The sequence below is a fragment of the Anabrus simplex genome, chromosome 3 (genome assembly GCF_040414725.1).
Source record: "Anabrus simplex isolate iqAnaSimp1 chromosome 3, ASM4041472v1, whole genome shotgun sequence".
Lineage (NCBI taxonomy): Eukaryota > Metazoa > Arthropoda > Insecta > Orthoptera > Tettigoniidae > Anabrus > Anabrus simplex.
In genome coordinates, this window is record NC_090267.1 from 14,950,118 (window position 1) to 15,228,161 (window position 278,044).

At 39.8% G+C, this 278,044-nt stretch overlaps 1 protein-coding gene across 3 annotated transcripts; it reads right to left on the reverse strand.

Moving 5' to 3' along the window:
* Nucleotides 1–108,892: 108,892 nt before the first annotated feature.
* LOC136866948 (zinc finger protein 792) lies at nt 108,893–242,895 on the reverse strand. Of its 3 annotated transcripts, XM_068226960.1 has the most exons (8): nt 242,803–242,895; nt 210,519–210,760; nt 209,178–209,270; nt 197,743–197,871; nt 181,129–181,251; nt 178,523–178,618; nt 136,448–136,530; nt 108,893–109,644 (listed from the first exon to the last, which is right to left on the reverse strand). In XM_068226960.1, the coding sequence occupies exons 4-8, from the start codon at nt 197,806–197,808 to the stop codon at nt 109,185–109,187; spliced, it is 828 nt and encodes a 275-aa protein (XP_068083061.1). In that variant the 5' UTR covers nt 197,809–197,871; nt 209,178–209,270; nt 210,519–210,760; nt 242,803–242,895; the 3' UTR covers nt 108,893–109,184. The 3 variants fall into 3 exon arrangements, 2 of the variants coding, with proteins under 2 accessions (XP_068083061.1, XP_067000141.2); XR_010859593.2 differs by lacking the exon at nt 209,178–209,270 and having other exon boundaries at nt 178,528–178,618; XM_067144040.2 differs by lacking the exon at nt 209,178–209,270.
* Between the last annotated feature and the right edge of the window lie 35,149 nt (nt 242,896–278,044).

Below are 278,044 nucleotides of genomic sequence, written 5' to 3' on the forward strand. Positions count from 1 at the left end.
TGCCAGTAGGAAACTTTCTGCTTCCGAAAGAAACTATTGTACAGCCGAGAAGGAAGCATTAGCAGTGGTGTGGGCTGTCGGGAAGTTTAGAGGTTACCTAGAGGGAAGGAAGTTCAGGCTATTTACGGATAACTCTTCACTTCAGTGGTTGAACCAAGTATCTGGATCGAAGTCCAAACTCATGCGATGGGCCTTGATCCTTGCCGACTTTGACTTCGAGATTTGTCACGTTCCTGGGGCGACCAATCAAGCGGCGGATAGCCTATCAAGAAATCCTGAGGACGGGCAGGTATCAGCGACGAATTTATTAGAGAGAGAGATCCCTCTGCCAGCTAAAAGGCCTCAAACCGATCATGTGCTTCTTGCTATCCATCGAAGGAATAATGAGATCGATTTGGAATTAATAAGGAAATGGCAAACGGAGGACATGTCCTGTAACCGAATGAAATCCTGGATCAGCAAACGCAGCACTAATCGTCAAGCTGTCCCAGTCCAGTTTAAGATGTGCTATAAGAACTTCCGACTCGAAGACGGCATACTCAAATACATTTCACATCTGTCTGGATCTTCCCCGGTCATCGTCATCCCGAAGTCGCAAACCACGAGGATTTTGAATAAATATCATGATGATCCAGAAGCAGGGCATCCTGGTCAAGAGGAAACATATTCTTCGATTCGGCGACGTTTTTTCTGGATACACATGCGTCAAGAAATTAAGAACTACGTTCAAGCATGTGTTATCTGTGCTCGCACTAAGGCGAACAATCAGAAGGCGAGTACCAGCATGAGAGGACGCCGACCCCATCAACCTTGGGAGGTACTCGCTATTGACCTTATGGGACCCTACCCTAGGACATCTCATGCTGACTGACCTATTCACCAGATGGGTGGAAGCATTCGCCATCCCCGAAGCTACATCGGGACGTATCATACACCTCTTAAGGACAGAAGTCTTCAGTCGTTATGGATATCCTCGGTGTATACTCACAGACAATGGTAGTCAATTCACTTCGAGGCAGTGGTTGCAAACTTTGTTAGAATGGGGAATCGAACACTGGACGACACCAATCTACCACCCACAAGCGAATCCAACCGAACGGAGAAATCAGGAGCTGAAGAAGATGTTCCGAATTCACCTGGTTGACAAAGAACATACCAAGTGGGACCAACAACTACATGAGTCCCTTTTGGCCATCAGACAGCGGATTAATCGCGTCACAGGGTTCTCGCCCGCAGAACTTTTTCTTGGACGTCCAATTAAGAGAACCGGCGACTGGGACTTCATACATAGACGAGAGGAGGAACCGGAGGGTCTTGATACATGGTATGTACATAACCAGCAGCGAATGCAACAGGCACATAGCCAAGCCGAACAGCGTTCCAGGAGAGAAGCCGAGAACAACGATACACCGGAAGAAACGGAGCTCAGACCGGGAACACTAGTTCTTCGTCGAAACCACCCCCTCAGCAACAAGCATCAAAAGTTCCACGCTGGGATGGCCCCAAAATGGCTCGGACCTTTTGAGGTGGAGAAAAAGTTGGGAAATGGTGTGTATCTTCTGAAAACTATGCCGCCGACGAAGGTGCATACGTCAGAATTAAAGGTATTACCCCAACCCCTAACAGAAGGCGGAGGGACCGGCGAGTGGGAACTCTCTAAAGGACCCCAGAAGGACACGAACTCCAGAGAGGATCAACATGTGTCGGTACCGACCTTGGAGGATGAGAGAACTGAAGACATGGAGATTGGGACCTCTAGGTATAATTTAAGACCTAGAAACAGAAAGGTCCGGAATCAGTATTGAAGGTTTTAGGGGGGGATAATTGTCGTAGGACAGGTATCCTAATTATGATAAAACCTTCAATACTCGTATTTTGAAGTTTTATGATGAGCCGAAATTATGTTATTATATTTATGTTTCGTGTCCATGGACGTATAACGTGCGGACGTACGGACACACAGACTTCCAATATGGCGTCAAGGAACAGCACCATTAGGTCTCTGATGTGAAACATATATATTTTTTCTTTGTAGATTGTTTTTGTGACGAGTGATTGTTTTCTTCTTGATCTGACAGGATAAGTTGGTAGCGATAATAAAGTTGCTTTTAGAATACGTAAAAGTGTTCTCGTGTGATATTTTTATTGCGTAAAATAGAAAATCGCATATAGAGAACGACAATATTGTGATCTTTCCTACCTTTACAAACGCCACTTAAAATTATTCGTCTACTAATGTCATTCCACGCCATCTCTCCACTGACAGCTCGGAACATACCACTTAGTCGAGCAGCTCTTCTTCTTTCTCTCAATTCCTCCCAACCCAAACTTTGCAATATTTTTGTAACGCTACTCTTTTGTTGGAAATCAGCTAGAACAAATCAAGCTGCTTTTCTTTGGATTATTTCCAGTTCTTGAATCAGGTAATCCTGGTGAGGGTCCCATGCACTGGAACCATACTCTAGTTGGGGTCTTACCAGAGACTTATATGCACTCTCCTTTACATCCTTACTACAACCCCTAAACACCCTTATAACCATGTGCAGAGATCTGTACCCTTTATTTACAATCCTATTTATGTGATTACCCCAATGAGGATCTTTCCTTATATTAACACCTAGATACTTACAATGATCCCCAAAAGGAACTTTCACCCCATCAACGCAGTAATTAAAACTGAGGGGACTTTTCCTATTTGTGAAACTCACAACCTGACTTTTAACCCCGTTTATCAACATACCATTACCTGCTGTCCATTTCACAACATTTTCAAGGTCACGCTGCAGTTGCTCACGATCTTGTAACTTATTTATTACTCTATGGAGAATAACATCATCCGCAAAAAGCCTTACCTCCGATTCCACTCCTTTACTCATATCATTTATATATATAAGAAAACATAAAGGTCCGATCATACTGCCTTGAGGAATTCCCCTCTTAATTATTACAGGGTCAGATAAATCTTCACCTACTCTAATTTTCTGAGATCTATTTTCTAGAAATATAGCAACCCATTCAGTCACTCTTTTGTCTAGTCCAATTGCACTCATTTTTGCCAGTAGTCTCCCATGATCCACCCTATCAAATGCTTTAGACAGATCAATTGCAATACAGTCCATTTGACCTCCAGAATCCAAGATATCTGCTATATCTTGCTGGAATCCTACAAGTTGAGCTTCAGTGGAATAACCTTTCCTAAAACCGAACTGCCTTCTATCGAACCAGTTATTAATTTCACTAACTTGTCTAATATAATCAGAATGAATGCCTTCCCAAAGCTTACATGCAACACATGTCAAACTTACTGGCCTGTAATTTTCAGTTTTATATCTGTCACCCTTTTCTTTATACACAGGGGCTACTATAGCAACCCGTCATTCATTTGGTATAGCACCGTCAAGCAAACAATAATGAATATAAGTACTTCAGACATGGTACAATATCCCAACCCATTGTCTTTAGTATATCCCCAGAAATCTTATCAATTCCAGCTGTTTTTCTAGTTTTCAACTTTTGTATCTTATTGTGAATGTCATTGTTATCATATGTAAATTTTAATACTTCATTGGCCTTAGTCTCCTCCTCCTCTGTCTGGACATTATCCTTGTAACCAACAATCTTTACATACTGCTGACTGAATACTTCTGCCTTTTGAAGATCCTCACATACACACTCTCCTTGTTCATTAATTTTTCCTGGAATGTCCTTCTTGGAACCTGTTTCTGCCTTAAAATACCTATATATACACTTCCATTTTTCACTAAAATTTTCATGACTGCCAATTATGCTTGCCATTATGTTATCCTTAGCTGCCTTCTTTGCTAGATTCAATGTTCTAGTAAGTTCCTTCAATTTCTCCTTGCTTCCACAGCCATTTCTAACTCTATTTCTTTCCAGTCAGTACCTCCTTCTTAGTCTCTTTATTTCTCTATTATAATAAGGTGGGTCCTTACCATTCCTTACCACCCTTAAAGGTACAACCCTCTTTTTGCATTCCTCAACAATTTCTTGAAACCCATCCCAAAGTTTGTTTACATTTTTTATTTATCGTTTTCCACTGATCATAGTTACTTTTTAGAAACTGCCTCATGCCTGCTTTATGAGCCATATGGTACTGCCTAACAGTCCTACTTTTAAGACCTTCCTTTCGACCACATTTATTTTTAACTATGACAAAAATTTCCTCAATTTATGTAATCTCCATATACAAGAAAAGCAGTCTCTACATTTTATTCAGAGCATAGCCACTTGCTATAGCATCTTAACAGTACCACACTTCACACAGCACAGCAACATCAGGCTCCTTCTTACCCTCAGAAACCTATTTACAGTATGGGGAGTTTCCCACCTGCTTAGAACAGTACCATCTGTCCCATAACCTGTGCCAAAGACTGGTTTGAAAACACAGATTTTTATGTGATATCTAAAAATCTAAAATCTAAAATCTAAAAACCTAAAAATCTGAAATCTAAAAATGCAGACAGAAAAAACTAGTAGCACTGATTGGGAAGTAAATAACTGTACCACTGATTTTTGTATTTATACAGCTTAAGTACCAGTAGTATGTATGTTTTCTTATATCTCAAATTTTCAATAACTTGAAGTAGCCTATTTTCTGCCTCCACAAGTACCTGCTTTGAGATATTGAAGTTTAACTGTATTCATTAATGTATAAAAAGCAAAAGAAAACCAAGATTGTAGTTTTACTACTACTACTACTACTACTACTACTACTACTACTACTACAACAAATAATAATAATAATAATAATAATAATAATAATAATAATAATAATAATAATAATAATAATAATAATAATAATAATAATAATAATAATATATTATAATATATTAATATATAATATATATTATATATATATATATTAATATTAATATAATATAATATAATATAATAATATTATATTATTATATTATATTATTATATTATATTATATAATATTAATATAATATTATATAATATAATAATATTATATTATTATATTATATTATTATATTATATTATATTATATTAATATAATATTAATATTAATATATATAATATATTATAATATATTATAATATATTATAATATATTATATATAATAATATATAATAATAATAATAATAATAATAATAATATTATATTATATTATATATTATTATTATTATTATTATTATTATTATTATTATTATTATCATTATTATTATCATTATTATTATTATTATTATTATTATTATTATTATTATTATTATTATTATTATTATTATTATTATTATTATTATTATTATTATTATCGTATTGTACCCAGCAGGGACACGTAGCAAGAACTAGAGATCAAGAGAACATGCATTTCATTGTCTGGAAGCAAGTACATGTAAACTAGAAGCATGGAACGCCAAGCTGAGCCAGGGAATCCTGAGTCGGAGAAAGGTAGGGTTATCCCAACCACTAGTGAGGAGGAGAGGGTAAAACTTGTCACAGTCGTAATCTCGAACCCACTTTTAAAACAGCTCGGCCAACTTTGTTTTTAATTTCATAGAAATGAATCATTTTAACAATATTGCATTGTACAGAGATCCAAAAGAGCTGTTCATCATCAGTGAATTTTATTAGGGTTTGCGACATCCTTTATGATGACAATTTCATACAAAAGAAGGAATAAGTGGTTATATAAGTGTGAAGGTTACAAAGTCCATATGGTTACAGCAGGAAAGTCCCGTAAGTTACTTGGAAATGAGGACAGATATTTAATTACTACTTTGGATTGTGCAAACAGAATTTGTCTGGGAGAGTCTTAACCATCTTATAATATCACTGGTCACCTGATTATCCTACTATTGCACCTCTAATACCCCCGTGAATAGGGTGTACGCAAATTTGGAGACGGGAATCTTCCTAGTTGACATTAAGAAGCGGGAAGCGTCACTTGGGAACAGTCTTCTAGAATATCTCGTGAGAGATGGACGTGCCTTGGCTATGGGCCATAATTCCTTCTGTGTTTGAACTATGAATGCAGATATTAGCAGAAATAAGTGAATACAAGTCATCTGGGTGTGGAACTCATAAAAGTGAGAGAAGTCAAATGCGCGGATGGGTTATTATGACTATCACTATGTCACAAAACTGAACTAGTAATATTATTATTATTATAATCCACCCCACCCGAATAGAGAGAGTCAGTTGGAACCAACATATTAACTTAATAGAATAAGTAGGGATATATGGGTAGATACCAAAAGGTGTTGCTGATAAACCTAATGTGTGCGTTCTGTTAATTACCCTGTACCATTATATTTGATCCCAGGTCATTGGATCAAAACGTGTGCCGTATAGTGCGAACTTAGAGGAGATGAGTGTGACGGGATTAACCGTGTCTGTTATGTGCCATGGATACAGAAGATTCCTTGTGACAAGGATTATGGAGCTTCATATTAACAGTATCAACCAGCCCCTGTCATAACTTTCATCAGCCTGGAAATGATGACCCAGTAAATCCTGGATGGACAGCCCAGGATAACCAAGGTGTCAACAAGAGCCATGTTGAGTGCATCCATTTTATTAAGCATGTCTTGTATACTTAGGCTTAATTGTGTACATAATAACTGATAGGATTTCATTAATTAAAAAGTGACTATGCTAATGAATGAGACAGTGATTTACACAAACAAGTTTGGGTGACTTAAACTTTGTAGGCCTACAGATGGATAGTTTTGTTTTGGGGGAATTTTCTTTGGACACGTTTTGCTTGTGCAGTTTGATTTTGGTGTAAAATGGAGAGTACCATTAGTTTACTCGGGTATAATTACGTAAGAGGGATTAGCACTCAAACAAGTAGTGTCATGCATGCCACTTATGTTTAATGCAGATTCGTCAGGCTGGATAGAAGAAATTCTGCAGCGAGTTCTTCAGAGATCCAAACCAATGCCCTCCAACACATTTCCTTTTGAGTTTTAGAATGACCATACATTTGTGATCGTTTGTATACATTAAATTTGGACTTCATTTTGTTATGTATAAATTGAAAAGAATTAGATTATTATATAGGAGTAGTATCATTTGGGCCAATGACCTAGATGTTAGGCGCATTTATAAAATAACAGCTATCAAACTGGTGTTTTTGCTATTGTATATTTTGTTCCTTTTGGGTTACCCAGTTGCCTTGTTATGTGAGAGCCGAAGAGAAAGAACCATGTAGTCAGCCGAGAAATGAGTCAGTTCATGATGACGGAAGGTAATGAAGCTGGGACTTTGGGTGGAGAATATGAAAGACATGCGGTGAGTTGAGATATTCAGGGCATTATTAAAGACATAAAGTGATTGATGAATTGTGTTGAAATGAATGAGCGAATTAAATTATGTGAATGATAGCCTAAAAGGTGTCATTGATTTAAAGAGGTGACGTGTTAAGGAAGGAGCAGAGAGACACCCTGAGGAGCTGGGAACACCCCCTGAAGGCTGCAGAAAGCCCCATGTGTATATATTTTTCTCTGTGAGGGATGAATGACTTTTTGTTGGCCCACATGGCGAGGAAGGAATGCCCCATGTATTCAGCAACATGGTGATGTTTTAGAATTGTTTCATTATGGAATTATCTTTCTCAGCTCCTGTAAAATACTGACAGATGTCACTAAACCCTTTTAGAAACTTACTGTTATTAGTATTCAATAAGCCCCATCTTCGATCGTCATAGGAAATGAATTCGGACCTCAATGGCATGCAAAAATGACAGGTTGTTTCCACTGCAACCAGATGTTTTCATTTTCTATGTGTATTGGTTGTGTTCTATTTTATATTTGTTGATTGTATTCTGGAATGGCATAGATTCTGACCCAACATAAATTTATGTCATGCATCCAGAGTTGCTGGTTTTTTGACCCGTGGCATTTTGATGATATGTTTGTTTATTTAGGACGATGTAAGTTATTTCGTAGTGTATCAGGTTATATCTAGGTTAGGATTCACTCAGGTTTGTATGTATTTTGTGTAATGGCACCCCAGTGTAAGTGTGAGTGATGTTATTTGTTTATTTTTCCGTTTATGCGAGATCATTATGGACAATTATATAGGGTGAACAAAAAATGATACATGTGGAGGTCGGCATGCGGTTCCTCATTGACTCTTGACAAGAGTTTATCTTGCAAAATCTAGTCCCACCAATAAGTTTAATAGAAATGTGAGTTAAGAAACGAGGCTCTGGCGACGCTGTAACGGCATGCAACGTGGCGAAGCACAGGTCGCATGAACTCGGCGCTCTGCCGGAGCTGTCTCATTAGCTCAGTGAGAAAAGGTAATGCCATAAATGCTGGTTGTGGGGATGTGCCGAAGTTCAATTTGCGTTCAAGCCAAATGTTTTCAGTTAATGTATCAAATTGTACTTAATGTACACCTCCACTATGCAAAACACTATGTTCTGCCTTACCGTTACACTTACTTTACTTAAACATTCGAACATAACATGAACTTCTTACAGACTTAAATGACCACTTTGTTTCATCCATGGCACAAATAAAGCCAATACGTAGAACATAATAGTGGATACAGTAACATCGTCTCTATCCAATGCGGTACAAGGAAACACAATACAATACAGTGGGTAGGCTACACTGGATTGCCCATTACGCTACGCACAATAATTCCATAGTGTACGTGTGACATCCAGTCCTATCTTCACAGAGCCGGAACGTACACTTACAAGTAACGTTCACTTCACAGCAGATGTTCAAAGCGACCACCTTGCATTTGCAAACACTTTGCCACTCGCTGAAGCATTCTTTGCCGGACCCTACGCAACACACCTGCATCCACCATTGCCAATGCAGCATGCACGCGAGCTATTAGGTCTTGTACATCCATGGGTGGAGTACTGTAAACGTGTTCCTTTAAGTGTCCCCGCAAAAAAATACCCAGTGGATTAAGGTCCGGTGAATGTGGAGGCCAGAATATTGGACCTCCACAACCAATCCATTTACCTGGAAACGCTTAATTTAACCAGTTACGCACAGCCATTCGAAAGTGTGGCGGTGCACCATCATGCCGAAAACATAGCTGACGCCGAACGCCAAGTGGAATGTTTTCTAAAGCGTCAGGCAAAATATTGCCCAGAAACATACGATAGCAGGGTACATTCAACTTGTCCGGCAACAGGTAAGGGCCTAAAAGCACTCCTCCCACGATTCCAACCCACAGGTTTATGCCAAAGTGTACCTGAAAGCCACGTTCAGGGTGACATGTGGGTTGTGGTCAAACCAATAATGGCTGTTATGGTGGTTGAAAATACCTTCCCGAGTGAAGCTACATTTGTCACTCCATATCACATTTTTTATAAAATGTTCGTTATCTTCAACTTGTTGCAAAAGCCATTCAGAGAACTGTACTTGTTGAATGCGGTCTTCTGGCCGCTAGTATTTCGTCGTGCAACACGTCAACAGCCAGTGTTTGAGATACCTGGAACTGCCTTGCAATATCACGGGTACTTCGCCAAGGATATTGGTGAACAGCTTCACGAATGTCGTCCTCTGTTTGCGGAGTATATCTAGTCCTTGGACGATCTTTGTCCACTACTTCTGGATGAAGATTACCAGTTCCCGCAGGTGCTGCTCAGAATGGTGCCTTTGAGGATAAGTGCTGCATACTCATGAGCAGCAGCAGAAGCTCGGTTATCGGATGCACCCAACACTAAGAGCATATCGACATATTCGCCGTTTGTGTACTCCATCAGGAATCCGTCCTACATGCACTTAACAGGACCAGTTATGGTTGTGCACTGCGTGGTCAGTCGACTCATGCATTCAGTTGAATGGATCGCACTGTCATGTGTTCGACTATTTTCATAATTATGACAACAGGATGCCATGCTTACAAACGCAGTTACACGGCGGGAACTAGGGACCTGACTTCACACACACAAAAGACAAACTTGACGTAGATTCGAGCCGTAGCACCATGGCGCATGTGGGTTTGATAACCCAGCCGCCTACTCAGTGAGCTGCGACGGTGGGTACGGTAGAGCGGCATGATGCACGTTTCTCTATTACATTCTGATGCGCTGCAGGATGAGACAATGGGTGATATGAATAAAAATGAGATGTAACTCGGAGACAAGTCTCGAAGGAGGATTGAGACGGAAGTCACTTGCGAGACAGAACTCGTCATGTATATGAATAAAGTTTGTTTCTCGCTAACGAGACTTGTCTCCTTCCGCTTGAGATGAGTCTCGCACACTGGCTCTGGTATCTGCAGCTGACGAGTGAATTACTAGAAAAAGTGGTTTTGTTGGGACAGATGAAAGTGTTAGATTTACAAGCGAAAAAGATTGAAAAGCGACAGTGTGTTCTCGAAAAAGCAGAAGAACTCATTTCAGTGCAAAAACAGATTTTGCAACTGCAAATGGAAAATCTTTTACAAGAAAGGGAGAAAAGAGCAGAAGAAACTAGTACAACCGAAGTGGAGCACCCACCGATATTTTTTTCATTTAGGATAGTTCTTGACAGACTTTTCTTCTTCTTCAGTTATGTTTAACTTGGGAGCCTATTCTGCAAACTATAGGCTACCTTTCGTATTAATCAATATTCAATAATCACTAGTTCTTATTTCAATTCTTTCTAGGCTTACATAAACGTAGTGGCTCGTACATTTGGTATACTTGAACCCCAGCTTGTGAACGACTGATTTAAGGATTCTTTTCTTGTAAGTTTCCTTCAAGATATTGTGTAAGAAGTTACATTATATTTATCATCACATTCAGGATCCACATAAAAATGCATAATTTTCTGCGGTCTTTGAAAGTCATTCAAACACTTTTTAAACACTCTTCGTACTTCATTCTTCACGAATATGAGGAGTATTGAACATACCTGTGCATAGCTGGGGGTGTTTCTGCATATAATGTACTTTTCTTCTACAATTTGTTTTACGTCGCAGCGACACAGATAGGTCATATGGCGACGATGGGATAGGCTTAGGAGTGGGACGGAAGCGGCCGTGGTCTTAATTAAGGTACAGTCCCAGCATTTGCCTGGTGTGAAAATGGGAAACCACGGTAAACGATATTCAGGGCTGTCGACAGTGGGGCTTGAACGCACTACCTCCCGGATGCAAGATCACAGCCTCGCGTCCCTAACCGCACGGCCAACTCACCCGGTATATAATATACTACCAATACCTATATACTGTTGCATAAACTGTCTAAATTGCAAACTTTCAAAACTTAGAAACAATACAAAATGCTATCCATATTGATAAACGAAGGGAGTTGTTTGATTTTGACCGGACAAATTGCAATGAAACTTAGTAACATGATGAGCTATGGCATCCGGAACTCAATGGTGATAACCGTTCTGCCGTGAAATAACATTTTCGTACCGGTATTTATTGACAGTAAATTTTTGCTCCAGTTTTAAATGGGACGTGGTGTGTAGATGGCAGCGATTTCAATGAAACATGGTAGGATGGTCAATTAAGACATCAGGACATCGCTGCATGATTGACGTTGTTGTATAGGTTACCCGCAGTGTGACAAAATGAATCACTCTCAACAAGAATCCGAAAGTTTAAGGCTATTTATAGCATGCAAGTTTATATACAAATGACGAGGATTTCCTATTACATATTTTAGCCTCAATTGTAAACGACAAAGAAGTATTACAAGCCTAATATTTTGAAATATTCATATACTGTGCATGTTAGTAAAATGGGTTTGACGAGCAAAACAGAACTATCAGTGCATTTCTACAGTGCATACGCGAGGTCAATACAGCTGCAAACCACCCAGCTGTTCTTTAGCAATTAATTATAACAATGTCGTTGATTTTATGACAAAGTGAATATCAGCAATAAATTTAAGACAGATAGATTGACAATTCATGGAAGTTTCATCGAAATCTGTCTGATCCAAACCAAATGCTTTCCTCTTAGTATTCGGCGCAAGTGAGATTTTGGTGCGATGGTTGAGAAAGAGTAGCATTCATAGAGGTAGCAAATCATTGGCCGAATGTCATTATGCGAATCTGTTAAATGTTGTGAAACCAGTTACAGCATATTTTTTTAGGGCGCGAGCCGCCGGTTGAAACTTTTAAATAAACTTAGAAACAGTGCAATCGGAAAAGGCATGCGCAGGGAATTTTACGGCACTTAAACATAAATGGGATAGCTTACACCAGGACCAAAGATACTCACACTTTCGTTCAATACCATTTGGCCAACATGTGATAGAGAGTGATAATTTTCATACATACATGCATACATTATCATCATAGACTGTTATGCCTTTCAGCGTTCAGCCTGCAAGCCTCTGAGAATTCACTAAACGTCGCCACAATCCTCGATTTGCAACTAGTGTTGTGGCCTCATTTGGTTCTATGCCTCTTATCCTTAAATCGTTAGAAACAGAGTCTAACCATCGTCGTCTTGGTCTCCCTCTACTTTTCTTACCCTCCATAACAGAGTCCATTATTCTCCTAGGTAACCTATCCTCCTCCATTCGCCTCACATGACCCCACCACCAAAGCCGGTTTATGCGTACAGCTTCATCCATCGAGTTCATTCCTAAATTAGCCTTTATCTCCTCATTCCGAGTACCATCCTGCCATTGTTCCCACCTGTTTGTACCAGCAATCATTCTTGCTACTTTCATGTCTGTTACTTCTAACTTATGAATAAGATATCCTGAGTCCACCCAGCTTTCGCTCCCGTAAAGCAAAGTTGGTCTGAAAACAGACCGATGTAAATATAGTTTCGTCTGGGAGCTGACTTCCTTCTTACAGAATACTGCTGATCGCAACTGCGAGCTCACTGCATTAGCTTTACTACACCTTGATTCAATCTCACTTACTATATTACCATCCTGGGAGAACATACAACCGAAATACTTGAAATTATCGACCTGTTCTAGCTTTGTATCACCAATCTGACATTCAATTCTGTTGAATTTCTTACCTACTGACATCAATTTAGTCTTCGAGAGGCTAATTTTCATACCATACTCATTGCACCTATTTTCAAGTTCCAAGATATTAGACTGCAGGCTTTCGGCACAGTCTGCCATTAAGACCAAGTCGTCAGCATAGGCCAAACTGCTTACTACATTTCCAAATAACTGAATCCCTCCCTGCCATTTTATACCTTTCAGCAGGTGATCCATGTAAACTACGAACAGCAAAGGTGAGAGATTGCAGCCTTGTCTAACCCCTGTAAGTACCCTGAACCAAGAACTCATTCTACCATCAATTCTCACTGAAGCCCAATTGTCAACATAAATGCCTTTGATTGATTTTGATAATCTACCTTTAATTCCACAGTCCCCCAGAATGGCGAACACCTTTTCCCTTCGTACCCTGTCATATGCTTTCTCTAGATCTACGAAACATAAACACAACTGCTTATTCCTCTCGTAGCATTTTTCAATTACCTGGCGCATACTGAATATCTGATCCTGACAGCCTCTCTGTGGTCCGAAACCACACTGGTTTTCATCCAACTTCCTCTCAACGACTGATCGCACCCTCCCTTCCAAGATGCCAGTGAATACTTTGCCTGGTATACTAATCAATGAGACACCTCGATAGTTGTTGCAATCCTTCCTGCTCCCTTGTTTATAGATAGGTGCAATTACTGCTTTTGTCCAATCTAAAGGTAACTTACCAACACTCCACGCTAATTTTATTACTCTATGAAGCCATTTCATCCCTGCCTTCCCACTATACTTCACCATTTCAGGTCTAATTTCATCTATTCCTGCTGCCTTATGACAATGGAGTTTATTTACTATCCTTTCCACTTCCTCAAGCATAATTTCACCAACATCCTTTTCCTCCTCCCCATGAGCTTGGCTGTTTGCAACACAACCATGATGATTTCCTTTTACATTGAGAAGATGTTCAAAATATTCCCTCCACCTCTCCAGTGATTCCCTGGGATCTATTATGAGTTCACCTGAATTACTCAAAACACTGCTCATTTCCTTTTTCCCTCCCTTCCTAAGATTCTTTATTACGGTCCAGAAAGGTTTCCCTGCTGCTTGACCTAGCCTTTCCAGGTTATTACCAAAATCTTCCCATGACTGCTTTTTGGATTCAACAACTATCTGTTTCGCTCTGTTTCTTTCATCTACGTACAAAGCCCTGTCTGCCTCAGCCCTTGTCTGGAGCCATTTCTGATAAGCCTTCTTTTTACGTTTACAAGCTGCTCTCACTTCATCATTCCACCAAGATGTTCGCCTTTTCCCATCTTTACACACAGTTGTTCCTAGGCATTCCCTTGCTGTTTCTACTACAGCATCCCTGTATGCCACCCATTCACTTTCTATATCCTGAACCTGCTTACTGTCTACTGTTCGAAACTTCTCACTAATCATATCCATGTACTTCTGTCTAATTTCCTCGTCCTGGAGATTTTCTACCCTTATTCGTTTGCAGACAGATTTCACTTTCTCTACCCTAGGCCTAGAGATACTTAGTTCACTACAGATCAGATATTGGTCTGTATCATCGAAAAATCCGCGAAAAACTCGTACATTCCTAACAGATTTTTCTGAATTCAAAGTCTGTTAAGATATAGTCTATTATGGATCTGGTACCCCTAGCCTCCCATGTGTAGCGGTGAATAGCCTTATGCTTGAAGAATGTATTCGTAACAGCTAAACCCATACTAGCACGGAAGTCCAGCAAACGCTTCCCATTCCCATTAGCTTCCGTATCTTCCCCACATTTACCAATCACCCTTTCGTATCCTTCAGTTCTATTCCCAACTCTCGCATTGAAATCGCCCATTAGCACTATTCTATCCTTGCTGTTGACCCTGACCACGATGTCACTCAATGCTTCATAAAACTTGTCCACTTCATCCTCATCTGCACCTTCACATGGTGAATACACGGAATGTAATGAATGTAATTAAAGTAATTAAAGTAATTTAATAACTGACAAATCTACCCACATCATTCGCTCATTTACGTGCCTAACAGAAACTATGTTGCGTGCAATGGTATTCCTGATAAAGAGCCCTACCCCAGACTCTGCCCTTCTCTTTCTAACACCCGTCAAGTACACTTTATAATCTCCTATCTCTTCCTCATTATCTCCCCTTACCCGAATATCACTTACTCCTAGCACATCCAGATGCATCCTCTTTGCTGACTCAGTCAGTTCTACCTTCTTTCTTCCATAAGCCCCATTAATATTGATAGCTCCCCATCGAATTCCATTTAGTTCGCCAAGTTGTTCCCAAGGAGTCCCTCGCCTGTCAAATGGGAGTGGGACTCCATTACTCCCATAGGTCCGAGGCTTGCTTAAAGTGTTCTGAGCTCGGTAAATTTTCACACTTGAAAAAATATCCTTCCAAATATCAGAATGTGAATAATAATAATAATAATAATAATAATAATAATAATAATAATAATAATAATAATAATAATAATAATAGGTAGTAATTTCGTGTGGCTATTTCTAGCCTGGTACAGCCCTTGTAAGTCAGACCCTCCGAAGAGGATGGGTGTCATCTGCCGTGTTATTGTAGTGGAGAATAGTGTTGTGTGTGAGTTGCAGGAATGTTGAGGATTTAAGGTTAAAATCTCTGACCCGACAGCGAATCGAACCCGGGGGCCCCCTGAACCGAAAAGTACCACGCTGACCATTCAGCTAAGGAGCAGGACAAAGTGAATAATGAAAACCTTGAATAATTGTAAGTCATATCTTAAACATAGTTATGTTTTGTTTCGGCCTTTCCCGTGATTGTGAATTAATTTTATTTATAAAATGTTAGTCGTGTTTTGTGAATAGAAAAAATGTCAACCTACAGAAAAAATCACAAATGTAGAATAGATTAAGAATAATTAAAGTAATTTAATAATTACTAAGAAAATTATTAGAATCGTATGTTGCACGGTTTTGCATATTTCTGGTTTGATTTTGAACATTTTAGACTTTATGATTCATGTAAATCCTATCGCAAATGGCTATCATCGTCATCATCTTTATCATTATTGTTATATGAATGTCTCGTGTATTCGCTCCAGAAAATGTGCTAACCATTCCACATTTTCTTTCCGGTAACGGTAGAGATCTTTATAATCATGTTCGAGAGAATTTCTTCGTGGTTTATAATTTTTTTCTCCGTTGTAACCATCATAAACTCCGCCATAACGTTTTCAGCCTGATTCAATCGGCTTGAGTCACCTTCTAGGCTGTCTCAAGAAATTCTGAGACCAGTCTCCATTCAGAGAGACTAAACTCCAGTTTATTCATATACATTTGGAGATGTGTCTCCGAGAGAATCCGCTAACGAGCTGTGTCTCAAGGAGCAAAGGTCACTGCTGAGACATCGCTTTTTTATTCATATACATTTGAGACATATCTTAATATTTATGAGACAAGAGATACGTCTCCGGTTTATTCATATCACCCAATGTTACTAGCTTCTCGTTTATGACTTGTTTTCCAACAGCATCAGATCTGATTTGGCTAGGGAAACTTTTGTTTTTTGCAATGAGATGAGGAACTGCATGCTGACCTCCAAGTGCAGCATTTTTGTTCACCCTATATAAGGGTTGTACTTAGTCTCGTCGTCAACATATTTAAACAATTCCCAATTTGCTTGTTGCAAATTTTGTTATTATTCATGTGTATTGAAAATTTTTTATTCTGCGTCATGTTCCATACTTACCAGGAGTAAAAATTTATTCACAAATTCACTAAATTTAATTAGTGTTCTCATTTGTTTTTAGTTAGATGACACCTGTATTCTCCTACCCTTTAAGCTGTTAAGTTATATATATATATATATATCTTTATTATGCCCAATTCATTAAAAGCCAGTTTACGACCCTGGAGATATATCGTCGGCGACCCATATGAGTAGGAGGTGCGTGCAGTATGGCCTCAGCTACTGTATGCAAGCAACCTAATTTGACATCATCTGGCCGCTTGCTCATCAATTCCGACATTCCATTTTACCCTGGGCGTACTAGATGGCAGAGTAAACTAAACCTCTCTTGGGCGTCTATGGCTGAGTTTTAATTAAGTTTGTCTAGTAAACACTCTCTGCTCCCTTAAAAAATCCACTACCTCTGCCAGGTTTCAACCTGCTATCTTGGGATCCGGAGGTCAAAATTCTACCACTGAACCACAGAGGGAGCTATGTGACTGTTGATTTTGTGATTATAGCCACAAGACCATCATTTTATGTAGAATCCTAACCACAAGAAGATGACTTTTCATTCAAAAGTCCTACATGCAACGGCCGGATTGCAGACTGTCGCCAGCTTAGTGAGAGGCCATTAATGGTACCACCTACAACCAACTACACTGTTCACCAGCATCATGGCTGATGTTTAGAACTAAGTCAAAGTTAGATAGATAGATAGATAGATAGATAGATAGATAGATAGATAGATAGATAGATAGATAGATAGATAGATAGATAGATAGATAGATAGATAGATAGATAATAGCCTTTATTATCCATGGTGAAGTTAGGGCTGCTGGCTGTCTTCACCACATACATAGTGTTAGTTATTAACACCATAAAACTGATTGGAAGTTAAAATACTAAGAACTACAAATAACACTAAGGTTTAAGTAAAACATAGGAACGTACACATGAAAGAAGGAACTGCCTACATAATACAGATTTGTAAAGTATTAATTTCATTACAATAACTCAAAGAAATGTAAAATAAAAATACTACTTATAAAAGTATTAAATAAATGTACCTAATTCTTGCAATACTAGGCCTTAATTACTTTAATTTATAATAACTGTGTTTACTTCTAATTGGTAAGTACTGATAGTTTTAATTTAATTAAATGATTGATATATAGACATTGCTAAATACAGTCAAAAAGGTGTTAAGAGAGAAAAAGCTTAATCAATCCAGTATAGGATGAAAGTTAAATAGTTCATCTAATTTACTACCACCTGAAAACTAAACTTAATGTGAGGTACAGTATTAACTGTACATCATTTTTATTCACAATCACTTGTTCCATTCATACAGGTACCTTCCTGGAAGCACATAATAAGGAACTGGAGGTAAGAGGTTTCAAATAGGCCTATACTTTTTGATGCAGCATCCTCGATGTCTTCAGGGAGAATATTCCACCATCCTGAGACGATGGCAGTGAATGATGTGTTGCTGTTCAGTGGGCAGGTATTTCTAGGAGGGACACTGAGCGAGCATTATGGAGATGTAAAGAACCAAGGTGAGAAAAACTGCTGCAGAGATAAGCAGGTATGTCTTCCGAAAGCACTTGGTATGCAAGACTATTTGCATGTAGTCTACGTCTGTCGTCTAGATGAAGCTGAGTACGGAGAAACTCTAGCATCATACTGTAAATCCATATCATATGTAAGGCAAGCATTTTGGGTGTGTTGTGGCTTCAAGCTTAATTCATTTGTTATATCTGTAAAAACTGCATCACAGCAAATACAGTAGAGACAATACACGACACTGAGCGAGATATCGAGGGACAGCTATTTGAGCTCACTCTAGCGGATAGACCTGAACAGCATTGATTTGTCTCATAAGAGCACGTGTATTTTTGTGTGAAGTTTTTGGTGTTATTTATGCGTTTTCAGTGAGTTGACATAATTAAATCGTAGCGTGTGTCATTCCTTGACATCTCCTATCAACATGAGGGGAAAGGTATGTGTTGTGTTTGGCTGCAGTAATTACGAAGTAGAGAAATATGCGCGGTCGTTCTTCAGGTTCCCTCGTGACAAGAACATGTAAGTAATATTGTGTTTGCATATATATTCTTCCAGTGACAGAGATTTTCATAGTACTTCATAATCTTCTGACCTGCTCGACCCATATTTTAACTGGCATAAAATGTAATACGCATATTTTATTCTATAGTGCAGCAGTTAACCTTCAATACCGATGTGGTGTTGTAGGTGTGATCTGTGGGTTTTGAAATGTCACAGAAGTGATTTGGATAAGGTGTACAAGAAAGAAGGGACGTTACGCTTATATAAGAATTATAAGATCTGTTCAGATTATTTACAGGCCAGAGACTTTAAAAATCCTCGACTATACAGCCAAGGGTATGTTACATTTTTACTCTAATTGTCCGTAAATATTCCTCAAAGCATCACTATCGACAACATTTTCATACTTTTCTTTCTTTAATCCCTCTTCTCAGATTAAAGCCGGAAATTTATAGATTTTCTTTCTGTTAGTAGGCTTCATGTTAGGAGGAAAATTGTCCAGCTTTTAAATGTTAATTCATTGCATTATGTGTGTAAGGAATGTGCCGATTTTTTTATTGACAAGTGTCTTAATGTGATGATACAATATTTTCTAAATGAGAAAAAAGACAAATCCAACCGTAAAAGTTCAGGCAGGAATGCTAAAGCTAAAAAGTAACGCATAAATGAAAGATCAAGCCATTTCACAGCAGCCCATTTCATATCTTGTTTATGTGTCTAATTTCAGTCTTTGAATAATAACCTTTTAAATAAATCTTCATTCATTTATCCAGAATTGCTTTAGCAACTTCGAAGTTAATATCTCAATACCACTTTCTTTCTAGACGTAATTTATTTATCCATTTCCGTATATACATTTCCATTGATATTTGAATTTAGCGCGATTTGTTCAGGTCAAGTCACTAGGAGCGCCACCGTCGAATTGTCTCCCATTTTAGCAAGGCGAAATCCGTAAATGTCGCGTATTGTCTCTACTGTATTTGATCAAAGTTATCAAAGATGGAAATAATGATGACTGAACAGCTGAATTTTTATTGATTGAGAGGATATATTTCTGACCCATTTTTAAGGGTGCAACCAATGCCTAGGTTATTTCATGGATATTTGATATGGAAATGCAAAATGTTTAACAGTTGAAACACATTATCATGTAACAAACAAATTAACCTTTCTCAGGCGAAAACCCACATAAGGATTACTTGCCTGTATCCTCATGGGCAGAAACCCACATATGGGCTTGCAAAATACTTCAAAATTTTACCATCTCTCTGAGATCAAATTGTAACACGAATGGTCAATAGATGATATAAGCTGCACTTCCAAAAAATGTAAAGCCGAATGGTGGCATTTTGATTCTATTATGCACATTACTTTGTGAGTTACCAGTTGAGTTCATTGAACGTGCGTGACTGCAGAATATTGAGGTTCATATTTACAAATTTTTCCAGCATTTTTGGCAAAATAGTTAAAAGAAAACTGATCATAAGTGATGATATAATTAATAAAAGTGGCAGCGAAGTGTCGGAACTGTAATTTGGCGACGGTGAAGGTGAATCTCTCAAAGATTTCTTTAGCTGCAGTAGTGAATACAAGAGTGGCATAAGTGATTGTGTGGTACATGGCCTACTGTTGTGCAACAACTTGGTGGACACCGCACCAGCTGCAATCTAAGAATTTGCCAGCTATTTAATCATATCTGTGTGTGCCATCCTTGATTCAACCATTGACAATTTCCAACAGAGGAACATTTCCATGATATTTTAAGGAGAAGCATTAATGGAACATTTTAGCATGATGATACACATCTTAGAATTTTAGAGCCTGATTTTAGTTTCGTCATATTTCACGTGTTGTGCACATAGTTCATCCCAGATATTTTTAACGGGATTTGTCTGTGTTTGTACATTTCTTTAAGTAATTAGATGTATTTTTACAGTTTTGCATTAAGGCTGATGATGGCCAGCCAAGGCCAAAACTAGCTCCTAGATTAAAAAATAAAGTAAACATTGTCTAATATAGTATTGAAAAGGTGGACCATTACAACATAAGTTTAGTTATTATTGTGATCACAATCCAATATGGATCAAAACCATGAAGTTTATATCCTATGATTTCTTTCATAAGCCCCATTAATACTGATAGCTGCTCATCGAATACTATTTTGTTCGCCAAGTTGTTTCCAAGGAGTCCCTCGCCTGAGCACAAGGACGGCCATGGCGCAGCATATGAAGATGCCCACTCCCATTCCGTAGCAACTGGTATCCCAACTCTCAGGACCACTTACTAGGTCACTCAGCTGTTCCCCGTGGTTCACAAACTAGGACATGACTATAGTAACCAACACCATGTATCATATATTTAGAGCAAATATTTTTTTTTCCAAAATTACCCTTCGCCCACAGCCATGAAATATCGCTGCCCACAAAGGGTAAGAAGATGAAGATTACACAATTTTGGAGTGTAATTTGTCTTTTACAATTTCAATCAATTTCAACTATGAGGTTAAGTTAGAAAGTAAGTTCACTAAAACGGATGTATCGTCTCACCGATAGATGACGCAAAGGTACACAAGTCAGTGAAAAAGCAAAATGGCGAGAAGTGACTGAACGAGCAGTAATGGGGGGGGGGGTCCACACAATGTCCCGTTTTTTCGGGGAGGCGGGGGGTAATAATAACAGAACCAGGCAATATTTACATGGAGCTAAGTGAGCTAGGCACGTTAAGCTGAATCTTCAACGATTGTGATGACATTTTCTACCATCAAGGAAATGAGATGGTCATTTCTTGCCTTGACAATAATTTGTTTAATAACTTCAGTGATTATGGCTAAAAATAATGAAGTACTGTTGAAATAAAGCAGCTTATATTTACAAACTCAGCTGAAAATATTAGGGGACTTACAGTGAAAATTATACTCATCCTATTCAACAATTTTGGAGGTGAAGTGAGCATAACATAAACTGAAGAAATAGCAATGTATACAACAATCTACTGCAAACAGTGGAAGGATCAGATTCAGACCCTTATGGCTTATGGACATGATATTAGGTTACTTAAGACTCCAAATTTAACTTGCTTACCCCTCAGTTTCTTTGGGTGTCTGCGGCAGATGACTTAAGGTACTTCCTATACTGTTCAGTTATATTTTGAATCCAAACCTGAGGAAATAGCAACTAATATAATTTGTACGTACGCAGGATAGTCCACAGCTTCAATACAAAAAGTGGTACCATTTGCACATGGTGGCTTGGCTCCTTCCACTCTGGGTTTGAAGCTGGTTTGGCGAGCAACTCTCGTTCTACCAGATGCTTCAGCTGAGGGAACTAAATCACCTGTTCAAAAAGAGAATAAGATAAAATCTGCACATCCAGCCATATCAGTCAACTCAGTTTTATGCTTTTCTGCATTTCATCTCTTTTAAATTATAAAAGAAAATAGTTAGAATGAGTGAGTTCAAAGTAATCATCATTGTACAGTATAGAGAAGTTTGGATTATTATTATTATTATCATCACCTTCCTTCAACGTATTGGGCCATGTGTCCCGTTACGGTCTTGCATTTCCCTCCATCTCTTCACCGGACGTCTTACAGATATTTTCTCGTGGGTTGTATCGAAGAATCTCTTCTGGCAATCTACCAGGTTCCATCATTTGTATATGACGTTTCCAGCTTTCCTGATAACTGTAGATGTATTCAGTTACCGTATCGGTTGTACTTTCAGTTCTTTTAGCACCTCTTCATTCCTTCTATGGTCCCATTTTGTATACCCTGATGTACGACACATGAATGTCATTTCTCGTGGTGTAATTCGAGACAAGTCTTGAGATCTTAATGTCCATGCCTCACATCCATAGCAAAGCGTTGGTTTAGCTGGGGTATTATAAAGGCGCAATCAAGTATGTTTCTGAACAAGTGATTGTTTCATGCTGTTGTTTATTATTCCTGTAGTTTTTGTGAATTTATTAATTTTGGTATGTCTAATTCTGATTGGTATGATAAGTTGTACCCGAGATAATTGAACACATTCACTCTTTCCAATGTTGTATTATCCAAACATATTTTACTAGGAATTGGTTCTCTTCCTTTGAAGGCTATTATTTTTTGCCTTTTCTGTTGAAATAATCATATTAAAAACTGAGGAAACATTTTAGATTGAGAACTGATCTTTGTAGGTAATCTTCTGTCGTAGCCAGCAATGCAACATCATCAGCATATAATATGGCAAACAGGTGTTCGAGGCGTCTATTTATTGATATTGACCCATGGTGTCCTTGTTTCCAAGTTTCCATTATTGCATTCATATATATTATATATTATATATTATAAAAAGTAGAGGGAAGAGTCTGCAGCCTTGTCTTACACCACCATTTATTGATTTCCACTTGGTCTGGTTCTTGTTCAATTTTACAGAAATGAGATTGGATTTGTAGATATAGATATTATTAATAATCTGTTGAGAGATAGTCTTGTTTTAGAATTTCAAGCAATTTGTTTCTGTCTACTGTGTCAAAGGCCTTTTTAAAGTCCACAAATGCAATGTTTGTTTCCAAATTGAATTCTCTATGTTTATCTATTAATGTCAGAAACCTTGTTGTTTATTCCCCAATTTATCTTCATAATTTTGCTGCAACTTATCTTTATTGATATTTGTATATACTTTATAACCTGAGTCAACAATGGAAATTCCTCTGTAATTTTCACAGTTTTTTATGTCACCTTTTTTATGAAGAGGGATAACTACTGCTTTCTGCCCACTTTCCGGTGGATTATCTCCATTCCAAATTTGATTTAAAAAGCTGAGGAATCTTTGTTTGAAAGGTTTACTTGAACATTTGTACAGTTCAGCATGTATTGCATCCTCTCCAGGGGCTTTACCATTCCTTAGATTCTTCAAAGTTTGGTCTAGATATTGTTTGTTAGATATTGGCAAAGTTAATACTTCATTTTTTGAATTTGTCCAGAGTATGATAAAAGTAAGAAATTTATTTCTCTCCCACCTATTCAAAACAACTCAATATGTTAAAGTTAGAGTTAAATCATCATTAAAATCAGAATTTGGACATGTTTTGCCCTTTCCTATGTGGCATCATCAGCCATATAATTACCTCAAGCCATATCAGGTATCTAATTAAAATTGATCTAAAATCTACTACAAAATTGAATACATTAAAAAACTTCCCTACCATGTTAGGTACCTGGTTTAAAATGTTCTTACATCTACTACAAAATTGAATATATTAAAAAACTTCACTTAAAAAGCCATTATTGTATGAGTAACTTGATTTAGGTGCAAGTGAAAAATTAACAATATTGATGGCCTTGAGCCATGGTCAATGTTGAATTTGAATGAAAGTTTTAAAATATTGTACAAAATGATGAAAGTGAGTACAGAACAATGTAAATGATTATATACAAAATGGAAAGGAAATGCATTCCAACACTGTGCCATTTTTTGTAATATTGGACCTTGGCATGTGTACTTGATATAGTCTTATTCAAAAGCAGCAAATAAGTTCTAATTTTTTAGTTTGTAACTAGCCCAGAAAGACGTTATATTTATGTCGTAGTTCTACTTGAGCACCTATGTTGAACAATTTATTAGAGAACAACTTAATGATGCTGTTGAAATGTCATTAGACCATCTTCATCCGTACAAATGATTATATAAAAACTAATACAGAAATGCATACCAACACTGCTATTTTTTATAATATTGGGCATTGTTCCTAAACTTCTTTAACAAGATTAATGATGGCCTATTTTAATTCAAGATTCTCAAATCAAATTGCTGTCGTACTTTAACATTTGATCTCTTCGTCAGGGAATTCGTCAAATGCAAAATCATCAATTACGTATTTACAAGTCAATAATTACAAATCTCAATCTCTTGAACCCAAGACTTCAACCAGATGGTTTTACGACTTTAATGACATTATTTCTGAATAAGGTTTTAATTAACTGATTCCATCCTTGGAATGTATTTCCTAAACATTTTGAAACCGAGCTCGATAGCTGCAGTCGCTTAAGTGCGGCCAGTATCCAGTATTCGGGAGATAGTAGGTTCGAACCCCATTGTCGGCAGCCCTGAAAATGGTTTTCCGTGGTTTCCCATTTTCACACCAGGCAAATGCTGGGGCTGTACCTTAATTGAGGCCACGGCCGCTTCCTTCCCACTCCTAGCCCTTCCCCGTCCCATCGTCGCCATAAGACCTATCTGTGTCGGTGCGACGTAAAGCAACTAACAAAAAAAAAATTGAAAAATTGTAACATTTAAAAACATCAAGATAGACTACTATTATAAAGCATATTGGCTATGTACTTTTGTCATAACCATTAATTAATTACAGCTAATGGCTGATATGTTGTTATGCATGATAATACCAAAATTGTGATTCAATTTTTCTCTTTGACTACTCCTATTTTTAAGTGTGTAAATGCTAAATCTCGAGATGATACAATGACTGAAGATGCCTTCTATGAAAGGCGATACATGTCTCATAGTTTTATAACGTAATAAGGATAAATCCTAATTATATAAGACCCAAATGTATTGAATAGGTACCATAGTTAAACAATAAATTAATTAGTAATCTTATAAGTATAGTTTTAGCCTTATCGAAATAATTGTTTCATCCCAGAAAGTGTAGTTATCTATTCCCAATCTTAGTCTTTTTGTATCATTATCATGACTCCCACTTCGCCTCTATCCTATTGTTTGACCCCACTATAGAATTGTAATTTACCATTTCTTTTGGGCCTTGTAGTTTACGTTGGGTTTCAGAGACTGAAGCAATCTAGATATCCTTTTTTGAGAGAATATCATTTAGTTGATCATCTTTGAGTGCTATTCCCCGTACATTCAATGGAGGAAACTTAAATATATTCCCTTTCTTCCACTTATTGTCCTTATCATCAACCTTTTCTTTGCCATGTTCATCATCTTTAATATCCGTCCAGTTTCTTTTCCTTTTGCAAGACTTGAAAGCAATCAAATGTCCTTCTGAGGGATTGGTAGCCAGAAGGAAGAAATACCATTTGTGGGGCGCCACCTCTCAGCTAATGGACTAACTGAAATTACAGCTTTTCCTCCATAACTGATGTAACGGTTATACCGCCGTGACTTGGTTGACAGAGCCTCGTCTGTGGAAACATGTTTGTTCATCCCAGGAAGGTGAAGCTGGCATTTGGGTAGGAGATGTTATGTGTATAAAGTTAATGTTGAATTACAATAGTACAATAACAAAAAAGTTAATATGCCAAGTTCTTCATGATAGATATAAAAAGGTATAAAATGTATAGAATTTCATAATTTTAAAATATTCACTGTATAAGGAAAATTTAGTCTTCAAAAATATGAATGACTTGTTTATGATAACCAGAGCAACTGTCATTAATAATTCACAGCCCCATAATTTTCATATTTTCCAAGAAACTATTATAAAATTCAGGACACCAGTAAGTGTATATTTCAAAGATGACAATAGCAACAATTTAGAAAAACTGAATTATAATACAGAGCTCTTCATATTATTATTACTATTATTATTACTATTATTATTATTATTATTATTATCATTTAGTGTGGATGTTGCTAGCCTGGTGCAAACCCTCTGACAAGGGTGGGTGGTATCCACTGTGCATGGTAAACTGCGAGTTATTGTGGTGGAGGATGGTGTTATGCGAAGTTGCAGGGACGTTGGCGACATTACAAACACTCAGTCCACCAAGCAAGTGGTTGCACGGCTTGGGTCACATAGCTATTAGCTTGCAGTCAGGAGATAGTGGGGTCGAACCCCACTGTCGGCAGCTCTGAAAATGGTTTCCCATGGTTTCCCATTTTCACACCGGGCAACTGCTGGGACTGTACCTTAATTAAGGCCACAGTCGCTTTCTTCCCACTCCTAGGTCCTTCCCAACCCATCTTCACCATAACAATTATCTGTGTTGGTGCGACGTAAAGCAAATTGTAAAAAACAGTCCCTGAGCCAAGGGAATTAACCATTTATAATTAAAATCTCCAACCCAGCTGGGAATCGAAACAGAGTCCCTGTAAATCAAGAGTGACTATGCTGACTATTCAGACAAGGAGCCAGAAATAATAATAATAATTGTGGCCAAACAACCTCCTCTCGCCCCTAAAATAAAACACAACAACGAAGTTTAAAAATTAACACCAACATAAGAAAGAAATTGATTTCTCGCCGTGCTAAAGAATATTAAACACATGGAAGCGTGACAAGATGCACGGGAAATGGCCCTAATACAGAAGAAATAACTGTAGAAAAGAGTGGGGATCTCTAATTTAATTTATGGTTGCCATAAAAAACTTAAGGAACACCAATCTTAGACATGCCAATAAACAGGTCATTAATTAAATAAACTGAACAACTTACAAGTTGCATTGGCTTCTGACATCATTTCGTACTTGATATATTCTGATATTTGGTATAGTTACCGGTACTTAGTTACGTAAATGGCAATGGTAAAGAAGTAGGGTTTCTGGAAATAACAACAACATTGCATTGAAAATTACTCACATGTGTTCAGGACTCCGTTTTGAATATTATTAGGTCCCGAAATGTTGCATTATTGGTGATTTTGTGGGTAATATTGGTAATAATTACACATAAGAAGTAGGAGGATATATTTATGATAGCCGTCTTTGTTTCCAGAGATATTATAGGTTTGTTGCAACAAGCAGTTTGCGTACGGTTTGGTATCGATTCATGAACTGATGTAAGCGCATGCGCGAGCTATGTACTCGTTGGGAACCGCGGCTAAACAGCAGTCTGTTGGAACGGTTTGTGAACGGTCAAGAAAAACTACAATGCGCATGCGTTCACAATTACGCGGGAGATTCCTGTTTGAGGATAAACAAACAGATGTTCTTGTTCATCTCTGCTAAACAACTTGTTAGGCCTACTCAATCAATCAATCAATCAATCAATCAATCAATCAATCAATCAATCAATCAATCAATCAATACTGATCTGCATTTAGGGCAGTCGCCCAGGTGGCAGATTCCCTATCTGTGCTTTCCTAGCCTTTTCCGAAATGATTGCAAAGAAATTGGAAATTTATTGAACATCTCTCTTGGTAAGTTATTCCAATCCCTAACTCCCCTTCCTATAAACGAATATTTGCCCCAGATTGTCCTCTTGAATTCCAACTTTATCTTCATATCGTGATCTTTCCTACTTTTATAGACGCCATTCAAACCTATTCGTCTACTAATGTCATTCCACGCCATCTCTCCGCTGACAGCTCGGAACATACCACTTAGTCGAGCAGCTCTTCTTCTTTCTCTCAATTCTTCCCAACCCAAACATTGCAACATTTTTGTAACGCTACTCTTTTGTCGGAAATCACCCAGAACAAATCGAGCTGCTTTTCTTTGGATTTTTTCCAGTTCTTGAATCAGGTAATCCTGGAAGGTAATGGGCAATAAAATGACTCAAGTAATAAAATTATGGACTAATGGACCTGTTTCTAAAATAATAATTACTTTATTCCAGAATTACGTGAATTGATAATTCTACCACGAGTACTGGCAGAGTAAAAACCGATGATGTAGACGGTTCTATTCAGGGCATAACCGTGTCACCTAAAAGAAAATACAGATCACATTTATTTCTTTTAAATTATTGCCAAGAGGTGAACTATTAAACACTCTGTTAGTCCGGTCCCGCGGCGTAGGAGACAACGTGTCCGCCTGTCATCCGGTGGCCCCGGGTTCGATTCCCGGCCGAGTCAGAGTTTTTAAACAGTAATGACGTCTTTTGTGGCGTCCTTAATCTTCCTTTCTTCACACATAACATTCCACACTACCGCCATTCCAATTACACGCAGGTTCATACAATATGTTGCCAGTAGAGGCAAAAGATCCATATGGGTCGATGCCCCGAACAAATAGCATTAAAAATACTCAAAAACACATCCAAAATATTTCGCTTGTTATCACAAACAGCTTGCATTCATTTAATAATAAGAGTAGTTTACTAAGAAGACATATGTTGATAAATAAAATATACCTGTATGGATAGTGTCCTTTTCTGTTTACGTAAGAGTCGGGATCAGTTGCAGGCTTATCAATTTCAATATGACAGCCACCTATGGCACCAATGACACCTGGAAATCCACTTTCTCTGAAATGTTGCTCAATATTTACTACCTCATCTTCTGTAGGCCAAGTGATCACTTGTGGAGGTAAGTTGCTAATGAAGACAGTCAATCGTTTGACAATTCTATGTAGAGCTCAAACAAATGTCAAACCGATCTGCAACATCCCGGAAACTTGTAGTCTGATGCCCAATAAACCACAGGAAAATTTGAACCTTTATTGGAAAAGCAATACTTAAGGATTATTAAAATTATTATTATTATTATTATTATTATTATTATTATTATTATTATTATTATTATTATTATTATTATTACCGAGATCGATAGCTGCAGTCGCTTAAGTGCGGCCAGTATCCAGTATTCGGGAGATAGTAGGTTCGAACCCCACTGTTGGCAGCCCTAAAAATGGTTTTCTGTTGTTTCCCATTTTCACACCTTAATTAACGCCACAGCCGCTTCCTTCCCACTCCTAGGCCTTTCCTATCCCATCATCGCCATAAGATCTATCTGTGTCGGTGCGACGTAAGGCAAATTGTAAAAATATATTATTATTATTATTATTATTATTATTATTATTATTATTGCAGCAGCTGCAGACAAACCTGACTCAGTGCAGAAAGTTTTCCATATTGGCCAGACTGTTGTTTGTAAATATTTTCCATTATCTCCCTACTGACGCAAAAATGCTCCTTGAACGTTTTATTGTCATAGCGAGGTACTCTTTCTTCTATGGGCGGAGAGCGAGAGAGAAAGAGAATTTTGGTTACTAAATTATGAGTTACTCGTACATGTTGTGAAAATAAATATAATTTAAACATAATTGCAAACAAGTAAAAAAATTATAATAACTTGCCTAAATAATCTTCATTTTTCGCTTTTGGGATATTGTAATATATCCCTAGATCATCTTCACTGGAGTCCGAGTTCATAAGATCATCATCAGAATTTATTTATTTATTTATTTATTTATTTATTTATTTATTTATTTATTTATTTATTTATTTATTTATTAGTTATAGAAAGTCCCAGTGAGCTAGTGGCTGAAGGAACCGCCTTCAAATTCATCATTCTGGTTTTTATCTCGTGCCTCTTACTATTAGTGTGTAGTCAAATATGACTTTTTAACTATTACTGTATAAAACCACGCCGTACTTCTATTTAATTGTACGTGTAACGTGCCGTCTGCTCGCGCCAGATGATACCGGTCAGCTGTTCACGCTTCACCAAGTGACAGCTATGGACCACAATGCTCACCTCACACTTATTTTGCTGTACTGCGCATGTCTCTGACGAACAGTACTTGTTATGGAGCACGAACTGCTTTGCCAGTTCGCAAACTGGTTCAGGAACGGTCCATAGTCTGTTGAAACAACCGACTCTGAGTCCGCGTTTGAGTATGAAGTTTGTTGGAACGCTCTTTCCGTACTGCGCATGCGTCTGCAAGTTTGCAAACTGTTCCCGTTCTTGTTGGAACAAACCTTATGATATAGACTGGTGAGGAAAGCATGGACGTTACAATGCAAAGCATGGATAAAGCATGGATGTTACAACTCCTCTAATTTAGTAGCTGTAATTTATCTTTGCAAATTCCGGCCAAGCTCTGTAATTACAACAGTGGCCCTCGCGGGGGCCACACTTCCTTCGAGAGGCTCTTAACTATCGCCGTGGAGCATACTCCCCACACGGCAAGAAAAAATATAATTTAGTAGCTGTAACCTATCTTTGCAAAATCCAGACCAAGCTTTGTCATGAGAACAGTGGCCCCCGCGGGGTCCACACTTCCTTCGAGAGACTCTTAACTATCGCCACCAAAGACTTTAATATTACTTATCTAGACTCGCAGAGCGCGCTGATGCTAAGCGGAATATTGAACACTTTCGCGCATCGCCATGTTGCGGGCGCTTCAACTTCGAATGCATGGCTAGCATGTGGTAATGTTTACAGACCCTTGCACGTTTTCTATTTGAATCATCCTTGTTAGTGAATCTCGTTTGGTATTATGTGTGACGGAGTGATAATATATTGTCAAATATTTTCAAGGAATGTGGGAGCTGATACATTACGTTAGTCAAATTGATCGGCAATATTAGGCCTAAAGTTAGGCATTACCTGTGGAATGGAAAGATATTCACGAGGGTGAATTCGTGTCCAGCCTTCATTTGTACAGACTGCTATCAGAAGGGATCTGCTATTTCTTTTCACATGTGAGAAGAAATTGAACTGTTAAAAGATAACTGTCATTTACCATAATCGAGAACTAAACAGGTTATAGGATGGTTGATTCAGAGAACGCATGGACATGAAAGTTAGAATATTTAGGCTTATTCTTTTGTTTGCCCTTTTCCAATTCATTGGGGATAATTGTTTAAAACTAAAAATCTGTTCTGAAAAAGACTACATATTTTTCATACAAACTGTGTAGCGGTATTACAAATTTGATAAACCTGGGCCTAGAATCCGTAAGATATGATTGGTACAACTTGATAAAACCTTCTAATATTCGGGTAAGGATTTGCTTCAAATTATCATTTATCTGAAAAATGATTTATTAGTAGGCCTATCCGTATGTCTTAATTTCTCCAATTTTTTCCACATGCTTTATAATAAAAGAATACAATTGTTAATACGCTATTCCAGAAAAATCTGACAATTTAAAGTCTAAACAAAGCTCATTACAATCTTGTCAATCCTACTCTGGATTAGAAAACGCTAATCAAATTAACTTTTCACTATGATATTAGTATTTTTGTTTGCAAGTGCTTTACTTTCAATTTCATTTTCTTTCTGGTATAAATCATGGTGCTCATATTAGAGAAAAATTAGAACGCACTTTCAATTTTTATGTGCTCAGATAATGTTAATTCAGAATGAGTTTGTAAAAGCAGTAATTTTTAAGAAAATAATATTATGAGGAGGGTTTTACACCTTAAATGATAACATTCTTACTTAAGCTTAACCGGGCTTGCATCCGGGATATAATGGGTTCGAACCCCACTGTCGGCAGCCCAGAAGATGGTTTTCCGTGGTTTCCCATTTTCAAACCAGACAAATGCTGGGGCAGTACTTTTAATTAAGACCATGGGCTCTTTCTTCCCATTCCTAGGCCCATCCTATCGTCGCCATAAAACTTATCTGTGCCGGTGCGACGTAAAGCAAATTGTAAAAAATAAATAAAACTTGAGCCTAAACCATGCAGTGAAACTCAAACTAACCCAAGACATTAATTTCATTTTAAGAAATACACAATAGAAGACTAGCACCAGTGTAACGAATGACAGGTAGCATTTACCTAAATCCACATCACACAAACATGATAATTTAACTTCTACTCACCCAATTACGTTATTTCATATCCAAACCAAACCAAACCCCATGGCACAACAGGCCCGAAAGGCCATGGCCTACCAAGCGACCGCTGCTCAGCTTGAAGGCCTGCAGATTACGAGGTGTCATGTGGTCAGCACGGGGAATCCTCTCGGCCGTTATGTCACCGTCAGATAGCTCCGCAATTGTAATCACGTATGCTGAGTGGACCTCGAACCAGCACTCAGATCCAGGTACAAATCTCTGACCAGGCCGGCGATTGAACCCGGAGCCTCCGGGTAAGAAGTAGACACGCTACCCCTACACCGCAGAGCCGGCATTACGTATTCAGAAAATGATAAAACATGTCTTGAACATGATTGAACATGTCTTCATATTTTCAATAAAGCTAAATAATTGTTGATCCTAGGTTTCTCAAGAGACAAATTGCCACGTGGTTCTCGTCCTTTGAGTCTGGCCTTGTTCAAACGCATCAGTTACAAACATGACCCTTATATTAAAGTGAGCGACATGATCATTTTCGAGATACCGCTAGTGTATTTTTGTAGTAGTGTATTCTCCAGTCTTCTTATTCAGTCTGCTAAAGGTTTATTTTTGTAGGTGCGCCACCTATAGGCTATCCAAAAGATTTGTGTAGATTGTTCAGTTTTTATACAGAAGTATATTTTAATATTACCAGTGTCTTGATATTATGTATATTTATTGCGTGTGTACACGGTAGCCGGTGTAGGCTGTCAATTTTATAAGGCGAATATTTTCATGTGTGCGAAATGTAAGTTAAAGCATGAATTCCATACGATCTCCGCGTCAAGCTGAGGAGCGCCCGCAATATGGCGGTACCCGCATGGACATGTCTTCCCCAGTCACACGCTTCTGCGCAGCCAGCGGTGTGGGGCCTTGATCGCCACGGAGCATACTGCCCACACGGCAAGAAAAAATACAATTTAGTAGCTGTAACCTATCTTTGCAAAATCCAGACCAAGCTCTGCCATGAGAATAACATCTTTGCATTGTAACTTCTATGCTTTCCTCACCTATCTGAACTTCCATGCTTTGCTGTAAAGTCAAAGTAACCAGTCTATACCATAACATCTCTGGAAATAAAGATGGCTATCATGAAAATATCCTCATACTTCTTATGTGCTATTATTACCAATATTACCCACAAAATCACTAATAATGTAACATTTTGGGACCTAATAATATTCAAAATTAAACAAACTCAGACACTCCTGCTATATTAATCCATCTACTAACAGTCAGCAACGCTTATTATATACACTGAAATCACATTCAATCACTTGCATTCCATTCACTGTGACAAAACATCATTAATTATTATTAGGCAGTTTTGTTATCTAGTAGGCCGTGATTTCCAACTGTAACCGTCACTATCTATTGTTTACCCTGTTCATATGAACAATGACTCACAACGGCATCATGGACCATGCAACATTATTATGTAACAATAATAAGCTGTATGGCTGGTCATTAAACATTAAACCAATGTACACAAGAATTGCGAATAACTGATCGAACACTTACCTATCTATTTGCAGTACAGTTTGTATGTTTCTATCTCAGATACGACGCATCACCATATACACTTCACATGAACAATTGTGAACAATGGCACTCAGCTTGTTGTCACCCAGTTCCAATACTTATAAATAATTGAACAGTTTTACAATCGCACACATCCCCTATAAATGTGTATAATTACAGTTAATGTTCTCCAAATTGCCTGATGCAAACGGAGTTGGTTATTGAGTTAAATAGAGGGTGAAATGGCATAAATGTTGGATCTAAAGGCACACAAAGAAGTTCACTATAACACATATAACACTATAACACATACCACATATTCACATATTTGCATTCTTATGCCAACCTCACTATGAGTTGGTTCACAAGTGATGTGTATCTTCTAAAAACTGTTATCTTTTCATATAATTTATAGGTACTATGTCAAATTCAATGACTAGCATGGTATATCCTACATATATCAATAAAATGCATGTTCAAAGCAAAACTGGCCCCCGTGAACATTATTTATAAATCGGACAATGTGATAGTTATTAAACTTAAATATGTGACAATTATTGGTGCCTACTTCCAACCAGAAGTCACCATAGAATAACTAAGTGAAGCTATAAACAAAATGAAGAATAACGAGGCAGTGATCTTAGCAGGAGATTTAAATTGTAGAATAGATAAGCCATCAGGGAAAAGCAATCTAGCTATCTCTTACTTGCAGGAAGATGGTTTTAATTTTATCAATTCTAACACAAATCCAACATACTTCTGTCACAATGGCAGCAGTACAATAGATCTATTATTTCATAATAGCCTAATTGAAGTTCACTCGTGGAAAATAGAGGACAGATGCTTAATAAGGAAACACCTTGCAGTAACAGCTGCATTTAAAACAATACTCGGATACAAGTCTATAAAACAGAAACATCCGGAAAATTTCTCGCGGAAAATTGTAATAGAGAAGCTACCAACTTTGGAAGAACAAAAGACACTTATGCAGAACATACGTCAGAAACCGTTAGATGAAGCAACTAAAGACATAGAAGAAAAACTCAAACAAGCTCTTATACCAATCAGCACCAGGCGAGCTCAAAAGTGGTTTGACCAAGAGTGCTACAAGCTGAGAGAGACGGTCCTTGAATGCGTACATAAAGCAAGAGAGAAAAGTAACCCGATTGACATGAATCTATACAGTGTAGAAAGAGAAAGTACAAACATCTTTTGAAAGAGAAAAAGGCATTCATTGATAGGGAAGCGGTGATAATTGCTGAAACAGCTCGCATAAACCCGTTCCATTCCCAAACTGCCAGAAGACCTCAATTTACCGAATGATATCCCAATGAAAACTTGGATAGATCATTTTTTACGCATCATGAACAGAGAAAACCGGCCGGTGGCTATGAAGATGAAAGAAAATACGAATAAACATATGGAGTTTCAATATTTCACGGAAGAGGAAGTAAAAGCAAACATAACACAACTGGCAAATCAAAAGGCAGCAGGTCCAAACGGCATTCTAAACGAACATGTAAAATTGTCTATGGAAGCGGTTTTAGGAATACGGGTGACATTATTAAACACCTGTATGGAAAGAGGAAACATTCCCTATGAATGGAGAGAATCCAATATTAAAATCCTTTACAAAGGTAGAGGAGATACGGGATCTCCAGATTGCTACAGAAGCATAGCGCTAGAGAATAACCTGTTAAAACTATTTACCAATTTGCTGAAAAGGACATTTGAGGAAGAAATCAATGACAAGATTCCTGATCAACAATTTGGTTTCCGGAAAGGAAGATCAACACTCCACGCTGTAGCAAATTTTTTGGATAACATAGATGAAACTCTACGACACCCTAAACAGAAATTCTATGCTGTCTTTGTTGACTAAACCAAGCTTTTGACTTGATAAATGAGGAAATTCCAAAACACAAACTAGAGATGTTGGTAGGAAAAAATAACAAATTGGTGACTATTATAAATAATATTTTGACCTCAAAGAGAATTATGATAGATGATGGGACAACAAGGTCAAAAAGCATTACCCATTAAGCCCAAAACTCTTTAATGTAACCACTTCAGATATTGTCACTAGAATAATACCTAGTAACTCCCCAGTAGTACTATACATGTATGCTGATGACATGGTCTTAGGATCCAGTAATAAAGAAGAACTACAGAGAGTAATAGACAACCTGGAGGAATGGGCAAAGGAAAATCGTTTTACTATTAACATTAACAAGACGGTACAGATGGTCTTTAGAAAGGTTGGCAGATTAGCCAAATCATATAACATACTTCTCAGAAATGAGAAATTGGAAATTGTAAATCATTTGAAATATTTAGGAATACATCTGCAAACAACCAGAACGCCATTTAGAATACATATAAAGGAAAGAGCAATAGCAGCTATTCGTAGTATTCAAGACATCACCAATCCAGAGTTACTGGACATTAAAACAGCGTTATTCTTATTTCACGCAAAGATAGCACCAATCGTAACATACGGCATACATTTAATTTGGACACACCTTACATCCAGAGACCTCGAAACATTAGATAGCGTAAAAGCAAGTTTCTTGAATAGGACACTAACCATTTCAAAGTTTACTCCTACAAGATTAGTTTATGAACTTACAAAGGAAACTTCGTTCATCGAGGGTCTTAAATTAAGATTGCATCTGCCAACAACCAAAGGTTCAGAAAAACACCTAAATGATAGCAAGGAGAAAAGGAGAAATATCTGGGAGGAATTTTATTGCACCGACGCAATGATAAATACGGAATGGACTCAAACCAACTACGCTCTTAGACACACAGTGACTCGGTTTGCTGTGCATGATAAATCTATTATTATAATATTTAAAATGGATTCCTGAACACATGTTAGTAATTTTCAATGCAATATTATTAATCTTTCCAGTCCCCTACTACCAGAGCCAGTAATCATGTTTCTGAATTATTAATCCTTTTAAAATTAAAATATGAATAAAGAACTGAATAAAATAAGAAATGCTTAATGAAGTTTCAAATTAGAAGACTCACCTTGAAACCTTATTTTCACTGAACTTATCTTCGTGAAACCAGAAGGTAAGAAGTATTAAAACAGTAATAAAAGTAAACAAAATGAATGATAAATTAATTACTGGTAGTAAATAATGGTTTCCCAAACGAAAAAAGAACAAATTAACAAACTTCACCAAAAAAAACCACCAATTTGGATCGAAGGTAATGAAAACATGTTCAATCCATCCCAGACCAGCATCAAAAGAACAAAAACTAACCCGCGAACAAAGCAACAAGGCTAGGGGAAAAAACAAGGGAAAACAAAGGAATTAAAGCTATGGAATTCTACGCCCAAAGGAAATAATTAAAATTCAAAGAAAATACACAGAGCACAAATCCCACAAGAACAATAAAAGGGATAGAAAACCAGCCCACAGAAAATACAGGAAGCTATGGTAGAGGCTTCCGGTTTCATTCACATAAGATTCATTGCGTAACCAAAAATCTTTACATACTGCTGACTGAATATTTCTGCCTTTTGAAGATCCTCGCATACACACTCCCCTTGTTCATTAATGAATCCCGGAATGTCCTTCTTGGAACCTGTTTCTGCCTTAAAGTACCTATACATACTCTTCCATTTTTCACTAAGATTTGTATGGCCGCCAATTATGCTTGCCATCATGTTATCCTTAGCTGCCTTCCTTGCTAGATTCAATTTCCTAGTAAGTTCCTTCAATTTCTCCTCACTTCCATAGCCATTTCTAACTCTATTTCTTTCCAACCTGCAGCTCCTTTTTTAGTGTCATTACTTCCCTGTTATAATATAGTGGATCTTTACCATTCCTACCACCTTAGGTACTCAAAGATTACCAACGAAGTTAAACACGTAGACAGATTAATATTAGCACTACTTTGTCCTACTATGCTATAATAGAAATGAAACCTGCCGTTTGCACAAAAATACACACGAATATAACAGGCAAGATACTATCTAATATACCGTATCTACACTACAATTCTCAACTGAAATGTGGTTATGTGATCTTTACAGATGGTGGATTACTATTATTTTCCCTACTCCTCAGGACGGAGAATAAAAGTGTCCTTAAATGATAAAAAATACGACGTTGTTTATAATAATTTCTCAAAAGTATTTCTGTCTAAACTACGCCAGGGACTTGAATTGAAATTTTTGGAATGTAGGAACTTCATTATTAGCTAACCGCTCATAAATACTGAAATGTCGAGGGTGTGAAATATAAATTACGGATACTTTTACTGCCTACTAAGAACTACAAATGATCGGAATACAAGAATCAGCTAATTTTTATTTATATTTTCTTGATAAACTACACCCTTTGTTCACGACTGTAGCCAACAATACCAATATTTGTATACGAAGAGCAACAATAATTAATAACAATTACGACTGTTAACTATTTCGCCGGTGAAATACTGTCTATTCTGATGAAATCCTTTCTTTAAACAAAATTTACAACAGTATCACGTTATTAAAAGAAGTTATTACCTTCGTGATAGGTGGGACCGTTGAACTGCTATTTGAAATACCCTGTCAAATGCCTGCACTATTAGATATAACCGCTGCCGAAGTTACGACTCTTTTTAATACCCCGTCTTTGTAAGTATTTAATCAACAAACCTATTGATATTTTAATAATACTATTAAAAAGAAAGAGATATTTCTTCCTTCACGCAGTCCTAAATTACAGGTTGTAATCTAGCGAACGCCTACGGAACTACTCAGTTAGGAAACTGTAAATAAATACCACTAATCGCAGATTACTACAAACAAACACTAAACACAATTATTTGTGGAGCTAAATGTATCACACACACACACACACACACAATTTGGTAAATTTCTACAATTATTAACTAGTATATTACTGAGATAACACAGAGCTCTTGGAACAGCCACTCGCTAGCGCATCCAACAATGGATATCCCGATATATTATATTATATTATATTATATTATATTATATTATATTATATTATATTATATTATATTATATTATATTATATTATATTATATTATATTATAAGCCGTACTTGGAAACTTTGCTGTGAAATGTAATTCCAGGAATATTTTTGGTTATCCGATTTGTGCAACGGTACGCGCGCATGACATTCTAATAACAACACCAACTTAATATTAGTATCTCTTTTAAATGTTAGTGTGATGTACAGTATTCACGTCTGAAAATTCCTGCAATTACAATTTGGTTTCACCGTATTCACTTAATTGAGCTGTGATGGATTTGATCTTGAACCTGTAAACAACCACGTTTTCTATGTAGAGCACTGTTATTCGGTTTCACTCTCAGAGCTTGTATCTTTACTCTCTGATTTGAATGTAATCCACCTATGTAATGTGTTTGGTAATTTAAGAGACAAAGCTAATTAATCATCACTATGACAATTGATACTTGATGAGGTAATAGTTACAGTGTTAATTCATCGTGTATCGCATATTTACGCGTGACCTACTTCCTTGTTTTTTGTGTAGTGGACTTTGAGTAATTTAATTTGCACTTCATTAGTTGTGGTTAGTGATTGGGAATGTTTTAACTTTGATTGTGGTATGTTCTGATTATGTGTTACTGTTGCTTCATGTTATTTGGAGTTACTTTAACTTTTCCTTCCTTTCATTTATTTCATTCTTCATTATGTTGTTTAGCTTTAATGTGGTTCTTGGTTTTTGGCTTGCCAGCCCGTACATGGGGAGAGGTATTTGTTCTCGGCAATAATCAATGCAAAATTTTAAGGTAAATTCTGACGTCATTAATCCTTCCAGGATTCATTAATGAACAAGGGGAGTGTGAATGCGAGGATCTTCAAAAGACAGAAATATTCAGTCAGCAGTATTTAAAGATTGTTGGTTACAAGTATACAGATAGAGGAGGCAACTAATACTAAAGAAGTATTCAAATTGATCTATGACAGCAATGACACAGTAAGAAACGAAAATTGAACACTAGAAAAGCATCTGGAATTGATAAGATTTCGGGGGATATACTAAAGGCAATGGGTTAGGATATAGTACCACATCTGAAGTACCGGTACTTGTTTGATTATTGTTTGCATGAAGGAACTTTACCAAATGAATGGAGATTTGCTATAGTAGCCTCTGTATATAAAAGAGAGGGTGACAGACATAAAGCTGAAAATTACAGGCCAGTCAGTTTGACATGCATTGTATGTAAGCTTTGGGAAAGCATTCTTTCTGGTTATATAAGAAATGTTTGCGAAATTAATAACTGGTTTGATAAAAGGCAGTTTGGGTTTAGGAAAGGTTATTCCACTGAAGCCCAACTTGTAGGATTCCATCAAGATATAACAGATATCCTGGATTCAGGTGGTCAATTGGACTGTATCGCGATTGACCTGTCTAAGGCATTTGATAGGGTAGATCATGTGAGACTACTGGCAAAAATGAGTGCAATTGGACTTGACAAAAGAGTGACTGAATGTGTGGCTCTGTTTCTAGAAAATAGAACTCAGAGCATTAGAGTAGGTGAAGCTTTATCTGTCCCTGTAATAATTAAGAGGGGAATTCCTCAAGGCAGTATTATTGGACCTTTAAGTTTTCTTATATATATCAATGATATGCGTAAAGAAGTGGAATTGGAGATAAGGCTTTTCGAAGATGACGTTATTCTGTACTGAGTAATAAATAAGTTACAAGTTTGTGAGCAACTGAAAAATGACCTCAATAATGTTGTGAGATGGACAGTAGGCAATAGTGTGATGAGAAACGGGGATAAAAGTCAGGTTGTGAGTTTCACAAATAGGAAAAGTCCTCTCAGTTTTTATTACTGCGTTGATGGGTTGAAAGTTCCCTTTGGGGATCATTGTAAGTAGGTACCTAGGTATTAATATAAGGAAAGATCTTCATTGGGGTAGTTCAGAGGTGCCAACCTTTGAAGTGGATTATCAGTATTCGCCCTCCGCCCCCGAGAAAATTCGAGTCAAGTCCAAAGCATGCTCCTTCCTTCTCGATAATGACACATCTTTTGCCCTTCCCTATAGCAATCTATTCGGAATTATATCATATTACACAATAACATTTGCACACAACCTGTTAGTTCTGTGATAGAACATTCCTTATGGCTTGTTTCTCACGCAGCAGCTTCTTTTCAGTGTAGTTTTCCTTGAAGAATCCTTCCCACTGTGAGGACACTTTCGTCTTCTGAACCATAAGCGATTCCAGTGCAGATGTCCTTAATGTAGGCCTCACTTCTTTCTCAATCTTAACACAGCAAATACATCATTACTGAAGGATTCATAGTGGAGAAGAGCAGTGCCTGAGCTCCTTCATTCACAATGAATTTTACAACACTTATCGGTAGCAAAAGGAAGTAACGATCGAATAAGTATTGTTGCCAACTCGCAACGGGACGATTTAGGAGAAAGGCTCGAAAGGATTGAATATGAAGGGTATGGGGAAATATGATGGTAACCCACATTGGCCATGAATGGAGATATTCAATTGGAAAGGTTTAAAAAATAGTATTATAGTATTATTTAATAGTATTATTAAAATATCAATAGGTTTGTTGATAAAATACTTACAAAGACGGGATATTAAGAAGAGTCCTAACTTCCACAGCGGTTATATCTATTAGTGCAGGCATTTGACAGGGTACCGTATTTCAAATAGCAGTTCAACGGTCCCACCTATCACGAAGGTAAAAACATTTCATACGCAGATAGGTCTCATGGAAACGATGGGATAGTAAAGGGCTAGGAATGGGAAGGAAACGACCGTGGCCTTAATTAAAGAACAGTCCCAGCATTTGTCTTGTGTGAAAATAGGAAACCACAGAAAACCATATTGAGGGCTGGCAACTGTGGGGCTCGAAGGGCTCGAACCCACTACCTCCCGAATGCTACGTCACCCAAACTCGCTCGGTAGTGGAATAACAGTTCAGCCCGTAAAGCGGATGAATAGTGTCAGGCACCGTAGTCGTAAGTTGAGGTCCGAATCGTTCGAATCCCAGCTTTTACCGTTTGTATGTGTTCAACATTGTTACTATTATGCTTAGCCGTTGTACGATCCCGAGGAGGTGTTGGCTAACTGACCCCTGATGGAATAAGAATATCTCACCGTAGTGCTAACGATATTTTTACAGCAGCCAGAACATACGGTAGATTTTCACATTGAATCGGAACCACTCCGCAAGCTCATCTGGTAAATCGAATAAGCGCCTTCTGCTTTGCTTACCGCTTGAAGTCTACGAGGAACAGAATACATGAGACGAGCAATACATCACTCTCCTAGCGATCTCTTCCCTCTAGATCCCATTCCCTCTAGATCATGGGATGTTGGAGTCGGGTCAGGCCACCCGATTGGGCTGAGGTCCGCTCCGAAGCCAGTATATAAAACTGACTTTTTCCTGCTCGGCGAGATATCTCTGGGCTTGGCTCGACTTCAGACAAGGCCCATAACTCTCACAATCACTTCACATGACTGCTCCACACACTGAACTACTCAACGCTCCAACAACTCATTTTGTTCGTGGCGAGCCTGCTTTCATATACCTAGTAATAAAGTTCTAGTATATTCAGATTGCAGCCAGAATAAGAACGTTCTAGTTTCGCCTTCCAGAAAATCCCTGGAGTCACCAGACGAGGAACACAATACAGGCAGAGGACGTCACATGTGTTCAGACCATCCGGATGCTCCCATCCTAAATCTCTCATTCCTTCTAAGAAATACCAGGCGCCATTAGCAATAATAATAATAATGATAACAATAACAATAATAGTATTGGCTTTACGTCACACGAACTAATTGTAAAATTTTCGGAGACCCAAGATGTCCGAATTTTCCCCGCTGGAGTTCTATTACGTGCCGAAAATCTACCGACACGGGGTTGACATATTTGCCTACCGGACTAGCTGGGTTAGTTCTCGCCAATTCGGTTCAGAAGACCAACACCTTCCAGTTGAGCCATTCAGCTCGGCATCCAGAATCTTAGACAAGCCTGTCAACTGCTTATTTAATCATTATTAATTCCTTGACAATATTACATTCTCAGCACGTATATAAAACACATACGTACTCAATGCTTCTTACGGCAAAATCTCAGGTATTGAAACAAGATTAGAAATGGAAATTACCTGAGGCAGCCCGGCGTTGTCTTTCTGCATACAGCTCAGCAACTGCATCGTTTTCTTGCCATGTCCTGACGAGGGTGAACTGCAACAAAAAGGAGTTAGGATGAGTGTTCATATCAGGATCAAAGAATGTAGTTTGAGTTAAGGATTCTTTAAAAGGTCACCGTAAGGAACTAGAGCGCTGATAACTACCGGCATAACTGATAGCATATCCTCACAAAATATATTACACGCACTAAGTTACGCCTCTTCAGTGACGCTTAAGCTATTTATGACAGCTTTTGGTGGAGCTGTGGAGGATCGAACCCGCCTTCGGGCTGAATACCCAACATACAAGTTGACATGAAGCAACAACAGGATTGCGCGACGTTCAGAAGCGATCCTCCCTTACCAGATCACAGCTGTGAACTACATTGTATATACATATGTTTCTTTTCCTATTGCCAGTGCTTTCATGTCGTACTAACACAATGCAGGATTTTAGCGACACAAGGATGGGAGGAGTAGCGGCTGTGGCCTTTATTAACTTACAACCCGAGCATTTGCATGATGTGAAAATGTAAAACATGTAAAACCACTTTCAGGGTTTCCGATGGTGAGATTCGAGCTCAGCATCTCCAGAGTACAAGTTCACAGTTACGGGAGTCTAACCCCGCTGCGAACTCACTCGGTATTATAGAAACTCTATTGCTCAGTATCACACACACTGCACTGTATTTGTACCGACGTTAGGTACTTTCCGTCATTAGACGTCTTCCTCTTCCCCTCGACCTTTCCCCAGTTACTTGGGGGTGGCACTGCATGCGGATTAAGCCTATTTTTACGGCCGGGTGACTTTGCTGTCTCCAATCCTATCCAACACCCAAGATGGAATAACTAACCAGACGCGGTTGAAATTCCCGAGGCCGTCCAAGAATCGAACACAGGGCCTTTTGAACTGAAGGCCACTATGCTAACTATTCATCCAAGAAGCAGGAGAACAAGAATGTACACGTAACAATCTGTGTCGTGTTAGAGTCATGCCAGTAATATCAGAACTAGCGTGATTTCCGTAGTTCATAGAGGGAAAGAAGCTTAAGGTCTGGACAAAGTATGAACCTAATGTTTAAATTTTCTCAACAATATCTATTGAAAATATCTTCCTTTCTTTTATTCTCACTTGGGTTACAATATATCAAATGTTTAACAAGTAGTATCACAAAAGGAGCTTAGAAGCTCGGAAATTAACAATAGGGGAGCTTATGAGCTCAGAAAAATTACAATATGGGAAGGAGACCTCTCGTCTCGAATAAATCAGTCAGAAAATACAGACCAATACTGTTATAAATTTACGAGTTTAAAGTTAGTGTACGTTTTACAAAACAGGGAGAAAATAGAATAAATATAGTTCGGAAAAGAAGACGTAGCTTCTACAACTAAATTATAGCCTATAGGTGCGGGTCTCGAACGCTGGACTCAGTTCATAATTATACGTTACAAACGCCCCTTACTGCCCATGAGATTACATTCACCGCTGACATTTGAAGCAGCAAAGTGCATTGTGCTTTAACAAAATTAATAATCCAATAACTTATCTTATAAGGGAGCCACTCTCGATGAAGGATCGAAACATCCAGAAAGATTGCAAAGGCCGAAGCCCATACTACACGGCCTTGAAATACAGGTAAAGGGAAGGTACACTAGAAAGAAAAAATATGAATAAAGGAGGCTGAAGCACTTAAGCACTCCAGTATTTAAGATCAAAGAAAATTATAACAGAGCATAAGGGCCCATGCCACAGTGAATAAGCCATACTACTTGGTAGCTAAGGAAATCAAAACTTAAGTTCGAAAGAAAGGTAGATGAATTTAGAAAACAGAAAGCTTAGTCAGCCACAGACAAAATTGAAGAAGGGAAACGAGGGTTAACACTCGTGCGTCCTTACATTTTACACGATCCTCATCAGGGGCGATTGCATTAAAGTCCTAAGACTGCCTAGGATAACGTGCATTTTAGGATAATGAAAATATAAAGTCCAGATGAACGCAGGTCGACTTAAGTGTTACATATTAAGGGAATCTTCTCTTTAGTCACATGTTGTTAACGCTGACATAGTAAAATGAAAATTCTGCCTTCAACTAGTGGATCCACCATCTCCCACCAGCCCCCGCCTCAGTCTCCCGAGGAGACCTCCTCGGTTATGTAGCACACTCAAAGAATCACTGGAGTTAGATATCTTAGCCAAAAAAACTATAGCTGTTATAGGGGGCTGGTAAATAATTCTGGAACAATGAATTCATGTATATTTTAACTGGCTGAATACAATTTAATATTGACGAATCTGATAGACGTATAAACGTTATAACAGTGATGATAACTTGAAAACAACAAATACATAACTGGAGGGTGATTAGGTCATTAAACCTACAAAAACAAACATTCTCGATAATTAGTTACAGTATCAAACACAAGGTAGCACTAGAAACTTGACGCTGGGGACATCTGGCCGCAGAAGTAAAACGTCTAGCTTATAGCAAACTTGATCTGTCTTTGGTAGATTACATATAGCCACACGGAGTAGCGACGATACAAACTTCAAATTTGCTTAACGATTTTCACAGAATATCACCACCTCCCCTACCCTTCCTGCCAACATTCTGATGGTGAAAAGTTTTCGAACAACGGGACTCGAACCGGCCAACCACGTTGTCAGACCACGCCTTGACGATCATGGTCCCCAGGCGGCATTTTTGAACAATTGTCTACCCGAATTAGATGGTTTTCAGAAAAACGTCTAATTCAAGCAGATTTACTTGGTTTAAAATCACCTCGGTGTATCCACGAATCCATTTATATCGCTTCTCGTTTTCGCGAGGAAACGGAAAGGTTGAGACAGCCCCTTCTTCATTCGAACGGTAATTAGACGTACAACCAGACACGCTATACATTCGTTGCATATTGCAAATAGGAGGCTACACTACACTAACACACAATACTAATTAAATGCCAAGTGTTGAAACACGTTATACAATTCTTAATACAGCGGGTTCACGTAACCTAGCAATGGTTGGTAACATCAGGCTGCTCGAACTACAGTAACACAGTAGAAAACACATTCTACTGCCGAAAATATAACGTCACCTGATAAAATATTAGTCAGCATAGTGCGCTCGCACTATACAGATGGCGCAGTGCTCAACCGCACGCGCACTGCCTCTACGTGAGCACAAGGCAGTGGCGATCAGTGAGACGTTGATGTTTCAAGAGGACAGTCAATATGGGTACATGTAAGGATGTGACAGAGTGGCAAAAAGGGTCAATCGTGTTTCGCCATACGGTGCGTGAAGTTGCTGGATTTGTTGGTGTTTCGCAGTGGACTGTTCAGCGTACCTACAAGCAGCGTGGCCACGGAATACGACGTCAGAATTGTGGTCAGAAAATATCCTGACTGAGAGGGACTGGAGACGCGTTTCACGGCTGGTGAATCAAAATCGCTTCCAAACTCGACAGGAACTGCAGCAGTGAGTGAACTACGGTCCATCCCAACCTGTCATTGCGACGGGCACATTTGGAGTCAGTGGGCATTGCTCATAGAGGCAGATAAAGATGCGCGTCTTCCACGGGCTCGAATGTGGTCTGACTAATCACGTGCTTGCCTGTATTCCAATGAGGCACGTCGTCTGTTCACCGAAGGCCAAATGAAGCATTTCATCCTGGATGTGTGCAAGGTCTGGTGGATCAGATGTTTCGGGGGTTGAGCATTGAGCCCGCTCACTGAAGTGAACCAGCAAGTTTATTTAAACACTCTGGATGATTACTTGCTGCCTTTCAGTCAACATCTGCATGATGAGTATGCTACTGACACCCCGATTTTTCATGATGCCAATAGAAAAGCGCATATGTGACTGGTTTTATAAACACTCCTCCACCCCATTACATCTCAGTTGGCCTGCAAAGTCACCTGACTTGAACCGCACTGATAATACGTGGGACATGTTGGAAAAGCGGGTAAAACACAGACATCAGCATCCTGGATGTGACGTGCCTTGGGGACTCACTTGCTAACCGAATCCAGGCGGTTAACAAGTTTAAAGGCGAAGTTTCACGGTACTAAACGATGCTTTTACCACATTTTGTACGGTGAGCTCACTCGCCGTAATACTATCACTAGAAAACACCAAAGAACACCTTTAATAACGTTAAAATAACTACAACGTGCTAACAAAAGTCCTGTGGAACTGTCACGTGGTTAAATAACTTAACGCGCTTGTTAACGCTACGGAGGGTGAATTTGATCCGCGGACCACGAGTGCGTGAAGTGAGAAGCTTACTCGTTGCAGGAATGAATATGTTAAGAGGTGTGAAGCACTCTGGAAATATTCAAATTCAATTTTGTCTGAAATGAACGGGACTTGCACTTCTTAATTTGAATCGGTGAAAGTTCTTTCCATGGCCTGTACCTATGTATATTGAATATGAATGGAACGGGTCGGAACACGTTAGCAAAATGTCCTTGTTAGAAGCGATAAGCTACTAACTCGTGTCCTGGTTCTGAGGTGACAGAGCTCTTTTCAGGTGAGCTGCATGCAGATACCAGCCCCCACTCCCATCTTAAATTTCTGGCAGTACCGCGAAACGAACACGGATCTGGAAGAGACGACACCGGAGAGGTGCTGGATTTAGGCATGAATCGTCCAGTGTAGGGATAGGCTGCCTCTTACCCGGACAGGTTATGGAGTTAGGGATGAACCGTCCAGTGTAGGGCAACTCGTCCGGTATTTATATTATCAGAGAGTTATAGTGACCTTTTAAGAAATCATCGTTTATTTTCATTTTGTGGTTTTCCAGAGCGCGCATCCGCATTGAAATCACCACGTTTAAATTGCCCCGCATGTACTAATGGATGGAGCGTGTCCATCAGCAAACGATGATTTTCGACAGCCTTTTTCCTTTCGATTAAATAAGAAAAGCTATGTTCTTTCTCGGGCACAAACGTCGAGATAATTACTGAACGATACAACACAGATGCTAGTGTTTGGCGGGTTCAACGTGTGTGTGTGTGTTGGTAGGTTAATGCATTGTGTCAAATTCGAACGCTGCGTACTGTTCGCTGGCGCCACCTCTCAGTGAAACAGGAAAACACTTACGCATATACCGGCTATTAAAGAAAGGTGATGGTGAACCCAGCATCTCCCACGAAGAAATCCAAATTGAAATTGAGCCCGAAATTTAACAGGTTATAAGAATAACACATGACGCAATTACAAGGGATGTATTATAGAAAGTTCTTCACACTTATGGAGGTCATTCTAAATTATCAGCCTGCAATGTTAGCTTTGTTTTAATCATGCTCGGAGAACGATAAATAGCTTTGTCAACTTACCCCGAGCTGGAGTATAATGCTTGTTGATGTTGTTAGCAGTAGTACCAAGATATATCCATACAAGTACAATTATAATTTTCCCGGCAGACATCAACGAGTATCGTTCCAGTGTATAGGACCCTCACCACGATTACCTGATTCAAGAACTGGAAAACCCAAAGAAAAGCAGCTCGATTTTTTCTGGGTGATTTCCGACAAAAGAGTAGCGTTACAAAAATGTTGCAAAGTTTGGGCTGGGAAGAATTGGGAGAAAGAAGACGAGCTGCTCGACTAAATAGTATGTTCTGAGCTGTCAGCGGAGAGATGGCGTGGAATTACATTAGTAGACGAATAAGTTTGAGTGGCGTCTTTAAAAGTAGAAAAGATCACAAACTGGGGCAAATATTCATTTATAGGAAGAGGACTTAGGGATTGGAATAACTTACCAAGGGAGACGTTCAATAAATTTCCAATTTCTTTGAAAACATTTAAGAAAAGGCTAGGAAACAACAGATAGGGAATCTGGGAATCTGCCACTTGGGAGACTGCCCTAAATGCAGATCAGTATTGATTGATTGATTGTTTTGTCTTTAACATCATATTGGATGACTTGAAATGTATAGTGAGCCAAGCGTCAAAAATGAGTTCTTCTCTGTAACACGTTTCGTACTGTGAGGATATTCGCTTCAAAATTTTATTAGATAAAGTAACCATAAGTATACATATTTGTCATGTTAGGTTTTATTCAGCACACCCAAAAAATCATGAAAATAACTATAAGTGTGGTGTTGTGCTACAGGACGGCGAAATATAATGGGCTATGTTATAAATAGAACATATTGGACGGAAGCGAGTAACAATAGAAATAGATTCTCTTCTCCTACGTACAAACAGAAATTAATAAATTATACTTTTAATTGATCAATAATAAACTGTTTATAAAACCAAACAAAGCAATTTACTTTCACAATTATTCTGCTGAATGTCCTATAATTCGAATAATATTACTGCCGAAGGTTTATTTCAACCATCATGTAGTCCATCATATCCCGCAATTCCCTCTTCTTCTCATTTGAAAGGCTGCTAATGCAATTCAAAGGTTTCAGAAATGAGGCAATATTGTTCGTTACAACCAAACAGATGAACAGCACAAAGCCCATTATATCTTGAAACGTAGATGTACTATGCCTTGGAAATGTTTTGGATCTACTTCCAAGTTGGCTTGGCCAATCATTATATATTTAAATAAAAGTTGTTTCATAACACACGTTAAGACAAAAACGAACATAGAAATGATGTTGGTTGGCCCATTATATATGAAAAACCTTATTTTATCCCGGATTGGGTTTAAAGAAGTTAAAAGTTGCGATAGTACTTATATCACACTCCCGCACTGTATTCAGAAGTAAGATATATTAATATTGTCAGTATTCGACTTTACATTATTATTATTATTATTATTATTATTATTATTATTATTATTATTATTATTATTATTGCATTTGTATACTTATTCATAATATTTTATGCTGGGTCTCCATATGTGATATGAGTAACTTGTTTTGTACAAACGGATGGGAGGACAGTGTTAATTATAACTCGGAAAGTTCTGTGAATCATGCGGACATCCCAGAGTCCGATAAGGTGGCCTTGTGTTCATGAGATCCGAAATAGGTTCAGGACGTGGTCTTGACAAGAGGATATATTAGTGATTGGATGGCCAAGATCAATCTCGATGTATCATGCGAGAGAAAGGGGTACCTGAGGTTTATATAGGCATGTGATCAAAAGGCGAGAAGCATACTGGACTGGACTTTCAACTCTGGTGGGGAAGACTTGACTTAAAACTTCGAGAAGAGGTGTAACTTTGGTGGAACGTGGTCTTATGTTGTTTGTGGAATGTGAAGTGTGGTACTAACCTACAACTGCGGAGTGCGAGGGCACTTGGTACTGTATCACTTGTGGCGGCTTGTTATTATTTGTTGGTGAAAGCGATGGGGTACTGTACCTCAGACTTCCCATAATTTAAGTTCAAGAACAGCCAGCGTGTGTTGCTCGAGCGAATGTATCTCTAAAACAAGAGTTAGGGTCAGTGAACAGAGCATTATAAGGGTCAGTATCTGTCTGATATAACAAGTGCCAATTATGATATGCTAGTTGTGTTGATACACAGAGGCAGTGTAGTGTATTTATCCACATATATATGCTTTGTAATGAACTTTCAACGGCCGAACTGCAAATAGTAGCTTGGTCCTCGCTTTTAGTTTCCCCACTGTTGTTGTTGTTATAAATATGGAGTCTTCCAGCGGTATTTTTTGAGTGTATTTCAAGTATATTTTGGTGTGTTGATGAGATGTTCATGCACGGATGTTATTCAGAATATAGTTACTTATTTTAGAAGCAGTGGAGTTATTTAATGAACCTAGGTGCAGTTCCTACCTATTTAGTCGTTTTCAGAAGGTTAGGTAAGGCCTGAAGCAGATGTACCAGTACGCATCTTTATGTACACACCCTGGAAGAGAGAATTATCATGCTCTATCGAAATTCGGGGATCGATTCTGGTGAACTCTGGCGCTCATACTATGGACATTTCGATTAGTTATATTTATTAATTTAATTTATTTTAATTAGGTTAGTAATTTATTCAGTATTTATTCATATATTTTGAATTAGATTACAATTTACACCCAAACGTGAGGCGATTTAGTATTTTGTTTTATTCATATTTGACTATTTTAATCATATTACAATGACGGTTATGAATTATTATTGTTATTTAATTACATTTGAAATGGCGCCGTGATGGGGCGCTTAAGTATATTATTTTATTCATGTTTGATTATTTTAATCATACCGCTATGTTTAATTATTATTATTGTTATTTACATTACATTACAAATGGTTACACAACGTGTGGCTGAATGACTGGTACATCTGTTAGGCTTATAAGCGTACGTGCACTTGCCATGTGTGGATGGAATTCTAAAAATTATATCAGTGAATTGTTTTTCATGTGCGTGCTATATATTTTGGAGTATGAAGCGAGTCGAGTATTATAAAATTGAGAAATGCGGAGGTTGTTGAGGTTGTTGGTACTATGAATGAGGATAAGAGAGGCAAAAAGAATTCTGCCATATCGAGTCTATCCAATTTAAGTGAGAGTAGCGAAATGGCTAACAGCAGCGAAGATCAATCGGCAAAGATAGGTGAAGAATCGAGTAACCCGTCTCAGAATCAGCATGTAGGGGATCACGGGTAGGCTTTAACTCCTCGTAAGTTTAAGTCGCTATTTAATCACTTGAGCAAAGAGTTGAAGAGTTTATAAAATATTGTTAACAGTAAATCGATAATCAGAGTGTTATAGTTAACAGTAAGAGTGATGAATTGTCCAGTAAGATGGATAGTAAGAATGTTGAATTGTCCACTAAGATTGATAGAGTAAAGAGTGGATTGAGTTATTTAAGTAATGAAATATGCAGCATTAATAGTGCATTAAATTCAATTAGTACGAAATTTTCCAGTAAGATTGATAGTCAGAGGAAGTTACATTCAGTGAGTGTTGAATTGTTTAGTAAAATTGATAGTTTAAGCAGTGCTGTGAATGGGAGAATAGATGAATATCCAGTAAGATCGATGGGAGTGGCAAAGTGTTAAGGAGGCATGTAAAGCATTTGATAAAGTAGTGAAATCGATTATCAGAATGATTTTCAGAACAGGGAGCGTGATGAATTTAAGGAAGATGTGTCGGATGATTTACTTTGTAATAGCTGTGTTGCGATCGATAATCTTGTGGAAGTTTCTGAAATTAAAAGTGAAGTTTTTCGTGTAGGTGATGAAGTTTGTTTTTGAGTAAGGAGTGTTTACGGAGTACACATCAGAATGTGGATGTTATTGTGGATTTAAGTGTACGTGAAAATATTAAGGTCAGGTCGATTATGTGTGAAAATGGTGACTTTAAGATTAATGAAACTTTCGGTAAGAGAGTCGAGATTAGCAATTTTGTTGGCATGAAGGTAGTGAAAGTGGGAGCCGGTATGGAAGGTGGTGAAGATGGCTTATTTGTTGGGGCATTAAGTAGTAATGATAGTGATTTCGAAGGGAATTATGGTAATGATTTCAGTAATGAGGTGAGCGTGAGTGACGGAATGTATGCTAAGAGTGTGTAAATGAGCTTGAGGTAATTGAAGCAGGTATGTTTGGTAAGCATGAATTAACTATGACCGTTGTTCATGACGGGTTGTTTGAAGCGGATTGCAGGTCATATTTTGTGCTTAACGGGATACATGCGAAGGATGGTAAATTGTATGGTGATTCAGGGTTAGAAGATTTTGTGAAAAAAGTTTTGTGTCAGCGGGTATGTGGGTGTGCTGGGAATGTTTGAGAAAAGTGAGAATGGAAGTGTGTGTGAGATGAAGGAATGTCTATTCAAGCGAATGTGTAAAGTTTTTTTAATGCTAACAGTTGTGTGAAATATTTGAATGACGTGTTGAATGATACCGATGCGAGGAGTGAGAAAAATAATGTGATCTGTTTGCCTGCATTAATTTTGTGTCTGTGGACAAGAAAACCTAGTGAGATTCTCGCGCATATCAGTAATAGCGATTGTTTGAAAGTGAAATTTGTTATCAATGTTCCGAATGAAAGCTTGTATGGTTCGGATGTGACTGGATGGGATGAATGTTTGTGTGTGAGATAGACTGGATTCTAGATATAGTCAGATTTTAATATGGTATGTAATCCTCGTCTTTCGATGCTGTTGTTTATGCGTAGTTCTTTCATTTGTATCAGGGTCCGTATACTGTTGACAGTAGAATAGGCATGTGTGCTTATCGGCTTCTAATTTATGACGACAAGGTCCTTGGGACATATAATATCCGTAGTCTTCTCAGATATAAGAGATGGGATCTGCAACTTAGATGTAAATATTATCAACTTAAGTGTTCAGTAGTAAGAAGGGCTTGTATTGAAGGATGTATGAAACAATCGGAGCTGTTCCTATATAGCCGTAATATTATTATTGTTTGGAAAAATCGTATATCGCGTGTGCGAACACAATGAATTAGACGCAATGTATATATTTTAACCACAATAATTTTAGTGTTCAGTTATGTAATACTAGGATCATTTATGAAGTTCTGCTTTCTGATGAATCAGAATATGTGATATCATCGATTCACCAAGGCGGTGTTATGTATCATTACATACATCACACCCTCAGACTGTATTCAGAAGCGAGAGACATTATTATAGTCAGTGTTCGTATTTGTATATGTATTCTTAATATGTTATGCTGGAAGGTCTCCATATGTGATATGAGTAACTTGTTTTGTACAAACGGACGGGAAGACAGTGCTAATTATAACTCGGAAAGTTCTGTGAGTCATGCGGACATCCCAGAGTACGATGATATGGCCTTGAGGTCATGAGATCCGAAATAGGTTCAGGACGTGGTCTTGATAAGAGGATATACTAGTGATTGGATGGCCAGGATCAATCTCGACGTATCATGCGAGAGAAAGGGGTAGCTGAGGTCTATATAGGCATGTGATCAAACGGCGAGAAGCATACTGGACTGGACTTTCAACTGTGGTGAGGAAGACTTGACTTAAAACTTCGAGAAGAGGTGTAACTTTGGTGGAACGTGGTCTTATGTTGTTTGTGGAATGTGAAGTGTGGTACTAACCTACAACTGCGGAGTGCGAGGGCACTTGGTACTGTATCACTTGTGGCGGCTTGTTATTATATGTTGGTGAAAGCGATGGGGTACTGTACCTCAGACTTCCCATAATTTAAGTTCAAGAACAGCCAGCGTGTGTTGCTCGAGCGAATGTATCTCTAAAACAAGAGTTAGAGTCAGTGAACAGAGCATTGTAAAGGTACAGTATCTGTCTGATATAACAAGTGCCAATTATGAGAATATGCTAGTTGTGTTGATACACAGAAGCAGTGTAGTGTATTTATCCACATATATATGCTTTGTAATGAACTTTCAACGGCCGAACTGCAAATGGTAGCTTTGACCTCGCTTTTGGTTTCTCCACTGTTGTTGTTGATGTTATAAATATGGAGTCTTCCAGCGGTATTTTGTGAGTGTATTTCATGTATATTTTGGTGTGTTGATGAGGTGTTCATGCACGGATGTTATTCAGAACATAGTTACTTATTTTAGAAGCAGTGGAGTTACTAATGAACCTAGGTGAAGTTCCTACCTATTTAGTCGTTTTCAGAAGGTTAGGTAAGGCCTGAAGCAGATGTACCAGTACGCAGCTTTATGTACACGCCCTGAAAGAGAGAATTATCATGCTCTATCAAAATTCGGGGGATCGATTCTGGTGAATTCTGGCGCCCATACTATGGACATTTCGATTAGTTATATTTATTAATTTAATTTATTTTAATTAGGTTAGTAATTTATTCGGTATTTGTTCATATATTTTGAATTAGATTACAATTTACGCCCAAACGTGAGGCGATTTAGTATTTTATTTTATTCATGTTTAATTATTTTAATCATATTGCTATGGCTAATTATTATTATTGTTATTTACATTACATTACAAAGTAGGTTCAGTGGCATTTTTGTCCGTCAGTTTGTTTGTATTGGCATGACGGGAAAAAGACTGAACAGAATTTCTTCTAACTCGGTATTTATATTCAGGAATAGCTGAGGTGTGGAATATTGTAGGACTGGGCGCGTATATACACAATTAATGCAGTACAGCTGATGTCTCTGTCTGGGGTGAAGTGGTGAACACTGGGGATAGTAATGCTAGCTTCAAACAGTGTTTATGTGCAATGCGTATTCCCAGAATTGCGATATCCATTCAGGGTGAACAGACACCAGCAGCAATATCAGTGACTGTCAGATCTTCAATCAATCAATCAATCAATCAATCAATCAATCAACCAATCGATCGATCGATTTTTTAACTCTACGTCATTACCGATTTATCCATGTTATGGCGCAGACGAGACGAACTTCGACTGCTCAACAATTAAGATATGATTTCTCGCGGGCAACCACAGCCCATGCATCTGCAGTCGACTGCATGATACTCAGTTAACCCTCGAGCGCTCGCGTGGCGCACTGAGTGCTCCATTAAGTACGTTAATGTTTTCTTCGAAGTTAAGTAAATTCAAAGCCTATATTCTATGTATTATCCTTCATCAAATAATTCTTTAAATATTTTACATAATATTAGTTTTTATTTTACCTCCCTAATTATATTGCAATAAAATATTATCATACAATTTCACTAAGTCTCTACTTAATTTACATTTAAATGTGGCATCATTGCTTATTCAGTATCACTGGCTGGTGCACTCTTGCAAATTTCACAGGTGTATGTGATGTTTACATGTTTCTTGACATGAAGTGGATCGTATGGTAGTGTCCACAAGTTACACATCTTCCTCGTTTCTTCAGAGAAGGCTCCACAACATTTGTTTCTTCAGGGCTCTTGAAACATCTGCAGGAAGAGTCGGTACCTCAGCTTTCAACTAGACGTGGATCCATCAGAGAAAATGACAACTGTTTTCCAAAATATTCTTCTCGGGTCTCTTGTGTTGTCTTCATTTGAAAAATAGATCACTAGTGCATTTATCCCTGCTATGTCCAAGAAGGCATAGAATATTGCCAGTGGCTTTCTTCTTGTGATGCGTGCGGTGGTATACGCGCCGCACATTTGATACACTGTGTCAACACCCCCTTTAGTTGAATCATAATCCAGGATCATTTCCGGTTTTTCCGTTTCCTCATCTATGACACCACTGTCATACATGGTAGATAACAGCAGCACGGCTTTGTTCTTCTTCGGTACAAATGACTCCAAAGTTACGTCCTTCTGGTATCGGAGCAAAGAAGATTTCACGGGTCGATCTTTATGAGGCAGAAATTCAACAAGAATTTTCCGTTTGTTTTTCCTCATCATTCCAGTACATGCAATTTTCTTCTTCAATAGCGACATTGCCAAGAGACTGCTAGTGTACCCATGCTGATGTTCCTTTTGTGAGAAAACAACAACCTCCGAAGGTGAGTTTGAAATCTCGCAAGGTCCTCGTTCCTGTTTGTCACAGTACACTTTTAAATTTCCAGTCTAGATGGTTTTGGAATCTGCAACCAAAAATAGCTTTACTCCGTATTTTTCCGGGTGAGTTTGCCGTGCGGTTAGGAGCGCGCAGCTGTGAGCTTGCATCCGGGAGATAGTGGGTTCAAACCCCACTGTCGGCAGCCCTGAAACTGGTTTTTCGTGGTTTCCCATTTTCACACCAGGCGAATGCTGGGGCTGTACCTTAATGAAGGCCACGACCTTTTCTTCCCACTCCTGACCCTTTCCTATCCCATCGTCGCCGTAAGACCTATCTGTGTCGGTGCGCCGTAAAGCAGCTTGCAAAAATATCGTATTTGTCTGGCTTGTTTGGAATAAACTGAATAAAGCTGCATCGTCCTCGAAAAGGTTGGAGCTTATCACCAATGGTTACAAACTCACTAAGATTTTTACTGTTCTTGCAGTTTGTCACAAATGCATAAAAGACCATCCATATTGCAGCCATTTTATCGTGAGCTCTCCTTCTGACCCTCGTGGACTTGTCATCAAATCGAAGACAAGTCAGTAAAAAGAGATATATTTTGTAACTCATTGTTGCCCTTGTGATAGCTACTCCCGTGACATCTTTAGCGCAGAGTTCCCTAACGTTCGTGTGATTAGCTTTCTTTGTGCTAATAAGGTATAGCACGCCTAACAAAACCTGCGTAGCTATGTACAAATTCGTGAAGTTCGCAATAATTGTCAAGCATATTTACGTCAATAATTTTGTGAAAAGCAGACAGTTCACTTGTTATACCCTTTGGTCCTGGAAATATTTTGACAATATTTTTTCTTTAGTCTTAGAGGATCCGCTAAAACATTGTTTCTTCCAGACATATACGGTACTTTATCTCTTCCTATGAAACAATCACTTTTGGCTAACACAGCTCCACCAGAACTTCCGTCACTTGTCCCCGAGTCATAATTCTGTTCACTTTCTGAATTATGCTCGCTGAAAATGATTTCCTCATTTCCAATTTCACAATTGTCTTCCTCATTTTCACAGTCATCTGCTTTATTGAAATCAGGATCATCATTCAGTAACCAGTTTAGCTGTGGACTTGGCAGATTTCTTCCAGCCCTAAATAAACGGAGCGATAATTGGAGACTCGCGTAGGAAGCAACAAAAAGTCCACTGAAACCTAATGCAAGACAATTCTAGTCAATGCAAAAGTAATTTGGAAATAAAAATATACTTAGATGATGACGCGTGTGGCGCACTAAGGGCGCCAGTTGTGACACGGTGGACTTAAAACGCAGTTTAATTCACTTCTGTTGGAGAAATATTTGTTTGACTTCTCACACAGATAGCTAAATATGTACTGTAGGAATACCTAAGAACACAGGTCAGGAGATCTTGGTGCCTCAATGGACATCCGTTTATTTGAACGTGGCGCACTCAGTGTTAAGGTTATTTCGACGTGTACCACTAGAGAATCGCCATCGTGTTGAGGGGAGAGCATCTTAATTGGTGGTTGGATGAATGACGTAATGTCAACACGTCTATCACTTAGGCCAGATACTCGACGGCAAACTGTATGGAGACGTAAAGGACGTCTTTCTAGTACCAGCATGTTCAAGGGTACATCCAATTGGAGGCGGTGTTTTGGGCTGGAATTGTGCACGTACACCTTTGATACCAACCGTCCAGCGGTATAACGATGAAATTCTTCGATGATTTGTACAACTCTTTGAATATGGTGCTGAATTAATTTTCGTGGTCGCTCCCATCGAGGTGCATCTGTGAGGAACTTCATTAGAAAACCATATGAAATAGCCAGCTAATTCACCGGATATGAGCTGTATTTATTATGCAAGAGACAGGTCCACAAGACGTTCCCAGTCCTCATTAGGGTTCCCCAGATGAAATGGGATCTTTTTCCTCGATGTACTGATCGGAAGGCTGCAACAGCATCTTAGAGACAGAGGAGGCCATACACGGAGGTAAGGCAAAGTGAAAACAGGACAACCTTTACTAAAAATCAAGAAAATTGTAACCTTTTCATTATTACTGTTTATTTGCATTAGATATTGCAAAAAACATTTCAGTTTGTAAAGTCTGCATGTGTCTCTATGATGCAATAAACTTTATCCGTGATATGTCTCTTATACTATTGATTTTCTGTAAGATTAGTGGACTACATGTGAAACGTCCCTTCATTACAAACAACGAACATAATTTCGCTTAACCTTTAGTTGGTGAAGAAAATTACTACTTTCTGCGTGTTTCATGCTCTGCATTGAGTGGCCGACAGATCGACAACGAACCTACCAGTTAACATGGCAATGTCTCTGGCTTCTTGTCAACAGGAAAGTGACATTGGCTAATGTCATTTTCTTCAAAATTCTTGTAAACTCGTGGTTGTTCCTTTCGTAGAAGGCGAGAGAGACGTCATGCTGCCATTCTGCGGGAGAATTGCGGAATCCCGCTGGAAGTTACGGTCGTCGTCGAATAGCTCTAAACGTGCTGTTAATACCGCGGAGTGTGGCCCATGCTTTCACACCGTAGGGTGTTTTCCTAGCATTTGCTATAAACTTTACTGTAGTTCTCTTCTACTTCTGTTTTCCGTCTTGCCTCTTTAATCTTATGTAATAACACTATATGTCATCCCTGCGCCTATATTTCTCCTGTGCTGCTGCCTTCTTATATCCTAACTCATATCATCACAATTTAGTGAGGGACATTTCATTATACAATACGTCCACTTGGTATTTACATACAGTAAGTCTAACTGTCCTCACTTATAATCCTATTTTCTGTTAGTTTCAACTTTCTTAACTGTAATACTTTCTTCATTAACTACACGGTATGTATGCGAGTGATAATACCGAAACATGGACACTCTTTCCTTCGAGGAAAAATTCCAGCTGTTCAAAGGTTCCCGGAACATAGCGAAAACTGGAGGCAATTTCTATCACGGTGCAGACCTTCGTTTCTGAATAATTGATGGCTAAACGGTAAGTCGCATCAGAAAACAGAAAGCACAATCACCTTGAAGAAGAAGAGATCTGTAACTTTGCTCCTATGACTTATTGTCCCTTATATGTTAAAAAGAGCTGCATTTCTCAATTTTAAGTTAATTTTGTAGTATTTACAGGAATATCTTATCGTTTGGCACACTTATAGGAAAGACAGAATCATAAAATTCGGTATGCACACTGACACGACCAGTGGTCATATGTTAGCCAAATTTTATGATTCCACCTGCTGCAAAAGTATCCGGAAAATAAAATATTGTGTGAAAGCTGTACCCAAATTTCATCCTATTTAATGTTTATAACTCAAACTAACTCCTAAATATAAGAGATACGAGAAATGGCATAGGACCAACCATGTAGAACTCTAAAGGCGGCGTGTGATGGCGAAATCCGTTTGTTGATATGACGTACTGTTTACAAGCAGTAAATCTCGAAATGAAGTTCTGCACTTATAAACGTGCCCATGGTCGTCTATATAAATTAAATTCTAGCGCGTCCGCTGTCTGTAATTTAATTTGTTTTGCCAATTTTTCATATATTCATTCGTTTTAGGTCGACTCAAGACCGTATCAGTGGTTTTTAGCTTTCGTGTCTGCTTGTCCGTCTGTCTGTCTGTCTGTTCAACAATCACCGTGAAACGGCTGGATAGATCTCGACTGAACTTCATATATTGAGCATATTCATCCAGGGGAAGGTTTATATATGCATATGATTCGAAAACCACTGAATAGAATGGAAGTTTATAGGGAAATCACAACAGTTTTCTTCTATTTTCTCTTACGTTACTGATTTTCTGTTAATTCCGTGGACAACAAGCGAAACGTCCCTAATACGTTTCGTCCCTTTGTTACATACTTAATTTCACTTGGTCACAGGGAACTCTCTCCTTTGAAGGAATATTCCAGGTTGTTCAATTGTATTACCTACTTTTAGGCCCCGGAAAATATCGAAATATGGATTCAGTTCCAATGAAGATGCAGACTTCCGTTTCGTGGTAACTGCTTTCTAAACGGTAAGTCATTTCACTGAACAGATTGCACAATCGCTGCTCAATTTGGAGGGATTTTCAACTTTGGTCCTATGCATTATTTTCGTATTTCGAATCTTTATACTTTAAATAGCGTAGCATTTCTCGGTTACAATTAAATCTCTCCAACTCGATTGCGACTGTCATTGGGAAAGGGGGCCTGAGATTATAATAAAAGCTACCCATCACTATTGCGTATGTCAGCTGTCAAATGAGGCGGAGATATTCTCGAATTTAAAATGTTACTGTATTGCTCAGATGGTGAGCAATGGGTCAGTGGTAGAGTGTCGACCTTCGGGACCCAAGATGGTGGGTTCAAAACCGGCAAAAGCAGTCGGGAAAATGTCCATTCGTCACTCCATGTCATGCGGTAGAGAGAAATGGCGTATGGCTTTTAGTGCCGGGAGATCCCAGGTCGGGTTCGGCTCGCCAGGTGCAGGTCTCTTTTGATTTGACTCCATAGGCGACCTGCGTGTCGTGATGAAGATGAAATGATGATGAAGACAACACAAACACCCAGCTCCCGTGCCAGGGAAATTAATCAATGATGGTTAAAATTCCCGACCCTGCCAGGAATCAAACCCGGGACCCCTGTGACCAAAGGCTAGCACGCTAACCATTTAGCCATGGAGCCAGCATGCAACAGATCTCATGGTTATACAGTTGGTGTTCACCGAACAGAATTCATTAAAAACTCAGGCATGGACGCCCAAGAGAGAGATTCAGTTTGCACGGCCATTTATTTATTTATTTATTTATTTATTTATTTATTTATTTATTTATTTATTTATTTATATATTTATTTATTTATTTATTTATTTATTTATTTATTTATTTATTTATTTATTTATTTATTTATTTATTTATTTATTTATTTATTTATTTATTTATTTCATGGGTGCATCTGTGGAGAAGTTAAGGCATGGATTAAAACGGAACGTCGCAGCTGACGAGCAGACAGCGTCAAGTTGAAATGTCTGGATATGGTAGCTCAGGCCACATGATTATTTTTATTATTATTATTACTATGTATCGTGCAATATTGGAAGTTTTGACTTACCGTGGAGACTACAGCCAGGACCAGAGTAAAGCGCATGGCAGCTGACGTCTGCGTTTGGAGGACGAAACGAGCTGCTGCTGACCAGCGCAGGCGCTATATACTTTGCTATTCCCCCACCAAGCGAAGGTTGTGATAGCGGGGGAGGGGGGATGAAAGATAACATTCCGTATTTTATGAGTATTTGAGCGATGCAACCTGTTAACTGGAGAGGACGAAATAATAAGCACGCGGAATAACGAATTTTCGTTAGAACTCTTTATGTTTGAACACGATAATGCATTACTGGTGAGTTACGATCTTTCTTACATGTGGGACTAGTGGTTTAGACTGTCACTGACCTTCGTAACCTAGACACTGAAGACGAAAAAAAGAATGATTCACAAAACGTTTGACCATCCGAACATAGAAAGCATTTTAATTGTGAGCTCAAATAATCGGGGATAAGTTTTGTTAGGGAAACATTCTTGCCAATTGTACGTTGAGCCAAGGGTAGTTCAAATACTTCACTTGCAAAGAATGTGGGGTATTTTCCATCGCTTAAACAAGGCTTAATCATAGATTTATTGAACGCAATGTGTACAGAAAGTATATAAAAATGTTTGACTGTCATTGCCATTTATCGTCTTTAGCATAAGGGGAGATTGGAACGTTCTTAATGTGCATTGAACAGGTGGTAGAATGAGCAGTACAGTCTTTCCTATTATAGGAACGATACGGTAGTGAAAGCCATGTATTGCTCCTCGCGTGCGGAGGTGTCTCAACTCGTAGTTAGCTGTTTTCCATTCCTCGACGATCATGGCTCGGGTGCGGAAAATCTCTGGATCTATTTCTGCAGTTTTCTATCGTCGTTCTTCTAGGGACATTTTACTGGCTGGGGTAGGAAGCAGGTGTAAGTGGTCATCAAGTCCTCCATAAGAAATATAGTTTCTGTCGGCTGGTATACAAGACGGGTTGGGGAAAGTTTGAGCTCTTTTAATATATCTGCCTTTGACTCTGTCTGAGGCTTTAAGATTTTTGTATTTCAGAAATGGCCATGTTATTTCTGCAGCCACAGGGCGACTTTGAGTCTAAACAGTGACATTGCGCTCGTCAGAGAGAGAGAGAGATTTTAGATTGCGGATGTCCATCGTAGCTTTCATTGCTGCTACAGTTCTGTCCTGAATATAGAGGGTTGTGACAGCACGCGGTTCGAATCCCATCCTCTGTATATGGGATTTTTGAAATTAAAATTTCGCCCTGTTCGGATTGCACGTAAAATTACATGACTCGTGTCTACGATCACGACATGAGCCATTATATAAAACAACAAGCTTTCTTTCAGGTTTGACGATTTAAGTATCAGCTCTGAAACATCTCAAGACCCAATAACTCCAGCACAAAGTTTGCCTCCTCCTGAACTGATGCAGTGTTCTCTCCTGGTGCTGACGTCACTCCTTATTGTAATAAGTAACTGGGGGCGATTATTTTCTAAGCTGTGAAAAGCGCGTGAAAATTAACCCCTGTCCATCGGAAAGACAATGGCGGTGACTGTCAAAATAAAAAGGAAGACATGAAAGAATACTCACCCGAAGAATTTGAGAAAAATGGAATCATAATAAGGGGGAGTTGGTTATCCTAATATCTGTGGTGACCGCCACTCCCATTACTGCACATACATTTATAAAATTCACCGTGATTATGGGAGTGTCAAGATGTCAGAGTTCTGAATCGCACACCAACACGTGCATCAAGGGAATCGGAAATGACGTTCTAACCTGATCCGCCATCTGTCGTACAACATGAGAGTTATTACTTCAAAATGGATAGAAAAGCGACTATTCGTTGGCGGGAGTGTGAATTTATTTCAGTGTTGAACCATATTACACACGTGATGGGTAATTGTAAAAAATCAGGGACTTTTAGGGAAATGTTAGTGAACTCTTGAATCGAGACGAGCCGGTGTTCTGTGATGTACGGCAGCCCTACCAATAACTAAGATATGCTACAGTTCCGCAAAGGGCCTCACGATGTTTTGAGCGGCTGCTGTCCTGATGATGGTTTTCCGTGGTCCCCCATTTACACACAGAGGAAAATGCTGGGGCTGGCCACGGCCAGTTCCTTCACACTCCTAGCCCTTTCCTGCCCCATCGTCGCCATAAGACTTGTCTGTGTCGGTGCGATGTGAAGCAATTTGTACATAAAACTAGCAGGGGATATTATTGACTGCGCATCGGTGACCGTTGTTTCACAAGCTGACAGAGAGGGGAGTTGTGAGAAAGTTGCTACAACCGAGATCCCAGGAGACTCACCAAACAGCTGATATAACGCAACATCTAATCATTTCACAAAAATCAGTATTAAGAAAGGAAGCCATAGACTGCCGCTCCGCCATGCGCATGTCCACTTAAACGTTCCCTGATGTGATAGTGAAAAAGTATTAAATGTTGAAAGAATGGGCTGAAGAACCAACCGGGAAGGGCTTGCTTTACGACATACCTCCAGTCTTATCTAAAACTGCCGAAGAGAGGAATAGGCCTGTTTTAATTAGTCGAGATATCGAAACCTGTCATGGCCATAAGGCTTTTAGGATGTCAAATATGTGATATTGTAATTTCCTAAGAATGGCATTACTAAAAATGAATGAGTCATAAAAGACTGCCTGATAGATCTTTCTACAATTCAAGATATAGAATACATAAATCTCCAATATAAAAACGGAAGACATCCCAATGGTAATCAATCTTCATTCTGAGAGGTGCCTGCTTAGGGAAATATCATGCATATTATCATTTACGACTTAGGACAATCGGAACACTCCACGTAATGTATGAATTCTTTCTCCAGCGGTGACACGTAATGTACATCACTTTTATAGGTCTTTTCAGTGAATAATAATTGTGACGTGTACGATGTAGTCGACACTGAAAGAGCCCCATGATAAATCCAGCACTTATGTTTTAAACACAGGTATATATTTGCCGGCAAAGGGATAGGAAAGGGCTAAAACTCCCGAATTAGACATCATGGCCTTAGCTCCAGCATTTACCTGATATGGAAACCACAGAAAGCCATCTTCACGGCTGCTGGCAACAGGTCTCGAACCTAGCATCTCCCAAATGCAAGATCATCGCTCGTACTGCGTAGCCACTTCGCTCTCAGTGACGATAACAGCTGGTGATTTTACATCCCTTTCTCCTATCGATGCACCATCCGCTGCCGCTTGACTCATGACAAGGCCTTGGTCTACCTCTTACCTGGAAGACACGGAATCCATTCCCGGTCAGGTCAGGGATTTTTACCTTTATCTGAAGACTGGTTCTAGGTCAACTCTGAGTACGTGAGGAGCTATTGACAGTGACATAGCGGGCCAAGAATCACGTCTGAGAGTATTGGCCGCGCAGGTCTTCAAACTTGGTAGGCCAGGCCAAATCAGGGCTGTCGTGCTGATAGATGAGTCACATGCCACAGCCCTTTTTAGCCTCACCCACAATGTACATTGCAGCCCTCCTGCCATTCTTAAATATCTGATCGTACGGGGAATAGAACTCGGGCCTCCGAGGATAGCAGGTTCGCCTATCTACCACCCAGAGGTCGAGGATATAACGAGATAGAAGAACGAAACATTCAGAGCGTACATTGTTGAAAAGTTATCAAGTTCATTTTCAATTCTTAGCACGTAAAGTCTTTCAGTCAGAATCCCAGTACGGTGGTGTAGTAGTTAGTGTGAATAGCTGCCAAACCCGGAGGCCTGGGTTCCATTCCGGGCTCTGTCACGAAATTTGAAATGTGTTACGAAGATTCGAACGAGGTTCACTCACACTCGGGAGGTCAATTGGCAAAGAAAGGGCGCGAACCGAGGAATCGCCAGTCTTACGTAAATTTTGCATACCCGTTAACTCAGTCAAGAATAAACCAATGGCCAAAATACTTCTTTCGGAAATTAACTCGTGCGACCTACAGAAAGCTGGTTTGAAATAGCGCGCTCGGCTATGCAGGACGCAACTCGCACTGACCAACAGCTGACTTGAGGCCATACGCTTATAGTCATTGTATGGGACAAGTGGTTGTCTCTATAATGGTCATCAACATAGGCAAACTTATTTTAGCTTTGGAAGGAAAATATGGAACATGTGATATCAAGCCCTTATCCTCGCTTCGTAAGGTGTGTTTGGTGTAGAAGTGCTTTGTGCTTTCAACATTCATAGAACGAGCATCATTTTCGCGACGTGCTACTTAAGAAAGATGAGTGGCACGGTCCCGGAGTCCTGCGTAGCCAAGCGCGCCGATTCAAACGTGCTAACTTTAAAGCTTTCTGTAGGTCCCAAAGGTTAATTTCAGAAAGAAATATATTTTCGCCATTGTGTTGTTCTCGGCTCATTTAACGTGTGTGCAAAATTTACGTAAGATCCGTGATTCTCCGATTCGTATCCTTTCCACTTCAGCCATCCTCGAACTGGTTTTTCGTGTTTTCTCATTTCTTCTCCAGGAAAATATCGAGATGGGTAGTTACCTAAATTAAGGCCAAGGCCACTTCCTTCCCTCTTCCTTGCCTGTCCCTTCCAATCTCCCCTTCCTCCACAAGGGCTCTGTTCAGCTTAGCAGGTGAGACCGCCTGGTCGAGGTACTGGTCCTCCTCCCCAGTTTTACCTCCAAACAACCGTCTCATGCTCTAGGACACTGTCCTTGAGCCGGAAGAGTGTGACGGTAGCAGTAGCAGTAGTTGCTTCAACAATCGAAATCGTAAAACAACATTACTATCGTTCCGTTTGCTCGCTATGAATATTCAGAGCATAACGTTCTAATACGATTTCTTTAATGACTTTTGAAACTGTTAAACGATCACAGTGAACGTATATGGTATTGCTACATATGGCCGTAACAACTTGGAGTAGGTTGAATTCATATCATCTAGTACAATTAATAATATTCATACTGTAACAATAAAACTGCAAGATGTAACCATCGTAAATATCTACAAACCTCCAGCCATCTTCTGGCCAACCCCAGCTCTTCCAGATGCAAGTCATCCTACTATCTATGCTGGCGACTTCAACAGCCATCATGAAACTTGGAAATATGCAAGAAACGATGATTGTGCCATAGCTTTAGTAGAATGGTCAGAAGACCAAAATGTACATCTTATATTTGATGCAAAAGACAAAGGCACGTTTAGATCTGCTGCTTGGAAGCGAGAGTCCAACCCAGACCTCTGTTTCGTCACATCTGACTCTGTTGGCAACACTCTACCCATGATGAGAGAAGTTTTGGGGGACTTCCCAAATAGTCAACACAGACCAATCTTCCTTGAGATGGGCATCTCTGTTCCCTTAATTAGATCTTTCCCACGCCCACGCTGGAACTTTAAAAGGGCAAACTGGACGAAATTCTCTGAAGAGCTGGACAAATGCATCAGATGGATTCCGGCAACCAGCGATAATTATCAGAGATTTGCAGGGCTTGTGAAATCTGTAGCCAAAAAGCACATCCCAAGAGGCTACAGGAAAGAATACGTTCCTGGATGGAATGAACAGAGCGATGCCCTATACAAAGATTTTCTTGAAACAGGTGCACATACGACTGGTGAGGAGCTATTGCGGAGTCTGGATGAAAATCGTAGACAGAAATGGACAGAAACAGTTAGTAACTTGGATTTCTCTCATTCCAGTAGAGAAGCCTGGAGCCTACTGAGAAAACTTGGAGGAAGCTCAACAGGAGGTAGAGAGAAGTCAACTGTCTCACCAAACAAAATAGTCTCCCATATTGTTTTTACTTCAAGGGTTACTACAGATAAATAAACATACAAAAACGGTGAAAAAGAACCTAAGGATACATAAATGTACCTCTCCAACCTCTTCCAAGTACTCTAAAGCCTTCACTATTGATGAGTTTGATACAGCATTAAAGGACATGGAAGTTGTAAGGCACCAGGTTTTGATGGAATACATCCTGAATTTATCGTAAATATGGGACGGAATGCGAGAAGGTGGTTGACGTGCTTCTCTACCCACATACTTCAGACAGGTGTTCTTCCTAAGAAGTTTATGATGACTAAAATCCTTGCCATATTGAAACCTGGCAAACCAAAAGATATACCACAAAGCTACAGACCAATCGCTCCCCTCAGATGTTGCTATAAACTCCTTGAAATACTACTAAACAACAGAATTAGCATTGTAATTAATCAACATATTCCTACTGATCAAGAATCGTGGCTGTTGTGACCAAGTCCTTGCACTCACAACATGCACTGAAGCAGGATTTCAGCAACAGTTGAAAATCTCTGCCGTTTTTCTGGATCTTTCTGCTGCTTATGACACGGTTTGGAGACAAGGGCTGCTGTATAAACTTCTTCAGGTATTACCATGCAAAACCACGGTACAATTAATTGGAAACATGCTGAATAATAGACTCTTTCAGATTGTTCTAGGGAATAGGACTAGCAAGCTGAGAAGATTGAACAATGGTCTCCCTCAAGGATCAGTCTTGGCTCCTCTCCTGTTCAATCTGTAGGTATATATCAGATTTGCCACCAACGAAATCTAGTAAATTTTGCTATTCTGATGATATAGCTTTAGCTAAAAGTCATAGTAACCTGAAAGAAACGGAGAACATTTTAACTGATGACCTTTCCATTCTTAGTGACTAATTTCGGAAATGGAGATTCCAACCAAACACCAGCAAAACTGAGGTGTCCTGCTTTCATCTAAATAACAAAATGGCAAACTGTACTCTCCAAGTGTCTTTTAACGGTAAGGTCCTCAGACACAATAATTACCCAAAGTACTTAGGTATAACATTAGATCGGACACTCTCCTTCAGGCAACATCTAGTAAATACAGCAGCAAAGATTAGGAGTCGTAACAACATTCTGCAGAAGTTGTATGGTACAACCTGGGGTGCTTCTGCAACTACCTTGAGATGTTCTGCCCTTGGTTTAGTTTTCTCTGCGGGAGAATATTGTGCTCCTGTGTGGATCAACAGCTACTATGTGAAACTTGTGGACACTCAACTCAACAACACAATGAGGATTATTTCAGGTGTAATAAGATCAACTCCTACCCACTGGCTTCCTGTCTTGAGCAATAGCATGCCTCCTTCATTCCGTAGAGCACAAGCACTGTTGAGAGAATACTCCAAGATAAATGAGAACCCGGACTTGCCCATCCACTCCAATATTCCTGACCTTCAGAGGAACCGGTTGAAATCTAGACATCCGCCAGTTAAGTTCGCTCAGAAGCTCACAGAAGACAATTTTAACCCCTATGCCCAATGGAAGGAAGATTGGATCTCAAAACCAGGTGAACATCTCTGGCCTTTCTTTCCACCTAATTCGAGGTCTGATCTCCCAAGAAGAACTTGGACTATCCTTAATAGGATTCGATGTGGTTATGGTGTCTGTGCTGCGTCCCTGTATAAATGAGGAAATATACAATCCCCGAGTGTGACTCTGGTGCTCCTTTTCAAACCATCGAACACATTGTAAAGGAGTGTAGCAGAAGAGCCTACCCTGGAGATTGGTTTGGTTTTCTATAGGCCAATACAGAGGCTCTAGAATGGATAACATCTTTGGGCATTAAAATATAACGTACTTGCGTTCTTGTTTCTGTATGTATGCCATACGATAAATAAATAATAATAGTGAACGTAATTCGTTCCACCACGGAGGTCGGCGTCTTTGGGTGTTCACAGAGAGGCCTAAGTTGCCCCTCAGTCGGTGTCTACGTTAACAGCCCACATTGTATCGCCTCTTTGGTCCATATTATGTTACACGTGCGGTTGTCAACAGCGCCATGCGGTTAGTCAGTTAATCACTGCCGCGGACTGCGCGATACGTGCTGCCATCTTTGAGATCTGAAAATATCTTTTGAAGAAGATTTTGGAATCGGGTCAGCGGTCCGTAATTCACAGCCTGCTCGATACGAAGCAGGCATCGGATGCATATCGAGCAGACAGTACCGTGATTACACAGTAAACTGTGATTGTATCCGCCAACCCACAGCATTGCCCCTTCAAGCTCTGTGGAATGCACCGAACGTTGTAGTTCTAAGCGGGGTTGTGATCGGCTGGCGTGGCGCGTAATTCAAGTAGAAACGGAAAGGGCATCGCAGATACGTTCTCAACGCACCGAAATCGTGTTCACATCTTACGGGATTACCCGGGTGATCGCGTGCTCGTGTGACGCCCCTGGTTGGGAGTGTATTTGGGCCTGAAATGCGACCAAACTTTTAGGACATATTCCCCACAAGTCCTTACATGGCCATGAGTCCTACAAATCTACATAGTGCACACACAAGAACAGAACATGAAATGTTCAAATTGCCCTCCGATAGTATCAGAGATTCAAAGCAACTTTAAACGGGACCGACTTTCTTTCCGGGGAAAATGAAAAGTTGGTTTCTATCAGATACATTTTGTACCTGACGGACACAATTTACCTAAGCGGTCTTTAATGATATCCGATAAACTAAAATAAAATGCATGTAATACTGTATATACAATATGCATTTCACGGCTAGAATATCCGTCTGCAAGTGGTAGGAATTAATGAAGTTCGAGTAAGAGGAGCTAATGAGGAAGAGATTAGTGATTATTAAGCATTATTAAGAGGTGTTAAAAAGGGAAGGACGGAGTGTCGGGAAAGATTGTTCATTAGGCATACTATCGCATGCAATATGGTTTCTGTTAGGCACGTAAATGAGAGAATGATCTGGGTAGATTTCGCAGTTGAAGAAATTAGGACGAGAATTGCCTGAGTGTATTCACCATGTGAGGGTGCAGATGAGGATGAAGTTGCCAAGTTTTATGAAGGATTTAGTGACATTGTAGTAAGGATCAACAGCAAGGATAGCATAGTGCTAATGCGTGACTTCAATGCGGGAGTTGGAAATGGAAGTGAAGGATATGAGAAAGTAATGGGTAAATATGGGAGACATGGAAGCCAATAGGACTGCAAAGCATTCACTGGACTGCTGTGCTGGTATGGGATTAGCAGTTACGAATACGTTCTTCAAGCACAAGGCTATTTACCGCTACTCACCGGAGAGAAGCAGTACCAGATCCATAATAGACTATATCATAACCGATATTGAGTTCAGGAAATCCGTAATGTGCGGATATTCCTAGGATTTTTCAGCGATACAGAGCACTGTCTGCCCAGCAGTGAGCTACCACTGGACCTAGGATAGAGACACCAAACCTAAAGGAAACAGCATGGAGTAAGGCCTTGGCCCATCAAGCCACTGCTGCTCAACTCAAAGGCATGCAGGTTACAAGGTGCAGTGTGTTCCCCACGGAGAATCCTCCCGGCAATAGTTCTTGGCTCTCTAGACAGGAGCCGCTGTCTCACCGTCAAACAGCACCTCAATTGTAACTACGTAGGCTGAGTGGACCTCGAACGAGTCTCCAGTTTCCTGACCTGGACGGGAATCCAGCCTGGGGCAGACAGGCACGTTACCATAACACCACGGGGCCGGCATCCTGGAGAATACATATCTACACATACAAATTTAAGTCACTTTGGAGCGATCTATAAAGGTTGTTGTTGTTTGAGTCATCAGTCCATAGACTGGTTTGATGCAGCTCTCCATGCCACCCTATCCTGTGCTAAACTTTTCATTTCTACATAACTATTGCATCCTACATCTGCTCTAATCTGTTTGTCATATTCATAACTTGGTCTACCCCAACCGTTCTTACCACCTACACTTCCTTCAAAAACCAACTGAACAAGTCCTGGGTGTCTTAAGATGTGTCCTATCATTCTATCTCTTCTTCTCGTCAAATTTATAAAGGTAAAAAGGTATCTGTAAAGGTATAAAAATGAAAATAGAAACTTAAAACTCGCTGCCAGAGTAACTGATTACCTCAGGATCCCCAGAAAAATCGAAAATCCCCTAACATCCCCGAGAGGGAAAGACTGGGGTTTTTGAAATTTGGGGCTCAGCGTAAGCATTTATGTCACCCAAATGGGATATATTTTTCCAAAGCGATGACTTATAGTTTCCATGGGCTTAACAGTTTCCTTAAATTCCCAATTTTTATGCTCCTCCTTCAAATCAAGGTAATGGACACGATCTGCCAGACTAGATAGAAAACTGAAATTTGGCAATAGCTTTTAGCATGCAACCGACGGAAAAATCCAAGATGTTCAAATGTTTACCTTTTACCCGGAAAAATATCGATGTATGGAAGCAATTTGAATGACAGCGCATACCTTCGTTTCGATGTAATTGGTAGCTAAACTCTAAGTCATGTCTCAAAGCAGATAGTACAATCGCTGCCCAATTTCAACTCATCTACAACTTTTTCTCTAAGACATTTTGTGCCTTAGGCCTGCACATGGGATGGAGCTGTATTTATCGATTGTATGTAAGATTTCTACGTTTTACACGTATATTTTATACTTTGACATAACTATACGAATGATAGAATCGTAAAATTCTGCACGTAGGTATATTGGCAAAACCAGTGGCCATATGCAAACCGAATTTCATGATTCTGGCTGCCACATAAAAATCCAAAAGTAAAGCAATGTGTGAAAACTATACACAAACTTAACGCTATTCAAAGTCTCTAACTCAATATAACGGATAGAGGAGATACAAGAAAACACAATAAGACCAGCCATGTAGATCACTAACGGAGGCGTCTTACACTGAAGTCGATTTGTAACGATCTAGAAAAGGGGGGCCTGCCAGTGTAATTAAAACTCCCCAATTCGATAGTGACTCTCAGTAGGAGACATGTCTGCAGTTGTAATCAAAACTTCCCACATCGACTGTGTCTGGATTAGGAAAGCGGGCCTTCACCAACTCAACTGTAACTGCTATTAGTATAGAGGCCCTACCACTTTAATTAATAATGCCCTTCTCGATTTAACTGGCTGAAGACAAGGGAGGATGCAATTTTGGTCAAAACTCCTCTAACCAATTGTGTTTGCCGATCGTCAAAAGTGCCCACCATCATAAACAAAATTCCCCAACTAGAATGTGACTGGCATTGGGCAAAGTGGTCTGCTATTATAATGGGAACTCATCAGTTCGAGTGTGACTGGCAGTAGGAAAATGCGCCTGCCATTATAAACACATTTTTCCAACCAGATTGTGACTGGCATTAGGAAAAGGGGCCTGTCATAATGATAAGAGCACAACTCAATTTTGTCTGGCAATAGGGAAGGTGCCTGCCTTTGTGATTAAAACTCCCCAAATCGATTGTGACTGGCAGTAGGCAAGGAGACCTGCCATTATCATCAAAACTCCGCAACTGGCACATTACATTTACGCAACGTATCGGGACCTCCCCATGCTCTTTCTCCGATAAAGCTAAGATACATGCAATTTAATAACAATTCACTGCGTGTACAGTAAGTTGCGCAGAAACCGTATATAACGTAGAATACCGTAGAGAACCACATGTATGTTTACCCGTTCTAAATACGTGAAATTACATACCAGTCCAGCGTTGTATTCCGGACCTGACATTCAATCGTCCTGACATCTCTTCAGTCTTGGAAGAACTAGAATGTGAAGGACACTTCAAAGAGCATACTATCAGAGAAGATAGGTTTCTTGTCTGCCAGTATATAAACATTGTGAGTTATTAGGAATCTCACATAGTCAAGTTACCACACGGTTACTACAGTTGTAACGCCGCCTACATTATGACAGGCCCCTTTTCCTAATGCCAGTCACAATCTGGTTGGAAAAATGTGTTTATAATGGCAGGTGCACTTTCCTACTGCCAGTCACACTCGAGAGATGGCGTGGAATGACATTAGTAGACGAATAAGTTTGAGTGGCGTTTATAAAAGTAGGAAGATCACAATATGAAGATAAAGTTGGAACTCAAGAGGACAAACTGGAGCAAATATTCATTTATAGGAAGGGGAGTTAGGGATTGGAATAAATTACCAAGGGAGACTTAATAAATTTCGAATTTCTTTGAAATCATTTGGGAAAAGGCTAGGAAAACAACAGATAGGGAATCTGCCACCTGGGCGACTGCCCTAAATGCAGATCAGTATTGATTGATTGATTGATTACAACGCCAGCCACAGCTTCGATCGGAATACAACAAGTTCATGGAAGAATATGAAGCCTTAGGGCATATAAATCTTGTCGATGAAGAAGAGGGCGATCGTGAAGGCACGTATTATCTTCGTCATCACCTGGTTATAAAGGAATCGAGTACATTCACAAGAACGCGAGTAATTATTGATATCAGCAAAATCCACTTGCGGTATCTCACTCAGTCATAGGTTGATGGTAGGCCCTACAGTGCAGCAGGATTTGTATTCAATTGTTTTGAGATTCAGAACACACCCCATCGCATTTACTGCCGATGTAGAGAAAATGTACTGGTTCAACCATGTGACATAATACTCAGGCGTAGGTCGCCGGATGAGGAAATGAAGATTTATGAGCATCAAATAGTCACTTACGGAACAGCATCTGCACACTTTCTAGCCACGAAATATCTTCAACTGCTCGCCAAGGACGAAGGTTGTAGATATCAACGTGCAGCAACGATCCTTCGAAGGGATGTATATGTCGATGACGAACGTTCTACAGTTGGGGCCGCATAAAAGCTTCAGATAGATTTGATCCAGTTTTTTTAAATTACATTTCTTTATTGCCCACCCTAGTTTACACCTTCGGTTTACAGGCAATAAATACAACAAAGGCAAACATACAAACATATAATATCTATTATATCTCTCCTAAAACTACCTAACTACCTCACTAAATCTACTACGATGCTCCTAACAAGGCGGATGTCCTGTCCACATGTTAGGGCACCCACTAGGCTACATAAACCAACAAAATCTATTCTATCTTTCAGCAAAACAAAGCAGAGAGAAAAAGACAAAAAGCTAAAAAACACACAAAAACACACTTAAACTAATTTGAAGATGCTGCTGAGGCGGAGATTTGATCCAGTTGCTAAACTGTGATGGATTTCCATTACCCGGTACTCAAATAGTGCGTGAATCATAGTGATTTAGTACAAGCAATTACTGCATAAGAAAGAGAAACACAGTTGAAATGAAAACCCAGAACCTGTTTCCAGTCATTCGACCAGGTCAAAAATAGAAAGAATGAAGCCCCATCTAGCGGCGACGATAGGTAGTGTACCGGCTGCCAAAGGCTGCTGCAATCCTCTGGGTCAATGATTAATGACTGAATGATGAAATTGGAGAGTGTTGCTGGCATGATAGATGGCAGGGAAAACCGGAGTACCCGGAGAAAAACCTGTCCCGCTCCGCTTTGCCTAGCACAAATTTCACATGGAGTGACTGGGATTTGAACCACGGAATACAGCGGTGAGAGTCAGCCAAGGAGGTTTAGTCAGAGAAACACAGTGACCATTGCTAACTGACAACGATGGCGGTGTTAAAACACTAGATCTTATTTGGCATCCAACTACAGGTAAGTTCCTTGTGACAACCAAGGGGAATGGCATATCTAAGCGCGCCGCACGTTCCGTTTTTGAATCAATTTTTGATCCACTGGGAATTATTAGCCCTTTTGTGATTGTTTACAAGATATTTTTGCAGCAAATGTGGCTTCATAAGTTGTCATAGGATGAACACCTTCCAGCAGACTGAACGAAGGAATGGCGAATCATATACAATCACTTATCTACAGAGAGCTCTCTAGTGATTGATAGATTGGTATTATGCTAGTGAGAAGGAACACGGCGCATATCTGTACATCAGATCAATAAACAAACAAGGAGAAATTATAGTCCGTCTGGATAGCATCACCTGCAACTACATGGAAGACATTTGTTGATCATACGGCTACAACAATTCAAGAGGCCACGTATAGTGCCTAATGGAAACATGTTCCTTCGTGTCAGAATTCAGCAGATCTCACATCGAGGTGAACAATTTCATTGGAATTAATGAGTTTACGACTTTGGTGGACACGTCCAGAGTGTTTGTTAAGAGATATGGATTTGTGGCCACCATTAGAAGTGAGCGAAGAACAGAGAAGGACCCAAGTAACCTTGGCAGTGCCGAACACTACAGGACAGTTTACGGAAAGGTATTCTATGTTGTCAGGCTTAATAAGAGTAATATAATTAATTCGCAACGCAAGGCATACGGCACTGGACAGATGCATCAAGATTGCACAACACGTGGTTTACGCCCATGAAACACACGAACTGAAGAGATGTAAACAACTGCCGAAGAAAAACAAACTGATGGATCTACATCAAGTCTTAGATGTTTTAGATTGAAGGCTACAGTTTCTCAGCAACTAATGGGAAATTTACCATCACCTACGGTGCAAACATGTTGACCATTTCTCAATGCAGATGTGGACTATTCAGGCCAAATTTTGATCAAGGATGCGAATACGCGGAGCTAAACAACACTGAAATGCTATATTGCAATATACATCCGCCTGTCAAGAAAGGCAATCCGTCTAGAAGTAGTTAACAATCTGCCTTCATAAACCTTCATAGCAGCCCTCAAAAGGTTTACAGCCGGGCTGAGTGGCTCGGACAGTTGAGCGCAGGCCTTCTGACCCAAACTTGCCAGGTTCGATCCTGCCTCAGTCCGGTGGTACTTTAAGGTGCTCAAATACGTCACCCTCGTGTGGGTAGATTTACTGGCACGTAAAAGAACTCCCGCGGGACTAAATTTAGGCACCTCGGCGTCTCCGAAAACCGTAATGTAGTTAGTAGTACGTAAAACAAATAACAATATTAAAGGTTTACAGCAAGAAGAGGGAAGAGTGCGCACATATACAGTGACAATGAAACTAATTTCATTAGAGCAAACAGGGAACTACATAATCTGAAAAGAATGTTCCTGTCAGAATCATTCAATGTAAGGCTTCATGAGCACGCAGCAGCAGAGCAGCTAATCTGGTATTTCATACCTCCAAGTTCACCTAACTTCGGCGGTCTGTGGGAAGCAGCGGTAAAGTCCATGTAATACCATTTTAAACGTGTAGTAGGAAATAATACGTTGACATTATGAATAGATGAAAACCATAACGGTATAAGTAGCATTTTGTTTATTCAGAGAAAAACGCATTTAAACATCTTAACACTCATATAAAGCATGCTATTTGTAGTTATACCACCCATCACTAGAGCACAGAATATTACCGCTATCACTTGTATCTCTTTGCTGGTGAAAGGATACATCCTCCCGGAGTTACATCCTGCAGTTAACTCATTTTTTTTAAATGTTACTTATACCGTTATGGTTTTCATCCATTCATTTGAGGAATTGAGTACACTAACTGATCAGATAGACGCTGTCAGATGATCCCATGGACTCAAGTTATCTCCTGGTCATGGTGCAAGTCTCACCAGTCCACCGAGTCTGCCCTTGAGTAAATTGTCCTGATTGCAGCGAGTGCAGGCTATGCAACAGCAGTTGTGGAGATGGCGGTCATCACATTTCCCCAATTCATTTCAGCAGAGAAGAAAGCTGGCAACTTACAATGATAATCTACTGCCTGGGGCAGTGGTGCTTTTTCGTGAGGACAATCTATATCCTTTAGAGTGGCGGATGGGAGGTATCGTCAAAATTCACCCGGGCAATGATGGGGTGGTGAGAGTGGTGACTTTGCAAACCAAGACAGGCACACTCAAGCGTCCTATTCATAAGTTGGTATTACTCAAAAGGAAGGCTAACACAATAGGACGGTATCTATAATATCGTAATTTACTTGTATTATTGTTGAATGTGGTGGATTCAAGGGAGGGGAGTATGCTTAGGATGTTTGTTTTACGTATGTTTGCGTTATGTTTAGGTTATGTTTGTTTACAACGGTTGTAATGAGGGTATTTGTGTGTTGGCAACAGTTAGTTGGCAGAACATGGCGACGGAATACAGTCCATTATCAACCATGGCAAAAGAACGGTTAACAAATAATGCAGTTTGTTAAGAATGAAGTCATGTTTTCCAGTGTTGGCTTAGTTAAATGTAACAAAGGCTTTTCAGTCTGTCAAACAGACAGTCTGTGTGTTTGACAGACTGAAAAGCCTTTGTTACATTTAAATAATGCAGTGTAAGCTAGGCCTAACGTACAAAAGGTGTAAATATACCATTTTTATCAACGTGTAGTTATTAATCCTGATATTAATTGGATTTTTATTCCTGCACAAATGGTTATACAATTTGAGAGTAAAATTTGTTTCAGCGGCAAATGACGCTCTCGCTAAAGCGGGCTTGGACCGTTTCTTGAAAAACTATTACCACAGTCAGCCGGTCATCGTTGTTAACGCTTGCGAATAGTTAGATTTCAAATAATTCTTCTCTTATGAATTAAATAATCATCCCAGCAAGGATATGCAACCACATAAGTAAAAGAACGCGACATTGTGCTCAATCAGGGACTTATTACATCCTCAAATTTAAAAAAATGTTTATTAATTCCACTACTGAAATAATTACTGAAGAACGTCATTTGACTATCGGTACTCCTTTAGGTGTCAAGTTATCGCAGTCTTCCTTCTACGTAAATGTGAGCGAATAAACAGAGCTGAGTAGGTAAGTTACTGGTAACACAATAACGGTCCATTGCAGACCAACACCAACATCCACTCCCACGTTGATAAGTGAACCCGTTGTGCGGGAAATAATCGCTGCGCATGAGTCTACCCTATAAAATATCTCTGAGCGACCACGTCGCTCTGGTTGAATCTCAAAATCACACAACACAAAATTCCACCTTAAATTCAACTTTTACGTCAACTCTTTGGCATTTATCAACTTTTAAATAGCTCTGGCCCCAACATCATTTATTACTTCATCGTTTGAACCCGGTGAGCATCTGGCGATTATCAAACATGAATATTTGTTATTTTCTTTCTTCGATTTTGGCCTTGTTTCAACCTCAGTAAGCAATTGACTTGCTGGTTAGTCCTTTTTCCTTCTTCTTCCATTTCGCTGCGGTTTCTCTTCCCCTCCTCTGACCATGTGTTCTTGGATATTTTACTTTCCTTTCCGTGGAACTCCTTAAATTTATCAATTTTAGCTCCAAACATATCTTTATTTGAAAATCTTTTGGACTGATGCCAACTTCTTTCATGTCTTTTCTACCAATTTAGTGGTTGCTTCCAATATTATGATGTAGTGAAAGGTTTTCTTTGTTAGACTACTCTTGTTCATTCGTCCCCATAAACTTCAGTCTCCTCTTACCTATGGTGTCTGTGATCTTCTCTGTCTTTCTCCATAGATCTTCATTGCTCTTCTTCTTCTATGTACCATACTTTCTTTCTTCCGGTTCAAAGATCTTTCTCAAGATTTTCTTCCTTTCTTCTCTAGCTCATCGAATTCCTCTTTCCTGCCCAGTATCAGAATTTCGGAACTGTAAAGTCCCTTTGACTTGATAAATGCGGTATAGTGTCTGATCTTAGCCCTGTAAGATATCATTCTTTTCTTGTATCTATTCTGTACTAATCAATAGAGTTACTCCATCTTTCTGGACTTTCCCTTGGTTCTTTCTTTATCAAACCCATTCAGCTGAATCCATTCACCAAAATTTTAAATTCATCTGATCCCTTGATTTTCCCATACTTTGTTTCCAGATGCTTTTCTTTGTTATGTTTGTATTCTGTGTACTCTGTCCTTTCATGCGAGATTGCGTCTTGCTTTCTTCGCGATTTCATGTGATTTCATTATTATTATTATTATTATTATTATTATTATTATTATTATTATTTCTGACGTGTTATTAATCCCTAAATAATTAACGACGTCGTGTTAGACATCACTGACCATCGTGACCAGACCAAATGGAACAGGGAACCTCCACATGATTACGTGTTAGTTCAGGTCATTAATTCATTATGCCATTACTTGGATGAATCAGTATAAAAATAGGGTGCACGTGGAAAATCATGCTTGCAAGAAGCGTACTCAGATTACAACACAAGAACTTAATGATAATTATTATTATTTATCTGACAACTTGCCTAGATTAAATCAACTTAACCACTAAAGACCCAAGGCCAAATTTAGACATTTAAAATCATTTTTGAGTTTAATGGGCTCTTAAATAACAATATAATTATGACAAATCTAAAAAATACTTTAGGTGGAGGGAACTTTTGGCCATGTGGCCTTTGTTATTTTTACTACTTGTTTTACGTCGCACCGACACAGATAGGTCTTATAGCGACGATGGGATAGGAAAGGGCTAAGAGTGGGAAGGAAGTGGCTGTGGCCTTAATTAAGTTACAGTCCCAGCATTCGCCTGCTGTGAAAATGGGAAACTACGGAAAATCATCTTCAGGGCTGCTAACAATGGGGTGCGAACTCGCTATCTTCCGGATGCAATCTCACAGATGTTCGCCCCTGACCACATGGCCAACTCGCCCACTCTTTGGAGGTTCTGTGGCCGGAGGCGGGGAGATTTTGACATTAAATTAATTTATTTTCTGTTCAGTTTGGTCTAATGGGAAAAACACGACACGTCTCTAAAACAGTGTTGTTGGAATATTTTGGAGAAAGATTCTAGGGTTATTTTTGGTTGTATCATGTATATGTCCGGGACTATATAAAGATTTGATATTTACACCGTGTAGCCACACATACCGTGCAGTAGGAGAACATCAATGCAGAACGTATCATGTATGATACGAAAGGTCACCACAAGTTACACTAATTGTCTGAGCCAGAACAAGATAAAAAACATGACGTGTCATATATGACACATCGGATCGCTAGAGGTTATAAAAGGCGTTCGACAGATACCATATGATCTCATTTGGCTGGCAATGGGACTGCACAATGCACCTGAAGCCTATGTGAACTGGATGGAACTTCTGTACAGAAAGTCCACAAGTTCAATACGGTGTAGCAGGAATGCCCGGTATCTTCCAAATCAATGTTAGTGTCCTTCAAGGATCAGCCTTGCCTCCAGTATTCTTCATATTCTCCATGAACTCCATCATAAATGGCATCCAGACGAGAAATCCGTGGATGCTATTATACGCTGACGATGTCAAGCTAGCTAATGAGACACCTGAGGGCCTCGAATATTAAGTACAAGAGTGGAAGCTGCGTCTCGAAGAATCTGGGACGAAATTAAATCTCAAGAAGACAGAGCACCTGGAATGCGGTAACCAAACCGATGGAACGGTCACTGTGTAAGGGGTATAACTTGATAAGTGGAATCAGTTCAAATACCAAGACTCATAAAGCACCTCAGATTGCAGTACCGTACTATTTCTGATATCAAGGGTCAGCGCCGCGTGGATGAAATGGCGACAAGTTACTGGAGTCCTGTGCAAAAATAAAATTCCATTGCAACTAAATAGTAAAGTCTACCGCACAGTGATCAGACAGGTGGCCCTTTAAGGACCTGAATGCTGGCCTACAACATCGAAGCATGAACAGGCACTTCATGCAATGGAAATGATGATGCTGCGGTGGTCTAGTGACTTGGTTTGACTCAACCAGACCATATCAGATGCGATGCTGTTCGGAAGAAGTTCAAGGTTGCCCCCATCACAGAGAAAATGCGTGAATCACGTCTGCAATGGTGTGGACATGTACTCCGTAGCAGTGAAACCTCAGTTGCAAAGATTGCCCTTCAACTGAACTCGGAGGACGAGCTCAAACGCGCTGGCTGGACAGGGTGAGAGATGACATGCCGCTCACCAAACTCAGCCCTCGGGACGCTATGGATCGTCTGAAGTGGAGGAAACCCTGCAAGAAGGCAGACCCCACATAAGTGGGAAGGTGTAAAGATGATGAGGGTCGCTAGTGGTTAACGTAATTTATTTACCAGAATAAGACAGTCTAGGCGACATCTTAAATTCTAAAACTTACATGATTCGGGTCAGTTTGCCCGCTCATAGCTACCCATCAGCCCTATGAATTACCCCATGATTGCCAAGACTGGACTCACTGTAATCCTCTGGGATACCATACACGAACACATTCTCTTCATATAATAACACAGATGACAATACAATAATTAAATCCCTAAACACTGATAATAACACTGCTTAATTTGCTAACAACACACTCGCCTCCATGCACTTTTGCTCCAACTTTCTGTCAAAGAAAGCGGACCCACTGAAGTCACCCCGTGGTTTATACTGTCTCTATTCTTCACACTCGGTTTCTAGGTTTAATAAGAATTTCCATCAGCTGAACGGAATTCCTTTAACTGTCTGGCTGGTTTGCGCATTCAGTCGGAACCTTCTCGGCAGACTTACTTTGTGCACCGTTTAAATGGAACAATACTTCATCGCCAGCTGTTTCCGTTCTCGACATTCGAAGTGTTTATTTTACTCGATGTCTAGAAATGTTCGGGCACGTAGCCTACGATTAACTGACTGACAAAATCAATGTACACAAGCAGTGCTTTATTAATGCACACTGCGGAAGGTTAGCTGATAATTGGTTGCACAAGCAAAAAGAAGTCGCTTTAAATAAACCAATTTCGCTTTGTCACATTCCGTTTGTGATAGAGGGCTGGCACAACCGTCCCGTCCAAAATGTTTGGAGCGAACACCCTGAGACTGACGCGTTCACTGCATTCGAACGAAACAGTTCGCGCAGTGGGGTTTCTTGTAGTATCAGTCCATATCTTCATCAATAGAACGGGGATTCACAGTCAGTATTCATGCTTGAGAAAACTGTAGGCCAAATTGTCCGCACAAATGGTTTTTATCACCATTTTTCATTTTTGCTCGTAGCGATACTAAATATCTAAAAAAAAGTCACTATTCCTACGTCGTCCTGCAGCCAGCAATCACCTATCGCGTTATGTCGTACTTAATAATTTCAGACAGCATCTTATAAATTATATTTTGTAAGTGGCGTAAAATTCATACAACTAAACCTACTTCTTGAAGACTGACGCTTATTAACTCTAACCTGTAGCTCAAAGTGTGCAGAGAATAGCCTAGGCTGTGTGCTAAATATGAGACACTCTAAATTCTTCCATTCATGGATACTGGAATTAGAAGCAGTCTATATCTTCTCCAAAGGGGATGAATCTTCCATTCTCTGTCATAAAAACTGCGTCTTAACTTTGCCGAAGTGGCCGTCTATTAGCGATTACGGAATCTAGCTGTCTATATGTTTCGTCCATCACTTAGAACAGCAAACAAATACGACGGAAAGAGCTGCCTTTTCCTTTGTGTAGGCCTCGTCTACTCAATTGATCTGCTAATAAAGATATTTAGAATCCAATATGTGAAATACAAAATCATTATTTAATTCAATTATGCATCAACTTGAGTGCATATGCAATGGTGTGTTTTCAGTTTTCAGCTAGAAGGCTCGTTTGGCTCCAAAAGCTCCACTATGAGCTGTAGCCTAGTGCCACTGAAGAGGCGTACTAGGGAAATGACGTGTGAGGTGGTTTTCCGTTGCTTCAGCAAATCCCACTGAAACGCACACCCTTGACCAACCTGTAAGTGACACTTTAACATCATTCATCACGGGTGCTGGCCACAAAAGGGACGGAATTACTAGCATTGGTCACACCTCGGTCACCTTCATATTGTCAAAGCAAAGATAAAGACTGAGACGAATCAACGAAAGTAACACACATGCCCATTCAACAAGAGGTAGTTGCGTGGTTTTCCATTTTCACACCAGACAAATGCTGGCGCTATAACGTAGTTAAGGCCACGGTTGCTTCCTTCCCAGTCCTAGCCCTTTCCTACCCCATCGTTGCCATAAGACCTATCTGTGTCGGATCGACGTAAAAAATTGTAAAAAATGCATTTGTCTGACGTCCATTGAAACTATTAACAATCTTACGATATACAGGGTGTCACTATTTCCCCCGCGAGAGATATTTAACTTGAAAGAAGATAATGAAATGAAGTTTTCGTTTTAAAGTTCTTAAATGCTACGATCTAATCCGGAATTGAACACATATCGAAAACAGAAAGTCAACAACGATTGACTGGACTGCTGTGGTCGACTGAACAAACCTACAATGTAATACATAGGTCTTTCAGTATGAAAGGAAAAATGAGTAGATGGACAAAAGGTATAGCTGTGTATTTTTTCACTAATTTCACACGAAACGTTCCGTGATGTACAGTATTCAAAAACGTTTTGCATATCCTGGTCTAGTGCATTTTTTATTGTTATGTGTATCTATATAATTCATATCTCGATTCCACCATTACTTTTTATTAGCAGACGCTCATATCCGACTAAAATATAACTGTAATACTCAATAATTATTGGAAAGTCCGGGTAATTGGGAGCCAGATTTCACCAGATGATCTCAAAATTTAAATAATAATACCGATAGTGGTAGATCAAATTAAAACCACGCCCCAGGCCGTGTTCATGAACTACAAATTTGTTATTCCGTTGTACCTTACGTATTGCTCTGTAAAAAGGATAGAATTGAGCAATAACATCCCACAAGGATTTCGCCACGAAGAAACAAACTTGAAAAATACGTAATCTATAAGTAAGCAATTCAAAAGAACGTGTCATAAAATAATAGTCAACGGAATCCGGTCAGAACGGTGTGCAAAACAATTTATACACTTCTTCTCACTACTTCCCTTGTAAATAATTTGATGTATTTCAATTCAGCATTTTAGTAGGCGCACATTTCTCATTACTTATTGAGAATCGAGAGGTCCTCTAGTTATGTATAACGCCAAATACGTTTATCATCTCTTTCCACTCCCGTGACTGGGACAGCTTTCGTTTTCTTCTCTGGTACCAGCACGCGCACGAGAGGCGACTTCCCTTTGCAATGAAATTGTTGTTAACCTCGACTTGAGCTCAATCAAATACATGCAGACGGACTACAAGTCTTGGAAGATTACTTGCATTCACTGAATGCCATTACACTCTATACTTCACACTGTTGGTAATCTCCACATCGTGGAAGTAGTTTATTCGTAAAAATGCTTTAAAGTAATATTAATTCACACGTTAAAAGCTTTCAGACATGATCACCATTTCACATTTTCCTATACTGTTCCACAAAGAAAAATATTCTGTGTAAGCAACGTCAACCTTACGTATACACTGTTGCAATATCCCAAGTCACTTCCTGGTTACATCGTCCTCATATACCGCTAGTTCGGTGATACCCCAGGTCCGCAGAGCTAGCTAGTGCAACCCAAGTGTTCACTGCACTTCTCCTTACAGAACACACACTTTCCACCTGACTCATTCAATAAACCAACTGCTCTCTATTCTTTCATCTAAAAATATAACAATTTACACAACATTACACACAATTATGCCGTTTGATTTGTGTCAAGTACAATATTTAAACGTATTCTAACACGTAGCTCCCCAGTATTTAATGAAATGGCAATATGGAACTTTGTAAAATATACATGCGGCAATGGTAATTGATAGCGGCTAAATATGTAATATGAACATTTGACAGTGCATCATACATTACCCAGGCCATATGCAAAGAAAAACAACATGAAGTATGAAAAATTTTTAGATCTGCGGCTGTGAAAGTCTTTTTTGAACATGAAGTATGCTATGCAAAAACAACAGAAACGCAATTAACGCATAATGTTCGGATTTTGAACACAATATTTTCGTTCATTATATGGAAGATCGGTACCGAGTATAGCATATTCGGGCCCAGAGCCATGCTTGAACATGACGAGAAATGCTTACCACCAAAGAATCCAACTTGTTTTGGGGCAGATTATCGCACTTTTGAATAGCGGCTTCAGTCACTTGCCAAACGTTATCAGGATGGTAAGGACGGTCCAGTTCTCATCATGCATGTTTTACACGCCATTTGCTGTATGCCAAGCACTTCACACTGGCTCGATGTGCACGAGCATTATTATCCACAGTAACTACAGGTCCTGCATACCAGACCAGTCATGTTACCCTGGATAGGAATCAATCAATCACTGCTGATCTGCATTTAGGGCAGTTGCCCAGGTTTACATAGCCTTTTCTTAAATGATTGCAAAGGCATTTGTTGAACGTCTCCCTTGGTAAGTTATTCCAATCCCTAACTCCCCTTACTATAAACGAATATTTGCCCCAATTTGTCCCCTTGAATTCCAAATTTATCTTCATATTGTGATCTTTCCTACTTTTAAAGACACCATCCAAACTTATTCGTCTACTGATGTCCTCCCACGCCATCCTTCTACTGACAGCTCGGAACATACCACTTAGTCGAGCAGCTCGTCTCCTTTCTCCCAAGTCTTCCCAGCCCAAACTTTGCAACATTTTTGTAACGCTACTCTTTTGTCGGAAATCGTCCAGAACAAATCGAGCTGCTTTTCTTTGGATTTTTTCCAGTTCCTGAATCAAGCAATCCTGATGAGGGTCCCATACACTGGAACCATACTCCTGTTGGGGTCTCACCGGAGATAAATATGCTCTCTCCTTTACATCCTTACTACAACCCCTAAATACTCTCATAACCATGTGCAGAGATCTGTACCCTTTATTTACAATCATATTTATGTGATTACCCCAATGAAGATCTTTCCTTATATTAATACCTAGGTATTTAGAATGATCCCCAAAGGGAACTTTCACCCCATCAACCCAGTAATTAAAACTGAGAGGACTTTTCCTATTTGTGAAACTCACAACCTGACTTTTATCCCCGTTTATCACCATACCATTGCCTACTGTTCATCTCACAACATTATCGAGGTCATCTTGCAGTTGCTCACAATCTCGTAACTTATTTATTACTCTGTACAGAATAACATCATCTGCGAAAAGCCTTATCTCTGATTTCACTTCTTTACACATATCATTGATATATATAAGAAAACATAAAGGTCCAATAACACTGCCTTGAGGAATTCCCCTCTTTATTTTTACAGGGACAGATAAAGCTTCACCTGCTCTAATTCTCTGAGTTCTATTTTCTAGAAACAGAGCCACCCATTCAGTCACTCTTTTGTCAAGTCCAATTGCACTCATTTTTGCCAGTAGTCTCCCATGATCTCCCCTATCAAATGCCTTAGACAGGTCAATCGCGATACAGTCCATTTGACCTTCTGAATCCAGGATATGTGCTATATCCTGCTGGAATCCTACAAGCTGGGCTTCAGTGGAATTAGATGCCATCCCTCCTTGCTGCAGATTGCGTTCGAGGATGAAGGGCTCCTTCGGCCTTTCACCAAATGATCTCCACACTTTAAAGCTCCTGCTGTATGGGTGTGGTGACTTCATCAGGAAATAGGGTATTTTTACAACGTTCCTGATACCACCTCGTAAGAGCTGCCCTATGACGTGGTTTGAGAGGAGCTTTCGGCACTGGCCTCTGTTGTAAACTCGATCTGACACATTCACTCCGGTAGTTTCATTGGCGGAAGTAGAGGGCATACGATGTGCTAATAGCAACAAATACGAATCGTCCCTGTGACTTGTTTTGTCCCGTCTGTTGTCTATCAGCAAGCATTCGTGTCTCCCCGAACTCAGGAGGCATCACTCCAACAATGTCACAGTAGCATGCTGTCTACACACCACCGACCTGGGTTTAGGGTCATTATGTGCTTGACATACGCTGTGCGAGAGAGGATACACTATTGGCTGAGAGAGTGCAAGAGGCAGGGTATGCTGAAACGAGCGGTCAGTGTCTCTAATCTTGTGTTCCTCTATGTTGCAAGTTATGAATCTCATTCCGTATTGACGGTTATCACTTTACAAAAGAAAATATTTATAAAATCCTCCTATCAATACAAGTCAAGTCATCTGTTAGATGAAGCAAAGTCTATACATGTTTCAGCCTAATCTCAAGGCCATCTTCAGTAGTAAAACAATGATTACGTATTATACAAACAAATTAAAAATCGTAATGATGTGAAGTGACAGTGATCATGATTAGTGAGTTAAAAACACATTGAGGTACAAAGTCCTCTCGTCGAATAGATCTTGCTGACTGTTAAATAAAAACACTCCGTGAGACCGACAAGGTCATCTCCATTCGAGACGACAACTTTTAGTTACAAATGTTATACACGTTTTATTTGTAGCATTGACGGTCTCACTACACTACTCAGTATAGTGTTTTTATTTAACAGTCAGCAAGATCTATTAGACGAGAGGACTTTGTACCTCAATGTGTTTTTAACTCACTAATCATGATCACTGTCACTTCACATCATTACAAGTTTTAATTTGTTTGTATATTATGTAATCACTGTTTTACTACTGAAGATGGCCTTGAGATTAGGCTGAAACATGTATAGACTTTGCTTCATCTAACAGATGACTTGACTTGTATTGATAGGAGGATTTTATAAATATTTTCTTTTGTAAAGTTCCTCTATCTTGTCACAAATTTCATCGATCTCATTCATATAGAGACATAATGTCTAGTCTCTGGGCTTCACTCATCCTATACCAGGCAAGGACGGCTGGCAACTCTGTCCTTAATGTGGAGCAAACGAGCTCTTAACAGTACTGTCCTCCAACGGCTTTCATGTCATGACTTGAGAAGTTTTACACCCACGCTCATTTTTGATGCCTTTTCTGATGCTACGTATTTCCAGATGAAAACCTTAACCCAGTGTGGACCGGAATTCAAACTTCGTCCGTCTGGGTGGACTGCCAGAAGAAAGTCATGGCCCCTTTCCACTACAAATCAGTATTTCTGTCACTAATAACAATGTTGTAAAGAGAGAGTTCCTTGTACCAGGTGAGTTTGACTCTCTCGAAATAAACCGAAGAGTTTTCATTTGAGGAAGAAAGTACGTACTTGTAAATTAAGGGAATTACCCCTAAGAATGGTAGAAGGAAATCCATTTTGGTTAGTAAAATGAATCAGGGGAGGTTTATAAGAAATATTTACGTACCTGCCAACTTTGAAAATAAAAAATCAGGAGATTTTGATATGAAAATCAGGAAAAACTGCATATGCTACATTTCTTGCGCAATGCAGCAGTACTATGGTATATATTATAACACTTATTGTGTCCAACACGACGAGGCTACACATCTCTCTTCCCTCACAGGCAGTGTGTGAGTGAGATGATCGGTCTCTGATAAGCCTGCCGGAAATATTATGTACTCAGGCTCCACACGTGTGAATAAGTCATGCACTTAGATGCCATTACTTAGCAAATGCCTAGATTAATATATTGCATCATGCGCCCGCGCGATTATACGAAGCGCAATGCTATTTTATCAAGTTACAAATTAAAATTCGCCAGAATTGTCTCCAAATGGCCAGTAAAATCTCCATAAAAGTCACTAGTCGCTATCTTTGAAGTTCTGTCACTAAATTACTAAAATAGACTCCAAATCTAGCGACTAGTCTCTAGAATCGACTTGACTGATGTGAAAACAAACATAGCACGCGAGAACGAGAGATTGACAATCGATTTACGCGCCGTGATATACAGGTTTCAATAAACATCGCACATTCGCGCGCATTTCTCGTATTAATTAACGTCGATATTTCATTTGAAATCGGCCAATGAGCGAAGGACTTCCGGCTACGGGCATATAAAGCTGAAATGGCGGGATCTGAAAACAAGTGTTTGAAGTTCAGCAAAAACGTAAGCTAAAATCGGGAGAAATAATAGAATAATCGGGAGGCGAGAGAAACTGTCGAAAATCGGTAGTCTGTCGCCTATTTTCTTTTTATTTATTTATTTCAAAAGTGGCACTTGAGCCAAGGTTCATAATGGTGCAGTACAATTAATTACATTTAGCAGTTATTGATTCACCTTTATTTCTGAGTACCGGTACTGAATAGCTTTATTGTTACCTAGAAAACTGCCCTCACAGATAGATAGATAGATAGATAGAAAGGACAGATTAGAACGAATAGTTGTTTACAAATTTTTGGAGAATTGTTTAAGTAAATGTTTAAGTAAGGAAGCCGCAGAAGGCAGCTTGTAAAATATAACCACGCCAATGAAGTAAGTGGTGGGACTATACAACTCTCCTAAAATTAGTAGCTAATGGGTTGGCAAGCAAGCGTCATGCACACACCCAACCGCGACCGATACGATCCTGTTTAAAGTAACTTATATTTGAGGGAAACAGCTGATTGTCTTCGTTATTATGGCAAACCAGCCTCTTCGCAAGTTAAGAAGAGTGGGCTAAGTTCACTGATAGGAACACTTCAATCCTCTCGAAATATTGTAAACTGTCGCGGCCACTGAAATGAAAGGACAATAATTTAACATTTACTGACATATTAAATATGCAGTTACACGATTCACTAACAATGGCGTTACTAAAAAACGAACGAGTCGTATTATATTTCATAATTGACCATTACAGTTCAAATTGCAGACGAATAAATCTCAAAGATAAAAAGAAATACGTGTTTATGGCCACTAATATTCACTTCAGAAGATGGCTGTAAAAATTAACGACTCTCTAAAGACAAAACAAAGAGCTATAACCTAACGCAAATAGCAAGATGATTTACTGTTCCAGGGAATTACATGCCAATTTTCATTAACGACTCGCGCAGAGTCGATTACTTCACGTTGTCGTTCGAGTCATCAGACCATAGACTGGTTTGATGCAGATATCCATGCCAGCCTATTCTTGGCTAACCTTTTAATTTCTACGTGACTGATGCATCCTATATCTGCTCTAATCTGCTTATCATATATATTGATCTACCCCTATCGTTCTTACCTCCTACAGTTACCTCAAAAACCAACTGAACAAGACTTGGGTGTCTTAAAATGTGCCCTATCATTCCATCTCTTCTTCTCGTTGAATTTAGCCAAATCGATCTCCTCTCACGAATTCAATTCAGTATCTCTTCATTCGTGATTCGATCTATCCATCTCACGGTCAGCATTATTCCGTAACACCATATTTCAAAAGCTTCCATTCTATTTCTTTCTGAGGTAGTTCCTATCCATGTTTCACTTCTTATATCAATGTTCAAAGTGAGCAAATTTCTTTTCTTAAGAAAGCTCTTCCTTGCTTGTGCTAGTCTGCATTTTATGTCCTCCTTACTTCTGCCATCGTTAGTTATTTTACTACCCAAGTAACAATACTCAGCTACTTCCTTCAAGACTTCATTTCCTAATCTAATAATACCTGCATCACCTGCCTTCGTTCGACTGCACTCCATTACTTTTGTTTTGGACTTATTTATTTTCATCTTGTACTCCTTACCCAAGACTTCGTCCATACCATGCAGCAGCTTCTCGAGATCCTATGCAGTCTCCATCCACTCCACGTAGCACAGCATATTACCGGTACATCTTTATTCGATACTGATATGTGATGCAGAGGCTATCTTTTTTATGTGCCGAAATCCTGCAGTCTAATATATCGGAACTTGAAAATAGGTGCAATGAGTATGGTATGAAAATTAGCCTCTCGAAGACTAAACTGATGTCAGTAGGTAAGAAATTCAACAGAATTGAATGTCAGATTGGTGATACAAAGCTAGAACAGGTCGATAATTTCAAGTATTTAGGTTGTGTGTTCTCCCAGGATGGTAATATAGTAAGTGAGATTGAATCAAGGTGTAGTAAAGCTAATGCAGTGAGCTCGCAGTTGCTATCAGCAGTATTCTGTAAGAAGGATGTCAGCTCCCAGACGAAACTATCTTTACATCGGTCTGTTTTCAGACCAACTTTGCTTTACGGGAGCGAAAGCTGGGTGGACTCAGGATATCTTATTCATAAGTTAGAAGTAACAGACATGAAAGTAGCAAGAATGATTGCTGGTACAAACAGGTGGGAACAATGGCAGAAGGGTACTCGGAACTAGGATTAAAGGCTAATTTAGGAATGAACTCGATGGACGAAGCTGTACGCATAAACCGGCTTCGGTGGTGGGGTCATGTGAGGCGAATGGAGGAGGATAGGTTACCTAGGAGAATAATGGACTCTGCTGTGGAGGGTAAGAGAAGTAGAGGTATACCAAGACGACGATGGTTAGACTCGGTTTCTAACGATTTAAAGATAGAACTAAATGAGGCCACAACACTAGTTGCAGATCGAGGATTGTGGCGACGTTTAGTAAATTCATAGAGGCTTGCAGACTGAACGCTGAAAGGCATAACAGTCTATAATGATAATGTATGTATGTTTGAAATAATTCATATATCTTTTTATAATATGTCCAAAACAGTATGATGCTTTCTGATATTGAAAGAGCTTCATGATCAGGCTGTCATATCTTTTTATTCCTTTTTGCTATATGTATGCATTTACGTCGCACTAACACAGGCGGCTCGGGTAGAAGAAAACTCGTGAAGGAATGGTCGTGGACTCCCAGATCCTGCATTTGCCGGATATGAAAATTGTAGCCAAACACCGTCGCGCCGACGGCAGTGTTCGAACCCGAACGCAAGTTTACCCCTTCACGACCCGTACCGTTCGGTCACATAATTGTAACCACTTAGTTGTTTAGCATCTTCAACATCTGTTCCTAGCTCGGACAGCCGGTAGTGCCAGCAAATTCAAACTTGTAAACAAATATTTCAAAGTTGCTATGCTGCAATGTGTTATTGTAAAAGACTGTTCTCTCAATGATTTAAACGTGTTTATAAATTGAGACACTACTGTAATACAAATATGTATTTTAATCCGCATGCAGTATATTAAAATTTGTTTTTTTAAGAAAATTATTAAACAAATTAGCAATTTTTCAGAAAAATAAATAATTATATAGGAAACATATGTAGGACCTACTCACCAAAATTATTTATTCCAATAACGTTGACCGATAGTTTCACGTGAACTAATAAGAACGGTACAGAAAGTAACGCGACTTACGTCTAGCAGCCACTCAGCTGCACTCGGGTGAGATCTGCCGTCGTGATGTCCGATAGTACACAACAGTGTACAAGTATTACTGTTGAATTCGGTACCTGAAGTTCTTACGGAGGCTGAATACACTTGAAGTTATTGAAAATTCCAGGTATAGGAAAACATGCACACTACTTCGGCTCCAAAGAAAACCGCAAGTCATGCACAGATTTGTCATCAGGTACGGTGAATCACTTAACTTCCACCTTCCTCAAATTATTTGATTTTTTCAATTTTATCTCCCTTTGAAACAATCATATCTTTGGTTCTAATTGAGGTACGGAGTTCGTTTTGACTTAAGAACATTCAGCGGATCAGGCTCGTTCATTTCAGCACTTAACTATTCAAATTGGTTGATTCTGAGGAAAGTTATGAGTACATTATTTGTTCCCATGACGAAGATTTTTGAAGGACTTTTTAACAGTTCGGTGCGTAGTGTTGTTCCAAGAACGTTTAATTCAATTTCTTTGTGTGATGTATTTTCAAGTATTTTGTCGACATAATATTATATTCTAATACCGCAGCAGATCATGTGCTTTATTTCATTAACTCAAAACTTTCCAAATGCATCCGTGAGGCGGAGCCAGCGGGAAACTGCTAACTGGAGCAACTCGACAGCATCCCATCTGAATTGCTTTTCTACATTCTGTTCTCTCTTCTTTAATAAACTTTTATTTTTCACATGCACGCGTTTCTTTCCCGTGCCGGTGAGCATGGCCTGGTGATCCAGCAGGTCAGGAACACATCACACGTACTGTAGACAGCTCGCCGAGGGTTGCGACAGGATTTGAAGCAGCTAATCAAGGTTGCGAAATGTATTGTCGTTAAGATGCAATGGCACGACGCTAAGAAAATAATACATTCCGATTAAGATGTACAGAATACTTATTCTTGTTTCTTGTATAATGAGATTATCTTAGTTCAGGAATTAGCCTTATGTCGAGATGACTTGCTATGCATTACCACAAAGATCACAGTAACTTTAAGTTACAGAGAAATAATTCACAACTAGGCATGAAATATTCTTCGAAATATCGAAGGTTTTAAGCAAGAGAACTTCGAATAATATAAATTTTATAAAGATTCCTTCCGGAAATGAAAATTTCTTCCAGATATCGAAATTTTGAGTTATAGAAGTTTGAATGAACGCTATTTCATTGTAATTAAACATGAAATGCCGAATGGCAAGGTACCACCAACACTACATTACTAAGAATTAGCCTGCATTTTTATGGCTTTTGTAACAAAGAGCTGACCTAATTTGTTCCCTCAAGACATATCCAAGTAGACTTCAAATTAAGCAGCAGTTCATCCTGTTAAAATAACAGAGTTAACCAGTACGAATGTCAAGGCAGTGCCATAACGAAAGTTATTAACTAGTACATTTTTATGGCTTTTGCAATAGCTTTCTCTAGCTCACACTATGGAGCAATGTCGTACAGGGAAGTTGGATGCCCTCCTACACAGGCACAGCTGGGGTTATAATCATGATTCAAGACATAGCTCGTTATACAGTAAGTTGCCTTAAGTAATGGGAAGACACTAATGCGATGTTAATAACCAGTTGTTCCTCCACGAGCCTTCAAAACGGCGAGGCATTGACTCTACAAGGTGTTGGAATCGTTCTGGAAGGATCTGGACCAACGTATCTTACACTGCTACCTCCAAATTTGTCTTGTGTAGTCGGTGCGGGGTTCATGGAGCATCGACAGCATCCCATAAATGCTCGATTGGATTAAGATCGGGGGATTTGGGGGGCGGGGGTGCAATCCATGGTCATAACTTCACTGGAGTGTTCATCCAACCATCTGGGTGCCACCAGAGCGGTGACATGGCGCATTTTCCTGTTGAAGCATGGCATCTCCATCAGGGTAGTCAAGGCTCAGAGAGGTATTCAGATGGTCTGAACGAATGTCAACATAACGTGCAGCTGTCAGCTCTCCCTGCAGTCGGACAATGCAGTCTAATTGCTACCACGAGAACGCCACCCAGTCCAGAGCTGAGCCACCTCCCGCCTGGACAGAACCTTGCTGACACGCAGGATCCATAGCTTCATGGGGAATACGCCACACACTCACGCGCTCATCGGCTCGATACAACTTAAACCGGGATTCATCAGACGCGACCACTGTTCTATGGACCATTGCCGATGATCGCGGGCCCATGCATGTCGCTGGGCTCTGTGTCCAGGTGTCAGCAAAGGGACACAAGTTGGTCGTCGGCGGTGCAGTTGCCTCCTAAGAGTCCTGGTAGAAATGGGTTTCTGACTCCCATCATCCAACTGGGCGGTGATCTGACCGTTAGCGCCGAGTATGGTTCTGCGGAGGCAACGTGATGTCAGTTCGTTAAACACCTGTGGTCTACCTGTGCGGCAGTAACATTCTCTCCGCGATATTCAAGATCGACGCTAGACACTGTTGACCTCAGAAACACGAATTCGCAATGCGCCGCCCCACGTTCAAAGTCGGTTAACTCGCGACGTGTTGCCATCTTCTCGACAATGGTGTCTGTGACAGACTGCTCAGCTACGCTCAGAGGTCATACACGGGACACACTTTCCCATGACTTTTGGCCTCTCAGTGTATTACATCACAGTGAACATTAAACATAATATTTAAGAAGTTCAGTCAATCAAGCAAACACATTGTTGGTAATTCTGACCCCGTAAGTTGTTTAGCCACAATATGTCTTATTACTTCCGTGAAATAACCAAAGGCAGAACAACACAGTTCACAAGATCATCTGTTTTATTCGCAGCAACTCCGAAATATCGTCCATTTTTATAGTCAACAGTTTTCCTTTATGCCTTTCGCACCAATTTTGTGAGCGGTTGGTAGTTAGGTACTTATTTCTGAGAGGTTAATATATGTCTTACAAGAAGTTTTATTGTGCGGTTCAATTTAGGTGGTAAGAGCACAGACAGGTCGTCATATCCAAACCCAGAGCTGCATTCTTTGACTAGTTAACCACTGCTGAATATGTGCCACCCCTTCCAGGCAAGATATCCCTGAATGAAAAGTAAGTAAACCAATTACTTTTTGTTTGTTTGTCCAACCCTTATCCTGTTTCTCTGCGGGGTCGGGTGTGAGGTGAGATGACTGGATGCCCTTCCTGACGTCAACCTCATCAGAGGAGTTAATGAGAAGAAATGAATGACGTGATATATGATAGCAGGGAGGGAGTGGGTGAAATCCGGTGCCGGCACACAGCCTACTCCTGTCGAATAGCACCGAGGGGTCTGCTCAAGACTGAACATCGCCATTCGACAGACGAATCACCATCAAGAACGCCATATCTCCTCATATGATATGAGCACTGCAGACAGGTTAGGAATTTCATCCAGGCTTTTTTCACCAAATTTAGTGATTAGACATTGCATACCACGACGTCTCCTGTCCTGCCGGCCAACATTCTGATGATGAAAATTTTTTCGACCAACGGGACTCGAACCGACTAACCACGGTGTCAGACCGCCTTAACGATCGCGGCCAGCAGGCGGGCTAAATCAATTACTTTATTGTTTGTTAAATATTTATTTCTGTTTCGTTATTGACTAGAACTTGGAGAACACTACTGGAACAAGAAACTGGTCATACTTATTCATTTGGAGGCTCGAGAGACTCATTTGTTTCACTGCCCCAAAAAATGGAGCAGTGGGCATAGGGGGTACAGTGTTTCATACTTTGTAAATTCTATAATGACTTACGCTTTAAATATATTAGTGATTATATCACTTTATAAACCAAAATGAGTGGTAAGTAATTAAAATTGTGTTTTACACTCTTGCTAGAGGATCCGTGCTGTCCAGGTACTGTTTTGAATGTATGAAGTAAAGTTTTGTTGATTTCTTTATTGTGACATTCACTGACATTTTGCGAACTATATTTTTTTCTTTTAGAGTGTGTTTAATTAAAAGTTTTAGATGATTTTGTTTTGCGCGGATCTTTTGCATGCTGTCTGGCAAGTAGTTGATCCCTTCAAATAAATAATAAAAATAAGTAATGTATTTAAGTGTCGCCCTGCAGATATGATGAACAAGTTCCAACTCTCATTGAGACTTTCACCAATCAGCTTAGCGAACCCGAAAACTGGGGATTCAACACTAATATAGGTCGCTTTTGATTATTTTTATTTGTCACTCCCTCTCCACTCCACCCCTAACGAAGCCAGGTGTGCCTTGACATATTTCTTTCCAGATAGTATTAACAGTGCTAAAATCATCTTGAAAGCACGATACAAGATAATTTCTTATAATTTCTGTTGCCTCACGGAATGTCTGATTTATAACTGTTATTAACCCGGAGTGATAGACTAACGTTATTTCAGTCCAACTAGGGAAGTTGAATGCATACAAAACAAGGCAAACACCGTGTATTTTATGCAGCGAAATTGCATAAAATTCTAATGAAAATATCAAGACCAATCGATATGTGTAACGACTGTATAATATTCAGCTTCATTTTTCAGGTTTAGTCGTATCTGTGATCTCCATGTTATCGCCGAACTTATAAAAAGAAACTGTTGCAGTTTCATTATTAGGGGTGAAGAAGTGAAAATTCCAAGACAGAGACGCAAACTGGATCCTACAGTAGTTCCACACATTCTTTTCAAATCTTCCATCACATTTATACTGAAACATCATAACAAAAGGACGTCCATATCAACGCCAATCTTCTAAACCATACGCTCCTTCCACTGGACTCCTCTAGTATTAGCTCTGCATGCTCTGCATGCTGGCGACAACACAAAGGTAATGTTGATAATCAGCAGGAATTCGTCTTAAAAATGAGAATTAATCAACTCCAGTGGAAGTTACCGGTAAGCTGAGCAGGTTAATGTATAAATTAAGTACTTATGTAACAATTACTGTCTATGACGTACGTACTTTTAAGAATAATGTGGCAAGCCTGCAGCGGTTTAATGGATAGATGTCAGAAAGGAATAAGGAAAACTCAGTGAGGAAACACTTAGTAAATTCCCCCTCCGGGGGGCAGGGGGGAGGTAGAATACAGTATCTCCTGCCAGCCGTAAGATGTGAATGTAAGTGGACCATAGTGGCTCCCATCTTCGGGTTGGCGACCACGATTTCCCCTAGCTGAGTCTAGAATTACTCACATTGAATGGGGTCAAACTCTTCGCTATCCCATCATCGCCATAAAACCAATCTCAGTCGGTGAGACGTAAAAAACAAAACAAAAACAGTAGATACTCTTAAAGCTTTGTTAATGATCAAGATTATGTTCTCAAATACTGTACTTAAGCCCAGTTCTATGATTTTTGAAAACAACTCCACAGTTATTAAAACAAATTGTTTATAGTCATATGTATATGTCAAAGTGACAGTTATGTATAGAGAGATTAACACCTGATTCCTCTTCAATAAACAATGTAAATTTATTAAGGATGAGCTGTGTGTTTAATAGAAAAAAATGTTAGCGTAAATTATATAATATTGTATTATAGGAAAATTTTATTCTCTTGTTAATTTAATATTTAGTGCTTGACAATAATGTATTTTAGTGTACCATTTGCCACCGAGGTAAACACCTCATTTGCAAATAAAGAGATTTTGATTTGATTTTTTTTTTGAATTTTTCGAAGCCGTCAAAATTTAACTGTTCCACTTCGAGCCTCAATAAAAGGATCGCACACCCAGAGTGAACAAATATGGTGGTTAAATATAATTCCTATCAATTATGTTGATTGCGATATATTTCGCAGCATGCACGATAAACAGTTGACGTGTTCATCTCTCAGACAAATTTCGTCATCAGCACAACTGCGTCAGTGGAATGTTAGTTGGTTAAGAGCTTGGACCTGCGACCAGTGTTCTCGCCCAGGTTGCACATTCCTTTCAGTTGTGTACCTGGTCTTTTCTTGAACGATTTCAAAGGCGTTTGAAGTTTATCAAACATGTCCTTTGGTAAATTATCCGCGTCCCTAATTACTCTTCCGATAAACGAGTATTCGATCCAGAATTAAAACGTTTTCATCATTTTGTGATCCAGTCAGGCATATCGTCTACCAATCTAATTCCGCATTAACTCTCAAATGACATTTCGGAGCATACCAGTTATTCGAGCAGCTCGTATCCGATGCCGTCCCATCCCGAAGTTTGCAATTGCTACAGCGTTTGATATGCAGTCATTTTCGTGGCGAATTACTGAAAGAACACTTAGCGCAACTAAGCATAAACATTCGAGATATAGAGCACGTTACTGACGAACCAATTTCCGAAGTACCGGTAATGTCCTTATGTCATAATTAACTGTAAAATACTTCCTACGTAATTTACTTCTCACAAATTATTTCTAAAACATGAAACGCTATATCTTAATTGGCATAAAAAATTTACCCCTATAGCACATAAACACAGTCATCAGTCCTTAAGTACTACAGTAATGAATACACGGTTTCAAGTAATTTACTCAAACTATAAATTCAGAATTAAATGACATCAATTCCCAGTTAGAAACAAGTTCACAGACAGCTGATCCCTATGTATCTACACCAGCGCCACGTAGTGAAGGAACATAGCAACCTGCACAAGTAGTCACATTATACATTTCTATTAGTCTTGCCGATAGTTTAAAACATTCGATATTCCCATCACTAATTCTGAGAAATAGTGACGTACTGAAACACTACCAATAGATGTCTCACGAGTGGTACATGGTATGCGCTTGTCGATCGGCATTTGTTCCTCTATGTTTTTAATGGACGATGCCTAGTTATTTCATGGAGTTTTAATATGTCGCAATATCAGAAAAGAAACCAAGAAAAGTGTTTTACCTAACTATTGCACAATTCCAATATTCCCAAATCAAAGTGAATGGTACCGTATTCATACCATGAATTTCCTAAGGGGGAGTCCTTCCATAAAAAGTGGTTACATGGTCTGCGTAGACAGGACCTAAGAAGTAAAAGTGTACCTAACTCATAATATCAATGTCTGCTCGAAACATTGAAACCAGAGTGAATGAGATAAATAATAAAATAATTGAAGTAATAGACAGCATTAATGATCATGAAGCTGTTTTTGTCATAGTTAAAAATATATGTGTTGGAAAGGAAGGTCTTAAAAGTAGGACTATTAGGCAGTACCATATGGCTGATAAAGCAGGCATGAGGCAGTTTAAAAAAAGTAACTATGATCAGTGCAAACAAACAAACAAACAAACAAACAAACAAACAAACAAACAAACAAACAAACAAACAAACAAACAAACAAACAACTGTTCAAACATTATGAAAGAAATCCTTGTCAATGTGTGATCTCAGCATTCCTCATGTAGGGCTAAGTGCCTTAAATGCAGATAATGTGACTGTAAATTTTGGTGTACATAATGCCACCATTTTCCCTGGACTCAGTTGGCAAACACGAGAACTCCAATAGTGGACTGTCCGTGTGTGGCAGCTTGTCATTTTTAGAGGAATTAAACAGAATGGAGATTTGAAGACATCTGGAATTTGACACTCATAAGAAAAATTAAACCAACATTTATTAACATGAATTCAATGGAGATAAACATCACATATAAAATCAGCTGTTCTTGATGTTGGATTGAATTAATCAAGTCTCTTTGATTTTAAACACTCATAAAATTTAACTTTTTGATTATGTCTTATCTTCCTCTCTGGCGCAATTACACACATTGTTAGAGTACACTGAAATTAAAGAATTAATTAATTCCTGATCTAAGGTATTAAATCAATCAGAAGTTATCTTCCAAATCAGATCTTAGATTCACTCACACGTGCTCAATAAAATAGGTCCTACACTTACCAAATTAATTCTGTCATTTCAGGAACTGAATGAACTTCAAAAATCACTGCAAAAGTCTAGAAAAATTTTTACAAATGCCTGTTTACACCATTTAAATACAATAAGCTAAGTCATTTATTCCTTCATCTCTCCTTTATCTGATTACTCAATTATTTATCAACAAAAATAATAATTTTTAAATAATTCCTCTCTGAAATTCTGCTTTAATAGCTGTTGATGTCAAGTTTAATCAATCCTGACTTTAATTCACTGTTAGCAGTTTATTATGTTGTTATCTAGGCTCAATGATTGAATTAATCATCATTTAATTATTTTTTACATCATCCTGTTAATAATAATAATAATAATAATAATAATAATAATAATAATAATAATAATAATAATAATGATACTTAATTATTATTAAAAATTATCATTGGTTTACTTCAACACATCATTGATATTTTAACATTCAGTCAATCTCCTTGTCCTATCAGATAACAATCTGTTGATATGTTTTCCTTCATTTTATGTATTATTTCCCTTTGTTGGATTTTACTTCATTTTGTTGGTTTGTCTGTCCTCTGAGAAAATACTAAGATCATTTCAAATTATTTCTATTTAACTGAAAATAATTCCTGTCTTAAATACATCACTGTCAGAAAATATTAAAGACTTCCTTCCACAACAATAGAATGTTCAATGGTGAAGATGATCCTCCCTCATGACAGAACTTGAGAAGATCAAACAGCAAAACATCACACATGGGGCAAAATGACATTGAAACGTCCTACAGCCCCTACTTTTCTTAGTGTTGACTTTTATCTCATCTACGGCCCTATTTAAATTGTCAAAGGCCTTAATATAATAAACATCTCTGTAAATTACACATCCTCTTAATATAAGATATTGTCAACATCATCTTTTATTTTAATGTAGAATACTACAGAAGAACAATTTGCTCTCAAGGTTCACAAAAAATCATGCTGAATTAATCTGATCATAAAGGTTAAATACACAGCTTTGGGTTGTTCAATCAATCAATCAATCAATCAATCAATCAATCAATCAATCAATCAATCAATCAATCAATCAATCAATCAATCAATCAATCAATCAATCAATCAATCAATCAATCAATCAATCAATCAATCAATCAATCAATCAATCAATCAATCAATCAATCAATCAATCAATCAATCAATCAATCAATCAATCAATCAATCAATCAATCAATCAATCAATCAATCAATCAATCAATCAATCAATCAATCAATCAATCAATCAATCAATCAATCAATCAATCAATCAATCAATCAATCAATCAATCAATCAATCAATCAATCAATCAATCAATCAATCAATCAATCAATCAATCAATCAATCAATCAATCAATCAATCAATCAATCAATCAATCAATCAATCAATCAATCAATCAATCAATCAATCAATCAATCAATCAATCAATCAATCAATCAATCAATCAATCAATCAATCAATCAATCAATCAATCAATCAATCAATCAATCAATCAATCAATCAATCAATCAATCAATCAATCAATCAATCAATCAATCAATCAATCAATCAATCAATCAATCAATCAATCAATCAATCAATCAATCAATCAATCAATCAATCAATCAATCAATCAATCAATCAATCAATCAATCAATCAATCAATCAATCAATCAATCAATCAATCAATCAATCAATCAATCAATCAATCAATCAATCAATCAATCAATCAATCAATCAATCAATCAATCAATCAATCAATCAATCAATCAATCAATCAATCAATCAATCAATCAATCAATCAATCAATCAATCAATCAATCAATCAATCAATCAATCAATCAATCAATCAATCAATCAATCAATCAATCAATCAATCAATCAATCAATCAATCAATCAATCAATCAATCAATCAATCAATCAATCAATCAATCAATCAATCAATCAATCAATCAATCAATCAATCAATCAATCAATCAATCAATCAATCAATCAATCAATCAATCAATCAATCAATCAATCAATCAATCAATCCTGATCTGCATTTAGGGCAGTTGCCCAGGTGGCAGATTCCCTATCTGTTGCTTTCCTAGCCTTTTCCTAAATGATTTCAAAGAAATTGGAAAATTAATGAATGTCTCCCTTGGTAAGTTATTCCAATCCCTAACTCCCCTTCCTATAAATGAATATTTGCCCCAGTTAGTCCTCTTGAATTCCAACTTAATATTCATATTGTGATCTTTCCTACTTTTATAAACGCCACTCAAACTTATTCGTCTTCTAATGTCATTCCACGCCGTCTCTCCGCTGACAGCTCGGAACATACCACTTAGTCGAGCAGCTCTTCTTCTTTCTCTCAATTCTTCCCAACCCAAACATTGCAACATTTTTGTAACGCTACTCTTTTGTCGGAAATCGCCCAGAAAAAATCGAGCTGCTTTTCTTTGGATTTTTTCCAGTTTTGAATCAGGTAATCCTGGTGAGGGTCCCATACACTGGAACCATACTCTAGTTGGGGTCTTACCAGAGACTTATATGCCCTCTCCTTTACATCCTTACTACAACCCCTAAACACCCTCATAACCATGTGCAGAGATCTGTACCCTTCATTTACAATCCCATTTATGTGATTACCCCAATGAAGATCTTTCCTTATATTAACACGTACATAATTACAATGATCTCCAAAAGGAACATTCACCCCATGAACGCAGTAATTGAATCTCAGAGGACTTTTCCTATTTGTGAAACTCACAACCTGACTTTTAACCCTGCTGTCCATCTCACAACATTTTTGAGGTCACGTTGCAGTTGCTCACAATCTTGTAACTTATTTATCACTCTATAGAGAATAATATCATCCGCAAAAAGCCTTATCTCTGATTCCACTCCTTTACTCATATCATTTATTGAGTGTGCTCCAGAATTATTATTATTATTATTATTATTATTATTATTATTATTATTATTATTATTATTATTATTATTATTATTATTATTATTATTATTATTATTATTATAAATCACAAAACTGGTTGCAGTCATCACAACATGTGTTCATCTAATATCATTCTCCAAAAGTAAATAGTCACAAATGCTATGTCAAAACACATTACAAAAAGGTTATCCCCCCACATTCTGTATATTACACCATCTATATCAACACAGTTTGATCACTATTCACTTCTCTCATACAATCTCCACAAGTATCACATTATTTAAGCACTCAACTAGGTTTTATCAACAATATATAGCCTGGTACAGATATTAAGGTTAACATAACTGATTACTATGCTCCTAGTTTAACTCCTAAATATCATGAAGAATAAATTATGCCAAATCATAACACTGATTTGTAAGAATTCACAAAGATGATTGAGTTCTATTCCACACAACTGTCTATGGAAATGTATATCATTCTCGATTTAAAATTAAATTCAGGAATTTTTTTATTAGGTTCATGATTTTTATTAACATGATTATTAATCCACAACTTTGCACATGAATTCCATGAAATTTAGAGCTATCACACAATTCAAAAAGTAACTATAAATACTCCAAAATAATAGAAAATACTACATCATACTGTATTCTCTGGAAAGGAAAGATAATATTTACAAAAATGTACTTAAATTTAGTAGAAGGAAGTCAATTCCCCGGGCTGCCTGGTTGAACTTCCTCTTAAAACAGTTATCACTACCATCTTATACTTCTCTGAATGTTTCCCTCTTGGAGTCATGGCTGCGTCATTTAGTTGCATACTGCCATGGCTATAAGCCACATTGGAGGCCTCTGCATAGATGAATTAATTCCTCTTGAGAGTGGCATGGTGATCTCCTGTAGCTCCTTCAAATGTTGTCTCCATTTTAGTGTAAGTCCTCTTCTCAAGCTGAAACTACTGCAACATAACACATTACAACGTTCTCCAACCAGACCTGTGAAATGTTCTTTGGCAGCGTGAAAAATACTTAACTTCCATCTGCCATCAACACTATAAATAGCATACAGAGAATGAGAATATTGATGTAATTCGTTGCAATTTCAGTATGACTGAATAGCATGATGTAGCATTAGCATGGCATAATACTGTTGAGTAAATATAGCAGTATCGTGTAAATGTAGTGATCGCTCACAGTGATCACAGATGTGATCTGCTACAAACCAATTGTAATATTTCACAATTCCAATCTTAAGGATTGTGGGTTCAATACTCGTGCACTGAAGAAATCAAGCAAACTTGTCAAGACTAACTGGCCTTGAATTGCTCTCCTCTTGCTCTGGTCATGTGTCAAGCTCATCCAGCCAATGTCATGCAAATAGGAAAATGCAAAAATTTTCCACATGTGGACCAAAAAATGTCAATCTGTTAACTTGCTCGCCCAAGGCTGCACATATAACTTTTCTGAACACTAATTCGCACTTGCTCTGACCTAACAAACATTAGCTCATACACCTACTTTTTCTTTTAGCCAAAATACTGAAAGAGAACAATAATTAAGTTTTCCACAAGTTGAATGTTGAAAACCAAAATAAAGGCCACTTCTACCATCACATAATATACAATGCTGGTAGAAATGCATGTGAAGCATTGTTGGATAATGTAGAGTATATTGGCCCTAAAGTGCTTGCTGGTTTCTCTAATCCATCTAAAATATTAAACTATAGAAGTACTTAAAATTATTGGGAATGGATTCCAAAACATATTTAGATATGTGGTTATGCTTGTACACAGTACTCCAATGTTCTGTCTTGTGTTAGCTTAAGAGTTGTAGATATGGCAGGAATATACAAAAACAGAAGAAAATTTGTTGGGTGATGTAAATGTACACTTTTGTTTTCCTGGGATTTACATGTACAGTAATTAATTCATCATTATTAAGGCACCATGCATGCTCCTTTTATAAACTGGTACATCTGAACATTTTGCAATTCAGCTGGAATGGAACAACTGACAGCAAAACTTTGTGCAATATTAAAAGATAATTTTAATGGCAGTATTCATACCCACCCTGAATTATTTCATTCAATGCATAAACCAAAGGCTCTCAAAAGAGAAAGTATATCAGGATTATTCAAATAGGTACAATGATTTTGGAAATTGACCCTAAGAGGCTCAGAAATGATAAAAAAACAACAAAAAGTATAACTAAAACCTAAAAACTTACATGAAGTAAATGCAGCTAAAAGCAGCTTTGATGAAACTGCTGAAATTTTGAGTAAATCTGAGGATAGTTGAAATATACATGTAAAAATAATCAAATTCCAATTTTACACAACCATTTATATTGGTGTTGAAGAAAATGTCCGTAACAATTAGCAGAAATAAGAAGGAAATACAAAGAGCTAATATGGAACAAGAAAAAAACTATACTCAAAAGGAAGAGAGAAAGCTGATCGAAGAGGCAGAGGAAAAACCCTACATGATACTTAAATCAAACAAAACTGCACTTAAAAATTCCGCAGCAATGGACGGAACATTTCCAGGAACTTTTCGGAAATAAAACGTCCAATGAATTTGAAATAAAGGACATACCAATACACACATTACAACCTGTCACAACAGACGAAGTGAAGAAATGTGTAATGGACTCCAAGTCCAAAAAGTCCGCAGGCCAAATATTATAAAAAAGTACCTACTAAAATGTTCCCAAGGTAATCAGATAAAAACAAATGTAAAGCTGAAAAGCAATTTAGGTTAATTCTCAAAATTTTCTGACTGCAAATATAAATGAATTAAGAGTTATAAATGTAGCATTATATCTCTTAGAATTAAAGCAGCTACCCCATTTATGAGCAACTCTTACCCAAGAGTTCAGCTGGTTGCCCCATTTAGAAGTTATCACGTGGCCACTGAAAGCAGTGTTGCCTTTGCAAGATTTTCAATGCGCTGGAAGCCAGTTTAAATAAGACTGATATTGGAAATCTTCATATGAATTAGAACTTGTCAACCACAAAAGCCCTTAAACCAAAAAGGAAACGATAGACAACCCAAACTTTTGGTCCAAAGGGGTGACTTTTCGCCCCTACAAGTTCCACTAGGAAACCAAAAAACCCCATTAGCAGGAACCACGCCAGCATACCGTCTGCAGACCACGCAGACTCCACGGCGGGAACAAACACAAAGAATACACTGAAAGCCATGCTTTGGAATGCGGAAGGCCTGAAATCACGACTATCCATGGACAGAAGCACCAGATGGGACACATACGACATCGTGATGCTCACAGAGACCTTCCCCACTGAAGAAGCGGAATTGGACAATTTCTATGGTGCGCACATTTTAGCAAGACAGGGAAGGAGAGGACGACCCGAGAGAGGGGTAAGCTGGTTCGTGAAACTGCACCTACAACCAATGAGGATGGTCCTAAAAACACAGACCACAATGGTGATATCAACTAAACTCATCAATATAATAGTAGCCTACTTCAACCCAAGCACATGTGCCGAAAATATAATCGACAGCCTGGGTGAAGCCATCGAAACATTCAATGACAACAAACCTTTAATGGTAACCGGTGACTTCAACTGCCGAATCGACAAAAGATGCACGAAGACGGACAGCGTAACTGATTTCCTGAGACTAGTCAACTCGGAATTGGAGTATACATACATTGCGCATAACGGGAAGAGCACGAATGACCTTGTATTTATCAGCAATGAAGGGATAGAAGAAGTGGAACAAAGGGTTGGCTCCAACCCAATCAGAAAGCATATGCCAGTTCAAACCTATTTCCAACTAAATACGAAAAAGCATATAGAACACCCAGAAACACAAGTAAGACACTCAAGGAACATAGATGAGGAGCTCTGGAAGGCGGAAAAGGAAGCAATACCAGGAATAAAGGAAGAAATCGAACAAGGAAATCTAGACGAAGCCATGACTAAACTACAAAACATTCTCTTGTCATCAACAACCAAACAACACAACCAAAGAATAACTAAAAGATGGTTCAATAGCGAATGCTACAAGGCAAGGCAAATGACACTGAAGTCTCTACATGAAGCCAGATCCAGAAACAACCAATACTACCTCCAGAAATATGCAGAAATAAGAAGGAAATACAAAGAGCTAATACGGAACAAGAAAAAAGACTATACTCAAAAGGAAGAGAGAAAGCTGATCGAAGAGGCAGAGGAAAAACCCTACATGATACTTAAATCAAACAAAACTGCACCTAAAAATTCCACAGTCAGTCCGCAGCAATGGACGGAACATTTCCACGAACTTTTCAGAAATAAAACATCGAATGAATTTGAAATAAAGGACATACCAATACACACATCACAACCTGTCACAACAGACGAAGTGAAGAAATGTGTAATGGACTCCTCCAAGTCCAAAAAGTCCGCAGGCCCGGAAGGGATTCACAATGAACACCTAAAGACAACACTGGCAGACATCATAGATCCACTGACCCTACTATTCAACGAATGCATGAAAAGAAAAACAATACCCAGCATATGGAGAAAGGCAAAAGTAATCACGCTATATAAAGGAAAAGGCAGCAAGAACGACCCCAGTTCATACAGGGGGATAGCACTGGAGTGTAATATCTTAAAGCTCTTCTAGAAGATCATACTACATCGCATACGACCAAGAATAGCAAGAGAGATACCACCAAGCCAGTACGGGTTCATGGAAGGCAAATCGACCTTACAGGCCATTCGAAGAAATCATAGTTGAAATAGACAGCACACTAACACAACCAGCCAGCCCACTGTACGTCATCTTCATCGACTACGCAAAAGAATTTGACAGCATTGACAGAAAAATACTCATACAAAAACTTGAGAAAGCACTACCCGACTTACATCATGAACGGGAGATAATAAAGGCCATACTTAACGCAAACCAGGTGGAAATCTACGATGGAATCTCCACCACGCCCGCCCTCACGCAGATGAGAGGAGTCCTTCAAGGAGACCCAATGAGCCCTATGCTGTTCAACCTGATGACATCCGACATCATTAAAGTACTGGGGACTGAAAGGGTCAAACTAATTATGTACGCAGACGACACGGCGCTGATATCCAGGGATCCCACGTGTATACAGACTACATTCAATAACCTCAGAACATGGGCGGATAAAAACTCGATAACCATCAACAATGCTAAGACAAAAGTTATGAAATTTAGAAGGAGAGGAAAACTGGCAACATATGACGTTTTCCGTAACGGAAATGAACAACTCGAGATCGTGTCATCATTTAAATATCTGGGTATCACACTGCAGACCACAGGCTCAACCTTCACACTGCACGTAAAGGAAAAAGCAGCGGCAGCAACCAAAGCAATGTACGAGATCCGAACCTCTCAGTGAACACTGCAATTGCACTATTCAAGCTTAAAGTGGTCCCGGTAGTTACGTATGGGATACAATTGATATGGCACAAATTAACTGTTTCAAACATGAAAAGAATTGAAAATATAAAGGCCAGGTACTTGAAATGGATCCTACAGGTCTCAAAATTTACAGAGAATCGAATGGCATACATAATGGCAGACGAAACATTCTTTCTGGAAGACATCAAACAAACATTCGGGCTACCAGACACCGCCGCATCGACTGCCGTCCTTGAAGAAAGGAGACAGAAAGCCCAGCAGATACCTGAAGGTTTCTACGAAATGGAAGTAATGAAGAACAGTGAATGGAAGGGCTCAAACTACAAACTACGCCATGTATACACACGCTTCGGTGTCCACAGATTCCACGGGAAAATATGCCTAACCAACAGATTTCACACCCCAAACGAAGAATGTATCTGCCGTTTCTGCGGAATGACCTGTCATAGGTACCACCTGATGAACTGTACTGAACAAACACAACGCATCAGCACATTTGCCAAGGACTGTTAAAAAAAAAACAACTACAAAGTCATGTACCAAAACAAAATAATGACAAATTGTAACCTTCAACACATATGTACACATTGTGTTTATTTTCAATAAATTAATTAAACGGACTTGCCTCAGGTAGGAAGTCTTCAAATATATATGGCGTAAGTATAGTTCTTTAAGGCTGAATCCATATATCAACCCTCTGCAACAGATTTCACTACTTCGCAGCAGTACCAGTTGCAGTATGAGCTTAAAAATTTCCTTTATTCTTGGACATGTTTACACAAATGCAAAATATAACCACCTTCAGAAGTATATTCTCATTATTTCTAAGTTCCAATGACCTGAAAAAGGCATTTCAAGAGCTCAAATAAGAGTAGATCTTAATTTCAGTTTCTCTTGTAACTTCATAAATCTGAAGAGTACTTAAAATTATATTAAAAATCGAGGATTCTAACGTGCTGTTTTTCTTTTCGGAATTCATGAAAATGTGTCTTTTAAGATCAACTTTTGAAGCATACCGCGCCCTTCTTAATGTTACAATCTTTCCCCAGAGTGAGTTAACATGTGAGTGTTAAGATGAGATTTTTGATTAAACGTACTCTTGCATACCGCACAACTGAATGGTCGTTCTTCGGAATGGGTTAACAAGTGGAAGTCAAGCGTAAATTTTCTAGAAAAGGCAAGATTGCATTGTAAACAGCGGTAAGCCCTTTCCCCCGAATGAGTTAATTTGTGTTTTAAAAAGAAACATTTTCGAGCAAACGTAACATTGCAAAGTGTACAACGGAATGACCTATTTTTCGAATGTGTTACTTCGTGTTTTTTCTTAATACACTCGTGCAAAAACATTAAACCGCATACTCTACATTGGTACGGCCTTTCCCCAGTATGAATTAACAAATGGCGCGTTAGATCACTTCTTGCCTTGAATGACTTGCTGCAACTACCACAAGAATGCACCGGCCATTGAGTCATTACAGGAACATTCTCCAGCCTGAAATATACAGAAACACATATTACCATTTCTCAGGCATAAAACACAATCAAATATACATTGTTGAATCAATATTTCTTTTATTGAACTTAATAACAGTTTGAACCCTATTGTACATTGTTATATTACGGTTATAGTTTTGATCAGTTTTTTTAATTATTGGTATTTGATGCAATTTTGGATACTAAATTATTCAAGATATGGTGAAGAAAATGAAGGAACTGTTTGTAGCAGCAGGAATGCTTAAACAGATGGTATAATGGCTCTGAAAGTTCCACATTACAATTGTCCAGGTGACTTTCAAGTTCGAATCTTGTCGTTCCAAACATGCTACAGTCAAACATTCACAAAATCACAAGTAATCGCATGTTATGTTAATTTTGAAGCATTAAAAGTAGCATTTAAACATTCCATGGCCAGAAAAGAAGCTGGATGAGAATGAATTTGGGCACTGAGTCCGCTATATATGTCGGGAAAAATAATTTTCTTGTGACAGACCCTTTTGTATCTGATATCCAGATGTTCCACTGTCTTATTATGTGCATAGCTTGTTGGTGATTTGTTGCATGTAATTTCTATAATGGATGAGGAGGCCACTATTGCAAGGAAGTCTGCTTTTTCATTTACAGGAAAACCAGTGTTTCCTTGGGCCCAGAAAAGACAGACATGGGGCACTGCTGTGGTGTACATCTTATAGTAGCAGCTAGCAGATTCACATTGTATATGTCTTTGACTCTGTTCAATGCAGCCTGCACGTCACTTAGCATCAAAGTGTTCACACCACTTCACAGCAGACATAATGGCCAATAGCTTGGTTTGAAGTACTGAGCAGCTGAATGACAATTTGCATTGGACTGAAAAAATGTCCCCATTGTTCTTGCAGACAATGAATGCGCATCCCACTTTGTTAAATCGAGTGTTATTAGGTGTGCGAGGGCTTTCTGTGTAAATATAATAGTCATGGTTGAGTGAACGGCTATTGCAAACATGAGTCTTGAAGATACTAGGGTGATTGGATTCCAGGAACTGACAGTATATCTCTGCTATGGTTTCAAGCATAGGTGCAAACGTTACATTGTTCTTCATTAACATGAATTTGGCCATTCCGACGGCAGTAAAGAACAGGGGTTCTATTCCAGTTATGACAAGGGCTGCTTGTGTAGTGGGATGCTTCTGTTTTTCTCTGTATTTATATTCAATTTCACATATGTTGAATTAATGTTTTGATATGTTTTACTTTGTTTCTGTACTGGCAATCTTACACTTGATAGTTTATCATACTGTCACACGATGGCAATAGTGCCCCATCTCGTACCTTTGACTTTTATACCTCCTTGATTTTAAATCTCTTAATTGTATTTTTCTTCGAACATCGGGAAAAAAGTAAACTGGAGTCCAGGAAAACAATGCAGGCCCTCTTACTCTATTATAATATTCACAATACATTCAAATGTTTGTAAAATACTGGAGAGTTTAATATGAAAGTACATCAGAGGGATATGTGATGATAAAAATTGGTTCATGAGGAGCCAGTATGGATTTAGAAAGAAACTTTCTTGTGAGGCACAACTGGTGGGATTTCAACAGGACATATCAGATCAGTTGGATTCAGGAGGTCAGTTAGATTGCATAGCCATAGATCTTTCCAAAGCCTTTCATAGAGTGGAACATGGAATATTATTAAAGAAATTGGAGGGAATAGGATTGGACATAAGGGTTACATGATGGATAAAAACATTTCTAAATTCAAGGGTTCAGAAAGTCAAAGTAGGAAATAATGTATCGCAGGAAGAGAAAGTTTGGAAGGGAATTGCACAGGGTGGTATAATCGATCCATTATTTTTCTTAACAAACGCAAATGATTTAGGGAACAATATAACATCAAAGATAAGATTGTATGCAGATGACATAATTGTTTATAGGGAAATAAACAACATTGAGGATTGTTCAGAATTACAAAGGGACCTTGAAAATATCCAACAATGGGTTGAAGAAAATAATATGAAGGTTAATGGAGGAAAATCAACTGTTACAACTTTTACAAACAGGAGCTTTAAAACTGAATTTGAATATACTTTGGATGTGGTAGTTATCCCAAAAGATGGCAAGTGCAAATACTTAGGTGTGAGATTTGAAAGTAATTTGCACTGGAAGGGTCATGCTGATGACATTATTGGAAAAGCATACAGATTGTTACATGTCATAATGAGTCTACTTAAAGGATGCAATAAAGAATTAAAAAAGAAAGTTACTTGAGTATGGTTCGTCCATTATTGGAATATGCAAACAGTGTTTGGGATCCTCACCAAGAATAGCTAATAAAAGAAATAGATAGTGTGCAGAGGAAAGCAGCAAGATCTGTAACAGGGGATTTCAGGAGGAAGAGTAGTGTATGAGAAATGTTAAAGGAACTTGGGTGGGAAACTTTAAGTAAGAGAAGGGAGAAAACTAGACTTATAGGATTATATAGAGCCTATACAAGAGAAGAAGCATGGGGAGATATCCGTGAGAGGCTTCAGTTGGAAATTATAATTTGAAATGAGGTTAAGCTAGAGATTCACGCAGAATCTGTAATTTCTTTACTTAACTCAGTAAGTTTGTGACTATGTCCACTTTACCTTGATTAATTCTGTGCATTTTTACCCTGCTTCATCGGTCACAGTTTGGTTACCGTTTGGCCGAACATTATGCTTTGAAGCTATTGCCATATCATTTCACCCTTTACTTGGGTTTTGTCTATTTTCAATGTCTGACCATATTGTGTGTGTGTTTCTTACCTTATTTGTATGTATCACTTCAATGTCGTGGTACGATATGGTCTATTACATTATTGTTGGTGTGACTGACCTCTCCATTCATACATGCCTGGTATTTTTAATTCTTGTTGGGGATTTCATTGATGTCTTATGCTCGGCCCGTCTTAAGGTTTGTAAGTCTGCTTTGTCATCAAAGCTGTTTCCTTGAGACGTTGTGGTTGTTATGTATGTCATAGTTTAGTACATATCTAGTCTGCTAATTAAGGCCAATCTACCCCCATATTATTATGCTGAGTGACTTTGCATTTTGGATCCATAAGATGTCCGATTTTTTATGTTTATCATGTGGTTTTGTGGAATAGATCGTATTTTGGTACACAATGGAGGGGAAGGTTTATTTCACCATTACTTTTTATTTTACTTTGGATTAACATTTTATTTTATTGACCCGTCTTTATATCCCATTTATGTCTTGCTATTGTGAGACCTAGCAGTAATTTTATCCTTTACTTTTGGGCTCTTTTGGAGATAGCCATGTTATTTTTCTGCACAAATCCTTACCTTTTTCCCTTTCATTTGACACCCGTCCACATGTGATGCAGTTTTGCTCTATTTTATTTTCTTCCTTGCACTAAGTCATTACTGAGGAGCTTCTCTTTTTCTGTTACTTCTCTGCAGTATGTTATATTATTTTGGAATAATATCGAAAGATATCATCTCCAAGGTAAATGGGATGTTTATGCCAGTAGTCTTTCTCTGGATGAAAGAACGAGTGGTACCGAGGTATGCAAATTGTATTATCTCATGAAGGTCACTAGGAAGGCAATATGTTGACAACCTTTGCATGCAATCATTTGTGAGTATTCTCCAAAATAATTTATGATCAGTGTTTTTCTTCCTTTTTATGAATTTATTTCTCTTTCACTTGAACATTTGATCTTTAATAAACATTTGTTTAAGTTTCAACTCTTTCTTTCCTTTGCTGGTAGTAAGGTTGGCTTAGTTGGATGTATATATTACATAGGACAGAAGGTGTCCTACTTCAAATAGTTTCTTGTTTGCTCCAATCAATGATTTATCAGACTTAAATACTTTTCCATCACATTTCCCCTCTGCGTAGCAGACTCTAGTACCTTATAATTTATCATCTTGTTTTATCACGAACTCTTCATTTGCTATTTTCTCCATGTTATCTCTGCTGTATGGTAATGTCACGTTCAGAGTAACCAAGAGTAATGAAAGGGGGGGGAGTTTACAGTAGATATTGAGCGATAGGCACGAGAAATTCAAAGAATGATTCTTCTCTGAATCTGCAGAAGTTTTTCTTTAGCCCAGTGCATTGTGATTGTAGAACCAAATGATGAAGCACAATCAGTATTAGTGGTACAAAGACTGTGCAGTATTCAATGCAGAGTACTTCTAAGTTTATTCCTCGTGACGGCCTGCACACAACAACAATGGTCTGAAGAAATGTATCTGGTTTAAGCTTTACAGTAGTTTTATTAAAATGTGGCCTAAAAGTTTGTGCAAAAGCTGATCTTCTAGTGCGATTTCCTGTCCTTTTATCATGGGTTGTGGCTTTATCAGATTTCTTCTTCTCGTGATGATAGCCTTAGTTTTCAGTGGATTAATTTGCAGCTTGCTTTTGGAGCCCCAGTCAAACAGAATATGTAGTGCTGTGTTTGCTCAATTGCATAAATCTGCATCATTGTCAACTTCAATTAACAAAAGTACGTTGTCAGCATAAGCAAGAACTTGCAGTCCGAGGGAAGAGGACTTTAAGGACATCATCATACAAGATCAAATAAGATATTTGAAAAAGTGAGCTGCAGGTTGATCCCTGGGGGCATCGTTTCTTCATGTATTCACTTTTCTGTTGCTGAACTACGCTTGAGTGATTTTGTACAAATTACGTGGGTGATACAAACTTTTTGCCACCAGGTGATACCAAATGCACCAGTTATGTCCAAAGAGATTAATAAGCCTAATTTTTGCCTTGAGAAGAGGTTCTGTATCCATTCAGGTAAACAGAGAATGCCATATTCAGTAGATTATTGTGCAGTAAAGTCATTGTGAAATTATAATGGTAGGCCTTGATGATCCATGTGGTACATACATTTTTATTATTAGCTTCTCCAGAATCTTTCCTAGAACTGACAGGAGGCAGATTGCTGTAAACATTGTTAAGGTGTTTTCTTTACGAATAACCTTCACTACTGTAATTTTCCATGGAGTAGGAAAATGGTCCAAATATAGGTACTTATTGGATAGTTCGAGAAATAAGGATGGATAACTAAACTGACAGAAGTAAATTTACCAAAAATTTCTCAAAAAATGAGTAAAAACTTCCCTTGGAATGAAGAACTGACAATTATGCAAAAACATGTACTGGCCTGTGATAGGCGACATAAACAAAGCCACTGTTCAGTCCTACGTCATGTCATTTATGTAACAGACAAAGATGAATACAAAAAAAAAATCCCTAGGAGAAAACTGGTATGCTGGAAAGAATTCAGTTCAGTCCCTACAAAAGCTGAAGAAGGAATATCAAGATAGGTACCAAGTCAATTTTTGCATAATATGTGTGAAGCAGTATTAGTTGCTTGCTTTTCATGATCTTATTCATGCTTTTCAATTTTACAATAATGCATACATTTGCAGATAAACTTGCCATATAATGTTAGTGTAGCAATAACAAACAATATTGTGTTCCTGGCCTTTTAATCCTAATTAGCTGAAGTAAAGGGAAAATTTTACACACAGGAGATAAAATTGGTTCTAAAGCGATGTTTATCTCCAGCCATTTCTAAACATGGACATTCCCTACAGGCCATCTCATTAGCTACTTCCATAGCTTTGTATGTGTATATATATATATATATATATGAAACATTCAAAACCCATCATTTGACTTCTAAGTGGCAAATATTAAAAATAAATATTTTCTGACAATTATGCATTACTTTGGAATGAAAATGTTGATTAAAAGAAATTAATATAAAAGTTACTTGCACCACTTTAAATCTGACATACATGAAAACAGACATAATGATTGTGCTGCTGTCTACATCTGAAAGCAGAATATTATACTGGATGGATAGTACAGCTATGGTATTCTGTGAAGTGACACTGGCTGTGCCACCAAATACTTTTAACATGCTACCAATGACTTACCTTAGCCAGGATTGAACCCACAAACATCTGACTATGGGTCAGATGCTCCATCACTGATTCATTGAGTCAGATAACAGAACTCATGAATGATCTGGATGACCTAGGAGTAGCCAGATGGAGACAGTGAAGGACCATAGCTGATGACAGAAGTCAATGAATGCTGTGTATATACACTAGCATCAAAAATGTTTAAAACCACATTAAGCAAACTCCAGTTCTTTTTATTTTTTAGGCAGCAGGATTTAGTTATTTGAAAGGATTTATATTTTACATAAAAATATAGATATCCATTGTACACAAACTGACACACTATAAAACAATTTATACTTTGTATAATGGAAAACAATGACTATTACAGCTTGTGGCATTCTAGTTAGGTACTTTCTTTCTTTCTTTCTTTCTTTCTTTCTTTCTTTCTTTCTTTCTTTCTTTCATTCCTTCTTTCTGCTAGTAGTTTGACATTGCTCTAACAAATTTAATCTGGGTAATTCTTCAAACATCTCAATGTTTATAGATCCCTATGCTTGCAAAATGCATTGCCAGAAATCTTCACAACTGTTGATAGAAGACAGTTTTACCTTATGGTCTAGCTCATCCCACAACAACTTGATGAGTGATAAATAGTGAGACTGAGGAGGCCAAGTGATTGTCTCTAGAATTCCTGATGATTCTTTGCTTCCTACACTCTTCTTGCATGGCTTTGACGTGTGTTTTGGGTTATTGTTCTACCAACCAACCTCCAGATAATTTGAGTTTCAGAAGGTACTGCAGTGCTCGGCAGAATGCGATGGTACTGCTCCTTGTTACAGATACGACCCCAAACTCTGATGCCCCCTTACTTTCCTTCATTGTTGGTATCAGGCAGCCTCCTAGCATTGTATCACCTGGATGGTGTTGGTCAAACTGACAACTACTTACCCGAAGTTCTTAAATTTTGACTCGTCAGTCCACAGTCCATAATTACACTGGTCACCGGTCCAATCCTTGTGTTGTACCACCCACTGAGATCTATGAGATTTATACCTGCATGTAAAAACAGGCTATTTTCCAGATACAAGCCCATTCAACCAAACAACGTTTTACAGTCAACACTAATATTGGTTGTTCTCTACTTCTGTTGGTATTAGCGCTGATGTCTACACTTCTAATCCTAATGTTATGCTTGCTTAAGATCACAATGCATTCATCTTCAGCATCAAGGACATCACTAAGTATTTCATTTTGTGAGTGCCAGTTTTTGTCTTCTGTTCAAGGCACAGTGAATGCCATATTTAAGAAACCTTACTTTTACCCGTCTTACCAGCCAGCTGTCTTCTAGGCAACGCCATGGCACTCTTTTCTTCACTTATGTTAGCACTTTGACGCAGTTTCTACAGTGAGTCTCTATTCTCTATTCTGCAAAAACTGGAGCAGTACTGAAGAGAAGTCCAGTGTTGGAAAATAGTTTAAACCAACTGAGACATTCAAAGAGGAGCAGAATCTGTTTTTATGAATAGATGATGTAACAATCAATACAACACATTATTTAAGATTTATAAATTCTTTGGTATAGTAATTTAACAGAATCTAGGATGACTTTTGGTGTACATGGGCTAAAGATTGTATTACAAGTATCAATCCAGATATCTATAGTAAGTAAATAATAATTAATCCCTAAGTGAAGCAGAGAATTTAAGCAGTGCATTATGGAGCAGGGTGAGTGATTCAGGTTTGAGCACCAAGAACAATGCAGCAATCCCTTCACAAATTCAGTGTTACAACAGATTATTTTCCAGCATTTGCATTAGAGACAGAAAAGAGTGCAGTTTTACATTAATTGATTTTATATTATTTTTTCCCAATATTAATGAAGAGACCTGTCATAATTTAGATGGAAGGACAGTAACAATTCTGGAATTTAATGGGTTTCATGATGCAATAAAAGCTAGTGTTATCATTGCCTCAGAAACTTTGAGCAGAAGAACCGGAAACAATACTTAAAAAAATTTTTTAGCATAAATCCCAGGGTCATCCGACAATTAGTTTGTGTGAAGGTGGGCATGTACTGTGGCGTGTTCCATCATTCATTACTTGGTCTCACACAAGATGCACTCCCATTCGATATGCTATGCAACTGCTCTCACTTTGCTTAGTAGAGACAATTTTGCCTAGTATTACAGACTGTACATCTAATATTAGATCCATATTGATGGTCAATAGTACTGACTAGGAGGATAATCAACACAATTGAAGGGTTGAAAATTATAAGTGGGCTATCTGCCATTTTTATAAAAATGAGGTTTTGTTTTATTCTTATGTTATTTAAGGTGGTAAATTCAAATCTTCAATTGGTTTGGCTTTTAACCCAGTTTTAATCCTGTAAGCAAGAAAATGAAGCTTGAGACCACTCAGTTTGTCAAGAATTATAATGGAGCTATTGACCATTTGGATGCATTTCCTAAGAATTTTAAGCCAGCTTATATTCGGTCAGCCAATAGTAAGACAGTTCATTTACCACATGATACAAACAAGATGGCTGCTGTGCAAAGCTCAAGTTATGTGTGTTCACTGAGTTTCAATCAAAGTTTTGTAATACTTGCTACAGGTAAGTTGTTGTAATTAAAACTGTTGAAACTAAAATGTTGTTCAGAGGCATTTGTATCCTACTAGTAACCAAATTTTAAAAAAATAATAGAATTATATTGCTTATTTAATATTTTATCTGTTATAGATTAGGTTTATATGGTGCATGAAACTAGAATATTAGGGACACATTATACCATATGTGCAATGCTTTATTTTTCTTAAATTTTTACAGAGGAGCGCTACTAGATAACCACCTACATTTTGAAATGAGCAAAGAACCATTTCCAGTATTATCTGAAATAAACCAATCAAGAACGTCATCTACAGAGACTGGTAAGTTCTGACTGGCATTTTGGTTTCTTTTCTCAAATTTGAAACAGATCAATCATTATAGATATATTGTAAAAGCTATCTAGTTGCCATCTAATGCACAGTGCTTATTTGTGAGTGCAGGTGGAGTTTGCAGTACTGCAACAAACAACGATAGTATTTCAAACTATGGTACAGATGCTGGCAGTGACACTGAAAATGAAGGATGAGCTTCAATAAAAAATGGGAGTTCGGGCAAGGAAAAGCATTCTAATCCAAAATCTTGGAAACAGAATGTGAGACAAAGTTAAGAACTTTTATGAATAATATTCACCAGCCAGTACATGCGCTAATGTTCCTGCAAAAACTCAAGAAGTAAGTGAGTGCTCTGATGGATGTTTTAAAGAATATCGAAGAGAGAAGCAATTTTTGAGCATTTTACGGCACTAGAAAATTATGATCAGCAGAATTTGTATTTAGTGGGTCTTATATCTAAAGTAAAATTCCTGATTCTGACAATCAGAAAGAGCATTCATTGTATGATTACAGAGTTAAGGAAAATGGTGCTTCTATTAAAGTATGTATGAAAACTTTGTTAGGACTTTCCTCCATTTCCAAATGCAGACTAGAGAAAGTGCAGAAAGCAGTTAAAGGTGATGATCCAAGCTTAGCTCTGGACAAAAGAGGAAAACATGTAAAGAAGGTCATATCTGTTGCAAGAAGTGATGAAGTTAGAGACCATATTTGTAAGTTCACAAGTGATCACAGTCATTACTCCAGATCAAGTAATCAGACATGAAATACCTGTTTTCAACACTAAATCTAAGCAAGATGTGCTCCTTATATTTAGAGGATTCTGAAGCAAAGCCAGTAACGGCACGGCTCTATAGAGATATATTCTTGCATGGGTTGAATATAAGTTTTGGCATCCCTTGCAGTGACACATGTACAACTTGTGATACGTCGACCTTACAGCTGATCAGCGAGATAAACTTGTCAATCAAAAAGAACTTCATGTGAGGAAATCGGATGCTGCATACAAAAACTACAAAGCTACAAAAACTGTCCAGGATTTTGAAGTACTGACATTTGACATCCAGCAAACCTTCCCACTTCCCTACTTAAGCCATTCACAAGCATTCTACCAAAGACAGTTACAGGTGTACAATGAAGGGATACATATGTGCTCCAGTGATGAGGCATTCATAGTTTTGTAGGTAGAAAGTCAGGCAAAACGAGGATCGAACAAGGTCTGTTCTTCACTCTTGGATGTTCTTAAAACTCTAAAAGCACAGAAAGTCCTACCAGTTCATAAGTTAGTCTTACGGAGTAATGGCTGTACAGGACAGAACAAAAATTTCTTTATATTGACCCTTTGGTCTTATCTTGTACAGAGGAAGTTTACAAAAACCATCAGGCATAGATATCTAATTACCAGGCACACATATTTGCCATGTGACGGAGACTTTAGCCACATTGAGTGCTGCAAGAAAAATCACATCAAGACTGGGTGGACATTGTACAAAATGCTCGTAATGAGAAACCATTTCGCATGTTGCAGCTCAATAACAATACAATACATGACTTCCAGATGTTCAGCAAAAACACTTTTCAAAGGCCTAAGGCTTCAGAAAAAATTCATATGAGAGACATAACAGAGATGAGGATAGTTGATGACAATCCTTTCCAAGTGAAATACAAAAGAACAGACCCAGACCTGGAAGACTATCAGTCTTTTACAATAGCAAAACCAGGGCATCCGAGAATCATTCCAGCTTTGTCAGTTTCTGTTAACTCTGCAAAAGTAAAAGATCTAAAGAGCTAAACCACATGGGAAAACGATCTTCTGGAGAGTTTTTCTCGAGTCTGAAGATAAAATTACCGAGAAGGAAACTTTGAATGGCCCAGAAGAAAATGAGACAGATGCTGAGATTGGTGACTGGAGTGAAAAAATAAGAGATGCTGGGAGTTCAAATTAGTCATTATGCTTTTCATCTCGAGTTATGTGATCTTTGTATCGAACAAATCACATTGGTTAAGATCAATAATATTCACTTATATTGTTGTGATATCATTTTGATTTCTTTTAAATGTATAATTCTTGTGTTAATCCTGCTTCTATAGCAAACAGTACTAAAAAATAAAACTTCAAGTTTGGCTACATTACACTAAGCCCACTTATAATCATTTATCATTTTGTTCATGCAAGCCTCAAATAAAATAGAGATATTTGTATTAATTATAGCTCAAATGTATTTATCATTTAATGAGCCTATGAATAAAACTTAAGGTGTCTGAAATATTTTCACATAAAGAACTTGCATAGGTTAAATAGAATTTTATTTGTAAAAGTGAACTTTGTCCTTTCTCTCCTAAATAAAAATCAGATAGCCCACATCTAATTCTCAACCCTTCAATTTTGTGCAATTTGAAGGAAGTTCATCTTAGTAGTTCAGTGCGGTGTAGTAATGTCCTGCTTTCATTCAAGCTGCACTTCTGTGCCACGCAATATCGTACCTCAAACTGACAGTGAGCCAAGGAATTAGAAGTTACAAGAGTTTTCAAGGTGCTGAAAGAATTACAGGAATCCTTGAATAATGATGAAATACATACTGACTGAATGTCTATAGAAACTTCCACGAGAAAGTACAAGAAAGCCTGAGTTTGATAACAGAGACTTAGAGAAATTTGATTTGAAAAAAATAATATACACTGGAACAACGTGACAAAATTCACATCAAAGGAAATATTGGAATTTTTAATACTATCCACATGAGAAAATGTTGTGCAGAGCAGCACACATCTGCTAGAATGGAGCTGAAATTTACGTCTATGTGTTTTCAATCAGACAGAGATCAGACTGTTTCAATCTCAAAAGAAAAACAGAAAAAATGGTATGATAATGGTATGAATGGGATGAAGGGCAATTTGGCTGAATGATGCACAGAACATTCACAGACATTCAAGTTGCTGTAATTTTACTGCATATAGGGATATATACTTCCAGTCATCCTCAATCCTTTGCTGTTCAGCTGTCATCTCATATTTACAAAGAAGAAAAATCATGCCTACAGGAAAAAACAAAATGTCTTTATGATGCACAAGACTCAGAAACATTACTGCACTGACCCTTTTAATCAATTTGTAAAGAACTGGAATCACAGACAGGGCTATATGCAGATGACATTATACTGTACTGAGTAGTAAACGAGTTGCAGGATTGTGAACAACTGCAGGGGAACCTACATGGCCAGCAGATGATGGAGAATATTGTAAGCACTTAGGTGTTAATATAAGAAATGATGTTCATTAGGGTAATCATATTAACCCCTTAACAGGGGAATAGTTTCGTAACATTAACCAGCCAGTGGGTAATTATTCAATGCAACGCACACTTTTGGAATGGATACAGTAGCGTGCAGCAGATGTAAATAAAAAACAAAAAAAAACCCCATGGGACTACAGCCCTTGAAGGGCCTTGGCCTACCAAGCGACCGCTGCTCAGCCAGAAGGCCTGCAGATTACGAGGGGTCATGTGGTCAGCACGACGAATCCTCTCGGCCGTTATTCTTGGCTTTCGAGACCGGGGCCGCTATCTCACCGTCAGATAGCTCCTCAATTCTAATCAAGTAGACTGAGTAGACCTTGAACCAGCCCTCTGGTCCAAGTAAAAATCCCTGACCTGCCAAGAATCAAACCCGGGGCCTCTGGGTAAGAGGCAGGCATGCTACCCCAACACCACGGGCCAGCGTAGATGTAAATACACAACAGAAAAATATATTTTACTTGATTTATTTAAATCATGAGTGATATAGTAGAAATTCTATAGCATTATGTTATTACTGTTTTCCTTGTAAACCCATATATATATTACAACATTCCAATGAATGTTGGATTGGAGTCGGTGAAGACATTGGAAGTTTACGGTAAAAATAAAAATCAATGAAATCTTATTCCGATACTAGCAAATATGTTGGTTGAGGTCCGCCTAGTCAATACTAGGATACTTAAAAGGGTCCACCTTTTCAATACAAATAAATGTTATAGTTTATTTACAACATATATTTACACTTGGAACTAGTTTCGACGCTGTTTGGCGTCATCTTCAGCCAAAATGTGGGAAATAGGCTAGCATGTAGACATTTATATTACACAAGGTGTTACATCAGTGTGATTAAATGAGAGAACATGAAGACGCGAAGTACAATGTCAGTTTCAAAGTGGTCATGAAGGGTGAGTCAAAAAATTGTATAAACATGAGATAACATAATCATTTAAACAATAAACATATAAACTTATAAACTGTAACAAAACCATGCGGAAGTACGAGATGATTGGCATTGGAGATTCAAATTATTTAAGACACTCTTCCATTGAACGTTGCTTGCCGCGAGTGTAGTACAAAACATAGGTTATATTTCAATAAACACTATCTTCTCAAAAATGCCCATAACATTTTAAAAAATATTTGGGTTGAGATGAAATTTGGCAGTTAGGGATTGAAATCACTTATTCAATAAGTGTAGGGTGATGCGGTGAAAGTATGTGGCGTGACAAAGTATTACACATAATGTGAAAGACAGATCTGTTTATCGGGATATTAATGTTTTTGAAAAATTCAATGAGAAAGTCGAATAGGATCTTTGGTTTCTCTGAGATATCATTTAAGTTTAGGTTTGGATTGAAATATTGGTCTAAATGAATATAGAGGTTTTCAGTGACGTCTAGGAGAGAACCTTTGTTTAGAATTTCTAATACCTCAAGATCTTGATTTATTTCAGTAAAGTTGTGCTTAAATTCTTTTATATGTAGGCCGACCACGGAAAAACGGTTGTGTTTTATGGCATTGACATATTCTGCACATCTGATTTTAAAACTGCGTCCTGTTTGCCCTAGGTAAGAACTTTTGCAGTCTTGGCAAGAAAACCTATATACACCTGATTTAGAAAAAGGACTACTTTTATTTATTGATGAAGAGTTGTGTAGGTATTACCTTTAATAAAGAAATTTACAACGTCACAAACGTTCTTAAAAAACACAACGTTAAAATAGCCTTCCGTACTAACAATAGAAGCACAGAGAATCGGGTTATTCTTCTTTTCTTTGATGGACAAAACGCACAAATGTTTCTTCCTTCAGGAGTACCTGATTGAGGCTCTTCAGGAATGCCATCTTTTCCAAGAATTTCAGCAATGGTCCTCTTCAGGCTGCGCCTCAAAGTTGGTGTCTGAAGTCTCTCTTGCAGCTTTGGATCCATTAGCATTTTGGACATATCCTTTGAAAACTCTCGCCTTGAATGTGGCTTTTGGCCTTTTTGAACCATCTTATGCACATAAATAATGTATCCATTGGCAAGTGATGTATTAATCATAGTATAAAAGATACACATTGGCCATCTCGTTTTTCTTGAAGAGGATATCAATGTTGACATTTCATCGAAAGTGTCCATGGCACCTTTAGTCTCATCGTAGTCTTCTGCCATATCTGGTTTCCCACTGTCTACTATTGTTCCTACTTCATGGCATGTAGAAAGGAGGATTACATTCTTGTTTGGTTTTCTTTTATACGATACCATTGTTTTCATACCATCATACCATAACATGGAGGACCCAAGCTTTCTTCCCTTGACTGTTTTCATCTCTGGTGGTATCTGTGGCTTGTCTTTTCTCACTGTTCCAATGATTGTCAGGTTATGGTCACAATGCAGAGAATCAGCCAGACGAATTGAGGTGAACCAATTGTCGGTCATAATATTTCTCTTCGATGCATGTATTGACCGGGTAATTTCATTCACGAAATACATTACCACTAATGTCTCCTCAAGAGAGTGGTTCTCTGCCCAATTCAGAAAACACTGCCGTTATCAATTCATTTTTATGCGCTAGATTTTTCATTTCTGTATCCTATTAAGCTTACATATTACGTACAAAATACATTACTGTAATAAACCAGATATTCACACTATTTACAGCTATGTACAAATCACGAATACTCTCACAAATCATAAACTTTCGTCTCTCAGACGTCGGTCATATCACAGTGAACAAACAACTGGACCTTTATGCTTGAAACCAAGGTCAGCACTGATTGTTGATAGCCAGTGAAGAATAGATGGAGGGGGAAGGCACAGTTCATTATAGTCTGGAAATTACCGCGGAAAATACAGGGGTGCGTAGTCTGGGAGACGAAAGTTTATGATTCTAGGGTTAATGGTATTCTTACTGTTCTACTGATGAAGCTGTAAAATGCCACTTTCTTGTGTTTTCCTGAGTGGTTCGAGTCTTTCCTGATAACATCTGTGTGTGTAGGTTTTCTAAATACTTGGTAAATCAGGTTTTTATTGTCTCTAGTTACTGTTATGTCTAGGTAGTTTAGACTTTTATTATCTTCCGACTCGATTGTAAACGTTATGTGTTTATCTAGGTTGTTTAATTGGTCTAACCGATCGTTTGGCTTTAGTTCTTGTTCGTTAATGATAGCGAACGCGTCATCAACACACCTTAACCATAAGTCTAATCCTTTTATTTTACTGACTATTTTATTAGATTCCACATGGTCCATAAATATATCCGCAACGATACCAGACGCTGGTGATCCCATGGCCAAACCATTAACTTGTTTATACACTTGTTGTTGAAAATAAAATAGTTGTTTTTTAATGTGAACTTTAACAAGTTGATGAATTCATCAATTTCTACTTTACTCAATGGACTATGTGTGCTTAAGTTGTCCTTAACAATGTTGATAGTCTCCGTGATCGGAATATTCGAATACATATCTTTCACATAAAAGCTATGGATAGTATTATATTGCGATAAATTTATATTTTTTGTCCTATTACAAAAATGTATGGTATTGCGGAGACTTGTATCAACATTAAATCAGTAATGTTTCTTTAAAAACGTGTGTATAAATTTGGCTGTTTTATATCTGGGGCTGTTTCTGAAGGTTACAACCGGTCTAATAGGTATGCCTTCTTTGTGTACCTTAGGCACTGCCCTCAATTTAGGTAATCCTGGGTTCATATTTACCAAGCATTTTGTTTCATTCAAATTCATCAAAAAATTAGTGTTAGCTAAATTTTGTTTAAATGTCTTTGGCATGATGTTAATGGGATCCTTCTTTATCTGACGAAAGTTGTCTCCCTTCAAGAAATCATTCGTTTTACTGACGTAATCATCTTTATTCATTAAAACTATAGTGTTACCCTTATCAGCCTTCGTGACAATTATGTTGTTATCTTTGATCTTCTTATTAATCTTATTGTTATTTGTTTGGGTATCTGCGATGGTCTTATGTTCCATTATTTTGCAAATTTTCTTCTTAGTCTAGAACCTCATATTCTCTTGTTCATCTATAGGTATCTCTGCAATTGCTACTTCAGATTCCGCTATCAGTTTCACTAGTTCCCTATTTTGAACAGTCTTACTCGTGTGTGCCCAGTTATGTTTAGGTACCTTACTTAAGATTTCAACTTCATCATTATTGAAATCAATGTTGGTCAGGTTTTTGAGTGGCGGATAGAATGTGTGTGTTGTTGTGTATGTGTTATTGTTTTGCATTTCATCTTTTGTGATGCGTTTGTCATCAATGAGCCTCTGGTATTTTCTATCTAGAATTTCTTGTTTTTTCTTTAGTATGGTAAATAATGAGAGGTCAATGTTAAATTGCACCTCCACCCATTCCAGAGCCGAAATTTGACTAGTGATGAGTAGGTGTAATTCATAAAGTGGGTTGTTCAACTTCGCTTTTTGAGGTGTAAAAACCTAATTTCATTTTTAATCCACAAGTGATTTACTTTCCGCTGTGTTCTCATTTCGTGATGCAGCAATCTACCTCCCTTTTGTACTGAATTCAAATGTTTAGGTATGACATTACTTTTAATACATTTCTTAAGAAAGTTCAGGTCTTTTGAAATACTAAGAATTTTAACCTTGGTGTTCTTAAATTTATTTATCATTTTTCTAGCCTGGCTGGCATAATCACTGTTAATAATCTTGACCATGGTGGTCGGTATTGGATCCGTATTGACTTAATAACAGCAAATATGTTGGTAGAGGTCCGCCTAGTCAATACTATCTATTTATTTACCTTTCACCTTAACATATAGTACATGTTTCGAGAATATGTATGCATTCTCTTCCTCAGCTAGTGGATTATATGAACAACAGGCAACGGATTGAAGGTATCGACAAATATTATAAGCTCTGAAGCCCATGGTATCTCATCAAGTTACGGTGGATAATAATATGTTGTGGCGCAAAATATAGAATTAAGTAAATATCGCAGTTTCCTCAATTAAAATTTTAATAAATATAAATACATGGCGAGAATATCAATGATAGAAGAAATGTATCATAGGCCATGGAATGAGTTGGATTAAATGGGCCAGGCTCAATCTGTATATGATGGCCATACCTTGCCTATCTAGTCCGATATGATTCAATAATTGAGACTGGTGATGGAATCGTCGATTGATAACCAAAATATTATGTGATGGAATATTAAATGAATTCCTTTGCCGACGTAAATGATTATGTAAGAGTACTCTGTATCAAGAAGTCTTTTAAAAGCAAACCGTCTGTTATTATTGTAACCAAGTATTAGATTTTGTTTCAAAATAAGAGAAGTTTACAGTTCTGTTGAAAACTTAGCGGGTATTAGAAGTGTTGCACACGTATCGGAAGGAGATTAGACGAGAAGCTAGATTGCAATATAATATTGTCAACTGTAATAAGAAATAACCTTTGTAGAGAAACGAGATATGTATCTGGTTCTCTCAGAATATTAAGGCAAGTGTTGTATAATATTGTGAATTATATTAATGTGTGTAAATCTATTCTAAAAGCTTATTACGAGTTTCAGGTAACATGGAGATGATTACAAGATGGTTATGAAGCCCAGTATGTTGAGCTGAAATGTAATAGGGTCTCAACAGACCTGATGAGAACTGGGATGGACACCAATGGTTAGAGTACCAATACTGGAGGATGAGAGGTGTCTTCCTCATGAAACCAACGAATGATAAGTACTCAAAGTCAATGTCTTATTATTCCGCTATGTAGCTGCTTTTAAGTAGAGTAGTATGTTTTACAATGTCAAGATTGTGACATGCCAAATTACACAACTTGGTGACAACCGTTTTATTCGTCAATCACTGCCTTGCGATGGGTAGGAATGTTGTACGTTGTGTCGTGAATGATCCTGAATGATGATATATCGTATGCTATGTCATGTGAATCTAAGCAGTCGCTAGTAAATGTTATGCAGATAGATTTAGGCATGGATAATACCCGTGTTAAGATAGTATCATTATGAAGAAATTTCAATTTAATTTATGGTTCGAATATATATATATATATTAGAAGCAGTCGGTAATAACAGGTGCGTGATTTACAGTCATCTACAATCATATTTTATGTTAAGTGTAGTGTTCGCAAATATAATTGTGATGTTGTGATGATATTGTGTTAATAATGTTACTAAGATGAATAGTCTTTGTAATGTGAAATGCGTGAGTATATTTTCTTAATGAAATGAGAATTTTGTGTAATTGTGTATAATATGATGAAAGGTGATAGGGTTGTCGAAATATAATGATTAATGTTATATGGATCGTTGTGAATGTGTCATTTGGATTACTGCGTTGATGGGGTGAAAGTTCCTTTTGGGGATCATTTTAAGTATCTGGGTTTAATATAAGGAAAGATCTTCATTGGGGTAATCACATAAATGGGATTGTAAATTAATGGTACAGATCTCTGCACATGTTTATGAGGGTGTTTAGGGGTTGTAGTAAGGATGTAAAGGAGAGGGCTTATACGTCTGTGGTAAGACCCCAAATAGAGTAAGGTTTGAGTGTATGGGGCCCTCACCAGGATTACTTGATTTAAGAACTGGAAAAAATCCAATGAAAAGCAGCTCGATTTGTTTTGGGTGATTTCCAACAAAAGAGTAGCGTTACAAAAATGTTGCAAAGTTTGGGCTGGAAAGAACTGGGAGAAAGGAGATGAGCTGCTCGACTGAATGGCATGTTACATGTGATAAAATTCATTTTTGTGTCCGTCTTGAAAGTATTTGTATTATATAACACTTGTATGTTTTATTATTCATCCACCTATTCAATACAACACAATCTTAAAAATTAGAACACTGTCCTCATCAAAATTGTTAACATGAAATTAATATATTAGATGGTACATGTTTTGCCTATCAATAGTAGGCATCATCAGCCATATTTTTTTCCTTAGAAATAGATCAGATACCTGATTGGAAATAACTTATGAATGCTGTTAAAAACTATGTCGTGTAAAATGTCAATGGAGAAATGGCATGGAATGACATTAGTATACGAATAAGTTTGAGTGGCGTCTTTAAAAGTAGGAAAGATCACAATATGAAGATAAAGCTGGAATTCAAAAGGACAAACTGGGGCAAATATTCATTTATAGGAAGGGAAGTTGGGGGTTGGAATAACTTACCAAGGGAGATGTCCAATAAATTTCCAATGTCATTGAAATAATTTAAGAAAAGGCTAGGAAAATAACAGATAGGGAATCTGCCACCTGGGCGACTGCCCTAAATGCAGATCAGTATTGACTGATTGATTAATTAATCAATTAATTAAAGTACAGCCCCATCATTTGCCTAGCGTAAAAATGGTAAACCGTGGGGAAACACCCTCAGGACAGCTGACAGTGGGGTTCAAATCCACTGTCTCCTGAATGCAAGCTTACAGCTGAGAGCCTCTAACCACATGGCCAACTTGCCTGCTCCATTAGCAGAGATCATTTTGTTGGTGAATATAGATTTAACTATTACCTTGGTTTTCAGAGCTCCACACCAATATAAAAACTTTTTGAATTTTATACTACTAACAAATTCATACAAAGCATGTTGTTTTCCATAACTCACTCAGCACCAAGCATGCAAATTGACTTTTTAAAACTAGTGCGCTGGCATTGCCAAGCACGCCGATTGATGTTTAAGTGCATATGTTCAAATAGTTGATTGTAGCTCCCACAGATGTCATCCAAATGCCACAGATTCAATATGATGGGTCAATGTCATCATCATCATCATTTCCCCATATCCAGCTCCTGCTGGAATGGTGTATTTATGGTACTTCTGCATCTTTCTTTTTCCTTCCACCATTCCTCTTCCACGATCTTGTCACAGTCTAAATTTTGTCTTCCTATGCCGCTCTTCACTGATTCAATCCATCTTGTTCCAGGTTTTTCTCTTGCTCTCTTGCCCTTGCACTTTGCCTCCAGCAACTGTCTTGGAATACTATTCCCCTCCATCTTTACATGTCCAAACCACCTTAGTTTATTTTTTTCAAACTCTCTTGTTTAGCTTTCCTATCCCAACTTCCTTTGTAACATCTTCATTTCTCACTCTGTCTTTTCTAGTCTTTCCTATCCTACATCATAGGAATTTCATCTCACTGGCTTGAATTCTACTCTCTTGCCTGCTAGTTAAAATCCAAGTCTCAGGTGCATAAGTAAGTACAGGTACATAGTACATTTTGTACATTATCTCCTTACTTTTTCTTTGTACTTCTTTGCTCCAGGTAAGTTTTCTTATACTTTGGTAGAATGCATTACTCTGCTGTACCCTCCTGCTAATCTCCATGTCCACCCTAGCATATTGCAATAATTCACTTCCTAGTTATCTAAAGCTGTCCCCAATTTCCAGACTCTGACTTCCAATTTTCACAGTGCCTTTTCCTCACTTTTCCCCTCTTGACATCACCATAGTTTTGCTTTTCTCTGTACCTATTTTCATGCCATATTTATCAATTTTTTTGTTCAGTACATCTAGTTGTTGTTGCACTTCCCCAGATCACAACATCATCTGCAAATAGCAGTGTCATCTTTTTATCTCCATGGGCTTCCTTTGTTTCCTTTATAATTTTGTCCATGACCATAATAAACAAGAGAGGTGACAGTACACTCCCCTGTCTTAGTCCAGTCTTATTCCTAAACCATTTTGTCTTTCTAACTGGGGTCACTGCTCTGCTAACACAGTTGCTGCGGTCAATGTATCGATCGATAAACATGTGAACCACATTCCTTAGTAAAGTAACTTCCTGTTGAGATCCAAAGGCATGCTATCCTCACTTGTTGAGTAACTGTGTCTTTGTTCTCTGTTAGTGTCTTTGTGCTCTTGCATACTGGCCTGTAAATCATTCCAAAGTGCAGATTACCTGCATCATATGTTAGAAGAAGTGTATGCTGATCGTAAGTCGGAAAATGATTTTGTGCCTTGTGTGGAGGAAAGTGATAGCCATTCATCTGATAAGGTTGCAAGTGCTGAACCTGATGATGTAGGTCCAGGAATATTTAACGATTGTTGATTCAGATGAGTGATCAGATACTGATTAACCTGAGCACATGCCCAACTATTCGATACAAGAGAGAAAGGGTAAGCTTGAAATATATGGAAGTGCTTCCATCCCCACATGTATGTTTACTTAAAATCTACTGAATATTTACACATGTATAGACATTTTTAAATTTACATATTTACACTCCAAATACTGTACTCTTAGAAAAATAATTATCTTGATTTATGTTATACATATTAGAGTAAGAAGACACAGTCATTTATACCCTCACTCATACCACTCATTCTAATTTATACAAGTTATATACATACACATTTACTTTACTGTATGGAGGAAGTGAAGAAGAGGAAGCAGTTTTACTTCAGATGGTAGAAGGTTCCAGATATGAGCAGACTGTGTATAAAAGCAATTTAAATATGAGGATGATCTGGCGAGGGGTGGAACAAAAATAACTCCTTGGCCTGTCCCTTTTCTTGCTAGTGGCTTTACGTCGCACTGAAATAGATAGGTCTTTGGCAACGATGGATTAGGAAAGGCTAGGAGTAGGAAGGAAGCAATTGTTGCCTTAATTAAGGTACAGCCCGAGCATTTGCCTGGTGTGAAAATGGGAAACCACAGAAAACCATCTTCAGGGCTGTCGACAGTGGGATTCTAACCTACTATCTCCTGGATGCAAGCTCATAGCTGCGTGCCTCTAACCACATGGCCAACTCGCCTGGTTTGTCCTCTCTTAACAGAGCAGTAATTAAGCTGCAGATGGTGGAAAGGGGAGAGGTGTGCGTTGCCTGTCAGAGATTTCTTAAGGAAGACTACGCCTATTTCTTTACATAATGAGTTCACGGGTGGCAATGACCTGGCTGTGTTTAGAGGGATGTGTGTTCTTATTATAGTTCTGCTCATCGCTGGACACCTTCTAGTTTCCTCATATTTTCTGTTGTCATTGGGTGCCTGGAAGGACGACCATATAGTAGTACGGGCTGCACCAAAGTTATTAACCCATTGCCTTGCAATGACGGAAATTTCCGTCATTGTCCGCGGGTTCCCATAAATGCAATGACGGAAATTTCCGTCCACCCTCTTTATTGCTTTGTTGAGGTTTCCAAGGATACATATTGATATATCTTTGCAACCCCAACATGTCTACGAGATGTTGGTAATCGCATTTCAGCTACCTTTGCCCTTCAGCTACGTATTTCGCCGCCAAAGAGTCTAAATATGATCGAGTAAATTGCCGCGTAAAGCTTTAGTGAAGGTAAAGTCAACGTCATGGCCGAGTCGGGTGAAGCTCGAATATTACGTTTTTTGGAGGAAAGCGATGTCAGTGACTGTTTTTCCGATGAAAGTGATACTGAATTACCTTCGAGTGACGTTAGCATTAGTAATTCCAAAGAATTAGATGACATTATTGAAGAAAATGAAGATGGGGACGCAGGCAGGCGTGGGCATAAACCGAGAAGACTGAAAGTGTACACAAACAGACAATGTACCAAATAATATGTGGTGTAATCTTCTTGCTACCACAGAGTTCAGTTCTCCAAGCCCCATAGTTTCTCTTCTGCTGAAAGAAGGTATTGATGCGGTTATTATTATTAATATTATTATTATTATTATTATTATTATTATTATTATTATTATTATTTCGTTATGCCTGACTAATGAGCACAATTAAACTTATTTACCTGATGTAGTTGCCTTTTCCTTCTCCCAAAATCTCTTCACCTTCTCACTGTGGCTTTTCTTGCGAAGTCTGCTATGACTGCAGAAGAAAAAATCCCAAGGGAAAGAACAGGGGTGAATCCCGCTATGAATGTGATAAGTGTAAGGTGGCAGTGCATGTATATGAGTGTTTTAAGATCTAGCACACTGTGTTGAACTATTGTTAGAATGTGAACTGTGTTTCAGTGTGTTGACTTGCTGTAGCAAAAGTGTTCTCTTTTAAGCCAGATTAAATCGCAATCAATGTATATTTATTTTCAAGAAAAATTGCAGTTCAATGGGTTAATAGGGCTTTAGGGCTTTACTTCTTCGTCTTGAGAGTCATCTACGGTCAACAACTAGCGCTATGCATGCCTTACACCTCACTTCCTCCACGTGCTTATTCCATATTAGATTGTCCATAATATGAATATCGAGCAGTCTGATGGAGTTAGAAGGCAGTAGTAGGATTCCGCATAGGGTAGGGAGGTTCTTATATATATAGTCATTTATTTATACTTCTTAACATTTATACACATTTTATTTGTCACTCCACAGAGCTATACTATCCAGATTTGAATGGAATTGTACCAGATCATCATTATTTTTCATGGCTCTGTAAATGACTTTTCCATTGGCATGGTCGTGGTCAAATTTACACAATCCAGTATGTCGAAAGCAGAAATCATGCACAGGAGGGGCCCTATCGTACTACCCTGAATTACTCCAGAAGTAATTGTGGTTTGAACTGATTTGGCTCCTCCGTATAGAACACATTGCATTCGACCCATCAAAACAGACCTCAGCCATGCCAGCAATTTACCCAGAATGCCGTAGTTGTTTAGTGTTAACAGAAGTCTTTCATGTGACACCTGGTCAAATCCAGAGTCACACAGTCTACTTGTGTGACATCCATCCGCTCCAAAGGGAAATGTCAGTCATCAGTGACTTTTATTAAAAGTGTTGTGCAGGATTTTCCAGGAGTTTAACACGTTTCTCTCCTTGAGAAAATCCAATATATATTTAAAAACTAGACATTCCATAAATTTTGATGTTAACAAAACTTGACGGTAATCATCTAAGATTTTCTTATCTCCACTCTGAAAACCAGGATTATGTTGGCTTCTTTCCATTCAGCAGGCATAGTTCCAGTATTCATGGGATGGTTGAAGAGGCAGCTGCACAGCTTTGAGAATTCTTGCTGGCACTCAGTCTGGCCCGGCCGCAGCATGTGGACTTGTTTCCAGAGGGCTCTCCTTGACTTCACTTGTTGAAAAATACAGGTTGGGTAGAGGGAAGAGAGGGGTAGTTTATACCTGAATAGAGCATGTTCTCTTCCTCAGTAGGGGTGGAGAAGTTATTTTTAAATTTCCTGTTGAATGTTTCTGCAGTTTCTTGCAGTGTGGAGACTGCTGTTCCATTATGTTTAAATACAGATGGGGCTCTGTTGCAACCTTTACTTCTGAGATAAGCGCACAGTGCCTTGGAGTTGATGTTGAGAATATGAATATAAGAATCTTAGAAATCTCTGCTAGACTGCTTAGGCTTTTTCCTAGCCTGTACATCTCCCACTCACTGTCAGTTGCGTTTCTTCATGATTTTTGGTACAGGCGGTAGTTCCTTCGAATTTCTCATATGACATCCATAGGGATTTCCATTTGTTGGTTATATTTATTACTGGTGTGGTTTCATCTATGCATTGGAAGACAATTTTCTTCAAGTCTTGCCATATCTTGTTTATGTCTGTACTGCCACTTAAATTTTGAGGTGAGAATAGGGAGGTGATTTGATAGTGAAGTGGATAGACCGTCCCTGTTTGTCTGGTAAAAATTATAAGCTGTTCTAGTATGGAGCATAGGGGATGGTTTTATATGGGTCAGTGTTGCAAGAATTCACTGATGGGCACAGAATCCAGGAATAAGAACAGATTTTGAATCCAAATTACAGAAATCTTACTATATTGTTCAACAAAACTTTGATTTATTGATTTCTGTGCTTATTTACATCATTTTCAATATATTTTAAAATAGAACAAGTTTGAACTTGTAGATATAGTTTACAACCTGGGAACATACATAACTGCTCATTAATTTCAATACACCCTGGTTTTTCAGATTTACAACCCAAATCAAGTGTTATTTTTCACAAAAGATAATTATATGAACTTACATATATATAATACAATCACAATCATTATATTTTACTTTCATCAAAGTATCCTCCTTTGGATTTAATGATTGCCTCACAAACCCGAGGCATGCGGTCAATCAGTTTTTGTAGGTATCATGAATTTTTATGATTCCACACATCCTTAACAATATTCTAGAGATGTTCCTTGTTGGATATATGAACTTCCCTATGTCTGTCCACTTCATCCCAGACCATTTCAATGGAATTACAATCAGGGCTTTGGGACGGTCATACCATATCTTTCAGTACTTTCTGGTTTTCCTTTGACGTAATGTAGTTCATACAGTATGCTGACCGATGTTTTGGGGCATTATTCTGTTGTAAGGTGAACCCTTTCCCTATTAAGCGCAATCCACTTTGTACTGCATAATACTGAAATATGCGGTGGTAGTGCTTCTGAACCATACACCCTTCTATTTTCATAATGTCGCCAACTCTATCTCCAGCAAAACATCCCCAAACCATAATAGAACCTCCACCGTGTTTAACTGCAGGTAGAACACACTGCTGGGCTACCCTTTCCCCTACAAATCAGCAAACAAATATTCTCCTTCTGGTTCCAAAAATCTCGAACTTCGATTCATCGGTGAATAACTCTTCTTATGTCCAATTACGATGTTTTCTAGCCCATTCAAGTCTCTTCTGTTTATTTATGGGCCTTAAGAAAGGGTTTTCTTGCTGCGACACATCATTTCAAGCCGGCTTCAATGAGTCTCCTTTTTACTGTTGCAACAAATATTGTTGTCATGTTCATCTCTACCAATTCTGTACAAATTTAGGGTACTGTTTTGAATGTATTTCTCTTACTGGTAATTCTGATATATTTATTATCACTTTTAATTGTTTTACGAGGTTGTCCTTGACATGGTATGTCTTTATTGCTACCTGTTGTCTTCTGGTGTTGAAGGGTGTATTGCACTCCCCCTATAGACACACTACACTGTTTCACAATTTGGCGAATAGATAAACCTTCTTGGCTAAGTGCTAAAATTGCAGCATGCTTTTCTATGGTTATCTCCACTCACGGAGCCATACTAGAGATGTGCACACTTCAACTGTCACGAAGGAACTGACATGCAGGAATCACATGTTATATATCATAGCAATGCTTGCTGTTCGCTGCAGATATCACATCACTACACAGGTGCACCAAATGCGGCGTCCGTCGGCAAATAGGTAAACAAACATATCCGATAGTTACATAACGTTTATGTACATAACATTGTTTGATGAATACTATTGTATCCCGATGACCACAAACAAAAATCATGACATGTGTACAACTGTTGTACTATTCCTTTGCTTCCTCAACCATACCCACGGTATTAGACCTCGTCTACAGAGAACTAGATATCAATTATTGGGTGTATTGAAATTAATGAGCGCTAGTGTAAATTCCTCAGTGTTAATAATTCTCAGAATGCTTTGGAGATGATATCTACTGTTGACATTTCAAATTATGAAAATATGAAGATGAATTGTGGAGTGACTGAAAGAATGAGACATTTTTAGGATTGCCTAAAGGCATCATAAAAAACCACTCAGAAATATATTGATCTGCTTCAGATACATTTTACAACCCAAATATCTACTAAAAATATGTCTGCGAACAGATTGGAGTTTAAATACAACCTGGTAAACAAAAAAGGACTGAACTGACAGAAATGGCTAGATCAGAAAAGAACACTCACCAATGAGCAGGGCAGAAATTCCACATTATGCAGGGTTAAGAGTGTAAAATCTAATGAAGTTAAACTGTACTTACTTGTTTTCTTCTTTGATAGTTGGCATCGCTTGATCAATCACATGTTCTTCTTTGAATATTTCATCCTTAACTTCTGGAGTGAGCTGTAAGTAACAAACAATGTAGGGAAATAAAGGAAAGTAGAGTAAGGAAGCAGTGAGAATAATAATATATAAAGGAAAAAGAAACAGCTTGAAAAGTAAATTTCATATTTGCATAATAAAAATATAATTGATTCATCTTCTAAGGAAAATGTACAAAATGGAAAGGAACAAACACCGAATGAAGGGAGAAAGAAACAGGATAACCGGTATGTAAAGACAACACTGGAGGAGGAGGAACTTTCAAGGACACATCCTCACTCAGTACCAAAACTAGAAAAGAAAAAATGATGAATATAGTTCCAATAAAGCAGTACAAACAAACATAAATTGTACAACAGAAAATTAAAAGAAAACTACACAATCCATTAAAAAGCTTGTTAGGCTATCCCTTAATAATAATAAAAACTACGAATATAGTTCTATGAAAGCCATTCATATACGTGTAGCCTAAATTACAAAACGGAAAATGAAGAAAACTAACCTACCCATTAAATAAATGCTCATTAGACTATCTCAAATAAAATAAAGAACCTGATATCACTAATAAAAATTTTAAAATACGATAGCTATTCAAGTAAATGTAAATTATATGATCATTAAAATGCTCATTAAGAACACGTGCATAGTGTTCATAAAGAATTGAAATACAAGAAATAATAAATAATAATAATAATAATAATAATAATAATAATAATAATAATAATAATAGAAATAACAACATGAATACTAATAACAAACCACATTTCAATGACGTGACAAGGAGAGGTGACACACGCCAGTGACAGAGCAATGGTAATCCAGACCCCTCACAGGTAATGTTGGAGTGGAGAAAAAGCAGAACTTTATTCAAATACGTTCTAGAATTTATGTTCCTGAATATTGAACAGAGATAAACATAAATATTATTTCTTAATATTTGAGTGTGACTTGATGGAAACTGATGCATGTCATTCTTTGTTTAATAGAATGTATTTTTGTCCCTTGTTTAATAATGTGTGTATGTCGTAGTATAACCTGTTTATTCAACAGACTGAAGAGCTTTTATGCTACATTCTCTTTATATTATACATAATTAGTAACTGGTTTGATATAGGTCTAAGATAATTCCGGATTAGGAAAAGCTCAACTTCTAGCATTCCAGATATTTCAGATTCAGGAAGTCAAATAGACTGTATTGTGATTTACCTATGTAAAGCATTTGGCAGGGTAGATCATGGGAGACTATTGTCAAAAATGACTGCAATCGGATAGGACAAAAGTGAGACTGAATGGGTGGCTATATTTCTAGAATATAGAACTCAAGGAATTGGAGTAGGTGAAGCTTCATCTGTACTATTATAATAATTGGACCTTTACATTTTCTTATATATATATATTATATTATTATTATTATTATACAGAACTAAAATAAGGATAAGATCTTTTGCAGAAGATGTATTACTGTACAAAGTGATAAATGCGAATGCAGAAAGACTTTGACAATGTTGTGAGATGGACAGCAGGCAATGGTATGATGTTAGGGGGGGTGGGGGGGAGAAATACAAGTTACGAGTTTTGCAAACAGGAAGAATCATATCAGTTTGAATTACTGGATTGTTGGGGTGAAAATTCCCCTTTTTTTTGGTATTTTGTTTTAGATCACACTGACACAGATAGGTCTTATGGCGATGATAAAAATTCCTTACTCCTAATTCCTTATGGGAATCACTGTAAGTACCTATGTGGTAATATAAGGAAAGATTTTAATTGGGATGATCACATAAATGGGATTGTAAATAAAGGATACAGATCTCTGCACATGGTTATAAGGGTACATAGGGGTTGTAGTAAGGATGTAAAGGAGAGGGCTTATAAGTCTTTGGTAAGACCCCAACTAGAGTTTGATTCTAGTGTATGGATCCTAACTATGATTACTGGATACAAGGACTGGAAGGTAACCAAAGAAATGCAGCTCGATTTGTTCTGGGTGATTTCCAACAAAATGGTAGTGTTATGAAATTGTTGCAAACTTTGGTCTGGGAAAATCTGGGAGAAAGGAGATGAGCTTCTTGACTAAGTGGTATGTTACAAGTCATTAACCTCATATTTGGTCCATATTGACGACAGTGATTACATATAATTTTAAAAAATATTTGTTTAATGTCAACAATATGAAGACAAAGTTGGAATTCAAGGGGAAAACTAGGGAGATAAAGATTGGAATATTTTATGAATGGGTATGTTCAATAAATTTCCAAATTCTTTGCAATTATTTACGAAAAGATGAAATAAACAACAGGCAGGATGATGATGACGATGATGATGAAGATGATGATGATTGTTGTTTAGAGGGGCCTAACGTGTAGGTCATTGGCCCCTAATGGTCCAAAATGAAATGACAAATTAAACGTTCAAAATCATCCACTGACCAAAATAAAAATTAAAAAAGCATGAAGAATGAATGGATGGATTTGAATTTAAAACAATCAGTGTATCTGAATCAAAAACTATAATAAAAATAGTATTACTATCCAAGGGACCACTTCTAAAGCACAGTCCTGATGATGATGATGATGATGATGATGATGCTTGTTGTCTAAAGGGGTGCAAAATCCAGCTCAACAGCCCCTCATAACGGTACATGTCGCTAGTAAAATAGAACCATGCTATTAGTTATGTTGGGGTACTAATCAAAAGTAGTGTAGACTCATGCTGTTCCACACATGATGCTAGAACTCACAGGTATTGGACGTCGTACAGGTAACGCAGACCTATGGTGTTTCTCACATAATGGCGCCACTTATAGTCAACGCAAACCGATGGTGTTCTTCACCTACGTGTATTAATCACGGGCGCCGGTATATCCGTGGTGTTCCCCATATAGTGGTACTAATCACAGGTGACACAGACCCTCAGTGTCGCTCATATAGTGGTACTAATCACAGGTGACACAGACCCTCAGTGTCGCTCATATAGTGGTACTAATCACAAGCACTGCAGACCCACAGTGTCGCTCATATAGTGGTACTAATCACAGGCAGTGCAGACCCTCAGTGTCGCTCATATAGTGGTACTAATCACAGGCAGTGCAGACCCTCAGTGTCACTCATATAGTGGTACTAATCACAGGTGACACAGACCCTCAGTGTCGCTCATATAGTGGTACTAATCACAAGCAGTGCAGACCCTCAGTGTCGCTCATATAGTGGTACTAATCACAGGCAATGCAGACCCTCAGTGTCGCTCATATAGTGGTACTAATCACAGGTGACACAGACCCTCAGTGTCACTCATATAGTGGTACTAATCACAGGTGACACAGACCCTCAGTGTCACTCATATAGTGGTACTAATCACAGGTGACACAGACCCTCAGTGTCACTCATATAGTGGTACTAATCACAAGCAGTGCAGACCCTCAGTGTCGCTCATATAGTGGTACTAATCACAGGTGACACAGACCCACAGTGTCGCTCATATAGTGGTACTAATCACAAGCAGTGCAGACCCTCAGTGTCGCTCATATAGTGGTACTAATCACAGGTGACACAGACCCTCAGTGTCGCTCATATAGTGGTACTAATCACAGGTGACACAGACCCTCAGTGTCGCTCATATAGTGGTACTAATCACAGGCAATGCAGACCCTCAGTGTCGCTCATATAGTGGTACTAATCACAGGTGACACAGACCCTCAGTGTCGCTCATATAGTGGTACTAATCACAGGTGACACAGACCCTCAGTGTCGCTCATATAGTGGTACTAATCACAGGTGACACAGACCCTCAGTGTCGCTCATATAGTGGTACTAATCACAGGTGACACAGACCCTCAGTGTCGCTCATATAGTGGTACTAATCACAGGCAGTGCAGACCCCCAGTGTCGCTCATATAGTGGTACTAATCACAGGTGACACAGACCCTCAGTGTCGCTCATATAGTGGTACTAATCACAGGTGACACAGACCCTCAGTGTCGCTCATATAGTGGTACTAATCACAGGTGACACAGACCCTCAGTGTCACTCATATAGTGGTACTAATCACAGGTGACACAGACCCTCAGTGTCGCTCATATAGTGGTACTAATCACAGGTGACACAGACTCTCAGTGTCGCTCATATAGTGGTACTAATCACAGGTGACACAGACCCTCAGTGTCGCTCATATAGTGGTACTAATCACAGGTGACACAGACCCTCAGTGTCGCTCATATAGTGGTACTAATCACAGGCAGTGCAGACCCTCAGTGTCACTCATATAGTGGTACTAATCACAAGCAGTGCAGACCCTCAGTGTGGCTCATATAGTGGTACTAATCACAGGTGACACAGACCCTCAGTGTCGCTCATATAGTGGTACTAATCACAGGTGACACAGACCCTCAGTGTCGCTCATATAGTGGTACTAATCACAGGTGACACAGACCCTCAGTGTCGCTCATATAGTGGTACTAATCACAGGTGACACAGACCCTCAGTGTCGCTCATATAGTGGTACTAATCACAGGTGACACAGACCCTCAGTGTCGCTCATATAGTGGTACTAATCACAGGTGACACAGACCCTCAGTGTCGCTCATATAGTGGTACTAATCACAGGTGACACAGACCCTCAGTGTCGCTCATATAGTGGTACTAATCACAGGTGACACAGACCCTCAGTGTCGCTCATATAGTGGTACTAATCACAGGTGACACAGACCCTCAGTGTCGCTCATATAGTGGTACTAATCACAGGTGACACAGACCCTCAGTGTCGCTCATATAGTGGTACTAATCACAGGTGACACAGACCCTCAGTGTCGCTCATATAGTGGTACTAATCACAGGTGACACAGACCCTCAGTGTCGCTCATATAGTGGTACTAATCACAGGTGACACAGACCCTCAGTGTCGCTCATATAGTGGTACTAATCACAGGCAGTGCAGACCCTCAGTGTCGCTCATATAGTGGTACTAATCACAGGCAGTGCAGACCCTCAGTGTCACTCATATAGTGGTACTAATCACAAGCAGTGCAGACCCTCAGTGTGGCTCATATAGTGGTACTAATCACAGGTGACACAGACCCTCAGTGTCGCTCATATAGTGGTACTAATCACAGGTGACACAGACCCTCAGTGTCGCTCATATAGTGGTACTAATCACAGGTGACACAGACCCTCAGTGTCGCTCATATAGTGGTACTAATCACAAGCAGTGCAGACCCTCAGTGTCGCTCATATAGTGGTACTAATCACAGGTGACACAGACCCTCAGTGTCGCTCATATAGTGGTACTAATCACAGGTGACACAGACCCTCAGTGTCGCTCATATAGTGGTACTAATCACAGGTGACACAGACCCTCAGTGTCGCTCATATAGTGGTACTAATCACAAGCAGTGCAGACCCTCAGTGTCGCTCATATAGTGGTACTAATCACAGGTGACACAGACCCTCAGTGTCGCTCATATAGTGGTACTAATCACAGGTGACACAGACCCTCAGTGTCGCTCATATAGTGGCACTAATCACAGGTGACACAGACCCTCAGTGTCGCTCATATAGTGGTACTAATCACAGGCAGTGCAGACCCTCAGTGTCACTCATATAGTGGTACTAATCACAGGTGACACAGACCCTCAGTGTCACTCATATAGTGGTACTAATCACAGGTGACACAGACCCTCAGTGTCGCTCATATAGTGGTACTAATCACAGGTGACACAGACCCTCAGTGTCGCTCATATAGTGGTACTAATCACAGGTGACACAGACCCTCAGTGTCGCTCATATAGTGGTACTAATCACAGGTAACACAGACCCTCAGTGTCGCTCATATAGTGGTACTAATCACAGGTGACACAGACCCTCAGTGTCACTCATATAGTGGTACTAATCACAGGTGACACAGACCCTCAGTGTCGCTCATATAGTGGTACTAATCACAAGCAGTGCAGACCCTCAGTGTCGCTCATATAGTGGTACTAATCACAGGTGACACAGACCCTCAGTGTCACTCATATAGTGGTACTAATCACAGGTGACACAGACCCTCAGTGTCGCTCATATAGTGGTACTAATCACAGGTGACACAGACCCTCAGTGTCGCTCATATAGTGGTACTAATCACAGGTGACACAGACCCTCAGTGTCGCTCATATAGTGGTACTAATCACAGGTGACACAGACCCACAGTGTCGCTCATATAGTGGTACTAATCACAGGCAGTGCAGACCCTCAGTGTCACTCATATAGTGGTACTAATCACAGGTGACACAGACCCACAGTGTCGCTCATATAGTGGTACTAATCACAGGTGACACAGACCCTCAGTGTCGCTCATATAGTGGTACTAATCACAGGTGACACAGACCCACAGTGTCGCTCATATAGTGGTACTAATCACAGGTGACACAGACCCACAGTGTCGCTCATATAGTGGTACTAATCACAAGCAGTGCAGACCCTCAGTGTCACTCATATAGTGGTACTAATCACAGGTGACACAGACCCTCAGTGTCACTCATATAGTGGTACTAATCACAGGTGACACAGACCCTCAGTGTCGCTCATATAGTGGTACTAATCACAGGTGACACAGACCCTCAGTGTCGCTCATATAGTGGTACTAATCACAGGTGACACAGACCCTCAGTGTCGCTCATATAGTGGTACTAATCACAGGCAGTGCAGACCCTCAGTGTCGCTCATATAGCGGCACTAATCACAGGTGACACAGACCCTCAGTGTCGCTCATATAGTGGTACTAATCACAGGCAGTGCAGACCCTCAGTGTCGCTCATATAGTGGTACTAATCACAGGTGACACAGACCCTCAGTGTCGCTCATATAGTGGTACTAATCACAAGCAGTGCAGACCCTCAGTGTCGCTCATATAGTGGTACTAATCACAGGTGACACAGACCCTCAGTGTCGCTCATATAGTGGTACTAATCACAGGTGACACAGACCCTCAGTGTCGCTCATATAGTGGTACTAATCACAGGTGACACAGACCCTCAGTGTCGCTCATATAGTGGTACTAATCACAGGTGACACAGACCCTCAGTGTCGCTCATATAGTGGTACTAATCACAGGCAGTGCAGACCCTCAGTGTCGCTCATATAGTGGTACTAATCACAGGTGACACAGACCCTCAGTGTCACTCATATAGTGGTACTAATCACAGGTGACACAGACCCTCAGTGTCGCTCATATAGTGGTACTAATCACAGGTGACACAGACCCTCAGTGTCGCTCATATAGTGGTACTAATCACAGGTGACACAGACCCTCAGTGTCGCTCATATAGTGGTACTAATCACAGGTGACACAGACCCTCAGTGTCGCTCATATAGTGGTACTAATCACAGGTGACACAGACCCTCAGTGTCGCTCATATAGTGGTACTAATCACAGGTGACACAGACCCTCAGTGTCGCTCATATAGTGGTACTAATCACAGGTGACACAGACCCACAGTGTCACTCATATAGTGGTACTAATCACAGGTGACACAGACCCACAGTGTCGCTCATATAGTGGTACTAATCACAGGTGACACAGACCCTCAGTGTCGCTCATATAGTGGTACTAATCACAGGTGACACAGACCCTCAGTGTCGCTCATATAGTGGTACTAATCACAGGCAGTGCAGACCCTCAGTGTCGCTCATATAGTGGTACTAATCACAGGTGACACAGACCCTCGGTGTCGCTCATATAGTGGTACTAATCACAGGTGACACAGACCCTCAGTGTCGCTCATATAGTGGTACTAATCACAGGTGACACAGACCCTCAGTGTCGCTCATATAGTGGTACTAATCACAGGTGACACAGACCCTCAGTGTCGCTCATATAGTGGTACTAATCACAGGTGACACAGACCCTCAGTGTCGCTCATATAGTGGTACTAATCACAGGTGACACAGACCCTCAGTGTCGCTCATATAGTGGTACTAATCACAAGCAGTGCAGACCCTCAGTGTCACTCATATAGTGGCACTAATCACAGGTGACACAGACCCACAGTGTCACTCATATAGTGGTACTAATCACAGGTGACACAGACCCTCAGTGTGGCTCATATAGTGGTACTAATCACAGGTGACACAGACCCTCAGTGTCGCTCATATAGTGGTACTAATCACAGGTGACACAGACCCTCAGTGTCGCTCATATAGTGGTACTAATCACAGGCAGTGCAGACCCTCAGTGTCGCTCATATAGTGGTACTAATCACAGGCAGTGCAGACCCTCAGTGTCGCTCATATAGTGGTACTAATCACAGGTGACACAGACCCTCAGTGTCGCTCATATAGTGGTACTAATCACAAGCAGTGCAGACCCTCAGTGTCGCTCATATAGTGGTACTAATCACAGGTGACACAGACCCTCAGTGTCGCTCATATAGTGGTACTAATCACAGGTGACACAGACCCTCAGTGTCGCTCATATAGTGGTACTAATCACAGGTGACACAGACCCTCAGTGTCGCTCATATAGTGGTACTAATCACAGGCAGTGCAGACCCTCAGTGTCGCTCATATAGTGGTACTAATCACAGGCAGTGCAGACCCTCAGTGTCGCTCCTATAGTGGTACTAATCACAGGTGACACAGACCCTCAGTGTCACTCATATAGTGGTACTAATCACAGGTGACACAGACCCTCAGTGTCGCTCATATAGTGGTACTAATCACAGGTGACACAGACCCTCAGTGTCGCTCATATAGTGGTACTAATCACAGGTGACACAGACCCTCAGTGTCGCTCATATAGTGGTACTAATCACAGGTGACACAGACCCTCAGTGTCGCTCATATAGTGGTACTAATCACAGGTGACACAGACCCTCAGTGTCACTCATATAGTGGTACTAATCACAGGTGACACAGACCCTCAGTGTCGCTCATATAGTGGTACTAATCACAGGTGACACAGACCCTCAGTGTCGCTCATATAGTGGTACTAATCACAGGTGACACAGACCCTCAGTGTCGCTCATATAGTGGTACTAATCACAGGTGACACAGACCCTCAGTGTCGCTCATATAGTGGTACTAATCACAGGTGACACAGACCCTCAGTGTCGCTCATATAGTGGTACTAATCACAGGCAGTGCAGACCCTCAGTGTCGCTCATATAGTGGTACTAATCACAGGTGACACAGACCCTCAGTGTCGCTCATATAGTGGTACTAATCACAGGTGACACAGACCCTCAGTGTCACTCATATAGTGGTACTAATCACAGGCAGTGCAGACCCTCAGTGTCGCTCATATAGTGGTACTAATCACAGGTGACACAGACCCTCAGTGTCGCTCATATAGTGGTACTAATCACAGGTGACACAGACCCTCAGTGTCACTCATATAGTGGTACTAATCACAGGTGACACAGACCCTCAGTGTCGCTCATATAGTGGTACTAATCACAGGTGACACAGACCCTCAGTGTCACTCATATAGTGGTACTAATCACAGGTGACACAGACCCTCAGTGTCGCTCATATAGTGGTACTAATCACTGTTGACACAGACCCTCAGTGTCGCTCATATAGTGGTACTAATCACAGGTGACACAGACCCACAGTGTCACTCATATAGTGGTACTAATCACAGGTGACACAGACCCACAGTGTCGCTCATATAGTGGTACTAATCACAGGCAGTGCAGACCCTCAGTGTCACTCATATAGTGGTACTAATCACAGGTGACACAGACCCTCAGTGTCGTTCATATAGTGGTACTAATCACAGGCAGTGCAGACCCTCAGTGTCGCTCATATAGTGGTACTAATCACAGGTGACACAGACCCTCAGTGTCGCTCATATAGTGGTACTAATCACAAGCAGTGCAGACCCTCAGTGTCGCTCATATAGTGGTACTAATCACAGGTGACACAGACCCTCGGTGTCGCTCATATAGTGGTACTAATCACAGGTGACACAGACCCTCAGTGTCGCTCATATAGTGGTACTAATCACAGGTGACACAGACCCTCAGTGTCGCTCATATAGTGGTACTAATCACAGGTGACACAGACCCTCAGTGTCGCTCATATAGTGGTACTAATCACAGGTGACACAGACCCTCAGTGTCGCTCATATAGTGGTACTAATCACAGGTGACACAGACCCTCAGTGTCGCTCATATAGTGGTACTAATCACAGGTGACACAGACCCTCAGTGTCGCTCATATAGTGGTACTAATCACAGGTGACACAGACCCACAGTGTCACTCATATAGTGGTACTAATCACAGGTGACACAGACCCTCAGTGTGGCTCATATAGTGGTACTAATCACAGGTGACACAGACCCTCAGTGTCGCTCATATAGTGGTACTAATCACAGGTGACACAGACCCTCAGTGTCGCTCATATAGTGGTACTAATCACAGGTGACACAGACCCTCAGTGTCGCTCATATAGTGGTACTAATCACAGGCAGTGCAGACCCTCAGTGTCGCTCATATAGTGGTACTAATCACAGGTGACACAGACCCTCAGTGTCGCTCATATAGTGGTACTAATCACAAGCAGTGCAGACCCTCAGTGTCGCTCATATAGTGGTACTAATCACAGGTGACACAGACCCTCAGTGTCGCTCATATAGTGGTACTAATCACAGGTGACACAGACCCTCAGTGTCGCTCATATAGTGGTACTAATCACAGGTGACACAGACCCTCAGTGTCGCTCATATAGTGGTACTAATCACAGGTGGCACAGACCCTCAGTGTCGCTCATATAGTGGTACTAATCACAGGTGACACAGACCCTCAGTGTCGCTCATATAGTGGTACTAATCACAGGTGACACAGACCCTCAGTGTCGCTCATATAGTGGTACTAATCACAGGTGACACAGACCCACAGTGTCGCTCATATAGTGGTACTAATCACAGGTGACACAGACCCTCAGTGTCGCTCATATAGTGGTACTAATCACAAGCAGTGCAGACCCTCAGTGTCGCTCATATAGTGGTACTAATCACAGGTGACACAGACCCTCAGTGTCGCTCATATAGTGGTACTAATCACAGGCAGTGCAGACCCTCAGTGTCGCTCATATAGTGGTACTAATCACAGGTGACACAGACCCTCAGTGTCACTCATATAGTGGTACTAATCACAGGTGACACAGACCCACAGTGTCGCTCATATAGTGGTACTAATCACAAGCAGTGCAGACCCTCAGTGTCATTCATATAGTGGTACTAATCACAGGCAGTGCAGACCCACAGTGTCGCTCATATAGTGGTACTAATCACAGGCAGTGCAGACCCACAGTGTCGCTCATATAGTGGTACTAATCACAGGCAGTGCAGACCCACAGTGTCGCTCATATAGTGGTACTAATCACAGGTGACACAGACCCTCAGTGTCGCTCATATAGTGGTACTAATCACAGGCAGTGCAGACCCTCAGTGTCGCTCATATAGTGGTACTAATCACAGGTGACACAGACCCTCAGTGTCGCTCATATAGTGGTACTAATCACAGGTGACACAGACCCACAGTGTCGCTCATATAGTGGTACTAATCACAGGCAGTGCAGACCCTCAGTGTCGCTCATATAGTGGTACTAATCACAGGTGACACAGACCCTCAGTGTCACTCATATAGTGGTACTAATCACAGGCAATGCAGACCCTCAGTGTCGCTCATATAGTGGTACTAATCACAGGCAGTGCAGACCCTCAGTGTCGCTCATATAGTGGTACTAATCACAGGTGACACAGACCCTCAGTGTCGCTCATATAGTGGTACTAATCACAGGTGACACAGACCCTCAGTGTCGCTCATATAGTGGTACTAATCACAGGTGACACAGACCCTCAGTGTCGCTCATATAGTGGTACTAATCACAGGTGACACAGACCCTCAGTGTCGCTCATATAGTAGTACTAATCACAGGTGACACAGACCCTCAGTGTCGCTCATATAGTGGTACTAATCACAGGTGACACAGACCCTCAGTGTCGCTCATATAGTGGTACTAATCACAGGTGACACAGACCCTCAGTGTCGCTCATATAGTGGTACTAATCACAGGTGACACAGACCCTCAGTGTCGCTCATATAGTGGTACTAATCACAGGTGACACAGACCCTCAGTGTCGCTCATATAGTGGTACTAATCACAGGTGACACAGACCCTCAGTGTCGCTCATATAGTGGTACTAATCACAGGTGACACAGACCCTCAGTGTCGCTCATATAGTGGTACTAATCACAGGTGACACAGACCCTCAGTGTCGCGCATATAGTGGTACTAATCACAAGCAGTGCAGACCCTCAGTGTCACTCATATAGTGGTACTAATCACAGGTGACACAGACCCTCAGTGTCGCTCATATAGTGGTACTAATCACAGGTGACACAGACCCTCAGTGTCGCTCATATAGTGGTACTAATCACAGGTGACACAGACCCACAGTGTCACTCATATAGTGGTACTAATCACAGGTGACACAGACCCACAGTGTCGCTCATATAGTGGTACTAATCACAGGTGACACAGACCCTCAGTGTCGCTCATATAGTGGTACTAATCACAGGTGACACAGACCCTCAGTGTCGCTCATATAGTGGTACTAATCACAGGTGACACAGACCCTCAGTGTCGCTCATATAGTGGTACTAATCACAGGTGACACAGACCCTCAGTGTCGCTCATATAGTGGTACTAATCACAGGCAGTGCAGACCCTCAGTGTCGCTCATATAGTGGTACTAATCACAGGTGACACAGACCCTCGGTGTCGCTCATATAGTGGTACTAATCACAGGTGACACAGACCCTCAGTGTCGCTCATATAGTGGTACTAATCACAGGTGACACAGACCCTCAGTGTCGCTCATATAGTGGTACTAATCACAGGTGACACAGACCCTCAGTGTCGCTCATATAGTGGTACTAATCACAAGCAGTGCAGACCCTCAGTGTCACTCATATAGTGGTACTAATCACAGGTGACACAGACCCTCAGTGTCGCTCATATAGTGGTACTAATCACAGGTGACACAGACCCTCAGTGTCGCTCATATAGTGGTACTAATCACAGGTGACACAGACCCTCAGTGTCGCTCATATAGTGGTACTAATCACAAGCAGTGCAGACCCTCAGTGTCACTCATATAGTGGCACTAATCACAGGTGACACAGACCCTCAGTGTCGCTCATATAGTGGTACTAATCACAGGTGACACAGACCCTCAGTGTCGCTCATATAGTGGTACTAATCACAGGTGACACAGACCCTCAGTGTCGCTCATATAGTGGTACTAATCACAGGTGACACAGACCCACAGTGTCGCTGATATAGTGGTACTAATCACAGGTGACACAGACCCTCAGTGTCGCTCATATAGTGGTACTAATCACAGGTGACACAGACCCTCGGTGTCGCTCATATAGTGGTACTAATCACAGGTGACACAGACCCTCAGTGTCGCTCATATAGTGGTACTAATCACAGGTGACACAGACCCTCAGTGTCGCTCATATAGTGGTACTAATCACAGGTGACACAGACCCTCAGTGTCGCTCATATAGTGGTACTAATCACAGGTGACACAGACCCTCAGTGTCGCTCATATAGTGGTACTAATCACAGGCAGTGCAGACCCTCAGTGTCACTCATATAGTGGTACTAATCACAGGTGACACAGACCCTCAGTGTCGTTCATATAGTGGTACTAATCACAGGCAGTGCAGACCCTCAGTGTCGCTCATATAGTGGTACTAATCACAGGTGACACAGACCCTCAGTGTCGTTCATATAGTGGTACTAATCACAGGCAATGCAGACCCTCAGTGTCGCTCATATAGTGGTACTAATCACAGGTGACACAGACCCTCAGTGTAGCTCATATAGTGGTACTAATCACAGGTGACACAGACCCTCAGTGTAGCTCATATAGTGGTACTAATCACAGGTGACACAGACCCTCAGTGTCGCTCATATAGTGGTACTAATCACAGGTGACACAGACCCTCAGTGTCACTCATATAGTGGCACTAATCACAGGTGACACAGACCCTCAGTGTCACTCATATAGTGGCACTAATCACAGGTGACACAGACCCTCAGTGTCGCTCATATAGTGGTACTAATCACAGGCAGTGCAGACCCTCAGTGTCGCTCATATAGTGGTACTAATCACAGGCAGTGCAGACCCTCAGTGTCGCTCATATAGTGGTACTAATCACAGGCAGTGCAGACCCTCAGTGTCGCTCATATAGTGGTACTAATCACAGGTGACACAGACCCTCAGTGTCGCTCATATAGTGGTACTAATCACAAGCAGTGCAGACCCTCAGTGTCACTCATATAGTGGCACTAATCACAGGTGACACAGACCCTCAGTGTCGCTCATATAGTGGTACTAATCACAGGTGACACAGACCCTCAGTGTCGCTCATATAGTGGTACTAATCACAGGTGACACAGACCCTCAGTGTCGCTCATATAGTGGTACTAATCACAGGCAGTGCAGACCCTCAGTGTCGCTCATATAGTGGTACTAATCACAAGCAGTGCAGACCCTCAGTGTCACTCATATAGTGGTACTAATCACAGGTGACACAGACCCACAGTGTCGCTCATATAGTGGTACTAATCACAGGTGACACAGACCCTCAGTGTCGCTCATATAGTGGTACTAATCACAGGTGACACAGACCCTCAGTGTCGCTCATATAGTGGTACTAATCACAGGTGACACAGACCCTCAGTGTCGCTCATATAGTGGTACTAATCACAGGTGACATAGACCCTCAGTGTCGCTCATATAGTGGTACTAATCACAGGTGACACAGACCCTCAGTGTCACTCATATAGTGGTACTAATCACAAGCAGAGCAGACCCTCAGTGTCACTCATATAGTGGTACTAATCACAGGTGACACAGACCCTCAGTGTCGCTCATATAGTGGTACTAATCACAGGTGACACAGACCCTCAGTGTCGCTCATATAGTGGTACTAATCACAGGCAGTGCAGACCCTCAGTGTCGCTCATATAGTGGTACTAATCACAGGCAGTGCAGACCCACAGTGTCGCTCATATAGTGGTACTAATCACAGGTGACACAGACCCTCAGTGTCGCTCATATAGTGGTACTAATCACAGGTGACACAGACCCTCAGTGTCACTCATATAGTGGTACTAATCACAGGCAGTGCAGACCCTCAGTGTCGCTCATATAGTGGTACTAATCACAGGTGACACAGACCCTCAGTGTCGCTCATATAGTGGTACTAATCACAGGTGACACAGACCCACAGTGTCGCTCATATAGTGGTACTAATCACAAGCAGTGCAGACCCTCAGTGTCGCTCATATAGTGGTACTAATCACAGGTGACACAGACCCTCAGTGTCGCTCATATAGTGGTACTAATCACAGGTGACACAGACCCTCAGTGTCGCTCATATAGTGGTACTAATCACAGGCAGTGCAGACCCTCAGTGTCGCTCATATAGTGGTACTAATCACAGGTGCCACAGACCCTCAGTGTCGCTCATATAGTGGTACTAATCACAGGTGACACAGACCCTCAGTGTCGCTCATATAGTGGTACTAATCACAGGTGACACAGACCCACAGTGTCGCTCATATAGTGGTACTAATCACAGGCAGTGCAGACCCTCAGTGTCACTCATATAGTGGTACTAATCACAGGTGACACAGACCCACAGTGTCGCTCATATAGTGGTACTAATCACAGGTGACACAGACCCTCAGTGTCGCTCATATAGTGGTACTAATCACAGGTGACACAGACCCACAGTGTCGCTCATATAGTGGTACTAATCACAGGTGACACAGACCCACAGTGTCGCTCATATAGTGGTACTAATCACAAGCAGTGCAGACCCTCAGTGTCACTCATATAGTGGTACTAATCACAGGTGACACAGACCCTCAGTGTCACTCATATAGTGGTACTAATCACAGGTGACACAGACCCTCAGTGTCGCTCATATAGTGGTACTAATCACAGGTGACACAGACCCTCAGTGTCGCTCATATAGTGGTACTAATCACAGGTGACACAGACCCTCAGTGTCGCTCATATAGTGGTACTAATCACAGGCAGTGCAGACCCTCAGTGTCGCTCATATAGTGGTACTAATCACAGGCAGTGCAGACCCACAGTGTCGCTCATATAGTGGTACTAATCACAGGCAGTGCAGACCCACAGTGTCGCTCATATAGTGGTACTAATCACAGGTGACACAGACCCTCAGTGTCGCTCATATAGTGGTACTAATCACAGGCAGTGCAGACCCTCAGTGTCGCTCATATAGTGGTACTAATCACAGGTGACACAGACACTCAGTGTCGCTCATATAGTGGTACTAATCACAGGTGACACAGACCCTCAGTGTCACTCATATAGTGGTACTAATCACAGGCAATGCAGACCCTCAGTGTCGCTCATATAGTGGTACTAATCACAGGCAGTGCAGACCCTCAGTGTCGCTCATATAGTGGTACTAATCACAGGTGACACAGACCCTCAGTGTCGCTCATATAGTGGTACTAATCACAGGTGACACAGACCCTCAGTGTCGCTCATATAGTGGTACTAATCACAGGTGACACAGACCCTCAGTGTCGCTCATATAGTGGTACTAATCACAGGTGACACAGACCCTCAGTGTCGCTCATATAGTAGTACTAATCACAGGTGACACAGACCCTCAGTGTCGCTCATATAGTGGTACTAATCACAGGTGACACAGACCCTCAGTGTCGCTCATATAGTGGTACTAATCACAGGTGACACAGACCCTCAGTGTCGCTCATATAGTGGTACTAATCACAGGTGACACAGACCCTCAGTGTCGCTCATATAGTGGTACTAATCACAGGTGACACAGACCCTCAGTGTCGCTCATATAGTGGTACTAATCACAGGTGACACAGACCCTCAGTGTCGCTCATATAGTGGTACTAATCACAGGTGACACAGACCCTCAGTGTCGCTCATATAGTGGTACTAATCACAGGTGACACAGACCCTCAGTGTCGCGCATATAGTGGTACTAATCACAAGCAGTGCAGACCCTCAGTGTCACTCATATAGTGGTACTAATCACAGGTGACACAGACCCTCAGTGTCGCTCATATAGTGGTACTAATCACAGGTGACACAGACCCTCAGTGTCGCTCATATAGTGGTACTAATCACAGGTGACACAGACCCACAGTGTCACTCATATAGTGGTACTAATCACAGGTGACACAGACCCACAGTGTCGCTCATATAGTGGTACTAATCACAGGTGACACAGACCCTCAGTGTCGCTCATATAGTGGTACTAATCACAGGTGACACAGACCCTCAGTGTCGCTCATATAGTGGTACTAATCACAGGTGACACAGACCCTCAGTGTCGCTCATATAGTGGTACTAATCACAGGTGACACAGACCCTCAGTGTCGCTCATATAGTGGTACTAATCACAGGCAGTGCAGACCCTCAGTGTCGCTCATATAGTGGTACTAATCACAGGTGACACAGACCCTCGGTGTCGCTCATATAGTGGTACTAATCACAGGTGACACAGACCCTCAGTGTCGCTCATATAGTGGTACTAATCACAGGTGACACAGACCCTCAGTGTCGCTCATATAGTGGTACTAATCACAGGTGACACAGACCCTCAGTGTCGCTCATATAGTGGTACTAATCACAAGCAGTGCAGACCCTCAGTGTCACTCATATAGTGGTACTAATCACAGGTGACACAGACCCTCAGTGTCGCTCATATAGTGGTACTAATCACAGGTGACACAGACCCTCAGTGTCGCTCATATAGTGGTACTAATCACAGGTGACACAGACCCTCAGTGTCGCTCATATAGTGGTACTAATCACAAGCAGTGCAGACCCTCAGTGTCACTCATATAGTGGCACTAATCACAGGTGACACAGACCCTCAGTGTCGCTCATATAGTGGTACTAATCACAGGTGACACAGACCCTCAGTGTCGCTCATATAGTGGTACTAATCACAGGTGACACAGACCCTCAGTGTCGCTCATATAGTGGTACTAATCACAGGTGACACAGACCCACAGTGTCGCTGATATAGTGGTACTAATCACAGGTGACACAGACCCTCAGTGTCGCTCATATAGTGGTACTAATCACAGGTGACACAGACCCTCGGTGTCGCTCATATAGTGGTACTAATCACAGGTGACACAGACCCTCAGTGTCGCTCATATAGTGGTACTAATCACAGGTGACACAGACCCTCAGTGTCGCTCATATAGTGGTACTAATCACAGGTGACACAGACCCTCAGTGTCGCTCATATAGTGGTACTAATCACAGGTGACACAGACCCTCAGTGTCGCTCATATAGTGGTACTAATCACAGGCAGTGCAGACCCTCAGTGTCACTCATATAGTGGTACTAATCACAGGTGACACAGACCCTCAGTGTCGTTCATATAGTGGTACTAATCACAGGCAGTGCAGACCCTCAGTGTCGCTCATATAGTGGTACTAATCACAGGTGACACAGACCCTCAGTGTCGTTCATATAGTGGTACTAATCACAGGCAATGCAGACCCTCAGTGTCGCTCATATAGTGGTACTAATCACAGGTGACACAGACCCTCAGTGTCGCTCATATAGTGGTACTAATCACAGGTGACACAGACCCTCAGTGTCACTCATATAGTGGCACTAATCACAGGTGACACAGACCCTCAGTGTCACTCATATAGTGGCACTAATCACAGGTGACACAGACCCTCAGTGTCGCTCATATAGTGGTACTAATCACAGGCAGTGCAGACCCTCAGTGTCGCTCATATAGTGGTACTAATCACAGGCAGTGCAGACCCTCAGTGTCGCTCATATAGTGGTACTAATCACAGGCAGTGCAGACCCTCAGTGTCGCTCATATAGTGGTACTAATCACAGGTGACACAGACCCTCAGTGTCGCTCATATAGTGGTACTAATCACAAGCAGTGCAGACCCTCAGTGTCACTCATATAGTGGCACTAATCACAGGTGACACAGACCCTCAGTGTCGCTCATATAGTGGTACTAATCACAGGTGACACAGACCCTCAGTGTCGCTCATATAGTGGTACTAATCACAGGTGACACAGACCCTCAGTGTCGCTCATATAGTGGTACTAATCACAGGCAGTGCAGACCCTCAGTGTCGCTCATATAGTGGTACTAATCACAAGCAGTGCAGACCCTCAGTGTCACTCATATAGTGGTACTAATCACAGGTGACACAGACCCACAGTGTCGCTCATATAGTGGTACTAATCACAGGTGACACAGACCCTCAGTGTCGCTCATATAGTGGTACTAATCACAGGTGACACAGACCCTCAGTGTCGCTCATATAGTGGTACTAATCACAGGTGACACAGACCCTCAGTGTCGCTCATATAGTGGTACTAATCACAGGTGACATAGACCCTCAGTGTCGCTCATATAGTGGTACTAATCACAGGTGACACAGACCCTCAGTGTCACTCATATAGTGGTACTAATCACAAGCAGAGCAGACCCTCAGTGTCACTCATATAGTGGTACTAATCACAGGTGACACAGACCCTCAGTGTCGCTCATATAGTGGTACTAATCACAGGTGACACAGACCCTCAGTGTCACTCATATAGTGGTACTAATCACAAGCAGAGCAGACCCTCAGTGTCACTCATATAGTGGTACTAATCACAAGCAGTGCAGACCCTCAGTGTGGCTCATATAGTGGTACTAATCACAGGTGACACAGACCCTCAGTGTCGCTCATATAGTGGTACTAATCACAGGTGACACAGACCGTCAGTGTCGCTCATATAGTGGTACTAATCACAGGTGACACAGACCCTCAGTGTCGCTCATATAGTGGTACTAATCACAGGCAGTGCAGACCCTCAGTGTCGCTCATATAGTGGTACTAATCACAGGCAGTGCAGACCCACAGTGTCGCTCATATAGTGGTACTAATCACAGGTGACACAGACCCTCAGTGTCGCTCATATAGTGGTACTAATCACAGGTGACACAGACCCTCAGTGTCACTCATATAGTGGTACTAATCACAGGCAGTGCAGACCCTCAGTGTCGCTCATATAGTGGTACTAATCACAGGTGACACAGACCCTCAGTGTCGCTCATATAGTGGTACTAATCACAGGTGACACAGACCCACAGTGTCGCTCATATAGTGGTACTAATCACAAGCAGTGCAGACCCTCAGTGTCGCTCATATAGTGGTACTAATCACAGGTGACACAGACCCTCAGTGTCGCTCATATAGTGGTACTAATCACAGGTGACACAGACCCTCAGTGTCGCTCATATAGTGGTACTAATCACAGGCAGTGCAGACCCTCAGTGTCGCTCATATAGTGGTACTAATCACAGGTGCCACAGACCCTCAGTGTCGCTCATATAGTGGTACTAATCACAGGTGACACAGACCCTCAGTGTCGCTCATATAGTGGTACTAATCACAGGTGACACAGACCCACAGTGTCGCTCATATAGTGGTACTAATCACAGGCAGTGCAGACCCTCAGTGTCACTCATATAGTGGTACTAATCACAGGTGACACAGACCCACAGTGTCGCTCATATAGTGGTACTAATCACAGGTGACACAGACCCTCAGTGTCGCTCATATAGTGGTACTAATCACAGGTGACACAGACCCACAGTGTCGCTCATATAGTGGTACTAATCACAGGTGACACAGACCCACAGTGTCGCTCATATAGTGGTACTAATCACAAGCAGTGCAGACCCTCAGTGTCACTCATATAGTGGTACTAATCACAGGTGACACAGACCCTCAGTGTCACTCATATAGTGGTACTAATCACAGGTGACACAGACCCTCAATGTCGCTCATATAGTGGTACTAATCACAGGTGACACAGACCCTCAGTGTCGCTCATATAGTGGTACTAATCACAGGTGACACAGACCCTCAGTGTCGCTCATATAGTGGTACTAATCACAGGCAGTGCAGACCCTCAGTGTCGCTCATATAGTGGTACTAATCACAAGTGACACAGACCCTCAGTGTGGCTCATATAGTGGTACTAATCACAGGTGACACAGACCCTCAGTGTCGCTCATATAGTGGTACTAATCACAGGTGACACAGACCCTCAGTGTCGCTCATATAGTGGTACTAATCACAGGTGACACAGACCCTCAGTGTCGCTCATATAGTGGTACTAATCACAGGTGACACAGACCCTCAGTGTCGCTCATATAGTGGTACTAATCACAGGCAGTGCAGACCCTCAGTGTCGCTCATATAGTGGTACTAATCACAGGTGACACAGACCCTCGGTGTCGCTCATATAGTGGTACTAATCACAGGCAGTGCAGACCCTCAGTGTCGTTCATATAGTGGTACTAATCACAGGCAGTGCAGACCCTCAGTGTCGCTCATATAGTGGTACTAATCACAGGTGACACAGACCCTCAGTGTCGCTCATATAGTGGTACTAATCACAGGCAGTGCAGACCCTCAGTGTCGCTCATATAGTGGTACTAATCACAGGCAGTGCAGACCCTCAGTGTCGCTCATATAGTGGTACTAATCACAGGTGACACAGACCCTCAGTGTCGCTCATATAGTGGTACTAATCACAGGCAGTGCAGACCCTCAGTGTCGCTCATATAGTGGTACTAATCACAGGTGACACAGACCCTCAGTGTCGCTCATATAGTGGTACTAATCACAGGTGACACAGACCCTCAGTGTCGCTCATATAGTGGTACTAATCACAGGTGACACAGACCCTCAGTGTCGCTCATATAGTGGTACTAATCACAGGTGACACAGACCCTCAGTGTCGCTCATATAGTGGTACTAATCACAGGCAGTGCAGACCCTCAGTGTCGCTCATATAGTGGTACTAATCACAGGTGACACAGACCCTCGGTGTCGCTCATATAGTGGTACTAATCACAGGCAGTGCAGACCCTCAGTGTCGTTCATATAGTGGTACTAATCACAGGCAGTGCAGACCCTCAGTGTCGCTCATATAGTGGTACTAATCACAGGTGACACAGACCCTCAGTGTCGCTCATATAGTGGTACTAATCACAGGCAGTGCAGACCCTCAGTGTCGCTCATATAGTGGTACTAATCACAGGCAGTGCAGACCCTCAGTGTCGCTCATATAGTGGTACTAATCACAGGTGACACAGACCCTCAGTGTCGCTCATATAGTGGTACTAATCACAGGTGACACAGACCCTCAGTGTCACTCATATAGTGGTACTAATCACAGGCAGTGCAGACCCTCAGTGTCGCTCATATAGTGGTACTAATCACAGGTGACACAGACCCTCAGTGTCGCTCATATAGTGGTACTAATCACAGGTGACACAGACCCTCAGTGTCACTCATATAGTGGTACTAATCACAGGTGACACAGACCCTCAGTGTCGCTCATATAGTGGTACTAATCACAGGTGACACAGACCCTCAGTGTCACTCATATAGTGGTACTAATCACAGGTGACACAGACCCTCAGTGTCGCTCATATAGTGGTACTAATCACAGGTGACACAGACCCTCAGTGTCGCTCATATAGTGGTACTAATCACAGGTGACACAGACCCACAGTGTCACTCATATAGTGGTACTAATCACAGGTGACACAGACCCACAGTGTCGCTCATATAGTGGTACTAATCACAGGCAGTGCAGACCCTCAGTGTCGCTCATATAGTGGTACTAATCACAGGTGACACAGACCCTCGGTGTCGCTCATATAGTGGTACTAATCACAGGTGACACAGACCCTCAGTGTCGCTCATATAGTGGTACTAATCACAGGTGACACAGACCCTCAGTGTCGCTCATATAGTGGTACTAATCACAGGTGACACAGACCCTCAGTGTCGCTCATATAGTGGTACTAATCACAGGTGACACAGACCCTCAGTGTCGCTCATATAGTGGTACTAATCACAGGTGACACAGACCCTCAGTGTCGCTCATATAGTGGTACTAATCACAGGTGACACAGACCCTCAGTGTCGCTCATATAGTGGTACTAATCACAGGTGACACAGACCCACAGTGTCACTCATATAGTGGTACTAATCACAGGTGACACAGACCCTCAGTGTGGCTCATATAGTGGTACTAATCACAGGTGACACAGACCCTCAGTGTCGCTCATATAGTGGTACTAATCACAGGTGACACAGACCCTCAGTGTCGCTCATATAGTGGTACTAATCACAGGTGACACAGACCCTCAGTGTCGCTCATATAGTGGTACTAATCACAGGTGACACAGACCCTCAGTGTCGCTCATATAGTGGTACTAATCACAGGTGACACAGACCCTCAGTGTCGCTCATATAGTGGTACTAATCACAGGTGACACAGACCCTCAGTGTCGCTCATATAGTGGTACTAATCACAGGTGACACAGACCCTCAGTGTCACTCATATAGTGGTACTAATCACAAGCAGTGCAGACCCTCAGTGTCACTCATATAGTGGCACTAATCACAGGTGACACAGACCCACAGTGTCACTCATATAGTGGTACTAATCACAGGTGACACAGACCCTCAGTGTCGCTCATATAGTGGTACTAATCACAGGTGACACAGACCCTCAGTGTCGCTCATATAGTGGTACTAATCACAGGTGACACAGACCCTCGGTGTCGCTCATATAGTGGTACTAATCACAGGTGACACAGACCCTCAGTGTCGCTCATATAGTGGTACTAATCACAGGTGACACAGACCCTCAGTGTCGCTCATATAGTGGTACTAATCACAGGTGACACAGACCCTCAGTGTCGCTCATATAGTGGTACTAATCACAGGTGACACAGACCCTCAGTGTCGCTCATATAGTGGTACTAATCACAGGTGACACAGACCCTCAGTGTCGCTCATATAGTGGTACTAATCACAGGTGACACAGACCCACAGTGTCACTCATATAGTGGTACTAATCACAGGTGACACAGACCCTCAGTGTGGCTCATATAGTGGTACTAATCACAGGTGACACAGACCCTCAGTGTCGCTCATATAGTGGTACTAATCACAGGTGACACAGACCCTCAGTGTCGCTCATATAGTGGTACTAATCACAGGCAGTGCAGACCCTCAGTGTCGCTCATATAGTGGTACTAATCACAGGTGACACAGACCCTCAGTGTCGCTCATATAGTGGTACTAATCACAGGTGACACAGACCCTCAGTGTCGCTCATATAGTGGTACTAATCACAAGCAGTGCAGACCCTCAGTGTCACTCATATAGCGGTACTAATCACAGGCAGTGCAGACCCTCAGTGTCGCTCATATAGTGGTACTAATCACAGGTGACACAGACCCTCAGTGTCGCTCATATAGTGGTACTAATCACAAGCAGTGCAGACCCTCAGTGTCACTCATATAGTGGTACTAATTACAGGTGACACAGACCCACAGTGTCCCTCATATAGTGGTACTAATCACAGGTGACACAGACCCTCAGTGTCGCTCATATAGTGGTACTAATCACAGGTGACACAGACCCTCAGTGTCGCTCATATAGTGGTACTAATCACAGGTGACACAGACCCTCAGTGTCGCTCATATAGTGGTACTAATCACAGGTGACACAGACCCTCAGTGTCGCTCATATAGTGGTACTAATCACAGGTGACACAGACCCTCAGTGTCGCTCATATAGTGGTACTAATCACAGGTGACACAGACCCTCAGTGTCGCTCATATAGTGGTACTAATCACAGGTGACACAGACCCTTAGTGTCGCTCATATAGTGGTACTAATCACAGGTGACACAGACCCTCAGTGTCGCTCATATAGTGGTACTAATCACAGGTGACACAGACCCTCAGTGTCGCTCATATAGTGGTACTAATCACAGGTGACACAGACCCTCAGTGTTGCTCATATAGTGGTACTAATCACAGGTGACACAGACCCTCAGTGTCGCTCATATAGTGGTACTAATCACAGGTGACACAGACCCTCAGTGTCGCTCATATAGTGGTACTAATCACAGGTGACACAGACCCTCAGTGTCGCTCATATAGTGGTCCTAATCACAGGTGACACAGACCCTCAGTGTCGCTCATATAGTGGTACTAATCACAGGCAGTGCAGACCCTCAGTGTCGCTCATATAGTGGTACTAATCACAGGTGACACAGACCCTCAGTGTCGCTCATATAGTGGTACTAATCACAGGCAGTGCAGACCCTCAGTGTCGCTCATATAGTGGTACTAATCACAGGTGACACAGACCCTCAGTGTCGCTCATATAGTGGTACTAATCACAGGCAGTGCAGACCCTCAGTGTCGCTCATATAGTGGTACTAATCACAGGTGACACAGACCCTCAGTGTCGCTCATATAGTGGTACTAATCACAGGTGACACAGACCCTCAGTGTCGCTCATATAGTGCTACTAATCACAGGTGACACAGACCCTCAGTGTCGCTCATATAGTGGTACTAATCACAGGTGACACAGACCCTCAGTGTCGCTCATATAGTGGTACTAATCACAGGCAGTGCAGACCCTCAGTGTCGCTCATATAGTGGTACTAATCACAGGTGACACAGACCCTCGGTGTCGCTCATATAGTGGTACTAATCACAGGCAGTGCAGACCCTCAGTGTCGCTCATATAGTGGTACTAATCACAGGTGACACAGACACTCAGTGTCGCTCATATAGTGGTACTAATCACAGGTGACACAGACCCTCAGTGTCACTCATATAGTGGTACTAATCACAGGCAATGCAGACCCTCAGTGTCGCTCATATAGTGGTACTAATCACAGGCAGTGCAGACCCTCAGTGTCGCTCATATAGTGGTACTAATCACAGGTGACACAGACCCTCAGTGTCGCTCATATAGTGGTACTAATCACAGGTGACACAGACCCTCAGTGTCGCTCATATAGTGGTACTAATCACAGGTGACACAGACCCTCAGTGTCGCTCATATAGTGGTACTAATCACAGGTGACACAGACCCACAGTGTCGCTCATATAGTGGTACTAATCACAGGTGACACAGACCCTCAGTGTCGCTCATATAGTGGTACTAATCACAGGTGACACAGACCCTCAGTGTCGCTCATATAGTGGTACTAATCACAGGTGACACAGACCCACAGTGTCGCTCATATAGTGGTACTAATCACAGGTGACACAGACCCACAGTGTCGCTCATATAGTGGTACTAATCACAGGTGACACAGACCCTCAGTGTCGCTCATATAGTGGTACTAATCACAGGCAGTGCAGACCCTCAGTGTCGCTCATATAGTGGTACTAATCACAGGCAGTGCAGACCGTCAGTGTCGCTCATATATTGGTACTAATCACAGGCAGTGCAGACCCTCAGTGTCGCTCATATATTGGTACTAATCACAAGCAGTGCAGACCCTCAGTGTCGCTCATATAGTGGTACAAATCACAGGTGACACAGACCCTCAGTGTCGCTCATATAGTGGTACTAATCACAGGTGACACAGACCCTCAGTGTCGCTCATATAGTGGTACTAATCACAGGTGACACAGACCCTCAGTGTCGCTCATATAGTGGTACTAATCACAGGTGACACAGACCCTCAGTGTCGCTCATATAGTGGTACTAATCACAGGTGGCACAGACCCTCAGTGTCGCTCATATAGTGGTACTAATCACAGGTGACACAGACCCTCAGTGTCGCTCATATAGTGGTACTAATCACAGGTGACACAGACCCTCAGTGTCGCTCATATAGTGGTACTAATCACAGGTGACACAGACCCACAGTGTCGCTCATATAGTGGTACTAATCACAGGTGACACAGACCCTCAGTGTCGCTCATATAGTGGTACTAATCACAAGCAGTGCAGACCCTCAGTGTCGCTCATATAGTGGTACTAATCACAGGTGACACAGACCCTCAGTGTCGCTCATATAGTGGTACTAATCACAGGCAGTGCAGACCCTCAGTGTCGCTCATATAGTGGTACTAATCACAGGTGACACAGACCCTCAGTGTCACTCATATAGTGGTACTAATCACAGGTGACACAGACCCACAGTGTCGCTCATATAGTGGTACTAATCACAAGCAGTGCAGACCCTCAGTGTCATTCATATAGTGGTACTAATCACAGGCAGTGCAGACCCACAGTGTCGCTCATATAGTGGTACTAATCACAGGCAGTGCAGACCCACAGTGTCGCTCATATAGTGGTACTAATCACAGGTGACACAGACCCTCAGTGTCACTCATATAGTGGTACTAATCACAAGCAGTGCAGACCCTCAGTGTCACTCATATAGTGGTACTAATCACAGGTGACACAGACCCTCAGTGTGGCTCATATAGTGGTACTAATCACAGGTGACACAGACCCTCAGTGTCGCTCATATAGTGGTACTAATCACAGGTGACACAGACCCTCAGTGTCGCTCATATAGTGGTACTAATCACAGGCAGTGCAGACCCTCAGTGTCGCTCATATAGTGGTACTAATCACAGGTGACACAGACCCTCAGTGTCACTCATATAGTGGTACTAATCACAGGTGACACAGACCCTCAGTGTCACTCATATAGTGGTACTAATCACAGGTGACACAGACCCTCAGTGTCGCTCATATAGTGGTACTAATCACAGGCAGTGCAGACCCTCAGTGTCGCTCATATAGTGGTACTAATCACAGGTGACACAGACCCTCAGTGTCGCTCATATAGTGGTACTAATCACAGGCAGTGCAGACCCTCAGTGTCGCTCATATAGTGGTACTAATCACAGGTGACACAGACACTCAGTGTCGCTCATATAGTGGTACTAATCACAGGTGACACAGACCCTCAGTGTCACTCATATAGTGGTACTAATCACAGGCAATGCAGACCCTCAGTGTCGCTCATATAGTGGTACTAATCACAGGCAGTGCAGACCCTCAGTGTCGCTCATATAGTGGTACTAATCACAGGTGACACAGACCCTCAGTGTCGCTCATATAGTGGTACTAATCACAGGTGACACAGACCCTCAGTGTCGCTCATATAGTGGTACTAATCACAGGTGACACAGACCCTCAGTGTCGCTCATATAGTGGTACTAATCACAGGTGACACAGACCCTCAGTGTCGCTCATATAGTAGTACTAATCACAGGTGACACAGACCCTCAGTGTCGCTCATATAGTGGTACTAATCACAGGTGACACAGACCCTCAGTGTCGCTCATATAGTGGTACTAATCACAGGTGACACAGACCCTCAGTGTCGCGCATATAGTGGTACTAATCACAAGCAGTGCAGACCCTCAGTGTCACTCATATAGTGGTACTAATCACAGGTGACACAGACCCTCAGTGTCGCTCATATAGTGGTACTAATCACAGGTGACACAGACCCTCAGTGTCGCTCATATAGTGGTACTAATCACAGGTGACACAGACCCACAGTGTCACTCATATAGTGGTACTAATCACAGGTGACACAGACCCACAGTGTCGCTCATATAGTGGTACTAATCACAGGCAGTGCAGACCCTCAGTGTCGCTCATATAGTGGTACTAATCACAGGTGACACAGACCCTCGGTGTCGCTCATATAGTGGTACTAATCACAGGTGACACAGACCCTCAGTGTCGCTCATATAGTGGTACTAATCACAGGTGACACAGACCCTCAGTGTCGCTCATATAGTGGTACTAATCACAGGTGACACAGACCCTCAGTGTCGCTCATATAGTGGTACTAATCACAGGTGACACAGACCCTCAGTGTCGCTCATATAGTGGTACTAATCACAGGTGACACAGACCCTCAGTGTCGCTCATATAGTGGTACTAATCACAAGCAGTGCAGACCCTCAGTGTCACTCATATAGTGGCACTAATCACAGGTGACACAGACCCTCAGTGTCGCTCATATAGTGGTACTAATCACAGGTGACACAGACCCTCAGTGTCGCTCATATAGTGGTACTAATCACAGGTGACACAGACCCTCAGTGTCGCTCATATAGTGGTACTAATCACAGGTGACACAGACCCACAGTGTCGCTCATATAGTGGTACTAATCACAGGTGACACAGACCCTCAGTGTCGCTCATATAGTGGTACTAATCACAGGTGACACAGACCCTCGGTGTCGCTCATATAGTGGTACTAATCACAGGTGACACAGACCCTCAGTGTCGCTCATATAGTGGTACTAATCACAGGTGACACAGACCCTCAGTGTCGCTCATATAGTGGTACTAATCACAGGTGACACAGACCCTCAGTGTCGCTCATATAGTGGTACTAATCACAGGTGACACAGACCCTCAGTGTCGCTCATATAGTGGTACTAATCACAGGTGACACAGACCCTCAGTGTCGCTCATATAGTGGTACTAATCACAGGCAGTGCAGACCCTCAGTGTCGCTCATATAGTGGTACTAATCACAGGCAGTGCAGACCCTCAGTGTCGCTCATATAGTGGTACTAATCACAGGTGACACAGACCCTCAGTGTCGCTCATATAGTGGTACTAATCACAGGTGACACAGACCCTCAGTGTCGCTCATATAGTGGTACTAATCACAGGTGACACAGACCCTCAGTGTCGCTCATATAGTGGTACTAATCACAGGCAGTGCAGACCCTCAGTGTCGCTCATATAGTGGTACTAATCACAAGCAGTGCAGACCCTCAGTGTCGCTCATATAGTGGTACTAATCACAGGCAGTGCAGACCCTCAGTGTCGCTCATATAGTGGTACTAATCACAGGTGACACAGACCCTCAGTGTCGCTCATATAGTGGTACTAATCACAAGCAGTGCAGACCCTCAGTGTCACTCATATAGTGGCACTAATCACAGGTGACACAGACCCTCAGTGTCGCTCATATAGTGGTACTAATCACAGGCAGTGCAGACCCTCAGTGTCGCTCATATAGTGGTACTAATCACAGGTGACACAGACCCTCAGTGTCGCTCATATAGTGGTACTAATCACAAGCAGTGCAGACCCTCAGTGTCACTCATATAGTGGCACTAATCACAGGTGACACAGACCCTCAGTGTCGCTCATATAGTGGTACTAATCACAAGCAGTGCAGACCCTCAGTGTCACTCATATAGTGGCACTAATCACAGGTGACACAGACCCTCAGTGTCGCTCATATAGTGGTACTAATCACAGGTGACACAGACCCTCAGTGTCGCTCATATAGTGGTACTAATCACAGGTGACACAGACCCTCAGTGTCGCTCATATAGTGGTACTAATCACAGGCAGTGCAGACCCTCAGTGTCGCTCATATAGTGGTACTAATCACAAGCAGTGCAGACCCTCAGTGTCACTCATATAGTGGTACTAATCACAGGTGACACAGACCCACAGTGTCGCTCATATAGTGGTACTAATCACAGGTGACACAGACCCTCAGTGTCGCTCATATAGTGGTACTAATCACAGGTGACACAGACCCTCAGTGTCGCTCATATAGTGGTACTAATCACAAGCAGTGCAGACCCTCAGTGTCGCTCATATAGTGGTACTAATCACAGGTGACACAGACCCTCAGTGTCGCTCATATAGTGGTACTAATCACAAGCAGTGCAGACCCTCAGTGTCGCTCATATAGTGGTACTAATCACAGGTGACACAGACCCTCAGTGTCGCTCATATAGTGGTACTAATCACAGGTGACACAGACCCTCAGTGTCGCTCATATAGTGGTACTAATCACAGGTGACACAGACCCTCAGTGTCACTCATATAGTGGTACTAATCACAGGCAGTGCAGACCCTCAGTGTCGCTCATATAGTGGTACTAATCACAGGCAGTGCAGACCCTCAGTGTCGCTCATATAGTGGCACTAATCACAGGTGACACAGACCCTCAGTGTCGCTCATATAGTGGTACTAATCACAGGCAGTGCAGACCCTCAGTGTCGCTCATATAGTGGTACTAATCACAGGTGACACAGACCCTCAGTGTCGCTCATATAGTGGTACTAATCACAGGTGACACAGACCCTCAGTGTCGCTCATATAGTGGTACTAATCACAGGTGACACAGACCCTCAGTGTCGCTCATATAGTGGTACTAATCACAGGTGACACAGACCCTCAGTGTCGCTCATATAGTGGTACTAATCACAGGCAGTGCAGACCCTCAGTGTCGCTCATATAGTGGTACTAATCACAGGTGACACAGACCCTCGGTGTCGCTCATATAGTGGTACTAATCACAGGCAGTGCAGACCCTCAGTGTCGTTCATATAGTGGTACTAATCACAGGCAGTGCAGACCCTCAGTGTCGCTCATATAGTGGTACTAATCACAGGTGACACAGACCCTCAGTGTCGCTCATATAGTGGTACTAATCACAGGCAGTGCAGACCCTCAGTGTCGCTCATATAGTGGTACTAATCACAGGTGACACAGACCCTCAGTGTCGCTCATATAGTGGTACTAATCACAGGTGACACAGACCCTCAGTGTCGCTCATATAGTGGTACTAATCACAGGTGACACAGACCCTCAGTGTCGCTCATATAGTGGTACTAATCACAGGTGACACAGACCCTCAGTGTCGCTCATATAGTGGTACTAATCACAGGTGACACAGACCCTCAGTGTCGCTCATATAGTGGTACTAATCACAGGTGACACAGACCCTCAGTGTCACTCATATAGTGGTACTAATCACAGGCAGTGCAGACCCTCAGTGTCGCTCATATAGTGGTACTAATCACAGGCAGTGCAGACCCTCAGTGTCGCTCATATAGTGGTACTAATCACAGGTGACACAGACCCTCAGTGTCGCTCATATAGTGGTACTAATCACAGGCAGTGCAGACCCTCAGTGTCGCTCATATAGTGGTACTAATCACAGGTGACACAGACCCTCAGTGTCGCTCATATAGTGGTACTAATCACAGGTGACACAGACCCTCAGTGTCGCTCATATAGTGGTACTAATCACAGGTGACACAGACCCTCAGTGTCGCTCATATAGTGGTACTAATCACAGGTGACACAGACCCTCAGTGTCGCTCATATAGTGGTACTAATCACAGGTGACACAGACCCTCAGTGTCGCTCATATAGTGGTACTAATCACAGGTGACACAGACCCTCAGTGTCGCTCATATAGTGGTACTAATCACAGGTGACACAGACCCTCAGTGTCGCTCATATAGTGGTACTAATCACAGGCAGTGCAGACCCTCAGTGTTGCTCATATAGTGGTACTAATCACAGGCAGTGCAGACCCTCAGTGTCGCTCATATAGTGGTACTAATCACAGGTGACACAGACCCTCAGTGTCGCTCATATAGTGGTACTAATCACAGGTGACACAGACCCTCAGTGTCGCTCATATAGTGGTACTAATCACAGGTGACACAGACCCTCAGTGTCGCTCATATAGTGGTACTAATCACAGGCAGTGCAGACCCTCAGTGTCGCTCATATAGTGGTACTAATCACAGGTGACACAGACCCTCAGTGTCGCTCATATAGTGGTACTAATCACAGGTGACACAGACCCTCAGTGTCGCTCATATAGTGGTACTAATCACAGGCAGTGCAGACCCTCAGTGTCGCTCATATAGTGGTACTAATCACAGGTGACACAGACCCTCAGTGTCGCTCATATAGTGGTACTAATCACAGGTGACACAGACCCTCAGTGTCGCTCATATAGTGGTACTAATCACAGGCAGTGCAGACCCTCAGTGTCGCTCATATAGTGGTACTAATCACAGGTGACACAGACCCTCAGTGTCGCTCATATAGTGGTACTAATCACAGGTGACACAGACCCTCAGTGTCACTCATATAGTGGTACTAATCACAGGTGACACAGACCCTCAGTGTCGCTCATATAGTGGTACTAATCACAGGTGACACAGACCCTCAGTGTCGCTCATATAGTGGTACTAATCACAGGTGACACAGACCCTCAGTGTCGCTCATATAGTGGTACTAATCACAGGTGACACAGACCCTCAGTGTCGCTCATATAGTGGTACTAATCACAGGTGACACAGACCCTCAGTGTCGCTCATATAGTGGTACTAATCACAGGTGACACAGACCCTCAGTGTCGCTCATATAGTGGCACTAATCACAGGTGACACAGACCCTCAGTGTCGCTCATATAGTGGTACTAATCACAGGCAGTGCAGACCCTCAGTGTCGCTCATATAGTGGTACTAATCACAGGCAGTGCAGACCGTCAGTGTCGCTCATATAGTGGTACTAATCACAGGCAGTGCAGACCCTCAGTGTCACTCATATAGTGGTACTAATCACAGGTGACACAGACCCTCAGTGTCGCTCATATAGTGGTACTAATCACAGGTGACACAGACCCACAGTGTCACTCATATAGTGGTACTAATCACAGGTGACACAGACCCTCAGTGTCGCTCATATAGTGGTACTAATCACAGGCAATGCAGACCCTCAGTGTCGCTCATATAGTGGTACTAATCACAGGTGACACAGACCCTCAGTGTCGCTCATATAGTGGTACTAATCACAGGTGACGCAGACCCTCAGTGTCGCTCATATAGTGGTACTAATCATGGATACTGAAAACCTACAGTGAACCACTCTGTGCTGCTACTAACACGTGACGGTACTAATCAAAAGTAGTTTCATGGTTCTAATACAATCATCCCTTGGTTGCCCCTTTTACTTGCCTCTCACGACAGGCAGGGGGTACCGTTGGTGTATTTTTTTCATTTGCATCCCCCACCCACAGAGGGTAGACAGAGAGAAAAAAGAAGAAAAGGAAGCGATCCATCACTTCGAAAAATGAAGTAACGGATGAAGAAAGGCAAGGGCCACAAAGGGCGTGAAATGAAAGACTCCCTAGGCCTTGAACGTTCTAATACCGTTGGGGTTGGAAAAGTACAAGAGTTGACCAAGGGAGGTTGGACAGGATAGACTAAAGTGAAGTGCCTGGCACAAGTAAGTGGAAGCAATGCCACGACTCAGCTAAGGACTCCATGGTCGCCAACCCACACTCCCAAGTTGAGAGCCCCTTGGGCCCCTTTTAGTCGCCTCTTACGACAGGCTGGGGATACCGTGGATGTATTCTTCATCTGCGTCCCCCACCCACAGGGGGTCAACAGGCAGGAAATCTGCCACCTGGGCAACTGCCCTAAATGCAGTTGAGTGGTAAATGATTAACTGAAGATGATCAGAAGTTCACAATGTTAGAAAATACATATGGTACAACTTTAGCTTACTACTCTGCCATGAGTAATTCTTCATAGCATTGACAATATTAACAAGAAAATAATAAAATTATAGAACTCAGAGTTCAAAGATATTAACACAGCATTGATACTTATGTCTATGTTGTTGTAAAGATTTTCACTATCCATAAGTAGACTAATAAGAACTTTATTGCTGTAAAGGAAACAAGTATGACACAAAAGATAAAGTTTGATCCAATTTCAACTCAATCCAACAGAATACAAACCATCCAGAATCGGTAGGTAGCGTCACCATTCTCCCTGGACGATACTTATCGGATATGAGCTCCCTCACATGGAGGTCTTTGGCACCATGCAATCTTCATTCATTCATTCATTCATTTATTTAGCTTCCATAGACTGTACAATTACATATTTTGAAATATGCCAACAGTATAGGAGTTGTCAAGTGATTTCCTAATACTAACAATAATATATGCACAACAATGAACATTTTGAAAAAGAAGAAGAACAGAAACACCACATACCTCAATGTTAGGACAGCACATCTTAATTTTTTTAAATAATATTAATAACCAATATTTACAACACAAAATAAAAATATATTGGTGTGGTGTTAATAATGTGAACATAGTCAATGTGACATTAACATATTTTTAAGGCTATATACTAGATTACAAGTTAATAAGTAGTAGCATCATTACCAGCACTTCATCATGTATTCTTCTGTACTGTAGAAGCAGCTACTCAGCAGGAGATTTTTTAAAGCTGTGGTAAATGAACTGATGGGACTAATATCTTTAATCGTATTTGGAAGCTTATTATACAATCTGATTCCAACAGAGCCTACATGTCTCAAGGCAATGGTTTTACTCTTGTGTTCGATAAAAATATTATTTCTTGTTCGCGTCTGGTAATTGTGATTGTCAAAATTCTTTCTGAAGTGATCAATATTTTTTTTCACGTGTAGAATGCATTGCATGATGTATATACTTGGTACTGGGAGTATCCTTAGTCTCTTAAATAATGGTCTGCAATGATCTAACCTGTTACGTCTCAATATAATTCTGATAGCTCATTTCTGTATTCGAAAAATAACATCAAGATTTGATTTGTAACAGCCCCAGAGACCAATAGCATAAGTGATGACTGAATGGAAATATCCAAAATATGCCATTCTAACATATTCTTCACTACAACTATTAGACAAAATCCTTAAGGCAAAACAAACAGAACTCAGAGACTTCCCTATTTTTTTAATATGACAATCCCATCTTAATTTTTCATCTATATGGACACCTAAAAATTTTGTGGTCAACGTATTTTCAATTGCATTTGCATTTAATATAAGGTTGTGTTTTTTTGCAGTTTTGTCATGGTAGTTAGATGCCTTGAATTCCATGTATTGGGTCTTTTTAAAGTTCAATGTTAATTTGTTTTTCCTGAACCATGATTCTAACCTAGACAGGACTGTATTTGCTGTAGTTTCTATAGACGTAGGGTCAGGATTATTAATAATTATGTTTGTATCATCAGCATACAGAACTGCTGTTTCTACTTGATTATTGTGAGGAAGATCATTCACATAGATCAAGAAAAGAACAGGCCCCAAAATACTACCCTGCGGAATACCTAAGTCTATGCTTTTTACCTGAGAGTGATATGTCTCATTATGCCCTTTACTGTTACAATGTGTAATTTCAACAAACTGGGATCGTTTATTCAGGTATGATCTAAACCAGTCATTAACAATTCCTCTAACTCCAATCTGATATAATTTGTGCAACAATATTTCATGATCAACAGTATCAAATGCCTTTGAAAGGTCAAGAAATAGTCCTATCACAGTTTCATCATTGTCAAGAGCATTTACGACCAACTGTGTAAAATGTGATAAAGCAGACAAAGTACTTCTGCCAGCTCTGATCCCATGTTGTGCATTATTTAACAAGTTATATTTGATTAAAAATTTAGTAAGCCGATCTTTCATAGCACATTCAAATATTTTTGAAATAACAGTAAGTATTGATATTGGTCTGTAGTTATGTAAATCGTGTAAGTTTCCACTTTTAAAGACTGGGATAACTTTAGCTATTTTTAGGAGATTAGGGAACTGACCACTAGAAAATGATTCATTGATGAGATAAGTTAAAGGCTGTACCAGATAGGGAGCACATTTTTTAATGAGTTTTGTGGGAACTTCATCTACACCTGTGGAAGTTTTGTTCTTCAAAGATTGTATGATTTTAAAAACTTCCAGTTCTGTTACTGGAGTTAACTGCATAGAGTTTTGCACAAAGGTTGGGAGTTCTGCTAATACATCTGATTTATTTGCATTTTCAAGTTTGTATGGTAGGGATAGAAAGAAATCATTTATATAATTAGCCAAATGATGAGGGTCATTCATTTGTATTCCCTTATCATTTTTTATGGCAGCAACTTTATTTCCAACTGCATGTCTGTTGGTTTCTCCCTTGATTACCTTCCATATGGTTCGTGATTTATTGCACGACTCTTTAACTTTCTTGTTATTGTGCATTATCTTAGCCACCCTAAGAACTCTTCGATAGACTGATTTGTATTACAAGATATTAGAATCATTCCGTATTGACGGTTTTCACTTTACAATGGCGAAAAATGAAAGTATCCTCCTATTCAATACATCATATATTCCGTCATTAGACGGAGTAAACAAATTCAGACATGTTTCAGCTCGTTTGAGCCATCTTCAGTGAAAAAATTAGGGGGGTTGGAATAATTTACATAATATGAGTTGAAAAAATGCTAAAAAACATAATGAAAGCGCAAATGAAAAAACAAATAAAAGAGAGCCTAGACGGAAACAAAATAGCACAAATATACAATATTTACATCAATATGCAGAGCAAAAAACAACTAATATCTTGTAATGGAAATGCCATCCAGGCAAAGAAGAAAGCCAACCTTTATTGCAATCTCAAAATAAAGGTCGCCAAATTAGGGCAAGACTTACGTTTTTTGAAAAAATGCTTGATTAATGACATAACCCCCAATTTTCTAAAGTTTACCAAGAAAACTCACAGAAATACAACAAAAACTCACGCGACTCAACTTAAAACCGATAAAATCTGGATTAAAGAGGAAATCAAATTTCTCCATAAAAAGAAATCTCTCCTGAACCACAAACTATATGAAACTCATTTAGAAGTTTCCACTCTCCTTTGCCCCCTCGAATGGACGTCCTTTCAAGTCCACGTCTCCAACAAACTTAACCTCACTTTGTTAAAGAAACAAAACACACTTGACAAGAAATGGAATGCTCTTTCAAAAACAAAAACAATACTTAGCAAACATAACAACTCAAATAACACAAGGTCTAATGATTTTCACCAACCTGTAGTAAACTTAAGTAAAATCATTCTCGATGCCGATGATCTTGATGTGCTGAGCAAGGGACCCAAACATAATTGGGGTAATCCTTCTAACCGTGATAATTTAATTTCCACCATAGCTGAATCTGAATTGGCCATTAATAAATTACCAATTAATATACAAGAAGAGGTCCGATATGAAGTCAAACACAAGCTATCTTCCATCCTCAATCAACAACAAACCATTAAACCCAACACAGTGCACGTAGCTAAAGTAAACAAACTTAAGAAAAAAGTGAAACAAAACGACTTAATTATAACAAAAGCCGACAAAGGAAATGCTACCGTAATCATGGACAAAAGTGACTATGTTAATAAAGCACACACATTTTTTACAGACAACAACTTCATAACCTCTAAAAAAGATCCAACTAATAAAATACAAAGAGACCTAAAAACCATCATCAAGAACATTTCATTTCTGTTTAATGACCTTGAAAAATCCAAAATGATTATCATGAATCCGAAACTTCCCACAGCCAAAGCGCTACCCAAGATCCATAAAACAGACATCCCCATAAGACCCATTATCAATTTCAGAAACAGTCCGACCTATGAAGTATCTCGTTTCATTCACAAATTCCTCAAGTCACACTATCGTTTTCAAGCCAACACATCAGTAAAGAACTCCTTAGAATTCTGCAATAAGATCAAACACTTTAATTTATCCAAACACCACACTCTTCATTCTTTTGATATTAGTAACATGTACGCTAATGTTCCCGTTAACAGCACCGTACAACTGATCAAAAACAATCTCTCCAAATTCAGCAATTTAAGTATAGGCGAAATAGATGAATTTATTCAAATTCTGGAATTTACTTTGAACAACAATTTCTTCACTTTCAATAATGTCATTTACCAACAGATAGGTCTTCCCATGGGGTCACCAGCTTCAGGAATCCTTGCAGACATCTACATTGATCATTTAGAACATTCTCACATCATTGGCAAGATCAATGGCATTCAACACTGGACACGCTTTGTAGATGACACCTTTGTTATTTTAGACTCCCATGTTACCAACAGCAACACAGTACTTGGATTTCTCAACTCTATTGACCCACATATAAAATTCACCATAGAGTCAGAAAACAATAAAGCCCTTAATTACCTGGACTTAACCATTATGCGCAACAGCAACAACACTTTATCCTTCAATATATACACGAAACCCACCCACACCATCAATACCATCCATCAGACCTCTGTGCACCCAGACATACATAAAAAAGCAGCTTACAATAGCATGGTCCTCAGAGCATTAACTATCCCTTTATCTCGCAAGAATTTCAAAAACGAAATTAATACCATCTACAACATTGCAGAACACAATGGTTACAATAGAACCTTCATCAGCAGAATCATCAATAGATACAAAAGCAGACCCAAGACTACCCTAGTAAAAGATTCTGCTCCAAAAGAAAAATTTTCCACATTCACTTTCAATAATAGTAGCATTTACCAAATTTCTAATATTTTCAAGAAACACAGCATCAAAATAGCTTACAGAACCTCCCACACCAACTCCAAACTCATTTTCAATCCACACACTGTCAACAATAACAATAGCAACATCAACAACAAATATTTGAACTCCGGAGTTTACAAATTAAAGTGCCAATCCTGTAATTCCAGCTACATAGGTCAAACAGGCTGCAATTTTGTCATAAGATACGCCGAACATCGCAACGCTCTCAAATATAATCTTTTTCAGCTATGAGCGAACACCATAAAACATCCAGCCACGAATACACTTCAATAGACAAAGACCTGAAGATCTTGCATTATGAGCAAAAAGGCACCTTGCTCAACATTCTCGAGAGCATCCACATCGATTTAGATCAGTTTGTGAACCCCACTCACAATTTAAATGAAGTCAGCGAGAAAAAGAACATTCTACTTGAAACATTCATTCCATACATTTGTCAGAATTTCCATAACACAAACAAACCCCACCTCCATCTCCCCGACTCACCACCACTCCCCCCCCCTCCTCACACCACCCCTCCCCCTCCGCTCCTTCCAACCTAGCAAACACAGCCAACCAACAATAGACTCGATCACGCGACCGAGACCGTCACTTTAAGAAGGCCACACCATTCGAGTTTTAGAAGTCAGCGAGTAAACTATCATCCTCTTGAAACATTCATTCCTTATATTTGCCAAACAAACCCACCTCCATCTCTCCAACTCAACATCCCCTCCCTTCCTCAAACCAGCCCTGCACCTCCCTTCCCCCTCCGCTCCTTCCAACCTAACAAACACAGCCAACCAACAATAGACTCGATCACGCGACCGAGACCGTCACTTTAAGAAGGCCACACCATTCGAGCTTTAGAAGTCAGCGAGTAAACTAACATCCTCTTGAAACATTCATTCTTCATATTTGCCAAACAAACCCACCTCCATCTCTCCAACTCAACACCCCTCCCTTCCTCAAACCAGCCCTGTACCTCCCCTTATCCCTCCGCTCCTTCCATCCTAGCAGACACAGCCGAACCAACAATAGACTCGATCACGCGAACGAGACCGTTACTTTGAGAAAGCCAGGCCACTAGAGAGGACAACCACCTACTGCACATCGTAAGTTTAAGCTTTCTTCACAACCATTCCACACTTTTTACTTATCAACCCATGTTTCTCATACAACCTCATTTTTTCCATTACAGATTAGAACTTCATTGACGGTTTCCACTAGATTACTACAATTTACTATGCATCTGTCTTCTACCTAACACAGCTTCTCATATTTTTATATGCGGCCCTTCCGACCCCTCTATAATAAGGCAAAACACCAGCCAACATTATGAAACAGTAATGAAGAAAGGGACCGCAAGATTGAGAAGATATTAAGAATGCTGCTATTTCTGAAGCCTTAAATTTAAGGTGTTTTTTCTCCTTATCACAGGCTTTTCGCCTGCAGGTTAATTCAGGCTTGGTTTCTCTCAAAATGTTTGCTCCCGCTCTCCTCCTGACCATTTTGATGTGATGGGTTTCCACTAGGATTTTGACAGCGATTTCAAACTGTTTTGTCGTTTTTATAAACTAATAATTTGTAAACTATGAGGTCTCACCATGTGCTACTATTATTCATTTCCATCTGCATCATTTGTTTTCTCATTCCCTTGTTTCTTAGGTTAACGCAGTTTTTAGTATCAATTATTATTTCAAATTAACACCTGTTTCACTGAATTTTGTCGCAATAAGTTGTTTTTTGCTCTGCATATTGATGTAAATATTGTATATTTGTGCTATTTTGTTTCCGTCTAGGCTCTCTTTTATTTGTTTTTTCATTTGCACTTTCATTATGTTTTTTAGCATTTTTTCAACTCATATTATGTAAATTATTCCAACCCCCCTAATTTTTTCACTGAAGATGGCTCAAACGAGCCGAAACATGTCTGAATTTGTTTACTCCGTCTAATGACGGAATATATGATGTATTGAATAGGAGGATACTTTCATTTTTCGCCATTGTAAAGACTGATTTGTAGTTTTTAACATACTTACAAAAAACCTGGTCACAACTCTGCTGTGCTAATCTACTTAGTAATTTACATTTTTGACTTGAGATCCGTATACCCTTCGTGATCCATGGCTTTTTTGAAGATTCATTAATTACTGCAAGTTTTTTTGGAAAGTGTAATTCAAATTCCGTTAAAAAAATGCTTAAAAAGGTTCTATACTTTTGGTCAATGCTATGACCGAATGTTATTGGAGTCCAGGTCTTAAGTTTAAGGCTTTCAATGAAACTGCCACATGCAGCTGCAGAGAAAAAACGAGTTAATTGTGCTTGCTTTATTTTGGTTGAATGCTTGCTAGCATTCTCAAATTCTAGTTGTAAAATTTGAGCATGATGATCTGATAATACAAAATTTATATTGGATGCTTGCATTTTAGAACAATGGAAATTAATACAAATGTTGTCTATCGTTGTAGCTGAGGTGGCAGTTACCCGGGTGGGTGTAAAAATTAAGTGTTTTAGATTACAGCTTTGAAGAACATGCAGTAGTTGTGATGTTGATGGAAGGTTTTCTTCAGCAAAATCTATGTTAAAATCACCACAAAGTATTACTTCTGCGCTGCTATTCCTACCGAAAATGTTATGAAGGACTTGATCTAATTTTTCTAAGAAAATTTCCACATCAGCATCCGGTGAACGGTACACGGTATACGGCAGTTAGTGCAAGACCTTGGAACTGCTTGAAGTAAATATGAAATTTGGCAATCTTATAAAAATGTACATTTCTGTACATCCTCCAAATCACGTGCTTTGAAATGATGGCTCACCCAATGAAATTTGTTCAGCCATTATCATACCAAATTATGTACATTACCTCACCAGCATGTTCCTGTGTTGACCCTGGTTCTGTTGATTCAGATTTGGTTTCTTGTTTCAAAGTGATCGTTCCAGATACAAGTTCTAAATGTTCCTGCAGAAAAAGAAAAGTTTATTAGGCATACTCTTCACATACATCTGCCAATATAGTTCCAACAAATGAGCAGGACAATTAATAATCTCCTGGCATTTCAGTCAGTTTTAAAACTTCATTAATATTTTAGAGAAATTGCTACATATACCAGAGTCCTTAAAACCATTCCGAAATGGAGTACTTCAGGAGAAGAACAGCAGGCCCTTTTTTAACTGCAGAGCAATTATATCCCACATAAAATTATTTAAAATATCACCTGGAAATTATGAAAATATACAGAAATATTGATAATTATTTTATTCAAAGCATCAAACATCATCATCAGTTTTTTCTGCATCAAGCATATAAAGCAACAAGCTACTGTCAATAACTATAAGGTTCTTTGGCCTCCTCGATTGGTGCATAGATCTGACAAATCGTGATTTTCACATGAAGTGTTCAGAAGCGGCCACTGACCCACCTCCATCCAACATGAGCGCATTGCCCGCTTTCTTTTTTAACATCAGTTCACCACAATGGACACGGTGACATTTGTACCGCACACCAGTCGATCATGGCAATCCAGTCTCATTTTGCTTATGCCCAGAATATGTAACTGGTAATTTTTGAATTAACGTTATACTTGCACCAATTTACCACTTAGAGCATGGTTCAAATGTTCCAAGTTCCCATTTGTATGTTTGTTTTGGTGCTGGCTGAACCCTATTGATTTTTTAGATATATTAATACACTGATTTTCTTGAGAATGGTGAAACTTGAGGCTTCTCTTTTCTTTTTTTTTTGCTATTGGCTTTACGTCTCGCCAACACAGATATGTCTTATAGCAACGATGGGACAGGAAAGGGCTAGGACTAGGAAGGAAGCAGCCGTGGCCTTAATTAAGGTACAGCCCCAGCATTTGCCTGGTGTGGAAACGGGAAACCACGGAAAACCTTCTTCAGGGCTGCCGACAGTGGGGTTCGAACCTACTATCTCCCGAATACTGGATACTGGCCGCACTTAAGCGACTGCAGCTATCGAGCTTGGTGCTTCTCTTTTTGCTGTTTCCACAGTTGTACATATGTATTTTTTTCAATGTAGACATGCTCATCCTACGTCCAACCCTCTTGGACTTGGGAACGAGAACTCGATGAAGTAGGATAATATTTGCACACAACTGCAACATATATTAAATCAAAAAACAACTGAGTGAAATAAAGTTTAAGATATGTACTGAACACTTAACGCATCAATCAATCATCACCGACTGGTATTCTGGCAGATGCCGGTGGTGGGTTTCCTATCAGTCCTTTCTTAAATGATTTCAAAGAAGTTGGAAGTTTATTGAACATTTTCCATAAAAAATTATTCCAGCCCATAATTCCTCCAACTAGGTTAGGTCAATCAAAAACCCAGACAGTTGCCAACCATGTATTAAGATCATACAAGACACATTTAAGCAGGATCATCATGATTAACGGATTCCAGTTATTCATAAACATTTAGCCCTGCATAGTAACCTTATGCAAGTAAGCAAATCAACTAATGCAAGTAGAAATAGAAATGAATATTGACCGCAATGATATGGCCCATGACGGGCGACTTCCACCCCCTCTACAGCGTGACGGCAGTAGTGCCAGACCTTTCCAACAGAACAAAAATGACCTAAGCCACCTTAGCTCAATGGTAGAGCAACCGACACAAAATCACAAGGATGTGGGTTTCAGTTGGCCATTTTAGTTTTGTAGCCTACTTAATATCTCTTTGGCGTACAGCTAACCACTCTATCCCCACCAAGTGCCAAGATTTGGATAGTGGAAGTCAGCAGGCAGATGACTTTCATTTGCTTTTACTTAACATCTCTTCAACATGCACTAAATGTATGTAACATGACCTAATAGGCTGAAAGTTGATTTTGAAGAAATAAAGATCATTTAATAAAAAACACAGACACACACAAACACACACACATACACATAATTCTGAAGGCCTCAGCGTACCAAAATTATGAATAGCAAAAAGTCCAAGGAAGCTAAAACATATACCAAAGTATTGTTGACTGAAAGCAACAGTTATAAAATTCTCTAAGCATTTGTTACTGAAAATCTAAAACATAATCACACATCCTCTCCTAAGCAATCTCATGTAAATGGGTTAGTGCAACGATTTCAAATATTAGGCTATGCCATAGTTGTCCACGACCAATTAATTATCAATGAAGTTTTATACCATCCCTGATGTTAATTTTGTTGAGTAGCTAGGGAATGTTGTGCCAAATCCTTGCAAGAATGTTCCTCGTCAGTTCTGCAATTTAGAATAAATGTTACTATCCTCCTCAAGACAATCTTGAAAAACCTACACCAAAAACATGTCTTCACAGTATTATGAACTATTGCTAAGAAGCAAGTTCATTCCACTCGAAAAGAAAAGTATGAAAGTAGGAAAATGATAAAAAATATACATAATAATAAATTCCATTCAAGAAAAAAGGAAGAAAGTAGTGTAATTTTATTTCTGGAAACAGGACTCACCACCTTCATGACGTGTTCAGTTGCTGAATGTAATGTGTCATTTTCTTCCTTTGGAACAATTGGAGTGTGAGACTTAACCGCCTTAATACTGTAAATATCAACAGGATTACTTGTGAACGCAACCTACAAAAGAAAGTGAAACAGAGGATATGAGCTCAATTACATTTCACATCACTACATTGTGAGTCACAGCAAGTAATTGGCTGTTATATTTAAATTATTAAAAGAAATATTAGCAAAATATAAAATTATGATTCTCTGTATCTCATTGCTAAAGACAGCAAGATGATATTTCCATTTTCCCACTCAGTTACTGGTCTCTGTAAATTAAATCATTGGAAGTAAGAACACAAGATATTGCAATCCAAAATTAAAAGGAAAAATATTACAGATTTTGCTGGAGAACAGAATGGCTGCTTACCAAGTTCCTACTGGCTGTCAGGTGAAAGTTGCCAGTGTGTATGAGATAGTTAATAGAAAATTACTACTAAAGTACTTACTGTACATGTAGAAGGAGATTCTACCAGTTCATTGACATGAGTGGTATTTTTATTGCTTCTTATTATAATTATGGAATAGATTATGTTCCAGCGTATGGGACCCGGATGAGCATTACATGATTTAAGAACTAGGAAACATCCAAACTAAAGCAGTGCAACTTTTTCTGGGTGATTTCTGACAAAACAATAGTGTTATGAAAAAGTTTTAAGCTTTGGGCTGAGAAGACATGGGAATAAGGAGATGAACATCTGGACTAAGCAGAATCGTCCAAGCTGTCAGCGGAGAGATGGCTTGGTATAACATTAGCAGACGAATAAGCTTGAATGGAGTTCTTAAAAGAATGAAAGATAATATGAAGATAAAGTGGAGGACAAATTGGGGTGAATGCTTGTTTATAAGACAAGAAATTAGGGATTGGAATAGTTTGACACAACAGTGATCAATTTTTCCAACTTCTTTGGAATCGCTTAAGAAGAGACAAGATAAAATCTAACAGGACATTTGCCACCTGGGTAACAGCCCTAAATGCAGATCAGTGGTGACTGATACCTACTGTTATAGTTTGACAACGGCATCAGAATTTACACTGTGTTATGATGGCTGTTCACAGAGGCAGGCCTGAAGTATCTATTGTTATTGGGTACAGTAGGTTGCCACGGATGGAACCCAATAATACCTACTGTTATTTTGTGATGATGGTTGCTCATAGAGGGAGACCTAGAACACATTACAAGGGGTTAACAGGGTAAATACATGAATACAGGAACTGGTAGCATTCTACTTCTAAAACTTTATTATCTAATTACTTAATCTAGATATTGACACACCGGGTGAGTTGGCCGTGCGTGTAGAGGCGCGCGGCTGTGAGCTTGCATCCGGGAGATCGTGGGTTCGAGCCCCACGGTCGGCAGCCCTGAAGATGGTTTTCCGTGGTTTCCCATTTTCACACCAGGCAAATGCCGGGGCTGTACCTTAATTAAGGCCACGGCCGCTTCCTTCCAACTCCTAGGCCCTTCCTGTCCCATCGTCGCCATAAGACCTATCTGTGTCGGTGCGACGTAAAGCAACTAGCAAAAAAAAAAAGATATTGACACAAAGCATATGTTACACATTTACACAGTTTGTGCTCTCTCTTCATTCTCAGTAATACACAGGGACTCTCAACACCAACACTACAGTCTCACTCAGTCACTCAGTCACACTCGTTGGGATTGTCACAGTCCACAGTTCGCAGCCTGCAGTTCAGGAAGATATTCCTCCACATCATCTGGTCCAAGAGACAAATGCATGAAAACAGGCAACAGAATGCATCTTCATCTCCAACAGACTGGCACGCTAAGCTCAAGCAGTAACTCACCTTCACTGGCAACGGAAATGTCACGATGCTCACCCCAAGCTCCTCGCTGACTCCCAGAGTCCACTCACTGAACTGACTAACTGGCAAGTCACTCCTGTCTTATATACCTAGGACAGCCAAGCTATTCCAGAACATTCCAGATGTTGGATGTATCCAGAATCCTCGTAAGGTGGAAGACTCCAGGTTATTCATCTTATAATTTCAATAATCCTTATGCCACGCTGCCACAGGAAGAAGAGAGAGGGCCTGGCCTAGCATCTAAGCTGGACCATGAGTGGTATAGGAATCGTGCTGCTGACAAAGATTGTCCTACTCCTCTGGGGTAATGGTTATTGCCTGACAGATGAAATCACATTATATTGGAGAGTGTTGTAGGAATGAAAGATGACAGGGAAAACCAGAGTACCCAGAGAAAAACCTGTCCTGCCTCCACTTTGTCCAGCACAAATCTCTCATGGAGTGGCTGTGATTTGAACTACAGAACCCAGCAGTATGAGGCCAGTGCACTGGCATGGAGACTCTCTTAGAATATAGTACCATTTTTGACAGTAGGATTTTGCACCCTTTGAGGCCTGGATGCACACAGTGTTTCAGTTAGGAAGGGTGTCTGCTCCTGAAGAAGATGACCCTCGATATCCTGGGACTGACTTGATGTTCGAGTCCTATCAGGTACAGATCATAAGGCATTGGTGGCCAAAGGAGTACCTCAACATCATGCAGACAGTTCACATGCACATGTCCTGTTAAAAGATGGTACCAGGATACTTTCTCATGAGAAAGCAGGGTGTCCACAATGTACCGTTAAGATGTTAGAAATCCAAAATCTGTCAACTGCTGGTAATGCTGTCTCACACGAGCATGCAGCATTCTTGGTGATCCTTCATGGTGCTCACTAACCATTTTACACTGTGCATGACCCATGTATACCCCATCAGGCCCAATAACATGGTCCCATGGTGACAACACTAATGCACTCTGATGGCCATTCTAGCTAACATAGATCATTGCAAATCTAATCCCACTGATGGTATGCACATGTCTGAAATTATGTCGACATCAGACGTTCCTTCCAGGTGCTTAAATTTTTTTGTCAGCGAATGTATTTTCCCTCCTGTTCTGACCAAAGATCACTCATCATTACATGTTTGAATACACAAAGTTTACATAGCACATAGTTGACAGTAGCATACTAATGTAGATAATGTTTATTTTCTTGTGGATAGACAGAGTATGACACTGCCAGTGGAAGTTATAAGTGGCTGCCTTGTTAAACACATGGCATAACATTTGTGATACTGTACTGGACAATTTTCTGAATAAACACAATGAACAAAAGAATATTTTCAGTATGACAATAAAATGGAGAAGAGTACAGGTTTATTGTTTCAATATGTTTACTATATGTAGATCATAGCCATTAAAAGATCACTCATCAAAAATAACTAACAAAACACTAATGTACATGTATTTAAAATCATCCTCTAAAGATTATTTTACATAAGAAAGAATGTGTTTCATTTTTTTATTCCATTACCTGCAAGTTGTTAATGGTATTATATTGTACCAGCCTATTATTTTATAACCCCATACAATATGGACATTTATTTCTCACACAGCAAAAATCTGAGCCATTTATATTTTACTGTTTTCTTATTTCTTGTGTTGTAGTTGTGGTCAGTTTGGCTCATGGCATGGCTCTCATAACTCTCACAGATACACATAATTATGTCATATAGATATTCAGAAGGGGAAGTTAATATTTCTAGATACTTAAAGTTGCTTTAATGAAGCTCTTGAATGTACAACTATAACACTTTGTATTTCTTCAGCTTAATAGGTTTTAAGGTGTAACAAAAGAATCAGATGTTGTGTAATTTAATTATTTTTTTTTACAATGTTTGTGTATTTCAAAAAATATGAAAGTTATAAGTCACTAAAATGTTGTTGAAGTAAAAACTATTAAACACAGCAGGTTCAAAAGACAAGTATTTGTGAAATGTGAATTTAAACTAAGCTAATTATTACTTTGTAATAAATATTTTACACTGGCATATTATTAACTTCTTCCATTCATGAAAAGGCTGTGGTGTTTCAATCTTGCACTATGAGTTAAAGAAAGCAAAGTGCTCACACTATGAACATCTCACATCCTTCACTCTACAATACCAAAAGAGCATGAAAGTGGAAGTGTTTGTCATACCACTAAATTTTACACTTTTAAGATTCTTCCACCGTTTTGATACTTTATTTTGCCTTTTGGCAATTTTTTTTATTTATATGTCACAGTACATGTTTCGTTCCTTATTCAGGAACATCCTCAGTGGCTTAGGTGAATGGTTAAGATTTTAAATACATAGATTTACAATACATTGATTCACTTAAAAACTAAATACGAATTAAGATAGATGATATTAAAAACAATGCGGGGTTAGTGTGTTATTGGTATGGGAGCAGATGATTACATGGTTGATTGACTTAAAACTATGTCTATTCATTAGAATAGTTGTTCAAAAAAGTAACCACCATTGCAGAAGTAGAAACGGTAATACCAAAACTCCCTAACGAAATTCAGAATGAAGTCAGACACGAGGTAAAAAAGAAAATTCCGAACTTAATAAAACAAGAAGAAATAATAATTACCAAAGCGGACAAGGGAGGGACAATAGTAGTTTTAGATAAAGAGGAATACAATAAAAAAACAGAAACTTTCTTCAACAATAGCACTTTTTCGGAAATAGAACGAGACCCTACAACTAAAACTCAGAAAGAGTTAAAAACACTCTTAAGAAACACAACTTTTATTTTGTATGAACAGGACGTCCAAAAATTGATAAACATGAATCCCAGCATTCCAACAGCAAAAGCTTTACCCAAGTTACATAAAGAAGGAAATCCCATAAGACCAATAATAAACTTCCGCAACAGTCCTACTTATAAAACATCGCAATACGTACACACTTTCCTAACCAAACATTACGTTTTTCACAACAAGACACCAATAAAAAATTCCATAGATTTTTGCAAAGTACTCAAAAACTTTAAGTTAACACCACATCAAGTAACATGTTCCTTCGATATCAAGGACATGTACACAAACATTCCAGTGGACGAAACAATAAAAATTATCAGAAAGAATCTCATAGAACATAATCAACTCTGCATTCCAGAAGTAGAGGATTTCATTAACATACTCAAATTCATTACGAAACACAACTACTTCACTTTCAATAACAAAATATATAAACAAGAAGGCCTCCCAATGGGTGCTCCTGCTTCGGGCATTTTAGCCAATATTTATCTCGACTACCTAGAACATACCAAAATAATAGGACAAATAGAAGGTCTAAATTTATGGATACGCTTCGTAGATGACATTTTTGCTGTAATAGATCAAAAAGAGAATAACAGTGACAACATCCTCAAGAAATTAAATACACTTGATTCCAGAATAGAGTTCATACTAGAAAAAGAAAAAGAAAACTCAATAAATTTTTTAGACATAAATGTAACACGAAAAAAGGAAGAGTTCATCTTCAAGATACATAGAAAACCTCCTTTCACTCCCATCACAATATAAAACTACTCATTGCACCCAGAATCGCAAAAAAGATCAGCTTATTACAGTTACATATACAGAGCGTTTAATATACCCCTTACACACAGAGAAAGAGAAAAAGAACTGCTCTTTATTCGCAAACAAGCCCAATATAAAAGTTTCGAACCAAAGATAATAAACAAAATAATTGGTAAATTCAAACAAAAATTACAAACCAATCTAACACCCGAAACAAAAAAGAAAGACAAATACGCTAAGTTCACATTCAACAACCCCAACCTATACACAGTAACCAATTTATTTAGAAAACATAATTATAAGATCGCATATTCAACCAGCAACAACACGAAACAAAATTTTTTAAATCACAACATTGTCATTTCCCTAGGTAAAAACAAACACTCTGAATCAGGGGTTTATAAATTAAAGTGCCATCAATGTAAAAAAAAGTTATGTCGGACAAACTGGGCGCAGTTTTACTGTCCAAAAACATGTCAATGCCGAAAGACATAAAAAATTCTCCGCGATGGGCCAGCACATGAGTTTAACGGGACATCAATTTACAACCATAGAACAGGACTTAACTATATTACATTAAAAAACAAAGGAGCTCTCCTTAATACTTTAGAAAATCTATATATTTATTTAGAACAAAAAAGTAATCAAGACAATAACCTCAATGAAACTATTGATAATAGAAACCCTTTATTTGAAGGGACATTATCAAGTCTCGAAGCATTAGGTAAAAGACACAATACAGATAGTAGAAGAATGAACAAGACAGAGCCTCTGCCATTTTGTACATCCCCTCTACCCAGCACTCCCAAAGTTGATGCCGTGACTGTAACCGACACGCCCCCTCCCCTCTCTGCAGCCCCACCTCCCCGTAGGGAGGAGCATACAACGGAATACACACACCATTACTTCACCAGACGCAAAGCAGCATCAAACATCCCCCCAGGGTCACAGTAGAATCGGAATTCAGCTATAGCAAGGTAAAGGAACATTTTTATACATTCTATTATTACGCAAAGACACATGCTTTCGAACAAATCCCCACCAACGTATTTTATTTCATCTCAGAAATTTGAAACGAGGCTCCCTTCACATTAATAGATCAGCAATCAGCTCCAAAGTTTCCACATTAGACTCAGTCAAAAGCACTATAAACAAGCACACAACATACAACAACTTACCTGGAAGGAAATGAAGAAAACTTTCAACAATTCGAACAATGTTATGAAATTAAACATTTAAAAAAAAAAGTTTAATTGCATACAGACTTTTTATGTAACAAACATACATACATACATACATACATTATCATTATAGACTGTTATGCCTTTCAGCATTCAGTCTGCAAGCCTCTGAGAATTTACTAAACGTCGCCACAATCCTCAATTTGCAACTAGTGTTGTGGCCTCATTTAGTTCTATAACTCTTATCCTTAAATCGTTAGAAAACGAGTCTAACCATCGTCGTCTTGGTCTCCCTCTACTTCTATTACCCTCCATAACAGAGTCCATTATTCTCCTAGGTAACCTATCCTCCTCCATTCGCCTCACATGACCCCACCACCGAAGCCGGTTTATGCGTACAGCCTCATCCATCGAGTTCATTCCTAAATTAGCCTTTATCTCCTCATTCAGAGTTCCCTCCTGCCATTGTTCCCACCTGTTTGTACCAGCAATCATTCTTGCTACTTTCATGTCTGTTACTTCTAACTTATGAATAAGATATCCTGAGTCCACCCAGCTTTCGCTCCCATAAAGCAAAGTTGGTCTGAAAACAGACCGATGTAAAGATAGTTTCGTCTGGGAGCTGACTTCCTTCTTACAGAATACTGCTGATCGCAACTGCGAGCTCACTGCATTAGCTTTACTACACCTTGATTCAATCTCACTTACTATATTACCATCCTGGGAAAACACACAACCTAAATACTTTAAATTATCAACCTGTTCTAGCTTTGTATCACCAATCTGACATTCAATTCTGTTGGATTTCTTACCTACTGACATCAATTTAGTCTTCGAGAGGCTAATTTTCATACCATACTCATTGCACCTATTTTCAAGTTCCAAGATGTTAGACTGCAGGCTTTCGGCACAGTCTGCCATTAAGACCAAGTCGTCAGCATAGGCCAGGCTGCTTACTACATTTCCACCTAACTGAATCCCTCCCTGCCATTTTATACCTTTCAGCATATGATCCATGTAAACTACAAACAGCAAAGGTGAAATATTACAGCCTTGTCTAACTCCTGTAAGTACCCTGAACCAAGAACTCATTCTACCATCAATTCTCACAGAAGCCCAATTGTCAACATAAATGCCTTTGATTGATTTTAATAATCTAGCTTTAATTCCATAGTCCCCCAGTATAGCGAACATCTTTTCCCTCGGTACCCTGTCATATGCTTTCTCTAGATCTATGAAACATAAACACAACTACCTATTCCTCTCGTAGCATTTTTCAATTACCTGGCGCATACTGAAAATCTGATCCTGACAGCCTCTCTGTGGTCTGAAACCACACTGGTTTTCATCCAACTTCCTCTCAACGACTGATCGCACCCTCCCTTCCAAGATGCCTGTGAATACTTTGCCTGGTATACTAATCAATGAGATACCTCGATAGTTGTTGCAATCCTTCCTGTTCCCTTGCTTATAGATAGGTGCAATTACTGCTTTTGTCCAATCTGAAGGTACCTTACCAACACTCCACGCTAATTTGACTACTCTATGAAGCCATTTCATCCCTGCCTTCCCACTATACTTCACCATTTCAGGTCTAATTTCATCTATTCCTGCTGCCTTATGACAATGGAGTTTATTTACTATCCTTTCCACTTCCTCAAGCATAATTTCACCAACATCATTTTCCTCCTCCCCATGAGCTTGGCTGTTTGCAACACCACCATGATGATTTCCTTTTACATTGAGAAGATGTTCAAAATATTCCCTCCACCTCTCCAGTGATTCCCTGGGATCTGTTATGAGTTCACCTGAATTACTCAAAACACTGTTCATTTCCTTTTTCCCTCCCTTCCTAAGATTCTTTATTACTGTCCAGAAAGGTTTCCCTGCTGCTTGACCTAGCCTTTCCAGGTTATTACCAAAATCTTCCCATGACTTCTTTTTGGATTCAACAACTATTTGTTTCGCTCTGTTTCTTTCATCTACATACAACTCCCTGTCTGCCTCGGCCCTTGTTTGGAGCCATTTCTGATAAGCCTTCTTTTTACGTTTACAGGCTGCTCTCACTTCATCATTCCACCAAGATGTTCGCCTTTTCCCATCTTTACACACAGTTGTTCCTAGGCATTCCCTTGCTGTTTCTACTACAGCATCCCTGTATGCCACCCATTCACTTTCTATATCCTGAACCTGCTTACTGTCTACTGTTCAAAACTTCTCACTAATCATATCCATGTACTTCTGTCTAATTTCCTTGTCCTGGAGATTTTCTACCCTTATTCGTTTGCAGACAGATTTCACTTTCTCTACCCTAGGCCTAGAGATACTTAGTTCACTACAGATCAGATAATGGTCTGTATCATCGAAAAATCCCCGAAAAACTCGTATATTCCTAAAAGATTTTTCTGAATTCAAAGTCTGTTAAGATATAGTCTATTATGGATCTGGTACCCCTAGCCTCCCATGTGTAGCGGTGAATAGCCTTATGCTTGAAGAATGTATTCGTAACAGCTAAACTCATACTAGCACAGAAGTCCAGCAAACGCTTCCCATTCCCATTAGCTTCCATATCTTCCCCACATTTACAAATCACCCTTTCGTATCCTTCAGTTCTATTCCCAACTCTCGCATTGAAATCGCCCATTAGTACCATTCTATCCTTGCTGTTGACCCTGACCACGATGTCACTCAATGCTTCACAAAACTTGTCAACTTCATCCTCATCTGCACCCTCCCATGGTGAATACACGGACACAATTCTTGTCCTAATTCGTCCCACTGACAAATCTACCCACATCATTCGCTCACTTACGTGCCTAACAGAAACTATGTTGCGTGCAATGGTATTCCTGATAAAGAGCCCTACCCCAGACTCTGCCCTTCCCTTTCTAACACCCGTCAAGTACACTTTATAATCTCCTATCTATTCCTCCTTATCTCCCCTTACCCGAATATCACTTACTCCTAGCACATCCAGATGCATCCTCTTTGCTGACTCAGCAAGTTCTACCTTCTTTCTTCCATAAGCCCCATTAATATTGATAGCTCCCCATCGAATTCCATTTTGTTCGCCAAGTTGTTTCCAAGGAGTCCCTCGCCTGTCAAACGGGAGTGGGACTCCATTACTCCCATAGGTCCGAGGCTTGCTTAAAGTGTTCTGAGCTCGATAAATTCATGAAGCAGGATGCTGCCCTACTTGCACATAGTCCAAGAGGATCTCTCCTCTCCTCTAACGGGTTATGGACCACCGGTGAATTATGTAGTCCTAGCCGCCTGAGCACAAGGAGGGCCACGACTCAGAGAATGTCCGAGATGCCCACTCCCATTCCATAGCAACTGGTATCCCGACTCTCAGGACCACTTACTAGGCCACTCAGCCGTTGCCCATGGTTCATGAACTAGGACGTGACTACAGTAACCCACAAACATGAACCACTTATGTAACAAAGTGAAAATTTTTTTTGAACAACTATTCTAATGAATAGACATAGTTTTAAGTCAATCAACCATGTAATCATCTGCTCCCATACCAATAACACACTAACCCCACATTGTTTTTAATATCATCTATCTTAATTTGTATTTAGTTTTTAAGTGAATCAATGTATTGTAAATCTATGTATTTAAAATCTTAACCATTCACCTAAGCCACTATAACAGCTGAGGATGTTCCTGAATAAGGAACGAAACATGTACTGTGACATATAAATAAAAAAATTTGCCAAAAGGCAAAATAGAGTATCAAAACGGTGGAAGAATCTTAAAAGTGTAAAATTTAGTGATTATATTTTGATACGGAAAATGAAGCTGATTACTTGCAAGTGTTTGTCATATGCAGATCTTCTCCTAACCCTACCACTCCTACTCTATGTAGACTTCATTACAAAACCAACTGCAAAGGCCTGCATGTCTCATAATTTGTCCTATCACTTTAATAAAATAATATCAAGGTTACTGTATTAACACCTCTCCATTTGTTAAAAATTCGAAGGAACATGAATACACCTATTGCAGTGACCAGGTCATGTGATACAGAAGTTACAACATTGCAGTGGAAGCAATGGAGGTCAGCTACTTTGCACTGTGTCCAGTTCACAAACAAAAGGTGACATTTCCTTCATATGACACACAACTATCAAACTCCTCACACTAACGTGAAACAGGGTTTAGACTCCCTCAACCCTAATGTCCTTTGTACATCCTTACTTTTATTAGAGATAATTGTGAAAGGTATGTCATAACATGATATGTTGCAGTTATTTTTACTATAAAAGAGGAGTGTTTGCAATTCATATTCTAAGATGATGGGTTTTACTGTTGTAGACAAGTGTGTTGCTGTCTACAACAGCTGGATTGGATGAAGTACTGTGAATAAATTGGAGCTGATCAGATTTCCTCCTAGGCCATCCTCTTACCATACTGCGACAATAAGATATGACAAATGGAAATTCTAAGTTCCCATGGAGGGAATTAGATTCTTTTCCACCAATAGAGCATATAAAAAATCAGATCAAAAATTAGATGGATGGCTTTTCCGGCGTTTGCTCTATTAACCAGCGTTTCGTCTTAGGTCTGACACTAGACTCTTCAGAGTGGGATGTGTCAGACCCTACCCACTGACGCTGGGGTGTATGCAGGTGAACTTATCAGAAGCTTATTTATGAAGCACAGTCTGATAACTGCATACGGGAGATAAAACTCCACAATGGAATTAATGCCCGCCTAGCAATTCCAAATGGAAATTCTAAGTTCCCATGGAGGGAATTAGATTCTTTTCCACCAATAGAGCATATAAAAAATCAGATCAAAAATTAGATGGATGGCTTTTCCGGCGTTTGCTCTATTAACCAGCGTTTCGTCTTAGGTCTGACACTAGACTCTTCAGAGTGGGATGTGTCAGACCCTACCCACTGACGCTGGGGTGTATGCAGGTGAACTTATCAGAAGCTTATTTATGAAGCACAGTCTGATTACTGCATACGGGAGATAAAACTCCACAATGGAATTAATGCCCGCCTAGCAATTCCAAATGGAAATTCTAAGTTCCCATGGAGGGAATTAGATTCTTTTCCACCAATAGAGCATATAAAAAATCAGATCAAAAATTAGATGGATGGCTTTTCCGGCGTTTGCTCTATTAACCAGCGTTTCGTCTTAGGTCTGACACTAGACTCTTCAGAGTGGGATGTGTCAGACCCTACCCACTGATGCTGGGGTGTATGCAGGTGAACATCATCAGCATCATCCATGACGTCATTTCATTCCTCCCAAGGGGAGGCGGGCCATCAGCTGAACAAAGCAGCTCTTCGGCCATGAGAATAAAGGAAATGTAACAGAAAGACATAATGAAGAGAGTATGTATCGTACATACATGAAGGAGCGGGTTATAGCTGTGGCGTAGGGGGCCGTGAACCGCAAAGGGGGGGCCCACAGGGCGGACCCACACCACACACACCGGGGCGGACCCCAACGGGATGCATGTTTATTGAGGGAGGAGGTGGTATATCTCGGGCGCGCAATATCAGAAAAGAACAAAATACATGAGAAAGCAGAGTACATTAGACGAGAAAAGTGTTACATATAGGGAGCAGTGGGAGGGTACGGGGTCGGAGGAAAGGTAGGGAAAGGAGTATAGTGTTGGGACAACAAGTAATAGAGGGTGGTAGAAACATTAATGATAGAGGTGGAGAGAACACGTAAAAGATCCAAAATCGGGAGCGGCGAAAGAGGAAACGAGTGTGTAGGAACGGATGGATAGGCAGCCTACGGAAGGGGGGTGGGTGGTGGAGCAAGTGGGGGACGAGGCGGAGCCTCGGTAGAAGTGGGGTGGGCCAAGCAGGGCGGGGAGTGAGAGTGTTCAACACGATGGTGGCGACGACGAAGCCGAACACCGGAGGAGACCAGGTGATGGACATCCGCATCACAGGGAAGGTGGAGATGCACCATAAACGTTGGACCACGATCATTGTAGATACGATAGACTCGGCGGGCAGGAATGCCCGCCATGTGAAGATCTTGCAGTATGTCGTCTTCAGGAATGGCAGGATCAACACCTCTGACGACACAACTCGGCGAGAGAAGAGGACGTTGGGCCAGGGAAGCGGCGGCAGTCTGGTCTTCACGAGGCGTGTCAGTGGCAGCCGTGAGGGTAGAAGAAGATGTCTGGGGACAGGGAGCGGTGGTGATGAAGGTGGAGGAGGACGGTGACATGAGAGGGGAGGAGTGACTAGCTGTGGAAGTGAGTGTGAGGGAGGTCAAGGAGGTATTGATCGTAGTGGTAGGAGTAGTAACGGTAGAAGTGGTCGTACAGGAGGTAGGAAGGTACGTACATGGTTCGCCTTCAGCTTCCCACCACTGAAGACGTCCAACGATTGATCACCAACGGCGTCCATCTTCATCGGCGGACTTATCGTGTGGAGCCTTCTCGCTCCCCACCCCGTGACGCGCGATCACCTTCCCCTTCCCCCACAGCCCGTTCACGACCAACACCGCCACCCGACCTCCCGTCGCACGTTCTTTACCCTCCTGTTTCGCACCCACCTTCCAGCCCGCCGCCTCTTTCCTTTTTCGAACTTCTCCGTTTACTTGCCACCTCCATCACTAATATCACCACTACTCTCTATTATCTTCTCCTCCAATCTTACCCCTCTTGTTCTCCTTTCACTACTGTTCCATCGTACCCACACCCTGCCCCACCTCCCCTTCTGTAATACTCTCTTTTGTGGCTCTCTGTATTTTTGTATGACTCACTGTAACACTTTCACTTTTCTGTAATGCGTGCCTGAGATACTTTCCTCTGTCAATAAATTTCTCGCCCTTTTTCTCTCTGGTGTTCGCGGGGGTTTGCTCGATCGGGTGCTTTGTGGCTCCTCCCTGGGTCCCGGCTTGTTGTCACGGTCTCCCTGCGCCACTTCACTTATATTCTTCCCTTTTCGGTGTGTACGATACATGCCTTCTATATGTCACCTTTACTACTTATTGTTTTACCCTCTGGCCGAAGAGCTGCTTTGTTCAGCTGATGGCCTGCCTCCCCTTTGGGAGGAATGAAATGACGTCATGGATGATGATGATGTTCACCTGCATACACCCCAGCGTCAGTGGGTAGGGTCTGACACATCCCACTCTGAAGAGTCTAGTGTCAGACCTAAGACGAAACGCTGGTTAATAGAGCAAACGCCGGAAAAGCCATCCATCTAATTTTTGATCTGATTTTTTATATGCTCTATTGGTGGAAAAGAATCTAATTCCCTCCATGGGAACTTAGAATTTCCATTTGGAATTGCTAGGTGGGCCTTAATTCCATTGTGGAGTTTTATCTCCCGTATGCAGTTATCAGACTGTGCTTCATAAATAAGCTTCTGATAAGTTCACCTGCATACACCCCAGCGTCAGTGGGTAGGGTCTGACACATCCCACTCTGAAGAGTCTAGTGTCAGACCTAAGACGAAACGCTGGTTAATAGAGCAAACGCCGGAAAAGCCATCCATCTAATTTTTGATCTGATTTTTTATATGCTCTATTGGTGGAAAAGAATCTAATTCCCTCCATGGGAACTTAGAATTTCCATTTGGAATTGCTAGGCGGGCATTAATTCCATTGTGGAGTTTTATCTCCTGTATGCAGTTATCAGACTGTGCTTCATAAATAAGCTTCTGATAAGTTCACCTGCATACACCCCAGCGTCAGTGGGTAGGGTCTGACACATCCCACTCTGAAGAGTCTAGTGTCAGACCTAAGACGAAACGCTGGTTAATAGAGCAAACGCCAGAAAAGCCATCCATCTAATTTTTGATCTGATTTCTTATATGCTCTATTGGTGGAAAAGAATCTAATTCCCTCCATGGGAACTTAGAATTTCCATTTGGAATTGCTAGGCGGGCATTAATTCCATTGTGGAATTTTATCTCCCGTATGCAGTTATCAGACTGTGCTTCATAAATAAGCTTCTGATAAGTTCACCTGCATACACCCCAGCGTCAGTGGGTAGGGTCTGACACATCCCACTCTGAAGAGTCTAGTGTCAGACCTAAGACGAAACGCTGGTTAATAGAGCAAACGCCGGAAAAGCCATCCATCTAATTTTTGATCTGATTTTTTATATGCTCTATTGGTGGAAAAGAATCTAATTCCCTCCATGGGAACTTAGAATTTCCATTTGGAATTGCTAGGCGGGCATTAATTCCATTGTGGAGTTTTATCTCCCGTATGCAGTTATCAGACTGTGCTTCATAAATAAGCTTCTGATAAGTTCACCTGCATACACCCCAGCATCAGTGGGTAGGGTCTGACACATCCCACTCTGAAGAGTCTAGTGTCAGACCTAAGACGAAACGCTGGTTAATAGAGCAAATGCCGGAAAAGCCATCCATCTAATTTTTGATCTGATTTTTTATATGCTCTATTGGTGGAAAAGAATCTAATTCCCTCCATGGGAACTTAGAATTTCCATTTGGAATTGCTAGGCGGGCATTAATTCCATTGTGGAGTTTTATCTCCCGTATGCAGTAATCAGACTGTGCTTCATAAATAAGCTTCTGATAAGTTCACCTGCATACACCCCAGCGTCAGTGGGTAGGGTCTGACACATCCCACTCTGAAGAGTCTAGTGTCAGACCTAAGACGAAACGCTGGTTAATAGAGCAAACGCCGGAAAAGCCATCCATCTAATTTTTGATCTGATTTTTTAATAAGATATGACTTCAAAACCAACACAAGGTAATTGTCATCGTAAGAATACCAAAATCAGGTGCTACTCCAATTCCTCCAACCAGGCACTATATTGTACAACGTGTTAAGAGGCAGCAAAAAAATAACACAATTATTTCCATCCTTCACTACATAAGCTCGTAAGGTAATGATTCTTGGAGAAGACAATATTCAAAATTCAAAGTCAGTGTCACAATATTTAGCCAATCAAGTGAGAGGAAGAGAACAGACCTCTCTCTCTCTCTCTCTCACACACACACACATCAATATTACCCATAACCATTCCCTTCAAAGAGTTAAGGAGCAGGAAATCAGTTGGTGTGAAAGAAGCTAAGATTAGATAGATCGCAGGATTCTGCAATGGTTGACATGATGCATGAATTTTGTGATTTTTGTCACATACAGTGCTTCAAGCAAACATGATCTGACAAGATACTATCTTTCATTTTGTAAAAAAAAAAAAAAAAAAAAAAACAGTTACTTGAATATCACAAGCAGAAATTTACAACAAACAAAAACAAAATCCATGGCACCACAGCCTTGACAAACAACCACTGTTGAGCCTGAAAGCCTGCAGATTACAAGGTGATGTATGTTCAGCATGATATATCTTCCTGGCTAATATTCTTCACTTTGTAAACCATTTACAGACCTTCTCATCAGATAGCTCTTCCAATCTTTCTTGCAAAAACTGAGTGGATTTCATACCAGCTCACAAATTCAGGTAAGAGGACGGCTCTCCAGAACCAGCTGTGTAGTTTTGATGCTGAGAGTAATAAGTACCAAGCAATCAACTTTAACCTAAATTCTCCAATTAATGCAAATATTGCTGGGTCATTAGGGGCCCAGATGTTATTATGAACACCAGGAATATTTCGTCACATTACGGTTAGAGCACCATGCATTCGTTGATTGTCCGGATGTAAAACCACTGCGCACTGGTGGTCAAGCACACTGAGCTGAGAGCAATAAAGTGAGCTGAAATCACTTACATACCGTTACTATATCGACATTTGTAGATGTATCTTACCATCTTCAAATATTACTGGACCGAACTGGAATCAAACTCACCAGTATGAGAATAAAAGGGCAGTGCTTTTTCACCTGAGCTACAAATACTGACCATTTACTAACAAGAGGAGGAGCCATTGAACTGCAAATGATTCTCGGAAGATTACAACAGACTGTGTTGAATGAAGTAAAACATGGAGCAGAGAAAGACGATAAAACACTCACCTCTTTTGCTTTGAGAAGTGCTATACTGTATAATTACTGCTATCTGAAATGATACATACCAGTGAAGTACTTCCTGTTCCCTCCAGCCAGACTGGTTCGTCCTTGATCTCTACTTCTAAGTCCATTTCATGCAGCACATGAAGTAATTAGAAGGTACTGGGTTTCAAATAACTTCCACCGACCTTACACTGAAATATGAGACAAAAAATAGATTATTATTATTATTGTTATTCAGGTCATCAGCTTGTAGTTTCACATTACGGCTGATATGGTGATCAGATCCACTTTACACGGCTTTGATACAATGATCATAGGCTTAAGACTACCAGACTGTTGATACAAAGATCACGGTCACAAGACCTCCAATATTTCATGACTGTTGATACTGGAGCGCACACAGCCTCTCCATCTGCCATTTTCAACCACCAACATTGGGTGCAGGCAGTGCGAGTAAGCTGTGTCATCACTGGGCCTTGTGGGAGAGGGTCAACGCTGTTAGTCAAACACTGCTACAGTGGCTGTCATTGGTGGTTACACCGCCAGAGGCCTCAAGATGCAGAAACTACGAGTCCTGAGGACCGAGACTCTTCAATACCTGGAGGTTTCCACGAGCTTCGAGAGGCTGATTTATCTGGAATGGGTGCACCCCTTACATAAGGCAACGGACAACCTGCAGAGTTCAGTTCAGTGTGGAGACTCAGTGAGTTGGTGAGGAGTTTGGCTGGTGCAATAAGTTCAGTTAGTTTCAAGTAAGTTGCCAAATAATAGCCGAGTATGATAGCCTGAATTCCATGGGGCAGTCCAGGGAGTTTCCGTCTGTCAAAATGAGGATTTGTTCTGTTTTCCTGTCATTGGGTGTATGCCTCCTGGATCCAGAAGTTGTAGAAGGCCATTGCATGTTCTGGTGCAGTATGGTTAGGGACACTGGGTGCCGACACGGGGCTGTGGACGGATCTCCACCAGAGTGTGGACAGCGAATATTAACCTGAACTTCAAGACTGTTGTGTGCAGGCTGTGAACTGTTGGATGTGACAGCAGCAAGGAGAGTAACTCTGTGAGTGGGTGAGACTGTAGTGCTGGTGGACTTAAGACTAGTGTGAACTAACATGAATGAACGGTGTGAACAAAAGAGAGAGCACGAACTGTGCAATTTTGTAACATGCACCATGAGTGTAAGTTATAAGCACAGCATGCCTGTGTGAGTTAAACTAGTAATTAGATAATACTTTTTAGGAGTAGAATGCTACCAGTTTCAGTGCTTAATAATTTACCCTGCCAACACGTTACAATTTCATAATCACAGGAACAGGCACGATCAAACATACTCCGTTCAGGACCTATAACCTTTTGTAACCGCTGATATTGTAATAATAGCTAGAGTTTCAGATGGATTTTGATATTGGGATCATAGCCATAGAACTTCAAGTTTTAAATGACGTGATTTTAGGCATAAGGCCAACAGACTGATCACATGAAGATCACAGCCATACAACCTACAGTCTGTCATGACTGTCAACAATAACAATAGGCCTACAGTTTTACAAGAATTTTGATATTGTGATCATAATAATGGAACAAACAATTTTACATGATTTTTGATAATGTAAATATTACAAAAAGGCATACAGTTATATGTAATTAATATTATTTTGAACACAACCACAACCCAGACTTTCACATAACTGTTAATATTATGATTATAACAATACAACCTACAATGTTATGTAATCATACCAATAGTTCACATGGCTGTCAGTGTCTCAACCATAACCACAGGAACTCCAATTTTACCTGGAATCTGAGCTACACAGACATGATTTTTCATTCCAAAAACCCACATGATCGAATTGCAACCAACTTCATGAAAACCCAGTGGATGGGTCCCTCAGCATCTGGTTCTGTATATTGTTTTGATCCAGCACTCAATCACATCTTATCCTACATATACTCTAATCTACTTGTTATATTTTGCCTGCCATTTACCTATGATTCATATCCCCTGTAATTCCCATCAAAACAAACCGAACAAGTTCCATATTTCTCAAGATGTGTTTTATGAATCTATTTCTTCTTACTGTCAAATTTTCCCTAACCCTTCTCCATTCATCAACTTCATTCACTGTCTCTCTACGTTTGACCTGATTGATTCATCACACCTTCTACAAATTTTAATAACACCATATTTCAAAAACTTCAATTCTTTTTTCTTATCTGTGCAGTTCTTATCAACATTTCAAATCCACACTCTACATGCAATGTAAAAAACCCTATAAGTTGTTTTAGTCTCTCAAACTCAAAATAAAATTTGTAACATTAGTAAAATTTGTAACTTCTACCTGTTCATTTCGTCTTTGTACATGTAGACTGCCACCAATTTCTGTATGAGTGTTAAGAGGGCTATGAGGCCAATAGATAACATTGCTGCCTTATGGACCTTGTGGACTTTATAACTACATAATGCTGCATCAGTCAGAAGAATAGCTTTTAACACATTGTTGTCCAGGCGTGTGCTACTCCATTCTTTCCTGTGGACCGGCAACAGAAGCACACCTAGCATGAGAAGTAGGAAGAAATATAAATACCTGTAAATGGTTCTTGGACTCTGTTTTCATCCGTATTTGTCCATCTATCAACCTCACTGTCACTACTATCACTGGCATCTTCACTCACTTTATTGTCGCCATCAACAGACTCGTCTGAACTGAATGTCGCACTTTCACTCCCATGCGTATGAGGATGAAATCACACAAGAATGAAGCAATGTGAGAAAACGTTAACTTACATAGCCGGTTGCCCATGCACCTATATGAAACTACGTTAATTAACGTAGGCCGTCATTAATGTGTTAACTTGTGTTTTATAAATATGTATCTTGTATTTGACAGCTTGATAAACTGAAAGGTTATTTTAGCTATGACAACAATGGCCAGTATAGCTTCTATCTTATGAAGAAGCACTTAATATCTCTAAACAATTCTAATATGAACACTTATGTCTGAAGTGAGATAATTTCTTTACATAGAAAAATCCCACTTGGTTGTTTAGCTGGGAGTCCCTCTTAGGGAGTTTTGAGCCAGACCATTGATCTAACTGTGAATGAGATTACATTCTTCTGCAATTAGCAATGAAAAACATCTGTGTTCAGGTTCGGGAGTAATGCCCCATTGAATCAATGTCAGAATATAGTAGTGTTTGTTCAGTCGGCTACTTCACAAAAAGTGGATCATTTCACTTTTATTTATTTATCATGGCTTTTAGTACCAGGAGTGTCTGAGGACATGTTCAGCTCGCCTTTTCTATTTGACACCCATTGATGACCAGCACGTCTGGATGTGGGATGAGGATGATGAAACCTAGTGTTAGCATATCAAAGTTACCTGCTGGTCTGCTAAAAGCTTTATGTCCCCATACAACAGACTAATAGCCATCAACAGCATCACTCACTCTATATGAACATTGCCAAGAGGTTTGGAATTTAATCCAGACTTTTGGCACGCAGTCTAGTGACAGAAATTGTATGTCTCCACCTCTCCTTACCTGCTAGTCAACATTCTGATGGTGAAAATTTTTGATCAACAGAACTCAAACTGGCTAACCACGGTGTCAGACCACATAGACTTGATGCCATAATGATCATGGCCACCAGGTGTGTTTCTCTTTCCATGATATAAAAATGAAGATACCTTTTAAGGAAGGCGATTTGGTCCTCAATAGTGTCAATGAACACTTTCTCTCTCTCTCTCTCTCTCTCTCCTCCAAGTGATACATGGTTGGACTGATATGATTCAACTTCTTAAATTGTACGTTTTTAAAAACATGGGGACAATACTGATTGGTTATCACATTTTCATGCTCTGACAACCAATTGTTCATTTATTAATACCTATTAGGTTTTATATCCTGCTAACTATCTTTTATGGCTTCCAGAGCCATAATTTAGTCTTTAAGTACTTAATTTTTGCATCAATAATCCTCAGGAAATATCTCACAGAAGAGCTGTAGCCAACTTTTATTTGATGTCACACATAAATAAAACTTCTGTTGCAAATTCTGGGATTCAATAGAATAAAGCTGCTGAGGGTACAGACAAATCTCCAAAAGAACAGCAAATACTCTCAATTCCAAGATAACTTAAACAGTATAAATCTCAAGATTACACACATTATTACTAATATATTTTAAGGCTTTTTTTTTTCTATGTGCACTGCCCAGTCTCCCAGATGTTGGCGATCAATGCGGGGAGTGCTTTTCTGTCTTCAGCAACACAGTACAGTTCTTTAGTGCTTTTTATGCCTATCCAGTCTTTAATATTCTTAAGGCACGTTGTTCTCCATCTGCCTACTCCTTGGCGCCCTTCAATTTTGCCTTTCAAAATTAGATGTAAAACTGCGTACGTTTCACCACGCAAAACATGCCCTAGGTATGCAATTTTTCTGCATTTGATGGTGGGTAACAGTCCTTTTTTGCATTTTGCTCTCTATAATACTTGTTCATTGGTGGCATGCTTCTTCGTTGAGTGCTACATCAACTGCTTTGGCATGGCAAGATTTGTACCACACTGGGCATGCATGTTCAGCTGCGGAATAGCAGAGCGAAAGGGCAGATGTCCTCACTGTGTCTGGTTGTGCTCCCCAAGATGTTCCAGTTAGCTTCCGCACAATATTGTTTCTAGCAGCCACTTTCTGCTTGATGTTCAAACAATGTTTTCTGTAGGTTAAGGCACGATCCAGAGTGACTCCGAGGTACTTCGGGGTAGAATTGTGTTGTAATGCTATGCCTTGCCAAGTGACCTTCACAGATCGGGAAGCTTCCTGGTTGTTTAGATGGAAAACACAGGTTTGCATCTTAGTTGGGTTTGGTGTTAATTGATTCTTCTTGTAATAGCCAGCAAGAGTGTCTAGAGCTTTGGACAATGTTTGTTCAATCGCCTCGAAGTTATCCCCCCTGAGAAGTGATGACACAATCATCAGCATAGATGAAACTATTCGTCCCGGCAGGAAGAGGCTGATCATTTGTGTAAATATTGAAAAGCATTGGTGCCAACACGCTTCCCTGAGGTAGTCCGTTCTTCTGTATCCTCCACCTGCTTCTTTTTCCTAGAACCCAATGAAGAAACTTCGATTTTGAAGTAGGTTTCTAATGGCACAAGTCAGCTGAAAGTCCTTTGTCATGCTATATACCTTTCCTAGGAGAATTCGGTGATTAACAGTATCATATGCTGCTGAGAGATCTATAAATGCAGCTCCTGTGATTTTCTGGCCTTCAAAACCATCTTCTATGTGTTGACTTAATTTCAACACCTGCGATATGCAGCTTTTCCCTCTCCTGAAACCAGCTTGCTGTGGAATAAGAAGTGGCTCGATTTTATCAGTCAACCTATTGAGGATTTCTCCCAAGAATCTTAAAAAGATGGCACAATAAGGAGATTGGTCTGTAGCTCCTAGGGTCATTTATATCTTTGCCTGGTTTTAGAATGGCTATGACCCTAGCCTTTCTCCATATTTTAGGTATCATTGAAGACTGAACACAGTTGTTCATGAGTTCTACCAGCCAGCACTTCGCAGCAGGACCAAAGTTCTTAATTTGTTCCATTCGAAGGTCATCCGTCCTGCCGACTTCCCAATCTTACACTTACTGCCGCATTATTACTGGATGTTTGAGACCTACACCTTTGGAAAAAGTGTATTGCCTTTCAGGGATAGCACCTCCCGATATTCACCGTAAAGTGGCAGCCAAGAAGGAAAAGAGAAAGGTGTTGACATCGGAAGCCCACCCTTTGTTTGGATATGAGCCACCACGCCAGCGGCTTAAGTCTATGAAAAGCTTCTTGAGAGTAAGCGAAACACTTGCAGGAACAGCGCAGCAAGCAAGAATTCAAGAATGGCGCGTCAGAAGTCAACATACGAGGATCAGTCAATGGATGACCCCAAAAGAGGAACTCCCTCCTGGCCATGTCACAGATTGGGTGAACTGGAGAGCACTGAATAGACTGCACTCTGGTGTTACGCAGTGCAGGGTAAAGCAGAAAAAATGAGGTTTCGAAGTGGACAGTATCTTGCATGTACGAGTATGTGGAGAAGAGCAGACCACAGCCCATTTGCTGCAATGTAGTTCATGCCCATTCAGCTGCACAACAGAAGACCTGGTGAAAGCGAAGCCAAATGCACTTGATGTTGCAAGGTTTTGGGCTCACATAGTTTAATGTGGCTCTTCGTCATTGAAGTATTTATATTATGTTTTATGTTTTTTCCTTATATTTAATTTTAAACTTATGTATGCTTCTGACATGATTTAAATAAATAAATTGGTGGAGACTCTAAGCATTCTTTTATGAAGCGAAAGTTCTAAGGCTTCCAGTCTTTTGAGAGTGGGCTCTTTTAATGTCCAAATTTTAAAGCCTACAAAGTCAAAAACAAATTACCATTCAAAGTGTCACTTTCAAAAAGCACACACAGATGAATACTGTTGTTGTTGGGTCATCAGTCCACAGATTGAGGTATTGCTGCCCTCCATCACACCCTATGCTATGTCAATCATTCATTTTTATAAAACTGTACATTCCTCTAATCTGTTTGTGATATTCATATCTCGGACTACCCATATCATTCTTACCATCTACACTTCCCTCAAAAAGTAACTGAACGAGTCCTGGGTGTCTTAAGATGTGTCTTCTCATTCTATAACTTTTTCTGCTCAAATGTTCACAGATCATTCTCCACACACCAATTTGATTCTATATCCTCCTTTCATTTGTGATTCAGTTTATCCATCTCACCTTCAGCATTCTTCTGCAACAACACATTCCAAAAGCTTCTATTCTCTTTCTGAACTAGTTACTGTCGATGTTTGAAATGAGCAAATGTTCCGCTAACTACTTTTACCAGTTTCAGAAATGCCAAGGTGCTGGAATTTTATTCTGCAGGAGTTCTTTAATATCCTAATAAGTCTACAGACATAAAGCTGACATGTTTGACTAACAGTATTCACCTACTCCTTTGAGACTTCATTTCCTAACATTTCCTGTATCACCTAACTTCATTTGTCTGAATTCCATTACTTCTGTTTGGGATTTATTTAGTTTCATGCCATTCTCCTTCCCCTTATCATTCAACAGTTTCTCTATATCTTCTGTAGACCCTGAAAAAATTTAATTTCCTTGAAAAATCATGGAATTTTGTTTTCCTCCCCGTGGACTGTGACTCCCTTCCCAAATTCCTCTTTGATGCTCTTTACAACCTGTTTTGTATAAACAATGAAAAGGAGAGGGGAGAAATTGCATCCTTGCCCCACTCCTGTCTGGCTAATTTCTTATAGTCCTCAATTTCTATGACTGAAGACTGATTTTTGTTCAGATTGTAGATAATTCTTCTTTCTTGGTATTTGATCCCGATCGCCGTCAGAATCTCAAATAGCTTGGTCGAATTAACATTATCAAATGCTGTTTTTAGATGTACAAGTGCCACATACATGAGCTTGTGTTTCTTAATTTGATCCTTGAAGATCAGACATTAAGTCAGGCTGGGCTGAGTACCTCAGACTGTAGATCGCTGGACTTCAGAGCCCAACATGATTGATTCAATCCTGGCTCAGTCCTGTCGTATTTGAAGGTGCTCAAATACATCAGCTTCATGTTAGTAATTTACTGGCACATAAAAGAACTCCTGTGGAACAAAATTCTGCATCTCGGTGTCTCTGAAAACCGAGAAAGTAGTAAATGAGGTATAAAAATAATAACATTCTTCTTCTTCTTCTTCTTCTTCTTCTTCTTGTTGTTTCGTATAGGCCAGCTAAGGACCACGACATTCAACTATTGCATTTTGGAATGGGCTTTGATGTTTGCCCAGTAGTTGCGCATCCTCAGGCTGTGTTGCTCCTTCCTCTCCTTTGTCCAAAGGGCGCCAGTCTTCTTTGTTGGTAATCTGTCCTGGAACTTCTTATGTTTAAGCATCTTCCTGAGTGCTGTACGATCCTTTAAGATTCCTTCTGTTATTCCCAGTTCCTGTAGATCTTTATTCACTTCCATCAACCATGGTGACTTGGTCTTCCTATTTTTCCAGTAGCTGAGAATCCGGTTGGTCAACCTGGTAGGATGCATCCTGTAGACGTGCCCATAGAATGCTAGGCGTCTCTTCCTTGCTACATTCGTTATTCTTTCACAGTACTTGTAGAGCTCTTGGTTAGGCCATCTTTTATAACTGTCCCCCTCCTTGACTGGCCCCAGTATCTTCCTCATTATCTTTCTTTTCCGGATTACAAGTTTTTCCATGAGTCCCTTCCTGTTGAATGTTAAACACTCTGAAGCATCTAAGGCTTCAGGGCGGATGACTGTCTGGTAGTGCTTCATCTTAGTATTACGAGAGAGACACTTTTTATTATAGGTATTCTTGGTCAGTTGGTAGGCCATTTCAAGCCTGTTAACTCGAGTTGACAAAGCTGTTCCTTCAGAAAGATTGGATTCCAACCATTCTCCCAAGTACTTAAACCTGTTGGTTTTCCTGATCTCTCCCTGTTCCAGATGCAACGTACAAGGAGATTCACCGATGTTCGTGATGAATTGTGTTTTTTCGAGAGACACATGTAGCCCAACCTTTGCTGCTTGTTGTCTGAGAACATTTAGTTGTTTCACTGAAGTTTCTATTGAATTAGATATCAGGGCCAGGTCATCGGCATACGCCAGACAGTCAACACTGAGCTCATTGCGCTTATGTCCCAAATAAATGCCACTTGGAATCTCCATTCTAGCTAACTCCTTTTGCCACTCTCTTATTACTTTCTCCAAGGCACAATTAAAGAGGAGAGGGGACAGACCATCTCCCTGTCTCACTCCTGATTTAATTTCAAAACTTTCTGATATGACTCCTCTGAACTTTACTTGTGACCTGGTGTTGCTTAAAATCTGTTTGATTAGGTTATGGGTCTTCTCATCAAGTCCTAGTTTCTGCAAAATCTTCATAAGAGTAGGTCTGTCTACTGAGTCATACGCCTTTGTAAAGTCGACAAAAATGACAACGTATTTCTTACCGGCCATTTTTGCTTGATGTAATACTGATTGCAGATTGAGTATCTGTTCTGTACAAGAGCGTCCTTTTCTAAATCCTGCCTGGTACTCTCCTAATTGTGGGTCTAGTTGAGGTTCGGCTCTATTTAATAAGGCTTTAGAGAAAATTTTGTATGTGACAGGTACCAATGAGATTCCTCGATAATTATTGATGTCAGTCAAGTCTCCTTTCTTGTGCAAGGGATGAATCAATGCAGTGGTCCAGTCACTAGGTAATGTTTCGGTCTCCCAGATGTTTTGTAGAATTTCTGTCAGCTTGCTTACAGTCTTGTCTCCAGCCTGCTTCCATAGTTCGGCTACTATCGAATCTTCTCCGGATGCTTTGTTGTTTTTCAGAGACTGAATGATTTGTATTACTTCTTCTTTGGATGGTGGTTGCGAGTTTGGTTGCTTGATGTTGTCTTGGTAAACAAAGAAAGGTATCAGGTGATTCACAATTAAGGAGATCCTCGAAGTACTTGGCGAGAAGGTGGCAATTGTGAGTGTCATTATAGGCTATCTTCCCATCTGGTCCACGGAAATGGAGACTGGGTGGACTGTAGTGACTAACGTTCCATTTAAAGCCTCTGTAAAAGTTTCTGGTATTGTTCTTCTTGAAGTCATAATCCAACTGTGTCAATTGGTCTTTTGTGAATTGCTGTTTCACTTGTCTGATGATATTGGCAGTTATCTTCCGTTGCTCTATGAACTTCTCTCTGTTGTCTTGTGTCTTCTGTGAGTTCCACTTTAACCAGGCCATCTGCCTCTGCATTACCGCTTCTTCACATCTAGCTGTCCACCAGGCATGCTTCTTCTGTTTTAGTAATGGCGCACCCTCTGTTGCTACTTTTACTAGATTTTTCCTCAATTCATCCCAATCTCTGCATTCTATTCTTTCCAATTTCTCTGTAAACTGTTTGCAAGTTGCAAGTTTTTCTAAATCAAACTTAGTAAGTTTAACTGACTTGGTTCTTTTAGTGTTCCTAGGTAGAAATTTCAGCTTTATTTTGGAGAGGTAGTGGTCGGAGTCCAAATTCGCTCCTCTTAACACTCTTACATTCTGGATCTCTCTATGGGCTTTCCTTGCAATGGCAACATGATCTATCTGAAATTCCCCTAAAAGGTTGTTGGGTGACGTCCAGGTCTTCTGTTTCCTTGGTAGTCTCTTAAAGGCCGTTGACTTCATTACCAGGTTGAAGGCTTTGCAGAGACCCACTAGACGCTCCCCATTTCTATTTGTTATTATTATTATTATTATTATATTATGTAAAATTAGGATTGCTTCACGTATTCCTACATTTCTTCTGAAGCTGAACTGATTTTCTCCCAACTCAATTCAAACTTGCCTTTCCATTCTTGTGTAAATAATACAGTCAGACTATTCGGAGATGAATAACATATCAATATCGTAATCATAAGTACATTAAACTTTTTACCTTGTTTAATCTTGTTTCTGATCTTATTTTTAAATATTATTTAATCTTTAACCTTCATGCTCAGAGAAAATCTGTGGTAAGACTGTTGTAGAGTACTAGAAATGAATATCCAAATAAAGTATAAATTTCTTTATCTGCGAGAAAGTTAAAAAATTTCCACCCAGCTGAACACAGTTACTGCTATAAACAAGAAGACAAATTCACTGAAATTAAAATTATTTAATTTTCAATCACTTCTTTCTTTCATCTCTTTAATGTTCACCTTCATATAATAAATTGCCCTAATGACTGGAGAGTCTGAGAGACTTAACATAGATTTTTGCGGCTGAGCTCTGGTCTTGGCAATTGTTTGTACTGTTTGTAGAAAACAGGTTTCATTACTTATGCTACTGATTAGTGACAAAATATGTTTTGTTTAATTCTTATGTTTCAAGCACATTTTCTTATGCATGTGTACAAATAACAGCAGCTTCAATTTCTTATTCCCTGAAAGACATTTGTGAAAGGTCCAGTGTTCATCATTCCATACATTTATTGGGTCATAGCCATTGTCATGTTTCTGTCTGCATATATCAGTTATTTACTCACATGCAGCACGATAATGACAGTGTGCTATGGAATGTTATTAATCTGTCTACTTGTGAGCGGAATTTTCATACATTTTTATTTTTGAGGAAAATGACCACTAGATATTTAACAAAACTGGAGCATGAAAGCAGGTAATCTTTCACAGATTAGGAACCTGCCAACTATGCATATCTGCAGAATAGTTCTCTGTATATCTACATTTAGATATTCAATGCATTGAAATTCACATATAAATTGCTACAATGCAAAAGGAGCAGACCTGTCAGCACTCATATACCAAAAGCTCAGAATTTTTAAGTAAAACCTAATTACAGGCTGTGTCACGTAACTTTAGTTCCTAATATAGTACACAAGCTATTTCTCCACCATTACCACTTACAATAGTGAACTATAATTATTTTTTAACAGTTCAGTACCATTTTGCAATACAAACCACACTGTGTAGTGTCCCTGCTTGTCAATACAATTCCTTGGAGTTATCTTTTATATTCCATGATGGTATTATGTGGTACTTCCTTTTTTTGACCTGTGAGAATATAATGTACTGTCAACAAATATGCTGCTGTATTGTGAAAGCCATTATTGGTACATTTGGGAATGTAATTAATTAATATCTTCTATAATATTTGGATAATACTAGGTAAGGAGAAGAGTGGCAATTTCAAATAATATATTTAATAATGTACTCAGTATAAAGTGACAAATGGAACAGTTTTATAACAATGGTCTTATATCATTCAATTTCCATGTAGATTTTAATCATGATGTCTCAAAAGCATGAAAAAGCTGCAAACATTCCTCCAAAAAGACAATGAAATTCATCTGTTCTACAAAGCTCAATTCAGAATACTACTGTAAACATGAACAAGAAACTGAAAATGAAGAAACAGGTAGAACATGTGAATGACAGTGATGCAGTAATCATACTGAGTAACAATTTATTTAAATCTTATTTCTGTGATAAGATTCAGGCATCAAGGGAATCGTGTAAAATGAAAATGTTATTTCTGTTTGCAGACCTATGCCTTTCTGTATGTGTACATTATTACAGCATGGCTCTCTCCCCAGGTTGTGGCTATCCCTGACTGGGTGAGAAGATTGTTTATCAATTCACTCTGACATGAAATTCAATCTAGGAACCATCCATTCATCAAATCATAATGCATGAAACTCTCTCCGTACTAGATGGTTATCCGTGACTGAAAGAGAGGACTTGGAATCCAGTCCATGCATTCAGTCATCCACTTTCAATTCAGTCATAAGGCATGTTGTAATGGTGGGATACTCCATAAGATTAGTGACACTAAAGTAAGAATTAAAAAGCTAAGAAAGGGGAAGAAACATGTTGTTCTACACTATATAGAACTGTTAACATCCAGAACAAGATAAATAATGTCTAGGGTAGTGTTAATCAAATAATTAAGTGAGCAAAATCTAATGGATGTATCAAACGTAATGAACTGCAATAAATGAAAGATCCGGAAGAAGAGGATGGGAGTATTCCATTCTATTTTATGCTATTCTTATTAAAGCATGGATTCACTATAGTCAAGATAGTGATATTAATGTAGTCTTGGTCATTAGTGCTCCTGTATATTTCCTGGATTTGCTTAATGTGGTAAACTTGAAGGTATACCCAGCCAGTAAGCTTAAAACACCAGTATGATTAAAAATCTCCCCCCCCTTACTCCTTAAAAGCAGGCCTGTGCTGTAGGGGTAGCATGCCTGCCTCTTACCCAGAGGTTTAATTCCTGGTGAGGTCAGGGATTTTTACCTGTATCTGAGGGCTGGTTCGAGGTTCACTCAGCATACATGATTACAAATGAGGAGCTATCTGATGGTGAGGTAGTGGCCCCAGTCTTGAAAGCCAACATTAATGGCTAAAAGGATTTGTCATGCCAACCACACAACACCTCGTAATCTTCAGACCTTCCTGCTGAGTAATGGTAGCTTGGTAGACCATGGCCCTTCGGGGCCGTCGCACCATAGAGTTTGGTTTGGTTTGGTTACTCCTTACTGAAGAAAGAAAGAAAGAAAGAAAGAAAGAAAGAAAGAAAGAAAGAACAATAAAACATTGAAGCAAAAGAAAGAAAGAAATCGATAACTTGAGTTGTCACACTTTCAAAAATCACAATAAATCATAATATTAAGACACGTCCTTCATTAAGAATATGGTTATAGTAATGGGTGCATCAAAATAAAGGCAGGAAATATATAAAAGTCAATTGAGAGAGCAAAAGAGCATGTCAATTGTTTAAAGGGACGTACGTCATGATTTTATCAATTTTCGATTTTTCACACCTTAATGTACTGTACATACAGGCAGATCTAATAGTTTTGAACAGGCATAAGTCAGGCTTCCGGTTTAGTGAGAACTGCATCTCAAAGACTGGGATTTATTTGAATGGGTATATCTCACTGACTTCTGCCTATATTAGAAAAAGTAGTTGGCAACAGTGTAAACAACTGATACACTAAGTTACTCAATGGCTGATATTTTGGCGCTCATCCTTACACAGGAAAAACGTGTGCTAATTTTATTTCAGTTTGTGTAAAGTAAGAAGTTTAGGCACGCTTCTAATTGTGAGTAATGTTAATAGTCTAAGCAATGTTTCTGAAGAGAATATTATGTAAGAGAAAAGGGGATAAAAACCCACCAACCTATGAAGTGAATAAATTGAAAACATCTAGACTACAAGGAAAATAATATATCAACCATAAAGGAGGAAATGCCTTTCCACAGCCACGAACATCTCGAGGCACCTCTCGATCTCAACAATCGAGTTGTATTTTCGTGATCTTTCCCAAAAGATCACCACTAGTTGTATTTTCAACTTGTAACCCTAGCATGATGGAACACATGCTAACAATGCAAATACCCCGGGCCCCGGACGCTGGTCCGGTTTCTCCTGATCGTTGGATTCTGGGGGATCGGGAACATCATGCTTCAGAGAAGGATCGCAGCTTCTCAAAATCTCTTCGCCCCCAAAAGAGGAACTTCCTTGGTACTATAAACATTAACACCCTGCTGAAAACGGGAAAGCTTAAAGAACTGACTGATGCCGTGGACAAATTTGATATTCAAATCCTAGCGATCCAAGAAACCAGATTTCAAGATGAGAACCACTTTGACTGAAAACTTCAGGATATTTAAGGGTAAACCGGCCATAAATATCAAAGGGAATTTATCAATACTTGCGACGGACTTTGCAGTAAGGAAGACCATCTTAGATTCAGTCATCGACTTTACATCACCACGTGAAAGAATCTCAGAGCTTACAGTGAAATCAAGCAACAAAGCACATGCCTTGATAAATGCCCATGCCCCCACTAACATAGACAATAAGAAAAATCCTCAGAAAGTAGAAGACTTTTGGGAACTGCTTGAAGACTAGCAAGATCCCTAAACATCACTTCAATGCACAGGTTGGCAGAGAGAAGAAATACAGATCAATCGTAGGACTTCATCCTGCACATCATTCATGCTGAGACTCATGTCCACGCACTTTATGAGACCTTTACATAAAAAGAAAACTTGAAGATCACCTAACCCATTGCTAGGGGAATTCCAGATTGATCATGTTGCTATTTCCGTAAAGAATATGCTTGAGATTCAGAATGTTAAAGTACGGAAGGGAGTTGTGGACGCAAATCAAGGTTAGGTTCCAACCAAACAGATCCAGACCTAAAGGCAGTCGATTTCCAAGAGTGGATCCGGACTGCCTGAGGAAGAACGCTGACGTTTTCGTACATGACATACACGATCAAGATCCTAAAGTGTGGCCAGACATTCGCAACAAATTACAGTCGTCAGCAATGAAATTCGGACAACCACCCAGAAAACGTAAACACAGATGGTGGAACACAACCTGTGATGACGCTATCAATGACAAAATCAAAGCATGGAATCAATGGAATGGACATAGAACAGTCGACAGATGGCAGAATTTCCTTAAGACTCAAAAACTGACCTCAAAAACAATCCGCCGCGAAAAACGTGCATATGAGAAAAACAGACTCGCAGAGATAGAACAGGATTTCCAGAAAAACAACACTCGGAGTTTCTACAAGACATTTCATGAGAACTTATTAGGGTACAAACCACCAACACTAAGTTTTCGTCGACCTAACGGATCACTAGAGACAAACAGTAAAGAGAACAGCAAGATACTGGCTGACTATTTCCAAAATCTACTGACCTGCGATCCACCAATTGAAAGACTACAGTTTGAAAAACCTCCACCAAACCCAGACTCACAGCCCCAACAACTCAAGAAATAAAAGAGATAATCAAATCGCTCAAAAACAATAAAGCCCCTGGGAACGATGGCATAACTGCAGAAATGTTGAAAATATGAGGAGATGACCTCATCAGAATTCATACGCTCTTAACAGAAATATGGGAGACCATGATGATTCCGAAGGACTGGAAAAATGCCATTATCCATCCGTTACATAAGAAAGACGATCGAGCGGACCCCAACAACTACAGAGGCATATCCCTTTTACCAGTTATATACAAGGTTCTATCTAAAGCGCTATTAAACAGAGTAGAACAACAAACAGATCATTTGATTGGTGAATACCAAGCAGGCTTCAGAAAAGGCAGATCGTGTTCTGAGCAAATTTGGAGTCTGAAGACGATATTAAGGATACGCCGCAGTACCACCACATTTGTCACCTTTGTAGACTTTAAGAAGGCGTATGACTCTATCGACAGACAAACTGTTGTAGACATCCTAGGAGAGCTCAGTGTGGACAAGAAGACCACAGAATTAATCCGCCAGACTCTCAAAGACACAACATCACAAGTGAAGTTACTAGGTGAACTATCAGAGCCTTTTGAAGTGCATACAGGAGTTCGACAAAAAAGATGGCCTCTCCCCAATCCTTTTTAACTTAGTGTTAGACAAAGTCATCAGGGAATGGGGAAAAGAAATCGAAGGTATAAACATTGGTACTCGGGGAAAATGAATTAACGTGAAGTACCTAGCTTTTGCTGATGATCTAGCTATCTTTACTAAGACTAGTGAAGAAACCAGGTATGCCATAGAGAAGTTGCATGAGATAGCATCAAAGACAGGCCTCCAAATATCGTATGAGAAGACTCATATCATGGCTAATGGACACCAGAATATCCAAAGATCCCCACTACAGACAAATTATGGAATAATCACACAGGTCCCTTCCTTCAAATATCTAGGAGAAATCACTGTACCATCCGGATTGGACAGAAAAGCTAATTTAGAAAGAGCCACCAAACTCCTGAAAGCATACCGAATAACATGGTACCACTACAATAAAAGAGTGATGTCACGAAATGCAAAACTTCGGCATTACATGACTATTGTTCTTCCGGAAGCCTTGTATGTCTCAGAAACCACATCTTCAGGAGGCCACTCTAAAATTGATGAAATTGAAAAACAAGAACGAAAAATGCTGAGGAAAATATATGGCCCCGTTCATGTAAATGGTATATGGATCAAAAGGAAAACTGTAGATTTGTACAAAGCAATCGACAAGTTCACACCGATACCGTACGCAGGAGACGATTGAAATTCTATGGCCACATCTGTAGAATGGACGACAATAGATATGCAAAAAGATTGGTTGGTATAATTAATTCAAAGAAGGAAAAAATAAGCTGGTTTGAGGAAATAAAGCAGGACTTAAAAGAAATAAACATCACAGAAGATGTCATCAGGGATTGCAAGGCTTTTGGGAATCTGGTTGCAAAGCACACGTTCACGGAAAAGGCTAAAAGAACCACAGGGAAACAATGGACGGAAGAACGCAAGAAACAGCATAACGAGTTCATGAAGAGATTTTCGGAGGAGAAGAAGGAAAACCATCATCAAGCTAACAAGTTCCAACGCGCTCTGTAAACGGGCATAACGAAGAAAGAAAGGCAATATTATCAAGGCAAAACAACCTGCATTTTCTTGCAGGTAAGAATATAATACTTTGAATAAAAATATGAATATGTCCCATAAACCTTAGTTATTAAAATGTGCCTACATAATATAGGCTCGGGCAAACATAACCTTACTGGTACCTCCTATTTTAAAATTTCTATCCTCTGTTTGTTTGCTTTGGATTACATACAAAATTTTGTTCTGACCTATGTTATTAAATTATTTCATGGTTCTTATCATCATCATCATCATCTGGTTATTATTCTCTTTCTCCCATTTACAGACGGCATCTAAAATGCTTGGAAAAGTTAGCAGAGGACAATGCTTTGGATGTTTTTTCAAAATTCTACAACATACCTAGCAATAAATGATCAAGACCTGCTTCTCCAAGTCCTGACTGATGCAGGAGAAGTTAGACAGACATGACCAGAAAATGAAAATGATGTTAAATTAGTGAAAAGTGCAAGTTGTTCTTTATCACTTTGTTGTTGGTGACTTATGTATGAAAATATCTATGAAAGCATTCCTTTCAATATTTGATGTACGTGAAAAACGAGTGAGGAGAATAAGAGGACTAAAAATGGATGGAAAGATTCCTTAAAACAAACAAGGTTGAAGTGGTATTAATGCTCTTACACTCGGATTCAATATTCGTTTGTAGGAAGGGGAGTTAGGGATTGGAATAACTTACCAAGGGAGGTGTTTGAGTCATCAGTCCATAGAATGGTTTGATGCAGCTTTCCATGCCACCCTATCCTGTGCTAACCTTTTCATTTCTACGTAACTATTGCATCCTACATCTGCTCTAATCTGCTTGTCATATTCATACCTTGGTCTACCCCTACCGTTCTTACCACCTACACTTCCTTCAAAAACCAACTGAACAAGTCCTGGGTGTCTTTAAGATGTGTCCTATCATTCTATCTCTTCTTCTTGTCAAATTTAGCCAAATCGATCTCCTCTCACCAATTTGATTCAGTATCTCTTCATTCGTGATTCGATCTATCCATCTCACCTTCAGCATTCTTCTGTAACACCACGTTTCAAAAGCTTCTATTCTCTTTCTTTCTGAGCTAGTTATCGTCCATGTTTCACTTCCATACAATGCCACGCTCCACACGAAAGTCTTCAAAAACATTTTTCTAATTCCGATATCAATATTCAAAGTGAGCAAATTTCTTTTCTTAAGAAAGCTCTTCCTTGCTTGTGCTAGTCTGCATTTTATGTCCTCCTTACTTCTGCCATCGTTAGTTATTTTACTACCCAAGTAACAATATTCATCTACTTCCTTTAAGACTTCATTTCCTAATCTAATATTTCCTACATCACCTGCCTTCGTTCGACTGCACTCCATTACTTTTGTTTTTGACTTATTTATTTTCATCTTGAACTCCTTACCCAAGACTTCATCCATACCATTCAGTAACTTCTTGAGATCTTCTGCAGTCTCAGATAAAATAACAATATCATCGGCGAATCTCAGGGTTTTGATTTCCTCTCCTTGGACTGTGATTCCCTTTCCAAATTTCTCTTTGATTTCCTTTACTGCCTGTTCTATGTAAACATTGGAAAGGAGAGGGCACAAACTGCAGCCTTGCCTCACTCCTTTCTGGATTGCTGCTTCTTTTTCAAAGCCCTCGATTCTTATTACTGCAGACTGATTTTTATACAGGTTGTAGATAATTCTTTGTTCTCGGTATCTGATCCCTATCATCTTCAGAATCATAAATAGCTTTTTCCAATCAACATTATCGAATGTCTTTTCTAGATCTACGAATGCTATGTACGTGGGCTTGTCCTTCTTAATTCGATCCTCTAAGATCAGACGTAACATCAGGATTGCTTCACGTGTTCCTACATTTCTTCTGAAGCCAAATTGATCTTCTCCCAACTCAGCTTCAACTTGCTTTTCCATTCTTCTGTAAATAATATGTGTTAAAATTTTGCAGGCATGAGATACTACACTAATGATGCGGTAGTTTTCACACTTGTCAGCACCAGCTTTCTTGGGAATAAGTATAACAACATTCTGCCCAAAATCGGGTGGGACTTTTCCTGTCTCATACATCCTGCACACTAAATGAAATAACCTTACCATGCTGGTTTCTCCTAAGGCAGTCAGTAATTTAGAGGGAATGTCATCAATTCCAGGTGCCTTGTTCCTATTTAGGTCACCCACAGCTCTGTCAAACTCTGACCTCAAAACTGGGTCTCCCATTTCATCAGCATCAACAGTCTCTTCATGTTCCAGAACCAAATTATCTACATTGTTACCTTCTTACAACTGTTGGATATGCTCCTGCCATCTTTCTGCTTTGCCTTCTTTCCCTAGAAGTGGCTTTCCATCTGAGCTCTTAATATTCATGCGCAGCATCTACCTTTCCCAGGACCATACAGCCTTCGACATCCTTGCAGTTCTCCTTCAGCCATTCTTCCTTAGCTACCTTGCACTTTCTATTCACTTGATTCTTTAATCGCCCGTATTCTTTCCTGCCCTCTTCATTTCTAGCATTCTTGTATTTTTGTCGTTCATCGATCAGGTCTAGTATCTCCTGAGTTATCCACTGATTCTTAGTTGATCTTTTCTTCCTTCCTAACATTTCTTCAGCAGCCCTACTGACTTCATTTTTCATGACTCTCCACTCTTCCTCTATAGTCTTTCCTTCAGGTTTTTCACTTAGTCCTTGTGCAGCATGTTCCTTGAAACAATCCCTCACACTCTTTTCTTTCAACTTGTCTAGATCCCATATTTTATCATTCTTTCCTTTCTTCAATTTCTTCAACTTCAGATGACATTTCATGACCAACAAGTTGTGGTCAGAGTCCACGTCTGCTCCTGGGAAAGTTTTGCAATCCAACACCTGGTTTCTGAATCTCTGCCTAATCATAATGAAGTCTATTTGATACCTTCCAGTGTCTCCAGGTCTCGTCCACGTGTACAGCCGTCGTTTGTGGTGTTTGAACCAAGTATTGGCAAGGACTAAATTATGATCAGTGCAGAATTCAACCAGCCGACTTCCTCTTTCGTTCCTTTGTCCCAATCCAAATTCTCCTACTGTACTACCTTCTCTTCCTTGGCCTACCACTGCATTCCAGTCTCCCATCACAATTAAATTCTCATCACCTTTTACATATTGTATTAAGTCTTCTATCTCCTCATATATTCTTTCAATTTCTTCATCATCCGCTGAACTGGTAGGCATATAGACCTGCACTATTGTGGTGGGCATTGGTTTGGTGTCTATCTTGACGACAATAATTCTTTCACTATGCTGGTCGTAGTAGCTTACCCGCTGCCCTATTTTCTTATTCATTATTAAACCAACTCCTGCATTTCCCCTGTTTGATTTTGTATTGATAATTCGGTAGTCGCCTGACCAAAAATCTTGTTCTTCCTGCCTACGTACTTCACTTATACCAACTACATTTAACTTTAGCCTATCCATCTCCCTTTTCAGATTCTCTAACCTACCACAACGATTCAAACTTCTAACATTCCACGCTCCGACTCGCAGAATGTCAGTATCCATCTTCCTGATGATCGCCCCCTCTCGTGTAGTCCCCACCCGGAGATCCGAATGGGGGACTAGCTTACCTCCGGAATATTTTACCCGGGAGGAAGCCATCATCAGTGCATCATTCATACAGAGAGAGCTGCATGTCCTCGGGAGTTAGTTACGGCTGTAGTTTCCTGTTGCTTTCAGCCATGTAGCAGTATCAACACAGCTAAGCCATGTTGAGTATTATTACAAGGCCGTATGAGTCAATCATCTAGACTGCCGCCCTTGCAACTACCGAAAGGCTGCTACCCCCTTTCGATGAACCATTCGTTAGTCTGGTCTCTCAACAGCTACCCATCCTATATGGCTGCACCTGCGGCTCGGCTATCTGCATCATTGGGACACGCAAGCCTCCCCACCGCGGCAAGGTCACATGGTTCGCAGAGGAGGATGCGGCTCCTATTCAAAGAAAAATATCCTCAGTTTATAACTGTATTGTACTGTGTCTACTGGGGATGGGGGGATCATATTAAGAGAGCAAAATTGAGGGGGGTGGCAGCTCTCTCAGTTGCTAAAGATTTTGGAGACCAAGTACCTGGTTATAAATTATAGTATTCAAAGGATCATGTTCACGTCATTAGTGTGAGCAGAGTACTTTATGGAGGTGAACTATGGTGTCTAGAGGAAGAAAGAGATATGCTAAACTAGATTATTAGATGTGAATCCCACAGTGTACAGCAAATGCGGGGGTGATAGTAATTTGTGGGGAGTACATAGAAGCTGAATTTGTGAAGACGGTACTTAATTATTGGATGAGATTAAACAGAGGGGAGGGGGGTATTGTGCTACAATCTGCTTATCAGCATCAGATCAAAAGTATGTATGATGGGAGCTGCCTAGCAAAGATCAAAATGTACGTGGAAAGGTTGGGTATGGAATATATCTGGCATGTGGTTTGGGATAAAAAGGGTAGCAGAAGTAGGAGAATGACTTTATTGAGGGTAAAGGATATTCCAACTGCAACGACAGGTGAAGGAATATAGGGACAGAGCATCTCTAAGTGTACTTAATAGGATAAGTCAAGTATAGGGGATAAGTATTGGTAATGTGGATAGATATGTGAGAAGAGGTTTACTGTGGTGGATTTTGGGCTTATATAAAAATAAGGAGTGGATTAAAAATTAAGACAATTCATTATGTTTATTGTATAGAGAAGTGAATAAAGACCTGCACTTGCTATGAAGATGTAAATGAACAGAAAAAATGAGAGTGAAAATATTGAGTGTACGTCAGCAAGAACTATTAAAACAGAGTAATGATCAGAAAATCATTGGGTGGGTGATAACAGAATGGAACAGGGTAGGGAATTTAAATTGGTATTTAAGTACAGTGAAAAAATTATGTGTAAAGAAATTATAAGAATTGGTCATCTGAGAATGTTATTGTGACAATTGGACATTAAATTAAATAGGTAGGGCATTATATGTAAGTATTTGGAATAGTGGTTTTGTACGATTAAATAAATATCTTGTGTTGTCAATATTGGGTTTCTAGGTAGTAAGTAAGAAGAAATGAGGAATGAAGGCACGAAGCTCAGCAAATTATGGGAGGGAAAGGGGTGAATCAGCAAGTCTTAGTACAGTGAGGTAGGTCGCGGCCTGGTGCATGAAGCCTTGAATAGACAAGAAAAGGTTCCACCTTATCAATACAATTTTTATTATTGTAAGAACTAACTTACAGGACCGGTTTCGACTTTTGAATAGTCATCATCAGCTGTACATGAATACCTATACATTTGTGTCAGGCATTAGTTAATATCTCCTTTTCTAAAGGGAGATGCCATAAGGAAGCATCATGTCTAAGTGTCCAAATTGGGCATGTTGAATGTGAAATTTTTATATATTATGATTCCGGTACTTAGGTATAGAGCCATCTCTTTAAGACTAGAATTTGTTTGTAAAACCTAACTTAAGCTTAAATCTAAATTACAAATACATTAAAAACATTAAAATACACAGTACTTGTTAAAATCATTTAAAATAATGAATATAAAACATTTCATAGAAATGAATGTATGCATCTTGCGTGTATCTATGTTCTCGTTTGAGTCCAATGTTATAAATAATTCAGTGCTTGCATTCATACGCAATGCTATAGCTCTCTTGGGAAGTCTTATTGTATATTTAAATGTCTCCACTTGTGTGTGTGTGTGTGTGTGTGTGTGTGTGTGTGTGTGTGTGTGTGTGTGTGTGTGTGTGTGTGTGTGTGTGTGTGTGTGTGTGTGTGTGTGTGTGGTGAAAAGCATCTATTGTTAACAAAATCCAGTATATAGACGGAGGTAAGTATATGAAGCTGTGAGTGGAATATTATCTTTAAGTATAGGAGGAAGTTGTGGTCTAGGTTGTACGAATTTCTTGATGCAGAGTGGTGGCTCCTTCCTCGTCTATAACAGTATGCTGATGTAGGTTATTATTGCTGTCGTGGTTGGGTTGCGTTCGATTTGAGACAAGGGGCGGTGAAAAAAGAATGACAGATGGAGATTGTTCAAACCAATTTGAACCGGGCGGTACACCTCCACACCGCTAATTTAAAATGTGCGCCTGTTGAAACTCCTCTGCTGGAGGAAGTCTGAACCTTATGGACAGTATTAATTTTCAAGTTTCTCAGAAGATGTCTCTACCTGTAAATTTTGGAGTTTTTGAACTGTGTCATTTTCGACGTATTTTTGTTTTGCTTGTAGTAAGAAGTGTGAACAGTCTCTTCTAGAGGACACTACTGAAGATCAACAATAGTGCACCCTAGTGCGGAGTGAAAGAACTAGTTTTTTGGAGAAGTTCGTATTTCAAAAGTTTGTTTCTTGTTAAATTTCTTTCTGTTATTGTTTAAGTTGGCTGTATACCCCTCTTTTTCCCCTTGTTTTAGATTTATCCAATCCCGAATTTCTTTGAGTTATTTCCGACCAATCCGATGTATCTTCCCCCAACTTGGATATGTTTCTGTACCCTAGCCAATAAAGAATTTGCGGGAGGGTGTTTTCATTCCCCTAACGCCTCGAACCTTCTGCGAGAGGATATAAACTGCTGATTTTAGGGTCTCCGGGCCACTTCTGTTCCATCTTTCAGTGTGTAAAGTAAATAGCAGGGGGCGGGAAGTGCCTCTTTCTTCTCCAGCTGTTCAACACCAGGTAATGGCCTCTTAATAACTTCTTTTCTTGCTAGGTTGGCAGTTTAACTCTCGGAGCGGGTTCGAAGCGTTTCCACCATGTAACCTTTTCCTAAAATGTAACCAATCTTTTCATCTATTCTCTTTTAAGCTGCATATTGGGATAGAGAGTGCTAACCCTCTCGAGCTCCCACTCACATTGTTTTGAGGTGAACTTATTTTCTCAACCTATTCTTCGTTAATGTAAAACAAATTGCTCTTTTCTAAAGTCACCTCTGTAGTATGGGATTAGCCCTTGCATTAGTGGCCTAGAGCCAGATTAGGTTTTAAAAACAAGTGTATGAGGAGTGCAGATCGCCTCCTCTCAAATTGTTATTTTAGAGGTCATGTAATTGCCCCTTTTCATTTAATAGACCTCAGTAGGTTGGGTATTTTACCCCTGTGTCTATGTCCAGTGAGGACAACTCGAAGGTGGAGTTTGGTGTGGCCTTTGAGAGGCTTAAAGTTGAGAGCGTGTGGCTCTTTTGAAAATTGAATGTTGTATGCCTCGTGGAGGCTTTTCAGTGTAATTTGGAGCAAGGACTCCTAGGCATGAATGGGGTTTTCTGCCCCTCTGTTGAAACTTGTGTTTGGGGTAAAACTGAGCTGATTGCCCAAGCATTGTGAAGTCAGGGCACAAAGCCCAAATCCTGTAAATATTGTAACTACCCTTTGGACTTGCTACTTTGTACCTGCCATGCTTGTTATTTCTTTGTTTTTGAAAAGAAAATATAACCTTGTTAAATTTTACATTAACTTTGATTCCGTAGTTTGAGACCCGTTCACGCCCGCACCTTCTTTCACCTCTACCTACCACTAAAACACGGTAACAAGTGGTAGTAGAGCGTGGTTGAATGGGTCTCATTTTAGCCCCTTTTGACGGCTAAACATTGTTTTGTTCCGAACTCTAACAATTTTCTCAGTTGCTGGAATTTTTTTTTGAGTTTTTCAAAATTGTTCTGTCATCATGCCCGGACCTCGCGATGTTCTCCATCTTAACTATTTGCGCAAAGAGGAGTTGATATATGAGTTAACTATTAGAAATGTGCAATCTGGAGGCACGGTTGCAGTAGACACAAACAAGCTTAGAGAGTCCCTTGAATTGCCTATTTCAATCCCCACCTTGGGAGAGAAAGAAGTTGACGACTCTCTTTCCACGATCGTCGAGAATATTACTGGGCTAGCATCTGTAGTTAGTTTTTTTGATGAAAATGATCCTTCTCCTAATCAAATTAAGCGTGTGCAAGCCAGGCTATATCACTTTTCAAATAGAGTTAATGATCTGTTGTCTCTGAAGTTGAATGACGTTCAGAGGAAGGAAGCTAGTACACTGCTTGAAAATATTTCTGAATTATCTAGCAAGGTCACTCAATTGTTAACTGGGGAGGTTCCTCCCAAAACTGATCAACCCGTCACGGTGAATGTAGGTAGCGAGGAAGAGCCTCATAAGGGAGAAGTCAATAGGAAAACCATTGCTGCTCAAACAACCTCTGCCCCATTGGACGAGTCTGAACGCTGTAACTCATTAAATAATGTACGTTCTGAATTAACTACCTTGCCATTGAAACCTTTACCTACTATGTCACCCGGGTTTAGTAGCTTGCCTCATCCCTTGGCAATGTTGCTCAGAGGTATCTCTAAGTTTTCCGTTAATACCACCAGTGACGTAATTTCATTTTTAAGATTTCTAGTTGAATTTCAGGATCATGCCCTTGTTTTTTCTCTTTCTCCATGTCAAATTTTGCAAATTATCTATCCGTATGCTATTGGTATTCTCTCTGATAAAATCGTAAGAGCCATTGCCGAGCAATCATCTATTGAGGATTTCCATGCCCACTTGCTAGCTAACTTCATCCCTGCTAGGGCCAGGTCCTCCCTTATTCAGAAGTACTATTATCGGGTACAGCGCTTGGATGAAAACTTGGCAGACTTCATCCAAGATATTAAGTTTTATACTAGGGTGTTTGCTCTTCATTTCCCTGAGGATCAGATTGTACAAGCTATTGTGGAAGGGATTTCACCATCCTACAGGTCATATTTGTGTTTCGCGGCGTGCCCGCAAACTTTCTCGGAACTTGAAGCATTGGCCGTCTCAGCGGAAGGAGTTAGATACGCCGATTCTTTGCGTGTAGCGAAAGAACCCCCGCCTTCCTTTAGTAATACTCGGCCTCCACCTCGCCGATCAGTCACCCCTCGTAAATGTTATGCTTGTGGGTCGCCTGACCACCTGCGCAATAAGTGTCCACTGATCAAGTCGAGTGGGACAAGTAATGGGGCTGATTCATCACAAGGCTGTTTTAAATGTGGGGCTTTCTCACATATCGCCAAGAATTGCCCAAATTCGAATAGCACCCCCTCCTGCTCAACTTCTGGTGCAAATTCCACCTATGCCAATAATAAAAAGTGACTAGTGGCTTCGGCTGAGTCGACTAATCCATCTTCCCGAGACTCAGCCCCTAGTAAACAGGTTGTAAATTCAGGGAACGAGCAATTTTCAAATGCTTCTTTTGAATGTCCCAAAGAGTGTCTTAGGATTGCGGCGGATTCCCCCGCACCTATTCCTTTTCTTAAGATTGAGTTAAACAATGAGCCTATAACCGCTTTATTAGATTCAGGCAGTGTCGGTTCGATTATTTCGGCTGAATGGTATTCTAAATTGAAATCTGTTTGTAAACTACCTGACTATGTCTCATCTCCTGTTCTATATGTTTCGGCTAATTCATCTCCATTAGAAATTCTAGGTTCCGTACTGGTCAAAATTCGTATTTTGAAATTTACATGGAAAATCAAACTGTTTGTGGCTAAGCACTTGTCTTGCCCCATCATACTGGGAGCGGACTTCATTTCTCACACCGGTCTTGTGCTCGATCTCCAGAGTAAGTCGTGCACATTCAAGTTTGCGTCCAATTGTAAAATTCCTTTGTTAAAGTGTAATTCTGTATCATGTTCATCTATTTCGCCTACCCAGGATGAGATGTTGTTAGACCTTAGACATCTACCTGAGGAGCAGGCTGATAGTATTCGCAAATTGTGTCAGTCCTTTCCGGAGGTGTTCTCTGATACTCTTGGTGTTACTGACCTTATTGAATACAAAATTGAGGTCACGGATTCAATTCCTGTCCGTTTTCCACCTTATAGGCTATCTCCACCTAAAATGAAGGCTCTGAAAGAAATTATCGAGCAGATGTTGAAGGATGGTATTATTAGGCCCTCTAAGTCAGCGTATTCTTCGCCTATTTTTCTAGTCCCGAAACCCCAAGGGGGCTTCAGGCCTGTCATTGATTACAGGGCTCTCAATCGGAAGGTGGTGTTACAATCTGTGCCCCTTCCCGACCTTCATTCTTGTTTTTCATGGTTTCGTAAGGCCAAGTTCTTTACTATTTTGGACTTGAATCAGGCCTATAATCAAATTCCCCTTGCCGAAGAGTCTAAACACCTTACAGCGTTTGCCACGGACTGGAATTTATATGAATACAACCGCGTGCCTTTCGGGCTCCCCACGGGAGCAGCTGTACTCACTAGGCTGCTAGATAGGGTCTTCTCCGACATCAAATTTGAATACTTGTACCACTACTTGGATGATGTCGTCGTATTTTCGGAAACCTTCGAAGAACATCTAGATCATCTGCGAGAAATTCTCAATCGCCTTCGTAAGGCTGGGTTAACTGTCAAGTTGTCCAAGGTTGCCTTTGCTAAGCCCTCTATGTCATTCCTAGGGCATATTGTGTCACCTGATGGTGTTGCAGTCGATCATTCGAGAACACAGGCCATCCGTGATTTTAAACCTCCCAAGGACATTAAAGGTATCGCCAGGTTCATTGGTATGGTGAATTTCTTCAGGAAGTTTATTCCTAACTTCGCTAATAGAGCGGCGCCCTTAAACCTTCTTCGTAGGAAAGGCATCAAATTCGAGTGGGGACCTTCTCAACAAGCCGCTTTTGAAGATCTTAAATTGGCTCTCTGTAATGCCCCTGTACTTGCTATGCCTGATTTCTCGAAGAAATTCATCGTCCAAACTGACGCGTCATCGTCAGCAGTAGCTGCAGTCCTTCTTCAAGAGACTGAACTAGGGAGGCGACCCATCGCCTATGCATCTAGGACCTTGTCGGCTCAAGAAGCCAAGTATTCCATCTATGAGCTCAAAGGTTTGGCAGTCTTATTCGCCTTAGAAAAGTTCCGTCTCTATCTGGAACACGTCAAATTCGACCTGGAGACAGATAATCAAGCCTTAAGCTGGGTCTTAGGTAGGCCGCGTCGTACTGGTCGTATAGCCCGTTGGGCCATCCGTATTTCTGCCTTCCAATTCGATGTCAGGCATATCAGAGGTACCGAAAATGTCGTTGCTGATGGACTCAGTCGTATGTTTTCTAACGACGTCGAGACCCATGAACCAGTCGACAGTTCATCACCTCCCGAGTCCATACTATCTGGTGTTAATGCCATCTTAACAGATGCTCCCATGCTTTTTAGGGATATTGAGAAATACCAACGTGAAGATCCGACGCTGGCTCCGATAATGGAAACCCTTTCTTCTGGGGAACATGTTGTCCCTTATGTTCTGAGGAATGGTGTTCTATGTTGCCCATCGAGGCATGATAAGATGATGAAAGTTGTCGTTCCAGCTGTTCTTGTACCTATGATCTTTAAGTATTATCATGAGACCCCATTAGGAGGGCATCTGGGTATTTTTAAAACTCGTGAAAAGATTCGTGAAATGTTCATCTGGAAAGGTATGGACGGTGAAATCCGTGAACTTGTAAAAGCTTGTAAATCTTGTTTGCTCAGTAAACCCACCATGTCCACCAAGGTAGGCCTTTTGTCTTCGCATCAAGCGTCGCGCCCCATGGAACGCCTGTATATTGATTATGTAGGACCCTTCCCCCAGTCAAAGGGAAATGCTAACAAGTTCATCTTTGTATGCGTAGATGGCTTTACTAGATTTTCCTGGTTATTTCTGACTAAGCTGGCTACCGCTCAGTCTACCATTACTTGCTTAAATTCTATTTTTGCTTCTTTTGGTCCGTGCCAATATATTGTATCTGATAATGCTAAGGCTTTTACATCTAATTTATTTCGTAAATTCTGTTTTGACTTGTCCATCTCTCATGTAACTACGTCTGCTTATTACCCTCAACCATCCCTGGCTGAACGGGTTAACCGTAATCTCAGGTCCGCACTTATTGCCTACCATCATGAAGATCATTCCAGGTGGGACACGTCCCTGCATTGGTTAGCTTTTGCTTTGAATTCGGCGGTTCATGAATCACATAAATTTACTCCAGCCTCGTTGATGTTCAAGTTTGTTCCCAACACGCCGCTCTCTAACCTCTGGTCTCTGAGTGACATTCTACCCGAGACAATAGATCCGGACAACATTAAAGATCTTTGGAAGAATGCTAAAGCCAATCTTAAAGTGTCTCATGAAAAGGTTAGGGAAAGGTATGATCGTGGACGGAGACCCACCCCTTTGAAGGTAGGTGACCAAGTTATGGTCAAGAACTTTGTTCCCGCAGGCAAGCTTGCCCCCAGATTTCATGGGCCTTGTATCATTCTCGATTTTCTTACGCCGGTTACATTGTTAGTAAGCAATCCAGCCACCGAGAGGATATTTAGGGTTCACCTGTCCCAGGTGAAACCGGTGTAAATTTTGTGCCAACTTGCTTCATATAATTTGATAGGAATATGAAGGTTATATTTTTTTTTGAGTTTCCACTCTTAAGGCATTCTGCTCCTTCTATTTTGTTTTATATGTAAGCATTTTTTGTAAAACCTTCCCCGATCCGTTAAACTGCCATTCTGTCCTTACCATGGCCATTACCACGCTCCCGTCTCCTGCTATACACACTGTGGCTTGCTTAGATTAAATGCCATGGATATTTGCACGCCGCTGGCCCCTCTACCTCTCCAACAAGCCTGTGCCCTCAAAAAAAAAGATGATGGTCCAACAAAATTCTGCCGCCTAGTTTTAATGTTTCAGTGCCTCCGCAGCCGCGCGGCGCCGTGCCGCGACTGGGTTTGAGGAAGGGCCCCCTCGGCCCCAGCGAGGACGACATGTGCACGGCGAGCCGGAGCTCTCCTCCCGGCCTAGGCTGATGTGCGGCGCACGACCTGCTACTTGCCCGCAGCCTGTATATGTTCACCGCGGGCGCGGCGTGCTTCAACACCTCTGCTCCCCTCATAGTGCGGGCGAGTGGTATCTCAGGGTACTTGAGGGGTCCGAGCGGCCTCCTTTGGACGCAAGCTGCAACGGCCGGTCTGGCCATCCAACTTCATTAACATCAACTACATGAACAGTTACTATAAGCAATGACTACACTTGGGAATTCAACAGCAATATTTGGTGGACATTGCAAAAATTTTCATCACTTTTAAGTATTAAAAGTTTATCTTCAGAATTCTACTTCTACAAACTTAAAGACTATACTTCACCTGCAACAACAAAATTTTGAAACTGAATCAAACCAAATTAAGAAAATCTTATAAATTTTTTTTTGGCAATTAATCTCCATATCTACATCAAAACTTGGACCTTGTTTTCAAACAATTTCATGTGTCACCCCGGGAGGAACTTTTGGGGGGGGAGGTCTGTACCGGGCAGTACACCTCCACACCGCTAATTTAAAATGTGCGCCTGTTGAAACTCCTCTGCTGGAGGAAGTCTGAACCTTATGGACAGTATTAATTTTCAAGTTTCTCAGAAGATGTCTCTACCTGTAAATTTTGGAGTTTTTGAACTGTGTCATTTTCGACGTATTTTTGTTTTGCTTGTAGTAAGAAGTGTGAACAGTCTCTTCTAGAGGACACTACTGAAGATCAACAATAGTGCACCCTAGTGCGGAGTGAAAGAACTATTTTTTTGGAGAAGTTCGTATTTCAAAAGTTTGTTTCTTGTTAAATTTCTTTCTGTTATTGTTTAAGTTGGCTGTATACCCCTCTTTTTCCCCTTGTTTTAGATTTATCCAATCCCGAATTTCTTTGAGTTATTTCCGACCAATCCGATGTATCTTCCCCCAACTTGGATATGTTTCTGTACCCTAGCCAATAAAGAATTTGCGGGAGGGTGTTTTCATTCCCCTAACGCCTCGAACCTTCTGCGAGAGGATATAAACTGCTGATTTTAGGGTCTCCGGGCCACTTCTGTTCCATCTTTCAGTGTGTAAAGTAAATAGCAGGGGGCGGGAAGTGCCTCTTTCTTCTCCAGCTGTTCAACACCAGGTAATGGCCTCTTAATAACTTCTTTTCTTGCTAGGTTGGCAGTTTAACTCTCGGAGCGGGTTCGAAGCGTTTCCACCATGTAACCTTTTCCTAAAATGTAACCAATCTTTTCATCTATTCTCTTTTAAGCTGCATATTGGGATAGAGAGTGCTAACCCTCTCGAGCTCCCACTCACATTGTTTTGAGGTGAACTTATTTTCTCAACCTATTCTTCGTTAATGTAAAACAAATTGCTCTTTTCTAAAGTCACCTCTGTAGTATATTATGGAGGGCTACATCCTACCTTCCTCCTGGCTGGATAAGATTTTCTGAAACTCTACCTCCTGGCTACAATGAAGAATGGATGACCTGGAAGTCCCTGAATAGACTGAGATCTGGAGTTGGCAGATCCAAAGTTAATTTGGCAAGATGGGGCTATATAGATCAAGAAAAAATCCAATGTGACTGCGGAGAAGACCAGACAGTCCAACATATGCTCCAGTGTCGTCTATGTCCAGCCTCCTGCACAGAAGATGAACTATATCAAGCATCAAAAAATGCTTTGGAAGTGGCCAAGTTTTGGGCAAATGTAATATAGTAATTATAACTGTGTACAACATGTATGTTTCTGATACGAGAATAATAATAATAATACCTCTGTAGTATGGGATTAGCCCTTGCATTAGTGGCCTAGAGCCAGATTAGGTTTTAAAAACAAGTGTATGAGGAGTGCAGATCGCCTCCTCTCAAATTGTTATTTTAGAGGTCATGTAATTGCCCCTTTTCATTTAATAGACCTCAGTAGGTTGGGTATTTTACCCCTGTGTCTATGTCCAGTGAGGACAACTCGAAGGTGGAGTTTGGTGTGGCCTTTGAGAGGCTTAAAGTTGAGAGCATGTGGCTCTTTTGAAAATTGAATGTTGTATGCCTCGTGGAGGCTTTTCAGTGTAATTTGGAGCAAGGACTCCTAGGCATGAATGGGGTTTTCTGCCCCTCTGTTGAAACTTGTGTTTGGGGTAAAACTGAGCTGATTGCCCAAGCATTGTGAAGTCAGGGCACGAAGCCCAAATCCTGTAAATATTGTAACTACCCTTTGGACTTGCTACTTTGTACCTGCCATGCTTGTTATTTCTTTGTTTTTGAAAAGAAAATATAACCTTGTTAAATTTTACATTAACTTTGATTCCGTAGTTTGAGACCCGTTCACGCCCGCACCTTCTTTCACCTCTACCTACCACTAAAACACGGTAACAGTATGCTGATGTAGGTTATTATTGCTGTCGTGGTTGGGTTGCGTTCGATTTGAGACAAGGGGCGGTGAAAAAAGAATGACAGATGGAGATTGTTCAAACCAATTATTAAGAAAAAATTCACATTGGAACATTCATTCTTCATTCTGAACTACCGCAAGCAAGGCAGAGTCGAGTAAAAGAAAGAAACCAGTTTATCGGATTTAGAGATTTAATATTGACGGAGAATATAATTCGCGACAGCACGCTCAACATCAGCTGCAGAAATCAGATTACTGCGCGAAATTAAAAGACCAGCGAAAGGAGTTAGTAAGATTGGTACAGCGATATGTCACGACTTGACTTATAAGTCATATATTTATCCGATACTGCTTATTGTAAACAGCAGAGTCCAACCAGCTGTCAAGTGAGTTTCTAATAAAAACACAGAGAAATCACATTTGCTCTCCAAGCAAGATAGTTATTACCAATACTAGCATATTTGGAACTACTATATTGAAACTAATCGTCCCAGAGCAGAACTTTTATATAATAAGCATTCCAAAACTAAGATAAACTGTAAGATGACGACATTAAGTAACATATTGTATTATTCTGTTCCAAACGTACGAGCTACTACCACTATGATGCTGTAAAGGACCAAGGTGATACTACTCCGGCTATGGCGGCGCTATACGATGTTGTTGACCCAGGATGATTAAAAGTCAGCTGAGAGGAGACGAGATGGACCCAATCACCTGAAGCAGCACCATGGAGCGAGGCCTACCTTCCGATGACCAGATGCGAGATGGCACATAGGGTCCAATAAGTAAAGTTAAGTCCTCTATGAGTCGTTTTCGTAAGTAGAAATCTTTATTTTATTGGCTATGTGATGATATGTTTTGTGACATTGTGTGTGCGTATAAATATATCGAAATGAGGTTACATGGATGTAGGTATTCATCTGCTATTAATGTCAAATCCACATGTAGTCGTAATTAACCACTGAAAGCCGTTCGTAACATTATCAATATGGTGTGAGAGAAAGTAATAGGTATTCTTTAATCATTGTCAGTGAAGTGCTAAAGTGCAATATGGATGTTAATACACATGTGTGATGACCTTATCAGAATAGTAAGTTAAGAGATCGTATTTAGGGAATGTCTACGATGAAATGTGAAGTAGTACAGCTTAGAATTATGATACACTTTTCTTTGACACTATGACGGTAGGAGTACTGTTATAATATGAGAAGGTTATGGCACATATGCATCGTATTTAATGAACTGAAGTGTTTATAATGTGTTGAGATGATTATTACGTGAAATATGGAATGATAAATGGTGAATAAGAATAATGATGTAGGCTAATGTTAATTAGTGATGGTGATATTTACTTTTATTTGAGAGTTTGGTCATGGTAGTCTTCTGTGAGATGATGCCAGGTGCAAGTTACGCATTCTGAGACATATATTGAAACGTACTGCTTTCAATTGCTAATTTTATTCCTAGATACACTCAAAGTAGCTTAGGATACGATCTCAATGCCATCAACACGGTGTTATTTTGAGTTTGAGCCATGAGGCTAGTAATAATAATAATAATTAGGCCTTCACTGAATTATTTATGACAATTTTCGAGAACTTTCACACATGATAACCTAATTTCTGATTTTATGTGAGCAAATTGACATACCACTGGTGACTTATTCATTCATATAAGGATTTTAGCTGAAGGTAGAGTCTTCTAACATGCCAGTTTTTCTACTTGTAGTGTGATTTGTTAAAAATTTAGCGAAATACACTTGGTAATGCTACATTCAGCCAGATACGCACTTAAATTGATTTTTAACCTTGGATTAAGGTAATAAATTTTTGGATTAACCACATAAGCCATATGACAATGTTATTTTGAGATCAATTACGACTTAGAGCGGACCTGACTTTGCTTATACTGAGACCGGACACTATGAAACATGATCATGAAAAGAGCGTTCAAGCATATTAATTAACTGAAGTTCTTAGAAGACAGAAAGTACTTTCCCATGTGATTTTCTATTGTGTATGGACACATATTAAGTACAGCACAGAGTGATATTCGTTTTACTAGTCATGTATGAGTTGGATATCTACTGACAGGATTTTCAAATTATTTTAAGAAGCAATTTAGCTCAGGAAGAAGAGATTCCAAGTCTCAATGAATTGTTTATTTGGCATTTTATACTGCGTTCTGCATTCTTTCAAAAGACTGTAAGCTGGAATGATGTACATATTAATGAATGTAATTTCATTTTCATTTTCAACTAGTTAGATGCATCTAACACTTTCAATGTTATTTAGTATGTTTTAATTAATCAATACTTTCAATTTTTCAATTTATTCTTTGAACATTATCTTACATATTGCTTAGATTTTCGACAGGCCAAGATGTTAATGAATTGATAATTATGGCCTAGATTTCAGTTACCTGCTACAAGCTTTCCAAGCTTAATTTCTATTTCATTTCAATTTAATGGTGACAGACAGAAATTCTTTCAACACCACGAGGCTACTTACGTAGTACGAGACATTTCAACGAGATTTTAGGGAAACATTTTCTCATTATTTGGGTTGAATAGTCAATAAATGTTAAATGGTGAAACTTCACAATTCTTTTAATGTCTACTTAGGATAAGACCTAGACGTAAGACTATGATAATTATTTTTTTACTTGCAATTTCTTTGGCGACACACATGAATTAGTGACAATACTATATTAGCGTCGTTTATCTGCGATTAATTTGGCTGATTAATTTATCTGATTTTAGATATGCTCTATTGGTGGAAAAGAATCTAATTCCCTCCATGGGAACTTAGAATTTCCATTTGGAATTGCTAGGCGGGCATTAATTCCATTGTGGAGTTTTATCTCCCGTATGCAGTTATCAGACTGTGCTTCATAAATAAGCTTCTGATAAGTTCACCTGCATACACCCCAGCGTCAGTGGGTGGGATCTGACACATCCCACTCTGAAGAGTCTGGTGTCAGACCTAGGACGAAACGCTGGTTAATAGAGCAAACGCCGGAAAAGCCATCCATCTAATTTTTTATCTGATGCATGTATGGTATCCGACTGATAGCGTGTAGGAGACGTCCTTCTACGTAGGTTGAGATTTACCATAGTCCATCGGCGCACTTTCTCAAGCGGAACTCATAGACTAGAAACATTATTCAGTGAGAAACATTTATATTAAGAGCTAGTCTGGATCTCATGTGTCCTCGCCTGGACGCGGGATATGGTGCATTATAATACTGCAGTAATAATAAGTGCGCCTGAGAAGGGAGTAGTTTAATCATATTACAGGTATACGTAATGGCATCTGGTCCAGGCGATGAACTATTTGCAGGGGATATCCCTGTTTGAAGTTCGTGATAGGTTATCGGTTGCATTAATGTAGAGAAATGACGATAATCATGATTTATAGGGGATATAAATGGGGGAACCACCGAAGCTGGGGTGATGGATTGTAGAAACGCCTCGAGTACTGTTTGTGAAAAAGAATATTGGGTTTGGTGCTGAAAGGTTCGTGTAATCATGCGAATTGCATTCCATAGTTGTGAAGGAGGTATGTAGGACGTTAAAGATGAGAGAAATGATTTCCATGCATTACGTTTCTTGCAAATAAAAATGAGTGTCATTTTAGCAATATGCTTCCGTAATTGCAAATAGTTATATTGAGTCATAGAGCGGCGATATAATTGGAAGAGAAATGAGTTCATGACAATCCTTGCCCACCATTTAATTGTGGGAAATGGGGGAGGTCTAGTTGTCCTGATGGGTCTGCAAGGGTGATAAGTATTTACATAGTGAGTTAAAAAGGTAAATAAGGACGTAAAATTGATATTATTTCCACGCTCATTTTGCAAAACTTGAGTTACCTATTCACAATAAGCTTGGGGAATAACATTTTTATAGGAGCGTGTGTTACCGACTTTTTCCATAGATAAGGATGTTGTGACGCATTTACTGAGACCATAAGTGATGAGGGTAGGAAAATGGTCGCTAGCATGGGTATCTCTAAATTTTACAATATTTAAAATTCTTCCAGCGTTTTGATACTTTTTTTGCCTTTTGGCAAATTTATTTGTCAACAGTACAAGTTTCGTTCCTTATTTAGGAACATCCTCAGCTGTTATTGTAGCTTAGGTGAATTGCTAAGATTTTAAACACGTTAATTTGCAGGTACATTGATTCACTTAAAACTACTAAAAATACTAATTAAATTAAATGATATTAAAAACAATGTAGGGGTTAGTGTGTTAATGATATGAGAACGGATGATTACATAGTTGGTCAGCTTAAAAACTATGTTTATTCATTTGAATAGTTGTTAAAAATCTCATTTTGTTACATTAAAATGTCTGTTTGCGATTAAAAGTTTTAAAAATGTTTGACTTCGTAATAGTGTTCAAATTACTGAATGTTTTATCTTCTGTTCCTTACAGGTAAGTTGTTATATATTATGAGTATGCTAATAGTGCCTTTGATTGAGTCTTATGTGGAATTTTGAAAGCTGATTGCTGATCAATTTTTGTGAAGGGAGCTTCGTTTCAATTTCTGAAATGAAATAAAATAAGGAAATGGAAATTTGTTTAGAAAACACGTGTCTTTACGTAATAACTAAATGTATTAAAAAGTTCTTTACCTTGCTATTGTTAGACTCCAATTCTACTGTGACCCTGGAGGGATGTTTGTTGCTGCTTTGCGCCTTGTATAGTAATGGTGTGTGCGTTCCGTTGTATGCTCCTCCTTACGGGGAGGCAAGGTTGCGGAGAGGGGAGGGGGCGTGTCGGTTACTGTGACAGCATTAACTTTAGAGGGGCTAGGGAGAGGGGATGTACAAAATGGCGGAGGTTCGGTCTTATTGATCCTTTTACTATTTGTATTGCGTCTTTTGCCTAAAGTTTCAAGACTTGATAGTGTCCCTTCAAATATAGGGTTTCTAATGTCAATAGTTTCATTTAGGTTATTGTCCTGATTGGTTTTTTGTTCTAAATAAATGTATAGATTTTCTAATGTATTAAGGAGAGCTCCTTTGTTTATTTTATGCAATATAGTTAAATCCTGCTCTATGGTTGTGAATTGATGTCCGGTTGAACTCATGTGTTGGCTCATCGCAGAATTTTTTTTATGTCTTTCAGCGTTGACATGCTCCTGGTATCTTACAGTAAAACTGCGCCCTGTTTGTCCGACATAACTTTTTTGGATTGGTGACACTTCAATTCATAAACTTCTGATTCAGAATGTTTGTTTTTTCCTAGGGAATTAACACTACTGTATTGTAATTAAATAATTTATGCTTTGTGTTATTGCTGGTTGAATGTGCGATCTTATAATTATATTTTCTAAACAAATTGGTTACTGTGTATAGGTTAGGGTTATTGAACGTGAACTTGGCGTATTTGTCTTTCTTTTTTGTTTCGGGTTTTAGGTTAGTTTGTAATTTCTGTTTGAATTTACCGATTATTTTGTTTATTATTTTTGGTTCAAAACCGTTGTATTGGGCTTGTTTGCGAATAAAGAGCAGTTCTTTTTCTCTTTCTGTGTGTGTAAGGGGTATATTAAACGCTCTATATATGTAACTGTAATAAGCTGACCTTTTTGCGATTCTGGGTGCAATGAGTAGTTCTTTATTGTAATGGGAGTTTTTCCGTGTTACATTTATGTCTAAAAAGTTAATGGAGCTTTCTTTCTCTTTCTCTAATGTAAACTTTATTCTGGAATCAAGTGTATTTAATTTATTGAGAATATCGTTACTGTTATTCTCTCTTCGATCTATTACGGCAAAAGTGTCGTCAACAAAGCTTCTCCATAAATTGAGACCTTCTATTTGTCCTATTATTTTGGTATGTTCGAGGTAATCAAGATAAATATTGGTTAAAATGCCCAAAGCGGGAGCACCCATTGGAAGGCCTTCTTGTCTATATATTTTTTTTTATTGAAAGTGAAGTAATTGTGTTTAGTAACGAATTTAAGTATATTAATGAAATCTTCTACTTCTGGTATGCCGAGTTGTTTATGTTCTATAAGATTCTTCTTGATAATTTTTATTGTTTCGTCCACTAGAATATTTGTATACATGTCTTTGATATCAAAGGAACATGTTACTTGATGTGGTGTTAATTTAAAGTTTTTGAGTACTTTGCAAAAGTCTACAGAATTTTTTATTGGTGTCTTGTTGTGAAAAACGTAATGTTTGGTTAGGAATGTGTGTATGTATTGTGATGTTTTTTAAGTAGGGCTATTGCGGAAGTTTATTATAGGTCTTATGGGAATTCCTTCTTTATGTAACTTTGGTAAGGCTCTTGCTGTTGGAAGGCTAGGATTCATGTTTATCAGTTTTGGACATCTTGTTCACTTAAAATAAAAGTTGCGTTTCTTAATAGTGTTTTTAACTCTTTCTGAGTTTTAGTTGTAGGGTCTCTATTTCTGAAAAAGTGCTATTATTGAAGAAAGTTTCTGTTTTTTGATTTATTCCTCCTTATCTAAAACTACTGTTGTCCCTCCCTTGTCTGCTTTGGTAATTACTATTTCCTCTTGTTTTATTTTATGTGATAAACTTGAAGTAGGTTTACTTCTGTTATGGGAAACTATTAAGCCTTTTACTAGTTTCGGAATTTTCTTTTTTACCTCCAGTCTGACGTCATTCTGAACTTCGTTAGGAAGTTTTTGTATAGCTGTTTCTACTTCTGCAATGGTAGTTATTAGCTCTTTTTTCTTTGTTTCTACCTATCCAATTGAAGTTAGGGCCTTGACTTAGGTTTTTCATTTCCTCCTCAGTGAGATTAACCTTAGAAATATTCTTAACGGGCAAAGGGTATTCTTCCAATTCATTTTCTGAATTTGAAGAGTAAGCTTTGCCATTTTCATTTTTTATCTTGGCATTTTTTAACGATGTTAATTTGTTATTAAGGGTTTCCTGTTTTTTACTTAAAATGATATCCATTTTTTCTTGGATGTATCTTTGAAACGAATCCCACTCTAAGGGTAACAGTAGTGTTGGACTTTGGAGATGTGCCTATTACATTTTACCATTGAGAAATGCTTTCTTTCTATAAAGGTATTTTATTTCATTTTTAGCCATATTTGATTGACTCTCTTTTGTGTTTCTAAGTGGTGCCTGGAAGGTACGTGTTTCTTTTGGGTTTTACTTAGAAATTTAGGAACCAGGTTGTCTTTAAGACATTTCTTTAAGAAATCTATGTCCTTAGTTAACTTAGCTACCTTCACCTTTAGATTAAAATAGATGTTGCCTTGTTTATTTGCCTGGTTGGCCTTAGAATTGCAAGTAATCAACTTCATTTTCCGTATCAAAATTTAATCACTAAATTTTACAATATTTAAAATTCTTCCACCGTTTTGATACTTTTTTGCCTTTTGGCAAATTTATTTGTCAACAGTACATGTTTCGTTCCTTATTTAGGAACATCCTCAGCTGTTATTGTAGCTTAGGTGAATTGCTAAGATTTTAAACACGTCTTCTGTGTTTCTTCAAGAAAACCTACTTTTAGTCCCATTACAATAAAGAAGTACTCACTGCACCCAGAATCGCAAAAACGGTCAGCTTATTACAGTTACATATATAGAGCGTTTAATATACCCCTTACGCACACAGAAAGAGAAAAAGAACTGCTCTTTATTCGCAAACAAGCCCAATACAACGGTTTTGAACCAAAAATAATAAACAAAATAATCGGTAAATTCAAACAGAAATTACAAACTAACCTAAAACCCGAAACAAAAAAGAAAGACAAATACACCAAGTTCACGTTCAATAACCCTAACCTATACACAGTAACCAATTTGTTTAGAAAATATAATTATAAGATCGCACATTCAACCAGCAATAACACAAAGCATAAATTATTTAATTACAATACAGTAGTGTTAATTCCCTAGGAAAAAACAAACATTCTGAATCAGGAGTTTATACATTGAAGTGTCACCAATGCAAAAAAGTTATGTCGGACAAACACGGCGCAGTTTTACTGTAAGATACCAGGAGCATGTCAACGCTGAAAGACAAAAAAAATTTCCGCGATGGGCCAACACATGAGTTCAACCGGACATCAATTCACAACCATAGAGCAGGATTTAACTATATTGCATAAAATAAACAAAGGAGCTCTCCTTAATACATTAGAAAATCTATACATTTTGTACCGGGCGGTACACCTCCACGCCGCGAATTCAAATATTGTGCCAGTTGAAACCTCTCTACAGGAGAAATCCTGAACTTTAACAAACTGTATTAACTCAACGGTTTCTCGGAAGATGTCACTACTGTAAATTTAGTAATCTTGAAGTGTTCTGAACTGTGTCTATTTTGATTTGTGTTTGTTTGCTCCGTATCAAGAAGTTTGAACATTCTCTAACCGATGTCGCTACCCAAACTATGGTAACACACTCTGGTGCAATGGAATGAACTTTCTTGAAGAAATATTGTATTCCTAAGTTTTATTTTTACTAAATTTTGTTCTGTGGTTTCTGGGTTGGCAATATAATCCTTTCCTTCTGCCAGTTTTGAAATTAGCCAATCATAAACTTCTGTAATTAATTTTCCACCAATAAGGTGTTTCTTCATCGATTGGTGTATTAGTTTTTGCTGGTAGCCAATAAAAGTTTGTGGGCGGGTTGTTATTATTCAGGAACGGTCTCGAATGTTCCACGAGGGTATATAAACTGCTGATTTTCTTGTCTCCGGGCCACTTCTGTAACATCTTTCTTAGTGTATGGATATGTAGCAGGGGGCGGGAAGCGCCTCTTTCTCCAAGCAGCAGTTCATCTACAAGGTAATGGCCTGTTAACATCTTCATTTCTTGCTAGCTCAGCAGTTTAACTCTCGGGAAGGGTTCGTAACTTTTAGTATGTAACCTACCCTTTTAAAATGTAAATTCTTTTCTATCTACAAATTACAAGTCTGTAAAGCGGGGATAGAGAGTGCTTCACCCTCTCGAACTCCCCTTCATTTTGAATTTGAGGTGACTATGTTTTCGTAACCGTTTTTCTCTTCCTTCTTAAAGTCTTAAACTTATTTGCCGACTAGTCACCTCCATAGAATGGGATTAGCCCCTGTATCATCGGCCTAGCGCCACATAGGTTTTTGACAAAACTTGGTGTAGGAGTGCAAGTTATCGCCTCCATTCTATTTTTGCATTATGGGCCAGTAACTAAACCTGATGTTTTGTTTTCTTCATGTGAAGGCCCTGTAGGTAGGGTACAAGGTACCCCTGTTTCACTGTATGTGTGCCTTGACGGCAGTTAGGAGTGAAGTTGGTTGTGGCCTTTGATAGGCTTGTAAAATTGAGAGCAAGACTGCTCTTTCCTAATTTGATCTCTGCGTGCCTCTAGGAGGCTTAACATTGTAATTAGGGGCAAGTGCTCCTTGGAATGATGGGGTTTTCTGCTCCTTTGTTCATTTGGTAACTGGGTAAAGTTGAGCTATTCGCTCAAAGGTTGTGAGTGTGGGGCTCGAAGCCCAAAACTTGGTAAAAAACACCTGATGGGAAAAATCATTTTGTACCTGACTTTCATTGTTATTTCACCTAGTGGAAATTGATGAATGTTGTTTACTGTTATTTGTTGATTTTGAAGAGAAAATATAACCTTTGTTAAAGTTTTAAATTACCTTTAATTTGGTAGTTGAGACCTATTCCAACCCGCACCTTCTTTCACCTCTGCTGTTCCACCGTACCCTCGGAACACATTTATTTAGAACAAAAAAGCAATCAGGACAATAACCTAAATGAAACTATTGACATTAGAAACCCTATATTTGAAGGGACACTATCAAGTCTTGAAACTTTAGGCAAAAGACGCAATACAAATAGTAAAAGGATCAATAAGACCGAACCTCCGCCATTTTGTACATCCCCTCTCCCTAGCCCTTCTAAAGTTGATGCCGTGACAGTAATCGACATGCCCCCCTCCCCTCTCCGCAACCCTGCCTCCCCGTGAGGAGGAGCATGCAACGGAACGCACACACCATTACTATACAAGACGCAAAGCAGCAACAAACGTCCCTCCAGGGTCACAGTAGAATTGGAGTCTAACAATAGCAAAGTAAAGAACTTTTTTATACACTTAGTTATTACGTAAAGACACATGTTTTCTAAACAAATTCCCATTTCCTTATTTTATTTCATTTCAGAAATTGAAACGAAGCTCCCTTCACAAAAATTGATCAGCAATCAGCTTCAAAGTTCCACATAAGACTCAATCAAAGGCACCATAAGCAAACTCATAATATATAACAACTTACCTGGAAGGAACAGAAGATAAAACATTAAATAATTTGAACAGTATTACAAAGTCAAACATTTTTTAAACTTTTAACCGCAAACAGACATTTTAATGTAACAAAATGAGATTTTTAACAACTATTCAAATGAATAGACATAGTTTTTAAGCTGACCAACTATGTAATCATCCATTCTCATATCATTAACACACTAACCCCTACATTGTTTTTAATATCATTTAATTTAATTAGTATTTTTAGTAGTTTTTAAGTGAATCAATGTACCTGCAAATTAACGTGTTTAAAATCTTAGCAATTTACCTAAGCTACAATAACAGCTGAGGATGTTCCTAAATAAGGAACGAAACATGTACTGTTGACAAATAAATTTGCCAAAAGGCAAAAAAAGTATCAAAACGCTGGAAGAATTTTAAATATTGTAAAATTTGGTGATAAAATTTTGATACAGAAAATGAAGTTGATTACTTGCAAGAATGGGTATCTGCCGAAGTATGCCATGTGGTAAATGGAACCATGCGTGTACGGCAAAGCGTTAAATCGATCGCGCAAGGGGGGGAACCGGGAGGTGAAATACGTATTGGAGAGCCGTCGTTGAGAATTGAAAAATCGTGTCTATTGGACATTAATAATAAAATGTATCCTTTTGATGTATCTGTTGAACTTTCCCATGCAGTAAGATGACAACTGAAATCTCCAAAAACGAAGATGTGCTGAACCTGGTCAAATTGAGCGAAAAATTGTGACCATTGACCTTGCGTAATGTATATGTGTGGGGGACAATATACATTTAGAAAATAGATATTATTATATATGAGTCCTATTGCATATTGAATACATGTGGCTACCCCATCGTACCCATCACCATCATGTCTTATTATATGATAACCTGCTAATCGAAAATGGGAGTGTGGTTTAAACGATGTTTCCTGTAAAAATATGAGATTAGCCTGAGACTCTTGTATTAGTAATTGTAATTCTTGTCTTTTGGAAATTACACTCCTACTATTCCATTGAAGAATTCTGATCATGAGCTTACATTCATGATGTGATCTCTTAATTTATAAATGACATTACTTAGTTGAGGGTCGTGACCCAATAGTTGTATTAACATTACAAAGATGAGATGAATTTCTTGGTGAAGGTATTCCTTCGTTTGAGGAGAATTCTGGGCCTGTGAGACTGAAATATTTCTCTGTATTCGGTGTTGAGATGAAGGCTGAGTAGTTAACACTGGTTCAGTTGGTAATGATGTACTTGGAGTGGGAGTTGTTCGTTCTGAAGGAACATTGTCATTACGAAGGATGGATAAATATCCCTGTCTGTCATAACCTAGTTCAGGTGCTGAAGGCAGAGGCTGCATAACTACTTGAGTAAACTTCCGTTTCCGTGGATTTTCAGGCGGGGGTGACCTACTCTCTTGCGATAATGGGGGAAACTGATTAGGCTGTTGATCAGGATAATACACCGGAAGTGACACCCTAGCATTTGCTTCAGGAAAAGAAATGTGTTCTGTACTCATGAGTTTTTTAATTCGTACTTGGTATATTTGTTCAGGGCATTCAAATGATCTCGTGAGATGGTCTTTCTTGCAATAGGCACACTGAGTAAAGGGTCTGTACACTGGTTAGTTGCATGTAACTGTGAGCATTTACCACTCTGGCACTTTCTACAACGAATAGGGGAAAAGATAAAAGGTTCTACGTCCATGTATACTTTATACAATGCAACTTGTTGAGGGAGAGATTTTGCTCGAAAAATAATCTTAACAGATCCAGTAGGGAGATACGACGTTACACCCTCCTGCACGACTTTACGATTCAACCGTTGTACTGATTTAACAGGTACTGAAGTGTCCAATTGATTAAGGATTTCCTCATGTGAAAGGTTTTTATCTACACCACGTATTATACCCACTCGGAGTACTTGTAATGAGGGAATGTACGCCTTGATTTTTAGTGAGTCCAATATTGGGTTGCGCAAAAACTCATTAGCTTGTCTGGCAGTATGGAAAGTCACTACCCTTTCTTTGAATTGATTTAACGTTTACTTCCTGTTCATAAAACCGGCGTCCAAGGGCCATAGGATGTAATTGACCTATGTTCTTGTCCGCGGTGGATTCTACGAAAACTATGACTGGACCATAATGAAATTTGTTATAATACTCAGGTGTATTATTCATTGGCTGGACTGCTGATAGCTGATCATGCTGGTTGTCAGTAGAACAGTTCTGGGTTCCTGCAGATGCATTTCGTTGATCTCTAGTGGTTGAATTGGATGACGATAACTGCACGGAATCACTGATGTGTTCCTGCTCCATTTCACTTTCCACTAATATATTATCAACCGACACTAGCGTAAGCCTCCCACTCTCTATACACAACACCCGAAGACTAATCACCAAACGCCGTACACACGAGCTAACGTACCACACGGCGAGAAGGTTATAATCTCATACTGATTGACGAAAAAACTTCGAGCTAGCGCAAACAATGTGAGACTGAAACAGTTCTGCCAGATTCGTAATCGGAAACTTGTCATTCGGTTGAGGAATATTTGGAAAAGTTGTGTGAGCGCGCACTTTTCATTATGTTACAAATATTACCAGTACCGTTAAGATTAATCCTTCGGTAACATTTTATTTAGAAAGCTTACTGTAAGTTAAACATAGAAATAATCAACTTTTTAAATGAAGACAGTGTACTGAAAACCAAAGCTTACCGTACTTTATTTCTTACGAGATACCGCACGATACGGAGTTCTCTAACTACACCAATAAATTGGCAAAAGTCAATGATTCTCTATCGAGAACTGTTGTGGACACGCAAAGATTTCGGCGTAATCTCAAAATTAATGAAATAAAACTGTAACTTACAAGATGTTCTGATTAGAAGATACACCTATATAAAAACAATGTAAAATTTTAATATCAACACTATGGAACAACATTGCTGCCACTTCGAAACGAAACCGCATATTGTGAATAGCGTTTGCAACAATTTATAACTATTCTGGTGTTCTTTGTCTATAAGAATATATCACAGACCAAACCTCATCAAGTGACCGCTGCTCAGTCTAAAAAGGATGATGTTCCATTGTTTAATATCATACCAGATTATTTCATAAACTGAACTTACTGACTGTCTTCTAGCATCTGTTATAACCGGAAATTTCTGAAAACAGTTTAATGTTTCTGACGTTATATTGGTTTTTATATGCAAGAAAATTGTTAATGTGCACCCTCCCTCCTGGAAAAGTTCCTGCGGGCGCCCATGGCTGAGTGGATATTGATCCAGCCCTCAGATCCAAGTAAAAATCCCTGTTCGGGAATCGAACCCAGGGCCTGCGGGTTAGAGGTAGACACGCTACCTCTACACCGTGGAGCTGGCATAAGAATATACCACACATGTAATTAAATTACCTCCACCCCACTTCCCCTGTGAATCAAGTGACCTTGCCGCAGTGGGAAGTCTTACGTGTCTCAATGAAGCAGATAGCCCAACCGCAGGTGCAACCATATCGGATGGGTATCTCTCGAGAGACCAGACTAACGAATGGTTCATGGAAATGGGCCTTTCGGAAGTTGAAACGATGGCCGTCTAGATAATTGACTGTTATGGTGTTCTAATAATACTTAGCATGGCTTAGCTTTGTTGATACTGCTACTCAGCTGAAAGCAACAGGAACCTACAGCCGCAGCTAACTCCAGATAACATGCAACTCTCTCTGTAGGAATAGGTACCATACTGACCATGGCTTCATCCCAGGTAACATATTCCCTCCTTCGGATCTCCGGGTTAGGACAAGAGGGAGCACTCATCAGTAATATGGATAGTGACATTCTGCAAGTCGGAGCGTAGAATGTTTGAAGTTTGAATCCTTGTGATAGGTTAGAGAATTTCAAAAGGGAGATGAACAGGCTATAGTTTGATGTTGGTTTGTTAGGATTAAAGTCTGCAAGTTGAGAATGGGGTATGTTCCTTTCTAATGCCTGTGAATTGTCAATTTGAGAAAGAATTAAGTTCCAGTATAGAGGAAAAGCATCACCCAGGGAAATCACGGGTTTGAAAGACAGTACTCCAGAATGGAGAGATTTAACGCACACTAGGCCATGAATTATGAGATGAAATGCCTCATATAATTAAGTGAATTTATGGGCTGAATGCAAGTATCAGAAGGATGAAGAATTAAAAGCCAAGAAGTTAGAATAGGAAGGCATTGTGAATGAAGACAAGTAGCAGGTCAAGTATGTTCTAAAACAATGGGTGCTGAGTCAGCATTTTCCTACACTTTTTTTGCCGAGTCAGCACTTTTTGGTGCGGACAAGGTCGTTGACCCGAGGGCCTTCATCCCTTGTCATTGACATCGAAACCTAACCTGCAACCATGGATGCTAACCTAACCACATGGGGTTAGTTTAGGGACCGAGGTTTTGGTTCTTGGGAAGGTAGAGGAGGTCCTCTCCTCCCTCCATGGGGGCTACCTCCCAGCCCCTACCAGAAATAGGGGAAGGGTGAGTGAGAGACTGCTCTCTCTTTCTGTCTCTCCCAGAGGACCCCCTCCCGGTCCTCGACTATAAACATTGCCAGCTCTTTAGCCAGTGATCTCCTAGGATCCAGGGAAGGTTTTCATTCCCCTCCTCGAAGGAGAGGGGCGGGCCAACTAGAAGGTAACGCCTTTTCTCTGGCCAGGAGATTCGGCGGGTTTGGTGGTTTGATGGAGTAGGGAGAGGGGAGATGGTGGTTTGATGCAGTGAAGGAGCTAGGAGAGGTTCTCGACCTCTTGGCTAAGTGCTTTAGTGATTGTTCAAATTTGTACAATAGATATTTTTAACATGGTTTCCTGGTTTACATCATTGTGGTTTTTGTTGGTACAATTAGCTGGGCTTCTGCTTATACATTAGTTTCTTTTTCTGTGCTAAATGATTACAAAGCTTTACAGTTCAAACATTTACAATATTTACAACGTTAAATTTTGCCCCCTTTCTCTCTTTTCTTCTTTCTTTAAAATAATTTATTGGTTTTTTACATTATTTACAATTTTTGGCATTGTGCAAATTGACAGTGTTTACATATATTTACAGTTGTTGCATTATTTCTCAGACTTTACGAGTTTACATTTCACAGGGTACAAATGTCAGAGGATATTTACACATTTCCCCTTGTATTCATTCCCCGCCCTAAGGGCGGGGCAGGTCCCCTAGATGGTGACGCGATCTCTCGGACCAGGAGAGGTGACAAGAAAGTGGGATATGATAGAGGAAGAAGATGGGTAGACGATTTGTTGAAATAAGAGATGGCTACGGAGATGGATGTTGGAGGGAAGGGTGCGGGAGGTAAAGATAAGACGAGATTGCCTGCAGCAAGATGCATGAGGAGTAGGTGGAGGGTAGATGTGAGATTATTAAGGGATGTGATGACAAGGCCTATATTTTAAAGCCAAAATAACGGTAATATATTTCCCTTAATTTGATTTAAAACTACAGTACCATATATCATTTTATCCACTGTGCCATAAAACCGAATGATTTTGGCAATATGTTGATTCATAACTAAGAACCAGGTAAGGATTTGTCAGCGTATTTCTTAATTATTTCAGACAGAATAAAACCACACCATTTTTACTTGCCAGGTAGTGTATTCCGTATTCTGGATCGTGACTGTTGTTCGTGCTTAGTTGAGGATAGTTTACCTGAACTTAGTGTCGTTTATTTACTCTTAAAACCTACTGGATCTACAGTACATCCTTCATAAATTATGGGTGCATACAGGAAGTGAACTGGTAAGTATTGCTCAATAACATTTGTTTATTTCATTTTATTGTTTCAGCAAGTTGCCTGAAGTATGGCACCAATAATGTACCTAACAGACACACCACAACCACTGCACTCCTGCTCTTGCTCTGCACTGAGTGTTGAAAGAGGCTGGACCAAATACAGTAGAGACAATACGCGACACTCAGCAAGATATCGAGGGACAGCTATTAGAGCATTGACTGCTAAACATACTCGTTACAGCACCCCTGGTTGAAGCACAGCGAACTAACTTTTGCCTGTAACTGTCATGGCGGCTGCCACTTCTTGGTCTTGACAGTTAGCCCTTATCAATTCAGTGAATTGATGAGATTATATGTTATTGCAAATTAAAGATTTGGGAGCACCTCATTTGGAATCGCTTGCTCTAGACAAATAAAGTACGGTAAGATTTGTTTTTTAGTAACCTGTCTTCATTACAAAGTTGACTGTTCCTATTTTCAGCCTCTAATAGCCTTTTTAAATTTAATATAATTTAGGGTTTATTCTTTATGGTAATACATATATTACTTATAATAAAGAGTGCAAGCATGCTTGGTTCGGTGGAGTAAGTGTGCAATTTTCAAACAATCTGAATGGAATGAAAAGTTTTCTCAATCATGAAAAGGGCTGAGTTGTTTCAGAATCCCAAAATGGTTTGTGCTAGCTCTAATTTTTTCGTAAATAATTATACGATCATAATGTGTATTCCTAATAATTAAAATGGTCGAATGGTGGTCCCTAAAAAGCAAATAATTGCTTCCTTAATATGGTCATAGCCTTCAGGATTATGCAAGGCAGCCAGAAATGACCAACCCAATTGTGTTGCTCATGTTTACTGCTAGGGTTGCAGAAACATTGTGTCAGTCAGGCTGTTTCAGTCCACATAGGCTATGTTGAATTGTTCCCCCCCCCTGATCAGGGAATTACGGGCATATTTTTCTATATTCTTCTGTAAACTCTCAATTATATCAAAGCTGTATAACCGCTAATTAGTCATTTAAGTTCTGGCAAGCAATTTCTCCAGTAAGTAGGCCTACTGCAGAATTAATTGTGTTAAATGCCTGATTGGGTGCTCCATTGCAAATCATCAGGTAAATATGATATATTATCACGCACCTAACTCTTCATTACAAGAAATATAGAGGATAGCAGTTTCCCAGTGAGGGGAGATAATGTCTTCTTTCTAATTTCCAAATAATAATTCACATATATGCAGTTGACATTTTCTGTAGGCACTTTTTACAGCATTGGTACTTCAAGAAAATATATACTCCTTCCCAACAGGGTGTCATCTTCTTTCACCCAATTTCCAAGAACCCAAGAAGGAAATCAAGTAGGAATGACATAAAACTGTTAGTGCTCAACTGTAGCAGTATTGTAAACAAAGGAATAGAATTAAGTAATTTAATAGATATATACTTACCAGATATTGTAATAGGAGTTGAATCATGGCTGAGGAATGATATATTGGATGCAGAAATTTTCTCACGGAACTGGAGGGTGTATCGTAGAGATAGGATAGGAGGGGGAGTATTCATTCTCATGAAAGAAGAATTTGTAAACTACGAAAAAGTTAAAGATGACAAGCACAAAATTCTAGGGTTAAGGCTCATTTCTAAAGATAATAGGCAACTTGATGTCTTTGGAGTGTACAGACCAGGAAAGGGTAGCGCAGATGCTGATTCAAAATTATTTGATAAGATAATCAGGTATGTGGAAAACGATAAGGAAAGGAACGTGATCGTAGCGGGTGATCTCAATTTAACAAATGTCAATTGTGAAGGTAATGTGAATGACAGGAAGCATGACCAACAAATGGCAAATAATCGAAACCAACTTTCAACCTATTAGGTCATGTTACTTAACATCTCTTCAATATGTACTAAATGTACGTAACACGACCTAATAGGTTGAAAGTCGGTTTCGATTACAATGCGCTCGTGAAAATTCAATATTCAATAAATGGCAAATAAGTTAATATTGGAAGGGCACCTAATTCAGAAAGTGATGGAACCAACTAAAGGGAAGAATATTCTGGATGTGGTGCTTGTAAAACCAGATGAGCTCTATAGAGAAACCGAAGTAATAGATGGTATTAGTGATCACGAAGCTGTTTTGTGGTAATTAAAAATAAATTTGATAGAAAGGAAGAGATTAAAATTAGGACTGTTAGACAGTACCATATGGCTGATAAAACAGGCATGAGGGAGTTTTTAATAACTATGATCGGTGGAAAACGGTAAATAAAAATGTAAACAGACTCTGGGATGGGTTTAAAGCAATTGTTGAGGATGTGAAAATAGGTTTGTACCTTTAAAGGTGGTAAGGAATGATAAATATCCACTATATTATAACAGGGAAGTAAAGGGACTAAGAAGGAAGTGCAGGTTGGAAAGAAATGGAGTTAGAAATGGCTGTGGAAGTAAGGAGAATTTGAAGGAACTTACTATGAAATTGAATCTAGCAAAGAAGGCAGCTAAGGATAACATGATGGCAAGCATAATCGGTGGCCACACTAATTTTATTGAAAAATGGAAGAGTATGTATAGGTACTTTAAGGCAGAAACAGGTTCCAAGAAGGACATTCCAGGAATCATTAATGAACAAGGGGAGTGTGCATACGAGGATCTTCAAAAGGCAGAAGTATTCAGTCAGCAGTATGTAAAGATTGTTGGTTACAAGGATAATGTCCAGATAGAGGAGGTGACTAATACTAAAGAAGTATTAAAATTTACCTATGAGAGCAATGACATTCACAGTAAGATACAAAAGTTGAAAACTAGAAAAGCGGCTGGAATTGATAAGGTTTCGGGGGATATACTAAAGACAATGGGTTGGGATATAGTACAATATCTGAAGTACTTGTTTGATTTTTGTTTGCATGAAGGAACTTTACCAAATGAATGGAGAGTTGCTATAGTAGCCCCTGTGTATAAAGGAAAGGGTGATATGCATAAAGCTGAAAATGACAGGCCAATCAGTTTGACATGCATTGTATGTAAGCTTTGGGAAAGCATTCTTTCTGATTATGTAAGACATGTTTGCAAAAAAAAAAAAAAAACTGGTTTGATAGAAGGCAGTTGGGGTTTAGGAAAAGTTATTCCACTGAAGCCCAACTTGTAGGATTCCAGCAAGATATAGCAGATATCCTGGATTCAGGAGGTCAATTGGACTGTATTGTGATTGACTTATCTAAGGCATTTGATAGGGTATATCATGGGAGACTACTGGCAAAAATGAGTGCAATTGGACTTAACAAAAGAGTGACTGAATGGGTGGCTCTGTTTCTAGAAAATAGAACACAGAGAATTTGAGTAGGTGAAGCTTTATTTGTCCCTGTAAAAAATTAAGAGGGGAATTCCTCAAGGCAGTATTATTGGACCTTTGTGTTTTCTTATATATATCAATGATACCGTATGTGTAAAGAAGTGGAATCAGAGATAAGGCTTTTCGCAGATGATGTTATTCTGTACAGAGTAATAATTAAGATACAAGCTTGTAAGCAACTGCAAAATGACCTCGATAATGTTGTGAGATGGACAGTAAGCAATGGTATGATGATAAACAGGGATAAAAGTCAGGTTGTGAGTTTCACAAATAGGACAAGTCCTCTCAGTTTTAATTACTGTGTTGATGGGGTGAAAGTTCCCTTTGAGGATCATTCTAAATACCTATGTATTAATATAAGGAAAGATCTTCATTGGGGTAATCACATAAATATGATTGTAATTAAAGGGTACAGATCTCTGCACATGGTTATGAGAGTATTTAGGGGTTGTAGTAAGGATGTAAAGGAGAGAGCATATTTGTCTCTGGTGAGACCCCAACTAGAGTATGGTTCCAGTGTATGGGACCCTTACCAGGATTATTTGATTCAGGAACTGGAAAAAAATCCAAAAAAGAGCAGCTCAATTTGTTCTGGACGATTTCCGACAAAACAGTAGCATGGAAAATTCTAAATTCCCATAGAGGGAATTAGATATTTTTCACCAATAGAGCATGTCAAAAACATATCAGATGTAAGGCTTTTCAGGCGTTTGCTCTATTAACCAGCGTTTCGCCTTAGGTCTGACACCAGACTCGAAACGCTGGTCAATAGAGCAAACGCCAAAACAGTAGCATAACAAAAATGTTGCTAAGTTTGGACTGGGAAGACTTGGGAGAAAAGAGACAAGCTGCTCGACTAAGTGATATGTAAATTCTAAGTTCCCATGGAGGGAATTAGATATCTTCCACCTATAAAGCATATCAAAAATCAGATCAACAATTAGATGTGTGGCTTTTCAGGTGTTTGCTCTAGAGCAAATTTAAGGAAAGATCTTCATTGGGAAAATATCTAATTCCCTCCATGGGAACTTAGAATTTCCATTCGGATTTGCTAGGCGGGCATTAATTCCATTGTGGAGTTTTATCCCCCGTATGCAGTTATCAGACTGTGCCTCATAAATAGGCTTCTGATAAGTTCACCTGCATACACCCAGCATCAGTGGGTAGGGTCTGACACATCCAACCTAGAAGAGTCTAGTGTCAGACCTAAGATGAAACGCTGGTTAATAGAGCAAACGCCTGAAAAGCCATACATTTAATTGTTTATCTGATAAGTGGTATGTTCCGAGCTGTCAGTGGAGAGATGGCATGGGAGGACATCAGTAGACGAATAAGTTTGGATGGTGTCTTTAAAAGTAGGAAAGATCACAATATGAAGATAAAGTTAGAATTCAAGAGGACAAATTGGGGCAAATATTCATTTATATGAAGGGGAGTTAGGGATTGCAATAACTTAGCAAGGGAGATGTTCAATAAATTTCCAATTTCTTTGCAATCATTTAAGAAAAGGCTAGGAAAACAACAGATAGGGAACCTGCCACCTGGGTGACTGCCCTTCGGTCGGTCGGTCGGTCGGTCGGTCGGTCGGTCGGTCGGTCGGTCGGTCGGTCGGTCGGTCGGTCGGTCGGTCGGTCGGTCGGTCGGTCGGTCGGTCGGTCGGTCGGTCGGTCGGTCGGTCGGTCGGTCGGTCGGTCGGTCGGTCGGTCGGTCGGTCGGTCGGTCGGTCGGTCGGTCGGTCGGTCGGTCGGTCGGTCGGTCGGTCGGTCGGTCGGTCGGTCGGTCGGTCGGTCGGTCGGTCGGTCGGTCGGTCGGTCGGTCGGTCGGTCGGTCGGTCGGTCGGTCGGTCGGTCGGTCGGTCGGTCGGTCGGTCGGTCGGTCGGTCGGTCGGTCGGTCGGTCGGTCGGTCGGTCGGTCGGTCGGTCGGTCGGTCGGTCGGTCGGTCGGTCGGTCGGTCGGTCGGTCGGTCGGTCGGTCGGTCGGTCGGTCGGTCGGTCGGTCGGTCGGTCGGTCGGTCGGTCGGTCGGTCGGTCGGTCGGTCGGTCGGTCGGTCGGTCGGTCGGTCGGTCGGTCGGTCGGTCGGTCGGTCGGTCGGTCGGTCGGTCGGTCGGTCGGTCGGTCGGTCGGTCGGTCGGTCGGTCGGTCGGTCGGTCGGTCGGTCGGTCGGTCGGTCGGTCGGTCGGTCGGTCGGTCGGTCGGTCGGTCGGTCGGTCGGTCGGTCGGTCGGTCGGTCGGTCGGTCGGTCGGTCGGTCGGTCGGTCGGTCGGTCGGTCGGTCGGTCGGTCGGTCGGTCGGTCGGTCGGTCGGTCGGTCGGTCGGTCGGTCGGTCGGTCGGTCGGTCGGTCGGTCGGTCGGTCGGTCGGTCGGTCGGTCGGTCGGTCGGTCGGTCGGTCGGTCGGTCGGTCGGTCGGTCGGTCGGTCGGTCGGTCGGTCGGTCGGTCGGTCGGTCGGTCGGTCGGTCGGTCGGTCGGTCGGTCGGTCGGTCGGTCGGTCGGTCGGTCGGAGTCCAGCTCCAAGAAAAAGGCCACCAGTAAAAGTATTGAAATCCTGGTCACATGTTCATCCTGCTTGGAACATCTTGATTACTGTTGCAGCTAAGTTGATGTGTTTTCACTGCTGTATTGTTGGGTACAGTTGATAAACGTTGCTTACTAAATGTGGCACAAGATTAAAGTAACTTCTTACCCCCCCCCTCCCCTACTATCTTAGCAACTGTATCTTTGCAGTTCATGTCTTCTATTCCTTGTACATATTTGCGATAATATTCGGAAGGGATCTTTGTAGATAGATGTCTTTCATTTTCAGAATAGTTCTTGTAGATTTTTCTTGCTTCTTACACATTGTAATTATATTTTCCTTAAGAATTGGACACAATAGAACCATTGTAATGACAATGCTCCTTGCATCATCTTCAACCAATGACGTTATTAAGTATATTGTTCAAAGATGGCACTACTCTACTTTCCTGGTATTATCCAAATAGATTTACAGTCCTACATAGGAAGAAAATATTGATTAATTACGTTCGGAACCAGTAGTGACTTACACAATACAGCAGTATCACTGTACATAATACTCTTTCAAGTTATGGAAAGAAATTGCTGTGTAATTCCAACATGAGACATAGATAACTGTAAGATGTCGTATCGGCAAGCAGGCTCCCTACACTCTATGGCTGGTGGCACAGAATGCAACACAACAGATAAAAAATAACTGTAAATCACTATCATGGGTAGAGAATCTGAAAATGAAAATCCATAGCCTGTTTCCAGTCATTCAACTGGGTTGGGGATGGAATGAATGAAGCCCCCATCTGGCAGCGAGGATAGTAATTGTGCTGGTTGCCGAAGTCTCCTCTGGGGAAATGATTAATGACTGACAGATTAAATGAAATGATATTGGAGAGTATTGCTGGAATGAATGATGACAGAGAAAACTGGAGTACCCAGAGAAAAACCTGTCGTACGTCTTTTTCCAGCACAAACCTGACATGGAGTAACAACAGAAGCCAGCGGCGAGAGGCAGCGTGCTACTGTCATAGGTAGTTTTGTGGCATAGCCTGTCACTTGTTTTTTTTTCTTTTTTTTTTAGATCTTGGTTTACGAATGCTGGAAAACCTGTTCCTCTTGGTATCATTCTACAATGCGATTTTATTTTACGTAAATAAATATCACATGAGAACACGTTCACTTCCTTATGTAAATTACTTTATTTACACTGTACGTCACAACACACAGATTTACACAGTAGCAGATGACACTCAATAGCGGAGTACCCTGACAACACTGACGCGCGCACTATAACATACTCTCTCTTGAATTCACCGCCTCATTCACTTGAGTCCAATACTCAGACTCCACCTCGGAGTCCAACAGTCACTCGCAATCCATCACTTGCCTGAGTCCTAAGAACTAAGAACTGTGAACTTAGAACTAACTTCACTGACTGACAGCTCGATGCTACACGGCAGCACGTAGGCTACGTACAGTGTCAACATCTATAATAAATACGGCCTACAACATAAAAGGAAGAAGCCTTCACGCTATCTTTCAAAATTCAAGACATCAAGTATTGTAAAACAAATTGACACTTGACAAAATTACACAACATCAAATTACGAAGCACGTCACTAGAAACAAAAAATTTCATTCTTAAAAACGCATTTTACTATCAACTCAGCATTAGTATATATTATGAATCTTGGACATATATATTGACAATGCCTCGAACTGAACACTAGACAACTAGGTACCCAGTTCCTCAAAAAGAGTGTCCAAGTCATTCCAAGACGCTCGTACTACCAGCAGAGGAACACGGTGAAATAAACAATATAGTTATCGCAAGAATAAACATCCGAAATGTTTTAATCAATTAGCCATAAGTTTTAACGCAAAAATAGTGGACACTTCAAGAATACTAATATCAGTGCATACATAACATTGCAAGTTCCAATTTTCACGCTGATCAAAATAACAAAAACATTTGCAAATGACATGTCTTTTTATACTACGTAATACTTTTATAATCCAAGAAAAGAGGACTTATTTTATTATTTTAATTGTATCATTTGTTTTAGATGGTCTGTTGAATTAGATAATTGTCACGACTGTACAATATTTGCCATTGTGATGCTTCTTTAAGAACTGTATTTGTAATTGTCAGCTGACCTTTTTCGCTGGACAAAATGGCACTATTACTTAGTGAGGAGTCAAAGCTTGTAACGAGACGGTATTTCACCGATGATTTACAGTTTAAACTCGCTTAACGGAAAGGGATATTTCCATACGAATATATCACTAGTATGGAGGTGTTAGACGGCACTAGTTTACCGCCAAGGAGTTCATTCTTTAGTTCTTTGAAGGGTGAAACTGTTTCGGAAGAAAACTACGCGTTTGCTCAGCTTATTTGGAATAAGTTTAACTGTAAATCGTTGGGTGAATATTCTGATCTTTACTTGAAAATCGATACTTTACTCTTGGCCGATGTATTTGAAAACTTTAGATTGAGTGGAAAAGAGACATATGGTATTGATGCCGCTCATTTCTACACGGTACCGTCTATGGCACGGAGTGCTATGAAAAATATAACAGCTGTCCAGCTAGAATTACTTCAAGATGTCGACATGCTGCAGTTTTTCGAACGCTCCATACGCGGTGGTAATGTGCAATGCGTTACGCGGCATGCAGTAGCAAATAACAAGTACATGTTAACATACGATGAGTCCAAACCGCAATCATACATAATGTACTTTGACGTGAACAATTTGTATGGATTCGCTATGCAACAGTTTCTTCCAACGGGCGGCTTTCAATGGGTAGAGAACGTCTAGAATTTAGACATTATGAATGTAGGAGATGAAGCAGATGTTGGGTTTATGGTGGAGGCTGATTTAATCTACCCCCCAGAACGTCATGATAAACATGCCGATTATCCTTTGTGCCCTGAAAAATCTACGAAACTAGTGAGCACTCTTTACAACAAGGAACAGTATGTTTTTCATTATAGGCTATTAAAACAGTGTGCAGAATTAGGTATGAAAGTAGCTCGCATTTACAGACCGATTCAGTTTAATCAGAGCGCATGGTTAAAATGCTACATTGATTTGAACACAGAGAAACGAAAGTTAGCAAAAAATGAGTTCGAGAAAAGTTTCTATAAATTAATGAATAACGCAATTTTTGGTCGTTCATTAATGAACGTAAGGAAGCTGCGCGACGTCAGATGGGTCACACAGTGGGAGGGTCGTTCTGGTGCACGTACGTTGATCTCAAGAGCAAACTTCAAACGTCGTATTATAGTAGACGAACAGTGTATGATTATCGAAATGAAAAACTTCAAATTCTTCACAATCAACCGGTTTACCTCGGTGCTACAATTTTAGATTTGTCAAAAATGAAAATGAACGATTTTCACTACAACGTTATTTTGAGAAACACAGATTCAAACTCACAACTACTATACACTGACACCGACAGTTTGATATATAAGTTTTCATTTGATATACCATGAGTTTATGAAGGAAAATTCAGTTTTGTTTGACACAGGAAATTAAGACGAAAATAATCCTTTCCAAATTGAAAGAAAAAATTCAGGTGAAATAGGTTTAATGAAGGATGAAAACGGTGGAAGTATTGTTGAAGAATTTGTAGGTTTGCGACCAAAGATGTATGCTATTAAGTTGTGCGAAAAAGAGAAACCAACATGTAAAGCTAAGAGTGTCAAAAAATGTTGATCACCTTACAACTGATCAGTATAGACGTTGTCTGTATGAAGGTGAGCGAGTGAACAAACTACAAGTGTGCATCACTTCCACTTCTCATTCTGTGTTCACGGTTCATCAATTTAAACTAGCACTCACAGCAAATGATGACAAAAGGTACATCATTGACAACAAAATTAATACATTACCATTTGGACATTACAGTCTTGCAGAGAGAATTATAACCAATGTATTACTATCTTGCATTGTAGGCTCCCTTTTGTTGTGAGCACCTCCTCTACTTCCTCATCGGTTTACCCTTCCGTATGTAAAAATAATGTAATTTACTCTGTAAGTAATAGCAGGAGAAGCTCTTGTTTCTTCTGTGTTTACTTTAATCTTTTTATTTTAGAAACTTTTGTTTCTTCTGTATTTGATTTTTCAATCTTTTTTTATTTTAGAAAAAAAATTGTGTTCTTATAGAATTTCAAACTAGATAAACATTTCACTTGCTGTTTCTTTTATTCAATGTATTGTACTGTATTTAAACTTTTTCATTTAAAGCGCACTGTAAACTATTGTACTGTATGTCTACTTTCATTATATATTAAAATGCATTGTAAACCTTTATTTAATCTTTTTCTTTTTTCGAAAAAGTAAAAGCCAAACTAGATGATCAAAATCTGTTAAAAAGTTTTCTTTCAACTATCCTGCGCCACTCTCCTTTATTCCTTGTACTCTAACTAAAGTAGGAGTAGGAGAATGAAAAAACATATTTCTTTTTACATTACATTCAAATTTATTGAATGAGAAACAACAGAGTTTTTAATATAAAATTTTGATTGGTTCTTTGACTCCCACCACGAGGAGAGACCTGCAGAGACTGAATCGTTGACTGCCACCATGAGGAGAGACCTGCAGAGGAAAAAAAATATTGATAGCAGAATAAAACAGAAAAAGCAAGCAAGAAAAAGGAAACTATTATTTATTTTTACTTCACCTTAATAATTGTTGAATTAGTAACTGATATCAAGCTCGGACGTTGTCGTTGTTAGCTCCAGAATCCCAACAAGCATGGTGTAAGTTCGCCTTCAGGTGATCTGGTAGATACTGCCAGAGCACACTTAACTGATGTTGTTCGTAAATAGATAATACGTTTTCAGGGATGAAAGCCCACTCAAATTTATTGAATCTGCTCACAACTTCTTTCTTAAATTTGTTTATTACTGAACACACTATTCTCATCACACCATCTGATGATTTTAACCAACTATGAACTGCGTGAACGTTGAACATAGCACAGCTGCCTGAATGTCTTGCAACTTTGGGTAAATGACGTGGACAGTCAACAGGGAAACACTCGTTAGATAGATAGATAGATAGATAGATAGATAGATAGATAATGCCTTTATTGGTGGCGAAGTTAGCGCTCAAGGCCCTCTCTTACACTTAACCACTAGATGAGAATACGTATACATAACTTATAATTTCGAATACAATATAACAAATAATACTAATAGCAATAGCAATAATAATAATACTAATAATAATAATGAAAGAATCCTTAATTTTAAAATACACAAAATAACGTACACTTAAATTATGTAACTGCAGTAATCCATTCATTCGTCCCATTCATTCCTTCATTCACTCAACAATTATCCAGCAAGTCAGCGGGATCTACCCAGCAAATGCTCCTGGCAAGCCACTTTAAACTTGCGATGAGAAGGATTTTCTCTAATGTTCGCAGGTAGCGAATTCCATGACCTAGACACAGAAATTATGAAGGAGCGGTTGTACACAGCAGTGCGGTTTACAGGTATGGCAAGAGAGGAACCAGATCTTGTATTGTGTTCATGATAGGACGAGAGGTAAAGAAAAAGATGAAGACAGATAGTCGGGAGTATTAGTGGAAAGAACTTTGTGCAGAAGTGATAGCATGTGAAGTTCACGGCGCTGGTGCACTCGAAGCCACGACAGCTCCTTATAATAAGGTGATATATGAGCATCATATCGCAGATTAAAGATATATCTTATGCAACTGTTCAGCCTCCGGTCCAGTTTCTTGTTACTGTCCCAGGTTATTCCAGTCAACACAGTGTCACAGTAGTCAAATATAGGTAGTATAAGAGAGCGAATTATTTGTACTTTAAGTCGAACAGAGAATATATTAGCGAACCGTTTCAGGGGATATAAGCATTTATGTACTTTATTGCATATGCTTATCACCTGTTGAGTCCAGTTTTGAGTCTCAGTCATGATAATTCCTAAGTTGGTCACTGAAGTAGAGTAGGGTATGATTTTATTGTTTAAAATTATTGGCGGGATGTTCTGTTGCTTGAGCGAATAAAGGTTTTTACTGGTACCGATAATAATAACTTGAGTCTTATTTGGATTCATTAATGAACTGTTTTTATTTGCATAGTCACTAAGATGTTGAAGGTCAGAATTTATTTTAGTAATTGCAGTATCAATATCACTCGGGTTTGAATGATAGTAAATCTGTATATCATCCGCGTACACTTGCAATTTGCAGAATTTAAGAGCTTTTGATATATCATTAATTTGGATGATAAATAGCGGTGGTCCGAGAACCGACCCCTGAGTGACGCCGAGGGTCTTCCTTTGCCATCCTGAACTCAAATTTCCAACTGTTACACGTTGCCGGCGATTTTCAAGATAAGTTAAAAAGAAACGAAGTGATACACTATTAAAATTTAGCTCTCGAAGTTTCTGCAGTAGTAACTGAGGATTAACAGTGTCGAAGGCACTACTGAGATCTAATAATGTCAATACAGTCACGTCCCGTTGGTCCATTGTACGTCTGATATCATCTGTCACTCGTAGTAAAGCTGTCGCAGTGCTATGTCCTTTCCTGAAGCCGGATTGAAAGGGATTAAAGGGAATGCTTGGTAAGGTATTCAGTAACTTGTGTATGAACTAGACGTTCAAGCACCTTGCATAAGGGTGGTAGAATGGATACTGGACGATAATCTGAAGGAGAATCCAACTTGGAGCTCTTCGGGATGGGGCTAATTAGTGCATCTTTCCAAATATCTAGGAAAACTCCGTTTGTCAGGCAGTAGTTAAATATATGAGTTAGTATTGGCAGAACAGCTCCTAAGATATCCTTATTAAGCGATATAGGAATGTCATCATTACCTGTGGCATTAGATGTTATAGCGTATATCACACGTTTAACTTCATTCGAGCTGACATTTCGAAAAGAGAATTGCTCATACACAGACTGCTCTTGTAACAAGGGTAGTGAATTTTCTGGGAAGGAGGTAGAGGCTATTCTTGGCCGTGCGAAATGATCATTTAAAACATCTAGCGATATGTTTGGCACATGTTGCTCTACGGCTTTACCTATACCTAACGTGCGTAATTTCTTCCATTTTTGTCTCGGACTGTTATTGTTCATCAGTTCCTGAAAGTATTTATATTTAGCATTCCTAATTAACTGCTTGGTTCTGTTTCTCAGAATCTTGTATCGCTGGAAATCATCTGTGTCATGCGTCTATCTGCATTGTCTGTACAGTTTGTCACGACTGGCCATAGAAGATCTTATCTCGGCCGTTAGCCAAGCGGAAGAATGGCGGGTGATTCTTACCTGTTTCTTTGGTGCGTGCTTGTCAAATATTTCCAGTACCAGTGAATTGAATTTGTTTACTTTAGAGTTAATGTTCTGAAAATTACGTATACTATCCCAAGGCAAGTTATATGCATCGTAGCGTGGTTTATTCCGGTCCATATGTCGTAACTCTCGTATTGTAATGTAGCGTGGTTTGTACTTAGGTATTCGAGTAGAATAACACACGTACAATAGGTCATGTGAAGAGATGCCAGGAGCAGGGATCTGTCCGTGCTTAATTACTTTTTGAGGTTGATTTGTCACAAGAAGATCAATTAAGGTGTGACTTGTGCGGTCAGAGTAATGAACATGATTAGTAGCGTTGAGGGGTAAAATTGTCATGTTTGTAGCGATAAATAAATTCAATAGATTGTTCGCGTCACTAGTCTGCTTCAAAAGGTCAGTGTTAAAGTCGCCCATGATTATAATGTCATCGTATGCCGAGATAAGATTTGCTAATGCCTCTTCAAAATCATCAGTCTGTCTTATTTTAGGCGGCTTGTATACAATCCCTATCAATATCTTTCTATGGCAGTCTAATTCTACAAACATAAATTCCGGTCGCAGTGTAAGTCGTGGGTCAGAAGTGGAAATTATCTTACATTTCAGGTCATTTCTGTAATAAAGTAGAAGTCCACCGCCTATTTTGTCAATGCGGTCATGGCGTAATATTGAGTATCTGTCAAGGTTAGCTGTCGATGACGGCATGTCTGTACGCATCCAGCTTTCACTGATTCCAATAACATGTACATTGTTCACTTCCAAAATAGCCTGAACCTCTTCTATATGAGCTAATAATGACTGGCCATTTAGGTGACAACAGTGTAATGATCGCGGGTGGCTACTGAGCTGCTCTTGCAACACAAGTCCTGTTGAAGCTGGTAGGGACGAAAGAGAAGGGGAGGGTGAGAGCTGCGGAGAGGAATGCAGGTCAATAGTATTACCGTTGTACTGGTCAACAATCATATGAAAGTAAGCAGTATGAAAAACAAAAGTTAAGTAAAATGTATAATAAGCTTACCCCAGCAACCTGGTGAGTAGATTCACTGATTTTCACAAGCACACACATACACATACACAAATATAAATTAATTATCGGTACTACACACATAATTTCTTTCTCTTAATTTCACGAGTTCATCCTACTCCCTGCAATGTTTTTTAACTGTGCCATCGTGGATATTTGAGATTTGGTTCCATCTTCTCTTAATACACTAATGCGTCCATCTTGAGTCCAGCATTTCTGCAGTCCCCATAAATCCCTTGCCTGATTAAGTATATGTTTTCTCGCACTTGTGAGGGACTCAGTTAGCATGAGTCCACTACCCTTCAAAGCTCGCTTCGCAGGCCACACTCGATCACGATCATGGTATCGTAGGAACTTTATAATGCTAGGCCGATTTCCCTGTGAGATCACTTCAGCATACGTTCTATTTCGGCGGCCTAGCCTGTGGCAGCGATCCACATCAAGAATTGAAAGTTCAACCGAAAGTTTATTTTTCAGTGTGTCCAGCATTTTAATGTAGACGTCCTCGGACGGCTGTTACGGGACACCATGCAATAAAAGGCAGTTCCGGCGACTGTACTGTTCGGCCTCGTCCAACGCGTCGTCTTATTTCTGGAGCCGATCTTCAAGAGCCTTCAACTCCCCTTTAAGCATGGAGATGTCTTTGCTGGCCTGTTTCTTGAATTCCTGGAACTCGGCACCAAGCGCTTGGAGCACGTTCGGTGAGTTAGCGGCACTGACTGCTGAGTCTAGGCGAGCTTGAAAGTCTTTCATGCCATCTTCGAAAGACGATATCTTCTTAGCTACTTCCTTTACCGACATGATGATTATTTTTTAAAGAAGAAGGCACTTAAATATATAACTATTTTGACACGAATTAGCACTTTCAGCTGATTAACTTGCAATTCAAACAGGGTATAGCAAGAGCAACTTTACTCTACCGTCTCACTCGGCGCCATCTTGACTGTAGCCTGTTCTTAAATCGGGCACACCTTCTATAGTGTTCAAGTCAATTATGCATGTACGAGGATACTCTCGCAGTGCTAATAGATGTAATTCATTAACACAGTTGCACACAACCAGATATTGGTATTGTTGATCACTGAGAAGATTGAAGAACGACGTAAGCGTGAAATCTAAATTAGGTACACTCATACCTAATAGAGCTGTAGATAACACATTGAGATGAATCTATATTACAGCAGGCTATCTCGTAACCTCCAGTAGGTAACTTCTGAATGTCAACTATTACTCCTCTGGGTTTTGCACTCATGGTGTGTCCGATATCGAAGAAATGAAGCAGAGAATCCTCTCTCTCTCGTTTATATACACAGCTAGGAAAAAAAGGAAGAAAAACTCGCGCAAGATTATTGAAAGAAAAATACTTCGTTCGTTAGAGATTTATAATTTATTATGCGATCATGAATAATAATGCAATGCAGAGTAGTGTTGGCTAGAATAGGTTCGTTTGCTTCAATTTCAATGCGAACATCTACAGATTTTATCGATTCTAGCTGTTCCATGCAATTAATAACAACAATAGGACAATGCGATTGAAATTCACTTCGTGATATATTCGGTTCGGAACGATTATTATCAAGCTGATCGTACGCATTACGAAACTTGATGAACATATCATACAATTCACTGCATTCGCCATTGTTAAAATTAGCCACAGCCTTTTCATAGGGATAAAAGTTTGAATTTAAGAATACGGCAACGGACCGAATATTACAGTGATCGAACTGAGAAGAAGAAGCATTAATTTTCTTTCTATCGGTTTGGAAAGCAAGCATGAAAACTGTCGGTTTTTCTATTTGTGACGTAGTCATAACAGTCCAATTAATTTTCGTTGAATTTGGAATAGGAGGTAACTCGTGATAACTCCACGATCGAAATGCTACAGGAATAGAAGGATTTTTTCGGAATAACGTTATGCGTTTAACTTCTTCCTCGTCGGACAGTATTAGAGTTGGTAGCTTTATATACATTTTGCGTACCTTAACCTTAGCTGTATCATCCGCGTTGGCTGAATACAGTGCACATTTGTCATCTCTAGAACGAATAAAGATAAATTCTAGTTTACAGTTTATGAATGGTTTCCTGTAGTCTTCAAATAAACCACAAAGAACACGCAGTAGGATGATTGTATGGAAAAGCTTTGTAATTGCGTGGGCAATATTAACTTCGTTTGGTGGTGTAGAAATTGAAGGAAAATAACCGGCATTTTGCAGCGCTAGCATTTCATTTTTAGAATAAGAGGCGAACGTTTTTATAGCACTAGTCGTACCTACACGCCGAGTTCTTTCACTATCCTTCCCATTCAATTCAATACGAATTTCATCGAAGAGGTTTACTGCAAAGTTTTGATCGGGAGCGGCTGTTGGTAAAGGTGTATTATCTGCGCTTGATCTAACCATTTCACCTTCGATGGGAACATCAGCTTCAGAGGGTAAAAAGATATGTTCTTGGTTGTGTACAGGAACACGAATTTCATCGTTGTTTTCATATTTCGTGCCCGCATATGGATGATAGCTCCTTACTTCCTGCCTGGCAACTCTGTTGTCAAATATAACTTTGTCCGTTACGTTGAACATAATTCTTCTTGATGTTACCGTGATTGTACACAAAAAGAGACTAAAGTAGTTTTTGGTAGAGAATTAGAATTTATATGCTTTATCTTAGAGTAGTCGGTAACATTGTAAAAAAATCTTTCCGAGTTATTTCAATTTCCTTTGCATTTAATTTAATACGAATTTCGTCGGAAATATTTGCTGCAAAAGTTTGATCGGGAACGGCTGAAGTTGAAGGTGCATCCTTATGTTTTCTTATATATATAAATTATATGAGTAAAAGAGTGGAATCGGAGGTAAGGCTTTTTGCGGATGATGCTATTCTCTATAGAGTGATAAATAAGTTACAAGATTGTGAGCAACTGCAGCGTGACCTCGAAAATGTTGTGAGATGGACAGCAGGCAATGGTATGTTGATAAACGGGGTTAAAAGTCAGGTTGTGAGTTTTACAAATAGGAAAAGTCCTCTCAGTTTTAATTACTGCGTTGATGGGGTGAAAGTTACTTTTGGGGATCATTGTAAGTATCTAGGTGTTAATATAAGGAAAGATCTTCATTGGGGTAATCACATAAATGAGATTGTAAATAAAGGGTACAGATCTCTGCACATGGTTATGAGGGTGTTTAGGGGTTGTAGTAAGGATGTAAAGGAGAGGGCATATAAGTCTCTGGTAAGACCCCAACTAGAGTATGGTTCCAGTGAATGGGACCCTCACCAGGATTACCTGATTCAAGAACTGGAAAAAATCCAAAGAAAAGCAGCTCGATTTGTTCTGGGTGATTTCCGACAAAAGAGTAGCGTTACAAAAATATTGCAATGTTTGGGTTGGGAAGAATTGAGAGAAAGAATAAGAGCTGCTCGGCTAAGTGGTATGTTCCGAGCTGTCAGCGGAGAGTTGGCGTGGAATGACATTAGTAGACGAATAAGTTTGAATGGCGTTTATAAAAGTAGGAAAGATCACAATATGAAGATAAAGTTGGAATTCAAGAGGACAAACTGGGGCAAATATTCATTTATAGGAAGGGGAGTTAGGGATTGGAATAACTTACCAAGGGAGACGTTCAATAAATTTCCAATTTCTTTGAAATCATTTAGGAAAAGGCTAGGAAAGCAACAGATAGAGAATCTGCCACTTGGGCGACTGCCCTAAATGCAGATCAGTATTGATTGATTGATTGATTGATTGATTGATTGATTGATTGATTGATTGATTGATTGATTGATTGATTGATTGATTGATTGATTGATTGATTCATTGATCTGTGATTGATATAACAATATCACCTTCTATGTGAACATCAGCTTCAGGAACTCGAATTTCATCTTTGTTTTTATATTTCGTGCCTGCTTTTGAACGATAGCTTCTTACCTCCTGCCTGGCTACTCCGTTATCAAAAACAACTTTGTCTGTTTCGTTAAACATATTTCTTGTTGATCTTACCTTGATTACACACGGAAAGAGACTAAAGTAGTTTCCGTAGGAGAAATAGAACTTATTCGGTAGCCTAGCGATTGTAAAAAGTCTTTATTGTTTGCGGTTAATTTTTTCTCGTCGCGTACACGATGAGATTGTATTTTTAGCTTTACTCTATATTTTACTACTCTGGCTGCTTCCTCTTTTAATCATCGGTTTTTTGACTGTTTGTTGTAAATTACTACCATGATGTTGTTGTTCAACAGTTCCTTACTCGAATGATAGTACATAAGTGTACGCTTTATGTTTTATATGATTACTGTATTTTTACTGGACGAATAATTAACTCTACTGTTACATCCTCATTTTGTATGTCGATTGGGTTTTCGAACTGATCTTCGAGTACGACGGATATATGTTGAATAACACTAGTGTTTACCGGTAAGAAGCTTATAGTTGACGGTTGAACTACGATAGGATAGCCTGCTAGAACAAGCGGTTTAAAATTGTATAACGAATGTGTTTGTTTACCGTTGAGGTAGGAACCGGAACCTAACACGAGATTACAACATACGCGAATCGAGTTTAAGTTATTAATTTTAATGATCTCCCCTGAAATATGTAATTTATTAGATTCATATTTTTGACGTGAAAATCCTAACAAATCTGCAATTGAGTCGGAAACATCAAAGTCTGCGTCTAGGTTTGAAGACATTTTACAGTGGAGATAGGTCTTTTGATAAGTAATAGTAATAATCGAAACCGACTTTCAACCTATTAGGTCGTGTTACGTACATTTAGTACGTGTTGAAAATATGTTAAGTACAGAACAAAAATGGCCAACCGGACATCAGTGGGATCCGAACCCACAACCTCCCGATTTCGCGTCGGTCCCTCTACCAATTGAGCTATGGTGGCCTAGGCCATCTATTTCTGTTGGAAAGGATCTGAGCTACAGGATCCCACTGGTGTCCGGTTGGCCATTTTTGTTCTGTACTTAACATCTCTCTGTCCGCCTCTGTGGTTTAGTGGTTTCCGTGATTAGCTGCCACCCCCGGAGGTCCGGGTTCGATTCCCGGCTCTGCCACGAAATTTGAAAAGTGGTATGAGGGCTGGAACGGGGTCCACTCAGCCTCGGGAGGTCAACCTCAGCCATCCTGGAAGTAGTTTTCCGTGGTTTCTCACTTCTCCTCCAGGCGAATGCCGGGATGGTACCTCACTTAAGGCCACGGCCGCTTCCTTCCCTCTTCCTTGCCTATCCCTTCCAGTCATCCCATCCCTCCACAAGGCCCCTGTTCAGCATAGCAGGTGAGGCCGCCTGGGCGAGGTACTGGTCATACTCCCCAGTTGTATCCCCGATCAAGTGTCTGATACTCCAGGACACTGCCTTTGAGGCGGTAGAGGTGGGATCCCTCGCTGAGTCCGAAGGAGCAGCCGAACCTGGAGAGTAAACAGATGATGATGATGATGATGATAAACTAGATACAAACACATTATCGAAGTACAATAAAAATTCAAATAATAATAATGCAAACAATATTATGATCAAAAAAATATATTCCGTTCTTAGAGAAACAGTTGTGGAAGTCCAGATACTTCTGCCGAAAGGATGAAGTATGGAGAAATCTCTCAGCACTTCTCATGTAGGTGCTTTTGACCCAGATAACACATCTGTAAATTTTGGCATTTATAATTTAGTTCTGCAAAAATTGCCCGCTTAAAACAGAAATGCCTTAAAGGCAACTCGTATCTGCCGCAATAGTAGTATACAAGCATGTAAAGCATTGTCATATGAGAGTGATGTGCTGAATTTTTGCCAACTTCTACAACTCACATAAAGTAAATAATAGGAGTCTTCTAAATTTACCAAGGTTGATATCAGCAGTCGCTTAAGTGCGGCCGGTATCCAGTATTCGGGAAATAGTGCGTTCGAGCCCCACTGTCGGTAGTCCTGATGATGGTTTTCTGTGGTTTCCAATATTCACACCAGGCAAATGCTGGGGCTGAACCTTAATTAAGGCCACGGCTGCTTCCTTCACTTTCCTAGACCTTTCCTCTCCCATCGTCGTCATAAGATTTATCTATGTTCATGTGACGTAAAGCAACTTGTAACAAATGTTCTGAATTATTGTAATGATACTCAAGGATGATTTTAAAGATGCGGTTATGCTTCTTTGCAGCACGTCAGAATTTTATTTTGAAATGGCCACCTGCAACATCACATTTTATTGAAATACAAGTACTAGGTATATGCAGGAATTTATCAGAGAGGATTAAATGGTATAAATGAACATTGAAGATATCCTGAGCTATATATATTTTTCTAAACGAAACAGGAAAATAATGCCTGAACATTTTCAGAAGATGATGAGGTTTTACAAGAACTAAGAGAAAAGTAATTTTACTGTGTGACGTAACTAACGTTATAGACAAGCTAGTGTGTTCCGTTTATGTCTCTATCTACATTTATTGCATTTCAAGATGTACTTGAACATTGATTTCATTCCATCTGAATCTTTATTATGGAAAGGGGAGAGCTAATTTGTTGGCATAAAGCCTGCTGTTATTCTCCTCAAGTGTTATTTGTGAGTGGGTCATTCGTTTGTGATTCCTGAGTGCTGCAAGTGACTTATTGTGGATTCTCACGCCATCTGGTAATGAAAAAGCTTACTCGTCCCTGATTAAACATCCCTCTTCAACAGCTCTTGAGCCTTGTTATCGTGTTATCTATCATTTCCACATCGCTTATGTCTTATTTATATCCCGTGAATTCCTACTGGATGGAAGGATGTCTATGTTGATTGGCGTGATCACATATGGTTGATCACTTTTAGACCACCATGATATTAGTCCTGGGTTTTCCAGAGGTTCTCTTGAACACTTGGTGGTCTTGATGATGCATCTGTGCTCGTTATAGTTTATACGTTTATTAATATGAAGTTGGGTTTTCCTTGAATTTTGGCCTTTATTTATGTTGTGTTGAGCTATTTTTGTTTGGTACCGGTACTGTAGTACCATTTTCAATTCTTATTCGTTATTTCCTATTATCCTTACCATAATTGTAATCTATCAAATGGTTGCTGACCTTGGTAATTGTTGCATGGTAATTTCTTGCTAGGAAGGTCTCCAGTTATTACCATTGCTTCTTTTTTCTATTCTTGGTCGTTTCTGCTGTGAGCTGTGTATTTTTGGCTACAGATAGTTTGATTTACTGTATTTCTATCTCCTTACTGCTCGTTTTTCTTCCCTTCTTCACAGTCAAGGTTATCTGGTTATTTTGGAAGTTTGGGTTTTGTAAATGGTCTTACCATTATGAGAACGGTACTGTCCATCTTGAAATAAGTTATTTGTTGTTTCTCTCCCTGTACCGTCTATCGATACATTAATTTCTTATTATTGTCTTAGCATCCTACTTGTGTGTGTACTGATCTTAAATATTATGTAAAGTGCAAAGGAATGCTAGTGTTTCATGTAAATGAAGATGGAAACGATGCTACAACGTAACGTGTATAATGGTCTTCGACCTAATAATTGAGTATTTGATGTCCTGCGCAGGTTATCTATTTTATTTGGTATTGTTGTGGTCAAATTTAGACTAGCTTACCACTGGATTCCATGACCCGTTTTAAATATTAAGAAATATTACTCTCTGTTCCTCTTATATTTTATTCCACATATTATCATATTATTTCTTGGGAACATTTCAGTCAAGTCATTTCCCCTTTTTCTTTTATATAATTAATGTGTGTTCAAATACCCAATATTGTCGGATTGGATATAACCTTGTACTCCAAGTTGTACCTTAATCCCATATTGACTTCCACATGAGGAAGGATATGTAAAATATCATTATTACAATCTTGTGATATTTCAAATGTCAATACCAGTAATGGTGAATTAAATAAAGTTAATAATGTTAATGTTGTCACTTAAGTGTTCAACTCTTAAGATGATTTTGGACAAATCTTCTCCTGACATTGTAACTATTTTCCAATTGAAACTTCTAAATCTATATATTAAAAAATTGATGAAAATGGCCATTCTATCCAGTCGATTTCCTCCGTTTTTTAAATGAAAGGTATTCATGCACAGATTTGTCATCAGGCACTATAAATCACTTAACTTTCGCCTTCCTCAAATTATTTGATTTTTGAATTTTTGTCTCTTTGAAGCTATCATATCTTTGGCTCTAATTGAGGTACGGAGTTCGTTTTGTCCTAAGAACACTCAGTGGATCAAGCTCTTTCATTTCAGCTCTTAACTATTCGAATTGGTTGATTCTGAGGAAAGGTATGAGTGCACATTCAATTTGACGTCCCATTTCTTCAACATTTTTTTCTCATTGAAGCTATTAAATTTTTCGTTCTGATTGAGGTACGCAGTTCGTTTTGGTCTAAAAACACTGAGTGGATCAAGCGCTTCCTTTTGAGGTAATAACTACTTAAATTGGTAGATTCTGAGAAAAGTTATGAGTACATTTGTCTCCATGACGAAGATCTTTCATGGACTTTTCAACAATTCAGCGCGTAGTTTTGTTCCAAGGAACGTTTAATACAATTTCTTTGTGTGATGTATTTTCAAGTGTTTTGTTGACATAATATTACATTCTATTACCGCAGCAGATCATGTGCTTTATTTCATTAACTCGAAACTTTGCAAATACGTCCGTGATGATAGTAACGAACAACACCACACTTTGCACATTGCGGGCGGAGCCAGCGGGAAACTGCTAGCGTTATTGTAAAAGAGTCTTGGAAACCCGATTTATAATTAACGTATTTCTAAACATTTGAGGCAGGATCATTTTGGTTCCTTATAGCCAGTCTATTGAATAGTACTTGTTCCTTCGCTTTCTGCATTCTTGTTCCTGTTGTAGCTGTCATTGCAAGAAGCATCGGAGGACTAGTACATATAACCTGTGTCAGAGGAGGTCATCATTTGGTGCTGTGACCTTCCTTGCACGTCATGTTTCTGTTGACCATCTGGTCCATTGTGCACTGTGCTTACCGGCCATTCGTACACAGATTTCTTTGCACACCGAAATTGTACTTGCTATGGCCTGTGTTTCCACTTCAATGACATCTCCTGACCAGATAAGACTGTTCCATGGAAAAGAACGAACATGGCGTCTAGCGCAGCAGTTGATCTACTTACCCTTGTGGTTCATTTAACGTCACCGTGTTCTGCTTAATGTCGTATAAACTCAGTTTCAATGTTCTCGGGATCCCTACACTCATGTGAAGACCCCATGTTTTCTTTGTTCAGGTGGGGAGGAATATAAAGTAACCAACGTTAGGGATATGCGTATTGGAACTAAAATTTTCTACGGATAAGCTGCTGTATTCCGTTTATGTCTCTAGACATATTGCATTTCACAACAGTAGGGAAAAAATCCGGAGCTGGTCCAGGGGCTAATGCGCAAGACAGCGCTTGTACACGGACTCTTATGGGGATAACACCTGGGAGCTGGCTGAGGGGTTACTGCGCAAGATGTCAGGCTCTTATGGAAAAAGCTGACCAAGGAGAGACATAGGCTGTCTCAGTGGGGACACGTTTTAAGCCTTTCCCTTCAACATTTTAGACCTGGGCAATTCGCCATTGTACTGTGTATCACTTTGAAATCTTATTCCTACTCTGTTTAAATTTTTTTTGGTGCAACTTAGGTCGCTAATTGTAACTGCCATCGTTTATATACGATGTGTTTCCTTTTTTTCTTCCCCGATCTTATGTCTCTGGTTTACTGGTCAGATCTCAGGCCGGCTAGAGAGCGAATCTTACTTGGTCCGCTAGCGAGCCCTATACTCTGTTGGTGTACCTCGCCTTGGTGGCGTGTGTTCAGTACATTGTCGGGAGCAAGCTTAGTGCGGTCGCTCTTCATAAGAGCATTTTCTCACCGCAATATGCCTGGGTAACATGTAATGGATACGGGCTATGACCCTAAAGTGCTTTACTTTTACCTTCTTCACTGGAGTGGACGTGCATTATTTCATTAACATGATTCGAGCTCTTCAAGTATGAAAGTAAGCTGCTTTTCTATCTGACGCCATGCGTTAGATGGGCTTCAAGGACCAAATGTGAGTTCTGTTATTCAGACATATTTTATTTAATTTTTCTACTGGAGCTGGATTGCATCGTCTCGAAACCCAAACTTATTCGTGGACATTAATATGTTCTACGATCTCCCATTCTGGTAATCCTTCATTTCGAGCTAGCTTGAAAATTTTATTACATAAAAAGAACTTTCGGCTTACTGACTGCTCTGTTAAAAACGCATGTGTGTGAGAGTAATACCTTTCGCCTAAGTGTTATTCGGACTAAAAGACGTTCCTGTTTCGACGGTGTTAAAGAAGTTTGGTGTAATGTAAATGTTATTTAAAAAATAAGTAATGGCATCTTTTATATAGTATGAGATTGCGAGATTATCTCTGTGGATCGGAATCTGTTTTCCTTTTCCTTATTGCTGGGGTAACGCTCTCTCTTGTTCACGTTTCTATGGTGATGGTCGCCCATAGGAACTATTGTTCGAGATAATTGAAATACGATTGATACCTATGTGCGCGTCTTTGAGTTGAGAGCTGTGGGCTATTTATTCTTCTTCCTAAGTGATCCGTGATTTAATTCTAGGAGCTTTTGCTGATGGATTGAGCTACCTGACGTTCAATGCCCATTTGATTTAATGTATGCACACTCTGTTATGTTTTGAGCTGCTTGCCCTGTTAACTAATGTTTGAAGTTCGATTTTGTGGGCGCGTTATCCACCTGGCTACTATCTTCTTCCTTTTGAAGTGTGGTGGATTTTGGGGATCATTTGGTGCCCTGTTTCGTGTCTATTTGGTTTGACGTGCGCCTTCCGATTTAGATATGCCTTCCGGGCGTGTTAAGTAGTTTTCCTCTTGTATCCGTTGTGAACCGGTTTAAGAGAAGAATCTCGCGGTCTCACCTTAGCATATTTTCATCTGATGTACAAATAATTCCTGGAGAAAGAGTTTTTTAAAATTATTAATTTTCAAGTGAATCCTTGTAAGTTTAAGGTACCTTCTTGAGCCCTTCTGACGGTCAGTAATAGATGTGACCATGGATGTTGTATGTCCGGCGCTCCCTTCTCGCTCCGTCAGCCAGCTGCAAGCGCGCCTGTGTATCATTCTGCTAGCTTCGACGCGCAGCCCGCAGTGCGCGTGCCTGACCATCGAGTGTACTATAAATAGGAGCTACCTGCCTGCTCACTGGCCCACTTGCCCGGTGTCCAGCTCCAGAATACACCCTACGTCGAGCACGGAGGCTACTCCTCTTGAAAATGTGCTTCGACCAGGTGGACTGAATTTCTGGCAGTACGAGGTTTCACCTCTGGTCACCGCTCCCTTACCTGTTTCCGCTGCCTATGTTCCGTAATTCTTTTACAAGCCATTCTCATTCCCTAATTTACGCAAGCTCCCTTAGTTTCGCTAGGTGGAATTTCTTCAATCAATTGAACTTGCTTTTTAGGAATTCAGGCACTTCAACAAACAAGGACTCTCAAAGACATTTATGTTAGTGTGCCAGATAGTTTTCGACTATCAACGTGTCAATTCACAAAGACTATCTTTTCAAGATAGAGGTGTATATAAAGACTGTAAACCTGTACATATTGTATAAAGACAGACTTTTCTCAAGATTCAATATTCCTTTTTGCTTCAAAATAAATTTCAGTTATTTGTATAAATATCATAAAGTGAAGCAAATAAAGTTGTGATTTGTAAATTTCAACCTTGGTTACAACAATGGACATTCTTGACTGTTAACTACCTTGTATTTGATCTTCTTCCAAGTTTACCTTTAATGAATTTTGAAATCTAACGACGTCCCTCTACTCCAAGTATCTATTGATTTTTCAAATCTAATCTATTTTGTTAAACAATTTATTGTTACTTTAATTTAGTTCAAAGTTTATTTTATTAATCTATTGACCTTTAGGCAATTAATTCGATAGTGTTTTAGAGGTGCACCTCCTAGTCAATGTAGGTTTGTTCTATTATCATGTGTTAATGTTTCTAAATCACAGCAGTTAAATAATCTAGTTTTTAAAAGAAATTAAGCAGTGTTTTTCTTTCATTCTTCTATTATTTACCACCGCAAAAACCGCTAGGTTACGATCCGAGTTGCCTCCGTTTCATGGTCCAGTTGCTGCATTTTGGTGAGTATTGACGTTTCCTGTTTAAATATTTTTCTTGGTTGTGCTATTTCATGGCCTTGTTTACTTGTACCAGTGAGTGCCGGTAGGAGCTGCTAAAGCACTTAAGATGATGGCCAGGACGATTGCGCAAGATGGCTGCTATACACGGGCTCTTATGGAGAATGCTGACCCAGGGGAGACTTAGGACTTAAGATGACGGCCTAGGGGCGATTGCGCAAGATGGCGGCTATACACGGGCTTTTATGGAGAAACCTGGCCCAGTGCCTACTGCGCAAGATGGCGGCTATACATAAGCTCTTATGGAGAAAGCTGACCAAAGAGATATTTAGGACTTCAGATGACGGCCTGGGGCGATTGCGCGAGATGGTGGCTATACACGGGTTCTTATGGAGAAATCTGGCCCAGGGGCTACTGCGCAATATGGTGGCTATACATAGGCTCTTATAGAGAAAGCAGGCCTAGGGGAGACATAGGACTTTAGAAGACGGCCTAGGGGCGATTGCGAAAGTTGGCGGCCGCGTTCAACTTCCTAGTACTACGAGGTTGCTATACATCGGTTATATGGGACTAACTTTAACGAGCTGTCTCAGAGGCTCACAACTTGTAACTTATGACCTATTAGTTTTAGCAGCGTAACTTTCGGGGACTGAGGTAAGGGCTACGATGCAAGATGACTGCTACACTCTATTCGTATAGACCTTAAGTAGAGTGTGGCCTCAGGGGCTCACAGCTTGTAACTTACGATCTATTAGTTTTATCAGCCTGACATTTGAGAACTGAGGCAAGGGCTGCTATGCACGATAACTGCTATACTCTATTCGTATAGACCTTAACTAGAGGACTGCCTTAGGGCTCAAAACTTATAACTTATGACCTATTAGTTTTAGCAGCGTAACTTTCGGGGACTGAGGTAAGGGCTACTATGCAAGATGACTGCTACACTCTATTCGTATAGACCTTAAGTAGAGTGTGGCCTCAGGGGCTCACAGCTTGTAACTTACGATCTATTAGTTTTATCAGCCTGACATTTGAGAACTGAGGCAAGGGCTGCTATGCACGATAACTGCTATACTCTATTCGTATAGACCTTAACTAGAGGACTGCCTTAGGGCTCAAAACTTATAACTTATGACCTATTGGTTTTAGCAGCGTAACTTTCGGGGACTGAGGTAAGGGCTACTATGCAAGATGACTGCTACACTCTATTCGTATAGACCTTAAGTAGAGTGTGGCCTCAGGGGCTCACAGCTTGTAACTATAACCTATTAGTTTCATTAGTTTAACTTTCGAGAATTGAGGCAAGGGCTGTTATGCAAGGTAGCTGCTATACTCTGTTCGTATAGACCTTAACTAGAGAGCTGCCTCAGGGGCTCACAACTTGTAAGCATTAGTTTGATCAGCCTGACATTCGAGATATGTGGGAACGGCTATCATGCAAGATAGCTGCTATACTCTGTTCGTATAGACATTAAATAGAGAGCTGCCTCAGGGGCTCACAACTTACGATCTATTAGTTTTATCAGCCTAACACCATAGGAAGAACTAACGATGAGGATGATTTCTTGGAGAATAATGGACTCGGGCATGGAGGGTAAGAGGGGTAGGGTAAGACTATCAGACAGAGTTCTTTAGGGATTTAAAGGTCAGATCCACGCACGATATTCCTTGTCTGTTGTAAGAGGCAGCTAAAAGCCGTCCTAGTGTCTCCAAACTTGGGAGCAGTGTGTTGCGACCACAGAATCCTTAGCTGAGTTCTGGCATTGCGTCCACTTACATGTGCCAGGCTCCTCACTTTCACCTATTCTATCCGACCTCTCTTGGTCAACTCTTGTTCTTTTCAACGCTGACGGTACTAAGTTGCGAATCCTAGGGAGTCTTTCATTTTCATACACTTCTCGGCCCTTGATTTCAATCGTCAAGCTGTTGAAATCGGGGTAAGTCCTCTCATCCTGTAGCTACTATAGACTACTTTTCTAATCTACGCAGCTTTGTATTGCATTCTATAAGTAGAGAGTAGCAGGTGTCTCGTAGATTTAGTTTGTTCCTTTCGAAGAAGAATCTGTTAGCAGAAGATAAAGTCCATCATGGAACAACCCATTTCTAGCTCTATTTGCAAAGAGTGTGGAAAGACATTTCCCCCGAGGCTATCACAATGGACGTCATGAGATATCTTGTAGGAAATTTTTTCAATGCAAACACTGTAGTTCAAGAACGCTTACAACGCTCATGACCCCTCTAGGTGAGGATATAACATCATACGAGGGCAATGCTAACCTCAAGGAGTCAAATGGAATGCAATAAGTAGATTTTAAATTTATTGTGTAATTATTTACAAAATTAAACAAACTACAGGGAATGAGGAGTGAGGTAGCTCCCCGTTGTAAATGGGGAGGAAGAGGAGGGCGCAGTAAGGAGTAGAAAAAAGAGGACGAGGAGCCCATTTTCCCTTATACCATTAACACTATAGCCCATTAGCCTTTTAGTTCATTTAGCGCTTAGCCCATTAGCCCTTTAATCATTTAGCTCATTAGCCCTTTAGACCTAGGGGGAGGAGGAGGGCGTTGTGAGGTGGAAGAGGTTGTGGTGAGGAGTGGGAGAATTCCTATTGCACTTTTGCCCTTCTGATATGACGAGACTACTGGGTTCCATTCCCTATCATGTGAGTAGCACGAAATTCATTCGGTTCAACATTTTGCAATCCTACACTGAATGAACTTTATCACTTGTAACATGATAACGAAGTTAGTTTATAACAACATTCTATGTTTATCTACATCTCATCATTCTGATTATGCTTTTAACTTTGAGCGACTATCCTTCCTCGAGATCCCTAGTGCAACTCTCCCCCAGGGTTAGTCCCATAAGAGCCTATGTATACGCAAGAGACCCTGCGCTAGACTGATTTTAGGAAGGGCACCCGGTTAGGAGGACGAAACCCCCGCATTAGCCTAATACACGAAAAACCTTAGCACAGCTCCCTCCCCGTGTTCGCCCTCCCTTTTAGTCAACCTTACGACTAGCAGTATACAGTTGATGCAAATCTACCCCTCTACCCCACCTCATAAAATAAAGATCTAAGTGGAGTGACGTCATCATAGTGACGAGAGCAGTAGTAACGTTACTGCTAACAAGCTTTGACCTGTAGACCCAGAGTTCTCTCAAGTCAGGCGTCTTGCATCATAACACACTATCGGCATTCCTTTACTACACCAGATCGGAAAATACAGCTTAGCTCACGAAGTCACTCTTGTTCTGCTGAAATGTACATGTCTCCACATTTACTGTAGTCAGTACACCTTCATCCAACACACATTTCAATCAGGGTGAGGATATTTGAATTACACTTGAGCTCTTTAGTTTAGAGCTTATGTCAGCTCCACGATCGAATCCCTAGGAGCAAAATTTACTCTGTACAAGCGAACATCGGGTGGATGTGCCCCGCCCAAGAGTTGGCCAAGGAGGTTAGATAGACGACAGCTTAGCACGCATCATGCTTAGACTCAGCTAAAGACATCGAGTTCGCTAACACATGCTCTCTCAAGTCAGGTGTCCCGTTTAGTAGCCCCTTTCGACATTATTCCATAAGATAACGACATCCTATTGTCTCGAGGTGTCATAGGTCGTAGCGCGCGGCTCTATTGGTCATAAGCTACAAGTAGTAAGCCCCTGAGGTAGCTCTGTAATTGAGTGTAAAATAGTAAAGTATAGCAACCATCTCGCATGGCAGGCCTTGCGTCAATTCTCGAAAATCAGGCTGATAAAACTAATAGGTCATATGTTACAAGTTATGAGCCCCTAAGGCGAGCCTCCAGTTAAGGTCCATACGAATAGAGTATATCAGCCATCTTGCATGATAGCCCTTGCTTCAGTTTTCGAATGTCAGGCTGATCAAACTAATAGGTCGTAAATTACAAGTTGTGAGCCCCTGAGGCAGCTCTCTAGTTAAGGTCTATACGAATAGAGTATAGCAGCTATTTCGCATAGCAGCCCTTACTTCAGTTCTCGAAGGTTAGGCTGATGAAACTAAAAGGTTATAGTTACAAGTTGTGAGCCCCTGAGGCAGCCCTCTAGTTAAGGTGTATATGAATAGAACATATCGGTCATCTTGCATGGTGCCACTTGCCTCAGTTCTCGAATGTCAGGATGAACGAATAGGTCATTAGTTACAAGTTGTGGGTTCCTGAGACACCTCTGTAGAGATAGGTCTATAAGAACAATGTGTCACCATTAGCTCCATCTCCTTAAAGTTAGTCCCATATAACCGATGCATAGCAATCATCTTGCCTCAGGGGTCGTAGCACTAGGAAGTACAACGCGGCCACCATCTTGCGCAATCGCCCTTAGGCCGTCTCCTCAAGTCCTATGTCTCCCGTAGCCCAGCTTTCTCTGTAAGAGCCTACGTATGGCCACCATCTTGCGCATTAGCCCATGCACCAGCTCCGGCTTCTTTTCCCCACTCAAGATGTACTTGTACATTGATTTCATTCCTTCTGAATCTTTATTATGGAAAGGGGAAAGGTAATCTGTTCGCATAAAGCTTACCTCTGCACCTGCTGTTACTCTGCTCAAGTATAATTTTTTAGCAGCTCATTCGTTTGTAGCTTCTCAGTGCTGCATGTGACTAATTGTGTACTCTCACGCCATCTGGTAATGAAAAGCTTCCTCGTCCCTAGTGTGAGATAGCATGAACACTTTCCACGAGAGTGCACATAATTTGCTCTTATGTGTGCTTGCTGTCTGTTGTTGGCCTTGTCGCCTGAAGTGAAGTCCAACTGGAGTCGGATAAGTCTTACACTACCGTCCCCATAAGGGATAACCTTCACTTGAAATGTAGGATCAAAACAGTTTTCCTTTTAGTTACAGTACCGGTATGTTGTTTTAGTTAAGTTTTTATTAGGCAAGTGTTGATTTCTCAGTGCACGGGTCCACATATGGTAAGTTGCTATGGAATGCCTCACCAATGTATCAAGTACCCCCGTATTTAATATTTTTGGGCATACCATTTTATCTTATTCTGCGGCCCTTTTGAATTCATTTTCCTGTGAGGGTTGCGAAATGAGAGTTTTGTGCTCTTTGACGCCGTTTGATTGCCATTTTAGTAGTTTGAGAATTCTTATGTGCATTATTGTGGACTGCTTAACTAAATTTTCTTTTTTCTGCCTTAATCTTTTCTCGCTTGTTTGTACGTGATTTCCTTGAATTATTTGTTTCGAGCTCGGCTTTAACTACTATTTTATATATATATATTTTGGGGGTGGTATTTTATGCCCTTGTACATTTCAGTTTCTATCTTTCCTTCCTTTTCCTTTTTGGTTTTGTTGATAATTATTTTCTGACTTTTGGGACTGTAACTTGATTAGTGTTGTTTGTATACGCTGTGTTATAATCATTCGCTTTATCTTTCGTAAGTTTAGGATTTATTATTATTATTATTATTATTATTATTATTACCGTTGTTGTTTTTAATTTCTCTTGTGTGCTAAAACTTTTCTTTTTTCTTGGTTATATATCCAATGATGATGATTATTATTATTATTATCATCCAGTGTGTAATTTAATGTAAATATGCTCAATTTATGTGGGGTCAGCTAATTAAACATTGTCATTCTACATACAATTTTAAACATATATTATTACTAGTACGATTCAGAAAAGGGTGAAACTTTCCTTTAATAGTCATAATTACATGGGGATTTTTAATGGTTCTAGTGGATTGTTTCACGTGTTTCATTTCTTTCCTTGATCTTGCACTGTTGTGATACCCTTTCCACCTTGCTTGTTCGCGTGGTTCTCGGTTTTTCCTTGATCTTGATCTTTTTTGTTACGTGGGGACACTGGTTTGTTTTCTT

Excerpts from the sequence above, each read along its gene's own strand:
- LOC136866948 (XM_067144040.2), bottom strand. The coding sequence starts at position 197,808 with ATGGACTTAGAAGTAGAGATCAAGGACGAACCAGTCTGGCTGGAGGGA. Across the intron at positions 181,252-197,742 it reads GAACAGGAAGTACTTCACTG|GTTGCGTTCACAAGTAATCC; the intron begins GTATGTATCATT and ends TTTCTTTTGTAG. Across the intron at positions 178,619-181,128 it reads CTGAACACGTCATGAAGGTG|GAACATTTAGAACTTGTATC; the intron begins GTGAGTCCTGTT and ends CTTTTTCTGCAG.